The sequence below is a fragment of the Venturia canescens genome, chromosome 9, assembly GCF_019457755.1.
Source record: "Venturia canescens isolate UGA chromosome 9, ASM1945775v1, whole genome shotgun sequence".
In the NCBI taxonomy this organism is placed as follows: Eukaryota; Metazoa; Arthropoda; class Insecta; order Hymenoptera; family Ichneumonidae; genus Venturia; species Venturia canescens.
In genome coordinates this window covers 18,804,882-19,033,392 of record NC_057429.1, presented here as the reverse complement: position 1 = coordinate 19,033,392, position 228,511 = coordinate 18,804,882, and the positions used below count along the sequence as shown (strand labels likewise).

Here is a 228,511-nt window from a genome sequence, read left to right as displayed (position 1 = left end):
GGCGAAAAGCGTTGAATGGAAGTGAACGGTTCGAGGAAGGGAAAATAGCTGATCAGATCGAGGGGATCGGACGCCACCCTTGGCACAGATTGTGCGTGCGCGTGTAATATTCGTGTGCGAGAGAATCTGGCTCGGAGTCGGTGCACAAATTCGGGGAAAGAAAGCCCCGAGCTTTCGCGCGACGATTCGTAAGGGGCTGGGGATATTTTATTGGATATTTTCTCCGCTATTTTTTATCTCTTCCCGCACCGCGCCGCGTCTCGTCTAAGCATACAAAACCCTCGAACGATTATACAAACTCGTGGGCGCGGTTTGCATCCTCCCTTAAGACTCGAGGGAGGGAGACACATCGGCGAGGGGTTAAAGTGATTGTAAACATCGCAGTTATGTCGTCGCTTTGCGAGAAGAGATCTTCGGCCCGTCGCTTATAACGCGAGTCAACATTCCGTCATCGAGCCTTTCGCGACAAACAACACGTCTCTGTCTCCAAACATCTCCATCATCGGGCATATTGAATTAAGTTATCTAACGCCGACAACGCGCGTGGGCCCCTATTTTGTTGGCCGATCTGGATTGAAGCACGGTGAATATTCATTATCAAAGTGCGTCCATTGAAAAAAGAGGTCAAAGAGAAGGACGGAAATCTCGACACCCCTGGACTGACTGGAATTAAGAAATGGGTTTTTTGATAAATCGAGAAAATTGTCGCTTTTATTTGATTTCGTGGCGAGTTCGAATAGCTGGGAGCAAAGCAGTGATGAAATATTGGAAAAATAGTGGATTTTTCGTTCCCTTGAAAATACAGTTCCGTAAAAATTGTGAAGCAATTTTTGAGTGTTGAGGTTGTCAAACTCTGGAGAAAAGGTTTTTTTTGCGGAGCTACCACGAGTGAGAAGCTGGCTCGGCTGGGGCAGTAAAGCATTTTTTTTCGTTTACTTTTTTATTCGTATCGAGTGTGACATTTGAAAAGTTGCCAGAGAATTTGGTGGTTCGGAGCGACATTTAAAGACGTTAAATTCATATTTTCGGCTACTTTGATAAGAAAGCTTTAAAAAATCTTGTCGACGCCCGTAATGGCAGAAAGCAGAGTATTTCGGATGCTGCGCAGGCCAAGAAAACCCGAGGATTTTGTTCGATGCTCAAACTTTCAGCGTCCGCGTCCGCGAGACGTTTGGGAATTTGGGAGTTTCGGAAGCAAACGAGGCGCGGCGAGAGGGAGAAACGACGGAGAGAAAGAGCGACGGGAAATGAGAGCGGGACGAGGGCGAAGAAAAAGCATATCCGTGGGAAACAATAATTGCGTACCGACTGTAAAGAGCTCTTGAGTTCCCAAAGCGGCAAGTGCGGCCGGGGGGACGGAAGAAAAAGATGTTAGCTCTCGGATACGCGGTCTATGCGCCGCCGCTTTCTGGCTCGCTATTTCAGCGCTGGAACGACGCCAGGACAAATATCAATTTTATGACGTCGCTGTACGAAATTTTTCTACATTCTCGTCTGCTCCGCGCTTCTGCCACTGAACGCCGTCGTCTCCGAGTTTTGCCGGTCTCTATTTTTTTTCCAATTCACTCATACACGTGATAGAAAGAGGAAGAGGGAGAGGTCGGGGGCGGGGGCGGGGGGGGGGGGGGGGATGCGACGGATACGGTTTCCCTAAGCCCTTTCTCCGTGCGTTGCAGCCTGCCAAATTGAACTGGATACACGGCTTGTGAGAATTCCACTCGCAGGATCTTTTATCGTTGATGAAATCTATAACTTTTACGTTTCCCCGGCGTTCGTTCCATTTCGATCGAATGCTTTTCGCAGCATGCACAAACTACTTATCGCGATCGAATTTCGCACTGTTGATTATGCGATCGAATAATTGAGTCGATTCGTTCTTGACCTGGCGACCGTCGAGCGGGATCGGAAAGAAGATGTTTGGCACAAAAAATTCTCGAGCATAGACAACGAATTTTTGCATTCGAAATCAATGAAAGCGGCACCGCGGAGCGCAACGATCTTTTCTCCCAACGCTCCAATTCCACCGCCGCGACCGAACACCACCGTCAATTTTCAACGTCTCGAGGATCGCTTCCGTGTAACCGAAAGCAAAAAATCACTGGATAAAGAGACGAAAAGAGATCAGACTAAAAAATCACGTCGCTTGACAAAGCCCGATCGTGTAATCGTTACGTCCTGGCATTGTTGCGCGCGAGAGGCAGATTTTAACGGCCTCATAATTCAAAGGATCGCGTAAAACTCTACGAGTTCCTATCATCGTACTTCTCGTGCTTTATACTCTTGTTCATCCGTACAGACAGTAATAATATGCGCTTTGAATTCTCGGATCGTCGATTGCACATGGGACGTTTCACGTTCGCTTTGAACCTCCACGATTTTTCACGTCTCAAGTTTTTCCATAGTGCGAGGTCTCAGAAAACCACTTTCTAATGCGACTCAACGAGACAATAAAACTTTGCTAGTCGGAAAATCAAAAATTCGTCAAAAAAGATAAAATTTGATTAAAAAAATGAGAGAAAGCAAAAGAAAAGCTTTGAGATAAGCGGCGCGAGACGCGACATCGCAGCACCCTCATCGAATCGGCTTCGAGCACGCTGGCTATCAATTAGTGCGATCGTACGAGACTGCGGACGCGTGCGAGAGAGGCAGCCGGTGAATTTAACGGTCAAACGGAGAATAAATGTGTGCGGAATAACGGCTGCGAGTTCACCCCTTCCAGTCACGTAGAAATATTCAATTGAGTATGTCGCTCGTCTGCTCAAAATTAGTCGATGCGACTGTAATTAAACCAAACGGTTTATAATCCCAGTGGCATTATTAGTGACCCAGCGCAACAGATATTTCGCTGAAAGCCACTGAAAATTGAATTTTTCGATAGTTTTTCATCATTTTTTATGCTGATGAAAGTTTTTCGAACAATAGAAACAAAACGAGGCGAAGATTCGATCAAAGAAAAGATAATTCACGAGAAAGTTACGCGCCGGAACTCCGCTCATCGCTGCGAGTGTCCTCGCAACCTAAGCTCGTTGCATTCTCTTCAATGCATCGAATCAGGCTCAAAGGCATCGATAGTCCGAGTGCCCACGCAATGAGAAGAAAAAACTGTTTTTTCCTCCGACGCTTTCTCCGTCGAAAAAATCGCTCCGAACATATCGCCCCTTCTCATCGAAATCAGTCCGAAGTTTACTCGGCCGTAAAGTCCCAGACGACGGTAAAACTACCTTAACTGCCTCATTATTGTATACGTATATAGACACGAACGTGTGCAATACTCTGAACGCTCCGTATCTATATCTTCCTGGCGATGCATTTTACGGTCAATTGATCAGGGTAACCCGCGCACCGGGGTTAAGTAATGCACGTGGTTGCTCTTGCACATTACGCCCCCGCGATCCTCCAAGCTGTGCTCTTCATGCACATGTGCGCATTTACAGTGATGCACTACACTCTGCCTTCCACATCAAATGGATTTTGTTTAACGATTTTTTCAGTTTCTTACTTTTTCGACGTCGTTCATGGGCTGTTAGGAACACGATTGTACCTTAAACAATATTTGGTAAACAAATAGCCAGGTCCATGAATAAAGGCAATAAATGGATAAGATGATTGAAGATAAAAGATGGAACCCCGAAGGATATCGATATAATTGATTAACCGTTGATTTATTGACAAATTTATTAAAATCGGTTTTAATTCTAAGATGCGGAAAGATGCCAAAGCTCGATGGACCACGATGAAATTTCGTAAGGTGGAAATAACCAGACAAGAATTGATTCGGTGATTTCAAGATTTTACTCCAATATATTGATGATCAGTAGCAGCTCATGTATCATCTTAAGCATAATCTGCGGTTTTACTTATTGATGAAATCCATAATATACGCCTTTCTTCGTTTGCATGGGTTTATTTCGTGGATTCTGGTAATTCATTACCATACCGTAGCATACGATAACATATGAATATACAGAAAAAAAATAAATAAATTGTACGAAGTAGCCTTTAAATATTTTTGAGAGTGACGAAATTTTATTAGATTTATGATTCCACGGAGCACTAACACTTTCTTCTTTTTCAGAAAAAGCAGGAAAATATCGGAAAGTGGCTTGAGCACTGTCTAAAAAATTTTTTAAACATCTGAAATTTTGAGACAACTTTTTTTTAAGTACTAACCATTTCCGTTGGAGCTCCGAGAAAAAAATATCGATTCTCTTGCATCGACCTGTTATGTATGCTTTCTTTACGATATTTTTAACATGGGGTAATAAAATTTTTGGTGTTTTTAGGTTCCTCGAGCTCGGAATGATCGCTGGAAACACATTATTTTCTCGGTTTCATTCTTTCTACGGATTGCAGTTTTTGTGTAATTTTCAATCAACGGAAATCGAATTCGGGATTTAGCCTCGGACATGATTGTGAGAGACGGGGAGTTGAAATGATTTTTTGGGCAGGGAAACATGCGTTTCTGTGATGTTAGAATGAGGAAGAAACGCATTTGTCTGTCCTTTTTATTTTGGCGAGTCGAAGCACGAGGAAAGATTCGTGGTTGAAAAAACTGGAAGGAGCGTTCGATATGGAGCCTGGACTCGAGTCGAGCTCCAGCTCTCGAGCTCTGTCTCTCTTTTTCTTTGTGGTCTTGGTGTAATCTGCCGCGAATAATACTGAACGCCGTTCATTTCACAGCTCGTTGATTCCGCGACGTCGATTTTCGTACGTGAATTCCTCCGCGTAAATTTCGCTTCCTTTTAGCTCGGCTTCCCTCCCCCTCGTTTCCTTTTGTACGCCTTTTTTCCTTTAATCCTTCGCAACACTCTTGGCAGAGGGATTTCAAGGGTTTATGAACATTTTTTTAAAAGTGAAAATATAAACGGGAGGGGCAGAAAAGAGGCGAGCTAACCCTCGCGCACGCTTCGACTTCGCTCAGACCATTTTTTCAACCCCTTTTCACTCCCGCCACCCTCCGCGCAGAAATTTCAAAGAGAATTATTTGTTAACTGAATATTTGTAATGCAATACGCGTGAGGATAAAAGGACTTTCATTCCTTAAGTGAGTGTCGATTTTACCTTTTCCAATCCTTCACACAACTGGCAAAAGAATCTTTTTTGTGCACCTCATTTGAAGAACTATCGTCGATAAGTACGCTCGAAAAAAATGTATTCAATGCCCAGTGAGTTTTCAAAAGTCTCATTCAAATTCCTATTCATTTTGTTAGTTTTCAAAGTCTCGAAATTCCCCCAACAATTCTTAACCAAAAAAAAAGCTTTTCGAAACTGATTGAAAAATTTGACAAAATTTGAACGAAAAAATCCACTGGGAATATGAAGAGACACTCACTCGTGTTTTCGTTATCTTTTTCAAAAAACCAATCAACAGGGAAGCAAAATATTGATTTTTTACACTCAACGAGTTCGCGGTAAACTCGATTTTTTCCCGAAATATATCGTCTAGAATGCACGATTAAAAAACGATGCACGATAAAAATGTAGAGAAAATGTCACGGGGCTTGAAATATATGCGGCAGCGGACGATGGGTGGACGTGATTTTCGATTAATCTTTTCGCGAATAGTGATTTATCGTGGGCTTTTCATTCGCTCCTCTTTTTCTCCTGTTTCTTGGATTACCGACAAACTTATAAGTATACATATACATATGAATATCTATAGGCGAGTCCGTCGGCTTATGGGCGGTCCTTGGTCCCTTTGGGGACGTTTTATCGCTTTTCGGAGCCACATTCGAGCGATAAAGTTCGTCGTCCGCGAGTGTAAAATCCATGTTTGCACGTGTGTTTGTGCAGGATTTCACGATTCTCCGTTCAACTACTTACGTAAAGCTCGTACGAGGAGTGGTACACCTGAGAGCTCTGTGCCTGAGATATCCCTCACCTACTCGTGTCACTGGTTAAGGGGTTGAACCATAACTCATCCCTTTTCGAACTGCGCACGAATGATACAGAGACGTGGACAATTCTAGTAGCTTTAATTGAGTTTCCATTATAGTTATCACTGAGGGAACAAATTTGTTGAAAACTCTAGATTTTTTCAACGAAAAGATCGACCGATTCGTGCAATTATTTATTTGCTGAACTTGGGATCGAAACAGTCACACAATTTTGAACACATTCGAGCCAGGCAAGTGCAGCTGCGAGCAAAACTCGCAGGGAATTCTCACAGGACTGGAAACAGGAGTGGCAAAGCGAGGGGAAAAGGGGCGCTGGAGCGATGGGAAAGTGTATGTGCGATGACATTAAAAAGTCAAATGAAAAAATAGATCGAGAGCTTCTCGCTGTGGCACCGGTTTTTGCGACGACGAAATACGTACTTTCTCGAGGGAAAGGGTTCCCACGTGGAAATTCTAGTCATGAGCATCCACTCGCAACACTCGAAGTAGCTGCGACGGGGCGAGGGTGCGTCCAGGAGCTTTTCCTACTCGGCACACAAGTGCTTATTTATTTATAGGCTAAACACGAGCTTCCCAACTCGTAGAATACGATTACCAAGTGCACAGAGGTGGGGAGTCACGAACATAAAGTGAGTATAAATCCGTGAGCTGCGAAATCTTTGCTCTCGTTGCCTCCCCGTTCTCTCTCCCATCCTCACTCTTCCCCTTTTTTCTGGCTTGCGGTCTCAGGGCTATGAATTATACGTGGTGGGATGTGTACGCGAATTGCAGCATCTTAGAGAGTTATCGCTTTCAGCCGAGTCCCTTTTATTTTCTGCGCTTTAGGATTTACTAGAAAACTCCATCGAGACTGCGAGGATTACAGGATTTTTGAACATCGTCCCAAATAATCTTTTAGCTTCTCCGCATTTAATCTCTGCTTCGCGACTCACGTTTTCGTCGATTTCATCAGACTGGGCGGGACGATGACTCGGTTTGGGGAGAATCAGAAAAATGTTTGATGCTGAAGTAATGCTCGGCATGCCACGAATTCGGTGCTTTATATTACGTTTTTGCTTTTCGTACTCGTTTTGTTTCTCGGTTATCTGAATACGCGGATTTCGCTACGTACACGAAAACTGTGGCGAGTGCGTTCCACGGTATGGAAATAATGCACGAAATTCTCAGTGAAAATGATGTAAAAACATTGGCATTGTAATGTTAAAACTTTCGAGCACCTGAACAATGACGGGAGCAGCGTACGCTTCCTTCAAACATTCTTCTTCGAGTGCCTTCCCTACTGACTTCATTTCCGTACGAGAAATTCCGGCTTGCACCAACGAGTATAGTCGCAACATAAAAAATATGAAACTGCACACATTTGCAGCCTCAACATGCCAGTAAATCTCGTTTTTTTCTACTCTAGTCAATTCTCGTAAATAACTAGACGCAATGTGGCGAGTACTCGAGTACGGTGTGTGGTTTTTGGACAATGGCTTGACGAGACGAAGGTAAAAGAGAAAGAGAGAGGGCGAAAGAGAAATTGTTACGCTGGTAGAAAACTCGCGGTGGTTTATTCGTGGTCTGTGGTCCATTGTAGAGAAAGCGCTTCCAGCACGTACGGGCGGAACGAGAGATGGAAAACTTGGATTTCGTGACGGAAAAGGAATCAGCGAATTTCGAGGGAAACGAGAGTGCATCCCATAGGAAAAGCGATGAGAGAGAAAGAGAGAGAGAGTAAAGAGCAAAGCATCCTAACTTGAATGCCCCTTTATATTATATGCCAAGAGTGCACGAGGGGGTCGAGGCGAGGAAGGTATTCCTGTGGCTAGACAGCACTCAGAAGCCCCGTCGGGCAAAATCAATTTTGCCTACAATCATGGGAGAGAGAGAGAAAGTGGCCTGACGATCTCGAAATTCTATAAAATCTCCTATGTACAGAGTTGAAAAATTCGATATCTTCGACGAAGACGAGATTAAATTGCGAGAACGCATTGTATCGACGAACAGCTTTTTGCATTAAATCGATATTCGATAGTGAATCCGTCTGTACTGACGAGCACCATGAATAATGGAAAATCTTACGATTATATTCCCCTCGAGAATAATTAGCGTTCGAAGGATGCTGCTTAAAAATAAATTATCTTTCATGAAAGACCTTTATCGCATGTTCAATAAAATATACATGCAAATTCAAAGTTTTATTCATTTAAAACAAAATTTAATCACAACGTGAATTTCGTTACATCAATCGTGCTCGCGCGTGTTTTTTCTTTCGCCCGGTTCCGTCGTCATGAATACAGAAGAAAAACAAACAATCAGTCAACCCATCGAGTCGCTTGAGAACGGATGTTCTCATCTTTTATTTCCCGACTCTATTATCAAAGAGAAATTGATAATTATTCGGATGGTGGTGTCGTGATTGATTTATTTGGAGAAAAAAGAAAAGAATTAACAAAGTACTGTTTTCGGATACCGAAAATATCGAGTTCTTTTTCAATAAAATTGATGTCAATCAATATAAATCAGGTAATTGGTTTCTTTCAATTCGTTTATCATGATTTTTTCTTCATTTGTTGAATCTGATGTTCGTACAATGAATGTGTGTTATTCAATCAACTTTTTACTGGCTAGTGAAGGCCGCGGATTTGTTTAGCTTTGATGAAATTTTCTAATGGCTGGGCTGGTTGGCCGCGAATTGATTTTATTGGTAACTGAAAAACCAAGTTGAGACAAAAGTTGGTCGAGGATTTGTTATAAAGGGCTGGCCGCGGATAATTTTTAATTTATTAATCATTAGACGAGAATAAATGTTCTATTGATAACGATGACTAATTGATTTATATTTTTCATCAGAATCCAGCTGCTGAAGACGAATTTAAGGTATTTGAAAATACACGAACTTTCACTGAAGAAGTTATCATACCTGTCTGAGATTTTTCAATTTGAGTTCCTTACAGCGAGAAAGCATCTGATCGAGCTCAGCTCGAGGAAGGAATGTTCGTTCGATTCGCTTATCAGTTCTTTTCCCAAATTTACTTTCTCGACGCACTCATCAACTTTTCTCTTCACTTTTTCCTTTTTTCTTCTCTTCCTTTTTTCCTTTTTTCGTCTTTTTTTTCTCAAAAAATTTCACTCAAAATTAACATAAAGGGCTTACAATACGACGAGCAACGTGGCAGTCCTTCGTTAAAGTATCTAAAAAATGTTGCTTGGGGGAAAAAAAATATTTGCGCCCAACGTGGGGCTCGAACCCACGACCCTGAGATTAAGAGTCTCATGCTCTACCGACTGAGCTAGCCGGGCCTCTTTATTCTGAGAAGTAGTGGCCAGATTTATGCTTTGGATTTTCTGACATCAACCCCATTTCGATTTTCAGTCAATTTTAGTTACTTTTCCTCAGCAAAATTACACTGAGACTGTGTTCTTCTAATTTGGAACTCAAAATCCAACGTTCGAGCATTGATTTAAGGAGTTTCGGTACAGGCGATACAATGTTGCCATGCTAGACCATGCTAAAAACATAAAAAATTTCAAAAAGTTGAGAATTTTATAAAATTTGGTCAACATATTCTTTAGTGCCAAATTTGACAACACAATTTTTTTAAGATTTTTCTTCTACACAGTCATCGAGTAATTGATCACTAAAGTTCACGTGTACAAGCATAGCGTTTCCATATATATAGGTATACATTCCGGGCATAAGAAATCTGCTTTAATGCGTAATTACTCGATAACTAGGTAGAATAAAATTTTGAAAAAATTTGTGTTCTCGCACTTGATGGTGAAAAACATTATCACCAAATTTGATAAATTTCTTAATATTTAGACTTCTGTACAGAAACTCCTTAAGTTAGAAATCATTTTTTTTCTTGAAAAATTTAATAAGAATTCAAGCACCAACTGGTCAGAAACATAGCAGCATTTTGGAAAATTTCTCTTTATCCGAACTTGGAAATTCATTGTTGAGGAAAGGCTGCCAAATGACCAAAAAATGCTGCCGATCAACTTTAATTTAATACTTTTTTATGCAGAAAGAAAATCGGTTAATTCAGTTCAAAGATTTCTTTCTTATGGTAAATTTCTGGAAATTTAATGAGAAAAATCATTTCTGCCTCGAAGTTCCCTTTTCACGTCGCCCTAAGATTCACGATTAACTAAAATGTGGGAAAAAATTTTCCGTGCCACCAATTCGGGTCAGAGTCGAAAGAGCTGTCGATGTGTCCCGAGACTCTACAGAGGCCCTTGATCAAACTTTGTGAAATTCTGAAGCAATGAAATTGTTCATTTTTGTTGAATCCAAGATAAAGTTACTTGCTGTGATGCCATAGAAAAATGATCAGGAAATGGATTTGCAGGAATTTTTGAATTTTTCATTTATCGAATGTTCACAATGTTTTCTGTTTCAACATTTTCAAACGATGTGCACAGGATAAAAATACGTGGACTTTGGTCAAAAGAACATCCATCGCGACCTCCTCGATAAATTATCTTTCCAAAATCTCCCTTCAGAGCTCTCATACAATGACAAAACGACCGTTTTTAATCATGATCGACGTAATTTGTGCATCAGTGTAAAAAGTTCTTCGCCCATTTTTCACTAACTCGTCACAAAAATTCTCACTTCGTTTCCACCGTATTTTCTCGTTCGTTTTGTACTGACGAATTTGAAAAATCTTGGGGTCTCCCGCGCTCGGGAAACCGAGCTTCGCTCCTCGTCCTGACAAGAATGCGACACTCGCCTGCGCCGAATCGATGAAAACATTTTTTACATTTTTTCCATCAAAAATAAGAGTTTTCCATGGTGCCTAGAAAATGTGGAAAAAGTGAGTGTGGAGAAAAAAAATTCGACGAGGATGGGATTCGAACCCACGCGTGCAGAGCACATTGGATTAGCAGTCCAACGCCTTAACCACTCGGCCACCTCGTCCCGTTGTTTCGCAGTCGTCACACAGGGATGAAATACATTCGGCAATATTTCGCAATCCCCGGAAGCTCCAACGAGCGAAATATGCGACGATGAGTCATTGTTAGGATGGTTTTTAATGGGGGTCATCGTTGGCAAGTTGATCCCGACGATAATGCGAGAGAATCTCTCAAAATTTCTTTAATATCTTTGTATCTTTGAAATACTGTAACGGATGTTTTTCATGATTAAATTTTGGCGCACCCTGGCGTGAAACCAGCCAACTGCGAATGATAATGAAACGAAAAAAATTGAAAGAAACGATCTTGAAGCGCAGCAGTCGCGTCGTTATTCAATTAGGCTGGATTACGCGATAGCAGATTGCGAGCCTGTGAGAATCATGCCGAAACTTTTATTACTAAAGTTTTTGACTTTCGAAAGTACAATATGGGTGAACAGCGTGAGTTTATGAACCAGGCTCGAAAGGTGAATCTTTCTCTAACCAACCTAATTGTTATTAATGAGCTCGGACCTTTTTCAATACACAATTTTTTCAAGATTATGGCTAAATGAGCCAACGCGTGGTCTCAACATTTTATTTTTTTTTATTGTTTTTTTTTTTTAATTATTTTTATTATTAAAAAAAATTAATTTTTTTTTTAATTCTTTTAATATTTTTTTTTAACTTTTCAAATTGTGCCGAGGAGCATCGTTATCATTGCACATTCGATCAATTGTTGCTCTGAATTCGTATTAGAATTGACCGAAAAGCACTTTCTTCGATAGCATTTAAATCTCCTTATCATTTTAAAGGAAACAAAGATCGAAAGTACTTTTGACATCTGTCAAGCACCTGCCGATAACCCAATAAACCTTGATTTCGTAACGCATTAATACACAATCGTGATAAAGATCGATGAGGCACTTTCAGTGATGATCCGCTCCAGATAATTTCGTTTAAATGAAAAATGAAAAATAAAGTTGAAACGAGGTTCAACTCCTGGGCTTTTCCCCAAGGATTTTTCAAGGATTTTCATACGTTTTATGATCTTTTCGAAATAATGTTGAAATTTCAAACGATTCTTGAGACTGCGAAAAAACTACAGAATTAGCTGGGGGAAAAAAGGACTCCCATATCACCCCAGAAAGTTGTTGACTTCCAACTCCTCGTCTCACAACACACTCGCAAGGGTCGAATCGCTAATTCGAAGGGACCTCGCACCCCGGTTCGTAATTTCGTCCCCGAGTCAACAAGATCCTGATTTTTTGGAGTGTTAGTAAATTTTGGGCTCTCAGGTGGTTGAAGCACCTTTTGAATTTCCGTTTTCGTAGGAAGCCCGCAGGATTGTCGAGATTGCCAGGAGCTGGACGAAAGCCAAAGCGTTTTCCTCTCTTTCGGTTTACATTTCTCTTTCTTTCGTCCCCGTTTGTCCGCAATGCGACCTGCCTCGCTATTGTTAAACACCCCACGTAACTTTTACTCCCCCGCTATGTTCGTACTCCCGGGTTTATGTGCACTCGAGGGTGATGCAGCAAGAAAAAGAGAGAAAAAAGTGGTGTTTCACGCTGGCGATAAGCTTTGGCTCAATTAGTCGGTGCACGCGAGACCTTATAACGAGCTTAATCATGACACTTTTTATACATTGAGCCATCTTTGCTTCTCGTAACATGTATATTTATGGATTGGGCGAAGGTTAAACTCCCGGGCATTGTAAAATGCTAATGAAAAAAACTCGTGACTCGTAATTCACCTTGCAAATAAACGGGGCTTTTCAATGAAAGCCCGAAGAGTCGAGCCTCTAAATTAGACAATTTACAAAATATCTTGCCTCAATTTGCTGTTGCAATAAAATCAACAGTTTTTTGCAAGCGACTGGACATGAACGGAGTTTTAGTAGGACTGAACTTTTTATTGAATGTTGACGTCGAGTTTTCCATGAAAAATTATAATTTTGATAGACTGATTTGGTTTTGTTGATTATTGGAGCTCGGAGAATCGATCAACGTTGGCATCAAGAGAGTAAGAAAGTCGAGCGATTCTCAAATATTCCCAAACGAAGCTATCTCTCGAGTGGTACCAGCAGCGCAAATAATTATGGACTGAGCTCCCCATCTGACGATTCTCGATCTTCGTGAGAAACGTTTATTCACCGGGACAAGATTGGAGAGAAGAGAAATGTTTTTCTCCGAACGTCTAACGACCCTGAATGTTTGCATGTGCTTGGGCTCAGCCGTAATTCGGGCCGGCGCGATAAGGAGTCCGATGTGGCGAGTTTTGCTCAAGCAATCAGCCTCTTGTCAGACTCTTTGAATTATTGTCCTATGGCACACTCGCCACAACGAGTCTCTCACGTGCTATTCAACGTTAAGTTTATTTGTGAACGTTTATGTATGATTGTCTAACTACCTACCAGAAAAGGGGCGCAAGTTGCTTGCTTTTAAGGCCTCAAATGTTGGCCTCGTGACCCTTTGAACTTGAGCCAACGAACAGAGCGTTCTAAATTACCTCCAAAGATATTCCAGTTCTGCTGCTTCTCGATTCCAGTCATGACTAGGCCCAGACTCGACTCGACACGAACGTTAAAAATGCTTTCACGTGTCAAAAATATTTCGACTAAGATTGCCAATGAACATTGGAACATTCGCTTTCCTATTTTTCTTTCTGCCATTAACGAAATAATGAATTTGTGCTAAAATACATTCAAGGAAGTTCAGTTGGCTCAGACTTGACAAAAAGTCTTGTCTCCTCACTCGATAAAAAAATAAAATGACCCCACTGTGAAGAATTTGGAAGGAAAATTCTCCAAGACTTAACGTTTGTTGGTTTCGACGTCATTTTGTTGTTTCGAGTCTCTCAAGTCATGTTTTGAAACGAGCTGTAGACACGGAGAAGCTTTATCACGAGGATTGAGAAAACTAGAGCCACGATTCTTGCTACGTGATTATACATGATCGTTGCGAATTACTCGCCGGGTCAATAGCAAGGTCGAGAAGCGAAGATTTTGTAATTGGAATCGCTTTCGTACGACGGTTTATCACCGAACTTCCCCTTGTCCCTGCGTTCACTGGTCCTTTTGTCAATGCTCGTTATCAATCAATTTACGGACATGAATTTTCTGATTTATCGCCTATTTATTGTCGTTAAAGATTCGATAAGTTTGAAGTCAAACTGCCAAAAATCAAATTGCTTTTCGACAGTATTGGCGCTTTATTCGGAGCTGAATTCTGAGTTGACTGTTCGCGTGGTGAATCATGAGTGAACTTCTAAACCCCCAACGTTGATGAATCTTATTTCGGAGACATTTTTAAGGTACGAAACATTCGATCGATCAACTTACCCACAGCTTGAAATCATTTTTCGATGTACACCCATCGAGTGATTGTGGAGTCAGCTGAATGGGAGAACATTTTTATGGTATATTTACCGAATATTGTTCTTGCGAAAAATTGAACAAAAACAAAGTATCAAGGGTCGAATTAAACGAAGAATTTTTATTGTTCGATTCAGTTTCCTCTGTGTCATCGTCATTCGGAATGACGGATCGGTGGTCAACGTGAAATCGATCAGCTGGTCAGAAAAAGTAGCTCTAAATTGAATCTATCGATGGAGTCATCGGTTTTCTTTTCGGTGATTTGCCACCGCCACGGCCCGGTCTGCCACCGCCACTGCCCGGCTTTAAACGTTTTTTGATTCTGTCTATGAATTTTTTCAATCTACTATTGGACGTAGTGACATCCCGTATTGATCGATTCATGACCGAATCGAAAGACATTTTTTTATCTCTTTTGCTGGGCTCGTATTGATAGTTCAAAATAATAGCGATTAGTGAATCATGTCGCTTAATTTCTTTCATTATATAGTTAAAGTATTTGGCGAGTTTGCAAATGTTGAGAGTACTTTCAAGCTCCATTATTTTGTCTATGCATTTTTGTCTGAGTTCTGCATCCGTTTCGTTGACCTCTTTGGACGTTTTGCCACTAGGCTTCGACTCGTCATCATCGACTTTCCTTGTTCGTCTTCGTATCCGATTCCCCGACGGTGCACTTTCGAACATGCCAGTTCGATTGTGCATGCCCCAAGTGTCCTCGTCCGCTTCCCCCGATCTGGTAAATGTTGCATTGAGAGTGATACGCAAACAAGAGGAAAAATTGAACGATCGTTTTTCAGGGAATGCCGATCGAGGCAAAATCTTACGAAAGTAAATTCGACTCGGTCAGCTTCTCCCGTTTTTTACCTTTGCCCGAAGCCGTAGAAGGAGGAGGTTTTACGCGATACTTCGTACATCCCATTGGGACCATTTTCAGAAGGTCGAGAGAATGCCCTCAAGGCTCCCACTCTTCGCCAAGGGATATCGACGTCTTCCGGTGTCCTGAGATGGAAACTTATCGGATTTCGGTACACTGAAACCAACCGAAAGTCTATTTTTTTCGCTTTCTCTCTCTCCGCAATTGCCGGCTCTATTTATGACTCGCTATTCCACTTTATTCTCATCGTTATTACATCATAAAGAAAAATAAACTTTTGCTCTTCCTTTTGAGCTTTTTTACACGATTCCAGCCTCACGAATATTCGTTTGATTTATTTCGAAAAAGTTAGCTGGGAATCTCGGAAAAATGAGCAATTTTTTCGCATCACTTTTCCGACAAATGATCCAGAAAATATTCACAAATTTTCTGAGTCTAACTAGAGCAGCGGAACTTCACAAAAATGTTCATAAATAAACGACTATTGGAGAGAATTTTTTCACCGATCAACCGTCCATGGGCGTTGGAAATTTCGTCAGGTCTGTAGAGAAAGTTTCGTTGAGAATCCGTGTAATATTCATGGAGCGGTGACGTCCAAAGGAACCGATAAGGCCGATAATCGTCGAGCCTGCCTATCGCCAGGACCTCGGGCCTTTTTCTCGTCAGGAGAACGAGAAAAATCCCGAAAAACGCCCAGGATCCTTGACGTGTATTATTTCGACGACGATTCATCGAGAACTAAGAAGCCTCAGGCTCTTTCGAGGACGAGCGTGATGTCGATGGCTTGGAAAATCGTCGCTCGATCGCACGTCTAATTTATTATGATTAAAATTTCTTTCAATCAACACAAACGTCCGAACAATTTTTTTCACAATCTTCAAAGTGACGTTTCATTAAAAATGATTTATTGACAGCCGTGCGAAATTGTACGATGGATTTGCATTGCAGCGATGGATTTTCAAAAGTTTTCGAACTAAAAAGAATCGTTCACTGTCAAATTTTTATTGTCCAAGTTTATTGATTTTTTCATCCACAAATATTAGCCTATGAACATTTGCACGCATTTTTGTATGCATAAAATTCTTAAGAAACATTCTAAAATCGTAAATACAAACGTTTTTATAAACAAACTTTCACAAAACATTCTATTGACAAAGATCAAAATTATTCAAAAAAATCACGCCTGGGAAAGCTTTTTTCAATTTATTGACAGATTTATTCGAATGCGACACTAGAAAAGGTTCTTTCTGACAATCCTAAAACCCTGGTCGACACGGTTGAGCACTTTTTCCATCGGAATCTCTAAAAATGAATTGGAAGACGGTGACGAAGCCTCGACCGTTCTGCGTCGATAAAATTCCGCGCAGTTTCAAACACGAAAATAATATTTTCGGGCGTCATAATATCTTTGATTTTCAAGCGTTTCTGCCCGGTGGTTTTCCAACGTCTGAGAAGACATCAAAGAGTTGACGATCGCTCTGAGAAAGCGACCGAAGCTGAGATCATTGTAATCGACGCTTATTGCAACGTAGTCATTGTTACCGGTCATAGAGAAGGCTCTCGAGCCCCTTCGAAGAGACTTCAACAGTTCGTCGATTAGCTGCATTCGGGAGAGGGTCGAGCAAACATCGATTTTCGAGCGTTTGATTACATGGATGCATTTCTCATAAGGATATTCGGGATTTTCGAGTCTTCTATAAAACCTACGACTTTCCTGGTGGTTAGTTTGCCCCAAATTTTCGGATTCCGGGGGCTGGTCAGTCGATTCGTTTGCGGGAGTCGTCGTCGATTCTCCGTCGGGCTCTTGCGTCGTTTCACTGTGCTGGCTAGGCTCAGTAGAATTTTTTCTCCTCATTCCCATCTTGTTTTTCAGCTTATTACCGAGTCCCTTGATCGAGCCGTACAACTGGCTCATTGCATCTTTGCTGCGATTGAGCCAGACCCCGAAGTCGAGTCTCCGGCCACCCATTCGACGGTAATTAAGGGCTTCGGAGTTCAACAAAAGTTGCCTGATTTTATTTACCTCGGGAATCACTTGGCACATTTCCGGATACTTTTTCATGAGCTCGTCAAGGCAGGGCGTCGATTTTGGCGAGACTACTTTGTGGTAAAACATTTTCTGACGACGCTGATTCGATTCCGCGTCCACCCTTCGCTCTTGTTCTTGGAATAAATCGTTTATCAGCAATTCGCTAGTGTCGTCGCTCACCTCTTCACTGGATAATTTTGTACCGTCCGGTTCCAGGCTTCCTTTATATTCCGGAGCGGGAAACCTTGGCATAAAATGAGCCAATTGCAAGCGCCTGTATCTCCTCGCTCTACTATAGTCACAGCCCGAAAATCCTATTGAAACGATGCACGCGATTGCGCACAAAAAGACGAGCATTTTCTTCATTTTTTCGTCAACTTTTTCGCCGACTATTCGCACAGAGAAAGAGAAACTATCCGCGACTTTTTAAACCGCTCGAGTCTCTTATAATTGCGATCGTTTCGACTAACTTTTCCTCTCGTTGTTGTTTTTTCTTTCTCCCTCGTTTTTTATTGTTCGTACGAATTTTTCGCCCGTCCATCCATTCGCGAGAGAGCGATTATCGCTGCTCACCGAGCGGAAAATACGCCCATTGTTTTCACGCTTCGTTTTATGCCACTCAATTCGGAATTTAAGGGATTTTAACATTCGAGTGGTCAGAATAAAAAATCACACGAATCGAGACACCGTCAGATGAATAGACTTGTAAAAATAATTGGAGCATTTGTGCTTCGATTTTGGTGAAAAAATAACGATTTTATTAACGAATTTTTACATAGGGAAAGCTGGCTCGGTCAAATCTCTTTCCCCCCACTATCTTCCTGAACTGATCGAATAACGAAGCCACTCCTAAATTACTATCAGAAGCGACACAATCTTTGGATCAATAGAGCTAAACTTGAAGTGAAAATTGATGAATTCCAAAGCGAGTCAACGGCGTTTTACTCGGGAGATCATTTTTCGGGCTGAATCAAAGGAATTTCCTCGCAGATCGTTGAGAGCACTCGAATATCAGTCGCAGAATTATTCATGAAAGAAAAACGATACGATGGAGAAACGAGAGAGAGAATATTTTCAAATGCATGATGGAGACATAAAAGTTGAGAGCGAGACAACGAGACGGGAAAACATTTACGGTAATGGAATAAAAATACAAAAGAAATGTTCAATGGGATAAGGAAGGGAGTGCTGAAACTGAGAAAAAATAAATGGAAAAACTATGAGGAATGAAGGACGCAACAGGAAGAGCTATAGAATGGCGAATTAAAAGTGGAGAAGTGGAGAAAAAGGAAAACTCAAGTTCAAAGACGCAGAGAAAGGGAGAAAAATCGATAGGAGAATGGAAGGAAAGAAGGAAACGGAAATCTAAAAAACGAGGAAAAAATGAAAAGAGAAATAAAAAGAAATTGAAAAGACAGGGAAACAACGAAAGAGAGGGAAGAGCAACTCGACGAAAAAAAAACGCACGAAAGAGAAGAAGGCCCCGAAAGAGCATCGGACCGTTCATGCACGAAGAAATCTCGATCGGGTGTCCAGCGGCACATTTATCATGACTCCTCTCGTCCTCGTTGTCATCATCCTCGCGTACGAGGTAATTTTATATCCCTGGACGCTTAAATAACCGCCAGTCTTCGCGTTCTTTCGTTACATCGTTGATTTTGCGGCCAAGTGCGGTCGTGGGAATGCGCGCAACGAGGGCAGATCCTCCCGGACACGAGCCTTTGGGATATTTATTTTATTCGTTAATTTAATGTCCGTCGAAACCGGGAATATTTTAAGTTATTTTTTCTGAGCATGTTCCAAGTTTTCAGGGCGAAAATCACTTTTTGGACAATTTTATCAAAAAATAACGACGACCAAACGCAATTCGATGTGCCAGCACGAAACGAGCAGAAAATAAAAGTTTTTAAATTGTGCCCGAGCTTAAAAACCCACAAGAATAAATTTCCCCGCGCCCGAATGAGTCATTCAATTACCCGAATGAATCCGCTGATTAAAAAGTGCCGTGAAAAACGTCGCCGCAGTTGGTAACTCGCTCGCAAATGAACCGGATAATTGAAACGACCGTGGCCAAAATCGAGCGATCGTTTTTCCTCAACTCCCATAAGTTGCTCTCCAGCATACGCAACGCATTGACAAACCTGTACGTTCGCAAGTCCTGCCGAATTGCATAGAATAAATCGTCGCCGATAAGATCTCTTCTGCTCCCGCGCGACAGAAAAACTTCGAAAAAACCTTTCTTCGGAAAGCCTTCGGAAATCTTTATTGCGCACTTACTTTCCTCTCGCGGCTACCGCGCTCCGTGCAAAATTATCTCCGAGCAAGAACCACCTGCGCGCGCCTCTCGGTTTTAAAAACTCCCAATTGATTCCACTGTTTCGTTTCATCGATTACATTCCGGCTGAAAAGATCGCCGATGAGATAACGAAATACGTGACACGAGAGACTCCGGACGCAATCAGGTGTTTGGAAAAGAGCAACAGAGAGTTTGTAAACGCGTGTGTTTGGATGATTAATACGAAGCCGAAATGAAGGACAAAATATTGAAATTAAAAAAAAAATTATCAGAGAAGAAAGAATCAAAAAGACTTTGAATTTCGAATTTATTCTTATACTTCCTAAGACCCAATGAAACTACGTTCGTCCAGGTCTTCTCGCAAGCTCGCATCAGAGCTCCGATTCGCCTTGAAATTTATACGAATTCACGTCGAATATTAAGTCACGGAACTGAGGAAAAACGACTTTTAAGGAAAGTTCTCAATCACAACTTTCCATACGCAAAGCTCTCCCTGATACCTTTAGTCTCCCTGGCTCCCCGGATAGATTTACTCGCCCGATGATTTCTTGAACTTCTTACACAGAGTAAAAAATCCCACTGGAGGTCCGGAGCTGGTGATTCATGGCTCGGTTCGCTCGCGTACTCTCGCCAAGGCAAGTTTCCATATTTTTTATCACCGGGCAATTTTATTTCTCGGTTTTTCGTCGCGTCTCGACGAAAAACGTCGGCGTATTTAAGGCGAATTTGGTCCGGTGGTCGGAGGACGAAGGGCCTGCTCCGAAGGATCACTCCTGAGAGGAGAGTGACGACGAGGGCGAACGACTCTTGAAATGATCATTTTCATTTTGTTCCTAGTCTCATAACGAGCAGAAATCCCTTGGAAACACTCCCACAAGGTGCAGCAGCTCGTACTGCAAATGTATAAATATATAAACCCTTTCAAATGGGAATGTATCTGAAATGCAACGAAGATATACGAGGCAGTTTGTTGCAGTTGGAGATTTTTATTGTACGTTTTTTTTCTTTATTCTTCCGTTGCGCCTGCCACAGCAACAACTATTTTCCGAGACTGTCGATATTCCCAGTATGCACAATGCTATTGGGACTCTCTCTCTCTCTCTCTTTCTCTCCGCTACACCGCACACCAGAGTCTTCGGGATTTCTTGTACTTTATACGCTACACGAGGAGATCAGCGAGAGTCAAGAGCAAATCCCGCCGTGTGGTCGCGGACCTGGAGCCGCAAGACTAAAAAGCTTTCGCGAGAATTGCACATTCGTGTACCTTTCCATTTTACATACATACGAGTACATAGTATGCATGATTGTAGCTACAAGCGTACACGTGCGAAATGAAAGAACAGCCGAGCGTGTCTAGAGGCTGTTCCAAAAGTGGCTGCTTCGACGCAAACTTCGATTGAACGGATCGAGCGTGTCCCATTCTGTGGGAAAAAGGCATTTGCGGGTACTTTCCTCGTCGATGGACGGTCTTCGTTTTCGTCGAAATCTCGCCAACCATGAATCGCAGAGAAAAATCAATGGAAAATTGTCTCTTCAGAATCGTACGATTCGCGAGGTTCTCGAGGACTGAACACGACTCCGGGGACACCTCGTAGAGGGGGCTCACCGACAGGCGAATCCTGACAATATATAATATTCAAAGTATTCAAAGTATCGTTACGAAGTCAGAACGTTTTAAGAGCAATATTTGTTCTCAAAGGATATCGAAAGTTGAGGGCGTCAACGAGCAAACTGTCCTCTCGCTCCCCCGCCCCACCCACATTTACGATAAACCGTTTTTCATTGGGAAATTTGCATTTGATTAGATCTCCGAGCAAAATCCTCTCTCAGTGGATAAAAGAAAATTAGGATTGAGGCTGGCGGTGTTCTGCACCTGGGGTAGATGTTTTTTCTCATTTTTCTTCGCACCGAAAGGTTTTCCTGGAATAAAAAAAGGATGGGACCTCGTCTTGCCGATGGGAGAATGCAGGAACTTTTGCCAGGAGTCTTGAATGTAAAAATCGGTGTTTCTTTCACGATAATGAAAAACATCGAGGCGATAAATGAACGGCGAAACCTGGCAATCCAGTTTCGAAGTTAGAATACAAAGAATTTTCATTTTTACTCAAGTTCAGTGATTAACGTCTTCGTTAATCAACTGGCAAATGACGAATAACCGAAATTACGAAGCCTGAAAGATTTCTGGACGTTTTCCAAGGAATTCGATACTTCTTTTTGTCCCTCCTGCCCACACCTTTTGCCATCCCCTGTTAATTTTGGCCTCGAGCAATCCGCCGATACAAGGAACCACCTCGCCTCGAACGATATTTTATTTGTATTTTTTCCTGTCTACTCGGTTTTGTTCTCAATTAGTGATAAAATGCTTGAAAACTGTCTGGATTGATTGGAGCGTGACGTTTGTGACAGGAACGCGCGATCCATAAGGGCTGCATTTGCGCCGCGGTGCGTAAGCGCGCAGACTCCTGGCGCCTGCAGTGATTCTCAATAACTTGTAAAACGTGCTCATTGAATTCGATCAATCGCGAGAGAAAGAGGCGGAGATTCAACGAGCACGAGGGAAAGTTGATAATGCCTTGCGGACCCGCGATTTTCCGTAATACATTGAAATGGAATTCGAGTACACGAGGCACAAAGGCGCGTGGGTTGCCGGTTGCCATTTCGAACATGACTCGTCGTTGACTCCATTTCTCAATCCACACTGAAATATCTCATTGAAAATTTGAAAATTGAAAGTGCATCGTTGCAGTTTCTGCAATCACTCGCCGCCTAAATTCATGCGATTTACTCACGAAAGTGAATAATAATTAGGAAAAAGAGATTCGATCTTCCACATGAAAATGAGAAATCATCAAACGCCTGCTTCCCCCCAGTTTTATTAAATTTTTATAAAGTTTACGTTTTTTTATAATATTCGTTATTTATTGTACTGCCTGCTTTATTACGAGTCGTTATTTCGCCCCGGGAAAACCATAAAAAACATTGCGCCATAAAACTTAACAACTCCCTGCCAAAAAAGGTGCGTTAATTCGGCGAGAAAGCCCATCTACGTTGAGAGTATGTGTCGAGGTGGATACTTCGATAGTAAAATGTAGCAAAGTATCTATGTTGGCGCAGCAGACCATAAATGCACAGGAGGCTGCATCTATCAACACATAACAGGCCTGTGCATCGTGGAGGACAATATACGAGAATGCTTAACAATGCCACCTTCTCACGGAGACCGGCGAGTGATCTTTTGTTAGAGAAAATAGTGGTTAGACGCTCCCTTTATAAATGTGGAGCCGCGGATGGAAAAACCGTGATAGCCTCGTGTGCGGAGCTCAACAACTGTGACGGGTGCGTTGGGCGAATCGGGACGGTTCGCGAGAGGAATTGTCCACGAATTTTGGTCCCTCGCAGAGCCATTCCGGGGCCTGTCAAATAAGGAGAAAAAGATTCCAAGCAGAGTTTCAGCTCCAAATCGAATCGCGATCCTCGATTTTGAAGTGAGAATGTGAATTTTGGGAAGTTGCGTGCTCTTTGAAAACTTGGCAAAAAAGCGATCTCGTCGATGGCCTCATTTATTTGATCGAAATCCCGTTACTCCACTCCGTAAGTGGCAAATTTGTGGTATCGGTGCGCATTGGCCCGAATGAAAACGAAGCACTGAACCGAACGAGCAAAGGGGTCAAGGTTCTTGGACTTTCTTAATCCGCTTTATGTCACTCTTTCATACGTGCGTTTGCAAATTTCTACAAATCTCAACAGACACGAATGAAGATACAACAAATTCCCTGTAATTAACATCGTTGTTATTATTATTTTTGTTATCGTCCCTGCCAACTTTCACGTTGACGTGCCTCCACGTCAGAACACTCATCCGAGCTATTGTAACAGGTGCATTATTGGCAACGTTCTTCAATTCGATACGTCGTAAAATTCAGAATGATCGATCGCGTGTATTTAAAACCCATGTCATGTAAAAACCGACCCACACAAATGTAATCCCCCCCCCCCCCCCACACACACACACACACTTTTGCAGATTGATTTTACCACGTGCCTTTCTCTCCTGCTCCGACTTGTCGATATGTTCGAGTCAGCTGGCACTTCGAGTACTCTTTATGCACACGAATGTACGCTCGCATGTGTGCATGTATTTATGAATAGGCTGCGAGAACAATTGGAGAATCGACTCTCTCATTTTCCTCTTTTGCCCTCGCTGCTTTTTCTCCCTCGATCTCTTTCTCTCGCTCTCGTGTTTGCCAATTTTAATCTTGATCGATCGTGACTCTGCGGCTGGGCCAAGAGAGGCCGTCAGACATCGAGCCCCAGCAGCCATTGACACGATCGAAACCAGCGAGAGAGAGAGAGAAACCAGGCAATCGCTCAGGCCATACATTATTCGGGGCTAAAGGGTTAAATATGAGATATCAAGTACATATTTGAAGAACACGTTAGTGTGTTGAGTCATCGTGCTCTGGGAACACGAGGATCTCGATGAAAGAGCTTATATTTACACAGCAGTCGTTCAGATATTTAAAGCGTCGTGCCAAAAGTTCGCTTCGGTTTATATTTACCTGGATTTTGCTAGATGCTTCCATTGAAAAGTGCCTCGATTGGGCAAGGGACCGGAGAGACGTTGGCTTTGAAGAAACGATGGTTTTGCTCCTTCTGCATCGTTTATTCGTTTTTTACTCGTCGTAGGACAATGGACGATGTCAAAATCGGAAAAACCCACCGTGACGAAGCTCGAACACTCGATTGCCCAACTGAGCAGGGTCTCCGAATGCAGCGACACAAATTTTCATCTTTTGTGACAAAATGGAGCGGATTTTTAAAAAGTTCGAGTCCGAGGTGACGTCGAACGTATTTATACATAAAAAAAGTCACGGGATCTAATTTGTACCCCATTCGATTGGCGATGCCCAGGAAAGACAAGAACGAGCCAGGTTGAATCTTTGATGAGATTGCACCGGGATAAAGACATGGAAACACGTGGAATATATACGTGTCCGTGGATATCAGTGGGGTTTTCGTGTGTAGATCCGAAAGTTTTACGAGTCACGAAAGGTTCTGGCATACATGTATAAAGACGAGAGATCTCGAACAGCTTGCTGGCTCTCGAGCAAAATCGCCGATCGGAGCCTCGAGATAGGTCTCCGGTTTTAAATTGGGAGCCAAATGCAAACGAGGTCGCGTATTCTCGGCTGCTTCGTTATGCGAGTCCTCCGCAGGACTCCGCACGTGATAATTACGCGAAAAATATTCATGGAGATGGAAAAAATGTTGACAAAAGAAAATACAAGTTACGGAATTGATTAATGTCTACTAAATTCATTATTTCTTCAATCCCCATGGTGCTCTCACCAATATTTCAACACTGGAGAAAAATCCATGCGAAATACGTTGCAGCTTAAATAAAGTCAAATGTGATGCACTTTGGGAAATGGCAGCTCCCAAGAATAGAGTTTTTAAGGTAGATCATGCCCGTAGGATCGTATCTTATGGGTGTCGAAATTGCTTCGATTTTTACTTCCTAATTAAACATACAATCACTTTAAATTAATGTCAGAGTTATCAATTCGAAATAGTAATTACATTTTTTCAACTTATCTTTTGGCGAATGAAATTACAAGCCACTAATTAATCGGGGATCCAACACTGACCGAACCCAAAATTTCATTCGTCCCTGACGAAAATACTATAGGTTTTTATGTAAAAAATTGGGTTAGAGAGCGCAAATGGAAAACACAAAGGGAAATGGATTAAGAAAAAAGTTTAAAAAAAAGACAGAAGGCTACGACATGAATGGGCCAAGCCAAAAAGAAATGAAATGCCGAAAAGCAAATGTGAAGTTACGAGTGCTCATTTTACCAATTTCGTTCAATCTTTAACGTAATCTATTTTTATTAACGGTAAGACATTCCTCTCGAATTTTTTTCCAGACCTTTATTATATGCTTCATTGTTATTGTGCACTTTTTCATAAGCTTCGTAAGAAGCGTTCATTCGTTATATGGAACGATAAACGATTTTTTACGCATAGTCCCTGACACTCTGTGTATTTGTCTTTATATTTAAGCACGTTTATCTTGTAACCGATAAGACGAACCCTTTAAAATTTGATATGCGCATGAGTCGACTACCCATTTAAGCTCTGTGTAAATTTGAAGACTTTCTTAAGAAAATTGTTTCGTGCATGAAGTACCTTAAGTAGGAAAATAAAGTAACGAGCTTTTGCACTTTCCAGGACAAAATATCGTCCACTATTCAATGTAAATTTTTAATTAAATTCTCGTGAAAGAAAATAGAGTTTAAAAAAAAGCTTCAACGGTTCGAGGCACGAATCAGTATCAATTCTGTATTATTTCACCTCACATGGACGATTATCTCGCCTACTATTGACGTAGGTCGGGGCAAGGATGCTAATGAGATGCGGAATTGTAAGACCGGAAGTGACTGTTGCGGAGGATGCGAATAAGGAGATTGTTGAACCTCCTTACGTGCAGTCTCGAGTATTTTTATCTCGCTGATCTCAGCCTCGCGGATACACGAACGTCCAAAAACCAGTTTTCTTATTCAACAATGAACTTATCGATAGAACTTCTCAAAATTCATCTCCATATTTTCAAAATAAAAACACGATTAAAAAAGTGTCGAAAGTGCGACGTCCCTTAATGTTTGACTGAGAATTAATAATTTTATATTTCATCGACGATAAATATTCGTCGACGAAGCTTTTTTGAGGAACATTAAACCAAATCCGTTAAGGCTGAGCGTCAACTTTTCATGTGACCCATACGAACGTTGTTACATTCGATAAAACGCGATCGAGAACTCCCCCCGCTATTACGGCAAGAGTTTTATTTCGAATACGTAAACTGACCTTTGCACGTTGAACAATAAAACAAAAAACGAATGTGTTACCTCGGCGTCACTGTCTTCCAAACTTTTTCATTTATTTTCCAGTATGTTTCTCTGAAAAACGAGGAAAGATTAACGATCGATCGTAACTCAAGTGAATCACTTCGGCTCCACCTTCCCGAGTGTTTTATTCAATATCAAAGTTATATTTCCCTTGGCGCGAGGCTGTGTCGAGTGGATTGCTCGCTGCATATATCGCCTGTCTGCCTCATAATGCTGCGTATTATCGCTTCCCATAAATACGAGAAAAAGGAGCAGGCTCCTGAGAGCATTTCACGTCCGCACTAACACCATTCTTCAGCATCGAGCGTAACGCTGGCTTTTTTCCACTTTTCAAAAGTTACATTGTAGGAAGCAGAGTTGCATGCCTCTTTTACATGGTGAGCCAATGTATTTTTTAAACGTTTTAAAGTTTAACCGAATGCAAAAGCAAAAATCTTCGAATCCCGTGAAAACTCTCGTCCAATCTCTGATCCATTTTATTCCACTCGATATCCGCTCGCGTTCGAGTTTCCTCATTATAATTCTCCGAGCCTCTCCGTGATAGGAGCTGCATCTTGAAAGCACAATCGAACGTCTGACGTTATCAGTTCCCGAGAATATCACATGTCGCTACACACGCTCTTGCGACAGCGAGAGAATCATATTATTTAGCAAGGAGAGACAAAGCCTTCGATATAAATGCGATAAGAAAGAGAATATAAAAAGAAATGAGATAAGAATGAGAATGAAAAATTTGCTGATGACAGTATTTGCATCGGAGGAAGCTCTCATTTCCGATAAACACTGAATGGAAACCTCTGTCGAGCAACAACTAGAATTATAGACCCGTCAATTGGCTTACAAAAAATTAAAGCAATCGTACAACTAACAATAATAAGCAGGTCAAAAAATCGCGACGGTTTATTGGACACCGGAAATTGTTCGCATGAGGCCAGAAATCAAACGCTGGAAGATGAGCCAGATCAAGAACAGGAAATCTCATTGTCAATAAATATCGAAAAGTTTTTTTAACAACCAAAAAAGCTACGATCAAATAAGAGATAAAATACACTCGTAAGAATTGACCGCCCGATCGAATGAGCGATGAACGATTCCTGGCGTTCAATATTTTTTCGAACCTTAAGGCCTTACGTTCGTCCAGAGTTTTCAAAAAATTGATTTTTTTTACAGATTATTGTGCACTACAGTTTTAGGCGTATTTCTGTGAAAGACGATTGTGAAAATTCCTTATAGATCGAAAGTTATTATAGAAAACGTGATTGCCCAACGAGAGGGCCTGACGCGCGCTGGAAACTTTAAATGCGTTTTTCTCAAAACTACTTTTTCTGGCACGGTGTGCATGATAACTCGTACAATTTTTAATATTTTTTGATGCTTTTTTTTTAGATATTCGAAATTATTTTCTCTAGTCTGTCGAGCCGGATTTTTGATATTGTGATTAAAAGATTTTATAAAGATAATTAAAGTGTGACGCTTATGACACAAAATACAATTTTTTTTTAAACTGTCGTAAATTACTAAATTTTTCGAATTTCAAAAATCCGGCTCGACAGGCTATAACTACAACTTTATTTGACAATATTTTTTTTACGTTTCACAGATCTATCAGCATTTCAGGAAGAAACGATGCAGACCGCGGAGCAACTTTTTTTTCAAAGTGCTTCGGGAAACGTGATTTTTCATGTTGTAATTTTCCAATAAAATAAATGAAATAAATTTGTTTACAAAGTTTAAATACTAATAAACGATTCGTAGAAATGTTTTTTATTCATTTCCATTTTCTATCTCTTCTAAAAATAGTTTTTCTTTTACTTAATAAAATAGAAACGTTGTTTTTGCTATTCGCAGATTTTTCTCTAAAGTAAATGAAAATTCGATGCAAATGTTTTTCCTTGTTTTTAGTTGGTAAAAACGTGAAAAGGCTCATCGTCTGTTTGACGAGGAAAAAATGTCGTGCGAAGGGGGTGCTCGGAGACAAGCGTTAATTGCGAAACGAGACGAGACATTGATATTAATGCACAGCGAGCCAGTGACTCGAGCGAAACAAGCTAATTTGTATTTGTTTTTTTTTTCTTCGTCGTTCTATCTCCTCCGACAATATTAATCGCGATATTATAAACCATATCAAAGCAAGGCAGAGAAACCCATGACGTTCTTTAATTATCGTCGTAGAATACGAGCCCCCATTACAACAGTAATTAACAGACTGACAGCATATTTATCGAGAAATTAAAATAGCGAATTTAATGACGAGAGATTCTTGTATTCTACGTGCAAAACTACGCCGGCAATACTCATTTTTCAACATACTAAATCGCCCCTGTTAAAACACAAAAACACTTTCGAATTTAATCGTTTCTAGAAGTAGAAAAAATCTTTGTTTTTCATGAAAATATGAAAAACTAGTTTTACCAGTTAATTCATTTTCGTTTCGTAATATTGGAAGGAAAGATCGTAGTCACCAAAATTTTTGTGGAATGTAGCAACGAATTCGAGTTTGGGCGATCTGGTTTTCCTTGTTTTCGGTTGCACTGAGTTTTCACCGATTTTTTCGAGGAACTGGTCACTTTTACTACGTTTTTAATTGGCCGGATCACTGACACAACGGGGCAGTCACGTGCTTCACCAAAATCCAAATAAATTGCAATTATTTAAAAATTTTTACGATTCCTTTTGCTCGATCGATAACGAACGAGCTCCAGAGGTCGTCTCGCAATACGCTGAAAGTCTCGTCAGTTTTTTCGTGTGCAATAACCCTGGCACTTTTTGGTTCGAATTTATCGGCCGGTCGCGAAAAATATCACGTAACATTTATCGGTAAATCGCGAGAGTGGTGGGTCTCGCGAGCGTTTAAGAAACGCAACGTTTCCAAGACTCGCGTGATTCTCACTGCGAGAGAATGAGAGTCGCACGCGCCAGAGGTAGAAAAGTTTATAAGACGAGGCTCAGTGTCTCGAGATCGTGCAAATAAATGGAAAAAAAGAGGAAAAGAAGACGAGAAAGAAAAAAAGAGGAACTCGATCCTCGCTCGCCCTGTGTGTCCCGTCCATTGGGACTGAAGATCGGAGGCGACTCGCGACCATAAAGGGATGATCGTTTGCTCTCGACTCACTGAAAATTGCGAAATTCACCTGAGAGATCAGACCATTAATTGGCGAGAATAATTCACTCCACTCTTCGTTTTCTAGCCTCCAAATGGTCGGTTATTTCCATACCAATCCGTTGATAACTTTCTCTCTGCACTGACGAATCGTCGATGATTTTTTACCCAAAAAAATGGAGAATTACGCAACGGTATCGAAGTTCATGGGGGTTTTGACTGCTCGCGGGTAACGAGCAATCGAACGATGCACTCGACACGTCCAATTATCCCAAGCCCAATGACCGTGAGCAACAGATCATTTTCCAACTCAATAAACGTCCAAATTATTTCAAAGACTCCGATTCGCTTCCCGAATGAGTTCACGAGCTCGTGCATCATTTTTCAGACACCCTGTACGAGCGATTGCAGTCTATGAACGCTCAAGACGTGTTTGTATGCATGTACTCGGTCCGCGACTAATACGAATGGTTCGGGTGAGTACCGGTTCGCCAACGCGGTGATCTTACCCCCTGGTGGCTCTCGCCACACTCTAATTACACTAATTAAGGCAAGCTGACTCTCCGGTCAGGCATATACACGTCTCCCAAGCTCGATGTGTCCCAGGGAAAGTAATGATAAAATTCCTATTCACGAATCCCCATCTTTCTCGTTCTCTCTTTTTCCCTATCGATCTGCCATCCGAATCTGGCTGAGACTGGTGTCGCCTACCATTTTATCATCGATCTTGCCTACCGATTTATTCGCCCCGGATCATCGATCAATTATTTTAATCTCGCTCTACAACTCCGAGTACCTTAAATGACTGATTACTTTGAGAATTGAGAAAAAAAGAGTAACTCGATTCCGGAGCTATGCAAACTCGGGGACGGCGAATCGATGGTTTTTTCTCATGCTGAAAGTCTCTGATCGATTGGGACGTTTGCGATTTCGTCATTTAAAACAATTGTTTAATCATTTTCATCGTCTTCGTACTCTTTAAATTTTATAACTTTGGCAGTGAATGCCAGAAAAAATGCTTCGGAATGTCCCTCACAGAATTCGACGATCTCAGAAGACGCTGAAGACCAAGCGCGACTTTCGAAACATCCTGTATAAAGGTAGTATTCGGATGCGAAGATTCTTCGAGGCTTGAGACACAGTGGCTCGCGACAGAAAAACAAGTTTGATCGTAAAAGCAGGAGCTTTGACATCGACTTATTTGTTTGTCTCGCGGGAGATGAGCTGGCCTAACGCTGATGCTTGAATCCTCTTTGGAAAAGTGAGCGAACTCGGCATATTACAGACTTAAATATGAGGCAAGAACATTTTTTTGCGCAATTATAAAATACGTAGAATTTCTCGTAATTGATACAGCCGAGGATTGAATAATTCGTGAATCGCGGAGGGGATCGTTGGAGGAATCGAACTCGATGTGATTATCGAATTTTTTCAGTGACCTTCGAACTTTCGTGTGCCAGGAACGGCGAAATATTACTTTTCGACCCTCGCTATGATGACTTTTAATTTTTTTCGTCTCTCGTTAACCAAAATTACTGGGTTCGAAAAGACGAATGAATCCGATCCAAGCGTATTGTTCGAAAAGCAATTTTCGTCGACGCTTCAAACGAGGGGGAAAGAAGGTCGAGGTCATCGGAAAAGTGCTCGATATTCCGCGCCTCCTTCTCCTTCTTTTTAGAGCCTCTTAGTGATGCAATATTTTGAGCACCGTGAATAATCGTCGCAATTAGAGGGCACGAGAGTGGCAAAGATCGAGAATAAGATAAAACAAAAAGGTCAACGCGCATTAACCCCGCATGACCTTGCCCGTGTAGTGCTCCGGTACTCGTTCATGCTACTCCTTCACTATTTTCTTCTCTTTTTCTCTCTTTACCAGTCGATCTCCAACGAGAAGGAAAAGCGAACAAGACACGCTCGTTATTCTTCTTAAGTTCTCGCCCAAACTACGTTTCTGCAGATACGATTTATTCTCATGTCCTCCGCCTTATTACCCTGGATTTTCAAAAGCTCTTTTTTGTTCCCTGCACTTCTATTTTTGGCCGTACTTCCGAAAAGCGGAATCCGAATTTTGAGCTGAAATTTTGCATACTGCTTCTTTATAACAATATAAGACTTCTTGAATAAATGTTTCATTTTTTAAATAAAGAATTTAAAATATGGGCTGTACTTCCGAAAAGCCGAAACCGAATTTCGAGCTGAAATTTTGCATACTGCTTCTTTATAACAATATAAGACTTCCCCTAAAAGGATTTTTGGCGACTAATAGTAATATTTATTGAGAAATTGAATTTTTAAGTTGCTGTTTTAACCCGAGCGAGTATATCTATATCGCTTGTCTCGCTCGGCCGGTATCCCCACTCCGCTAGTGGGGATACCGGATTAGGGATTTTTAAGGTTTTAGAGGAAAAAACCCCCAAGGTTTGGTTACAGCAAGGTTTGAATTTTATATACGATCCAAATCTTGTGCATTGTAATCAAACCCGATTTTTTTTACTTTGAAAAAATCTACTTGGGAAAAAATTCTATGAAATAATTAGAAACTTCAGTCACATGTAAAAGTCAAACCTTGCTATAACCAAACCCTGGGATTTCTTTCCTTTAAAATCCACATTAACCCTCTCGGACCGTATGTTGCTTCTACGCAACACGCGCTTCCAGGCCCAATAAAACTGCATCGATATTTCCATGAAGCAAGGTTAGATTGCACTTTAGATACTCCTAAACCAAGAGATAAACTGCTTTAACTCATCGAAATATCAATATGAAGTCGGCGTTTCACGTTGAGTTGGCGTTGTGTGAAAAGGTGCTGTAGTTATCGCAAAAGAAAAGTGGGTATACATTTTTTTTCGTACTCCAATCGCTATTTCCTTTCAAAGGGAAGCTAATATGATGTATTTAAGGTATTCGGTGCTAGACTCATTCGTAAATTTTCCTGATTTTGCTCCCCAAGGACCTGGTGCTGCGCGCAGCGAACATTCAAAAATTCATATTTCCCAACAAAAAAACCGAAATGTCACAATGGATTCGGAAACTAGAAAGTATTTTGAGATAAAATTATGAAGGGAATCATTTTCCGTCAACGCGAAATAGGTCTCGGTCTGAGAGGGGTTAAAAACAATTTAACATTAACAATTCAACATTTGAATAAATGGTTCATTTTTTAAATAAAGAGTTTAAAATATGTCACCAAAATACTCACTTTATAAACATTATATACACATCTGTATAAACCAAATCATCCCTAATACAAAAAAGGCTATATCTCTGAAACTATAACAGACTCCCACCTATAATTATAGATAAAATTGCTCGGGAGAACGCCCAGAATAACTTATAAAATAATTAGCGCGATCGGAGGTGAGGACCGTATTCTGAATATTTACCAAGAAAAAAGTAGGGGTAAGACGTACTAGAAATAAAAGCACTAGCGAAGTGGGGATACCGGCCGAGCGAGATAAGCGATATGGATATACTCGCTCGGGCTAAAATATAGCAACTTAAAAAATCAATTTCTCAATAAATATTGCTAGTCGCCAAAAATCCTTTTCGGGGAAGTCTTATATTGTTATAAAGAAACAGTATGCAAAATTTCAGCTCAAAATTCAGTTTCCGCTTTTCGGAAGTTTATCCCTCCGAAGAATCTATCAATGAAGTATCAGGCGGGATCTTTTTTTATGGAGAAGAGTCGTTGTCGCGTGTCACACGCTGAACAGACTTTCGTAAAAGCGACGAATTAAATGGGGATTGAGAAGCATCATATGCAGACTGTCCACTGCGTGGCGACTTTTTGGCCTTTTTTTCTGAGTGTTTGCATTCTTGCAAATTTTATAATTTGAATTTGCTGCGTACTTCGTAAGGCGACTCTTCATTTACAAACGAAAAGACACTATTGCGAGTACCTGCATCGTGATAATAGTACGGAAGGATCACCGGTGCCCTGGGATTAACGACCCCGACAAAAAGCTTCGGCTGGAAAAGTTAGTCACCTCATCGCAGTCGTTTCGCATTGAAACCCCGTTTAATCCCCGATTTTGCTGGTAAACAGGTATACTATTATATTGTCCCATATTTTCAACCCTTGTAAAACTCTCAGCCCTTGTAAAACGTGCAAGTGCTGTCTCAAATTGGTCACTCGCTCGTCCAAGTTTTCAGGTGAGTTACTTAATGGTGGCGGGAATGCCATAAAATCGAGTGTCTTCGGATAGCCGCCTTGAAGGGATCCTTTAATTGTCTCACTCTGAATTGCATCGTAATGCGAGCCCGGTTCACACAATGGGTATTTTGTACCTCTTTCTGTCTACTCGTCATCACCGGTTCGCCAAGCTTGGCGCCAAATATTAGAAGAAAAAACGAGAGTGTAAAAGAAAAGCCAGCTCGAGCCCTGCGCTCATCAGACATATTCTCATATATGCGAATATGTTTATTTATGACGTCATGGCGTTTTTCAAACTGATCTCACGGACAAACCATTGCAGTTAAACAAAAGAAAATTGATGACGATGTTTTTTCGATTTTTGTCTTTCAATTGGTCCTCGTTGCAAATAAACCCGTTCGCTAGATCCCGAGATGTGATGTTTTGGGCGATTAAAATCGAGGGTTTCAGTATACGCTCTAGTCTTTTTGGTGTTTTATGAATCGAAAGAGTGATAGTCGAATTTTTGGAAAAACGGTATTTTAGTCGGCGTGTAAGCATGCTTCGAATCTTGAAGTTTCCAATTTATTTATTTTCGACATTCAAAGTTCTAGTTGAATTGATTTGTCTCCATATTATCATTCGAAGTTCTTTTTTCCATCTCTCTTTCTTCCGTTTGGTGGGGCCTCGGTGGGGTGTGGGGGCGATTCCGCCTGGCCTCTCGGATCCCGTATCGACCAATGGGTATCATTCAAAGTTAATAAACTCGAGATTTTACCTGCTCGAAATTTTAGTTATTTTACCCCCACCCCCGATAGGCAAGATCTCAGCGCTGCGCAGTGTCGATTTTTGACAAACATTTCTACCCCTCACACCAAAATTTGGGCCTATTTTGCAACCTATTTATAAATAAGACCGCGACGTTACTACCCTCAGTGGTTACCGGTGTTTGCTCAGTGTTGTAGCTAACAAGTGCCGAGATAATCAATCAAGTGAAGCTCTGTGCCTTCCATCGATGTTCACACATCTTCTAAAAAATCGTACTCGAGTTATTTACTGCTATTCAGTAAACAGAAAAGTGATCTTGCTTACTCGCTATATGAAGTAGAAGAACGTTTTTTTTCTAACTCGTAAGACGGAAATTTTTTTGTACCTCAGTGCATTAAACACGTGGGAATTTTCTGACAATTCGTAAACATGAATAAGATGCAAGGAAGAAGATTAAGTGGTACGTATGGTTTTTATATTCTGTCTTATTTGTTGTTTAATTCTGTGTAAATATTGGTGATACGTGTTGAAAAAATATAACGTTTTTAGAAATTGTTTTATTCTTTACATTAATTTTGACATATAATTTTTTTCTTTTTTTGCGACTAGCAATAAAGAAAGTTTTAATAATTTTGTGTAACACGAGCATCAATATTCAATTGAATTTTCAAAGTTTGGGTTGAAAATTCAGGCAGAAAGATAAAATGTATTTTTTGTTGTATCAAATTTTAGACGCAATGTCATCTTCACCGCGCGAAGGAAATTCGAGTTTCAAGCGACCAAGTTTCAATAAATACGAACGTGAAAGTTTCAATGATGAAAGAAGGAAGCGTCGCCACGATGATTCAAAATGGGAGCGGGACGCGTTTGAGACGCCGGCCAAGAAGATGGCTCTGAAGGCTGAATTTGATGAACACGGACAAGGACGTTCGAAACCGGTTGAAGCTTCGCAGCAGAAAGAACGCAGGGGTTTGGATCACTATGATGAAAAGTTAAAAAAGGCCAATCTTCGGTGGGATCCCAGCAAGGAGGAAATATTTATAGAGGAAAAAATCGATTGGTTTATGAACACAAAAGAGCCACCGTGCATCAAAGATCTAAACAGTTGGATAAAAGTCGGACCAACATACTGTACGACTATGACTTTGTACTGCGATGCAGCAGTTTTAAGTGGAGTGTTAAGCTCGAAATTAGTGCTCGAAAATTTGGACAAAAACGAGATAGAACGAGCGCGAACGAGATCGAATCCTTTTGAAACGATTTACGGTTCAATATTCCTCAACAGAGCTGCTGTGAAGATGGCGAATTTGGACAAAGCTTGCAACTACGTATTGACCACCCCAAACATATTGGGATCCGACGAGCTCTTGTATTTTGCCGATGTTTGCGCTGGTCCCGGTGGTTTCAGCGAGTATGTGCTATGGCGGAAGAAGTGGCATGCCAAAGGTTTTGGCTTCACATTACGAGAGTCGAATGATTTCAAGCTGGAAGAGTTCTATTCGGGTTCGCCGGACACTTTTCATCCGTTTTATGGTCCCAAAGGCGACGGAGATGTTTGTAATCCGGAAAATCAAGAAGCATTCAGACAAATGATCATGCGACAAACGCATGGACATGGTGTCCATGTCATGATGTCCGATGGTGATTTTTCGGTCGAGGGGCAAGAGAATATGCAGGAAATGCTATCAAAACAGTTGTACCTCTGCCAGTGTCTCGTTGCATTAATGGTCGTTCGTGAAAGAGGACATTTCGTGACAAAATTGTTTGACATCTACACTCCCTTTTCCGCGGGTCTCGTTTACATAATGTCTCGATGTTTCGAAAGCATTTCTATATTCAAACCGAACACATCGAGACCAGTTAATTCCGAGCGCTATCTCATTTGCAAAGGGAAACATTCGAACGTAGCGGATGTGATTGAATATTTTTCACGTGTTAATCGTATCTTGTTGAACCAAGACAGAAATCAAGACGCAATGCAACTCGTGCCCCATGAAGTCCTGAAGGGAGACAAAGAATTTTTCAAATACTTTAAAAATTCAAACGAAGTTCTCGGCCGACGACAAATCGTTGGACTCCAAAAAATCGCTGCTTTTTGCGAAGACGCCACTCTCATGGAGAATCGACAAACTGAGACGAGAAAAATGTGCCTCAAACATTGGAACTTGCCTGACAGGATTCGTACTATTCCTCGGATGAGTGCACCCGGAGAACGCTTGAAAACTATCATGAAAAATTCCACCATGAGGTTTATGACGACTCAACCTGAGACACTCAAGATTTCGAACCTCCCCAAATTATTGAATGTACATCACGATTGGTTCTGTATGATTTGCGAGTCTTCCAATCAAATCAACGACGCATCCCCTAGTTTCTATATTGGACTCGGCGGATCGAAATCTTACCGTTACGACAACGGTACTTGGATCAGAGTTCCAAATCTTTATTTATGCCCCGACACTCTGATTTTTGCTGAGCTTGTCACCGAATTACGAGGCCAATACACCCAGCAGACGAGTACGAGTGCTCTTCACATTCTCGACTCTTATTTTCTGGGAGGCGAGAACGTTAGTCAAAAGTACATCGAAGAGAGGTTCGTATTTTTCTTGATGATCCATTCACATTTCATGTGCTATAAATGCTTTGATCCTTGTGAGCTTACATTTTACTTCCCGTACGATTTCGAAGTGCCCGATAAAAAAATTCAAACAGAAATTCAAATTCAAATTCTACCGAAATAAAAAAACTCTCAAATTTGATTTTTAGGTACAAATTGACGAAGTTGTACACCGAGGCTCTCTGGAAACCGACGAACGGCGAATGGATTCGCGTAAGAGCGAAAGAGTTGCATCCCCTGACGGAGAATCTCGAGAAAAAATTTAATCTTCAGCTCCGTACGTTGAAACAAGGTACTCAAGTGTTAACGCACGTATCATCGCGAGATAGCGCCCAATACGAAGGCACCGATGACCCTTATTTCGTAGTGCCGAACAGCGTTGTGTTTTTCAAGAGCACTGCACTTCATTGGTCTCGACATATCAGTCAGACTTCTGGTTATCCTTATTTTTACAATTGCAAGAACAATATGTCTTACTACGAAATGCAAAAGCCAGCATGCGCGAATGCTTCTTTCGAGGAATCGTTTGAGAATCGTTTTGTTTGGTATTGGTCGCCAGATTCGACGTTGACGAGAGAAAGTTTATTTGAGATGATCCGTAACAAGCGGGTGCAACCGATGACTAAATAATTTTATATCAAGAATTCGGCTAAATTAGAAGATGCTTTTTTATATTTTTTTAATCATTTCCAAATAATCGCTCCGTAAAATTCATCGTGCATTAATAAAAGAATCAAACAAAACTTTTATTGATCTTCATTTTCACATGTACACAAAAATGTGTACATTATGTACACATTTACGTAATAAAAATCGTGAGATCATTACGTAAAGTAATGAAGATCGATCAAAACTTTGATCGATCTTCATTTTCACATGTACACAAAAATGTGTACATTATGTACACATTTACGTAATGAAAATCGTGAGATCATTAAAATATTAAGCGAATAAACAAAATCTAGGATTCATCAGTAGATTATCATACGACTGGAATGTTAAACGCGTTCGGCCATATTTCTTTCGTATATAGTTCGATGACCTTTGTACGTAAACTAAACTTCGCTGTAACAATTAGATAGTTGAAAAACTGTGAACACGTTTAACGATACTGTGAAATTAATTTTTTTTTTAATTTTTTCTTTAATTTCTTGGATTCCTGACAGAACAACTGAAAGCAATGAATTTTGAGTATTTCTCTTCTCTCTAATAACGAGTAGCTTTAACTGAATGACGATTCGTAAATTTCGTTAATCGATACGTGGAATGACCATCATTTAATAAGGAAATTAAGAAGAATGAAAGATTGAAACAAAACTTTGCGAATCTTGAAGCAAGCATTATAATAATATTGAATAATGATATGTTGATGCAAAATATTTATATTTTGTAAGATGTGTCGAAAGTTTACGAAGCGAATATATTGTGAAGTTCTAAAGGAAATAAATTCGGAGATGTTAAATTTTAGAAGAATTCCTATTTCCATTGAATCGTCAAAAACTTTCAATTAATTAAATCGTTATTTGCTGTTCTCTCAGAGTATAACAAAGACAGAAAACTTTTGCCTTTCAGAATTCCACAATTTGCTCGCGTCGTCAATATTTCCGGCTCCTGTTTTTAAGGATACTAGTAGCACTGACAGTACTGTGATAATACATGAAATTAAAGAAGAAAAGGTCTGGCTTATTTTTATAATAAAGACGATTTGTATTATAATAAAGAGACGATTTGTATTAAAGTATAAATAAACGATGAGTTATCAAGGACGAACAACATGTTTGTACAATTTTTTTATTGTTAAAGGAATAAAGTGTTCGTTCGTCGCTATTGCTCCCATTATCGGCGTTGAATCCGACCCCAAATCGACGATTCGCTGCTTTGCAATAGCAGCTGAACCCTCAGGCTTTTCATAGTGAAATACATGCCTCGTGTGCTCAACTATTGCCACGCAAGATATCGATCTGCACAAATGTTAATTCGTTTCAACACATTTTTTATACAAAAAATATTATTACTAAATACAAGAAAAGAATTAAAAAAGAACAGAAATCAAATATTTTTTAACAAAATATAACTGAGAAAGTGATTTTTTGGAAATTCAATTTACAGTTATGCTCTATGGAAAAACTATATACTCGGCGTTATATACTTGAAATTATATTTGAATATATCTTGCAATATATGAAACAATATAAGAAAAAGTATACAAATTTCGCCGACCATGTTAGATGGTTTAATATATTTTTTAGTATATTTTCGATGAATTTTCTAGAGTACGATTTACGTTTACACATATATTGTGATATATAAAATAATATAAATAAATAATATATACAGTATATAATTTCATTTAATTTTTAATATAATTTCAATTATTTTTCATAATATATGATTTTTTATCATTTTTTTATCACCATCAGATACGGGTGATTCTATTCGGAAAGTACAGCTGATAGAGAATACGGACATCTGAGAGACGGGAAAATGTCGAACTGCTACGGTAGCTAATAGCCCTACGGGGCAAATGCCACGATGGAGAATTGCACGGTGTCCAACTGACACCCTGCCCTAAAATAGCAACTTAAAAATTCAATTTCTCAATAAATATTGCTAGTCGCCAAAAATCCTTTTTGGGGGAAGTCTTATATTGTTATAAAGAAGCAGTATGCAAAATTTTAGCTCAAAATTCGGTTTCCGCTTTTCGGAAGTTTATCCCCATTTCTCGACTCTCCGCAAAGCGGTGGCAAATTTTGATCAATTTGAAAACGAAATTCGTTGAGTTAACTTTTGCGAAATTCTTCCTCGAAATCTGCTGACATTCACTGCAAAATCATCATTAAAATCATCGAATTTCGGGTCGTTGAGGGAACTTGAAATACAAAATTTAAGGAGATGTTCCAATTTTTTTTTGACAGCGATTGGATTCGATGACTTTTTGAATACTACAGTTTTCAATTGTTTTTTAGTGAACTGATGTCTTGAAAGTTCGAAGCACTATCAAAGTAACTCAAAATTGCTTGCGTCATGCTTGATTCACCAGCACGAGGAATCGTGACGAACATGCATTTCGTCTTTTGCCCAGATCTCGTGATTTTTTCTCGTCAACTGTTTGAAGCTCGTTACGAAAAGAAGAAGCACTTGTAAGCAATTCGTCCAGAGATATGCGAACGAAATTGGTCTTCACAATGGTTTCGTTGTTCGAAGGATAAACAATAAACGAGAAAGTGGAAGGAATAGAAAATCGGTGAGAACCCGAACAGCAGGCGCGTCTCGTGGGTTTTCTCTCACGTTCCGAGTCACTCGGGATGGAGAATCCCGAGCAAGTTCTTGGTCCGCTGCAGTGCTAAGAAAGGAACGAGTTTTTGTTGCGGGCGCTTCGGTTTACGTATAATAGCGACGGAAACATGATTTTCTACAGTTTCCCATGATTGAAATACTGCTACGTTTGTCCTTTTTTTTTCAAAAATAAGTTCAATGCATTTTTCGTAAATTTACGAGTATTTGATTGAACCAACGAAAAAAAATAATAAAACCTCAATTTTTTTCTCGCTTCGTCGAATTTTATGAGCCTCTTTCTATTCGATTTAATTTTTTTCAACATTAACAGCACTTCAAACTCACAGTCCTACTTTAAAACTATTTTTGAAAGCTCGAACCACGTTGAAGCCATGATATCTAAAAGTGCCCTTAACTGGACAGTAGTTTTGTGACATTTTCTTAAGTGGCACAATTTTCCCATAAAAATACCATCGACTCGGCACCCTGTGAATCGGGTGTGAATTTATATTCCGTAAAACCGTTATTTAATGCTTTAGCAAAAAAAAAAAACAAAATAACCGTTCAACGCTTGTAACGCAACATTATCGAAACGGCTATAAGCTCTCGTACATTACAGTCTTCGTCTGATAATGAGGCATAAAACGAACTCGAAACGATACTCATAAAGAGCGAAAATCGTTTGGGGACGACTTTGTTTATCGTCGCCATAAAAGGGATGCGAATCGCTTCCAGTGTTGTACGTCTCCACGCACTTTTTCTCGAAACTACGATTTCGCGCAAAGGGTTTTCGATCGTTGGTCAAAATATCATCGGACAGTAACACTGGGTCCGCGAGGCGGGTTGAATTTATGAAAAATCATACGCTGAACATTTGGAAGATGGACTTTTATGGGAATTTTATTTTCCAGAAACTCGAATTTCGACACGGTGGAAATTGGAATGGAAACTTGTTTTCCAAACTTGAAAAATACCTCGAATATTTTGCAGAGACGGTTGATCGGATTCTCGAAGAATCAGCGTTGTAAAAATGGCCTCAATAATGTGTAATTATACATTTTTTGAGCGATCGTTACATTTTTACAGTTCCGAGAACGAGGCCAATGGTAGAGAAAACAGAACCTGCAATGCTGAAAAAATTCTAATTTTTCGTTCAATTTTCGTATTTTTTATCGTGCAAGCAGAAAGTACACGTCGCGCATGCTGCATCGGCGCCACGAAGCCCGCATTTGTGCACTACGTGTGCGTAACTCAAGTTGATGAAAAGGGGAAGTAAACTCGTTAGATCTCAATGGGTGTATAAAAAGTTGTACTACGGACGTTTTCCAGATATTTCTATTTATAACGTCGGTGCGCATGGTTTATTATCATTACATACGCAGGCAATACAATAAGTAGCACGTGAAACAACGTGGAATCTGTGAAACGAAGATCTATTGAAATTTTTTAAAATTGAAAACGCAATTGCGATTGAATGCGAAGTATAAACGTTAGGCATTCAATGACAGAGCAGCAAATGACAGAGTAGCAATTCTTTGTGTAACTTCGCGTGAGCATTAAGGAGGGTGGATCAAGAAATAAAAATAATCAGAATTTGATAAAATTTAGTGATAACATTCTTTGGCATCAAGCAAACGAATACAATTTTTTCCAAATTTTTTTACCACATGGTTACCGAATAATTGAGCGTTAAATCCAAGTTCTTATGCACGAAATGTATAACTGTATATATGTATGTAAACTCTATGCTTATACACGTGAACTTTAATGTTCAATTACTCGAGAGCTTTGTGGTAGAAAAATCTAAAAAAATGTATATTGTCTTATATTCTTTAAAGAATAAATTTACCAAATTTTATGAAGTTCTCATCATTTTGAAATTCTTAATATTTTTAACATGGTTTAGCATAGCGACATTGTATCGTCGCGATCCAACCTCCTTAAAAATTGACAAGACGCACGTCTAACTGCACTGAATTTCGGAATCGTAACTTGCATTTTACAAGCCAGCACGACACTCGGAACATAAGCGTCAAACTACTTCAAAACATCGGAAAATATATTGCGCTTTGGTTCACACGATTTTTCACGTTCATCATCCGGAAACGTTTACTGCGACCGAAGTGACTCTAACGTTGACCGTCTCTCACTGATGCAACTACCAACTCTGCGAACGTTGGTAACTTAATTGTTTAGAATGACAGAAAAGCGTTGCCAATAGCTGCAAAAATACAAAACATTAACTACATTTATGAATCAATACGAAGCGTTTGCTATCACGGTGAATAAAATCTACGTGGCATTGCAATTTATTGCAATTATGACGTTGGACAAAAAATGTTGCACGTAACTTCCGCTATAAAACAAATTGACGCACCATCGTGGTGGTCTAGACAGCACAATGTGACTTTGAAATCGATATCGTACCTTCTTATTAGAGGGCACAGCTCAATCAATAAACGCCCCTGAATTTTGCTTTCCGCAATACTCACCCAACGCACTTCCCCAAACTTTTAATTCCTCGTCACAACGAATGTCACATTTTCATCGAACCGACGGAGCTGTTATTTTGCCTTGATTACCTCCCTCAACCGGTTTTTCATCCTTGCTTTTAAAATTTTGGATAAGAGATTTTATTTCACAAAATTCAATTCGTCGATGAATTCCTTTAAATTTCGAAAAACCGAGGTTTCGAATGCATTGCTTTTCCAAATAAATGCGACGATCCTGACTTCGATGATTCCAAGAAATTCAAACGCCACAAGTAGAATCTTCGTTACGATTCATAAAGTTGGTAAACCTAATTCCAGTCTTTAGTTCGCATATTTTTTGTTCATTGAGCAACAATTAACAAAAACTTTTGTCGACCGTTTCTTTTCGTTATGTCGACTCTTCGCTGAGGCTGAAGTTTCAACATAGCCTTGGCGAACCTTATGTAAATTGACGAGCATCTATATATTCATATAACAAAATGTATTATTTCGTTTCCCCTGGGAGAGCAGAGCAGGATGATTGCATTTGACTTTCTGATCAAAGAGACCGGTCTTATCATTCGGCTTCACTCTTCTCCCCGTTTCCGTTTTCCCGTAGACTCATTTTCCGTCTTTTCGTATACCGGATGCTAGACAATTCGTGGGGGAAAGGCTCGGAGACTATTGGCAAACAAAAAGGAGAGTTCCGGAGAAGGAATTCTCTTGCAGTCTTCCAATATTCTTCCGTCCATGCACAGACCATTTTTTACTGTAAACAGTTTCAAGCGTCGTTACACGAAACTCAGTCGAATCACTAGTGAACCGGAAGCTCCGGAAGTAATGGTCTTTCGAACGATAGTACGAGAGAACGAGGAAGAAAGTAAGAAACACGCGGACGAGGAAAGTTGAAGGTTTTTCCTGAAAGCCATGAACGCGTACATAAAAAACTTTTGCCTGTCAAATTCGACTGTTCGAACGAATCGTCTCTTTTCATTTTGTTGCACAAAAATTGCGACAAGAAATCCAAGTCGCTCCGTCCTTCCACGGTCAGTTCGACAATGATCGACCAGGTGCACTTTTGCTCGGGCCGTTGAAACCTGGCTCGAGTCCGACTACCCTGCTGAGGCTTCAATCTCTCTATTCAACGGATTTATTAAGCGTTCTGCGACGGATGGTCGCTTCAGTAGAATTGAGTTGAGTAGCAAATTCTAAAGCGTAGTTGTTTCGGTTTGCAAGAGAACATCTGCATATCTGGTTACACAATTTTCGAGTTCGACTATCCCCAAACCACTCAATTTGTCATCAATTCGCTCATACGTTGAAAAGTTGTGGCAGAACTTGCGAATAATCGTCAGATCATTTCAAACAATTGTGTATCGATCCACTGCGAATAAAAATCGTATTAAAATCAGTCTGGCCCAAGCTCACTTGACTGCAGATCAATGAAACTTACCGATCTGCGCCATTATTCAGGAGGTAATCCCACGATGTAAAAATAGTGAAGACTCGTCCACATTTACCTCGAAGTTTCTTATTGCTTGGATGAAAATTCGTAAAATAATGAGGATCGTAAAGTTTTTTAGTGCGAAGGTAAGAGAAGGCGAAAGTTTTGTGCTCGCTTTTCAGTGCCCATCTCCCTCAGCCTCTTCTCGAATAGTCTAGACGGGATGGGCGCAAACCGGATATAGTCTCGATTTGAATAGATTTATGCGGGTTCTGCGAGACTTTGTGAAAAGGAAGGTAAAAAACAGTGGATAGACGGAAGTGGAAGAGAAAACGAGGAAAAAGTGAAGAGCGAGCGTGCACCGGCAGCACGCAGCATCCCCGAAACCTCGGGATATTTCTGTTGGCTTTTTTCTCGCTTACAAAGCGAGGATTAGCGGCCGGGGCAATTGAGAGACAGATCCGTATCGTTCCTGCATGTGCATCGAGCTTACGTGTATTTGTGCAATGCTGCACGCACCAGGTTCGATTGTCACGCGAGTATCGCTCGTCCCGCTCCACATCGCTCTGCCAGTAGCGTTCCAATTCGTTTGTTATAATTCAACAAAAAGGACAAACCACCTTTGTATCTCCACATGTAAAACGAACATGCGTACGAACCGCGAACATAAATGATCTGTGAACGTTCTTTTTCAATGGCATTATCGTCGACCAATCTCCCATTGTTCAATCAACTTCCCTCGTATTTCGAGCACTCGTTGTCCAATATTTACTACAAATGCCTAACAGCAAGTCGAGCTCCGGGAAGCCATTGTCTCATCGTCTTCAAAGTCTCCTCTTCAAAGCTCCGAAATACTCGATCCTCCTTTACACTCTCCTCGGTATGGTAATGCGCCCGAAATTTATTCAGAGCGCAGACACTTCTCTGCAGTCCCAAGAAACTAAGGGGGCCACGCCGTGCGGCCGCCAAATTTTTTCAGGATTTTCGATTTTCGCAAAAATCGAAAAATCGATTTTTTGGGTCTCAAAGCGCGAGGGACCTTGAATTTTTTATGTTTCTGTATGATTTTGGCTCGGGCGATAACCACTGATTTACCATTTAAAAGCCTCTTTGCGCTTTTTTCATCTCCGATAAACCAATCCCTCGGAATCGTGGAGACTGTGGAGAAAAATGTGGGTTCGTGTGGAGTAGTTTTACACCGAATCTACCCGAGATATGAGAGTTGAAAAATTCTATCATAAAGTTGAAATACCAATAAAGAAACTCTTCAAATTTCAAAAGTCTGCGTTTTTTTTTCCTCGCCGCGAAAAAACCCCAAAAATTCGGCTCCCACGCGGAATGACCCCCTTAATGATGGATGATCGCAGGGGAATCGAGGAGCCAAAAAATATGATGTCTGATGGGGCGAAACTAAATCGTCGAAATATTCTGACCATTATTTGATGCCAAAAGATCTGAGATGTTGTAACTTGGTAGAATATTTTGCTGAATTTTCACGTTTCACGTTTCCGGATTTCGAAGATTCTGCATACGTTTTTGGTGAATAACCACTAACTCTGATTTTTGTACGATTTATTCATTCTTCGACTATGCACAACGAAAAACTCTTTTCTACGAATGCTTTCCACTGTCTTTATCTTCCTCGTCGTTGTTTTCTCCTTCTGGCTTCAAATTTCGTTTCTCCTGTTTCGTTGTATACACTTTCGCACAGATTCACTCCGCTCTTCTTTGTGACCACATCCGGTTAGCATTGTCTGCTCCTGAAACAGCCGACGCAGCCGACGAAGTTAGCAGGTACGACAATGGCAAATGCATTTGTAGCGAAGCATCGAAGAGATTGACAAACGAACAGAGTCGATGATTTTTATAACCTCGAACGAGCGCTAGAAAACAAACTTTTCTCGTTATTTTTTATTCGTCATTCCAAAACGTCTGGAACGAGGGATTGTGAAAGAAAAAAACAATTTTCTTTGGCATTTAAAATATTTTCATTTGTCGCAAAGTAAACGATATTGAGGTGACCGGAAGAGTGGTTATTATTGAAAAATTATTTTCTAAATCAGAAATAAATCCAAACTTCATAAGTCGCTTAACATTTTTAATCGAATTTTTTTTCCAGCGCGTTCATCGTGTTCGTAACCATTTAGATAGTCTCGAGCACGTTTTCATCAACTTCCATCCACGTTAAGCACCCGATCTTGTATGGGCACTATTTGCTGTTAATTTAACGATAAACTTCTCACTCGAACAGGTCGCACAAGCCCGGAGCTTAATACCGCACGTTTAATTAAATTCGGAGCGATCTTTACATATTTTGTACATGTGTATAAGAGCATATATTTAGGTAGTTGATGCCACGTACTCGCCTTCGATGTCCAATAACCGCACAGCGGTCGCCGAACTCGCAAAACTGGTGCAAACTCAGTCCTTTATCTCTCTCTCTCTCTCTCTCTCTCTCTCTTCCTCGGGTGAGAGGAACAATGACGTTATCAGTTCCTCCATCCTCTCTGGCACGTCCTCACATAGAGGGTGTCCCCACAAGCTTCCATTTATTAAGGCTCAACTTTTCATGGAGGTTTTCAAATTATCCGTAAAATGTTGCTCAGCTCTGCCAATAAATGCCAAAGTTCTCTCTACGATAAAAACAATTTCCACGGTTATTCGTTGGTGGAGGAAATCACATCGGAATATCTGCTACGAATTTTGTGCAAAAAGAGTTGGAGCAGTCCCCGGTAAACGATCGATCCATTTTGCCTTGGTTATTATCAAAAATGATAAAAAAAAGCATTTTTTTCGTAATTTATCAACATTTACCGACCCAGCAAGCGAGATAAATGTGGACGGATCGAAACCTCGACTGGTCGAAATTCAAATTACAATTGGACAATTGACCGAGTTAAAACTAAGGAGAAAGTAAAACAAAGAGACTTTGGAAAACAATTGTAATCGAAAACCAAAGAAATATTCAGTCCCCCCCCAGGCTTCCTGCACCAATTGTTTAAAGTCAATTTTAACGATTCTTCAAACTCTCGTGCGATGACATTCCGGACCCCCCGTATATAAACACGTCCACAGCCTCGTCTCGTTCCCTCTCATTGGCTGTATCGAAACCGACGAGACAAGAGACGTTAGAGACAATACAGATTGTCTATATACATATATTATGGCTTCGATCAGAGAATATAGTAGCTTTGAGAACTCGAGATACGTGGAACAAGGTTTTAACAGTGAAACAGGTAGTCACTGAGACGTTCAGTGTGTAACTAAACTGGAACATTGACATTGTGACTTACCTCATTCGATTCAAAGTGAGAGACTGTGGAGTTTGATGTACTTGCGATTAACTTGCGGTCAACAGAGTCGATGAAACTTTCTTATAAATATTGTACACCGAAGCTCTTTTGCGTTGACTCACTCGACATATTGAATCCTCTTATTGGAAGAGTGAAGAAAAGTTTTTTTTATCTCGACGTCGATGGTATTCGATCGATTGAAGTGATGAGAAAAATGCGTTCAACTTGGTGAATGATACTCGAAGAAAAACTTGGCAAACTGATTGGTACACAATGATTCGAGGGTAAAGGAGCTTTGCAAACGTCGGTTCTCGACCCAATTGAAGTTCGCTATTTCAAAAAGTATTTTTTTCTCATAATCACTTGTCAGATCACTAAACCAATGGCAAGTGTATTCTAAGAGAGGATGAATAAAGAATAAATAAATACACAGAAACATTCGATGCATTTAAACGATCTAAATTTCCATGTAATTTCACGGCTATAATCCGCCACGAATCTGAAGCTCACCTTTTCCCCGAGTAACTGACGGAAGGAAGATTTGTCACGAAAAATTACGAAGAATCTTTTTCGCGTCATTAAGCACCGCAAACTCGGCATTTTGTCGAGTTTATCGCAGTTGAATTTGCATTCATTAATTTCGGCACTAATTACGCGGGATAAATTTATTCGCGTCTACAAGACTAGTGAAGAGCAGATAATTTAGCGCCAAGGGAAGGGGCGACTTCAGCTCACACGAGACGTTCTCAGGAAAGTAAAAAAAAAAACATTTCCGTCCCGATTTCAATCTCGAATTCGTTTTTCAAATTTTGCGCTACTTTCTCAGAAACTCGGCGCGCAATTTTTTCAAATTTTCCAGGTGCGAGCAGAGTACGTTTCAGAAGATTTTATCGAAGATTCAAAGGCCTGCCGTCACTTTGAATTATTTGCTGTACATTTTAGAAGTTGCTCCCACATCGGGGCTGAACATTTTAGCCGCATTACAAACGCGAACGAGTCCGGAACAGCTCGAATCGTTCAAAGGCTCTCATTTCTTACGTTTGATACTCAGAAGCATCGATTCCCACTTGGGAAGAAACGAGGATCGATTTCAACGATTTTCCATAAGCTTGCACGGAGAGACTTTTATACGATATTTCGCGGACGAATACATAGAAAAATTTTCTATGTTTTGTAGCAGCGCTGTTCCAGGTCGCCATTCTATTACATTTCACCAAAGTGCATAGTAATTTCGATTCCGAAAGCAGTTATCTCAAATTTTACTTTGTACGACAGGCAAAAGGTCTGTGACATTCTTACATCGAACGATGCACCGATATCCGAACGTCACTCGTGTCTTTTAGTGAAATGTTAAAAACTGGCCAATTGGACTGGACAAATTGGTGAAACGTCGAAAATTTTTGTACCGTTGAGTCGCACCGTCCGAAAAGAAGTAAATTTTCTTTTCGACAAAGATTTACTAGACAAAGTCCGCTCACGAACGAAGCGATTGTTTGAAATTTTACCACGTGCCACTAGTCAATTTTCATGTTGATACTCGCAACGCCTCACATAATTGGTGGGCGCATGAATTTTGCTATGTGATTAAGCAAAATTTAGTGCGCCAAAAAGGGAAATACGAAACTATGCAATTTTTTGTATAACACAGAGAAACGACTGCTATATTATCCCTAAATTTTCATAAATCCATTTCGTTATTTACTACATTTTTAATGAAAATTCACTCGGTATTCATTTTTGAAATAGTACAGCTTGTTATTTACTACGGACTGTGGTAATGGTTCCAACTTTTGCATTATTTGACACACTCCATAACGATTATAACAGTTGAAAGGTCGTTTCGTATGGAAGTTAGTTCGACGGAGGGGTTGAGTCATCGGGGTTGAAGCACCTCGTGGAAAGACAGTGAACTGCGAGAGCCTTGGCAACGCGCGCACTCAATATTACCGGGGAAAGGCTTGGGATTTTTTGTTTTGTGATGATGCAACGAGCCATCAGTGCGGAGATTCCTGCGCATATCGCAGGAAACAATAGGGGTGAGTGCTCTCGGCGTCCAACGTCAGAGAAAGCAAGAGCGAGCAAGGGGCGAGGTGAGGAGGAGGAAACGGGAGAGAGAGCACGAGTAGAAGCCGATTCCACGAGGTTCCACTATCGCGTATGTTACACGCATGTTTTGCGTGGGAAGCGCGTATCGCACCGAGTGGATGAAGTGCCACCAAAGCAAACCTCGACATGGCGAAGGGTACGCGATAAACGAGGAGGAGAAACGGAGCAGGGTGGGCGACTCGGCGAATAATACTGCACCTGGTAACAAGCAGCATCAGCTCCGAATGAACACTCGCAGCGTCTGTATGGGAAAGTTCAATGGTCATGCCCTCGGCCACATCTGTCGGCGGAACTTGTTCTCGCATTGCTCTGGACAGGCTTTTAGAATTCGTTGGAAAGTAAAGAAAAAAGGGCGCCTGCGCATTTTTTTCTAAATTCAAATGCCGAACGAATTGGTAATCGAAGCCAAAATAAACTCGGCCCAGCCAGCAGGCTAATCGTGAGCTAACAGAAACGGCTTTGGGCCCCCGACCTGAGCCCCTGGACGTCGGATATTACGAGGACAAACTCGAGCGAACTTGCCTCCGAGGACGCGACGTGCGTCGCATTGTTCAGACTCACGACGTAGTACGTTCGATATGAAGATCGAGCGTGGAACACGCTTCGGCGAGGGTACGATATTCTTTTAATAAAAACCCCGAGAGTTAAAACTCCGAAGATAATTTGCTGGAAAATATATATTTTCATGTACATTGGTAATATTTTTTCGCTGTCGCGGCTCTCCACGGTTATTTTTTCTCGTTTAAATGCAAACTTGCCGAGAGTCCTCACATTGGAATAAACGACGGAAGATCGCTTCCATCATTACTTTCGTTTTACTTATTTTATCCTCGGATATCACAACTTCGCTCTCCTCTTTAAGCGTACACACTGCGGTGGAACGTGGTCCACGAAGCCCTCGTGATTACAGGGTCGTAAGACTCAAAGTATTAAGACTAAGGAGAGCGGAGATTAAACCTGGATTCGTTGCATTATCGTCTCATGAGTTTTGGGATCGCGTGCTCGGAATAGGTAAATCGATCGTGCACGAGCATCTGACCCTTACAAATAAATGTTTGTACATTATCTCGATGAAAATGACTCGGATATTTAGTAGACTTGTTACGAAGATACGAACGATTGCATAGTTAACGTGTGCGTGGATTCGAGAGCTCGTGAATCGTCCGTAATCCGGTCGACGGGACGTTTATTCACGCGGAGCAAACAGCGCGATCATGCTCTCCGGATCGATCGGCGGAGGCTCCTAACTGAAGTAATTATCGTCGGTGGCACGTTCGGGGGAGCGATTCTGGAGGATTGAATTGGCCGCAATTGCACCTGCCCCTCGCGTCTGTGGCTTTGTGTCTTGTTGACTATCAGCGGGATCGTGAGCCCTCGCGCTCTGCTGGCCGAGCGCCGTGAGCTCGGAGAGTATCAACTCCTGGATTTTCAGTCTGACGTACATTTGTCGTTCGAGGGGTAAACTCCTCATCGGGCTCCTGACGCTCATTAGGAAGTGATAAGTGTCGTCGTCTTCGTCGCTGCTGACTCTCCTCGAAGCGCCTTGGGCATGACGCTTGCGCTCAACTCCTTGATGATAGTCTATCGATTCGAGCCCACCGTCCATCAAAAATCTCTTCCTGCTGATTTTCCCTCGCCTCTGGGAGGGCGCGTCCGCTGGGTTCATCACGTCCTCGCTCGTCATCAAGGAAGTGCAGGAGCCGCCGTCGTCCACGTCGTCGAAGTGGGCCTCTTCGTCGCCCTCGACGATGTCGATCTGAGGCTCGATCTGCGTCTCGTCCAAAGAGGTTTGGTACCTGCCGACCCCGTTCTGGGCATGTCCGCCGCAGCCACCGATCACTCGCGAGTTCATTTGGTCGCGTAGAAACTGCAGGCTCTTGAACCATACCCATTTGGACTCGTGGTCCGGCACATTTGGGGGCGAACCATTGCCCTCGTAAGGCGGCTTGCCGCGGTACGTTTTCTTCAACTCGTTACGAAAATTGTCACGCAAATGCTTCCACTTGGATTTAGCCACGTCGCCTGAAACACGGAAATACGACGTTGGCCTGTTGTTCAAGTTCGCACGCGCTATTTAAACTTTCCTAAATGCACGGATGCCGAGGATCAGTGTCGAACGGGATCTGCGAAGAGCAATTACGAAAATCCAGAAACAGAGGTGCTTCGATGCCCTTTTAAAGCCGACAAAACTCCCTCGAAACGTTAAAAAGCGTATTTGATGTACCGATCCGCCAAAAATAAAAATCGCCTCGATCCCGTGCTAATTTACATTCCTACGAGAGTTACTCGATCGTTTTCAAATCTTTGAACCCGCCCGCCCCCGAACTCTTAAGCCCGAGCATCAAACCGAATCTGCAATCCCAGTCCGACGATTCTGGAGCTTGTAGTCTTGTAGCCGGGTGCGCAAAAGTTTTTACATCGAACAGCCACGGGTCCGGATTTCTTTGGGACGTGAATATGGATGAGGCCCGAGCGCCTACGTTCAATTGAGATATCGAACGTGTGCTGAGAGAAGAGCCCTTGGAAACGGGAGGTATTGAGGTCAAGGGAAGCAGCCCTTGTGCCAGGGACGGAGCGCGATGTCTAAAGGGGTGTTACGAGGATAAACAAGGGAGAAGGGCTCGCCTGGTCGTGTAAGCGGTTCGCAGGCCGGAGTTCCTTTCCGCAGGAGCCTCGGATCGAACACGTGGTGCGCGGTGGTTGTCGAAGTAGGAGCACGGAATACTCGTATCCCGGTGACACCCAACGGGGAATAAATAGCGAAACATACTCACTGGATACGTCACAAGCTTTGGCAATTTCGCCCCACAGCCTCAGTATGACGTCTCTGTTATGGTAATGCGTGTTCTTTTGGTCCCAGATGGCAGGCCTTGCCTGGACCTCGGTGATCAGTCTTTGGAGATCCATAATCGTGGACGGGCGTCGAGCGGGATGGAAGTTTGTTGTTTCTCCGCGGGCTTTGGTGCGTCGGAGCTTCGACGTTTTCGCATCCGTCCTCAGGCTCGGCGTCGTGGCGCACGTTGAGCGCCGCGCTCGACCGGAGGTTTCGTCTCGCGTCGTTACCGTTCGTCACACGGCCTGAAGCCACGCCGCGCGTCTTTTCGCCCTCGAGTCCACGAGCCGAGTATAAGTTTGAGACGAAAAGTGAGAATTTCGAAGCAAAACGCAAGGAAGAGGAAAGATAAACGGGCAGCGAGAGAACGCGCGGTTCGAGACGTCGCCGCTGTGTGCTCGGCTGCCTCGACGCTGCTCGCCGAGACCGGGGCTTTGTACTGCTGTCCTCGGCCGTGCGTTGCGTGCACGGAGGAGGCGTACCGACGCCGAGCCGAGCCGAGCGTAGTCCCCGTGAGCGCCTTCCGTCTCATCGCCATGTGAGACTTCTCTCTCTCTCTCCACCCTTCATCTCTCTCGCTCCCTCTCTCTCTCTCCGGACGCACGAGTGTGCGTGCGTCCGTGAGTGCCAGTGCCGCGCGCATTCCCGCGCGCGCGATCTGCCGAGTCAAAGCCGCGCGACTCGGCGCTCTCTCCGGCTCCCGCTCGCCTTCCTCTCGCTCGCTGCTAGCGCGCGTACACGATCTTCCCTTCCTGTATTCCTTGCCGCGGGAGCCTTCCGCACACGCTGTGCCAGCGTGTGCGTGCTGCGCGTGTATCCATCAGCGGCGGCAGCTCGCATACCCACCACCACTTCTGCGAATGTATAAGCGTGCTGCGAACATTCCGAGCTCGTGAGTCGCCACGGCGTCCTCTCGTGTGTGTGTGTGTGTGTGTGTGTGTGTGTGTGACCACGTCAATCTCTCCTCTGCGTTAACGCTCCTTCGTATATGCGCGACCGTTGAGCTTGTGTGCGACGCGAATGTGCTACAGCCTCGATCTACGACGTCATTCATGGAACACGAGGCAGTAAGGATCGCTCAGGGAGTTGCTTAATTTTCATGAATTCACTTACGGTTTATTAAAAGCTCACGATTTTTCAGCAGCTCGATAACTTGCGTTCAACTCCCATATCGAGTTCCGTCTGGAAACTGGGAACGAATCGTTGCGGCTTATCCGGCTGCGGCTTGAATTACAATTTTTTTGGGAAATTCGTTCGCTGCAGTCATGAAAAATAGTGGAAACGCCATCTGCATATTTAGTACGAATCGAGCTCATTTTCTGCTGACCTTTGACATCGCTTCGCGGGGGGGGGGGGGGGATAATTCTCCATTTTCTATTGGGCAGGTAGATTTTTGTGGGTGCTTTTTTAAGGGTGTGTACCGTTTTAGGAACGAATTCGTAGGACTTTATTTTTGTGACTGATTTCGTTGCTCCGTGATTTTCTGTCCCTGAGCGCATTTTGCTCGTGTGGGTAATTAGTTCGCGAGAGCATTTGGCGAGACGAGAAAGTCCAACGTCTGCGTACCAGGGCACGCTCCTCTCGGCTCAGCCCGGCCCGGCTCGGCGCCCCTCGGCCGGACTCGGCTCTTCCTTTTGTCACCCTGGGGATCCTCTTCTCTCGCTCTCACTTCTCCCCGGCATCCTTCTTACTCGAGCGCAGTTAGCGCGCGCGCGCGCGCGCAAGAGCCCGGCCTCGGGACTTTCCTCCCTCGCCCCTCTGCAAAGAACACGACTGTGCACACCGGCCCGCCACCAAAACGTCTTTGTAGCATGTTCTACAGCTCGTAGAGCCAATGAGTTTGGCCCTTTGCTCCGCGAGCTCGAACGCAGCTGGCGTTAGTCACGAAAAACGTGCCGTTATGAATATCGATGTTGAACGCTCTGGTGCATCGTCTTGGTCGCAAAGAATCAGCTTCGGGGGTGTCCGGCCTGAGATTGAGAAAGCGGAGAAACCGATTGGACGAAAAATGCTCGATTCCTCGACCCTCAAACCGAAATGTGAGAAAAATATTTCCGGAACCGTCCCTGTTTCGACGTTCTACCCTCAGCGTCGCTCGCCTCGCGGACTGAGCGCCGCTGACAAAGCGTTCCGAGCTCAGTCACAACGAAAATCTTGCCAGCCTGCATCTGAGCTGGCTCCGCGCTCCAAGCAGGCCCATACGATTCAAAAGCGTGCTAATTTTTTATCGAATCCACCCGGAGGCAGAGATACAGCCTTAATTCGGAGCAGAGAACAAAGCTGCGGGCTCCGCGACTCTCGATCCAGCTCGTGTCGCATCGGTGCGGTCAACGGATGCGCAAGAGTCCCGCTGTCGCACTAACACTTTCTGCCAGTCGAAAGGACGCATCGCGCAGCAAGCTTGGGACGCGATCCGAGCCGGAAAGCCCACTTCTCATTCTACACTGCGAGTGTCCGTACACGCAGTAGTTTCGAGGGAACAGCTGCCCCTGTACAAACCCGGAGGAGCCCACCTTGCCTTGGCAACGCACACGAGCCCGAGACTCACACATTAATGAGCTCACTAACACTTTCGTACGTTTTACGAGCGGGTTGAAGCTTCTCGCTCGATACGCCTCGGCCCTCCTCGCCCGAACCCGACGTTGCTTCAACTCCATCCTCCATAACGACATCAACTCACTCCCCCCCCCGACTTTCTCTGCCGCTCTCCGCTTCTTTCTGCCTCTTCAACCCCCGTTCCCTTGCCCGCTCTCTTCTGCCTCTTTGTGCAAGTACTGCTGTTAGCAGCTTTCGCATACTCGCTACTATGTCGCCTGGCGTTGCTCACAAAGTTCGGCTCGCCCAGCGAGACCCGCTCCGGAGACTTTCCTCTCTCCGCGAATGAGAATTTCCGTCGGCGCGCGTAACCCATCGTAGCAATGATCTGTCAGCTTCACTTCCGAAATGCAAAAAATGTTTTCCTCGAGCAATTTTCCCTCGATGTTCCTTCGAGAAAAACGAGTCTTCCGGATCACCGATTATTGGGAAAAACTGGCCTGGCGAAGATCGACGATTTGGTCAAAGCGTTCCGGCGGAGTCGTCGAGACTAATTGGCGACACCGAAGAAGCAAGCGGGGCCAAACTCCAATCCGGAAGCTGCAACGTTGCTTCCCGGATCTGGCCTGCAACTTGTAGGGGAATGCGAGCCCATAAGGTGCGTCGGAATAGTAACAATGGACGAGAAATTCTCTCGATTATCTTACGGCACTGGTTTAATTGAGGAATCTCAGGGATTTGGTTAATCCGTTGTGTAGATTGTGCATCGGTTGCCAGATCGAAGCAGAAACGTTGCTATGGACACACGCACACACTCGACACGCTTTGCACTTGCTGTTTGGATTACGTCAGACATGCTGTAGCATAATCGGATTCCCATGGCCGGGGCAGCACTCGCGGGGGGGAACGAGAGCATCGAATGCGTTCGGATACACTCGAATCTCAAGCTCAAACTCATCGCTATGTCCATCCGATTGTAGGCGCACTGCCTAATTGGATTAGCATTAAAATGGGAAAATTCATGGGAAGCAGCGTCAAGTTTCTCGATCGTTGAACACCCAAATGTGCTTACTGTTGGTATTGGACCTTAAAAATTGAAATCTCCCGAAAAGTGTGGAAAAAATGATTGAATAGAACAGCCAAAGGGTTTTTCTATTCTCGGTAAATTGTGTCCTGAATTTGACCTTGAAAATTTGGAAAATAAATGTCGAAAAGATCCTCTCATCGATTGAAAATGAATCTCGATTAATTCGAGTGGATTTTTATGCACGATTCGAATCGTTTCTAATTCCAAGGAGGCCCGAGATAATCGACTCGTCGTTATCTTAATTGGGGACAATTATCCTAAAATAATTAGCTTCTAATCACTGAAGCATGGAAATCCTAGCAGGGCCTTTGATCAACCGTAATTTCTTCATCGTTATCACACTATTTGGGGATTTTCAAGAGTTCACCTTGAACCGTGTGTTTACACAAAGTCTCGTGGTGCTCCTCGATCATTACTTACACCCAAAATCCTCTCGAATACCCCCTCGAAACTTTGGAGACAATTTCGCTGGAGGCCTGCGCCTGCGGCCCCGCAATACAGCTTGCGGCAAAGCACACGACGAAGCTGCGCTCACGGGGCGCGACGAGTCGTTTATAAACACGAACGCATGAATGTCAAATTGAATTGGAAATTGGAAAATTCCGTTCGTTGAAGTGAGAGGCGAACTGAGAACAGAATCTTCGGAAAAAAAATCCAATTTTTTTGTGGTGTTGGAAGTTCTCCCCCGCCATAATATTGCTATGTTGCAACATTACTGATTCATAAGATGCATTATAAATAAAATTGGAGTCGTTTTAAGGTGATGCCTCACTTCTGCATTACTAACAAAAATGCAATATCTCGAATGAGAATCCAACAAATGTTCTTAACGATCATCGAATTGTTTTTGTTTTTATGTTCACGATGAGTACTCGAGAAATACTGAAACGTGGAAAGAATTCGTGAAGAATTTTATAGAAACGTGAGTGACGAAAATTTCTACGATTCACTTTTTCCGAATGTTTCTTTCAGACAAAATCTTCTCACGATTACAGAAACGAATGGACAACGAAGGACCACGGAAATTTTCACTCCGATCATCGTCGCGTTCATTTTTCCTCTCGCAGATCTCCGCAGTCGATAAATTTCCGATCTGTCAAGCTTTTTCGTAAACACTTGATGAGAAATTCTCGAAAACGTATAAAAAAAATGATAGCAACGCAGTTTTTATTCTCCACTGATCGGATCGTCATTCGTTCGGCTCCACGATCGACACCGAGTTACACTATTGCATTTTGATAATCAATATTGTGAGGCATGTACTCGTCGAACTCGTGACCTTTCATGACTTGCTTAACTTTGATCTGGAACGCATCCGGTATCGAGACGTTGATGTCTTTAAGCATTTTCTCTATTTCTTCTTGAGCCTTCAATTCGACGAGAATGAGTACTTCCTTCCTGAAAATTTTCGTCACAGCTTCAATGATGACGTTGATCAATTTGTCTGCGACGTGACCCTCGAGCCTCAGCTTGAAATCTCTGTGAATAAAGCGAAGAAAAAATCACAAATGAGTACTTCGTCAGTTTTTTTGCTTCAAGTTTTGAGGAAAAAACTGCTCCTCAAAGATATCACTCCTCGGTTACACCTTATCGTTCAGCTGCTCGGAAAAATGTGCGTTGTTTTCTGCTCCTTTTCATCGCCATGATTATCTCTGACTGATTATTGCATGGCCGAGAGATTACTTTAAGATTCCAATTTACAGAAACGATCTATGAACGATAAGCCACCGTTTGATGGCACAGTTTTTTCGACTCTAAATCCCCATTCGTCAAACAAATATAAAACGAGGAACGAGCAGGATGAAAATTAATTATTCGTTCCCGAGAACATTTGTCGCTTCTCTCATCCCCTTCGAAAATTCATCTAAAAAATCTTGTCGAAAAGGGACTAAAAGGAGGAAATTTTGACTCACCCAAATCCAGTGAATTTGAAAAACCTTAAACTTCCTTTGTGATTTACAAGGTCCACGTCAATGAGCATACTCGCAGAGACGTTGTGATAGCGACCGTAACAATCGCCCTTCCGACGGTACAGCATGTACTGCAGTGCGTATTCGTAACTCATCTGCGGGTAGAAAAAAGCCAACATTTTAATCGCCGATTCGACGAGAAATGCATTTATTTATCGACTATTTTCAAGCTGCACGATTCTTTAAAAATTTCTATGAGAAGCAACGAAGCTCCGAGCGTTTTTACTCGCTTTGTCGCAGCGGCAATTGTCCTCTTTCGTAACGAGGTCGGTGGACGAGATTCGAAAGCCGAAAAAAAGTATAATTTACTCACGTCCAAAGTTTCGAATCCGATATTCAGATACAGAGCCCCTTTGACGTCGGTCCATTGCCAAATGATGTCGCCCGTGCGGTAAATCGTCGACACCTCTTGCAAGTAGCCGTGATGCATTTCCATTTTTGTCTTCAAAAAGCCCGGCTGAGCGAAAAAATAAAAATCCATATTTGTAATTGTTCGTGATTTTGACAACGCGAAATTATGCATCGTCGGAACTTACCAAGGGGGAAAGAGGTATTTCGACGTCTGGAATTTCCATGGGATCGTAACCATTCATCGTTATGAATTTTCGAATTTTAGGCAAAAAATTGTCAAACGTCGAACTTAAGTTCATTTCCTGCACGATTATAGGAGCGTCATCCCTGAATGAGAGCGAAACATGAACGACCAAAGTTTTATTTCGTCTATTTGTTCTTCGTCGAGTTTTATAATTCGACAATAAACTTTTTATCATTTTTCTCGAAATCTTTTTACTGCGTTTCAAATGAATTTCGTTGGTTTTATAAATATTTATGATTCGAGGAAATCGGTACGTGCTAAGTGTCAAAAAAATAATCGACGTACTTGACGTTGATGCCCACCTCGTCGCTGGCGACCGCAAGCCCGAAAAGGGCCAACAGCAAAAGGCTTTTTCGCAGCGAAATCATGACGAAACGATGAACGTTTTGTTTTCTAAGTGATTATAAAAAATTTAACAGTGCACTTCCAGGCTCGCGATCGATCTTCCAATCGAGGGATCGATCTGACGAAGATTTATCGGTCAGCCGAATTTTATACCCTCCGAGCCTGTGTTTCGTATCTTTGTTTCCATTGTAATCAGCCTTATCTGCAGCAGCCACTCGAAATTTTTAGCCTTTGATTGTGAGTTAAGAATTGAAACTTTGGGATTGAGAATTTAAGAATTTTCAGGTGTTCGATTACTCAATTTATCGTTCGATCTAATGAAGAATCTTTTCGTTTGAGCATCTCGCATTTTGCCTCGAAAACGTGCTAACAAATACGCGATTGCGCGATAAGATTATCTCGGAGACTTTCATTGGCGCGTTTTCCATGCTTTTTTTAGTGAGGCTCGATAAGCCGAGGGCAGGAATTTCGTTTCTTCAAATAGCAGATTAATTAAAAATTGCTTCGTCGCTTTCCCTCGATAAACTGTCGAATTTCACTTCCTCGTGGGAAAAAGCTTCGCCAGGAAGTTTTCAGAAGCTTGTATTTCCATCACCCGAATCTAAGTGAATCTCTGGAAACGATCGTACCGAAGATTCTGTAGAGAAATCAGAATTAACAGACTCGATCGACGGGATCAGCTGCTGACAGATTTTGCCTGATTTCGACAGTGTCGTCGAGGCGATTATAAGATCTCATCGAACCCAGATACTGGAACGGACGTCGAGCTTCGTCGTGGAATCGCCACCTCGTATTGACTCTCGATTCAGACGATCGATAACGCTGCTGAAATTCTTTCCTCGCGTCTTGTGTTTCGTAATTTGCAATAATTTGAGGCGCTTGGTGTAATTGGAAAGATTTCGAGTTGCATTTATCTCCAATTTGGTTGAAATTTTATCGGATTTAATGACGTCGATAAGAATCTTTGTTTTTAATGGTTTTGAAAATGAAAATTCCCGATTTTTGGGAATGTGAAATTCGAATTTTGGGACGCAGTCCGATTGCAGCACGAGTTTACACAGCCGGCCGAAGTCTCAAACGTTTCTGGCTTGTCGGAGGTCAGTGAACGTTGCATCGAGAGCGAAATGTGGGCCTCATGAAAGCGAGCAACGAAAGTGAGAGTGCTCAGCCAGGGGTTTTCGCGTCGAAGCTTCTGCTCTCAGAGATTTCACTTTCCCTGCTCCGAGCAGAGCAGGCCCCGCGAGAAAACGAGGTTTTCAATCCGTGCTCTCACTTTCACTGTGTCGCGGTCTGACCCGCTGACCCGAGGCCTCGTTTCGACGTCCCCGAGACCCAGCTTTCACTTACATTTTTGGGTCAGTCTCCTTCCACTCGATGTAGGTCACGAAAGTCTGCCCCGTATCCATACACCTATGCGCTAACTCTGCTCTCGGTTTCGTTCGAGTTTCATTGCAGTAGTGGATTCAACAGGGGCTGAGTAGCCTTCGAAGGTGAAATTTCCTTGATCTCGATCGCTCATTCAATTTCTGCTTACAGTTTCAATAATGCGAATTTTAAATCTCGCAACTTTTCTGTCAGAACTTCGGTCGAGGGAAAACTTGGTTTTCCATTTTCCAGGCTCCCTGGGGCGGGAAATCTATTCAACTATTGATTACTTTTTCATTTATTTGCACAAGAACGCGAATTGTGCTTTTCGGTTTTGATGACACGAAGCGCAATCCGTGACGTCGCACTCGGCCGCTGGACAGATTTTCCCTTTTTTGACGTAACCTCCTTTGGGGCGATCAATCGACATTCGGGGATGACTCTTCGCAAGCTTAGGCCGGACCACCCTGTCGTGGTGAATCAATAAAAAGTGAGTTTGAAATTAACGATCATTTCGTTGAAATAAAGTTTTTTCAATTGAAATAAATGTTTTTTCAATGGTCGCAGATCGAAGGGCTCATTGACGACGAGCAAGACGAAAATTTGGACTGAGAATTTTTCGAAATATTGCTTACTCCTTCCCACGTAGGCTCCCTGACTATTACAGCGTCCCAGTAAGCGAAGGGGTCGCCAAATTCGTCGAGGACTTCGTTCAAACATCTATTCAACGTTTCTTCGAGCATTGGTATTCCTTTGGAGCGTAACAGTCCATCGACCCAAGCACCGATGCAAGGTTCCAGCCAATCGAAATCACCAAGGTTCGTGATTTCTTCATCAGCTTTGCTAAATTCGACGAATGATCAATTATTTTCGTCAGGGTTTTCTGTACAATCGAAATAAATAGGAAAAATGCTTTTAACTGTGATGGAAAGTGAATAAACATTTCGATGCTTTTGAATCGGAGCCAGAGATAAAAAAACGCAATCGTTCGTACTCAATACTCAAGAAGCGAAATCTGCCCTTTTCCTTCGAAGCCTCATTCCGGTTGATATTTATTCTCACGAATAATTGACTCCACTTGAGGTCCTGCTTGATTTTTCCTGTAACGCTGCCAGCAGGTGATTCCATCGAATATTCGTCGTAGGTTAACTGGAACACAGATTTTCCAGGCAAATATAAAACGATCGTTTCCATTCCTCGCGACACGACAAAAATTAAGAGTTCGAAGAAAGTTTAACGTCTCGTACATTGAAATACGTTCCACGATGGAATTTCTGAACTTTGTTCATTAAATTTCGAACTCATAAAAAATCCCAGAATAGTACGAACCTCCAAATCTGTCAAGCGAACCATAGAGACGATTTCAAACTCATCTTGACCCCTCGCATGAGGGATGGCACCCCGACCAATTGGTTCAACTTTTATGAGCGGTCCTAAGCGACCAAATTTCGCCCTGAGCCTGCCGGACTTTTCTTCCCCGTTTGTATCATGGGCGACCGTGAATTCGGCATCGGGCATTGTTACGGCTCCATCCTGCGTTTCAGCTTCCAATTTAACTCGGAGCCTCGTCATAATTTCGTCCAAAACACTGCCCGTTCTAATTCGTAAAGCTCTCTCGTAGCATCTGCGATGGAACGGACACAGAAATTAGGACCACCGTGAAACAAGATTTACGGGACAAAAGAAAAAATACAAATATTCACAGTAAATTCAGTTGCTTCAAAGTCGTTTCCCAATTTATCAAGTCCCCGAAGTTTCGCAACCTGTCACACAGCTTACTGTAGAGAACCGGGCTTACGTTGGACCACAATTGCTTCGCCACTTTTTCTCCACTTACTGACGAGATAGAGAAAAAAAAACACGAAATTAAGCATCTTATTGAAAACTTGATGAGTCTGTGGACCATTTTTCCATAATGATTCAATCGTCGCACCAGTTTTATTCGATTCGAGTTTATCGACTGTCGCGTCATCCACGTCAGGATAAAACCTCACTTTCGGCACTTCTGCTTGTTGAAAATCGACGGCCGCGTTGAACGCAGATAACGTCATTAGGTTCGTGTCAAAACAAACAATTCCTGAAGCCGTGGCACCTCCATAATTCAATCTGTAACAATCAGCATTGAAGTACGAAACATTAAAAATAGAAAAAATAATCAGTTCGATCATCGAACGTTTCCACGATCGATAAATGTCAAGTGCCAAGCACTCCCCGTTTCAACATTTTTTCTAATCAATATCTACGTAAGTGTCCAAAAACAAGTATTCGAGAATCGAGGTCTTTTCCTGATGTTTTCAAGTTGAACAACAAACGATTGTCAAGCAAAAAATCTCCTCAATGTCCCAGGAAACTGGGCAGTCAAAAATTTAGCAGAGTCGCGAGTTCTGATCTCTCACTACGACAATGACGCAATCTTCATGACACGCTCCTAGTCGAGCTTCCATAAGATCGAATTTATTAATAAACCACCTGAAAATTGATCTTTCAAGATGGCTGGAGCTTCCAGAGTCGCGAAAATTGAGCTCCCCGAAATCATTCGGGGCTCTTGATTCGATTATTTTTGCACTCGAAATAACATAATTGAGTAATCAAATTCATAATGAATCACTGTGCTCTTGATTCATGAATAGACTCACTTGAACTCTCCCCTCATATGCACGGGCTTAACTTCAGGATTTGTGGGCACGATGTCGTAGTAACCGTCGATCCTTGGGATCCTAACGTGGCATTTAACGTCCGCTGACAATGCGTTTAAATCTCCAATTTTTGCTTCCACTACTTCGTAGTTCAGTCCCGAAAGTATTTGCACGTCCGAGAGAGCCCTGTAAGCACAGAAATTCGCGTGATATCGAGAGTCACCAATTGAATCGATAAAGTTCAATATTTCAATGAGCTGCCAAGCATTTTATTTCCCTGAATTATGGGAAAAAATTATGGAAAAAAATATTAAAAGGAAATTCGAAAGCACTGAATCGTGAACTCTGCTGAACGACTCACACGTGATAATTGTCCAGGCAAACAGCAGTGTCAGGAATCACGTGCCGATCTGTATCCGGTTTGAATGGAAATTTGTCGGGCTGAAAAAAAAAACAAAATTAAAAATCTTCAGTGACGTTCACAACGAATCTGCAATTCGGTCACGAAAATATCGAGAAACTAGAATTTTACGAAGATTTTGTTGCAAAACTAGAATGTGAAGAACAAATTAGGACTCGAATTAAAAAACTGGTGACCTGCGTAATTCATGTTTTGGAACTGGGCCAAAAAATTTTGAATTTTGAGAGCTGAATCGTGATAGAAAAATTACGAAATTCGAAGAAGTAACATTTTAGATTGTAGAAAATCGCCAAAATAAACGTTCGAACGACACGATCGATATCAAGAGCAAAAATTTCTTCTGTAACGAACCTTCAAGTTTTTTTGATAAAATAAATCGTTTCGTAGCCTCCCTTTGGAGTATTTATTGTTAAAAATTCTATCTCGTGGATCGCATCTTAAGATATTTGAGTGTTCGATTAACGTGAAAATTTATCAACTCAAATCTTGATCGAATGATTTTTCTACGTCGTATTTCGCTCCTAAAATGCGTGTACAGATTTAAAGTAGATTTTTTAATCGACTATTCGCTCATTGCGAATAAATTTTTATTGCAAAAAGTGGTCAATTTAACGAGCCTAGAGATTAACAAGCTTTTTTCTTTCGAGGGATCCGAGTTGTTAAAAAAACTTTGAAACTGCATTCTCGTAGTTTTGTCCATCTGGAAACTTGGTGCTGAGCAACGAGGTTTTTCTCTTTCAGACCATTTGACAAACGAAACTGCGTGCGTGAGATATAAAACTCGAGGGCAAAGTGCGATGAAAAGGGCATTCATTTTCTTTGGATCTCGCAACGTCCGAAACTTCTTAAGAAGCTTCGAAGATAATTGCCTCGAATAAAAAGAGCGAGTCTTTATACTGAAAATGAAAGCTCGGCTGAAACGAAATGGGCCAAGTCGTTCTTCGTGTACGCTGGTTTAAATTTTACGAGATTATATTTGCGTACGTTGCACTTTTATTCTGAATGAGCTCACTCGAGGGATTGCCAATTCACGAAATTACTTTCATGCTCGTAGCCAAAAGCGTCCGACTTTCTATCGATGCGATTCACATTCAATATTTCGATCCCATCTTACATTTTAATGGGAATTTCAACTCGCTTATTTCACTTGGAAACTCGTCCGAACCTCGCGCGAAAGAATGCTTCAAAAGCACCCTCCCTGGGATGTTATTCGAAGGGAAAGTTGCGAGGGTCTAAGAGACCCCGGACGATTCACCGGATTCACTTCTCCGAGGAGTTGACAACATTCCGGGGGCCTGCCCTCCGACCCGTTGAACTTGGTTCCTCCAAAGTTTATTTCTAATTCAGTTTTGTCTTTTGACAAAACTGCAGTTTTGACAAATTTGAGAGATTGCTCTCGATAAAAACACGTTTTTCAACAAATTTCGATCTCCCATGGCTTCACAGTGCAAACAGGAAACTGCAAGAATTCGTGGTCACCCACGACGAGTGCTTGGACACACCTGCATTATGAGCTCCAGTATTTGCTTCCGTAACTCATCGAACTCTGGATACAACTCGAACCTTTGCTCTGAAAATAAAATCGTCATTAGGACCATAATCTCCGACTCTCTACTCGATGAAAACGTTGATTTTTGTGACTGAAAAAGATTGCTCCCTGCCGCTATTTCGGCAGAAAATAAAAATCAATTTCTGCATTATCGACCGTCAGAATGAACGCGCTCTGCAGAAAAAGGAGTCGGCGAGAGATCTTGAAGTTCGAAGGAATAAAAATATTCAAATTTCCTACTGAGTTGACTATTGTTGAAAGAAAAACGACCATTTTGCTCATCGGTTAGCAAACAAGAAAAATGGGATTTCACTTTTCTTTTAATACCAGCAATAATTTTGTCCGTATCGACGAAAAGAGTTCCCTTCTGTCAACCTTCGATTCGAATGCCCTTTTTTCCTAATATCGGTCGCTGGTAACAGTATTTCGATGTGTTTTTTATCCCAATCTGTATTTTAACGATACTTAAGGAGTTTCGGTACAGGCGATACAATGTTGCCATGCTAAACCATGCTAAAAACATAAAAAATTTCAAAAAGTTTAGAATTTTATAAAATTTGGTGAACATATTCTTTAGTGCCAAATTTGACAATACAAATTTTTAAAGATTTTTCTTCTACACAGTTATCGAGTAATTGATCACTAAAGTTTACGTGTATAAGCATAGCGTTTCCATATATATAGGTATACATTCCGGGCATAAGAAATCTGCTTTAATGCGTAATTACTCGATAACTAAGTAGAAGAAAATTTTGAAAAAATTTGTGTTTTCGCACTTGATGTTGAAGAACATTATCACCAAATTTGATCAATTTCTTAATATTTTGACTTTTGTACCGAAACTCCTTAACTGCCGGCCATGGAATTGTATTTCGTGATGTTCCGCAGTTTCACTGTACCACGTTCCTCAACGTCACCAGACGAGGGTTCGTTCCCATCGTTTGCGTCACTCGACATTGCACTTCTCATATAACCTCCAACGAGAGTTCTTCGACGTCTGTTGACCGTGTCACGTCCAAGAATCAGAAGTCTCCCTGGAGCAAAACATTGATTAGAATAAAATCGTAGAGAACATAATCGATAACGAAAAATGTGCAAATCAATCAACTGCTTTTACCTGCGATCAATCGCATTGTTTTTTTATGCGACGCACTTCGCGGCACACTGCGATTCACCGTCGCAGAGAACTGATGCTAGTCAGCAAGTGGCCAATGAACAAGGAATTCCTGCAATGTAATTCGAATGGTTTCAGTGCAACAAGGATTCGTTACAATTCTCTCTAATAATTAATCGAAGACACGAGAGACTCGAAAAAATTGATCGGAAGACCGAGCGTTACTGTCGAATCATGAAAAAAAGTCTGGAAGTGTTCTACGCCAATTTCGAAAGGATTTTCGAAAAATTGGACGAAATGCGACTTTTTTGCAGCATTTTCGAATCTTTCAGTATTTGATCAACGACATCGTTAATCTTGGTCATTCGTTTTCTCTACTTCAATTTTTCTCATTCGGAAACGACCGGAAACGTTTTCAAGCTATTCGCAGAGGAGAGCTCTCGGGGTACAGCATCGACAGTAGGGACTGCGAGTGTCGGTCAGAAGCGCCACTTTTTTAGGGAACTAATCGCGATCGTTTTTGGCAAAACGAAGCTGAATGTTCTGTTACATAAAACTTGTCGTGTCTTGGACCATTTGGCATTCGATTTTGTTTCGATGCGAGTTTCGAAGATTACATAATCGAACGAAACAGACTTTCACGTCAATTGGCAATGAATTTGCGTTGTGAAACAATCTGGCATTTACTTCGAACCCACTGTTTTTATTGAAACTTTCGAAATTGTTGGGTTTTTATAAAACAGTTAAAATCGAAAAATAAATGATGGAGAGAAATTTGAAAAAAAAATACAAATTCAAAATGCTTTCGGACGAAACGTCAAAGCGAATTGGTGGTTTTCGTGAGTTTTAGAAAACAACATAATGAGCACTATGCCACGAAAACAATCGTTTCGAGACTCTTGCCACATTCATGTGCGTTTTGATTCGTAACAGCGATGCCAAAAACATGTTGATGCGGAATGCGCTTGTTTTTCTACTGAAAATTTCATCGTTATCGCACTCACAGTACAACCGACGCGTAGAAGCGATTGTCAACGATCAATCTTTTACAAACACTCGGAACTTTTTTTTTTCTTCTCTCATTTCAATTCGAGTTCCATATCCCGATGTGCTCTATCTCGAGTACGTGCTTTTTTTATCTTTGCGGCTAGCGGAGTTGTTTGGTACTTTTCGTGCCTGTCGGCTGTTTCAATTCTTTAGAAAATCCATTTTTTTCTCGTTTTTTCCAGCGAGTAAACTTCGCTATTACCTTCGAACGATAATTCGGCTCAAACCTCGATAAATGATCTCTAGAATATTCAATTTTCTGCGCCCTGTTTTTGTTGTCAAAAAATAAGGAAACGTTGAAAAACGAGGCTGCAAATTCGGTTCGTCGCTACAAACGATGCTGATTGATTCACAAAACGTTTGCCAGCGTTCTCAATCGCTCGGGATTGTTCGATCGATTAATTTGCGAGCAAACTCGTTCACAGAAATTCGTCAACGCGAATTTCGACGAAATACAAAAATAAGAATTTTTGAGAGAAAGTTAAGACGATCGGACTCACTTTTGGCAGCGAATAAATCGTTCGCGCATCATTAGAGAGGAGCCAAAGTGATCGGCGTGTCCGGCTCATCTCGCACGAGTGTGTCACGTGTCGAACGAATGTGTGCGCGCACACGGCGATTTCCTGCTGCTCCCACCACCTCGACTCATGCCGCATTGCCAGGCTCACAGAATCGCAAAATGCGACGTAGACTCAGCCCAAGACAAAGCGAGATGGTTGGGGAAGGAGCTAGTGAAAAACACTCTTGTTTTGATATCGTTGCCCTTGAAAGACCGGTTAACCATTCAACAAAAAACAAACGACGTGCCTCGAATGAACCAATGGAAAAACGGCTCAAAGTGGGCGCGTTAGAGACGAGCCCACGAAGCGAAGAGAGGGAACCAATTGAATACGAGATCGGAATAACGAGTCCACATGTTTACGCTTTTTTACATCGCTTTATTACGTGCCCATAAATTCGCGTTCGAGCGACGCTTTATCAGAGGTTATTGGCTGTTGCGGAGTTACGAAATTCACGTAATTCCTTCACCAGGTTACGTCAGATGGTAAACGAGGGTTTTATAATTGTGAATGGAAAGATTTCGTGGGACGCCTGAACGAGGAAACTGAAATTTTGAAACGGTGCAATTTCAGCTTTAGAATCGTTCCGAAACAATGACGGAATCGTCGAGCAGCTTAATTAAGGTAACTCCTGTACTGCATGCTAGTCAAATGAGTGCTAAATTGTCAAAACGCTTTTAGACCAGGTTCAACGTACCGATTAAACTTATTGTTAGTACATATGTATTCGAGCATATTTTATTAACGTGAAAAAATATTTAAACTGATAGTTTTGCAAAACTATCAACTGATTTTATTGCACCAAGTCTCATTTTGTTCCTCAACCGATCCTCTACGAATTCACCAAGTAGATTTTCCTTTGAACTCATTCCTTCAGAAATTATGAATGAAAAAGTTTTTTCACTTGATGAACAAAATTAGCTGCAACAGTGAAACGATCAAGTTAAAAAAACAATTACATGGTGGATTTATGGAGGACCAGTTGACGAACAAAATGAGACTCGTTGCAATAAAATGGATGAAAAAACGCAGCTAATTATCTGAAAAATACCTGTGAAAATGTGTCAGCGTGAAAATTTGCATTTATCAGTTGATGGTTTTGTAAAACTAGGGTTTTTAATATTTTTACATCTTAATAAGATATGCTGTAATACAAATCCACTAACAATAGATTTAATCAGTACGTTAAACTTGGTCTAAAAGGGTTTTGAAAATTTAGCACTCATTTGACTAGCATGCAGTACAGGAGCTACCTTAAAACGCTTTTTTCTGTATTCCAAAATATGAAATTATTCGAATAATTATGGTTGTGTGTTAAGTTTTTTAGAACGGAAAGTTGAGCGCGAATAATGAGCAGCGTGCGGTTGAAAGCACGCGAAAAATTCGTTGGAAATAATAATCGGTCTGTGGCGTTTCCATCTGGTGGGAAACTGGCGAGCCTGCTTTTGGACCAATGAGAAAAGACCGCGCGATGATCGCGCGATCGGCCAAGTGAAAGCGCCGCGACCCTCTTTCTGACAGTTACAACGTTCCGAGACTTTTTCCTCGGTTTTTATACTCTGGGACAGCTGATGCTGAGTAACATCGCGGGAACCGGGAAGGAGGCTTCCGAGACAAAGGCAATTGGTCTTTTGGCATTTATGCCATGAAAAGTTCGCGAGACAATTGTTTTTATCGTTAATTATCGTGAAAATACGACTGCCGTTGATGTTTATCGCCGTTTTCGAGCTTGTGGATTTTTCGTGTCCACTCAATCGACTTTAGTTTCTTTATCTCAAGATTTTTCGATAAAAACCAATAATTATTGATTTTTAAGACAAGAAACACGAGGCTCGATATGGAATAAGATAAAAGAGACAGGACAAACGGAAATTTCGTAAACTCGTTTTTTTACGATTCGATTTTTACTTACGATTTTTTATCTCCCTAAACGACTGTGGCTACTGACATTGAGACTCGAATTGTGGAATAAATTATCGCTACGATTCCGTTTACGCCATGAAAACGTCTCATGTTTGTTGATTAACCGTCCTTCCCAAAAATCGTACGGTAGTGTTTCACGTCTTTTCGTAGAATAACACCACGCTATCTACACAAAATTCTATTCGATGTCGAAACGAAATCTTCACAGTTTCACATCGATTTTTATTGTCGCCGCTATGATTATTCATTTTTTTCCAATTCGTTATTCAGAATCGTCTTTCTTCGAAATCTCTCGAAACACACTGTATAGTTTTGTTCTTGCAATGATTCTGCATAATTTTCCGCTGGATGAAGAATAGATCATTTCTGTATCCCGAGTGGAACACTTTTTCGAGTGCCGAAAACGTTTGAGTCACGAAATATCCGAAGGTTACGGGAGGAGGATCGATGTCACGCGTTTCTTCGGCTACAAATGAGGTCGCCGACCAAATTTATCGTTTTGTCTTTATTTCCCCCTTCCAATTATTTGTTTACCGTGACGTCTTGTTTTTTCGCTTGTTCTCCTCGAGGGCTCGACCGCTGGTACGATTCTTGTCGACCAATCACAAGCATTTATTGCCGAAAACACGCGACTATATATTTATTATTATTACTACACATGAGTCACGGTGTTTCGAACTACGTTCTTACGATCGTGCATGCTCGAAAGAGAAAGATGAAATAGAGTGAGCACGCGATATGTTTCCGGCAACGCGGGTCGCTAGCTTCGCCGGACGAAACGCGAACTAACGCGGTTTTTGGCCTCTACGAACGCGGCGAACTCTACGAACTTCAGTACAAGTGTAACGCTCTTTGAGAGAGCACGTGTTTATTTTGAACTTCCAACAAACAATAACAGTTTTCATCAAACGTACGTGACAATAATTATTACGGATTTATTGAAATATTGTTTTAATACTATTAACAAATTGACGAATCGTACGGTGAAGTTTCGTTCGTGACCAGTCGGTTCACTAATTTTGCAACGATTGGCAACGAAATTTAGGTACGTTTTTAAGAATAATGTTCGACGAATTTTTGTTCATTAAAAAAAATGTACTTTTTCCAATGCTCAACAACTTAAAATAATCTTCAGGATTTTCGGTTAACTTCAATTAATTATAAACTACCGAGTGATCATTCTACTAGTGGATTAAAAATGAAAAAAAAAAATAGAAAATCGACATGATGCGAACATTTTTTACGCGTTTTCTCATCCTGTTGCATGAAATTTGAGTGACATTGACAGTGGCTCGCCAACGGATTGTTTTTTTGACATGTACGTTGTTGTCACCGCAACGTCTGAATTCTTATACCCCGACACGAAAAACAATCGCTTCAGTTTCAAAATACTGACAAAATTTATTGATTATGTTTCACATTTTATTTGCTCCCACTGCTTCAATTATATTTCCATCCCTTTTTCATAGGTCAGAAAATATTTCGGCCTGTAAACAATAAGCGTGGGAAAATTTTTCACGTGTCAAATTAAATCGTACAGTAAGTTGCTCAACTGCAACGAAGGAAACGTATTTAGAACGATGTAACATTTTTTCCAGGCAGTGAAATAGCGGGAGAACGTTTTATCATCACTCATTTTCGGTACGATTTACGAGGGCATAGTTACGAAATCAATCCATAAATAGGTTTCATTTATGGCGAGTGTAATTTCACAGTATTTTAGCGAAATTAATGAAAAAATTATACTTGACGATCCTGAATTCGAGGAAATAGATTTGAAAGTCGAAGGCCAAGCACAAATCGTAAATACTGTTTTTAGCCATCGAACAAACTTATAATTATATCGCTATGGTCGACTGAACGCATCGAATATATATATATATAATAAATATACTTCTATGCGTGAGATTGGCGTTCTCCTCAACGTTCGGCCCTGCTTAATATCACTCGCATAAACATTTGGGTTTTGCTTAGTTTAAGGAAGTTGAGGCATTAGAATGAAAATGCTGTCATCGCTTTTAATCCGAGTGCATCTTATAAAGTGAAGTGTAAAAAAAATCAGTTAAATTTTCAGACAGTTTAGGAGCGTCGTTGCTGTGAAAAATCAATAACAATTTGAGCCAAATAACATGTAATCTTATGGAAGTCAAGACACATTCACTGATATCTCCGTTAAAAATGATGCTAAAAATATGAAATTTTTTGGGCAACATGAACGAGGCTTGCTGAATAATGTCAATTTTTTTCAGATTTATTAGGAGATTTGCTGAGATTATATTAATAATAATCTGTTTCCCGTGCAGTTTTTTGAGGCTAGGATCGTCACCGTTCGTGTTTTCGACTGAGCTTTCACCAGTGTTTTGTCTTTTTTTCCCCAACTTTTCTTTGAAGTGTATGCAACATTGCCAAACTGTAAACTGGCCTAACTTTCGAAAGGTACAGGTCATAACTTTTGGATAAAAAAAATGACTGTACAGCCTCAACTTCCTTAAACTCGAGCAACGAAGAGTCAGTGCGTACAGGGTGTGCCATAACAAACCGTACGAAATGTGAGTTTGTTTTCTCGACCGAAACCCCAGTGAAAAAGTCTAAAAGGTTTTTTTATGAGCTTCTGTCCAAACGAGTAAGTAATTTTATCGCGGTTGGAGACGAAAAGATCTTTCATCGTTTCTACTGCCGAACCTGTTGGAAATAGAGCAAAAGTCTACAGAACCAATGTTGGGGAGGACGAAATTTCCTACAAAAAAGATCCCCGCAGCTATTTTCTACCTCCATTAGTTGAGGCCTGAAAACAAGTCAAAGGAGCACCTGATTCCACGAGGAAATCTCAGGTCACTTTCAATCTGTTCTCAGGGCCAAAGTACTGAAGATACGGAATTGCGGCCGGGGAACTTTTTGTAGGAAATTCGATCGGCCACAAGATTGGTCCTATGAGTTTTCGCTCTATCTCGAGCCGTTTCAACGGTACGGGCAATGAAAGGACTTTTATTTTCCAAAAATTAAGATTAATCACTCATTTGGAGAAAAATTTATAGAAAAACACTGGCAGGCTTGTCCATTCGGGAGTTGAGACCAAATCGAAGTTCGCATTCATGAGAAAAGTCGCCGAACGACTCGTACAGCGCGTATACGTCAACTTTTAGATTCTTTGTCTCAAGCACCGAGCAACGGAAGCATCAAAACGCGTTCACTCGACGTTCCAAGACGCTCCTGCGTACACCAATTGCCTTTTTTCCCTCGCTTATTTAATTTCGCAATTATTATGTCCATCGTACTCGATGCTCTATTCTCACTCAATTTCCGGCACGCGAAGACTGCTCGGAGAAATTGCCATTTTACTTATGTTAATATTATTCCTCTGAGCCACTTCTGCCTCTGTGCTCGCATTATTCGAACACGGGCATATACAGGGAAGCCTCAAAGTCACGCCAAGCTTCCCTGGGGCTGATGGACCGTCAAATTCCGAAGCGAAAAGTCTTTTAACATTTTTTTCTTCGCCGTACGGTTCGTGAGATATCAAGGAATTACGGACAGCCAATCCGACGCGGCGCCCCACTCCGTGCCGCTTCTCTAGTCCGCGCAGGATTGGCTGTCGCTCGTTCGTTCGATAACCCGTGAAGGGGCCATCGGAGAGAAAACTTTTTAAGGACTTTTCTCTTCAGAATTTCATGCTCTACTCGCCCCCCGCGTTCTGCCTCTGATTTTTCGGACACTCGTTACAAGCAGTTTTTTTCTTCACGCTAATTTTCATATGAATTATTCAGTCCCCACGAATGTCGTCCCCGAGCATTCTCGTGGTCGTTTCACTCGCATTTCTTCGAGAACAATGTGCATTACTTTTATCTCGCGTGACCAAGTGCTGAATTCACAATCGATGTTCGACTCGTTTCCCTCTCGTGCACGAGAGAGCCACGACGTCAGACGAAAAGTGAATTCGGCACGTTCACAGTCTCTTCGTCTGTGCATCGACTATCCTTGCGTCCAAAACTCTCTCGTATTTTCTCTTCTCCGCTTTTTTCTTGTTTCACGAAAAAAAGACGAAAACTGCGAAAAAACAAATTAATGTCCTTTAGGGAAACTCGCGTTAAGGTTGTTCAATAGCGAAACCCGGTTTCTTACGGAAATTAAAAAAAAAAAACATGTCGCGCTGCAAGTTAAGGTTCTATGCTTTCTCTACCTGAACGCATGGTAATCGTCAAACAAAGAATGTGTATCGAAATAACTCGAGAACGGTTCTTACGATTTTTATTTCAAAAAACACAGTATTAGACTATCTTCCGAAGAAAATTAAAAAAAAAAAAAAACTCCTACTCTCTAGTTTTTGAGAAAAAAATGATTGTAATAAAAATCGTGTGAGAATTTGAGTGGAAGAATTTCAAGGGGTACGCAAAAGAAAAAATATCAAAATTCCAAAATCACGAGGAATTATGAAACTTTGTTATGAACTATGAAGGGGGCTGCACCCTATTTTTTATACGGCACTCAGCTGGCGAACTACCTTAAGGGGCTTCTGAGGCACTGTTCCGTAACTCCGACACGAAAACGTCGGGAGAGTGATGCTAAAATAGTTCGCTCAGACATCTCTCGGAGATTTTGGGACAGTGCTAGGTCCATGGCCAACTCAAAAATCATGATCACCTGGAAAAAGGCCAAGGACGCTCACAAATCACCGAGTTGAGAAGCCAAAAGATTTCTTTTTTTTTAATGTTTTTAGCGCGTTAATTTGGCTCATTTAAAAGCAGAATTCCAGCATTTTTTTACCTTGAAGTATCGCACAGACGATCAGTTAACATTGCACGTAAATCGAGATGCGAAAATCCGAATCCAGCCAGCCCCGAAATTCGCTTTTATTCACCTTGCTAAACCCCCAAAGTTGAACCATAAAGAACGAGAAATTCTGGACGTCTTTTTCGTGCGCGAGATAATTGTGAGAAGATTTTTCGACACGGGCATTACGTTATTCGATTCAGGAAGTTTTTTCGTAACCTGTGACAACAATACTTTCGATAAAAGAATCGATGAATCATCGCTTATCTCGTGAGCCCACGAAAACATGCTCGCAGTTTATTTCACCCTCAGAAAGCTTTATTGATCTAATTGTTTCGTATACTCTGTAAATATGGAATGGGAAGAATGTCAAAATGGGGATTTTTAATGAAAAAATCGAAAATATCCACAATTTCGATCTCTCGAGGTTCTCGATCTCTTGAGGTTTTTGTAATTTTCGAAAAACAACCAAAGTTTTCTGCTCAGCATAGAGACGAACAAAATATCCATAGAAATTATAATGCAAAGGAAAATTTACAGTTTTTCTTGTGTATTGCAAGTCGAATTGACTGATGGAAAAAAGCTCCAAGTCGACGATTCCAGTGAACACTTCCGTCCAGTTTTGCTTAATAAACTCGCTGTTACGAATCTTTCGGTTGAAACGCTTTCCCGAAATTCACGCGGTGGAAAACCTGAATGAGACTCCCGACTCGTAAAATGTGATGAAAGGTACGATGCCACGGTTCTGAATCACTCGGGAAAATCGTGAAGTTTCAGGAGCTCGAAGCTCCTCGTGGGTGACGTCAGCGGCGTGGTTCATGTCGCGCGGTGAAATGCAGCGAATTGAGATGATGCTCTCCCCTTAATGCTGACGCCATACGCGTATGACTGCAGAATTAAGAAATGCAGCACCGAAATAGAACTCAGGAAGAGTCTTGTAACCCGCTAATTAAATTAACGTTCCAACCTCGCACGATTATCCACCCGCGATATCGATCTCGCTTTATTATTGCCAATTCGAGCTGTTAATTGAACGAGAAGCAGGCTCTATTTATTTTTGAAAATGATGAGCACTCGACGTCCGTTTTGCGTTTGTCAGAAGTGTTAAATAAATCCGAGGTTTTCCAGCATATTTCTCGCTCTGTCTTTCAAGATGGAGAAAATATTATGGAAAGAGAAAAAAGAATGGTGAAAAAAAATTGTCGTCGAATCCCAATTCGAGTGATTTGAAAAAATCAGTTTCCAATCGGAAAACAAACTCGGAATAATTCATTTTTTTTGTCAATTCGATTCCTACACAAATTCGAACAAATGAAAGAACGAATGTTTATAGAATTTCGTTATAGAGAGTCAAAATGTTGCCAAAAAAAATGTTTTCCCTGAATCACGAGACGAATTACGAAATGAAGATTTTCGTTCGTATTTTTTTGTTACGTGCATTATCCGACCACATGCCGTTCGATGCTCTGTGACGTGCACCAGCAACCAGCAGACCAAACAGAGCACAAAGAGGGACGTGGCTGATGAAAAAAAAAGAAAAAAATTAAATGGACTGCAACTGTACAGCAGTGCTTCAAATTGCAGATTGAACTTGCCAAGTGCAACGCGTACATTTCACAGTCCAATGACCCGGTCGACTGGGAGACACGAGAGTGGATTTTGCGTTGTTTTTCAAGGCGAAGAAAGATGCATTTGTTTTGAATAACACTGAAGCTTCTCGAGTGCCATAAGCTCACGAGATTCATGACTTTTTCAACTGGCAATCGTACAGATTGCATTGAATTGCATTTTCTGACCCATTTTTTAAGCGATAAGCGTTCAATTGTGGATTTCAATGTTTTTCGTCGCGCGAAGTCTGCTCCGAGGACGAAAGCGCCGATAATTTGTCGACTTTATTCTCGTTTTGAAATTCCTTTACAAATTGATGACAATTTCGGTCAACTCGTTGTGCCTCGTGCATAACGAATAAAAAGAATTGAAATTTGTTCCCAATCAATTACGCACGCTCCATAAATATTCACGAACTTTCGATAAATTAATGTAAACGATAACCTTGACGGTGGGGCTCCTCGTGGATTCGTTATCGATCCGTCCTCACTGGTAGTCATGCCAATGAGGCTCGGATTATTTGAAGCGAACGGGCAAAGGATACACGGGGACGTTGAAATGGAGCGAAATATAGTCGAGCAAATAAATTAGAGGGTAACAAAGGAAAAACAACTTTTCGCTTCTCATTCTCTCTTATTGTACATAAATTATTCGCATCCCGATGTGACGCAATTTTGACACGTAACAGAGTTTCAAAGCTCTCGGCTCTATTTTATGACTCCAACGTTTTTCCTTGACTTCCGGTTGGATCGAGGGACCCGGGAAAACTGAGGAGAGACGGCGACTGAGATGCCACTTCCGGTCTGGCGCAATCGACAGCTTTTTTATCTCCTTGTTTCTATTCGTTTTAGTCTCATTTTATTTTAAAAAAATTTTACTCCATTTTCGGTCGATGATGATTTAAAAAAGTCGCGAATATTCGTTAGTGAATGAAGAAAAAAAGCGTTTTTGAGAAAATAATAGAATTGGATCGAAAAATGAGTTTTCATTCGACAGAATGGAATCTCGAGTATCGAAAGCTCGATCCAGCGTTCGAGTCCAGCGAAATGATCTGAAAAAGAACTCTCGAATGATTTCAGCGAATCTGCAATTTTGTTCGCTGCCGAATTCGCAATTCGTGATTTTTCAACCGGCACGAATGATTCGTGAAATAAAAATGATGAATTACAAACAGCTTTTTTCGTTCATGTAGTTGGACTCCAACGCCGCAAACGTCAGCGTCGTAGAGAGAAAAAAACGACGTGTACAAAAGATTACGAAAATGGAAACTATGCGGAAGAAATCTGCAGCAATTGGAGCAGCAAGGTCGAGAAAACGACAATGGTTTGCTCGGAACGCGATTGAAGAAAAACGATTAAAACTGGATGTCGATTGTTCGAACGCTTGTGTTTCGCATTTGGCCATAATTCAGTGGTTCTCCGCATTTAACAATGCGATAAAAAGGGAAAAGATAAGAAACGTTGAACGACCGTTGCTGACGCTGATGACATTTCGAAAAATAGTTTAAAAAATCATTCAATCGGGTTTTTTTCACTGCGAAGAAAGTTCTCGGCGCTAATAAACTTTCCTTTCATTGTTTCTGACGTAATTTATGTAAACGCACGACCATCCTGGCCTTTCATACGTGTCTATGGGGGACACGCATGATTTATTGATTCTGCACGCCTCACGATAGAATAATTGCACTTCCGAGGAACTATGACGTTTCGTCTGGCAAATCTGACTTCTGACTCAATGAGGAAAAACAAAACAGTCGGCCGGGGATCGCCGGTCGAAACCGCGATCGCTGTTTCATTTGTTTTTACCATTTTTATGATTATTTCGTATCAACATTTCGAATTATATCGACTCAGTGAAATAAAAAATTGTAATTAAATCGATGTGACGTCTTTGTAATATTCTACACAGTGGTAAAAACAATTTTTTTTTAAGAGTCAAAGGTACAATCATTTTCCATTGAAAATTCAGTTGGCACCGTAAATTAGGCCCGAATTTGACAGCTCAGTTCGTTGTATTTTTGACCCGAATCTCAAGACAAAAAGTTTTTTTTTTGTTTTTTATTTCAACGTTTTTAAATTTATTTTTTACTCATTTTTATTTGTTGCGCACCAGTATTTAACAGCCGTTTGAAAAACTTCTTTCCTTTGTCTACTGCTTTTGAAATTTTTTTTTTTTCAGTCATTACACTTTTGTCTCATTCGACTCAGAATCGCGTGAAACATGTTTGGAACCCATCGTGGGAGGTCATTTTTTCGATTCTTGAAATTTTCGAAAATTTTGAAAATTTTCGAACCTTGGAAATTTTTCGAAGTCTATTGCCTTCGAAAATTTTTTTTTTTTTTCGGTCATTACACTTTTGTCTCATTCGACTCAGAATCGAGTGAAACATATTTCGAGCCCATCGTTGGAGGTCATTTTTTCGATTTTTGAAATTTTCGAAAATTTTCGTCTTATCTCTATTCTCCCTTTCTACTTTTTGTGCCATCAATTCGAACTATCTGACGTATACAAATAGCTGTATCTCTGGTTCCTTGTTAAATTGTTCCTCTAGTTTCCCTTTTAATTCCTCTCCTCTGGCTTGTCTCAAACATTTTTCTAAATTTTCCACTATTTCATCATTATTTATTGCCTGTATTGATTTCTGGACATTCGCAGATGTGCTCCAGGGCTTCGATCCTTCCTTACATATGCGACACTTCGTGTTCCTGTATTCCTTGCTGCCCACTTTTCCCACGTTTCCACATCTTTTATTATTTATTATTTATTCATATGTATTTATGTTTTATTTGTTTTCTATTTATTTAAATTTATATTATTTATTAACCCTCAAAGTGCACACTGGGTCGTTTTGACCCTATAAGCATATGGATGACGCAATAAGTGTGCACTCGAAGGGTTAATATTTATATTTATTATTATTATTATTTATTCATATGTATTTATGTTTTATTTGTTTTCTATTTATTTGAATTTATATTATTTATTAGTATTAATATTTATTATTATTATTATTAAATGATATATATTAAATATTATATAAATTTATATATTTGTATATAATTATTTATTAACGTAGTTTTTAACTATAAAATTTTCTACTGATTAGTCAACAGTAAGGAAAATTGCCGACGAGCCTCTTCTATCGTGTATACCGTCAAAACGGCTGCAAAATATACAGGAGCGATTGTGTTCGAAAAATTTGGATTTAACCGAACCTGTGTTTATATTATTCCCCGTTGAAATTTGTTTACTTCGCACTGGACATTGGTTCCGTTGCTATTCGCCTCAAGACCCTTCTGCCCCCCTCTGCGACTGTTGTTATCTTGGAGCGCTCGCAGCGGTCCCACTTCCCTCTCTCCGACTCTGGCAGCAGTGGGGACGGGTGCGCGCGTCACCGGTCGTGATAAGGAATCGCGGCTTGGGGGGTCAGAACGGCGCGAGTGATTGGAGGGAGCGGACCCAAAGAGCTCGAGCTCTCGTCAGCCAGTTTATTTTTTCTCAAACAGATTATGGAGAGCATAGAATTTTCTATGAGAAAAGCCCTCCTCGGTTCTTCCGAAACTTTGATAGTTTGGCTCTGGGAGCGGTTGCAAAAGGTGAAACTCACTGTACCTGCTTAATCAGCTCTACGAAATTGCTCCCACGCACTTTGAAGCAGAACAAATGAAAAATAGGGACTCGTCGGACGTTCGCGGTTCCACCGTCACTCAGATTGATTTATATAAGAAAAATTAAGTTTTCTTACCTCTTTTCAACATCGAAGTACGACTCGACCAACGAATCTGTTGCCAAGCGTAATTTTTCTGTCTAACGAAAGCCGAGTTTGAAACAAGGCATTCACTGGTAAAAATTGATTCGAAGTCTCTTTCCGTCGCTTGGCAACGATCGACTGTACTCCGTTAGCTTGTGCCCTCAAATTGCTTCTATCCGTCTCTGTATATCGGACTCATTTCTGCCTAGAACAACGAAGATTCAGTTGAACAAAATGACTTTCCTCGTTGCTGCTTCTTCCTCCTCGCTTTTCCTTGTTGCATTGCTCGCGTGCATATTTTCGCATCGTTGCGCACGATTATTCATACATTTGAAAATGAACCGAGCCAATGTCAAACCTCCGAGAGAGAGAGAGAGAGAGAGAGAGAGAGAGAGAGAGAGAGAGAGAGAGAGAGAGAGCGAAGAGAAATGTGCTCGGAAGTCGATTGGAACATGACCAAAAATGTTCACATCGTCAATTCGCCGCGGACGTTTTCGAGCCCGAGAACGAGCCACGGACCAACGTCCGGTCGCGATCAAAACAAAAGTATTTTCGAGTCCTTTTCTTCGAGCGATCATGTTTTTTTCAAACGCATTCCATTTGTTCGCACCTTGCACGTTCATCGTCGAGCCAGTGGGTGAGGGAAGGTAATAAAAAAATATTATTTATCGAGCAAAATAACAAGGATTGGATGAAAATGATGAATAGTGATGATAAAGCGTTTTAAAAATTCGAATATAACGAATTTGCGTCACGATTACAAACCACTGGTTTCTGTTGAGTGGAGAAAACGTGACAAACCAAAATAAATGAATTTTTCGAGCATCCAACGTCATCGGTTCATCCAAACATTATTCCAATCATTCGAATACAATGTGATCATGAAATTATCATAATTGAGTTTTGATTCTCCTGAATTTCCTGACGAGAGTACTTTTCCCTGTTTCTCGGTTGCGTAACAGTATTTTTCGCATTTTCATGCGCAGCGTTCTCTTGCAAAAAGCGCCGAGTCGCTCCCTCTTTCTTTCTGCATGCCCGAGAGGCAGCCCCGCATCAATCGCGACTCGTGAATTTGAAGCGATGCCAAATTCGAGAAAGTTCGAGTGTTGACCGATCGAAAGGTTGCGCCCTGCCTCGGACAATTTTTTTTGCTCCGAGCTTAAACCGCGGATGCGGAACCCACCGACGTTTCCGGAAAGCTCAGGGACGTTTTGCGAGAATTTTTCGTTCGAATTCCCCTCGATTTGCATCGACCCCAGATTTTTATATCTCGTCATTAATTCGCAGACCATTCCGCGCCTCTCGTTGCGCAACATTTTGTCTCGGAAAATTGGTGACGTGTGCAGTAATACCGAAGAAAAAACGAGACTGAGAATAATGAAGTCACCATTCAACGACTCATCGATCACGAAACGCCATTTGAGTTTGTTTAGAACAGATAAATCGAGCGACGGCGAGAGAGCTGATTAAAATTTGCTTATCAATATATCCTCTCTCGGATAAAAATTAACGCATTTTTCTCTCATTTTTTCGTCTACGAGAGAGATCGATAGACCACGATTCGCCCGAGCGCTTGGATCACCGCCTTTCGAACGAGGTACAATGTTCAATTAGTCTCGAGAAGCTCAACTTACGATCACAAATTCTGCGTTTATATATTATTATGTTGACGGAGAAACTCGGAGTTACTACGCACAGTTCAATGTTCACATCCTCGTTGCCCGAGAATATAAAAGACCGCGAGCGTTGTGAGAATGACCTGCAGAAAAATCGTCCCGCCTATATTCGCTGCTCTAATCTACAACGATTAAAAAAAGCTTGTCTCACTCGTACTGGGTTTTTTTCAAACAAAAACTCGCCTAATACAAAATTAGTGCATTTGGCATTATCTTCATCGTTTTTACGTATCGTGAGATTTTTATTTTAGTAAGAAAAACCGCGACGAGAAGGCCCTTAAAAAAGTATTTTTTTACGATTTTCATTTTTTTTCAAGGTTTATTTATATATTTTTCTTTTCTTAATACACTTTTATGCAATTATACATTGGATTGAAATATTGGAAAAAAAGTTTCACAAATTGTCGAGAAACACCCCATTTTGTTGAAAAAAAAATATTTTTCCTTGAAAAATTGCAAAAAATTACAATTCATTTTTTGGTGTTTGAGAGTAAGCTTCTGAAACTTCCTAAAAGTCGAATATTTCTTCAAATACCCTGTTTTATCCCGGGCTCGTCTGTTTATTTCATTTCGACCAACAGAAACCATTTTTGGTACGTCGGATGTTCGATTTTTTCTGTAGAATTGAAAAAATTCAATATTTTCGTTTACGAAATAAAATATCAAATTTTTGGTAATTTTTTGGACAAAGTATTCTGAGGCATTCAATTGGATCGATAAAATTGCTAAAATTTTATTGCATTATCATGAAAAAGTGTCGAGCCAAGCCTCACGTTTTGCTCGACACTTTTTCATAAATTTTTGTCTGTTTCAATGCACGTGCTTTGATTATTTGGTTAAAAAAAATCACTGCCCCAATAATAAAAAAAAGTTGAGAAAAATTTCCGAATAATATAACGAGGAATTGCGGAGTGTGATTGGTAATGAGAGCTCAAAAGTCAAGATATTATGTAATAATAAACGTCGAAGTGTTCGCAATTGATCATATAAGATCGTGGTATACTCATGAAGCCTTGTCTGACTTCGCTATAACACTGATCATACGGCAACGTGGTCGCTCCTTTTACGCGGTGCACGTCAAGCTCTTTATTTTCTCCGATTGACAACAACCAACCGCGCTTCTGACACGTTTCGGTGACGCACGAGAAAATCACATTTGAGCGTAAAACTTTTGGGTGGGGAAAGACAAATTAACCATTTTATGACGCTGCAAAAGTCTGCGAAAATATACGCTCGGCTGGGAGAAAAAAATGTTGCACACATTCGCAAATCTCTTAATTTATTTTACGATCGATCAAAAATGATTTGACAACACTCCGTGAACGAAATTTGAAACGTCGAAAGAAAGAGCAACTTCAATTTCGTATTTTTCCACCCATCATTCGATCGTCAACGACTCCTGTCAACGACACAAAATCCTCCGATGGCCGCCTACGCTCACCACGAAAACGCTCATAATGAAAAAAAAAAATCTTTTTTTTAAATATCTGCACTAAGAAAACTATGACAAAAAACAGCAGCGGACTCGTATGTTTCAATTGAATTTTCATCTTTGTACTTAAGGCATTGAAAAACATACAATGAAAGAAAAAGCAATGATGAGAATGAGAACCATATTTTCCAAACAATCGGCAGGAAGTACAGAAATTTTTTAATTAAGGTGTAGAGGTGATAGAAAACTCGAAAAAAAAGTACAAATGATGAAAGTTCCAATCGACAATGACAAGCCGGCTGATTGGTCATACACTGAATCCTCATTCACCGGAATGAAAGCAAGCGGTGAATAAAAGCGAGAATTCCTTTCAACATGTTTTGTGCTTCTTATTTTTTTACAGAGTCGTAAACAGCTGAATATTCGCGGGGATAATTCGTACTTGCGAAACGCGTCATCGAAATACGTGATAGGTGGATTGGTAATAAAGAATCTCGTATGGATTGGGCGACAGTAGCGCCAAGAGGGAGCAAGGCTCGAGGAAACGGTGCGAACGTCAGTCAGTGAGCGTCTGCTGGTGCAGACGGTTCTCAAGGAAAGTGTGAAGTACATTATTTCGTAATAAGCCTTCCCGGAGAAAAGAACAAAGGACTTTGACATTCAAATTCGTGTATGGTCACGGTTCGTTGACACCACTGGTATCGAGTGTTTATGATTCATTCTTCGTAATGGTGTAATAAAGACAATTGGAAGAAACATATGCATAAGTGAACGAAATATTGTTTGGTGTGAAGTGAAAGAAAGGAAAGAAAGAAAAAACAGTTTGGGTCCCGGCTCGATTGCACAGGACACCTGACAGCTCTTCGCTTTGTTCGTCGCTGTGTGTGCGTGTACGAGCGTTTCGTGCTGTTGAAACATACATACACATTAAAACTTGAGCGAGTTACACACCCTCGAATTCAATCGATCCAGTGCAAAAACGGAGAAGGCTCATATCCTCTGCATTTGCTTTTTATCTGCAGGATAACGTTCGGCGAAGAGTTCGAATATCCCATGGGTTAAAAATACCCGAAATAGAGACGAAACGTCCACATTTGACGAGTGACACTTTGTACTAACGCAGACCGATAGATATTTCTTGCAAAATGGTCGGCTAAAGACAGTTTCGAAAATAGACAGTGTGTGCGTGTGTGAGTGGGTGGGCACACCTGACTCGTTAGTTGACAGTTGAACCATTCAAATATTTGTCACTGAAGAATCGCTTTCTCGATTTTCAAGCGACTTTTTTATTCTTTCTCTCGGGACGTGCTCGACACGTCCCCGACCTTTGTGCTCTCTGGAAAAACTCTGTTCCTCAGCCTTTTTCGTCTCATTCCTACTATTTTTTCATCCACTAAACGTTGAAGCTTTCTGAGCCCAAGGACTTAAGATGTACAGCATGAACTACATAGGAAAGTTCATCAGCAATTTTCGTGACTTTTACAACGAAATCAACACAGCCACTCTCACTGGAGCTATCGATGTTGTCGTCGTTGAACAAGGCGATGGATCATTCACCTGTTCACCTTTTCATGTTCGATTCGGCAAACTCGGGGTCCTTCGCTCAAGAGAAAAAGTGGTGAGTTGCAAAAATTTTGCTGCACTTTGTTCACTAGATGTCTGACATCGTCATGAGGTTGCACTTGAAAATGCAATGCAATGAATTCAGCAACATTTTTCATCAACAATTCTCTAATAAAATAAATAAGTAAGTAACTGTAGACGGACAATAACTTTGTAGTCATTTTCCACAGTAGAAACTCTCGCAATGTGATGGAATTTACTCAACGAACAGATTTTTATCCTAAACTTCAACGATATTTGGGCTCTGCAGAAGAAAGGATTGAAATTTGTTTTTTTCCAATTCCATCAAAATTGACAGAAATAATGTCAAGCGTGCTGATCATTGTAATACTACGATTCCTATCTTTTCATGTCATACTTTGAGGAAATTCAATGCTACTTTTGCATCTATAAAATTTGAAAATTCACACAACATTGATACAAGTACCAAGTAGCAAAAATTGAGCAAATCACAATGCGAGCCAAAAATTTTGAGAAACAAGATGATGAATGGCTACTCAGAAGATTATTCATTAGATATTTAGAAACGATTTTTAAAGAATCATTTTTGCAAAGCGCATGATAGATTTTGCCATTAATTTGTTATGGTAAACAGTCTGTTTTCAAGATAATGTGAATCATAACAGGAAGTGCTCTGTAGGTGGGGATGTTGACAACAACATTGCATCTGATTGCTCAATTGTTTTCTTCGAGCTACTATTATTTTTTGCTTATTTTGTCTGTACACAAATGTTGTTGTTATTATTGCTCGGAATCCGGTGTCCCTGACACACCGATTTTCATCACATTTACGTAATTCAATGTGCATTTATTTCCAACGAAATTTTGAAGGTTTTTTGGAATTCTACATGTTTCGACAGAAGGTCAATTCGTTTTTTGTTGATTGTGTTTTCTTCCAAATTCCACTCGAGCATAGAAACGTTAAAAATGTAAAATAACAAGAAAAAAATTAAATATTATTGACTAATACGATTACCTGAGTTCATTTTCGAACTTGGCAATGACTTCCGATATTACGCGACTGCACCAAATACAGCAGTGATTCAGAATTGAACACGAGCCAAACAAACAAATATCAGCAGCATAAATAATATTTCCCCACCGAAGACATTTTTTTTCCACTTTTGTCTTGCTTTTTTGATGAAATTCTTTTTCTAGGAATTATTTCATTCGAATACCCTTCATTAATTATTCTTTTTTTGAATTCAGGTCGATATAGAAATAAATGGAGAGCCTCGTCAAATTCACATGAAACTTGGGGAGTCTGGTGAAGCTTTTTTCGTTGAAGAAGTCAGCTTGGATGGATCACCCACCGATTCAGAAATTCCACCGCACTTGGCTTGCTCGCCCATTCCTGACGACAGCTGCTTTCCTTCTGCAAGGTAAAAAATACTATAGTCATTCAATTTTCAAACTTTTAGCCACTTTTTTGTCTCAGAAACCGTTCAAACATTTGGCTCACTCGAAATTCCATTTAGTGATTCTCCTCATCGATTATTCGTTGGTATTGTTCGTTTACTTCTTACACTTTGACTATTTGGAATATTTAGTTTCTTAAAGTACGAGAAACCGGTTTTTCAACAGCTCTTTCCGAATGGATTATTCAATGTCAAAAGTGTTGAAAAAAAATTTGATTGCACCATTACCTTGGTATACTCTCAACTTTCCAACTTCACCGTTATGAGCATGAGGCGCAACCATTATTTACCGAATTAAAGATAAAAATGAACTTCGTGAACGGCTCCCAATTATAAGGAATGTGTAAATTCTTTATCGATAAATAATTAAAAAAACTTTATGAACAATTTGAACGATAAAAAAACCTCTGGTAATGGAGTTTTCAATCTAAAAATGGTGCGATTCTCAACGTTCCCTCAATGAAATACAAATGAAGAAGAAAAAAAAATAAAATCGTTAGAAATAACGTAATTTTTTTTGCAGATTCCGCATGCCCGATTTGCCACAAGAGCAGCATGAAATAATACTGCGTGATTCAGTGTTGTCGATCGAGCGTGAAAAATTGGAGCAAATGTCGCTGTTACCGCCGGATCAGCGAGAGCGATTTCTGCTCGAACAATTTTCCGATTTGCCGAGTGAACAGCGTGAAAAATGGTTGCAAATCGCATCGTTGACTTACGAGGAACGAGATAAAATATTTCGAGAGAGTTTCGGGGACATGTCGGCACTGCAAAAGCAACAAATTTTGCGAGAGCAATATTCGGCTCTGAAGGTTGAAGATCGTGAGAAATTGTTCAAAGAAAACTTTCCTGAATTGACGATCGAGCAAAGGCAAAAGTTCGAAAAAGCTCTGCTCGCCGATTGGAAAACCAAAGGCGAACAGTGGGACTTGAAACAAGTCGATGCGACCAACACCGAAGAGGAAATTTTTGACATGGATAACATCAACGAGGACGAACCAAAACCTGCCATTTCAACCCCAAAATCTTTCGTTGCTTGCACCTCTTCCGATCGCATTAGAAAAATCAGCGTTGTTGCCAATGACTTCAGACCTATCAACGACGATCCACAGAGCAGCGCCAAGGAAAAATCCAGCGACGAATCCAACACTTCGAATAGTAAGAAAAACTCCAAGGAAGAAACTCCCGAGGAAATCAACAAAAGTAGTATCACTTCCTCCAAGAAAAAACGGAAGAGAAAGAGCGTCACCAAGAGAAAAGGATCGCAGAGAAAAGCAAGCAACGGGAGCAGCAGCCAAACCGAAATGAGCGAAAGCGACGCTATTGCTGCTGAAGAAACAGAAAATGTGAGCTTTTTTATTGACATGATCCGTCAACCCATTTTGCTATTGACATTTTTTCATTCGTCTTAGAAAAAAAAATGATTGAAATGTAGATTATGAGATCGAAATTCATGATTTTAGAGTTTTAATCGCTCGAAAATGTTATGCTAGAAAATTTTTGAACGCGGGCGTGTCACGCAATCGAGAACTCTTCAAATTTTCGTTATTTTTGCTGTTGGTGTTCTTAAGAATATATTTTTCCTTTCGAGAATCATGATTTTTCACTTATTTTGTATAATTCCTTGTTTATAATTCAGATACAAAAAGGTCCGAGCCCTGTGGTGGAAATCGAAACAAAAACTGCAAAAAATGATTCGCTCGTAGCTCCCACGAACTTCGTATCCGAAATCAAACACCCGGAAAACGATTTTCATTTCTTCAGCGACACGGAAGTAACCAAGTAAGTTCTGATGCGAAAATTCATAAATTTATCGTGAGCTCGTGGAAGCTTTTTCAAAAATAGCTTAAAGTATCGTGCGAACAAACATCTAAAATTCAATTTAATGACAGTTATCACATGAAAAGGGCAAAAAAATCGCATCTCCGTCGATTCTTCTCGCATATTTCTCATTTTATTTAACATTATCGTCTTATTTGTCATCGTAAAAGGAACCGGGATTCCAGGCCATCCTCTCCGGTTCAATCGGACACTGAATTCGAGATGCGCAAGATCGAGCAGCAAGGCAATGAGCTCGAAGACGAGAAGACCCATCAGCAGAGCTGGCGATGGGGCGAATTGCCCAGTCCACCTCCGGATTCGAGCCACCCCATGAACGCGTCAACGACCTCGGTTCCGCCCAACGACAGTAAGTGCAATAATTATGATTAATATTGAAACGGAATTGGAAATGTTTCCTTCAAAAAATAGCCAAAGAAAAAATGAGTTCGGCCGGAGCCGAATTTTCAGAATCTTTTCCTTGCCAATCGTAGAAGCTCTTTAGAGATTCGGACGTTTGACAAAGACATCTTTTCTCATTTAAAAGAAACTCTGATGTTGAAAATATAATGAAGATTCTTCGTGCCAAAATTTCATCTAATTCGGTCGCTCAGTTTTCGGGATTCTTTGCTTAACGTTCAAAAATAAATTGTCCTCTGAAAAATCTATTCAAAGTATTAAGCACTTGAAGACTGAAAGTGAAAAAAATTTTCATTCTTCCATGGACTTTTTTCCTGAAAAAGTATCATAAATTTTATACAAAAAGTTGAATATTCGAGTCTTTAAAAAAGAGCTGCAGCAGCCAACCCGGTTACACTAATTTTTTTTCTCGTTCCATTCCGTCATAAACACCATTCACCGCAGCGGTTTCGCATTTTTGTCAATTCCAACGAAGCATCATTTCATACGAAAGTTCATAAAAACAATATTCATACGATTACTACAGTGGTAAAGGTTTTTTCATCGATGAATAAAAGATTCAAAAATGGGCAAAATTCGAGTTCCGATTCTCTCACAAATATCTTTGAATCAGACACGATTAATAATAAATTGAATAAATTAGTAAAGAGCTGAAATTAAGATCGGAAAATAATGATTTGTATGAATTTAGCCCTTTTTGATTCACGAATTTTCCGGAGAGCTAAAAATTACAACATAATACGACCTCATGCCTGTGGCAGTTACTTTATTGTCGTTTAATCCATTAATCGTTTAATCGCTTTTTCCAGCGGATGGCTTGTGACATTTCTCATTATTTTTGTTGTTTTTTTTTCTTTTAATGAATAAATAAATGATTAAATAAATACAAAGTTCGGAGTCTCTTTCCACTAACAAATTGGCTAACGGCTTAAAAATTTCCCTCATGTCAGCTGAGGCTCATCGATCTATGCTCAGCGGTATGTTCTCCTTCATGAAGAAGACGTCACGGGTAAGACACAATCCGGAATCCGAGGGCATTTATCTGAGTGATCTTAACGCGGACGAGCTGGATCCCGAAGTCGCCGCGCTATATTTCCCCTCGTCCCACCGCGGCCCTACAGTGGTCAAAGGTATTACACATTTCCTCCTTCTCGCTTCCTCTGCTTTTTTACTTTTTCTTTCGGACGCTTGTTTCTACTCTTTTTCTTCTCATTAGTTTTTCATTAATTACACGGATCATTCGTTAACCGAATCATTAATTTTGACAAAATGTTGGTTGTTTTTGTATCTTTTATATCTTTTTTTTTGTATCTTAATTTGTTTAATTGTCGACATAATTTTTTTTTTTCGTGATGGATCTTTTTTATAAAATTACATTTTTTCGGTTGAAGTGACGCTTTTTTTTGTTTCAAATTCATCTTTTGTTGTCCTAATCTTAATTTATCAAGTGTGACATAGTAAAGGACCCTGGCCTTGACAACTGGAGGTTTACCAGCAGGTGGAGCCAGCCTTTACGAGCTTTAGTGATTTTTTGGTGGAAAAGTGAAGCACACTTTTGAATTGGAACTCGGAAATTAATTTGCGAATTTTTATGAAAGCCTTTTTCCGTAGACGTATAAATCCGTAATGTTTTTCGTTTGTTTTTGTTATTTTCTTCAGAAGGCAAAGGCGTTGACGAGGAAGATACTGAATCCGGGAACGGTCCGAGCTTGCCACAAAGCCCGAACAGCGTCGAAGGCGCAATCGGTGGTCCCAAATCTTTGGACAGCGATTTCGAAGAATCCAAACAATCTCTTTTCGAGAATAACCTTGAAATAAGTCTCTCACTTTGCGGCGGTCTTGACTCCGTCAGCGGACCATCCGACGATGCTTTCCAACAAAATCTTTTGCACTTCGAAGACTTTTGCAATGATGTCAAACTCTACGAGAATCCGAATCTGGTCGTCAAAATAAACGGCAAATTCTACAACTGGGCCACCGCTTGTCCCATCATCGTCACTCTCGCTGCTTTTCAACGATGCTTGCCGCAACAAGCCGTCGAAAATCTCTACGCTCAGTTCATCTCGCTGCCTGTTCACGAAGAAAATAAAAAAGCTATTAGCGGCAAAACCGTGGAAGGACGCGGCGGTTATACCTCTTGGTTCTCATGGAGAAGATCCGCACAACCTCCCAAACAAACTCAGGATATTAGCGAAGGTACGAATCTTCGAAGGAAAAAGGAAGCGAAAACCTTCGAAAAATTTTGTATAAAAAATAATCAATCGTTTGGCATTTATAAAGAAAAAATGTGATTATAAATTATTAAAATTCGATTATTATTTCAGTCGATGGACCTGTTACGGAGGCGACGGAAATAGCTCCGAGTCTCAACGTCGTGACCACAAACGAGACAATGGAACAAAGCAATTTGCAAGAAATGTAAGTGACTTCCCGCCAAAAATGAGTCAATTGACACGATTTCTATCGATGATTCGGAGCTTTTGAAAATGAAGGAAATCTTGCAGAGAGCCAAAGACTGACGAAGTAACCGAAACGCCGATAACGCTAGAGGTGCAGAATGGTCCGACGAGTTTGTCCTCGAGTCCCGAAGATCCTACCGTCGTTGTAAAAAACAATAAATCCGGCGAAGGCGAGGGTTACAGCGGCAGCGAAGATTCGGACAGCAACCCAAATGGCAAATCGACTGGTGTCAAAATTCCAAAAGAGCGAAGACCCTATTACGAATCTACTGAGAAGTATCGCAAAACTCTCCGGCTTTCTTCTGAGCAAATAGTAAGTTTTATTTTTCACTTATTAACATTAATCAGTCGCTGTTTTTTCATTCAATTTTTCATGGTGGTAATTTACCATGAATCTTACAACACTAATGCTGGAAATTCAATCATTTTTTTTGGCCTTCGATCAACTTGATTGTAGTGAATAATTATTTCAATTTTTCTTCGTCATTAGGTGTGTTTGCACAGATACTTTTGGTTTTCAATAACAAAGTATAAAAAAATAACAGAACAACGAGTCTTTGTAGGCTAGCCATGAGGCTCAGTTTTAGCATTTATTCTCAAGTCTAATGAGGTGTAATAAAGTACGTTGTTTTTTTTTTCAACTCCAGGCAAGTCTGAATCTGAAAGAAGGTCCTAACGAGGTCGTATTCAGCGTGACAACCGCTTACCAAGGAACTTCACGGTGCAAGTGTCACATCTACAGATGGAGATGGGACGACAAAATCGTGATTTCTGACATCGACGGAACGATCACCAAGTCCGACGTTCTTGGGCACATTCTGCCAATAGTTGGAAAAGATTGGGCGCAGTCGGGAGTTGCTCAATTGTTTACGAAAATCAAGAACAACGGTTACAAACTGTTGTATCTGTCGGCTCGTGCGATCGGTCAAGCGAGAGTCACGAGGGAATATCTCAAAAGCATAAAACAGGGCGATTTGTCGTTGCCCGAAGGTCCTTTGCTGCTCAATCCCACGAGCTTGATTTCCGCTTTTCATCGTGAAGTCATCGAAAAGAAACCTGAGCAATTCAAAATCTCGTGTCTAACCGACATTCAAGCACTTTTTCCTGAAGGATCGAAACCCTTCTACGCCGGTTATGGCAATCGCATCAACGACGTTTGGGCTTATCGAGCTGTTGGCATTCCTATTATGCGAATTTTTACCATCAATCATCGGGGTGAATTGAAACACGAACTCACCCAAACATTCCAGTCATCGTAAGTATTTTGTTGGATTCTTTATCTCTATTTATTTGATATTGATATTAATCTGCAATTTAATTAACGTCAACTTTAATTTCCACAAGCAATATTTGTATAATTAGTAGATCACTTCCTGGTTTTTTGTCTTTCATTCTATTTGTTTTTGGGATACAAATAATCCTGTTTGTAGGATATTTGAAATCGAGAAAAATGGAATCTGCTGACTCGGGATTGCTTTGAATCTGGTCCAAAAATTACTTTCACTGAGAATTTGCTGTTAGCTTAGTTTGATAAAAACCGCTGATATTGTTTGTGGACGCTGAACAAAAAAAAATTGTTCCAGCGGAAAACTTCGAGACGAATATTACATTGACGATGTTTTATAGAATCTTTAATCCATCCAAACTTGATGGTCACCAAATTATACTAATTCACTAAGTTCTTTCAATAATTCAAATAAAGTTTTAATTTCGCATAATTATAAATGAACATCATTTTCTCGAATCTGATTTTTGGAAATGGGCCGAGAATTGAAAGAAAGTGGCGGAGACTAACATTTACAATGGTGTCGTGACTTTTCGAAAATTCGATTGGTCATTGGAAACTAACCATCGCAGGAATAATTTAAATCCAAGCTGGGGATACGCATGCGCTTAATTATATTCCACATAGACTTTGAGTTAGTTTTATATCTCCACGTATGTACGGTCATAACGAAGAGTCGCTTGAATCGGCGAGATCGTTTTTATCTTCTCACCAGCCGAGTAACGAGCAAATCGCGTGGACCTGACTTTAAAAATGGAAGAAAAAATGATTAAGAAAACAAAACGCTAGAAATCGAATAAAATTAACAGGGAAAGGGGCAAAAAAGCTTCGACAATCATTTGAAAGGAGGGAAATATTTCTGTGTTTGCAGTTATGCGTGTCAGAGCGATATCGTCAATGAAGTGTTTCCACCTCTACCAACAGCCGCTGTTTACTGACAAGCCACCCACAACCATAGCCAATTATTGTCGGGCGTTTCAAATAAGATTTTCAAAATAGCACATTTTGCCGAAACGTGTATGACAATATTTCGCTATCGTCAATTTAACGATCGTCATCACGTTTCTTACAGTTCCATATTGGGGCTTTGGTGCAATGTGAATTGCTATACGCACGTGAACTTTGCACACGAGCGTGTGCTTCATAGATTCCCACTTGTAGATATTGATTTTTGAATTTATTTTATTTTTTCTATACGATGCAGCATCAATTTGTTACGAACGATTTAGTCTATTTTTGTACCGCATTTTTACACGTAGTTGAATACGATTCTCTACTATTTGACTGGCGGGAAATTCTAGTCGGCCAATAAATTTACTCTATTTTTTGACGAAACGCTGTCACGTGATGAAAAGTCTTCCTTTTTTTCTTTGTTATTATCTATTTTCTATCGTGAAATCGGTTCGCGGCGGCTTTAACGATTATCACAAGCTGATATGGTATTTGGTTGTGCATCTACTTCTACTTATCTCCTTATTATTTATAGGGTAAGCACTCGTCCGTTACACACTCGCTTTTTGTTTTATTTTTCTCTACAATTTTCGAGTTCTTCGTTTTCCTATCATACAAGCTTTCACTTATACTGGTTTTCCTTTCGTTCGTTACTTTTTTCTCAGAGAATCCTACATTTCGGGTGTAAAACAGACATTTTCATGGTCATTTTTTTCATAGGGAAATGTGTTGGAAAGGAGTCATTGGAAAAGCTTTTTTCTCTTGGGAAAACTATTGAAATTGGTCGCAATTCGGACAATTTTTTAACCACGCTAAAAGTAATCCAGAAAGGAGACAGCTCCCCGAGACCCTGAAAATAAAAAGACGAAAAATCTCTAGGCGATCGTTCTAGAAGGAAATTGTTTTTATTCATTTTCAAATACTCCTTTCCCAACCATTTTACGTCGGGGTCTGCCTTAATGTACTCACACGTCGATCGTTAATCATTTCGTTGGGGAGATTTATTTCAGGCATCTGGCTCTTCTCATTCTGATTTTGTCATCTTGCTCCGATTCCACAGTCTTCTCAAAGGGTCTCGGACGCTGCCAACCCCCAAAATTCACAATAATAATGTTGATTCATTCCCCTTCTTTTTCTTGCATTGACATGATTTTTTTTCTATAGTTTTTAGTGAGCTCGGTCGTTGCTACTCTCCTGTAAAACTGGAGGATAAAAATACGAAGACCAGCTCAACCGGTTGACGCGCTTTCTTGTACCATGATTTTCCTCAAACTAATCCATTGACTCTTCGTATTTCATTGTTGCAGATTCGTTTTTTCTATTTTTTATCGTCACGTATTTCATTCATAATAAGTGAAACTGAATTTTTCTCCTTCATTTCATTGATGATTTAAAAAACAGTTCTTTAAAGTCAGATGCAGGGAAGATCTTGTTGACAAATTTGAGGATTGCACTTCAGAATAATATTCATTCAAGATCCTTTGAACATTTCCAAAGTGTTAATAATAATTTCATCGAAATTTAGCTAATGCAACGAGTTCAAAACAAATCGTTATAAAATTTTTTATTCAATTTCGAAGAGAAACCGTTCACTAATTTTCATACGAGAACAACATTTTTGGAATACAATTTGGTTTCGCCTTTCTCTATCTATTGAAAATGAATATATTCACAGGCTTGCTAGTCATCATGCAAAATCGACTTCATGGTATAAGAATCAGAACAATAAACCTCATGCCTCATGATTCATTATTTTTAATAAAAATCGCCTAATGTAGAAAATTAACGAAAAAAAGGAATGAAAAGGTGTCATAATTAATGAACAACCGTGTGGTTTTTTCTTTTCGTTTGATTGCAGATATTCGAACATGAGCTTTATCGTAGACCATCTTTTCCCTGCATTGAGGGAGGATGCAGCAGACGAATTCAGCAATTTTTCATACTGGCGAGAGCCGATACTGGAACTGCCGAATCTCGAGACGCTTCTCGCTGAGAGTCAGACAGCCCAATGAACACTAAAATAACATGAAATTGTTCCCTCGTAAGGAAAAAAAAAAGATAAAAAAACAAAGAAGATGCTTGTCTCGCGCGAATTCGAGCAAATCCGCAAATCCCCTCGTGACAAGTATATAAACAATGAGATATATTCATGTCGTATATTCAGCTAACTTTTGTACTCTGTCTCTTCGATATTTAGTATTCTAGGGTATTAATGCGAGTGTTTTCGAAGAAAAGAAAACTAAGAAAAAAAAAGAAAAGAACTAAACTAACGCTCAGTCGCTGTTTGAAATTTTCGTAGATAGCACTCGAAGTTTGCTTCAAATTGCCAAAAATATTGGTTCGAAACTTGCAATAATGCATTCCAATTAACAGTACAGGCTCGAGATTGTTCGACGTAAGAATTCAAATAAAATTAGTCGGTTATGCGTTCGTCAAATTCACGGAAAAAAAAATTCGAAAGACAACAAAAAATGCTCAGGGCACCATGTATAATTTGCGCTCCTAGGGAATTAACAAAAAGAAAGCAAAGTTGAAAAGCTCATCGTCAAACTTGTGCGGATTATGGGTAAAGTCCGTTGACCGGATTTATATGAGGAATTTGTATTAATTAGGTTATTATAATTATTTTATTACTATTATTTATGATAGATAGTTTTCGTTTTAATAATTAAAACACTTCATTTTGAGGAGTTTTGGTTGTCTATACCGGAGATGACAATTCCGTTCGAAATCCATTCTACAGTTTTGCCAGATGATTATTTAGTCGTGATAAAAGCTTTAGTAGGAAACAATAATAAAAGAGTGAAATGATCTGGCAAACTTGAACCGTAGTTACCTTCGTTTTAAACCTCCGCTGACAAAATGATTGATAAGTTTTGTTTTTTTACTGAGATCTCTACTTAGTTGGCCTGCTGTCAAGTTGCCATATTTAGGATACGAAGAAAAAGCGGAAGATTTAAAAAATATATATTTATGAAATGGTAAATGACATCTCTGTGCATTGTGATATTTCGATCAAATTTGTGCGGGCTGCCTGTTTGAAGTATAAGCTATTTTTTTAGTTTCAACCTCTTGTAACTCTCTCGATAGTATTCGAAACGGAGAGTAAAAGAGAGAGAGAGGGAGGGAGGGAGAGAGAAGGAAGAGAACAGAAGGAAAGAGATGTACTGCGATTGGAGTATTATTTTTTTGGAGTAGTGATAATACTTTTTTACAATTTCCGTTTTTTGCTTTTTCTTTGGAGAAAGTCATGGAATGTTGAATGTGCCCAAGTTTGAGATGGGAGTAAGCTGCGATGAAAAATTTACGATAGACGAGCTGTTTACTTTCTTGAGAATGTTTATTTTTACCTTCTTTGAGGTTTACTGTGTGTGTGTATGTTCGAGACAAAGTAAAGGAGGATGAATCAATTTAGCGAAGAAAATTAGATCGACACGCGATTGCACTTAACCAAAGAGTCGTTCTACTGATGCAGCGTAAGGGTCTCGTTATGAACAGTCTCTCGAGGTCCGATAATAATATCGTGCAGATTCTTGTCACTAAATAACGCTAAATGTGGAATTCAGAACGATGAACATGTTGCAGGATTTTTTTTCGTTTTTTGTACGTTATTTGTACGATTTATTATTTTCCGAACGCGATAGAACGAGCGTGTGTATATATCCTGATAATAAATTTCAGTTCCTTTGTAATTCCATTACGTTATCGTTTTTGTTTATTTTCTCTATTCCGTTGTTTCTCATATGATTTTGGTTTTCTTTCCTCATTTTTATTATTTCCTTGTTTTCTTGCGACAGCGAATTTCCATTCCTTCGTTGAAAAAGTCAGCAACTGATAATGACGTTGACAACAAGTTTGCTTCGAAAATTCCATGACTAGTGTTTTGAAATATGAATACGAAATTCATGAAAAAATCGATTAGAAGGGATTTTTCAAACGAACCCAAACAGCTTTTCTAGTTTTCAGTAATGTTTTGAGACAAAAATCGATAGAAAGAACTTAACGTCGTTTAAAGTCATTTTCAAAGAATACGATCAACAATGAAATCCCAGAATATAGAAAAATGAACAGCGATTCTCTTAGTATCGCATTATTAAGAAAAAATATAATTATCGAAAGAACTTGAATTAACTAACGAAGTGCGTAACTCGAGAACCGAGTAACATTTCATCGAGCTTGGCATAACCAACGTTAATCATAATTTTCATTTCTGACGACAGCTATTGAAGAATGGAGAAAATGTCAAAAAATGATTTTTTTTTCCATAAATCAGGATTTCATGATTGCGAAATATTCGTTGACGATGAATATTTTGACATTTATTGACTGCGTTCTCCGCGTTGAGTTTACCACTGTCGAAATACTCAAAAAATTCAAGAGAATTATTAATTTTTTAGATATATCATCGCTTGGCATTTTTTTTACGGCCTCTTGAAATGCTTGAGCTTATGACGCTAAATGTAATAAATGTATGTCCTGTAATCACCCATTGCGTGATCACTACGAGGGAAAACAAAAAAGAAAAATACATCTGACAGCAATTGCTTCGAAATAAAACGAAAACTCATTTTCACCATTTCTATTCCATCATATTATTGGATACTTGGAAATCAAACAAAAACCCCATAAACAACGAAATTGAATTTATTAAACCGATAGTTAGCGATTTCAGTTGACTGAATTTTAAAACCTTGATTTTTTGGGTCACGAGTCAATTAATTTTCGTGCCACTCTCATTTTCCTTTCATTTCAAAATAATACCGCTATTCCCGAAAAAAAAATGATTTATTATGTAAAAATAGTTTCACAAAACTGGATCGGGTTTGGTTTCAGAGAAAAAATTGGTTACGGATTTATTTTTTCTTCGTGTCAGATTTGCAGATGGACAGACGAGGACTGAGGAGAACGAATAACTCAAAAATCGGGCTCGTTATCGTCTTGTTCGGGTCTCGCGTTTCCTTCTGCAATATTAAAAATAATTTGCTATGAAAAAATTGTTACCGTCCACGATTTCTTAATGGCCAAATGCCAATTCAGAGAGATAATTTCATGTACTTTTTTGAGTTGATTTTGCTCAATCAAAATGAAATTTTCATTTCAATGAAGTTCAATAAAATTTTTGTCAATTACACAACTCGAATCGAATCGAAGTTACTATTTGTCAAAAATTTTCGGACGAGCAAGCTCGACAGTTTCATTTTTGGTGTAATGAAATGAAAATTTGCTCATCTCTGAATCGTTTATACCGTTGTAAAATATTTAAAAATCTTAACTTATTTTCCGTCCTTTGTTCCGTTCACCATCGTCGGTATCAGAAATTTCTAACGAATCAATCGATGTTGCGCTTCTCTGACGTTTCGGTACGACATCAAAGATGACTTTACGATCTGGACACTGAGTTTGACGGTCGTTGAACCAGTAAAGCGCCGCCTGATTTTTTTTATCGGCGTAACATTATTTATCTTTTTTCAGAAAACGCAAAAAGATTTTTCGAAAAAAAAAAAACAATTCCTTTTGAGACGAAAAACGAAAATGCTCACCCACAAAATTCCAACTATCCAAAAAATGGCCATTGCCATTGGTACACTCATAGTGAACAGTTTTTTTTCACTTCCTCTCGATTATGTGATCAAAATTTGAAAAGATAAAAATAAAAAATAAACAAAATTGTTATGGAAAACTAAAATTTAGACTATTCGCACTGAAAAATTTTCCCGAGATGTTGAACGTTCACACGTTCAATTGTCTCGAAAGGAAACTTCGTTCTTTTTTTTTCTTAATCGACGCGCGCGATATCTAACGTGCCACGATTTTCATGCTGCTAGCTACAACCTTTCACAGCAAGAATCTTATTTCAGCTTATCTCGAGGTCTCGAGAAAAAAACAAAAATAAGCCAAATTTTTCTAATGACTTTTCCATTACACCGTTTTTATCATTTTTACTTGCAACAATGATGGAAAATGAAAGATCGCGAAGAATAACTTTTCGGTTCCAAACCCTCCACTAATTATCAAAATTTTGATGAAGTTCTTTTAGGTTAATACGAAGTGTGTGTGTAAACGTGATTGAACTACGTTGAAGTTATCGAACGCAATCTTATGGAATATGTACAAATTTGTTTTTATTGTTGTCAAACTTTACATAACATGCGTTTCACGTTTCGTCCAAACCATCGACATCCATTTCTTGATCAGAATCCTCGTTCACAGCCAATTGCTTGAAACCTTTCTTCTTAGAAAAGAAACCTAGAGGTTTTAATTTGAAGGCGGCCAACTGTCTGCCAAAAAGTTTCTGTAAGAGAAAATCGTTGTTCTGGTTACGAAGGTAATAATATTAATAAATCGGAGCCATTCGCGCAACGCATGCAGGAAAAAAATGACGTAATCTCGGGTTCTATATATTCTTATGCATAGAATCGTAATTAGCCGAGAACTGGTTTAATTACTATAGATTACGAAAAATTGTCTTTGACTCTCGAAATAGACAAGCAGACAATATACAAACTTTATTTTATTTGAAAGGAGGAATAATTTGGTTCTAATATAGTTTTTGTACATTTTTTTCCCGTACATTTTATTTCGGTACTTAAAACAATTAGTTATATTGAAGACCAAAAATATTTACACTTTCAATTTCTCAATGTCATGAAAATTGTATACATACCAATATCCTTGCTTGTTCGGGCGTTAATTGATGTCCTTTTTTGCAAACTTCGTAATCTTTGATTAGCGTCACTACACCTTTTTGCAGAGCAGTTGGCATGCCTAATTGTCGCAAATGCGGTTCGATACTATGCGAGAAATCGGGCAAAGGACCTTCCGGAAGCACAATTGTTTCTTTAACAACAAAACCGGATCTTGCATAGTCCTCTTCTTCATATTGGTTCATCCATTCGAGAACTTTTGATTTGGATCTGTTAGTAAACAACAGTCCACATTGTCCCTTAAGAGCCAGGGACAATTTGTGAATTCCATCGACAACCTCCTCCTCAGGTTTCCTGCCCAAACCAAGCGCCATGATTTTATTTTTGGCGAAAAAAAATCTACTATCATTCCATTCTTCTCTTATGCCCTTTAGCTTGTTGTTCCGCATGTTTCGTACAGAAAACAAGAAAATGCGCTCATATTTATCGGCGCAAACTTTGATGTCGTTTATGATATGGTCCTTTAACGCTTTACCTTTTTTACTTGTTTTCGTGAGCGATACTGAAAAGTAAGAAAAAAAACGAACTTTGTTAGTCACATTGAAGGTCTGAGTTTCTGGCAATAATAAATTTATCTACAAAGTGTAGAAAAGACAAAAAGTAGTATGAAAATTGTAAAATATTTTGAATGTATTTGAACAAAAAGGAGAATATTTTTTAAATAAATTTGAATCCTGCATTCATTGATTACAAAAGCATTCAAAAGAATCACAGCACATGGTGAAATTTTTATTAGAACTTAAATATTCGAAAATTATTGAAATTATGAGGAGTTTCTTTTAAAATGAAATAATTCATGAAACTTAGAAAAATTATAAAATATTTTCAACTTTTTTATATTGAGAAAAAAGTGGGAAAATGCAATGAAATTTTGTACACAAAAGTATCCCAAGATTGTTTGAATCACTGGAAATACACGAAAACACAATTTGTCTTTTAGGTTAGAACACTTTGATTCGGTTCAAACTCATGCAAATCGACAGTTTTAAAAGAGAAAAAATGATTAAATTTTATTTCATTATTACTTTTCTTGTCTCTTTTAGATTTCGGCATTTTGTCAGATGTTTTGGAAGATTTATCACTTTTTTAATTAATCGTTTCGTTAACACGCTGACAACCATGTGCTCCACGAAAATCAAATTTTGGTACCGACAGTGTTGAGACACCACAGATGGCGCTCGCTACGACTTTGACGACTACGTTCCTTTTGCGACATATTTCCTAATCAATGTACTTTTGTCCCGAGACTGCAGTCTCTTGATGTCATTTGTCGAAAGACTCGTTTTGTAGTCATCATATCATATTTATTGATTAATTCAACATGGATTATTGATTATGAAACTTTTCTCGTATTACTGCGTTTTTCGAAATGTACAGAAACAAGCAGTAAATACTATGCAAGGGATTTTTGTAATTTTGCGGTTTTGGTATAGGAGCAAGAAAAATACTTATAAAATTGGAATGCGGCGTAACATTTGTTCTAAAAGGGAAATTAATAAATTACAGCGAAATGAGTAGTCAAATAAACAACCGAAAAGCAAAAGTATTTATCGTCAATCGTAAAAACGTAAAATAAAACAGGTGCATAAGGTAGAAAAAAAAACCAAAAACCGTTCTTCCAATTGAAGAAAGGGCTGCTAAGAATGCAGCAAAATTTTATCATACAGAAAATGATGTAATTAATTTTTAAACTAAAGATCACAGACTATTTCTAATCCAATACATTTTATAGATAGTATGAAACTAAGAAATAAAAATATGTGTAGGTCGTTAGGGCACGTTCGTGCGCCACTACAGAGTCGAGTGATGATTCAAATGGCCGGAAGTTGGCGCTGCGATCGCGGCCCAAAGATGGCAGCATCCGTTAGTCGAGGCAGTGCACTCTGTGAGATCGTAGTGGACGGGAGCCCATTGAAATACGCCGAAGCCTTGATTTTCCAGGCCGCTAATTGCACTCGAAAGGTGAGTCCTTTGATAATTTCATGCATTATTTGTAATAACCAGCGGTATGTGTTTATCATCGTTGTCGAGTAGAGCTCTCGAACGTAAATATGTTTGAAAAATGTGAAAGAAGCTAAACCGCAGTGTCTTTTTTTTCGCGATGGGCGAGTTAACGTAGCCTCGTGAGCAACGTTATAGCCATTCAATCCGCCGCCGGAGAGCCACGAGTCTTATAAAGCTCGGAATATTTGCGCCAAGTTATGAAAAACTAGAGAAAAACTCGTGGTAAATGTATTTGAGAAAAATGTCTGTTTTTTTTCTCTCATTCATTTTTCTCCCCTCGAAAAATTCGTCTCGTGTGAATTATCGCGGAAAATGACGCACGCTCTACGCACGATGCCGAGTTAGAGGAGTGTCTCTGTCAGCCATCTTGATTCTCTCGCCGGCGAGCACGCTTTTTTCCGTTCTTCTTTTTTGCTCTCTGCTCCTTATTACTCGATAACCCTTGATTCTAAGACTATTTTTGACAGAGCGATGGCTTCACAAGGATACGAATAGTTTCCTTTCTCCGAATGATTTGCGTATCCAAATAATGTCAATCAATGAGCGCAGAGAAAAAAATTTCTTCGAATTTTTTTTTCTTTTTCTCGTCAGTGTGCGTGTCGCTGCTCCTCTGTGTGAGAACGTGCTCTGACGTAGGAGGTACACGCACACATCGCGAGCTCGCGTCGTCATCAGAGACGTCAGGGGAGTGCCGGAGCGGCCATGTTGCTTTTGCGATCTATCCATGTATCTCTCGAACCGGCTGCGAAGAAATTTTTTATCCCAGCTCCCTGGGCACGAAAAAAGTGCTCTTCTTTTTCTCAAACTTCTTCAATTTAACAGCTCTTCTCTGTGCCGTGACAATTCTCTCGTTCGAATAGATCGAATTTCACTCGAATCGATTTCTATAGCGCTGCAAACTGTGCTACGCAAAACGTCGTCGTTCCGCTCGGAATCCAAGCAACCGTGATGGAAAAAAATTCCACAAAAATACCAAGTTTTGAGCGAATAATTACCAAACGATAGAAAGACACAAACTTGCCATTAAATTTCCATTCAAATCCTCTAGATTCTATCCAATTGCGTAATCGTTGCACGATGACAGAACCGAGATAACACTGTCCCATTCACAACATCAGCGAAAAAAAAACAAGCCTAAATAACCAATACAATCGCTTAAAAATTCGTGTTTTTAATATTTTTTGACACTTTGCCAACTTTCCTATCATTTTATTCAACCTATTTTTATCATTTCGTTCAAACAATTACGAGACAAAACCAGAAAAAAACATTCTTCAGTATTTAAAAATACACGATTCCTCCCCAAATTTCGGCACCGAAATAACGAAATTTTCATCTGACGAATTCGTTTTCACCAATGCCTGAGCCATTCCAGGTGTAAAAATATAAAAGCCTCGAAAAAGAGAGACGATTGCAAGTTCGCAGTTGGATCGATTGGACGAGCAGGTGTGGAAGTTCCTGGCGCTGTTTTCCAGTACTAAACGTCTCCCCGTGGCCATCTCTCTTTGTCTCGGTCCCTGATCCTCCTTCTCTCGTTCCGTATGTTGTCAAACGAGCTTGTTCGTCTCCCTCAGGTGGTCAACGCCTACGCAATATTTCTCGGAGGTCCATATACGGGCTCGAGGATTCACTCAGTGCCAATGTCTCAAATCTCTTTTTTTTTCCTCGTCCAGGGTGTCTAAGGACCTGAAAAGTCATGAAAATTCTTAAATGTCATGAAATTACACTCGGACCTGAAAAAATCATTAAATGTCATGAAAAATTGCCAAACAACCTGATTTTTTAAGATCTCTGCAACGCTCATTGTCATTGTCGATTTTTTGGTTTTCTTCAACATGATTTCAAAATTCGCGGGGTGGCGAGACAATGTCTGGTTCGTCAATACTCATCATCGGTATAAAAACGAATATCGAATGAATAGTTTGTAAGAAAAAAAAGATTCTTTATTTAAAAATAAAATATCATTTCTTTGTTATTTTTATTGAATTTTTTTATAATTAAGGGTGAATGATACAAAAGTCGAAATAATTAGAAATTGATCAAATTTGGTGATAATGTTCTTCAACATCAAGTGCGAAGACACAAATTTTTTCAAAATTTTCTTCTACTTAGTTATCGAGTAATTACGGATTAAAGCAGATTTCTTATGCCCGGAATGTATACCTATATATATGGAAACGCTATGCTTATACACGTGAACTTTAGTGATCAATTACTCGATAACTGTATAGAAGAAAAATCTTAAAAAATTTGTATTGTCAAATTTGGCACTAAAGAATATGTTCACCAAATTTTATAAAATTCTGATCATTTTGAATTTTTTTATGTTTTTAGCATGGTTTAGCATGGCAACATTGTATCGCCTGTGCAATATATCCTTAAAAGATGAATAAAAAGTATCAGAACCATAAGAAAAGTCATGAAAAATTCCTGTTCCTCGACTTAAAAAGCCTTAAAAGTCATGAAATTTCTGTTCTGGTTAAAATTAGACACCCTGTCGTCTTTTTTTCACTCGAGTAAGAGCCACGAATGAGAATGAGAATGAGAAAAGAGACAACGAGTGGGGACCAAATTGACGCAATGGATCGCCCTGCCCTTGTCATTTTTCTTCACTTACCTGTGCCGATTTCCCAGATTCAGTAATTTCCTCCACTTGAGTAGAAAAAACGTGAAAACGTTACAGTAGAATTATTTATTCCCCCTCGGGAAATCACCTTGATACAGTTTAAACGCAGCAGCTTCTTCGCCGGTACTCGGTTTCACCAAAATATATTTCCCCCCCTCCGGGGAGTGGATTGTTGAATTTTAAGCGAAAAAGTCCCGTCGTCGCTTCTGTATGACGCTGAAGTTTGCAACGTTGGAGTCCGACGAAATAATCTAAAAAAACTCGAATAATTCCAGTAAATCTCCAATTTTGTTTTCTGCCGAATTTGCAATTCGTTATTTTTCAAGCCACATCAGTGATTCGTGAAATAAAAAAATGATTAATTATCAATATTTTTTTCGTTCATTTCGTTGGACTCCAACGTTGCAAACTTGGGAGACGATATCTGATTATAAATAAAATTGATCTCGCAGCTTTTATAATGCAAGAATCTTCGATATTTTCAGATTATCGTTTATTTATTCGAGGAGCTTCGAGACGAGTGTTGTTTCAAAAATAATTCTTTCACATCGCTCGTCGATTGTTCACATTACGTGGAAACTATAGGAGTGTATCGAAACCCCTTAAGGACATTTGGTACAGGCTTGCAATGTTGCCATGATAAACGGTGCTAAAAAGACAAAAAATTTCAAAATGATAAGAATTTTATAAAATTTGGTTAACATATTCTTTAGTGCCAAATTTGACAATACAGATTTTTAAAGATTTTTCTTCTGTACAGTTATCGAGTAATTGCGATGACTGAAGTTCACGTGTACAAGCAGAAGAAAATTTTGAAAAAAATTGTCTTTTCGCGCTTGATGTTGAAGAACATTATCGCCAAATTTGATAGATTTCTAATTATTTAGACTTCTGTACCATACGTCGTTAACATCGAATGAATTTTCATGGTTGTGAGCAACGATTTGAGCACGACAGATGGATTTTATCCGTTCGTTATTTTGTTTTCAGTAAATATTATGTTCCTTTCCAGCAGTAAAAGTCAGATTGAAAATTCTGACTTGAAATTTGGATCTGTAGTTGCAGCAGCGACTCGAGACAAGTACATTTATAAAAGCGAGTTTGCTCCAAGACCACCGGAGCGACTGCGTATCCAACTGTTTTCGAAAACCTTCAAAATTCGTTTCCTTAACCCTACACCTCATGTGCCTTTTTTCATACCCTCAACCTCATGACCGGGGTTTGAACGCACCCCACTCTTTTTCTGCTTATAAATCCGGTCCTACGATGCTAAACTGACTTTATCCTACACCATTTTCTTCGTTTTTTTATAACGAAAATAATGATGTACGATAAAACTAATTTCAATTGAATTTATATATTAAAAAATCCGTCGATAATCATTCGATAATGTCGCTTGTTGGGACAGGAGCGTAGTTTGAAGTTCGCGTGGGGTGTGCTCACACCCCAGTCATGCGTTCTAGGGTCAATAATGGAATAATGGAAATGTTAAAAGACCGAATGCAGAGGCCAACACGCGTGAAAACTCGTTGGCGCCCGTGCCAACGAGCAAGGCGACTTCGAAGCCAACTTTCGGGACACCCGATAAACGTAACTTCCGGAATCGATTGACCTGTACATCTGCGCGTATGGGTGTGTGTGCCTCGTCGTACGTTGGGAGGCAAACAGTAACGTCTAGCCCAACCGGGGGCGTTTCCGCTTGGTCTTCTCTGCAAAGGATCCTCAACGCAGTTTTTATTTCCCCACACTCACGGTGTCTACCTCGGCGGTGTTAGTTGCCTTCTCTCTCGCTCACAGTCTCGCTAAAACTCGCTTTATTTCTCTCCCACGTGAGGAGGAGGCCTTTGACAAGCGAACCGTCGATCTTTCATCGTCCTCCGTCGACTCGTGTCAGACAATCGATAGAACCAACCGGTTGTGTTGGCTTCGGAGTGTCGCGGTTTCGTTTGCTGCTTGGAACTGTATCGAAAGATGGAAAATGGGAAGAAGCGATCGGGGGACCCATGGGAGTTGGAAATTTCTCGGTGCTTCCAAGAGTTCGCGATCGTTATTCATCCGGGAAAATGATTTCTAGAACAACGACGCGTTGTCGTAGGCTTCGAAAAGCCTAATTTTCCGGTTATAAAATTAGAAAAATTGGCTTGATGATCTTCATCTTCGGAGATGAGTCTCGATACGCGATGCTCGGAGGTTATACAACCAGCGAGTTATGTATAACCGGTCTTGAACCTCCTCCGGAAGTGCCTGGCGCTACGCTCTTTTCCGCTTCGTTTTGCATCCTCCCTCATGTTTTTTTATCGTTCTACAAACTCGCCTCGAATAATCGGAGATAGGATCTGTGCTAGGAGACTGCACCGCAGTGGGAACAAAAACGTGTGAATCACCGCGTCTTTCATTACGGGGCAGACGAAGGCTCTGACCTCGTTCAATATTCGTCATTCCCTCGCAACGCGTAGGTCAAACATCGACGATGAAGCGAAGGAAAACTTGTCTCGAATGAATATTCCACGGTGTGTCGTCGAAGAATGGTCAGTTTGCGTGCTCAAGTTTTTCCAGTACGGATTCAACTTGCGGAGCTCGAATACGGAAATTATTCAACGTTCATCGGATTGAAGGAATCCCGAAAACGAATTGCTCTGTCGGAATCTCCGTTAGTCGATTTCGGATAAAAACTCCTTCACAGGAACAACGCGCTGTGTACTTTTGTTTCTGAACATTCTCCAACTATCGGAATTCCAATTGTTTTCATTTGCTGATTGAACGGACTTGCTCCTCGGGCATCGCGGCTCGGTAGATCGAGTGTTTTTCAATTCATCAAATTTTACTTCAGTCAACGAATTTCATTGCGTTCGGAGGGTTCGGTGCTCCTCTGAAAATTCCGCTGGATCAAGAATTTATATTTATTTCGGTGTATTTTTGACAGAACACTCTTTGTCGTTGACAGCGAGGGGAGCAATCGAAGAAAGCTGCACGTTGAAGGGCAGCTTTGAATCCGTCGATATAAGGAGGTGAACGAATTTAATTCGACCGAAATAAGCTGGCCAATGTCGAGCCAGCGTCCCTTTCGTGTGTCGTCGCATTTACACATAATCGGCCGGAGTATGAATGAAGCGGATCCGGCCGGAGATCAGTCGTTCCGTTTACTGTCTTAGTTATTTCGTTGTAACGCGTTGAGAGAGAAAACTGTGCCGAATGAAGTATTGTTTTTCTCTGTCGAGCGTTCTTCTCCACCGGACGTTTTCCCTGCCCCAAGGCCACACCTCGTGCACGTTTCCACCGATGCCTACGGAACGCACGCACACGGAAGTCTATTTTTATTGGTGTGGCGTCCGAGTTGAGAGCCAATGCAACATTCTCTCGGTCCCACGCTCACAATCGCGTCCGCGATTCTCTTCGCTAAATCGTTCATTCACGGCTCACACTTTTCGTAGCAACCCTCTCGTGAGCCTTTTTTGGAGGAGAACGACGAACAACGAAGAAAATGAAAAATAATGACGCTCGGAGCGAGTCTCGTGCTGGCCAATCCAGAGGGAAAATTTTAATGATCGTTTCCCCATTAATCTCGATGCACAATTTACGAACTCCACATTTCACCGGGCGCAAGCCTCCTCTCGTCTAACCCTCGTTAAAAATGAGCCTTTTCGACTTTGTCACGCCACAGCCTCGCTCATCCGACAATTACTCTCTTAACGCTGTACTTTTACGTCCGCGACACACGTACCCGCACACCAGTGTTTCTCGTGTGCCTTCGCGTTCGCGTTTCTGCGAGGAATTTCACGCCGAATCGACGACGGATGCACGACTCTCGCTGCTCTCCATTTTTATAGTTTCACATTCATCGAGAGCAGAGAGCCTCGGCCCTTTGACCCACACAATCAATTTCGGACGACGTGTCTGATTGTACGGTTCACCTCGAACCCTGCCACGCGTGTGGGGCTGCAGTCTTTCAATTTTTATGAATTTCTACTCGACCTCAAGATTTAAGGAAGTTGAGGCTGTACAGTCATTTTTTTTACCCAAAGGTGATGACCTGTACCTTTCAAAAGTTAGGCCAGTTTACAGTTTAGCAATGTTGCATACACTTTGAAGAAAAGTCGGGGAAAAAAAGACGAAAAACTGGTGAAAGCTCAGTCGAAAACACGAACAGTGACGATCCTAGCCTCAAAAAACTGCACGGAAAACAGATTATTATTAATATAATCTCAGCAAATCTCCTAATAAATCTGAAAAAAATTGACATTATTCGGCAAGCCTTGCTCATGTTGCCCAAAAAATTTCATATTTTTAGCATCATTTTTAATGGAGATATCACCGAATGTGTCTTGACTTCCATAAGATTACATGTTATTTGGCCCAAATTGTTATTGATTTTTCTCAGCAACGACGCTCCTAAACTGTCTGAAAATTTAACTGATTTTTTTTACACTTCACTTTATAAGATGCAATCGGTTTAAAAGCGGTAACATCATTTTCATTCTAATGCCTCAACTTCCTTAAGGAAGTTCGTCTGGTAATCGAGCTAACAAAGACATTTCGATCAAAAAATTTGAATACAGTAATGAATAATAAGCAAATGTCCTGTCCAGATTTTAAGGCCCGAGGATATTAACACGATCTCGTGAAATTTGCAGGCATTGACGAACAGGCTTGCACAAACTTCCACAAGTGGTAGAAAAATATCTGAAGAATATGCTTACTGCTTCGTAAATTCCATTCAATACTTATAAAGTTCACGTTCATTAATGATTTTTCTCACGAAAAATTGTGATTATTGGGAGTTCGACTAATGTGTTACTTTCATGATGGCAACGTTTTCCGACCGACGCAACTCGCGCCAGGAACTTGCAATAAAATATGAAGGAGGGGTGAAAAAATATTGATGCAATTGATAAAAACTCGTTTTTTTCGACTACGCTACTCGCGATCATTTTTCCTTCGACTAACTCGGTACCAGACGAACTTCCTTAAAAGATCAGGATTCAAGTCGATAAAAGCACAAGTTTGGGTCGGATTTGTTCCACTTTTTGCAACATTTGCGAGCAATGAAAATAAATGAGGAGTTATGAGGATCGAAATTGGGTTAATTTAGCATGAAACGCCTGTTGACGGTCACCTCTCGAAGCTCGCTGAAGTAGAGCTCATCAGTGTCGGTGCTCGTCCGTGTGTGCGCGCGTCCGTTTGTAGGAGTGACCGCGTGCCTAACCGGAAACGTGACGGACTCGTCACCGGTGCGCTCCAGCCGCAATTACGTCTCGACGAACCTGAGGAAATTGACATAGTCCGTCTATCCTTCATCCTTCCTATCTCCGTTCTCTGCGGTTCAAACGCACGTCACGGCTCGACGTTATTTTTCGTAATAAAATGGATCGCAGCAAAATCGAAACCGTAAAAGCGAATTTTAACAAAAAAAATTGAACGAACGGTCTTCATTTTTAATTTATTCAAATTTCAATAAAACTTGCTTCCTGTCCAGCTTTTTTGTGAATTCAACTGCTTTGCTACTCTGCTTCTCTGTTCTCGACTTGTCGAAAATTCACTCAATCCGTCGTAGATGTTTTGAGGGACGAGCTTTCATTGCGACGTTTTGGAGCAGACATAATAACTTTAGAGTCATTATTTTACTTGAACTCTCCCACGAGATGCGAGCAACGTGCACCGGCATAGCGAGCCCATTGGAATCGCGGAAAAACGATGACAATGAACAGCTAATTCTCGAGTCTCAACGTCACTCTGTAAAAGCGATCTTTGTGCTGGCTGACAGCAGCGTTTTAGCTCCAGAAATTGCATTCGTCTGTCGGAGCCAGTTTCATGATTCAACGCATCATAAAAATTCACTGTTCCGTGAAAATTTCGCATACGAAAACAAACAATTTACTTGCTTTCATGGAAATTGGAATCTCGTTCGGTAATAAACTTCAGAATTTCTGATCGTTCTCTCGCTCTTATTATTTTCACGGCCATTTTTCAAGCTCCATACTTTTCGTGCGATCTCTTTGTGTCCACGTCCATCAATCTACCCACGAGTTCGTGTACGTAAGCACATACTTAAATGCGAACGTTTGCCATGATAAAGCGAGTTTCACAAGAGCAGCGAGGCAACGATCCATCAGCCCACTAAATGGAAAGCTGAAACGACGAAACTGCAAAAAAACCGTTGTCGCGATCGATTTCCATCGACAAAAGATCCTGTTTATAATTTTTTTCGAAAACAGTCGGCCTATGAAAAAAGATGAAGGGTGCAGAGCTTTTCGAATGTAGTTCACGTTTTTTTGACAGTTGACAGAATAAATAGCCTGGCTGGGAGTTTAAACGTTTTCGGACTTTTCCCAGAGAAAAACCTGCTTGAAACGACGCTGAAGTTTGCAACGTTGGAGTCCAACGAAATGAAGGAAAAAAAAAACATTTGTAATTCACCAATTTGTTTATTTCACGAAGTATCGGTGCAGGTTGAAAAAATACAAATTGCAAATTCGACAGGGAATGAAATTGAAGAATTACTAGAATTATTGGAGAGTTTTTTTTATCATTTCGTTGGACTCCAACGTTGCAAACTTCAGCGTCATTGCTCGAAGATGATCTTGAAATCCAGACAAATCATCCAGTGCTGGCTTCGAGCTCACGGAGCTCGAAGGAACGCTAATCGATTCGAGCTCGGAATTAGTATTCTCGGGGGTCAAGCAGAATAAAAATTGATCGAAAATAACATGGGGCTGACGTAACGCAGGTGATTCCACGCCCAAACTGCTCCATTGAATTTTTCATGCTACACCATTTGAGGTAGCAAAATCGAATGCAAAATCACTTCTGTGCACTTTCAGTGATGTTAAAATGTGAGCGTTCGACTAGCCCAAACGATCCTGAGGGGTCTTGGAGTCGATTAAGTCCGAGGGTTTTAATAATGTTGGCAAAAGAAGGTAATCACTTCGAATGAAGGTGGAAGAAATAACAGTTCTATTTTGACGTTCAGGGGATTTAAAAGAAGGATCCTCGGGCACTCCGAGTCCCTGCTTCGATAAGTGAGTCCATCGCTCTGCCTATGAATCTTTTATGGTAGTTCATCGATCGTGATAGCAGAAAAAAGAATTTCGTTGAAATCACTTTTAATCTACTTGGGCAGTTCTCAGTCTCGTTCATTGCGAAGTAATTTTTTCCTCTCCAGTTCGATCGATATTCCACTCCCGGAGCTTTTCTTCCTCGCAGTTTTATAGTTCTTTCTCGTCCTCGCCAACGATTTTTCGCTCTTTTTGTCTCTCGTGCTTCTCCATGCTTGACGAAGCCCTGTCAGACTCTCGATGTGTTTTATGTGCCCCGTTCTCCGTTTCGTGATGTTTGCTCGTATCCTTCCGCGTCCTCGAGCAATTTTCTTGGGTCAACCTCCGGCCCTTCGGAGAGAACTGGTCACTACTCGCATCCTCCACTGAAATTCTCTTCCTGTATTCGGTTTCTCGAACCTCCTTTCGTGGCCATCGCTGATGCAACTTTTTGACAACTCGTCCCCCGGATTCAAACACAATTTTCATTGTTTTTTTTCAATAGTGAAGATTCTAGTGGAACGTTTGTATAAAAACTGAATAGTGAATGGACAGAAACTTCTCACATTCTGCTTTCAGCTCTCTTTCAAAAACTCCCAAAGGCTCAAAACCAATCGCAATTTCCCCATCGACTTCAAATACACTTCTCGTCGTGTTCGTCTCTCATTATATCTTCGAAATCTTGACATGGACGATTGTGCAGCCAACCCCCTCAAATACCGATGTCCACTTGGCAATATTCTTTCTCCTTAAAAATCCTCCGCTTGTTATGAAACAATAGAAGTTCATCAATTCACTTCAGCCCAACCGCGCGAGACACCTGCCTCTTGCAGAATGTTCTAAGAAATATCATCGGGAATCCCATTGCTCGATGCAACTGTTGCGATCTCGTTGATAATCATGAATGCGAAATCCGACGAAAATGGATGCGCAATCGCGACGATGACGTCATTTGGCGTCAGATCAATTTGTGCATTTTGGTCCGCCGTTTTGAATTTCTGCATTTTGAGTGCAGATTCGTAATCAGCGACCTCGAGCCACCACCAAACTACCAATTTTCATGGAAATCTGAAAACTTTTTTCAGCGTTTTGGGCATCTTCGAGTACTTTGATAAATAGAGAATTCCAGTTTTGGTATCCAGAGGAAAATCGCATTTACGTAATTTCAAATGACCCTGAAGTTTGCAGCGTTGGAGTCCAACGAAATGAACGAAAAAAAGATTGGTCATTTTTTTATTTCACGAATCATTGATGTGGCTTGAAAAATAACGAATTGCAGATTCGGGAGAAAACAAAATTGGAGATTTACTGGAATTATTCGAGAGTTTTTTTAGACCATTTCGTTGGACTCCGACGTTGCAAACTTCAGCGTCATAATTTCAAACGAACTTCGTTGTATCGAATCAAATAATAATATTTCAGGTATCGTAATATTGTAAACGAAATAAATAATGGAAGAAGCTGCTGCACGTGAACGCGGCGAGCTTGGGAAAAAAATTTATCAATTCCAAAGGCACTGTTTACATGGAGAGGTATTCTGTTGAAAAATTGATAGTATAAATGGCTATTATTCAGTGTGACTCAACTGGGTTAACGAGCAAACGTAACGCGCGACCCTGATTCTTCGTCCTGACCCGAAAGAATATTTTCTATCGTTCCCCAAATATCCTCTCCAGTTCGAAGCTCCGATAGCCTACAAAACTTGATGGAATCCAATTATTTCATATGTTCCAAGGAATGCAGAAATGATTGAGAAGTAAAGTAATCGATTAGGATGAAGATTGGGGACGATCCTTCTAAATATTAACATTTTCGAAAATGATTGGATGAGTTGATTGTTAATTAAACGAGAAAAGAGGAACGTGTGCTCGCGGAATGATGACGTTACTTCCGCCGAGGAAAAAGGTATTTTTAGGAGGCTCTCGGGCTTGCGAGTAGTCGTCGCGTGCACGTGCCGAGTCAAATTTTCTTCTCGATTTTGTGGATCGTCCGAAAAATCCGAGCGGTCGATGACGAGGCCGAAAGCATGCGGAAGACATACATAAAAAAACATGGCGTTAAGGCGGACAGTAGCAGGTCCCAGAGATTAATTCGATTCTTATTTCTGTGTCGAGTTTTTCTTCTTCATTACGATTTTTTCATTTTTTTAATTAAGGTGTTGGAATTTATAAATCGTTTCAATACTCGGCTGTTACTTTCTCGTGTTTTTCATCGTAAGCTGACAATTGTGACCGCGTGACTCACAGTCCTCTTCATCCATGCTCGAGCTGCCTGAGCAATGTGCTCGGTGAAACTCTTTGCTCCGAAAAAACACGTCATTCTGCATTCGCCAGGGGAGACCCACGCCCCTCGATCTCGCCATATCTTATTCAAACTTTCTCCGCCCTCTCTCACTCTCTTTCTCTCTCTCGATGCAAAAATGCATTATGTTTATTCTCTCCCCTCGACGAAATAACATTTGCTCTCGAGCTCGGTCCTCCCGAAAATATAGATAAATCAGCCCACGTGTAATCTTCGAACTCTGGACAAGTTTAACTCCGGTTCGCTTCGAATAACTCTGTTCTTTCGCAAACCAAAATAAACCGGAAGAGAGTGTGTCCTACAGGATCAAACGACCGCTAATTTTTTTCCCAACAATTCCCCGCAAGTTCGACTCGCACACACATCGCTTCCCATCGTTCCTCCAGCTTCATTTCTATTAGTTGATCTATGCGTCATCCAGGTTTTGCTATAAACTGTCTCGGAGGGAACATTACACTCCGGGCACGAGTTTGATCCTCGCAGTAAGAGCAAGATGGAGAAAGAAAGAGAGAAAAAAGACAGAGAGAGAGAGAGAGAATGAAAAAAGGATGGAAAAAGAGAGAACACGCTTTGAGAGTAAGCAGCTTGACATCAGTAGCTATTCCAAGCCGTATGACGCACACTGTTCCTCCGAAAGCAGTGTGGCACTAACAGCACGTACAACGTTACGTTTCCTCTCTATTGTATATAAATATATGTATACTGCACATGTTAAGTGTCACTTGAACACACGTCGAACCTATGGACACGTATATAAAGCAGTATATACACGTTATTTCATCCACACGTATGTAAGGCTACATAATGAATTGATTTTACGAAGAGCAACGCTGCAAAGGTGCTCGAGAGACGGAGCATAGTCCTCGAGGACCCATATCATGTGCGTGATACATCCTCGTCGCGTGATGACACACGTGTCCCAACGGCGCCCCTCAAAATCAAGCGCATTGCATCCCTTGCTCTGACAGGGGAGTGCGTGTGTGTCGGGTTTGCGTGGTGGAGAGAAATTCGCCATTTTTGACCTACTCGAATGGGGTTCTTCGTTGGGGGATCTTTATTTTGGCGTTTTCGTGGCTCCCTTTGGTTGGAGGGCATTCGGAAAGGGGGTTTTCTGAAATTCGGTTCCCTGAAGATGGACTTGGGGATCGAATGAATCGGAGGACGTTCAAGGTCGTGGAATCTTGTAGACGAAATTGGTGATTCTTGGATAAAATGTAGAAGCCTTTGGCGAAGATTGTAAAGGACTTGACTCAATCATCAGAAATTGTAATTGAAAGAGACGAGCAAGTTTTTGTGGAGTTTTCGATCGATCGGCTCGTTATTGCGCGAATCGTGAACTTTGGTACTTTGGACGAACTGGGTAAGTTTCATTTCCGACAATGTTTTTCTTGCCTGAGTAGAATATTTTGACGGTTTTATTCCTCCAGGATCAATCGCCTGGAAGTTATAATCTTCTATTGTTTTTCGCTCCTGTTTGGGGAAATATTGCGGAAAATTTATGGCGGCTTTGAGCCATTAAGATCGATTAAGATTGTGCTCGTCCTTCACCTGCGCATCCCCTTCGCAACCTCGTAATGAGCACGAACCCTAAAGGACTAATGGTAGATCGATCGATGCCAAGCGTGAAACGTTAACGCTCCTGGGCTCCATTTCTCATTCGCACTAAATCCTCTCTTCGTACATCTCTCCCTCCCCCCCGCACGCTGCGTGTTTTTGAAATATTACTGAGGCTTATAACTTTCCCTCGTTTCGAGATGAAGAGGATGCCATCTAAATATTCATTGGCTTTTAATGGGATTTTTTTTCATGCAGACACACTTTGTTTGGAGCCTTTGATGAAGTTCGCGTTGAATTTAACGGTGGAACATTTTTTCGGAAAATTCAACTGATCTGACAACATTTCACTGGCTAAGATATTTTTTAAAAATGTAAGCTCAAAATCGTAAATGGGAATTTTCATGAGCCCCTTTGCTCTTCCCTGAACGCGTCCTTTTGGGTCACAATTTCAAGAAAAGATTGGGCTCCAATTTCAGAGCGACAAATTCGCTTTTCAATTGTATTCCAAAATTTGTATCCTCAGATTTTTCAAAGTCAGTTTCTCGATTCGCCCAGTCCACGATCACTCACGAAGCACTAAAACTCAGAGTAGGAACGTGCAGGAGAGTCACTTAAAACCACTCTGAAAATTCTTTAGAACTGTTTGTTCGGTCAAATCCAAAACAGATAATTTACTGACGAATAGCTTGGAAACGAGAACGAGAACCCAATCGTAACGACTGTCAAAACAGAAAAGTTCACTCGTTTATTGAGGTCGTTGTACAAAGAGCAACAATAATAACTCCCCAACTAATGACGAAGCTTTTGTCCTACAAAACGTGACAAAGTGGAACCCTCAAGGTGAGGAGGGTTTTCCTGTGCTGAACTGTCACAAGGGGATTGCGTTTTTCTTCGTCGTGGCTCAGCTGGTCCAGTCACGAGTACGAAAGACTCAAAGTGCCTCGAAAAGCCCTTCGCTCGTCTCCTCCACTGCATTATCACTCAACTGTTACGACTGGTGTGTTTGTGTCGTCACTGAACAACAAACCGTGCACGAAAATGTATGTTAACCCCTGTAAAGCCGCCCCTCGCTTCTCCGCACACTCTTGCATCGCCTCAAATCTGATTTCTCTTTCTTCCCCTTCAAAAGTATAAGAATATGAGTGTCTACGTGTGCAAGTAGTATTTTGTGTGTGTATTTGTGTACACAACGCGTATGTAAAGCGAACGAGGCTTTGAGGCACGTGCAAAACACCACCTGTGGCGTTTACTCAGGGACAAAGGCTATTCGAGTGGTATTAACGCCCACCGAGAGTAAAAGAGGGCAGGAATATGGACCCTCGATGAGTAAAAGCTCCTCGAGACTCCACCGTTTATCTGGAATCAGAGCCCAACGGAGGACCGTTTATTGAATATTTTTTGTCAAGCTATAAATATTTTTGATGGATAGTAATGATCACTTCTTGGCTCGTTGACGTTATGGCTTTTCCTGGGGGATCAAAATTCCTTTCAGCATACTTGTTGGGGGTCAGAATAGTTGGTAGAATATTGATTGAATAAATAAACACACAGAAATATTTTTCGGCTTTTCTTTTATGGCGAGTGTGTTAAATTCACCTTTTTTGGCTCGATTATTTCGGCTTTTTAATGAAAATTCGACTGTCACAACGCCCATAAAGGAACGCGCGTTTCGCAATTGCATCTAACGAAGAAATAAAGACTCGCAGAGAAAAATGTGTTAACGGCTCATGGTTCTTCAGACTTTTTTACTCAGAAAATTCCTGTGTGATGTCGTTATATTATATTTATCGATTCACCCTGCGCATGTCCCCGCGGAACGCTATTGGCTAACCTCCCCTATGAAAACGCCATGGAATACTCCGCTATTTACCGAGCTCACTTCGTTACCTATTTCTCTTGCGCGTGGCATTTCTATGAAGGAATGCAAGGGGGATTCCGAGCGAGTATTTTCGAATAAAACTCTGCAAACTATTTGTCAGCTTTTTTTATCCTTCGATCGAATATTTCGCTGGAATTTCATTCACTGCATCGACACATTTTTATTCTCTCGGAACGAAGACTCCAATACTCGATGTGAAATTCCCAATAATTTTATGTCCTCCCGAGTTTAGCAGCCTCGGGTGACCGTTCGGCCAAGCACCGACTCGTGCACCAATCACTAGCGGAAGACAAATTTTCACGATTGCTGATGGCAGCCCAAACTCACTAAAAATGGGATCAGAACGATGCGGTGAGCTCGTAAAAGCCCGAAAAGTAAAACAGCGTAGAAAAAACAAATAATTCGTGGACTCTGAAATTTCGAATCCATCAGTTTGGCACGACCCTGAAGTTCGCAACGTTGGAGTCCAACGAAATGATCTAATTCTCCAATTTCGTTTTCTCTCCAGTTTCCAATTCGTAGTTTTTCGTGAAATCAAAAATTGGTGAATTACAAATTGATTTTTCGGTCGCTTCGTTGGTCTCGAACGTTGCAAGCTTCAGCGTCGTCAGTTTCGGCAGGAACGGTTCGTGTCAACATAACGATGACAAACATGTATCGTTTTCCTCTGTTTCGTCCTCGTCCCTCATTGCTCCTTGGGATTTAGCTTCGAAGAAACTCGAGAGAGACACGCGGTTTTCCAAGACCTGGGCTTCGTCACGTGTCGTTGTTCGCATACAGTTTGACCGTATTATAAATTTTATCTCTCCTACGGAAAGCAACGAAAACAGTATTGTTCTCTTTATAAAGGAATCGTAGGATCTGTTGTATCTTTGTTTTCGAGAACAATATTATTGTACCAATTCATAAAGTATGCCCCAAGTATGCACATTCACAGGCATTTGTACGAATTGTCAGGGAACTCCTGTGGAATTTATGAGCGTACCAATCCACCAAAAGCTTCGAATTACATTTGGGAGCCTCTCAATGAACGTCGAATAAAACCCTTCGCATTTCCATCAAGCGAAGGGACCTTTTGACGGTGAATTATGAAGGGTAGTGGTTGAACGAAAAATGTGCAAGTCGCTTCGTTAACCGTTCGAATTTAAGGCCAATAGAGAATTCTTTATACCGTGGAAACCAAATTTCCGATGAAATTCTTTCTGTTAAATAACCCGCTCAATGCTCGGTCTCGAAACTTCATTACGACCCAAGGGCCATTTGACGATGTTCAAAAAAATTAACTTGTGCAAATAAATCGAAACGAAAAAGGGAATTTCGGTCAATAATGAGAGTAAGTCAGAGCAGAAACGATCAAATTCGTTACTCGACTGTTAGGAAATGAGCTGGAGCTCATCCCTCCAGTTTTTCCCCTCTCAAGATTTTATCTCCTCCATTTACTATTCTCAGAAGCAATAAAGCGCAGCGAACTTGCATCAGGAGCAACTGATAACAGCGCATAATGGAATAAAAAGAAAGTTCGAGAGTTGGGAAAAATTGGTGGGCGAAAATATTAAGGTCGAGCGCAAACTCTGAGTGATGATGGAAACCACATGCGATGGAAAAGATCGTCGACGAGGTCGTACGGTCGATCGCGAACTCGAGTTTCGTTCGGGCCAAACGAGTGCCAATTAAAAAGTGTTTCCATCGAAAGCCGTCGGTGGCTGGTATGACACGTGCATACAGAAAGGGAGAGAGCAGCCGGAGGGAAAGAGAGCGAGAGGGAGGAGGAGGGAGAATCAATCCCCCGTCGTTGAAGTTTTTATTGGGTTGGAACAACATTGTCACGACCACTAGCATTAACGTGGCAAACGCCAGGCTCTGATAGCGGTTGCATCTTCCTGTCCACTGACACAATTTCTTCCTTGCAAAAGACGAGGGTTATTTTTGCTGCGCTGTCAATTTAATATCGTTCAATACTGAAGATTTTCCAGTGCGCTCAGTCGTTGAAAAAACTTTTCATTCGATAGAGATTCGTGTGTTCAGTAACTTTATTTCCATAATTAGTTTTGTCTCGGAGCGCAAATTCGCCACGATGATCGGAGACTTTTTATAGTGAAAAAAGTCGAATTTTTCCACTCGAGTGAGCGGATCATCACAATGCTCTGATATTTTTGCTCAACCTGTCGAGGCTGCAGATTCCTGTGGAGCTAAAGTTGAAAATCAAAGTTGACAAAAGGCTTGGGGGACACCCCCACTCGCTAGAGACGTCGCGGAACGCTCCAATTTTTTACAGTCTTTGTCACCTTTCTTCTCGACACACTAACCGGGTAATTCGATCCTAATAATAGCAATGGGGAAGCGAATTACGCAACGTGCATCGGAGAGTATCGAGATTATCGAAAGAACGCAACTCTCCATCGCGGAGAATACCAGAAGCGACCTTAAAAATTCATTGATCCAATAAATAATCGTCTTTTTATATCGCTCCCGGTGAATATAAAAGTGTCTGATGCCGCAGGAAAGATTACTGTTGGGAAAAAACTTGAGTTTCATTTTTATTCGTTACTCAATGTTGCAGGCTAGAAAACTTGCCCTCACAGTTTTCGATAAACGCCAAAAAGCCAGCTTCGTGAACTTGCTATTCTCGTGTAAACTTGGCTAAATAATTGCGTCCAAAAACGAATAAAATGAAACGTAATTGGGCTCCATTCAAAACGTAATCTCACTCCAATCCTAATTTTCTAAGAAGAAAAGCACGTGCAATAAAAAAGTGCTGCAAAAAAGTCATATCACATTTTTAATGCATGAATTTCCATGTTTTTTTTTCCCCTATGAATAAAACTTTATTCGCAACAACACGTATGAGATGGTGAGACTGAATTGTCACGTATGTAGAAGTACGTAATATCGCGTATAATGACAGAGACGAGCGAGTGAGACACACACGCACAACAAGCTCTCGCGAGATGGAGAGCCAATATTGATCTTCTCGTCACTAACCTATCGTACAAAACCCAACCCTCTCTGGATCGTTTCTCTGCAGCCTGTCTCCGAGGCTTCGAAGCTAGGAAAGCTGGCAGCGAGAAGCTCGTATATGAGGTCGTGCTTATTCACCACACTCGTGGATTAAATTCGAAACTTCGCTTTGAAACTTTCCTCGTTTTATGCCTTAAAAGTACGTCGTAATTCGGTTCTACTTGGTTTCAGGGGGTGGGCACAACAAGCAGAGTTTGCAGGCTTTTTCTTTTTTCTTCGTTTCTTCGTCTTTTTTCTGCGTTTCGACACTTTCATCGTGCGATGGGGTAACGAAATTTTCGCTTTCGATGTCCCTTCAAATGAGTTTAACACGTGCAAAAAGAGAACTTTGATTTATTCGACGAGTCAAACTAATTAGGACTCGAGTAAGACTCGTTTTCGTCGCGTCCTTCGAAGGTCAGTCGAAAACGATGGAATTATTGATCGAGCAGGCTGTGAAAATTTGACGAGTCACCAAAGCGTTCGGGCTCATGAAAGAGAGCGAGGGAAAAATGAGGAGAAAGAATAGGCAAGGAAACAGAGATTGAATTCCGCATGAGGAAGTATAGGACAAGGTAGCCGAGCACTAATCCATCCTCAGTTCTCTCGGTGGCCCTGCCCTAGAAACTCTTCGTTTTACATTGAAATACGAGAAGAGCTATAGAGCAAATCGGAGGACGAGGAGAGGAGTCGCTGCTTCAGTCTCGGGTCGACGATTGTGCCCTGGCGTAGGTCCGTTAGACGAACATCGATAATATTCTCTCTCCTCTCTCTTTCCCTTCTCCCCTCCCTCCGTGTCTTTCTCCCTGTGCACGAACAGACACGTGAAGAATCGGACACGTTGCCAGGAACAAAGCTTATTCAATACAAGTTCCATCATCGAATATCATACAAAATGTTACGTAATGAAACAGAATTCATCTACATTTCACGAATCCTGTATATTTCATGGAATTGTACTAATATTTTTCTCTCGATTCATCGATCCATCGATGATAATCTGGAAAAAAAAATATTCACGAGTTTGAGAGATTGACGTCAAATTAATTCGATTGGACTGCAACATTTTTCATCATCGTACCCTGATTAAGAAACGATTTGGAAACGAAACAATAAATTGGACACTTTTCATTACAACATTGATCCCTAAATTCGGACGAACATATTTCACCTTTTTTCTGTCCCCAGGGACAAAAAATCCAGGACGAATTGTCATAATTCATGACGCTGAAGTTTCCAACGTTGGAGTCCAACGAAATGATGGAAAAAAACTCTCCAATAATTCCAGTAATTCTCCTATTTTGTTCCCTGCCAAATTTGCGATTCGTAGTTTTTCAAGCTGCACCAACGATTCGTGAAATAAATAATTGGTGAATTAAAAACGTTTTTTTCGTTCATTTCGTTGGACTCCAACGTTGGAAACTTCAGCGTCGTCATAATTCTACCAACACCAGTTCAGAGTTGTTTTGAAATTGTTGAAACCTCGCCCCCGTATGATCGTAGCTTAGAACAAATCCTTAATTATTGATCGAGTCATAATCCACAGGAAACGATACTGCTGAGACACAATCATGTTTACAACTTGGGAAGAGAAGCTCCCTTCATCGTGCTGTACAATTACATTGATGGCTTCTGGACAATTATCCAACGACCTGTGCACCAGTTTCCTTCTCTTTAAAATGAAGTAAATTTTTTCGCCAGCTCATTGTCGATGGTCGATTCAATTTGCCACCAAAATCCTCTACTCGCGCTGCTTGGGCTGATTTTCCCCTCCAAAGCGCGAGGTGAAATCACGAAATCCCAATTCGCTGCTGGGTACGTTGTGAAGGTGCTCGGAAGAGTCTAGAGTTGACCTTGAAACTTCTGGAATATTTTTTTTCGAACGTGAACCCTGCGCAACGAGGTCGAGAGCGACCTCAATCTTCTCATTAGCATAAAATGCTCCTCGTGTTCAACGCGAATGTTTGATGATGCACCACTCTCTTTGTTTTTCCATAGCGAAAAGAACGGTGTCCGATAAAATCGCAACCGTTGAACCTTCGATGACGAAAAGACCCCGCAAAACTAGAAGTTTCCCAAAAAAACAACAAAATGAGATTCAAGTTGACATTGAAATTGGAAGTAACGCAGCGTCGACGAGTTTCCAGAACGTAATTTACGAGCATGCTCGTGCATAAATAATCACAAACCAATTCAGCGATGTTTCCCGGCCAGAGGAACAATTAAAACTTTGATTTCGATCGTAATTATAAGTGTGTGCGAAAAAGAGAGTTGGGCACAGTGTAAAGTCTGAACGAGAATTTAGCCTCATTAACGAATCGCATTGTCGGTACTTTCGTAAAATGTCCATCAAGTTTGGGCGTTGAGCGATACTGAGGAAATTCGATAAAATAACGTTCCGGTTTAGCATGGCTAGGCTATGCATCAGGACGTGAGTGATCTCGAGAGTGAAGGAGAGAGTTGAAGGGCTTTAATCCTTCATCAAGTACTAACGATACTAACGACGTAACGCGTAATTACACGAAGCGTCGTGAGCGCGGATGGAGGAGAGTGGCCTCTCCCTTCCTCTCTTTTCATCCCCTCAGCTTCTCTCTCTCTCTCTCTCTCTCTCCTTCTGAAGAGTATCGGTCGATCCAAGTCACAAAGATAGTTCGAGCTGTTGTGAAACTTGGTGTTGAATTGTTAGTGCAACAACGTCAAACTGAATCGCCCGAGAAGCAAGAATGATCGAGTTTTTCTTCTCGCCTCGATTAAAAACAAAGTTTTTCATCCTCCCTTTTTTCTCTCACGATCCCTCCTTCTCTGGACCCTCTAGGACAAGTTTTTTCATTAACACGCGTGTATACACGTCCAGAAAAACGAGGGTTGCATGAGGACTCTTGGAACACTTTTCTCCTGAGGCCTCTCATCGTTTAAGGACATTTGTTCTCTTATTTATTCATCCTCATCGCCTACGTGAATTCCAGCCGAGAAGGTGAAGTTGAATGAGAAGAAAAAGCCCGAAATAATCTTCCGTGGGAATTATTTTCGTCGAATCTCAATGGAACTCGGACGGAACACATCGATTTGGTTGATTCGGTATTTTTTTAGATTTCGACACGCTTCTCTCGAGGAATATCAATTTTTAACATCCATTGAAGTGTTTATGAAGAGGCGAAAAATGATATTTGGGATTAAAACTCGGAATTATTTCTAACCTTCGTTATTACTAATGTCCCTTTCTCTATTCCCTCGGCTCGTACCTACGACTCTCTATTTGACCTTGACATTTGTCAAGGAGCGAGTTTTTCTTCGGAACCGAACCGATTACTTCTTCTCCTGTCGTATTTTCAATCAACTGAGGAAATCGTGCCCGTACGAGCGGCCATGAATTACTCCATTCTTTGATATTTCAATGAGAACAAACATCAAATAGAGGCATTAGAAGTGCTTGAGGAAAAAGAGCTCTTGAAAATCGATCGATACCCGGCCACTGCAGGGCCGGGCGATCACCCTCTCGGTAATGGGCTCCAACGCCAACGACTGCTTTCATCAAAAAGCCTGGAACCCCAAACTTTAAAACCTGAACAGAATCAAAATAAGATTTTCAAACTCTGCGAGTTCAACATTTCAAGAATCGAGTGATATTCGAGTCCTCGAGCGAAATTCATTCGCCAATACTCGTCGGTCCCCATTTTCCCATCTACTCAAATCTATTTTCTTATACGATTTCTAAAACTCGACTATTTAAGGTACTTCATGCACGAAACGATTTTCTTAAAAGTCTTGAAATTTACACAGAATTTAAATGAATATTCAGATAAACGGGTTTAAAAATGAAGAAAAGTACACAGGGTTGCAGGAACTATGCTTATAAAATCGTTTATCTTTCCATACAACGAATGAACGCTTCGTACGAAGTTTATGAAAAAGTACACAGTAACAATGAAGTATGCAATGAAGGTCTGAGAAAAAATTCGAGACGAATTGAACAAAATTGGTAAAATGAGCACTCGTAACCTCAGATTTTCTTATTTCACCATTTTGTTTCTTCTTGGCTTGGCCCATTTCTGTCATAGTCTTCTGTCTATTTATTACGACGCTGAAGTTTCCAACGTTGGAGTCCAACGAAATGAACGAAAAAAACGTTTTTAATTCACCAGTTTTTTGTTTCACGAGTCGTTGGTGCAGCTTGAAAAACTACGAATCGCAAATTTGGCAGGGAACAAAATAGGAGAATTACTGGAATTATTGAAGAGTTTTTTTCGATCATTTCGTTGGACTCCAACGTTGGAAACTTCAGCGTCATCTATTTATTAACACTTTTTTCTCGATCCATTTCCCTTTCTGTTTTTCATTTGCGTTCTCTAATGCGAGTTTTTACATAAAAAAAGTATTTTAGCCAGGGACGAATGAAACCTCGGGTTCGGTCAGTGATGGATCCCCGATTAATTAATGGCTTGTAATTTCATTCGCCACGAGATAAATTTATTTACAATTTCGAATTGATAACTCTGACATTAATTTAGAGCGATAATATATCTTTAACTAGGAAGTAAAAATCGACCGAATTTAGATCCCCATAAAATACGATCTTACGGGCGTGATCTACCTTAACCGAAAGAAGCAGCTGCTGATCTCTTACAATCGCTCAGCCAGAGTTATCGGATTTCATGAAATTTCTACACGATCCTCATCCTCTTCGGTGCAATTAAACTACGACTATTTAACAATATTTCATAAATTTCATCAAGTATTTATTTCACTGTAAATACACCTAATACGATTGCTTTTGAACTCTCCAATTATTGTTTGCTTCGTGCTATGACCATGGCATAATAAACTAATCAATCAATCATCCAACTATTTGGGATTATGAGCCGATTCGTCATTGAATTATCTAATTTGGATATGTGTGTATCGTCGACACAACAGTAGCGAGAAAGGAATAAAGAGCGTGAGAGAACACAAAGGTGCATAGTCCGGGTAGCAGCTCGTTTATACAGGGTGGGGATCGTGAGGGTTGAAAATGGTGGCCCAGGGGCGGGTCAGGTTGCAGGGGTTGCGCGCGCACCTCCAGATCAATATTTCATTCGAGCCTTGCCAGTAACCAACCTTCCTACTCTTCCGCCTTCGCTCAAGTTCCTTTTTCGTCTCTTTTCTCTATCAATCTCCAACTGTTCTCCCTCGTGGCCTCTCCCTCTTTCGTCTCGTTTCTTCTACGTCTGACTCGGGATTGTGTCTGATCACTATTTCGCGACCGAACGATTTCTCTATCGCGTAATTATCGTTTCGTCCACTCGTCGTATCATTTCCTGGACCTTGGGGACTCCCTTCGAAACAAATTTTCATATTTTTTCGTCGTCTCAAGATCTCGAGAGAAAACGGATTAAAAATACTCTGCGATCCGCCATTTTGCTCCATTTGCTCTTTGATCTCGTAACGTCTCAGCCTCTCGAGTATTTTCTCTCCTCTTTCTTGGATAACACTCCTCCTTGCTTCTCATAAATTTTGCTCTGCCCTCGAGCGAAACGATGAAAATCCTCTTCTCGGGGGAGGAGGAAAAATTTTCTAGTATTGACACTCGTTCGGCGTTAGTGGCCTCACATTTCTGTGGTAAATAAGGGGAATTGACAGGGATTCGTGGAACATTATTACGTCGCTCAAGAAATATGAGAAAGAACCTTGAACGATGTCTCCGTAAGAAAAGGGGCCGAAATCCCGTATTTATCAATTTATCTTTCACAACTTTCGTATCTTTGGAACCCTTTGTACGTACAGATAGCCAATATTTTCCGACGCGATGAAAAAATCATGGGGAGCAGTGAAATCGAAAAAATAATTCCTCGAGCCACTTCCCTCGTGATTCGTCCTCAACGAGTCGTTTTATTTCGACATCGAATTTGCAGAAATGATTATTCCTTAAGTCCTGTGAGTCCCGATGAAACGAATGGAATTTACGAGAAAGCCATTCGACTCGTGACTGTAATTTATCGGAAGACCACACTCAGAATATCTCGTTAAGCGATCGGCATAAGTAGACCTCCGAAGTGTTCTGTGAGCGTGAATTCCGCGAAGTTAGGGGTCGGGAAAATCCGACCCTGCTCCCGCGCATTACAACACCCTTTCGTTCAGTCTGTGCGTGAATAAATGGAAAAAGTATGCGGCGGAATCGAGCGCTGCACCATTTGCTCGTTTGACTCTTTCGCTCTCTTTCTCCCTCGGCCGGCAGCCCGGCCTGCGCGCGTGTATGTTCCAAGTCTCGTGCTTGCTCGAGAGTCGTTCACGTAATTGGCCGGTCTTGGGTAGCAAGAAAAAAGCACTCATCCGATCCTTAACCTCCGTGTCTCATTCATTTCTGAGCAGGCTGACTAGTATTTTTTTCGGTTTCTTTTACCTTCCTCGTACTCCGTCGCCATCCTTCCGAGCAGCTTCGTTTCGTCGCGTGTCTCTGTGCGAGGGTGGAGATGCATTAAGATCGATCCCGCTGACCGATAGTGTGACAGGCTCACCGAGATAACGGATCAAAGAGCAAACGACTGGAAAACAGATCAATTATTCGTCACTCTCTATTTTTTGTCACTTCGACCAATCATTCATGAGATTAATTATAGTCCCAATGGTTTTGTTCGCTCGGCCAACTCTCGCCTGTGTATTATTGCAGCTCACGATAAACCTCGAATTCCCTTAGAAAATAACCAGAATGAGAACAAACTTTTTTTACGACGCTGAAGTTTGCAAAGTTGGAGTTCAACGAAGTGGGCGAAAAAAAGATTTGTAATCCACCAATTATTTATTTCACGAATCATTGGTGTAGGTTGAAAAACTACAAATTTCAAATTCGACAGGAAACAATGTTGAAGATTAACTCGAATTATTTGAGAGCCTTTTTTTAGATCATTTCGTCCGACTCCAACGTTGCAAACTTCAGTATCATATTTTTTTTCACGACGAACATTCGAATTGTCAGCAATGGGAGAGCGTGAGAAAAGCGAGAAAAGTGAAAAAAAATCGAGCACACGAAATTGTCAAACGATTCAACGACCTCCCCAAACGTTAATTGTTTATTTATCATCGTCCACTTCGAGACTGAACAGCAATAAAAATGTATGAATTTCATTCGAGAGACGATGGGAAATGAAGGTTGAAACAAAGTTGTTATCGAAGCACGTGAAATAAGTAAAAAAAAAGAAGAAGAAAATATGAGCTCTCGACTACGACGTATCTGTTATTTACTATTGGGACACACATCGGATGCTGGATTACAAAATGATACGAATTTATGCATGATTATGAAAGCAAGCTCAGACGAGTGTATAATTGTTTGCAATTCATTATCTTTTTCCCCGTTTCTCGTTCTCGCCCCCACTTCCTCTCGCTCGGTTCTCTCGTGCGAGTGATCGCGTATCAGTGCGTAACGCAGCGAGCGAGATCGGGAGAACATACTCGTTTAAAATACGCACTGGACGCATGAGCGAACTGCGAAGCAACACAAAACGCACTTGTTAACGAAGGTGCACCTGCGCCTACAATTGAGTGGCAGGGTCACGACTATGTTGTCGTCGTATGTCACGAAACAATGAGTAAAACAAAAAAACAGTTTCGAATTGGAGGGAGAGTCGATGGGTCGATAAATTTCGAAGGAAAAAGTCTCTTTTTGTTTGTTTTTCGGTTTGGAATTGGGCCCCGTACAGTTTTGGTGACCAATTTGGCTACACCGTGTACACCGTCTCTCAGGAGAAAACACACGTTCGAGAGGGCAATGAAAATGTTTTTCCAACTCTGCTCGACGAGCTTTATTTCTTCGTAACGAAACAAATTCATGTCCAAGGATCCAACCGTCGAGTTCTGACCTTTTCTTCTATTGTTCTCTGCAAGCTTTGTCATTTTTTTTTTCTATTGACCCGATTTTCCCCTTGCGAGCTTTGCCAATGTTTCCTTTCGCGATTTATTTACCTCGAAACGCCAAAAAAAGAGATAAATAAATTCCACGTACTTTTACTCGACTGAGAGAAACATTTTGTTGGGGATTCCAAAAACAAATTCCTCCGGATCCCACGACAATGCGGTCTGAACATGCTGCGAATTCATTTTCTGAGAAGGCACTTAAATATTCATTTTTCTAACAACAGTCCATTATTCTTCGTACCGCAATCATTTTCACTCCAGACAAATGCTCACAACTTTCGATTAATATACGAACTAAAAGAAATCCATCGATTATCACCTGCGACGTTGTAAATCATTTGTTTTTCCTCCTCAACAATGTTTTATGCGTTCAATAAATCCTTTCGAAACTCCCCCTTCCCGTACTTTCATTCCTTGTACGTCGACAGATCTCATTCATTCAAATTTTAATTATAAAAACGAAGATAGCGTGCCGAGACACCTCTCGGTGTATTAATTAAGTGTTTATCCTCCCACGTGTCTTTTCCATCTCCCCCCCCCCCCCCCCCCCCGGCCTCTCTTTCTCTCTTTCCTTCACTTCAATTCTATGTTTCACGCTGCAAGTACTCTGTGAAATTGAATTAAACCAACTTCGACGCTTAAATAAAGCAGTCTTCACTCCGCAGACAAGTTTTGTTGTGCCATGAAACGTTGAAACAAGCATCATTCCTGGCAACACGAATTTTGAGATCCGAAACAATTCGACAGTCGAAAAAGTACGAAAATGAGAAAAAAATAATGATTTTTCCATGAAATGCACTTCTGTTTCTATTTTTTTGTTCTTTCTTTCTTTTTAATGTAATAAATGATGAGTCTCGTTTCACTAATTTGACAAAGTGTCGATTATCGTGAGCGCTGGTGTCAATAAAAGTACAAAAATCAACAGGAGCGACGTTTTCTGAGACGAATATAAAAAACTGACAATTCATTCCCTTTGATTATAATTTATTTTGAATAATAAATTGATAAGAATTCTGTGTAGATGAAAAAAATCAATGAAATCGCGATTAAAGTGTAGAAAAAGAAGAATGAAAAAGTGGGCAAAAAGCGGCATCCTTGAAAATTTAATTCCACGTTGAGTCTCAACGCCCTGCGGGGGATCATCGCGGACAAAACAAAGCCGAGAAAGAGAGAGGGCGACTCTGTTTCATCGCTCACACCTGTCGGGATTGTCACAGTAAAAAAAATATCATTGCGTCGAATATTTTTTGCGTGAGGAGGTGCATTTTTAAAGTAGGAACATTCTTCCAGGAACATCTGCTAAGATAATGTTCGAAAATGTGAACAGAACGATTGAAATTTTCGAAATAAAATTTTATGCGCGAAATGCCTTGGTCTATTTTGTATTTCGTCGCATTCTTTTCAACATTCTTTCTAACATTTCTTTACGCTTCGTTCATCCGTTATATACGAAATAAAATAGACTATTGAAATGCTCAAAGCATTATAAATTCAATGAAAGAGAGCCTTGACACAAGTGCTTCGCACAAAAATTCAACACAATTCGACAAAACCGTCCAAATAGAAACCCCTCATCACTCAAATTTATACTTAATAGATTACGACACTTGTGGAGCCGGGTAATTACGAAGGAATTTTTACCACACGTTTGAAACTAACTTTTAATGACATCCGCCCCGGTGACACGTACATATTGAAAAAAGAAAGCTTCTTCGTCATTGACTTTCTCGTGAAAAATCCCAACATGCTTCGTTCGAGTTGAAATTCCTTCATTTGAATTCTTTTATCTCTCTTAAAATTGGTAAATCTGCAAGCCTGATAATTTTTTCACTCCCCAATTCTGCAAGAGCGTTCCGTGCATTTTTTCTAGAACAATTTTTCAAGAATTCCGGAGGAATTTGAAGTGGAAATAAATCGATAATTTACCAGTGCGAAGATTTTTTTTTCGTCTTATCTCTAGAATTATTTGGCTTTCTAAAAATGAAGGAATTCGTGCATATCGCGTGGATCAACTTCGTATACGATAATAGTGGAATAACATAAGTCGCCGGTGTATTATTTTTTGTTTGTTTTTGTGTTGGAACGTTGTTGAAACTAGCAGCGTTTGAGTATCGAGTGAAACTGTGTTCGATGGCACGTAAATTGACCCATCATTTTCTCTCGTAAAGACGAGTCTTCTTTACCGATACAAATTCCATGCAGTTGAGAATACGTCGGAGATACGAGATTAATGTCGATGGCCCAAATATCAGCAGTAATTCGAGATTTTAGTCCTGAGAAAAGATTTTTTCTTTCGTAATATTCGTAATATATATCCGCAGAGTCGTTTCTGTTTATATCGATTATAAACAGACAACGAAAAAGACAGAACACAAAATTTCTGTAGTAATTGAATTATTTTGAAGGAATGGTAAATAACGTTTGAATTTGAACCCTTTTCAATCGTTGAACCTATGCAGTCTCGGAAAAACTGGACATCGTGACGCGCGAGAGGGAGGGAGAGAGAACGAAAAAAGACGAAAATAAAGAATAGGTTGAACCGGCGCAAGAAGAGAGCGAGGGCCGCGTCCCGGGGACGCGGTCGCTCGTGCTGCCCCCGCAGTGCTGGCGACGTTGCCCCACCCAAGTCGACGGCGTCTCGTTCGTTGGGAACGACAACGGCGTCGGCCATGCCGGGCAATTTTCTCTCCCTACGATCAATATGTAAACCCCCCGTTTAGGCCCGAGGATCGACGAGCAACGTCGAACGAGCACGAACAGGGGGTCGGAAAGAGTCGAAGTCGGAGCACGAAGCTTGCCGAGTCCCCACTCGAGGCTCGCAGCGTTGCCGGCTCAGTCGCTGTGCGGGAGTGGTCACCGAGGGATGTGTGGTGTCGTAACGCGTGTCTGAGGGAAGTTCGTTTAAAAAAGCGAGATAAATCGTTTGTAAAACAAAAAGTCGTTCGTCTCCGCGAGTAGTAGTTTTTTTTTCATTCGCGAGATTATTACCGTCGTGAGAAGCATACATAAATCTTGTCGAAAAGGAGAGAAACGATCGAATCGGCGAGCGAGAGAGAAAGAGAGAGAGCGCGCGGTGATCTCTAGTCGAACGAAATAAAAAAAGAACTTTGGAAAAAAATAATCAAGAACGAAACGCGATAGATTTTAAGAGTCGCGGCAAAAATAAAGCAAGTTTTTCTAAAACTTATTTTACGTGTGTCTCCGCGTTTAACGAGGAGATTTCAAAGCGAGAGAGAATTACGAGACACTGTTCGCGGTCAATTGCTGCGTGGATTTTTTATTTAAGTAATTTATTGTACAAAGGAATTTTAAAATAGGTAAGATTTACGATTTTAACAAAAATTCTCTTGTTCATTAATTTTATGTGTTTCCTATATTTAACTCGATTACTGATATTCCTTCGTGGTTTTCTCGAGTCACGAGTCTGTACTCGTGATGTATGTGGCTCAAACGTATACTTAGATTTTTCTCTCGATGTTTCATATTCGTTGATTCCTGCGGTAAGAAATGAGACTCTTTTCATTTTAACTGCACACTTTCTGTTCTTCAAGGGTTTTTTTTCTCCACTTCTTTACGAAGAGTCTTCCTTTTTTGGACATGCCTACGTCCTCGTTTCTCTTATTCTCACACACACACACACACGCACGTTCCAACACTTTTTCTATGAGTTGCTCTCGAGAGTTTCGAGCACTTCCGGTTTCGTTGAATCTCTCATTACGATAGTTTTCTTTTTCTTTCTCATTCTTTCGCCGCCATCCTCGTTTTCTTTCCCATAAACCGAGATATTCTTTCAATCAAAATAGGAATGAGAAACTGTTGTACCGATCTCCTTGGCAAGATCCGCGACGCAAAAAGGCGTCCAACAGCCGCATTGGCGCAACGCGCTCCGGACATTTTGTCCCCTCCCCCATCCGCTCCTTCGACGTCGCCACTTCTACGATTCTCTTAGTTCCTGAAACTGCCACCGTTGCTCGTAACAGCCACGAAAACGCTTGGAAGTTAAAATTCTCCTAGAATTAAAAAAATCCTCATTTTTTGCTTTTTTTCTCGCTTCCCCGCGGCTTCCGCCCAAGGACAATGCCGAGTGAGAATCAATCCTTCGCAATTCGTTTCCCCGTTGCTTCGTCCGACACTGCGCCAGTGGCGCGTCAAGCGTTTTCGCGAGTTACGTCGAACATAACCTCGAAAAGACACTCGTCATTTTATTTTCTCATTTATTTATAAACCTTGGAATTCGATCTTTTACACATTCGACCTTGATATTTAATCTCATTTTTAACTCTCGTTTTAAGCGACCTCGAAAAAATTCGTCGTTTTTTTCGCTGTTCCTAGAAATATTTTCAATTATCGTGATATTCGTTCCGCGTATAAATCTCAAACTCTCTCAGACTAATCTTGAGCTTTCGCGGTTTCGAAGCCAAAGAATTCGATTAAAAAAAAAGATTTTTTTCCTCCGCCGCCCCACGAGAAAAACGACCGATAAAATCTCCGAAACGTTTCAGTACACTGAAAAATTCAACGAGCCCTCTTCGCTATCGTGATTTTCGTGGACTCTCGGCTGCCCCTCCGCAGGCCAAGAGGCACGTGTTCGGACTAAAAATAGACGTGCTTTTCGTGAAAGTTCGAGGAGGCCTTCCATAAACGCGCTGTGGTCGTTTCTGTTCGTCACCGGAGTTTTGAATTCCGGATTAATTGGACAAATGAATATTTTTCGACTCCATTTTCACTATTTTTAATCCCGAAAAACGAATTTTTCATCTCTTTTGCTCTTCAGCCTCGCCGTTATTCGATTTTCGTTGCAGTCACTAATTTTACAGATCACGAGCAACTTTTTCAACCACTCGAAAAGCCGGATAATGGAGAAAATTGAAAGGAATTTTTTAAGACGGACTCGAACGTAGTGGCAGAAAAAATTTTAAAAACAACCAGCTCGAAGCATTTATTAGACAAAGAAAAGCGCTTCGGGTCAGCGTTGCTCAACGTTCACTGAAGTTTCGACCTCCGCTGATGGCCGGTTCGGACGTACGTGTTTCCGAGTCTTCCAATCCGAAGAATTTGAAAACGGTAAAAAAAGTCGCGACAATGATCGGCGAGGCTGGCGCATTGCACTTGGAAAGTTTCAAGGTCACCGTCCCTGCCGTTACGGAGACCCTGCCCCGGAAAAATGTCACGAGTATCTCGCTCGAAGCATCGAATTCGAGTACGAAATTTCTGCGACGAAATTCATGAAAACCCCGCAATCTGAGGAAAGAGTTGGAGGGTTCGCGAGAAAATCCACGGCTTCCGGTCGCCTTTCCACCCCAATAAAATCCGCTCGGATGGCCTTTACTTTTGGGACTCGTAAAGAGAGATTTTCCGAGACGAAGAGAGCCTTCGACGAGTTTTTTCCTTGCCGTCTGTTGCGTCGCACGAATCGCTGGCTCCCCCTTAACGAAAATGCTTCGTCAGCCCTGTTCCTTCGCCATTGCGCGATAAGCGGGCGTGGGGCTGGGGCGAAAAAGCGTTTCGGGGGGTGTGGAAGGCAAAAATAATATTTCCATCTCCGTTCAACCGTTTCGTTCGTATCTCCCAGTCGCAGCATCAAATCCATGCGCGTATTGTCCTCGTGTGCATTCTTTATACACACACACACATTTGTACACCGGTTCAGCGGATATAAATTTCGCAATGAAAAGCGCCGAGGTCGGGGCACGCCTATGGAAGCCTGGGCTATCGATCCTGGGTGCTCGGTGTCGAACGCACGTGTTGTATACCGTGTGGTTTCGTCTCGACACAAACAGACGTGTCAGTGCACACGAGACGGGAGGCGAGCTCGGTGGTCGTGGATTCGATTCATTGTCCGCAAGCGAAAATCCCGTGAAGCCTGAAAACTCGGGCTCCGATGACAACTCTGACGAGTGAAAAAGCTGCCAGAAACACAACGAGCAGTCGAGCCAACGGGAATGGAGCGAATGAGAGGAATTGAAGAATTGATAAAAAGAAAAATCGATCGATCGATTCGAGTCGCAGAACGAAGGATGGGCGAGCGAGCGGGACCTCGCAATTTATTCGTTCACGGGTACGACGAATTTCTCTAAACTGCTCCTTAACTGTTGCGTGGAACTTGGTTCCGTGGTCGCGAGCCCGGCGATTGTCCTCGCGACTTGACTCCAACCAGATTCGCGACTCCGAGCTCGAGTCATTGAAAAATACGAATTTTCAGTGACTTCTAAGACATTTGCACTTCGATTTTCGGGCCGAAGATCCGTCGCAAATGTTTTCCAAAATAGCACCCCACGAAGACTCGAAAAGACGACGAAAATTGACACAGCGAGAGAGAAAATCTTGAAGAACTGTTCTCCGAAAAAAAAACTGATTTTGAGGGTCACGGACCTCTCGGCTCGGCCTGGATCGCCCTATATATGTGTACTGATATACATAGATACGTATATTCGTCTATATACGTAGCAGACGAGGCAAATTCCACTCTCGACGTGTAGTCGGCGGCATTGGCCGACGACGACGCGATCAAGAGTATACAGCGAGTGGGGAAAACGGCACGACTTAACGCCTGAACCATTTCTCTGCCCCCCTCCGCGTCCTTCCATTCTTCTCCTTTTTGCGTCTGCTCCTCTCCCTCGCGTATTTCGTTTAACTCGGTGCCCAGTGCACGTATAAAGATATAAGTACACGAATTAGTGTGTATACGTATCCGAGGCGCTGCATCGAAGCCGGCAACGCCGAGAGCGAGAGAGAGAGCCGGGAATCCTCGTTGCCTGAGCGCGTACCTCCGCCGCCGGCACAAACACCCGGACGATCCGGCAACGCCGTCGAATATCAATGTCGGTGTGTGCGAGCTCGAGTGTGTATCCGAACGTCTCTTTCGACCAGAGGCCCCGGTGTGTGGCTCTCTTTTCGAGCAAACGCGTGCGTGGGGGCTCGAGAGCCAGGTGATCGCGCGATTAAATATAGGACGACGTCGTCGACGAGGTTTTGTCGTCGGAGCTTGGAACGAGACGCGAAATGCGTTCGTCTCCGGTTCGGACGATTTATCTCCACGCTCCTCGATCCCACTTTTCGCACTTTTCCCATTCGACTTTCTCCCAATCTGCCCAACACTTTTTCCAATAAATCTTCTCGTTCGTCACTCTTTATGGCTCGTGGCGCCAAGAGTCGCTCCCCCCCGATGCAAATATCTCCGATGGAATTCGCTCTTTCGTAATCCCTCTGACGCGTGTCCCATTGTTGTTTAATTATGCCTCGCAAAAGAATGAAAAAATAAAATGAGAAGCTTTCCGCTCGTTTCGACAGCACAATTATTCGCTGGGGATTCGTAGCTGTGCCACTTACCATCGATCGCTTCGACGATACGGTTTCGAACAGTTTTCAATCGCATCGAACCTCCCCTTCTCCGTATTCGATGCCCCTTTCGTTACGCGACGCGATAACACTTACTCGGGACTATTAATTTCGTTGCAACTCTTCTAGAATCTCAATCAATTCATTCGGTATCGATTTTTCGCGCGACCCACTTATCGGACGCTTCAGCGACGATCGTACCGTGCGATATTTTTACTGTCCATTCGATACGGTGGGAGACTCGCCGATGAGTTCTAACACTTTGCTAACTCAATGTCAGGAGACGAGAGAAGTCGAAGAGCGTCGAATAACTCACGTAGCCTCGTACCTCAATCTGGCGAATGTCGAACGACCGAGAGAACCGGAAACGGATTAATGAAACAGGAAATGCCTTTGGAGAGAGCAAATTGAGAGGTGTGCGACGTTCGCGTTTCCTTGAGAGCGCAGATCCCGAGCTACGAGGTGCTCCTTTCGACTCTTGAAAGTGCGATAATTATCGGAATTACAGTGTCAATTGCGCGACCTTTCCGCCCGAAAATTCGAAGCTTTCTTCGTTTTGTCCCCCCCCCCCCCCCCCCCCCCCCTCGACTCCTCGCCGGTTATTCCTGTTTCGTAAAGTTACGCAGAAGCTAAGGATTTTCTAACGCATAATAGCAACGCCGAGAAACCTCGTGAGCTTCTTCATTGACAAAGCCCGATGCGTACTCGATGCGTGCGCAATGCTTTTCTCGTGACGAATCGTCCGCGTGACTCTCCTGCACCCACGCGATCGCTCCCGCATTCGCACACCTTCGATTTCGCTCCTCCTCTTCAGCCGTCGTTTTTTTCTTGCTTTCAAATCTCGGCAAGGAGTCATCGCTCGTTTACTCGATGACTCTGTACTGGAAAGAGTACGAGCGAGGGGGAGCAGAGAAATCAAACGCGCAGAGGAGATGTGAAGGATTTGAAAAAAATCTTGAATTACTGTGTACACTTTGAAGTGACGTAACCTCGAGGAGGTGACGAAAATTCTGTGATTCAACGCTCGAGTATCTTTTCGTTTCCTCGTCCCTTATCGCTCGGGTTATAATCTCGACGAAAACTCAGATTTTTTATTCGAAAAACATTTAAAAATTCAATGGAACGTGAGTCCATTAAGTTTTTGGAGACTTCGCGTCTTCCGCCTGCGAGAATGAACTCCGAAGTTGATTTTCAAAGTTTTTTCATCCACGATGAAAATTTCTGTCGATAAAAACTCGCTCACTGGCCTGAACTCAAGTTTTCGTTGCTCGGAAATATTCATTTGGTTGTTCCGAGTCGTGAATTTGTCGCTCGCGAAGTTCAAGACTATCGTTTCCCTTCCGGACACGAACTTTGGCTCCTTCAATATCATTTTTTTCCCCTATTTCTCGTCGTCCCCATTTATACCTCGTACGACGTACCTGCACGACTTTCCACTCGTTGGATTAGTCTCTGCAACGCAAGAGGTAAATTACTGCCTAGCGAATGTTGTCCCGGAACGTGGACGCTGCAAATTGAATTTATCGCGACATCCTCTCCGTATATTAAACTTTGTTTTTTTCTCCTTCTCTCAATCGCTTCTGAACGGAGAATAAAAGCAGAAGAAAAAACCATCAATTTCGTGGAGAAATTCACGTCTCGGGGAGCACAAGAATTCTATACAATTCCACAATCCTAGAAATTGGACTGTTCCTCGAAGCAAATTATTCTCGCGACCTTTCAGAAAAGTAGTAGCTTAAGACCCGAAGTTCGTTGAGCTCGGCCCAGCGACCTTCGGACCTTCCTGGAAAACCCATTTTCAGCATTTCATACCTGCAGAGTAGAATTCAAGACAAAAGTAGAATTCCGAATGAGGAATCGTGGGCGCGATTTGTTTTTGTTTTTTATCGAACCAAATTTCGTAGCGATGAGTTCGGAGAACGTCAAATAGCCGAGACTCGGAACCATCAAGAATTTTAGTGTCAGTTAAAATTCTTTATACTTTCATAAAAGTTGTGATATCGTTGGAGCGATTCGGAGGGCTGTCACGAGCTCTGTTTTGCCATATTTAACAAGAGAATTATTGCGGATTCGTTATTACGAATGAGCTGATCGCGTCACGTGTCGTTTGCTCGCTCGGGCGGATAACACGAAGCGAAGGAAGGCCTCGTGACAAAACTCGTACAAATATATCGTGCAGGGGCAAGAGAGAAAGAGGAGACGAAAAAACGGCAGGTTTGCTCGTAGCGCAGGACATCCCATTGGCAGGTTAAGAATTTCTGGCAGCTGTCCAGCAAGAAAATGCGTTGTTCGTTGTAGCGTGTCACTTTTGCTTCGGCGCCGAAAGCTCGTCGCTTTGGTACCTTTGCTTGGGTCGATTTTCACGACGAGACGGCAACCAACTTTTCTTTTGTCCGTCGTCAAAGAATTTCTACCCTTGTCTCTTCTCGACTTTGTCTCGGTCTTTAGCTCCTCCTTGGTTTCATCATCGTCTCGAATGGGCGAAACGAAGTTTTACAGAATAAACGTCGAACCGCTAAAGCAGTGGAGAAAAAAGTTTGAAGGAGAAATCTTTTGAAAAGAAAATATAAAAATATGAGAGAAAACTCATTTGGCTTGTTCGTTTTGAAATTTCGTCCTCTTCGTTTTATTCGTACTGTTAACTAACGTCGTGGCTTTTTCTCTTTTTTAATTAGCTGACACAATGTCCGTGGACAAGGAGGAACTGGTGCAGCGCGCGAAGCTCGCAGAGCAGGCGGAAAGGTACGATGACATGGCAGCCGCGATGAAGGCCGTCACCGAAACGGGAGTCGAACTCTCAAACGAAGAGAGAAATCTTCTCTCCGTCGCTTACAAGAACGTCGTAGGTGCGAGGCGTAGCTCGTGGCGAGTAATCTCCTCCATCGAGCAAAAGACCGAGGGCTCCGAACGCAAACAGCAGATGGCAAAGGAATATCGGGAAAAAGTTGAGAAGGAATTGCGCGAAATTTGCTACGACGTGCTGGTGAGATTTTTCACTTTTTTCAAAACGTTACGAAACCGAAAAAAGAAAATCATGAATTTCGGTTGAGTCTTGAATATTCTGCGAAGCTGGTGATCGCGATTGCACTCGTGAAACGAGAACGAAATTATTAAACGAAAATAAAATAAAACGTTCGTCTTCTCTGCTCCGAACGTCACGTCGACGCCGTAATAAAATTTCAATTCAAGTATATGAATCATATTCAACTCGCTTTTCCTCCTTACGAGCTCGTAAATATTATCGTTCCGGAATGACGCTTGGGATACTGACGTTTACGATGCACAGAAACAGTACAGTCCGACTGCTCGCAAACGAAGACGTTTTTAAAATAAAATCCGAATCCTCCTTAGTTTCTCTAAATGACTCGCTGCTTAATTAGATTCTGTCTCGCTCCGAAGCACGCACATGCAACTCGGAAAGAAAGTTGGTGCGAATTTGCACCGGCCTCGAATAATTTACTGCAAATTTCTCATTAGAACCCAAAATAGCTGAGCTCGAATGCAATTTCAATTGAAATGTAGTGCCTCATCCAAAGTTTCTTATGGAACTAACTATTTGCTCATCATTCATTAATCATTGTCACATATTATTTTGAAGAAAATTGCTCCTCAAATAACGTTTTTCGTTGAAGTGGAATTCAGGAAGCGTGCAAGTAAACGAAAACCGTTGCACGAACTCATGATTTCACTATTGGCTATGAATTTTCCACGAAATAACTAGCAAAATACATTTCATTTGAAATTTTATGAAAATTACGAATCATTACGAATTCTCACGGCGCCACGTTAATCAATCATCTTTATATAAACCAACCAGCGAACTTAAGATTGAAATTGACAAACTGTTACAATTTATTGTGATGAAAAGATAACTTTCGAGGAAAACATTCATTACAATCTGACTCTTTTGAGTTGAATTTAAATTTGATATGAAATTTTTGATCATTTGGATAAAATTAATTCCCATAGATTGACGATCGATCAATGTTTCTTTGAATCGTGTCAAATGTCATTTTCTAATAATCGAATACTTTCAGTTTTGCCTGAGCAGGTCACGGATCATGGAAGGAAAAATGATGGGGATGAGAAGTTTCGCGAGTCTCGTTTAGAATACGAGAAAACAAAAACGCTTAAATAAATGATTTGACTCGTTCAGACATTTGTTCGAAGACGTTTTCGTGCCGAGTAACGAGCGAGCATTTTCTTGTCAGCAATAAACAACGCGGTTTGTTTTCTGCCAAGGGCCCAGTAGATCGAAGAGCCGAGAGACGTCGGAGCTCAGTTTTTCAAATTGTTTGAACAACTTATATTTACGAGGGAGTTTTTTTATTATCGAGGTTATTCGACACCGAGAAAATGACCACGTCGACTTGTGGGGTCAGGTGTTTTCCGATACGATTACACCTGGCGAAAAGACTTTTCTATTATGAGAAACAGCTGGGGAGAAATAAATAATGGAGATAATGAGAAAAGCGAGCGAAGAATTGTACAGTCGAACGTTGACAGCGACGATAAATCGAATCGATCTTCTGAAACTGCGATGCCAGAGTTCAAACGCCTTCTCGAGCGCAAACTCTTTCATAAAATTGTCTCTTACCCCGTTCCTTTGTACGATTCGAACGAGGTCAAATGTTTCGAAGTATCTAATCGAATATCGACTTGGAATCGTTATCGAGGGATCTTCTCTGAATGAGAATCTTCAACGAGGTTAATTGCAAATGCTCGCTCTTCTTTTACGAGTTTGTTTTCTTTCATTCGTCAATTCCGCAAAGTTTTTCTTTCATTTTCACATTTTCGTGAAACATTTCAATGCTCAATTCAAATCATTCATTACTCAACTCGAACATCTCGGAGCCGGAAGAGAAATTCACGTATCGTTGGATCTTTTAAACAAAAAATTCTTGAAATTCGTCCAAAATCGCGAAATCATTTGGCAAGGGTACGAAAATTCAACGAATCCCACGCATTCTCTTCGGCAAACGGTGAAAAAGTTTCAAACATTGCCACCTCAAATTACGGTTCAAGTATACTCGCGAGTCTTACGGACAGAGACCCGGAAATCTGAAACAAATTAGTAGAGCTCCTCCCATTGACGTAGCAATTGATTTGAATTTAATTTTTTCCATTTCCGAGACATTCGATTCTGCAGATTTCACTTGTAATCCCCGCATAAAAAAAGATTCCAGAACTTTAACGAATTGAACAAAAAAATTAATGCCGTTTCGGCACGTTTATTTTGCCTAAAGAAATTTTCTCGAAGGCTCGTAGTGACTCGTTTCGCAAGCAACACCAGCTCGCTTTTAAGCACTCTGCTCAATCTCTTGGATGTGCAAATAAAGAAGATCGTCTTACTACGTGTACACGCGAAACTGCAGTCGTTTTTCTCCTTTTCTCTCTCGCTCTTTGAAGTTAGGACGTCAGGCAAAGAGAACTTGTATTAGCCACTCTTGAAAAAAGATCCAGGTACGAGGGTGTTGAATTTCATCCTCGGGTCAATTACCATCCGCATATCCAAGCGCCATTTTTCAACTATGATCCTTTCTGGCTACCAGAGCAAAAAAAATCGTCATTTCGTGGCTGAAAATATTTTGCTGCATCAAACCGTGTTCGAAAATCAACTTTTCGCGTTTCTGTGCCAACGACAATAAAAAAAAAATTCAAAATTTCGGCTAAAACTCGTTTTGGTATTGTTACGACAGAAATTTCTTCGAATCCTCGTGAAATTCGACCATTTAAATGGTGTGGGAACCGAGAATTTTTGTCAATGAAAGAAAATGAAAAATTCTCTGTTCTGACGTCGGAAGAGCTCGACGAAACTGGAGCGAGAACCCGAGAAATAGTTCCGATCGATTTATCCATGAATCCGTCTGACGCACGCATGAAAATACCATCTGATAATGACGTAGAGAATTGAAAGGGGGAAACGAGACTCGAGTACAGAAATCCATATGTATATAGACATATGCAGATGGTGGAGATTGTCTTCGATGAAATGTGTGGGTGATATAGCACGAGGAATCCGGAAATCGAACGGGAAACGGATGCGGAAGTGACTAGCCCATGTGGCGGAAGTTACTCCATCTTTCTATCATGAGATTTTTTTTCAGATATTCCTTTCTGTCATTGTTTCTTATGTTTAGTGGAAATGGAACAATTTTTAGATTTCTGTGATTCTGCAGATCTTTCGTATCAATTTTTCCATTTCTGGAGAAAATTCGAGTCCCCTGAATCAAAAGAGCTTGGCACATGCCTTTTTTTGGCTCATTGCGTTCCTTGTAAATACGAAGAAACTGTGAGTTGTTGGAACGAGCATCACAAGTTTTTAATTGCTTTCACGTTCATCGTTTTTTCATATTGCATTATTGTTATTTCACTTCTCTTTTTTTCAACGTGCAATAATAAATTCCACGACTCTCATTTTTCTCTCAGGAAGCCCATCCTTTCAGCGTTCCTCGAAGGCTTTTCCTTCTTTTTCTCGTTTTTTATTTTCCGAATTTTGTCACATTTATCTCTCTTTAATTCTATTTAATCATGAGATTATTAAATTTGAATAATTGCTCCTGCAAGTCTTCATTCAAGCGAATATTCCCCATTTTTGGAGCGTCCCATTTAATTTATCTACAAAACAATTCCATCATCGACGGACGATAAGTTTCAATTGAATTTTTTCATCATTAAATTGACTAGCACTTCGAAGGGATTATTGTCGCGCGTTATCGTCGAGAGATTAGCATATTCGAGGCCCTCTCGAGCTCTCAGAGATTTGAATCAGTTGTTAATTGGAACATGCTCCATGTAGGCCACAGATTAGAACTTCGTCTCCCCTCTTCGTCGCTCTTGCTCTCTCTCCGGCTCCATCTCTCGCGAATTCCCAACAATCACATTGAAACTGGGCCGAGGTTCCCAGACTGGAAGGTTCGTTAATCGGTGTGCCAATCCTTCTGGTTTCACTCCCTCTATTCGAGCTCCTCCATTTCGGTTGATGTCGATTCGCTATCTCGAATTAACGTTCGTGTCAAACTCCAATCCTATTTCTATTTCTCATCTTTTTTTCTGAACGAGAATCGTGCCAGCGTATTTGGATTTTCGATAAGACCGAAGGTCACGAACAATTTTTATTAAATCCATTATAATGAAGGAAGAGTCCCTCTTTATACTCGTACAGAAAAATTTTTACTTTCGCGATAAAATAAAAAATCCCTTCGGATCTGAATCAACTTTGTTTTAACAATCGGAACGTTTTTAGGCTCTGCTAGAACACGAGCCCGAGGCAAACTAGGGAAGGCTACCGAATAGCTGCGATAAGAAAATATTTCGCGACACTCGTACGAGCGAGCGACCTTTTTTTATCTATTGGCAAACAGATGAGGCGCCAGTGTGTCGAAGCGAACGACACAAAAAGTTTCGGGATTAATTGCTAAATTAAGAATTTTTCAAGCCATTCCTTCTTGACTGTTTTTCAGTTTGAAACGTTTTTTGTTTCTGTATTCAGGGTCTCCTCGACAAGCACCTGATCCCCAAGGCCAGCAATGCCGAGAGCAAAGTATTCTACCTCAAGATGAAGGGTGACTACTACAGGTATCTCGCGGAGGTGGCAACTGGCGAGACCAGAAACGGTAAGTTTTTTCATCTCGTTGTTTTTCGTTTTTTTTTTCACCGACGATTTTTTTTTACAACGTAGTAAAATTTAAACTCGAACTCAATGCTCGAGCACGTGAATAAAAACGCGAAAAAAGAAGTTCCGAACGACAGCAGTTTTGTAGCAGAACCGAAATATTTCGGCTCTTAAAACGTTTCCAGCTCCAGGCAGTTTTTCTTTTTTTCTTTGACGAACGCGGGGGAGGGAGTCAACAGCTGTCCTGGCAGATGTTAGAATTTCCGTGTTCGCATTCTCTCCGCCTTTTTCGGACCCGATGCTCCACCACTTTTATTCTCGTATTCGTTCCCCCTTTTATTTTTGCTTAAATCGCTACTTTACCCGAGTTGGCGAAATGTTCTCCAAAACTCTTGCACCAAAAGTATTTTTTTCATTGTTTTTCTTATTTTTCTTTTTTTTATTATACTTTAATAACGTTTCTCTTATTTTTTCGCCAAATCACGTGCTCGTGCTCACTTGCCAAGAATTCCGATTCAATCGAATCAGTGGCTTTACATTTGGAGCAGAAAAATTGAGACTGGAAAAGAGATAAAATATTGAGAAATGAAAATGATTTTTGCAAAAATCAATTCGATTACGCAATAATCGTAATAAGCTTGGTTTTCTTGACTAAAATCGATAAATTTTAAACGACATTCATTCGTCGGAAAGGCAACGAAAATGACATTTGACCGTTTCCGTAAAACTTTTCTCTGTGAATTCGAAGTTTTGACTTCGTTTGAGCTATTAGAGCGAGAGATAAAAGAAAAAAATGTTTTCGTTGCCTTCCAACGGTGTGCCAGCATCAATATTTTGTGCATGGCTTTCTTTTGAAATATTTTCGATTTTACGAACTCTCTAACACCCGCAAGTAAATTAACTGCGATTGTCTATTTGATCGATGCGAATGCGAACATGCAGCCGTAGTAAACGACAGCCAGAAGGCATACCAGGACGCATTTGAGATCAGCAAGGAGAAGATGCAGCCTACCCACCCCATCAGGCTAGGTTTAGCGCTCAACTTCTCGGTCTTCTATTACGAGATCCTCAACTCGCCGGATAAGGCGTGTCAACTGGCCAAACAGGTAAGCTCCACGTGACTAACAATTTTTTCTTCCTTCTTTCACTTTTCTCGATAACTCGAGAGATTTTCCAGATACTTTAGACGAAACGAGACAGAGGACGGTGGCGTTGATGAATCGTCGAGGGAATTACGTGGCTTTGTTGGTGTAAATATTCCCCCTTAACACTCCAATTCCCTGGCCTTTTTTGTTAATTTTATTAAAATTCTAATTGGCTCTCAAATCCGCTGCTTTTGTTTGGTTGTGCCTGCGATTTTGCCTCCAACAACGAGGATTCGTTTGACGTTATTCTAACTACGAGCAATATCGGTGTGAAATTCAAGAAAAAGAAAAAAAATCATTAAATAGTCGAGCAAAAATGAAGTTTCATCTCAATTTGAATCTCTTTCTTCATTATTTGCGTTACAGCGGTCGTCGAGGACTCACAGAAGGCGTACCAGGAGGCCTTTGACATTGCGAAGGCGAAAATGCAACCCACCCATCCCATAAGGCTCGGCCTCGCTCTCAACTTCTCCGTTTTTTATTACGAAATTATCAATTCCCCCGCAAGGGCTTGCCATTTGGCTAAGCAGGTTAGGAGTCGTGAATTGGAGGAAAATTCGAAATAAAACTCGCAGCAAACTCGTTTTTTATTCGCAGTTTGCTCCTCAGACTTCAGTTTTCTCATTAAATCATTCGTTTGCGCTTGCCCTTAACAAGATCAAATCATTTTTCTGTTTTCGGTTTAACCAAGATTAAGAATTAATATCCATCGTTGTTTCGTTATTAATCCAACCTGACATTTCTCAGTTCTGACTTTATTCTTCCACATTTATACCTAACCGAAGAAGAACCGTATTAACAAAACACCAACAAGGCCCGTGTTTCCTCGATCTGTGTCAGACGTCGACACATCTTTCGGCTAACCGTTCTCTCTGACGTTTCGAAAATGACAAAGGTCATGACCATGACACAAGAATTTCAAAGAATTTGAAATCTCCAAACCCAACATCTTTGTCATTTTTTGTGTGTTCGTGTTTTCTTTGATTTAATTAGATTTAAGATTACGTAGGAAATTACATTGGATTACTTGAAAATATCATATTTTTTCGTGGCTCGATAAAACCACTTTTGAATAATATTTAACGATCAAATTCGTTGACTCGCAATTATTATCGAATAGAATTTGAATTATCACGAAATTACCAAATTTGATATTTTGGATTTGATCCTTCGGGAAAATGAGTCAGACTTTGGCCAAAAGTTGATGAAAAAATATTTTCACGAAAAATGAATAAAATATCGGTAGAAATGAAAAGCAGAAAAACTTGAAGGACAGGAAATTAATGCGTTTGATTGGTTGTACAGGCGTTCGACGACGCGATCGCGGAATTGGACACACTGAACGAGGACAGCTACAAAGATTCCACACTGATAATGCAGCTGTTGCGCGACAACCTCACTCTTTGGACCAGCGACACACAGGGCGACGGGGACGAACCACAGGAGGGCGGCGACAACTAACCCTCCTAATTTTAAGTCCTACCCTTTCTAACCTAATAAGAACATCCTATTCTCTATCGTTCCCCTTCTTCCCCATGTCCCATGTCGAAATGAAAAAATGCAAAGGAAAAAAGAAGCCTCCGACAAAACACGAGCAGCCCTTTCCCGAGCCTCTTCCTCCGCCACCTTCTCCTCGATTCTCCTCTTTTTCCACAGTCCTTTTCGAGAGCTCACCGCCCATCCACTCTTGACATCCATCCATCGATCCATTCACCAAAGCCTCTCGTGTCTCCTCTCGTAGAACTCTTTCCGTGTTCCAAAATCTCTCTCTCTCACTCACTCACTCACTCACTCTCTCTCTTTTCTCCACCACTTTGACATCGTTCCTTCCGGCCCGATCTCCGCTATTCCACCGACCTCAGCCTCGACGAACGAGCCATCATAACTCTCTTTCTCTCGCTCTCTCAAAAGCGCGCGCGTTGTCAGAAAGCAGAGGAGCGCGGGCGGGGCAGGGGGAGAGGGTAAAGGAAGAAGAAGCCGAAAGCACAATCCATCGAGCCAGCGTGTCAAGGCTCCCGCTCTCGGGAATACGAGAAAAATGAGAGCTTTTACGATCTTGAAAAGAGAGAGAGAAGCATCGGCGTCCGAAATGCTCTCTCACGTGCCCAATTTTCCATGGGAAAAATATGTTTTCCCCCGCTCTCTTCTTTCTCCGGGGAATTCCTACGGATCTGAACGACGATCGCGAAATTTTCATGTCGAGTGAAAATAATGGAAGAGAATCGCAAACCTGAGAGAGTGAGCAGGGTTAACAATGAGAAAGAGAGAAAACGATCCGCTCGCAGATAACATTTCACACTCTTCGCGCTCGTGAAGATTGAGAGCTTTCTGGACGATGGGAGGCCCCCCGAGGGAATTGCACTAGGGAGCGAATGAGAAATATCTTGCACTCGAGACGAGAGGGATCACGGAATTGCGGAAATGATGGAAAATATTGAGAAAAAAAAAATGGAAAAAACGCGCGAACCTCATCGCTAATTCGTCCTGTGTGTTCGCCCGCTATTTTTCTTCCGTCAATATCCAATGGAAGACAACTGAACAGCTCGCCATCGACGAATGAAACAATCAAATTAACGGCATTATTTTACTACGAGATGCCCAAGAGTCACACGATTGCGAATTTTCAAGAAAACAACAACAACACAATGTCAAGATTACCAACAACACCCCACGCATCAACTTACTACATTATATCCCAGTTGTCATTTTTAAATTAAATTTCACATTGTCTAGCGAGTACAATATTATTATACGAAGGAAAGAGCGCATGAGGAGAAAGGAGAGTAAACAAACAAGAAAAAAAAATACATTAAGTTATTAAGTTCCAAACTACATCGGTGGTAACTTGATTTCGCATTTGACTAAACACACAAACAAAACACGTTGAGAGCATATACACATTCGAATACGTGAACACTGCAATGAAAATACGAAAATCATTTCCCCTCCCTGCCCCAGCGTCAAAATTCAAGACACACGCGCACCCTGTCCTTGTTCTCTCGTGTTCGTCTTAATTTATCATTTACTTTTTTTATCTCTCGTCATCATCATTCTCGTCGCTCGTCCTCGTAAGAGACAACTACTATCTCGGAAAACGAAACGATCAAGCGCAGCGGACGTGCGGTCAAAAGAAGGGAAACACGAAAAAAAAAAACGAAAAAAAGAACACTTCGATTATTGCGGCTTCGATAAATAGGGCGAAAATAGTCGAAAGATCCAATTAATCGTAGAAATCGTTGAAATTTCTCATCGTCATTATTCGATATTTGTAATTAATCATTTTTTTCTGTCTCGTATAAATTATAAAAAAGATAAAGAAAAAACAAGAAGCAGCGTAAGAGCGCCGTTTTTCCATAATTTTATTCGTTTCGTTGCGAACGCTTTCTAGCGCCGTTCGTTACTCGTGGAATTGAGCCAAAGAGAGAAAGACACGAACGAAGGTCGCGCGTTTATTTCCTCACTTTCTCCTGCTCGTTTTTGCAACGAACCTAGCAAGATTTTTTGTTTCGGGGGTTGAAAATTAAAAAAAAAAAAAGAAAAGAAAAAAAAAACAAAACGCAAATACGTTTTACGTCCAATTTGGTACTGTGTCACTCAAGATCGAACCAAAACTAAAAGATACAGCCGACGAATCATCCACCTTACGATTTTCCATCTCTCGTGACCAGAACAACGAGCCTTTTATCTCGTTTTCCTCTGCGGTCGATTAATATTCCCTTCGTTGAAATACACGGATCATTCCTGCTATTTTCCTCGTGACCAAAAACCTCCTCCCCCAAGCTCTTCTTTCTGTCCATTTTCTTCGTCAATGCAGTCGGAAAAATGATCCCATTCCCTCCCCTTCTTTTCCCACCATCTTTATATATCATATACGATAATATTTATGCCGGAGATATTTACCAATAACATAGTAATTCGTGTTATACCGTTCGGGAAGATGTTGTGTAAGAACGGACAAAGAAGGAGGAGCAAATTGTATGTGTATATTTTTGTTAGGAGTTTCTCAATCAACATTTTCGTTTTGTTTTTCCTCTTGAAAATTCGTATTTTTCATTCACCTTTATTCTTCACTTTTCAATTACGTTTTTCCCCCCGTTATATTTCCTTTGTATTTACAAAAAGTAAGGGAAAGAATAAAAAAAGCAAAGAATTTATTCCGTCGAATAAGCACGTCGACTAGTTGGGCTCGAGGCACAAAAATGTCATCTCAGCATCCTCTCGGTTACGCGCGTCTCCCTCTGTTCCAGAGATTTCATCGCGAAGAACGTTCTCGTTAAATACTAACCATAATTAATCACAATGATGATTTTAAGGAAAAAAACGAATTGTGTGCATGTGTGTGTGTGTGTGTGTGCGCGTGTGAGCCATTTGGAGACGTCGAGATAATTGCTCGGAGATTAAAGAGAGCGAAGTGATGGTTGATCAAGGCAGTACACGTCAAGTATATAAAAAAACAACGGGGAATAGATTTCAAAACCCTTTCCTTCCAAGCGCCGCACACCTTTCAAAAAAATCGGCCAGAAATCCCTCGTCAAAGAGCGTGGAAAAAACATTTCGTTCGAGTTTACCCTCGCAGTGCTTCTTCATCCTCATCCAAAATCCTGCTGGTTCTCTCGGGCATGCAGCTCTTAAAATCTCGCGATAAATATATTTGGAGAAATGGGGAACAAACATTCTATGAAGTTACTGTTTGTGGTAAATTTTTTGAAATGCGAGCAAAAATTGTCTCGTGAACATCGTTTTGAGACGAAAAAAATAAGGAAAAGAAAAAAACTAACCTAAGAGGACGGACAATACGCTTGCGTCAAGTTTTAAACGTGTCACAAGCGCTCTTTCTCTCTTTCTCTCATTGCATTTGTGTGTGTATTACGAGACATCAAAAGAAGAAGAAAAAAAAACAAGAGCCAATATTGAAAAAAAAAAGAAACAAATCGTAAACGGATGTAATTAAACGTTTGAATGAACGTTCGCTATCGTGTTGAATATTTTTCGATGTGTATCGGTGTCTGTCGCGCAAACAAACGAGACTAACAAAAAAAAGCCACGAATACTTAAAACAATAATATCTCACAGCGAAACTAACCTCACGAATTTGAATGAGCAACGTTTGTCGAAAGAAATACCACTGTAAAAGGCGTGTCTTTCGTCGTTTCTTACCGCGGTATGGTTCCCGAGAGTAGTCAATCAATAAACCAACATCGATTGTAAGTAAACGTATATGAGAGCGAATGAAAGAACGAAACGTTTGGGAAAACGAAGATTCGATAGATCGATAGATAAAAATCAAAGAGAAAAGCGTCTTTCGTTTGGAACAAACGCGAATTAACTCGAAACGACGGAGGATTCCGTGCACTCTACGTCAACTTGTGCCCACACGAGAATCCCAGTTTTTCTACTTCTTTTACCGCCTGTTCATTTCTTTTTCTCGATCTCGAGTCACCCTCATGAACGATGTGAAACGCGAACAGGAAAGACAAAAACAGAATAATGATAAAATCGTTAATCAGCAAAATAACGCAAATCACATACGCAAGGATACACGTTCTTCGAGTTCGAATCTGTGAATATACTTGAACGCGTTGCTTAACCTCTTCGTCTGCAAAAACTCATGCGGAAGGAATTTTGACGGAAAACCAAACAAAACAAAAACGGTATTTTGTCGCGATTTTTCAGAGAATCGGATTCGAAGTCAAATCTAATGCACACGTCATCGTTTTTTTCTCTCCATCTTTCTTTACCCCCAAGTCGACGTGTCACACGAGATACTCATTCTCTCTCTTAAAAAAAACAAAATAATAATCATATTGGAACAACAGCGACACAGCGAGAGAGAAATTAACAACAAAATCACAAAAAGGCACTTATTATAATAAAATGTTACGTTTATTGAACGTATGAGAAAAAAAGAGAACAACAAGCCAAGAAGAAATTGCGAAAACGAAAAGAAAATGCAAGGATGAAAAAATAAACCCTATTATATCACCTTTGCCCTCCCCCAACCCTCAACCCCTACCCTCTGTCCCCAAAATTACGTTGTTCTATTTGTATTTATCATCAACCATCGTAATTGTAAATTATAATTATTATAAACGTTTACACGAAATAATAAATTCTGATAAAATGTCTGAAAAAAAGAACAAAAAAAAGTCAAACAAATGATCACGACATCGTACGATTTCTCGCTGCTCTTTGTCTCTCGTTCTTTTTCTCTTTTTTTTGGGTGTTTGAAAAGTGAGAGAAAAAAATACGTTTCGATTCGTTGAATTCGAGTGCGGCCCATCGCTACGATCACTCCGTTAGGAAATTCGCTGATCGCCCGTTGTTTTCTTTGTCTACTAGCGCCATGTACACTACTCGAGCTCAGATGGCCGGAGAAATTGTTCAGAATTCTAGTCAAACGAGTGCTTAACCTAAAAAATTGATTTTTCACTCTTTTGCGATTTCATTCGAAATTCTTGATCTTGCAATGTAATTTTTTAAACTCGAAGCCCCAACGATGGGGTTTGGTTGCTTCCGTTTCATTGCAAAGCAAATTTCGATGCTTGGAAGTGCAGTTTTTTGTGATTATTCGAGTCTCGAGCACACTCGAGGTTTTAACGAAAATTCAGCCCAACTCCATTATTTATTAAGTCCTCATCGAGGCGGTGAAAAAAATGGTCGTTACATCTGAATACGAGAGAAAGTCGATCGCTGTCATAAATCGCTCATTTCCGACTAGCTCGAGGACTGTCGAACTTCCAGTGAGGAGGAATATCGTACTTCGGAGGGGAAATCGTTCATCACCACAAACGACGGTTTAATGGATGTTCACATTCATTTAAACCATTCATCTCCATCGAATGTTTCCTTTCGATGTTATTTTATGATATAAACTGCTGTATACGTATTACACGATATATGTAGACATATGTATGTGCCTTTTTCAAAAAAAGGCCTACTCAGCGACTTAAATACGCTACGAAAGAAAGGACAAACATTTTTTGCACTATTTATACGTATAGTTCGTACGATGAATTTCTGCTGAAACTTCGAACGAGTAAAATCAACACTTTATTTCGATAAATTCTCGGATAAGAATTTTCAACGCGAACTAACCAAATTTTTTGGAAAATAAAATAACGTGCGTACAGGAACAAACCTATTTTTTGTTCTGTTGAGAAAAAGAACAATTCAAGTGTCAGTTTTTGAATAATTCTAGATACAAGGAATTTATAGAATGTTGATCATATGTGGCAGCTCTTGTCTCTCATCCTATCGGTAAAAGTCAACAGTTATCAATAAAAATAATAATGACTAACCTAAAAACACGATGACAATGATATTCAATTAATTATTGGAATTGATGTAATTCTTGGTCGAATTTACGTAGTAAATTCGGAAGCCAATATAAAAATCAATAAAGGCCAAAAAACGTGTGCAGGGGCAGTAATTCGAAAATGAAACATGAAAATGCGATTCGAAGTAATCACAGAAATCTGTTAAAAATCACTATCGATAGCAACTAGAACTTCGTTCTAAGTTCTAAGACTACGAAATTTTGCCCCCAGAGGTTTCTACTGTAATAATACTTACATTTAGAATCAGTATAAAATCGATGATTAACTGATTTTAACAGAGGACACTATTAGGTACGAAAAATAAACAATAGACTTTTCGTATCGAATAAATTTTCATGCGGAAATAAACTTGCTTCATTGGTAGATCTCAGATTTTTTGTGCGGGATAATGTTTTGGTAAATAAAATTGTGAAAGCGATAAGCATCTCTCATTTTTATCCCATTTCACTGAGAAATTGAACGAGTTAGAATTTTAGCAATGTTTTATGACTTCAATTGTCTTTCCCTTCGTCTTAGCGTAGACATAGATTTGACTTTAAAAATTCGGTCGTTAGTGTATAGAAAAACAACGTAAATCAAAAGCATTTGTAGGCTGAGATTCGGGAAAAAATGTCCGATGGTTTTGTCGAAGCACAGAAATTCATTGCATCTCTCACATAGTCCGACATCCGAATATTCAGACAGCGGCGTGTTTACGATTCCTGGAAATCCTACCGAGGTGGAGAGCTGTTTATTGGGCAAACAAGGAAGCACATACCGCAAAGTGGCGATGCTTGCGCTGTGGCACGTAAGCCATACATCGAGGACTCGAATCTTGCATCATGTTTCGTCAAAGGACCGCGTTGACCGCAAGACTTTCCTTTCGACAGATTTCATTCTTACCTTTTTATTTCGAGAGACGTCGAGAGTGAGTTGTCGAGTGCTGCTGCGATGTACGTGACCTGTTCCACGTGCGTAGGTTATCTCAGAAAGAGAGAAACGTTCGGGGATGTTTTTCAGCGGGCTGTGGGTTTCTCTCTGACGAATTATTAATTATTATTAAAATTGATGGACGAAATACGTTATAGAAACTGACGTCATGAAAAAAGAGTTAAATTTCGAACTGCTCTCAGGAGCAAACTTCAGCAAAAATTGTAGGAAATAGAAAAGTGTGACCCGAACTTTATACGATAAATTTTATGCTCCGTCAAATTTTATAACTAATAGATGCAAGTTCGTTGAATCTACAACGTACGTCGTACGTTGCAGAAATTTTACGAACCGCGACCTCGTAGTCAATTTTTTGCAGATTTTTTGTCATGTTCAACTTCCTTCATTGTCCCATGAAGATGATAATTAAGATAATTCCATCTCTGATTAATAAGCTATTCGAAATTTTATGATTGTACCTAGTTTTGGCGAAATTTCTCGAATAACTACCTTAAATAAGCATGCTCGTAATTTTCAATAACTCGTGTGAAAAAATACTGACGCTTGTTCAGTCATCTTATCTAAAAATAGAACACCCATTATCTTTGTTGAATATATCTATACATAATACATCCAGCGAAACCAAAAAGTTTTTCTTTTCAGTAAGCTAAAGTTAAAATTATCACTATCGTCTTCGGCCGTTGTGGTTTATAATTAGAATAAACATATTCTATTCCCAAGTGACGAGATACATGCCGTAGAATCGATCGTACATTGGGAGCGCCTGCCGCTGTTATTGACGAAATAACATTATTGGCTTGGGTTACATCATAGCTATACCACTTTTCGTCATGCAATTTATTGCAATTGAAACGTATAAAGGGGTTTAATAAGGTTACCATTTCTACATTGGTCAAATGAGAGTTGACATTTTTTTTTACTCCGCCTTCAAATCGTTGTTCATTCGGGAGGCGAGGGGGGCTACTCCTATGAAAAAAGTTTCGATTTCGATTTAACAATAAGACGTTCCTTAAGGAATATTGACTCGAATGAATCTAACATTCTGAATTGAGGTTGTCGTTTTACGAGATCGATTTCAGGCCTTGCAGGTTCAAACAAAATTTTTATTGTCATGATTTTGAGGTTAAGTATACGCCTAACATGCGATTATTCTAAAAACCGCTACTTATTTAGTCGTTGGGTTCGACACGTTCTTTGGAATGAACGCGAGAGTGAAGAACACGATGATACAATCTCGAATCGTTGATCAGAGCTATTTGAAATTAAGAATAATGATAGCAATCAATAAAATGTCACCTACACGAGATTTGATCTTATAATTCGAATTAAAATATTAACTGTTCGAATCAATGAAATTGGGGTTCTCGCGTCTGAATTCCCGCGAGCGTAGAAGCACCACACACTGACACACACACGCGAGGTTCCTTCCAATATTCCTGCGCGTGGCAGTTTGCGCACGGGGCGCCGAGCGTCGAAGACGACGTTAAGGTGGGAGTAAATTCTGCAAGAGCAAAAATTTTCTAAGGTCACCTTCAGACAGTTCCGATCGACGTTCAGGTGAATTGTTACAGTGGTCACGAAAGAGACAACGATTGTTTTACAACTTTTGCATCCAAAAAATTCGTCCCCTTATTCCTGGATTAGTGAGATTTACCTATATTAGGTAAGTGGCAGTATCGTTTTTTTCCTTCAATTTTAATCAGCAATCTCGAGGACTTGTAATCAGCTCAACCGGAGCAGCGTCTTTCTGTCGTCTGCCACGCTTCGATCACGATATCCGCGAGTGTCAAATCGTCCAGTGTTCATAAATATATTTTCGGCACTTTCAATTCGTTAATTTCTATCTATCTATTTTCTCGTGTGTTTACAAAATTTGTGAATTTTGCAGCTGTTTGTACAATCGACAAGTTTGAGTGACACGTGATACTTTCATTGAAATGGGATTTTCATCAAATTACCGTAACTGTCATTTTTCTCGTGATTTTCAAAAAGTCGACTTGTATTAGTGTGAAAATTCGATTGTTATACGATGACAGGTGACTCGTCAGGTTTTCAATGGTTATCTATCGAATTTCCAGTTCAACATAATCAAAAATTATACAGTTTCTGGAAAAATTCTTATCTGTCAATACTTTACAACTATTTCGCAATTTTTGGCCTATGATGTATCGTTCAATGAAAATTCAGCCGCAAGGGATTTATGAAAAAGACGAATTGTGATACGAAAAATAATATGTTTTCTTCCAAATTCTGATTTAACGATAAACGTAAAATTTTCGTTCAAACTATAAATCTGTGACCTACTTTCCACTCAGGCGTCTCTTAAAATACTTCAAAGTTTGCAGTATTCAAGGTTGTTTATGTATATATTAGACACACAGCTTTTCCACAGATTATCTCTTTTGCTGATAACCTCTCTTTGATCAGATTTGCTTCTGAGCAGCAAAGGATGGAGGCCAATCATAACAGAAAATCCAAAGTTCGAAGCCCTGAGTCAGAGTGTGAAAATTCCTGTCAAAAAAGACGTTATTTAGAATTGCAATCTTCAAATGGTTCTTTTCAATTTGAAACTTATGATGATTTTTGGTGTAAAGAAAAAAATGATGAAAATAGTCTCAACGAAGACTGTTGTTGTTGTCTGGAAAATAATAAATTGTTGCAAATTTTTCCTGAGGCAAGTTTTTCAAACGTAATTTTAATTCATTCAATTTAAAAAAAAATGTATTAAAAATCTTCAAAAAATAGTTCAATATACTCCTCATTCAAACTCATAAAGTTACATATTTACAGTATTAAAATGAGTGGTTTCTTTAAATCGATCAGATGTTCTGGAACAATAGGAAACTAGGAACATCAAGTATGATGCGTGATTGGTCGTGCGATCACTGGAGAGAATTCAATAACATCCAAGAGGAATTGAAATCAAGCATAGAGGAAAAAAGAACCCAAGAAAAGGCAGTTGTTACAAGCCGCTAACTCGTTGAGCCTTCCGTTGTAAATATTCCCTCATGCAAAATATTTTGATATAGGGCTTAAATGTTTATGCTGCTATTCACTCGCAATTGGAAGGATACAACAAGTTGAGTCGAAATTTGGATCTCAAAGAGGCACGAAATTGCATCCGTTTATGCAAAAATCCTGCCAATGATGTTATTGTCATTTTGCAGATCATTTCTCTTAACGAATGATAACAAATTATCATAACGTATGTTATATTTTGATTGACAGGAAATTGCTGATAGTTATAAAAAAACCATGGCGGACGATCACCCGACGCGCAAATTTATAAAGCCTGGCAGCTACAAGGGCAAATGTTTAGCAGTCTTCACCAGTGGTGGTGATTCGCAGGGTCAGTATTTCATCCAGCAGAAGAAAAAAAAATTCATTGAGCCACATGATGAAACCTTTCTGATGCAATCCCATGCAATTTTCTTATGGGTTACACAGGTATGAATGCGGCTGTACGTGCTGTCGTTCGGATGGGTATCTACTTGGGCTGCAAAGTTTTTTTCATCAAGGAAGGATACCAGGGGATGGTTGATGGCGGTGACAACATTGTTGAAGCTACATGGTCCTCTGTATCCTGTATTATTCACAGAGTGAGCAATAAATTAGTACAAAATTGTGCAAAAATCATCCCTCAATTTAAGTTCGAGTCATGAGTTCAATATCCTGAATTTAAAAAACAATATTATTTTGTACAGGATTGATAAAAGAGAAAAGGGAACCCAAAATTGACAATTCAATTAAATCTCTTTGTCGCTAGAATCATTTCAACCTTTTCTAGTTGAAAAATTCAGTAGAAAATCTGCATTCATGTTCAAAGTTCAAGTATTTCGGAGCATCAGAGCACCAATAGATTAATTATTTAGGTTGAGACAAATACAATTTGATTAATTTGAGTTTTCTCTATGGTAGGGCGGTACTGTGATTGGTTCTGCTCGCTGTATGGAGTTCAAGGAACGTGCTGGTCGCAGGAAAGCCGCTAAAAATCTGGTATCCCGTGGTATCATGAATTTGGTCGTCATCGGAGGTGACGGTTCTCTTACCGGTGCAAATCTCTTCAGAGAAGAGTATCCTGAGCTTCTCCAAGAATTAGTCGCTGCTGGTAAATTAAATTACTCCACTCAAAGCTGTGCCACATCTCTTCCAGTCAATTTCAAAAGATAATTAACAAAAAAAGGCTTGAAATTCTATTTCAGCTTCTATTTATGTTTCTTTTTTCAACAAAACAGCTTCAATTCAATTTTGACTTATTTCACTGACTGGAAATAGTGAATAACTCACAAAAAGTTGCAAGAGTCTAATAAATTCAATTCAATTATCTGTTTTCAGGTGACATTACTGCGGAGCAAAGTGAAAAGCACAAAAATTTGCATATCGTGGGCTTAGTTGGCTCAATCGACAACGATTTTTGTGGTACTGACATGACCATAGGTACAGATTCGGCCCTGCATCGTATTATTGAAAGCATCGATGCTATTGTCAGCACAGCTTATTCACATCAGCGTACATTTATCATGGAAGTTATGGGTCGTCACTGCGGGTAAAAAATTTTATACGTTCATTCTCTTTGCATTTATTGCACCGATCTCGGATCAATCTTATCTTTATTATGACCCATAGTGATTCTAGATAAAATTTTTTCACAGCCAATTTATGATTTTTATCGTACATTGAGACCTTTTTCTTCAACGATACGAGAGTTGGCTGTAGGATTGAGGATGTTTCACACATATTTTCTCGGTCAAACATTTTATCTACAATTCTTGTAATTGGCGGTCCCTCAATGATATTTAGACAACGCAATCCTTTCCGAAATTTCACCAATACTTTTTGATTTTTCAAGAATTTTTAGAATCTATTATATAAAAGAATTTTATTTCCAGAAAGTCCATGATGAACAATTGCAACTTTTTGACATGTATTTGCACGGAGGTTCAGAATTTCTCTTGGGAGGCTTTTGACGAAAATAGTTTTGTAAAATCAACCTTTTTAACCATTCATGAACGTTGATTCTAAAGTTATGATAAAATAGTATTTCCCACTGGGGACATATGTGTAAACATCCTTGAACAAAAATAGGCAAAAATAAAAGTTATGACTTTGGGTAGGTACCTGGGAATCGTGGGTGCCTTAGCCGCTGAGGCTGACTACGTATTCTTCCCAGAAAGTCCGCCATCGGTCGACTGGCCTGTCAAACTATGTAAAAAGTTGGAGCAGGCATGTCAATTAAATTCTTCCAAGTTTTATCCGTTCGTCAGATCGCTCGTAAACACAGACACACACAGACATGAACGTATTTATCAAGAAAATGGTCACGTTGAACGATTTGCCAAAATCATTGATTCTCGCAACGTTTTTCACGTTTAGAGATTGATTTGTTTTATGAATTTCTCAAATTGCAGTTTATTCCTGATTCGTAACGACTAGGAAGAGAAAAAAACCTTCAAAAAATTCGTTCCCAAAAAAATGTCATTTCCAATATCGTAATTGGCCTCCTTCTCTAGCGAAGCCAGAAGCAGGAAAATAGACTGGAGATTCGGGAAAATTCAGATTAATCGATCTCAGAAAATAGTTGGAAGAACGACGAATGATTTCACTGAAAAATCTAACGTGTCCATATTTTGAATTTCTTTGTGTATAGAATCAACCTTTTGTTTTGTTATTCGTTCACACAAGATTTAAAATTATACTAACTTTTATCGAAATTAACGAACACGTTTGGCCGTTATGTTTTTGTTCGTAGTAAAAAAGAGACAAATTTTAATCTCGGTATGACACGCTTGCCTTGCGTGTTTAGAATAGAGTAACATCGATGTTTCCCACTCACAAATCGATCGTTTCTTTTCCAAAGTGTGTGTTCAAGCAGAAAAACAATCATTCGACAAAATCGTGTCAACATTTGCGCGTCTTTCAAGTCAATGTTCATTTTTTTCAAAAATCGTCCATTTTCAAACATCTTTTTATTTAGGTCACAGTGTTCGGAGATTCCTGTCTAGTTCAAATGTCAAATGAGGTTTTTTGGGATCTTTCGAAGTGAGAAAATTGTAGATTATTTGACGAGATTCATTCGAAAAAACAGTCAACAATATTTTTTTTTAATGTCAATCAGAAACAATATTTCGCTCCTAATCGTCATTTTGCATTGAGGTGAGGCTCGTGTTTTCTTTAGCAAATAAGGGGATGAGTTAAAAACATTTTAGCTGCAAAAGATAATTTGAACGCCAGCCATTATTTCGGGCATTTCAACTGGACATGGCAACTCCCTTTTCTCATTATTCACATTGTTTCTGGCACTCTAGCAAATCGAGGAAAGCGTGAAATTTCAGGATTCATTTTTTCTTCATTCAACGTCCGATTCCATTCAATGATTTCGAGATATTTCCCAGTCCTCGGGATAAACATACTGAAAGGAAGTCATTTTCAAAATAGGATCATCAATGTCATTTTCTCTTTTGGCGACAGGGTATCGATTATTTTTGCTAGTTATTTCCAATGTGTGCTTCGCGACCTCCGGTTTTAGCCCCTTGCAGATTCCTCCTGTAAAATGGTTGAGTTATTATTCCTCCTGGTTGAGTAAACCGTGTCCACGATTGCCCGTATTTGGCTAGGCAAACCTCGACGAATTTTCGTAGTCAGATTTGACCGGTATAAAATTACAGCTACCTGGGTCTAGTCGCAGCTATGAGTTCCGAAGCAGATTTTGTCTTCATCCCAGAATGGCCGCCCGAGGGTGACTGGCCAAACAAGCTCTGCAAAAAATTGTTGCAGGTTCGAAACTGAATTTGTACACTTTTTTTTCTATTTTTTTATAACGACTACTCTGGTGACGGTATTTAGAATTATTATACTGGAGTCTGATAGTTCTTAGAATGAAATGGAAAAAAGTTGAAAATCAGTCGAAATCCATTTTCTTCAGTAGAACAATTTTTATTTCGGTCAAGCTAACGATCATGATGAAAATTTAAATCTTTTGAAAATTAAAAATAAATAAATAAATAAAATAAATCGTAATTTAATTAGTATCTGACGAAATTAATCCTACACAATGAAAACTCAGTTTTGTTGCACGACCAGTGCGCACTCCTAACACAGGAAGTGACCGCGAGAATAATCACCTCATTATTCGTAATTTGTTAGATATCAAAAACAGTCAGCCAAGCTTCTTTTTTTTTGAGCTGCTACATTCCATTCCTGCATGCTGTTATCCGATCATTGCATCATGAGCATAGCTTCGCAGATGACGTAAAAACCATTCGACAAAATCATCCAAATTTCAGTTTCATTTTTAGCCCGGAATAATCGCCGGTGCATTTATTTTTATTCGAATGTCCTTTATCCTCGATAACGAATTCAGATTTTCTTATGCATCTCTCTACGTGCTTATTGTTTTTATTGTAAATTGAGATATTGATTGAAAACTGAAAATTCGATCAAGTAAGTAGAACTGCGAGCTATGAAACACGAATAAAATTCCTATTTTTTTTTCTGGCCAACAGAGTTTTTGATTAGAGTACAATTTTTTTGTTTGTCTTGTTGTAAAAAAAGGTTTTCTATTCACGGCATTTGCTTCCTTTTACGCAGGAACGTCTCGCTGGCCAACGACTTAATATTATCATCGTTGCTGAGGGTGCTGTTGACAGAAATGGCGATCCAATCACCGCTGAAAAAATTCGTCAAGTTGTCGTCGAAAAATTAAATCAGGACACGAGAATCACCGTTCTTGGGCACGTTCAACGAGGTGGAAATCCATCCGCTTTTGACAGAGTTTTGGTAAATATTTTATGACTCGTTACTGAAAAAATATTGATGAAAAAACACATTTATTCTCACAAAAGAAAAAAACTCACGATGAATCTGCTTAAAAATTTGATGTGGTCGCTGAGAAATAGTTTGACGTTATGAATTTTTCATATCTTTCATAAATTTTTAATAATTAATTGTCCAGGGATGCAGGATGGGTGCTGAGGCAGTAATGGCATTGATGGAGGCCACACCGGAAACTGAGGCTTGCGTCGTAACCTTGGACGGAAATCAGGCTGTGCGTTTGCCTCTGATGGAGTGCGTAAATCGAACGAAGGCTGTATCTCAAGCCATGGCTGATAAAAAGTGGGATCTCGCTGTCCAGCTTCGTGGAAAGTGAGAAAACATTTTTCCTTCTCGTTTTCCCTCAATACCTTTTCCTCGTATAACAAAAATTGTTTGTCGAATCGAAAAATACTTTTACAATTTTTCGTGCTTGAATATTTCTGTCCAATTTTATATAGTAAGTCAAATAACGTGAATACATTTTCAGAGGTTTTGCTCGTAACTTGGAGACGTACAAAATGTTGACGAGATTGAAAGCTCCAGCCGGAGTTCTCGAAGCCGCCAAGGTGAGATACACGATTTCCACTTCACTCATGGATTATTGTGCTTTACACAATGATAATGTAGTTTAGAAATATAATTTGAAAAATTAGACTCTTTAATTCGATCTTAGAATGATATTTACTTATAAAACGAAAGAAAAACAGGCACTGAAAGGAAAAATCGTAACGCGTATTATGTTTACTGTTTAATGCGAATCCCAGGAAAATACCAGCCCGTGTTTAACGAAGGTAATTAATGATTGAGTGCAGAAAAAAAGAAAAACGCTCGCTTTATTATATTCAGAAAAGAAAAGAAAATATTTCCATCTCACCCCCTCAATACAGCTTAATCTCGCCAATGTTGCTTCTAAATATTCCCTTTTTTCATTCATTTTTTACAAACGCACTACCAGTTTCCAACCGTGTCGAATTTATCATCGAATCATTCACGAATATCAACGATTTTTTTTTCTTTCAATAGCAACACACTCTCTGCGGACAAGTAAGTTGAATGCATTGCGATGCGAGAAAGAGCGAGCCTTGATCGAGCATATAAAACCATTTTTACATTGCCGAATGAGCTTAGCTCGCAAAAATCATGTACATATTTGCGTATTTGCACTACCCATTCATCAGCTGCAGCAAAGTATTTCATTAAAAAGACAGCTGTCTAAAAACATCGATATTTATAAGGAAAATTTCAGTTGAATCAAGTGGACTCATTAAACTGAGTTTAAATAACGAATATTTTGCTTAATTAACAGAATTTATTCGAAAAAATTCAATATGAAATGTAACTATTTGACTACTCATTGAATCTAAAGATTTTTTCATTCATTTCCATTCCACAGGAATGAAGTTGCTGAGTCTGGAATGAAATTTTTAGAGCCTCTGTAGATACACTTGAAATTAACGATTTTTCTGACAATGCGCTTTCCAAAGTTTTGAGCGGTAGTTTCAGCCGACAGTGGATTATTTTCGTGTGCACGCTGCATGGTCTATGTGTTTCTGTTCCTTATCCATCAAACTGTGTTTTCAACTGTACATTTGCTTTCAGGATCATTATACTTTGGCTGTAATACATGTGGGTGCACCTTCCTGCGGTATGAACGCTGCTGTTCGTTCCTTCGTGAGAAATTGCATTTATCGTGGAGACAAGGTACGTAATGAAAAATCGTAATAGAATATTTTCCATAAACTTTTGGTGAGCAAAACAGAAATTTCTTCTCGACAGATTTGAAAACGCCCCAAAATTTTCTAATCGCATGCTTACAACGCGTTGCTCGTTTCAGGTTTACGGAATCTGTGACGGTATTCCGGGCTTAATAGCAGGAAAGTTCAAGCTGATGGATTGGCCGTCCGTGACCGGGTGGGTCGCTCAAGGTGGTGCTTATTTGGGTACGAAACGTTCGCCACCCAAGGAAGATCAATTCCCTCAAATCGCTGCCCGTCTCAAGGAGTTTGGAATCCAAGCTCTGCTCATCATCGGAGGTTTCGAAGGTTATCAAACCGGTCTAACTTTCTGTAGTGCTCGCGACAAGCACGAAGAATTTAGAATTCCTATTGCTATGATACCAGCGACTATCAGTAACAATGTTCCTGGAACGGAATTCTCTTTGGGTTGTGACACTGCACTCAACGAAATTACCGAGGTAGATATCTCAAAGAATTTCAAATTGGCATGACCAAAGACGTGAAAAAATAGCCCCCGCTTCAGCATTCTTATCAATGGGATGAACGAATTCGTCCAATTTATCAAACTCCTCGCTCTGCTCTCTTTAGATTTGCGATCGCATCCGACAGTCGGCTCAAGGAACGAAACGTCGAGTATTTATTATTGAGACAATGGGCGGTTATTGCGGTTATCTTGCAACCGTCGCCGGTCTCGCTGGTGGTGCCGACGCAGCTTGGATATTCGAGGAAAAATTCAACATCAAAGATCTCAATCAAGACGTTGTTGCTATGGCTGCCAAAATGTCCGAAGGTGTACAGCGTGGTCTGATTCTTCGTAATGAAAATTGTAACTTGAATTACAATACGGACTTCATGCAAAGGCTCTTCAGCGAGGAAGGAAAAGGATTGTTCAGTTGCAGATCGAATATTATTGGTTTGTCAAGTTTATTATTGCATCCCGACAAAACATGGGAAATTCAGGTTTGCAGGGGAAGAAAAATTATTAGAATTTTGTTAAATTTCTAGGCCACATGCAACAAGGAGGCTCTCCAACTCCCTTCGATCGTAATCTTGGCACGAAAATGGGTGCCAAAGCCGTCGAGTGGTTCACCGAACAATTGAAAAAGTACACTGGTCCGGACGGCGTTACCGTGACAAAGCATCCTGAAAGTGCCGTAATGTTGGGCATCATTCGACGTCAATACAGATACACCCCTCTCGAACAACTTATCGAGGTCACGAATTTCGAGTAAGTCTATTTTACGAGAAGCTGTGCCGAGACGACTCAAAAATGGTGGATCAACTTCCAGCATTATGCAAAAATGGCTTTTTTTGCTTTTCTGCAACAAAACAGATAACAGGATAGTCTGTACTTTGTCAATAGAATTTTTTTAATTTTTTTTATTTTTCATAAAGCAAAAATCAATGTCGTCCATGATTCTTTTCCATGAAAAGTGCATCGCTTATCGATTCCAATTTAAATTGTTTGCTTCATTTCGATTTCCAGGCACCGAATTCCGACGTACCAGTGGTGGATGAAACTTCGTCCATTGTTGAAGGTCCTTGCAAAACACGAGTCGACTTATGAGGAAGAAGGGCTTTACTTAACAGTGGAGGAGATGGAAAAAGATAACGATACAGCAGTGTTGGGTTAAAAGAAAGGAGGCAAAAGTGAGAAAAACGTAAACTAGAAAATAAATATTTTTTTTGTTCATTGTCGGTAACTGTACGTACGATGCAGGTATAAACTTAGTTGTAAATTATATAGAGCAGTATTCGAGAGGTAGTGCAATTGATCGTTGTGCACGCTCCCAAAAGGCAGGATTACGGATTTAAGATGAAGACAAACCGAAAATCCGTTCAGAGGGTACCTAGCGCAGTCGTAAGAATACGCATTCTTGTCATGAACGCGTACAATAATTAATTGAATCAAGAACAGAAAGAAAGGTCAAGAAAAAAAAAACTCGGAAAACGTAACACTTAACCGGTAATCGCATATTCGATTTATTTTCATTCGGGAATAGTATGTGTATGTGCGTGTGTGTATTTAAATTATAAAAATATGATGAAGCAGGGGATACTATGACGGATACTCTGGAAAATATAAGCCCAAACACGAACCACAATAAATTTAAGTAATTCATTCAACTGAAATGAACTAAATAATTAATTTTTTAATTCATTTAGGACGTTGAACTTTTTCCAAGTTGCAACGATGAAAAGTGCAAGATCGAATCTTCGTGAAAGTCAAATACGAAAGAACAATTGCGAAAAGATTTCGACCGTGTTCTTTGAAAATTCGTGAGAATTAAAATCGCCGGACGATTTCAAAGCATGATTTCAACCCGGTGAGTCTCACGTTTGTTCTTGAGAAGGACTAATAGAATTCACAATATTTCACAGTGATTGAATGAGATAATAATGAAACAATAAAACGAAACAGTCTAAAACAGGTAAGGGCCAAGATTTTTCGTGGTATTCTTAAGTTCGTAAAGATTTTTATATTTTCATTTAAGCGTTACTCAAAGCTTTACAAAGCTATTTGGAGAATATACTCGTCTACCTCAAAATAAAAGCGAAAGAAAGAAATACAAATGAAGAAAAAGAAGGATGAAACTAAACAAATGATTTGCAACGGTGAGGATATCGTTGGGAACCTTTTTCTCTCGAACCTCCCGATTTGTGCGTTTTATTGAAATAAAAATATTTGCCGAATGAAGTCAAACGCTCTATGGCTTTTTGCCGGATTAAAGAAAAAACGATATTTAGATTTAATTGTTTTTTCATTGTTATATTCGTGTAATATCCATTCTCCCAAACGTAATGTCGTGAATTGTCGAAAATCATTGTCTTTTAAAATTAATATTCGATCGCACTAGTTGAACGGTTGTTAGGTCATTGTGCAACAGAAAAACAACGTTTATGATTACGGGTCGTTCATCATTTGAATTCGTGTCCCTCCTCCATGTAGTTTCGCAGATTTAGTCGAAAATTCTTTCAAGGAGAGGCCCATCACCCAAAATTCATAAGAACAAAAACACAATTTTTAAAAATGACAGTTCGAGTGATTTTGTGGAGAAATCCTAAGCAAAACTGCTTGAATCTCATGACTACTCGCTGGTTTCGAGCCTTGAAAAATTTTTCGATTCAAACGATAAATAGATAAATCATTGTACTTGCATTAGTCACATTTTTGTGAAGGATGTGTAGGAAAACTATTCGATAAGTGAAAACGTCATGTGTGTACATATACCAACAAATGACCATTTTCAATGGCGTGTATTGTTACTATCTCGTCAATATGAGTACATAGAAAAATATCATTTTGAAACTTAGTCCAAAAATAATCGCCAGTACTCGTTGAACGAGTCCTGGATTTATCGTGGACGATGAATATGCGTTTGTCAGTTGAATAATAGTGATTCATTTCTACAGTGTGGTAATTGGGGGCGTTCGGTTATTATTTTCTCGTTTGAAAAGTGATGAATCTAAAAAAAAAAACAATTGTTTTGTCAGAAAAATTTCTAACGAGTTTTGTAATTTACACAAAAATCAGGCTTTCCTGATTTTTATGTGTACTTTATGCATCAAACGAGCAATTGAAATCTGCGGTTTTACAGAAAATGTACGAACTTTTTGCCTACGTCAGAAATATTGTTATATCCACGCCATAGTCTAATCTAATGACAATAGTACTTGTTAAACTGGATATAAATACATAAGAGAATCGTTTGTAACGATTCGTCAAGTGAAGAAATAATGTAAATTGCTAACCACGCAATACTTAGTTCTCAAAGTGAATTTGTTGTGTGAAAGAGATAAAAGAGTTTGCGTGCAAAAGTGCCATCTCAATTTTTTCATTATCGCCATTTTTTTTCTAATTGTTAAAATGTGTGTCTCAATTTTTCTCACGATCTGAGCACCGTATTCTTTCGAGAAATGAAAATAGTTTAAAGCAATCGTGCAAATGTATTCGACCAAGGTAATCAACAGAAATATTTTGTAGAATTGCTCAATCAATCACCATTTTCTGTTCAACAAAACTTTCCTCTTATTCAGAACGATTATGAATGAAAAGCCTAATAGTTCGCAGAATAGAAGATTAAGCAGATGAAATAATAGCAAGTGACAGCATATCGACAAAGTGATAAAGTGTTTTTGGTTCAAAAGATTTTTTCTTCGAAGGTGTGAGCGTGAAAAAAAAACGACAAAAGACAATTACTGCGAGTTCTGGCATCTTTTTCTCCATTTATCATTGATCAAGGACATAGAAAAAGAATTTTTTAATAGCAGATCGAAAATTCAGTAGTTGTTAAATTAGTCAGATTATTTGTTGTCCCACCTACGAAATATGATAAAAATGAGATGTATCGAAGACGAAAAGCTTTGAATGTGAATACGATGACGTCGATTCGATGCCATAAACCAAAAAACAAAATGTTAAAAAACAAACGTACTACCTGCATCGGAAATTATCAGCAGTACCGACAGTAACGTTTGATCGTTACTAAAACTATGATAAATAATGATTTTATTTTATTTTTCAGTACTCTTAAGGCATTCACAAACATAGACATTAATCGTAAGCTTTGAGAGATATATTTTTGGCTCATTGTTGATCAATGATTCTACAAATCTTAGGCTTCGTCATATTAGTATTATTTTCACAACGTAATTTATTTTACCAAAGGAAAAAAACGAACAAATCGCATTATTTATGTCTCAACTGTCGACAGCTCGTCGTCAGGAGGAAAAGAAAGAAAATAGGAAAATAGCAACATTGAACACGGAACCTTTGCCAAAATTTATGTCACGGCGCATGTTTTGTTATTGCAAATAGCAAATTAGGATTTTGAACGAGAAAAAACAAACAAACAAACAAATGTTGTAACATCGTCGTCAAATAAACTATATCTTATGTAATTTATGAATCAGTTTTATTTTGATGAAAAATGTAGTTTGATCGACGTGTCACTGACTAACGAATTATTGCTTTTAACGCTACAATCTTTTAAGTCATTTTTGATCACAGCAGGACGACGAATGAGACAAATTAAAAATGTTTTTTGAACGAATTCTGTTATGGCAAAAGATGTAAATGAATCATAAAATTTTTTTTCTAATTTCCAGTTGTTGAAAACCTACTGAAATTGAATTGTTGAATTCAACGTGGAAATAGCAGACGAAGATTTAAGGTTGAAATTCGAAAACATTGGGAGTAAAATGAAAATGTTTTTATTCCGAAAAATACAAAATGAGAATAATTTCTCCCTTCACATTAGTAATTATAAAAATTGTTTGTTAATAATTCAAAGTTTCATTCGGACAATTAGCGATAGTTCGTTCCATTTTTTCTTTAAGCTCGTTTAGGGGTTAACGAATATTGGTGCGGTCTTCTGGAATCTAAATTTCGAGTCCTTTTTATCCGCGATGCCAACCTGAAAATTAACGAACGAATTACGACACGGTTTTTTTACTGCATTCCGTGCTTCTTTTTTTTTTTTTAAGAAAATGACTTTACCTCCTCCATGGTGCCATTGATGACCACCGCCCCAGTGGTAACCGCCTCCTTTACCGCCCCATTGATAGCCTCCACCGCCACGTTGTCCCCATGATCCACCTCTACGATAGGGCGAGGCCTCACAAACTTGAACAGAATTTATCCTCATTAATTAATAATCTAATATTCGTTTGATTAACAAGTAACACAAATGTTCACGGTATGAATTTTTTCTTTCGAAAATTCCGTAAAAATCGACGCAAAAATTGGTGTTTCGTTAGCAATTTTTGGAAAAGTCTGAAGAAATCGAGGAGCAAAAAAGTTTTTTAAATCCTTGTGAATTTATAAAAACTTTTTACAAATGGAACAAAAATTCCTTGCCCACCGAAGAATTTTTTCCATATTTTTCACTCCACTTTCCAAGCCTCAAAAATCCGACCAAATAAAATATCTTCCGACGAATCATCTCAACATACGTCGATCACCGATTAATCAAAATTCATTCAGAATAAATTCAGGCCTGAAACCGCGTTGGAGAGCTCGTCACCGTAGTTGAAATGTGTCAAAGATCCAATCTTGACGTTGAATTTAATTACAGCAATAAATAACCGCAAAATAAAAAGTATTTATTGAGAAAAAAAACTAGAAAGGTTTCAATCAATCAGCAACAATTTCCTTCTGCTCACTAGGATCTGATAAACCGATAAATTAACTAATCAGCTCCATTCAATCGAAGTGACAGCGACGTTTGATTCCGAAGAGATAAACAGCAAACACATTGCAAACACTGAACGATCAATTCCACATAAAAATCATAAAAAAGCAGTTAAATCTTCTGAATAATTGTTTCGGACTGTCAATATTAAAGAATTTACCACCAGCTTGGTACAGAGCAAGGATACTCAGAAGCAGCACGAAAATAACTGATACGATCTTCATGGTGACACTCGATTTAATTCCTCAAGCACTGTGGTGCAGTTTACGTTTTTATGCAGCCTTTTATACAACTCGAGATCTTTGAGGTGAATGCAGAAATTTGATTCTCTTTTATTATTCAAAGAATAAATTATTCTCGTCTGCCAACAGTTTTTCCCGTTGCACGAATGTTTTCGAAAACCACACGAATGCTGGGCTTTATTCACGAATGTTAACTCGAGAACTGGTTTGTGCAACTAAAAACCATCAAGGATATATAGCCTGGACGCTGATGACTCTTCGAGGTGAATCTCTCGAGTCGTTCATTTGAATATTAAAAAATTATGAACAATTTAGTATCGAGAGGAATTGATTAATCTGCGTCATCGAACGCATTCGAAGTGACACGAATTCAGACATTTTTCTTCAAGAAACTTGCTCTACTGTTTTCCTTGCTAATCGATTTTTAATACGCGTCCATCCAAGTCATCGTTGTACTACTTTTTTTCGTCGATCGACGATCCTTAACGAATGAGTCACTCCCCGAATCCATCAAGAGTGACATTCCTTTGCTTGTGGCTATTTCTGGATAATTATTAGCCAGTGACCGCCCAAGGGCAGAGAAAAACATGTCGATTCAGTGCCGACACGAAGGATTTTCGGTGTCGTTCCATTTCTCATTGGCACCTCAGGCAAATAAGGTCAAAAAAATGGGTTTCGGTTATTTTGTTATTTTCCTATTTTCGTCCACTTGGGAGAGCGATCGAGCGGCTTTCGGGAGTCAATAATTAACCACCGTTGTCGTAGGATCAGATAACTTTATTTGACAAAATAAATAAGAAGAATTTGCAAACGTGATTTATGCATTTGGTCGTCAAAAATTGGTACGTTCGATACAACAATTTTCGAGTATTTATCATACATTGCGACATACGTCAACGTCATTTTTGCAGTTTCCACTTTTAAGTGCAGTTGAACCTCATTGGGCTGGAATTTCCGGAAGAGTCGCTCCCCCCTGGCCTGTCGATGAAATAATTCGTAGTCATCAACGACCTTGAAGAGCAATGATCCAAAAAAATGTTCTCAACGTCCATCATTACCATGGTTAGCATCACTGCTGCTGTAACTGCTCGCAAAAGCTGAGGCATGGGCACTGGCACGACTGGAAGCCCAAGAGCCGCTCAATCCATCAGCACTTTGGTTGCTGCTGTAAGCTTCGCTCTTGGCACTTGCACTGCTTTGGCCACCTTGTCAATAGAAATGTGAAATCAGTGATTTGCAGAATTTTAACTTAGTCGATGAATCCACAGACACAGTCCTCAATGCTTTTTCAACGATGTTCTTCTTTCGGTTTACTTGCCTGTGCTGGAACTTGAACTCGAGGCTGAAGCATGGCTGAAAGCGTGTGCAGAAGCAACGGCGGAGCTCTGCGCCGAAGGATTCTGGCCAGGTCCAAAGTGCCCATTTTCACCAGGTCTCAAACTCCCTTCGAGCTTCGTCGGGGGGCCGCGAGATCCACCTTTGACCCCTGCTCGATGGCCCTTGACACCGTAGTCGTACCGCTTCGTCGTTGTTTCCGGTTCGTGTCCTTCGGCACTTTCGTCAGTTGGCCCATTGTGGAGGCTGCAACCCACGGTGGCTGTACCACTTCCGCAGCCGTGGGCAGCTTGAGGAATTTGGTCGCTGGAATGTTGTTTGTTTCCCAGGAACGGATTGCTTCCTGGTTCCGAGGCCAACGGTCCGTGGGAATCTAGTTCGAAGGACTGGTTTAACGATTCATCTGCAATAGCCCGTAATTCAATGTAGTCTGAAAGCTCACCTGGACGCTGCCCCGGCTCATGTCCCACCGGGGCTCCAGGCGCTTGGACTCCGAGCTCGTGACTCGTGAAAAATGGATTTTTGTTTCCCCCACTTTGGGAAGCTGGTCTTCCCTTCTGATTACTCGCCTCCGGCCGCTCTGAATCTTCGGGTTTTCCCCCGTGACCGGTTCCAGGGAAAAAGGGGTTTGGAGGAGCTGGTTTCGGTTCGTGGTGTCCGGACCCAGGAGGAGACTCGCCATCGGAATGTTTTGGAGGATTCGGTTTCGTCACGTGATGTCCAGCTGCACCGGACGGCTCGCCATGAGCGTATTCAGGTCGATTCGGGAAGTCCGGAGCCGGTTGATTCGGTGTGCACGATCCTGGCCCATGACAGCCGCCGGTTGCTGGAACATTCGCTCCTGCTGGCTGGACTTGATTATGCGGGACTGTATTGCCGCCGGTGGAGTGGACTCCGGTGACGGCTCCAGGGTGTTTTATTCCTGAACTTGGATTCCTTTGTCCTTGTGGAAAAAGGAACGGATTTGAAGGATTGACTTGTGGCTCTCCAGTATAAGATGGACCAGGATTTTGCGGAGTCGTCGTCGGACTTTGGTTGTTCGGGTGATGGGAACCCGTCGGAGGTTTTGGCCTGTTCTGGGGATAGAGGAAAGGATTCAAAGGGTTTATTTTTGCCCCTGAGGACGCCTCAGGAGCCGGTGAACCTTTGAGGCTCGATAAGTCAATATCCCCGTTAAGAAATGGGTTCGAAGTTTCCGGTTTCCTTCCTGGTGATCCACCGGCTTCCTTGATAGAATGCTCTTTGCCAGGAGGCGTCCACGGATTCGTGTTGTGAGTTGGGTAAGGACTTGGCTGACTCTGCTCGTGTGTCAAACATTTCCAGTCCGGAGGCGCGCACGGAGCGCGGTTGCCAGGTCCTCCGACAGTTTCAGGTTCCTCGCCGCTCGCCCCGTACCCTCCGTCGACGCCGCTGGGACTCGATGAGCCAGTCGATAAATCCGGATTTTTTCCGTAGGATCGATGAGGCTTTGAGACGCTGGGCTGGTGCGCTGGGCATTTTGAACCGCCTGCAGCACAGGGACGTCCGGAATGAGTTGGATCGAGTGTTCCAGGTTTGTGAGCGCTTCCTCCGTGGCCCGGAAGTTCTATTGGGTGTTGGAAGCCGCCTGGATGATGTCCGGAAAGCGTTGGCCTGGAGGAAGCGCATTTCGAATCACCAGCTGCGCATGGTGTTCCAACCTGACTCCCGGGTCTGTGAGGCTCGTCAGGATTTGCGTTAGCTCCTCCGTACGTTCCGTCAAGGTCGATCGGGCCCAATGGTCCATCAGGTTTCCCGCCGAACGTTGAATGAGGCCTCGAAGTACTGGGCTTGGGCTCAACGCAGCTGGAGCCTCCGGGAGCACAGGATGGAGCAGAGTTTCCCGGCTCGGTGCTGGCTTCCGGGACGAAGCACTTGGAGCCCCCAGGTCCGCACGGGCTTCCGGCATAGCTCCGGTCGACCATCCCAGGTTTTTCGGTGTGCCCGGAAGGCCTTGATGGCCCGTTCGACGAATGGGGATGTTGTCCGGACGTTGGGTGCGGGCTCGGGACATTGGGAGTTTGTACGGAGCACTCGGCGCCTCCGGAAGCACACGGACCAGGAGGGGGACTCGAATCGAACGTCCCCGGTTCTCCATTGTGTTGGGCGTCCTTGTTTCCAGTTCCAGGGGGTTTCGCCGATGAGCCCGGAGGATTTACGACCGACGGATACGGATTCAAAGCACTTGGCTCGGGCCTTGAACACTTCGAGCTACCATCTGCACAGGAAATTGGAAACTGACTTCCCCCCGCAGTTCCAAGCTCCTCGCCACGTGGCCCGTAGCTGTTTCCTATTTCCGGCGGTTCCAGCGAAGCAGCTGGCGGCTTGGGATGCTCCTCGTTCCCGGGATGAGGATGCTTCCCGTGAGATGGATGCGCGCCACTGGTCGCTGGGCATTTGGAAGCTCCGTTCGCGCAAGGACTGGCCGAGGGATTTCCAGACGAAGATCCAGGCTTTCCGGGGTCACCGTAACTGCCCTGGGCTCCAGGGAGACACTCCGAGTCTCCAGGTCTACAGGGACTTGCAGCATAATTTCTATCGATCGTTCCCAGCTCCGAGGCTTTCGCGCTGTTTTCTCCGCCCGCGTGTTGCCAACCGGCGGACGAATCCGCGTCCCCACTTTGCCCGGGGGATGCGGCATTTTCATTCGGCTTCGTATTTCGGCAACGATTTTTCGAAGCTCCACCGGAAGTGCCACGATGACCTTTGACTCCTGCAGGACTGCAATCAGGTTCGTCAACGGACTGGTCGCTTGAGTCTGCGTCATCGCCGCCAGATGCGACGTGCTCCGCGTGAGGATTGCGGGGATTCCAAGTGGCAGTTCCGTCTCGATGATTAACGCATTTGTATTCAGTGGCTCCGCCGCGATCGTTTGGCTGGCGAAGGTCGTCGGAGGCACCCAACTCATTAGCATTTCCATTCTCCTTTTCTCCCTCGTCCTTTTCAACATTTCCTCCATCAATCGAGGCGTCAGCAGTCGCAACCGCGTTGCTCGACCCATCGCCGTTCGCACTTGCCGTTGCTATCGCACTCGCAGAGCTCTTTGCTGTTCCAAAACTTGCGGCATTCGCGTAAGCAGTTGCTTGGGCATTTGCCACTGCGCTTCCTGTGTGAAATCACATTTTTTTCAATGACAGATCATCATCAAGGCCTCCTTTTATGGAGACATTAACATTCATGAAGAAAATCATGTTTTTACGAACCTGTAGCCTTGTTAAACCTTCCACCTTTGACGCCATAACCGTCTGGAAACATCGATGCGCGAGTGGTTCAATATAAATGTGCAAATCAATGTACGAGTATTAATTAAATTCTTACCTGGACGCGCGTTGACCTTCACTAATAATACAGCGACGAGGAAAATCCTCTTACTCCACATGTCGACAATTAAGGTAGCGAGAACAGTGGCAACGTGATTCTATCGGCCGATCATAACTCCTCGGATATTTATAAATTAATGAATTTTGAGCTCTCGACTCGAGAGTCTCTTCCTTGCCGATGTTGATCTCGTCAGTGACACTATAATTCTAACTGCTCGAAGCTTTTATACACAGAACCCCCTACTTGTGAAAGGATCGATTTCCGATAAAAGTATGCAAACGGCACGATGCGCTTGAGCCTTCGAAAGAGGACCTCTCCGGCGAATAACTGAAGAAGAGGAGAGAAGCTAAAAAATAAGTATAAAACGACCATCGAGTTTTCGTGAACGAAACGAGCGCGGGATGGGAATTTGTAACTTGAGGATTATTACGAATACGTGCGAGGTCTTTGCAGACTTTTTTTTCGTGGGTCTTCGGGGATAGGAAATCCCCGAAAAATTTGCATTGCTACATTCCACTTGACTGACTCCTTAGGGGAAATAGAAGTTTCAGGCCAATGCCAAGGACTCCGTTAAACTCGCCAATGAATAAATATTTATAGAGCTTTTGCAACGCTCACATTTGCATGAGAAGAGCAAACGGAAGAGAGGATTCGCTGAGAGCGAAAATATTGCACGAGCCATGATTAAAAAATCGTTGAATCGATCGTTAGAAAAATAGCAAAAGCAACATTTTGGTTATACATTTTATTTTATTTCGAAAAAAGGTTTGAAATATTCCTTTTGTCCCATGAGAAATGCTCCATTAAAATGTTACTTCGAATTCAGGAAAGAATGTTAAAAAACCCGAAAAAATACCATTTACGATGAAAAAAGAGGCTCGAACCGGTTTCAGTTTATTTCTAAAGAAATCTAACTTCCCTGCAACATCCTAAATTCCCATAACTCCAATCGGATCTTAAATTTCCAACAACAATACGAGACACTCGAAGACCGGTTTTAATCGGAGATAAATCGAAAGATTCGCCGTAAAGTCTTCGGTTAAAGTTCTCCTCCATTTCTGGGAATACCGTTAATCACAATAAAATACGAGTAAAGCGGCGTATCTCGTTAAAATTCGTAAATCTCCGATTTTTTTATATTATTTTTAGACTTATTTATCCTCATTCTTGTGCAACAACCGCAGTATTAAATCGCCTCGAAGCGAGACTGCTTACGAGCGCAGCATTGCGCATTACAATATTGTCGTGACTCATCGGTATTGCCGTTTATGGAAGACAACAAAAGTACTTATTCTCGGATCCTTTTTTACATAAATATATTTATAGTCGTTGTTTTATCAATGACGTACAATTCGCATTGCAACAGACGTTCAAACAGCTTACATTTTTTATTCATTTTTCAAGTCCATTATTGCGAGTACGTAAGGCATCTATTCGTAGCACTCGCGTGTACGACTCTCATTCATTATATACAATTTACGAAATATTCACGGGCGAGTGGTTGCGCTAGTTCGAGAACTGAAAAACTGTCCTAGGAGGAAAGGGCTCAGCCCTTTCCTTTTCTAGCGTAAAAACAATAACAATAATTACATCATCTCGAGGACATTTTAACGAGCGTTGTTTCATCATCGTTTTGTATAAAATACACGTTTTCTATAAAATACAATGACGAATGAAAAATAAAGTGATAAACGATTTAAAAAAACGAAAACAATCCTAATCGTGAAGCAATTCTCGATTTCAGCCTCCGATTTAACTCGGCGCACATTTATTCCACGTCCAGACTTTATTTAAATCATCGAACGTGCGAGTCGATAACTCAACTTTTTAACGAACCCTCTTGCTCACTCGGTTTCTTGCTCTTATTAACGTGTGTAGAGAAACTTAATGTTGAATATTATACCCTCGGAGCTTTACAGTCGTCCTATTTATTTGTTACTCGGCAGTAATCGTACATGAGATTTATCACAGTTAACTCTTACAATTTCACGCAAATTTGAATGTTTTTCTTGTTGCTAACAATCTGCGCTCCTCAGAGGTTTTTATGCATTTGGGGTTCGCGTCAAAAACGTAAGTGGCTTCTGACGTTTGTACCTGAGTCAGTTGCTCGAATGACCCATTACAAAAAATGTCTCGATAATGTACACGTGAATTTTTACTAAAAAATTTGTAAAAGTGAAAATTCTGAATGATTTCATTATAAAAACTTCTGGCTTTTCATAATAAAACTATAAAATCCACCGTATGGAACGGAGAGAAACGAGAATACGTGAAAAATGTTTTGTACGAGCTCGTTGGAATTCACGAAAGTTGACGTTTCTAGCAACGCTCCACCGAAACGGTTTCCTTCTTATAACACGAGAATTCGGTCACTTATTTAGGTGACGATAAGAGTCTAATGACGGAAGATGGTCACATGCGCACCCCGGTTTTCTGCTGCCGGTTGTTATTACAATTATTCTTATAATTAACATAGTTATTAATTTATGATGACGACGATTCCAACCCTAGAGTTCGAGTACACGAACGAATTATTTTCTACGAAATTTCTGGGCTAATTCACCATGCACATTGACGTAATAGTAACGAATAACGAATGTGGCAAATATTTGATTCGACAATCGCCGAAATGACGCGAGTTGAGCTTCAGGCATTTTTCCAACGATTCGTTCAAGAAATAATCTCACTTCCGGTTCGTTTGTCAAAGACACTAATCAAATTGTTCCAACGAAAAGTGCTTTTTTCCCCATTAGGCCTTTTGAGTTTCGTCGTAACTGATCGTCTCGCACGCGTCGACTTGAACATCATTCAGAATTGTGCTTTGCTCGTTCGAGGAAGCGTATCAAAGGTTTTCAGTCTCTCGGTGTGTCTCCTCATTCTATTGTCAGCAGAAGATCCTCGCCCTCGAGTTTCATGTTTTTAGTTATTTCCAGGCTCTTTATTGTGCCTGCTTTCGGCGATTGCACCACCATCTCCATCTTCATGGCAGAAAGCACCACCAAAGGTGCCCCCTTCTCAACCGTGTCACCCACTTTGACCCTTATGTCGAGAACGGTGCCTGGCATCGGGGCTCCTACTTGATTTTTGTCGGATTTATTGGCTTTCGGATGAATGTGCAGCTCCTGAAATATTCAAAATTCGAATTAAATAAATAGGAAAGTTTGTCTCCCACATTTAGGTTCAATTGTCTTTTAATTTTGCAACAAACCTTAAAAATTTGGATGCCAAACGTACCTTAACAGCTTCTTTGTCCCTGATGAAGACGGATCTGAGTTGGCCATTCATTTCGAAGAAGACTTCGCGTTCACCCTGTGGCGTGAGATCTTCGGCCATCGCGAGTGTTTTGATGCAAAGAGTTTTGCCTTTCTGGATGGTAACGTCGAATTCTTCGCCTACTTTGGGTCCAGTGAGGAATATTCGTGTATCGAGTTTGTCGACGGGACCAAAAGTTTCGTTAAAGTTCAAATAATCCTCGGTCACTTGAGGATAGAGAGCTGCAGACATGATGTCCTTCTCCGTGACGTGAGGGTGAGATTGCTTGAGGTCTTTTTCCAGTTTCTTGAAGTCCAGGGGCTCGAGACTCTCTCCGGGCCTGCCAACGATGCGTGGCATATCCTTGAGGACTTTCGACCTGAAAGATGAACGAGATTCGTTGGCGGTTTGAAATGTGCGGGAACGAATGGTCGCCAGAGATGTTAAAAGCTTATTTTCACGAACCTGAAAGGCTCGGGGAATCCTCCGTGCGGTTCGCCGATGGCGCCCTGCAAGAATTCGACGACGGATTTGGGGAAGGAGAGTTCCTCAGCTTTGTCGAGTACTTCCTTAGCAGTGAGCTTGTTCTGGACCATGAATTGTGCGAGGTCACCAACGACTTTCGAGCTCGGCGTGACCTTGATTATGTCACCGAGCAAAAGATTCGCTTCTCTGTAAGCTTTCTTCACGTCTTCGAAGAATTCACCGAGTCCTAGAGAGTAAGCTTGGAATTGGAGGTTCGTGTACTGTCCGCCGGGAATCTCGTTCAAATAGACGTCGGCGTTTCCGGATTTCATCGTCGTCGTACACTCGAAGGGAGCGTACAGAGTACGCGTTTGTTCCCAGTAAGCAGAGTAGTCGGACACGTCACGAAGATTGAAGTTCGTGTCTTGAGGAGTGCCTTAAAATCGTAACAACTTTTCATTATTTCTGACTCATCGCATTCTCGCGACTCAAGTTCCCCTAGAACCTCGTCACGTTTCATTCCGTGCGTAATTTTAACTCCTTTACCTTGAAGAGATGCAACGACAGCTCCCATCGAAGGTTGACTCGTCATTCCTGACATGCTGTCAACAGCCACGTCCACAACATCAGCTCCGGCTCTGGCACACTCCAGCATGGCGGCAACTCCAGCACCGGAAGTATCGTGAGTGTGAATGTGGATCGGAATATCAGGATGTTTCTGCCTTATCGCGTCGATGAGAATCCCGGCGGCCTTTGGCTTCAGCAATCCTGCCATGTCCTTTATCGAGAGCACGTGAGTTCCGGCTTTCACCAGCTCGTCCGCCAGTTTCGTGTAGTAATTGAGGTCGTATTTCGTCCGTTGTGGATCGCTCACGTCTCCGGTGTAAGAAATTGCTGCTTCGACAACTCCACCAGCTTTTCCAGCGGCTTCCATTCCTGTAAACGATCAAATTCCCATTTCAAAGCTTTGCTCGTTGGTTGGACGATCATATTTAAGCTTCAAACTCATCCGCAGACTCTAAAATGTCTTGACGTTGATGTCGAACTTGACGTTTTTTTCTTCAAAACGTATTTTGGTGTGTGCTCACCAAGAATGAGATTGGGCAGGTAATTGAGAGAATCGAAGACTCGGAAAATGTCCATTCCGTATTTGACAGCTAGCTCGCAGAATTTGTGGACGACGTTGTCGGGGTAATTGGTGTAGCCGACGGCGTTGGCCCCACGTAGCAGCATTTGGAAAGGAATATTGGGAATGGCTTTGCGCATGTCGATCAATCGTTCCCACGGGCATTCGTGTAAGAATCTGAGGGCAACGTCGAACGTAGCACCGCCCCAATTTTCCAGGGCATAAAGATTGTTGAATTTGTGAGCGACGTAGGGAGATATGAGGAGCAAATCGTGGGAACGGACGCGAGTTGCGAGCAGCGATTGATGGGCGTCGCGGAAGGTGGTGTCCATGAGAAGGAGCCCTTTGTGGGAGCGAACAGCCTCGGCGAACGCTGTTGGTCCTTTTTCTTTGAGAATGTTACGAAAACCTTGCGGCGGTTCCAGAATATCTGCAAGGTAAACACATTCATTTTAATATTTTGCTCGAAGCGATTGAAACATCGTTTCCAATTTGTGTGCAGCCTTGGAAAGATAAGCGATTAAATATTGTTAAGGCTAAATTACACAATTGCAAGCGGATGCAGCGAAACCGTACGTACAAAATGACCCCTTTTTTCTTCGGCATAAATTTCTTCTCTGCATTCGATAATGAAATTAAACCGTGCATCGATCTCTTCGTTTTTTTTTTACAGCGAAGAGAATGGTGCACCTTGAAGTCACATTTGGTTAACACTCAATGATGAAAACTTTAATATAAAAAAATGTAAAAAAGGAAATAAATTGGCGTAGTTTCCGAACCCACTGCAGGGGCCTCGGGTCAAAATGGTTAGTTTCGTCCTTTGTTTGTTATTCGAGAAAAAAAAACGATAAGGTTGGCGAATTATGTGAAAACGTAACTTACCTGTAATGTCCTCGCCTTCGGCTTCTTCAACGGCTGCAATCTTAGTATAGTCTATAAAACAAAATAGCCAAACAAGAAAAGAATGATACAAGCATGCCCGTTAAACAGTGCTCTGATACGTTGGTCAGTGTGAGGTTTATGATATTGTAAATTCGACACGATGTTTACATACTTTAACTCAAGACCGAGACACGTTTTCGTTTTCTTGTTAATCACCCTAAGTCAGTGGAGTTTTGTGAGTAATCAACAAATGACTCGTGTGACGATTGGATACACCGAATACAACTGCGATTGGAAAGGTAATCGAGCTCCTCGATTCTCTCTTGATTTGCCTGTACGTCTTCGAAGTGTGAACATTTTCGTGATCGTGTTGGTGAAGAGTGTAACGCAAAAGCGATAAAAAAATCATTAAAAAAAAGCAGTAAAAAATCTATTAAATCGTGTAGTGCTTAGCTCCACAAATATGCGAAGCTTCGTGATCATTGGAACATCGAAAATCAATTTACTACATGAATTGTCGTGATGTCTCTTACGATTTGATATAAATGATGAAAAATGAGTGATTTTTCTTAAAACGTGAATGAAAATCGAAGCCTCGTAGCTCCCTTACCGATGGGAATCTCCGGCACGAAGGGCTTTATCTCCGCAGGCTTAAGCGACGTTGCCAACGGCGTCGTTGGTCCATTCACTAAAACTTCGCCCAGATAATTCAACAACTTTTGGGCACGATTCTGTCCGGGGAGGAACTTAAAGAGTTGGGGATTTTCGTCGATGAAGTACGTGTCGACGATCCCGTTGAGGAACTTTTGATTCTCGAGGACGTTCAGTAGGAAGGGTATGTTGGTTTTGACTCCGCGAACTCGAAACTCCCGAAGTGCACGGTTCATCTTGGCGCATGAGGATTGAAGGTCACTCGAGTGAGCGATAACCTGGTTTTGAAAGGAGCAACAAATTTTCATAAAACTTTCAGTCTCTCTCAGCTTTTCGTAGATAAAAGTTTGAATAATTTGATCGCTCGTTACCTTGACGAGCAGTGAATCGTAATATGGCGAAATAATAGCGCCAGCGAACGCAGACGCGCTGTCCAATCGAATTCCCATTCCCTCGCCCGATCGGAAAACTTCAATCCTGCCACAATCCGGCTGGAAACTCTTCGCTGGATCTTCAGTCGTAACTCTGCATTGTATTGCAAAGCCTTGTGGCACTATTTTGTCCTGAGTCATCCCTAGCTCCGGGAGCGTCATGCCTTCGGCTATGCGGATTTGGGATTGGACTAGATCGATACTTGGAAACGAAAATATTGAAATTCGTTATTCGAACTTCTTCCATCATCTGCTGGCCAAGCTTTTTCGATTTTCCGAATAAACGATGACAAATTCTTTGAAAAAAGCTCCCTATTTACCCAGTAATTTCTTCGGTAACGGTGTGCTCGACTTGTAGCCTAGCGTTGACTTCGATGAAGTAGAAATTTCCAGATTCGTCAGCCAAAAACTCGACGGTACCAGCATTCGCGTAGCCAACGTGTTTGGCGAGTTTGATCGCGTGCTCCGTCATTTTGTCTCTGACTTTTGGATCCAGACGTGGTGCAGGCGCTATTTCGACAACCTAAAAATGAATGAATTCGTGAGAGAGGAAAAATTCTAAAGTTATTCTAAAGTTACAATCTCGTCAGGCTGTTTCAGTTTCATTTACTTTTTGATGACGCCGTTGCACCGAACAATCTCTCTCGTAAAGATGCACGACGTTTCCGGCATGATCGCCGAGCAACTGGACCTCGATGTGCCTCGGTCTCTCGATGAATTTTTCAATGAACATCGCTCCGTCGCCAAAAGATGCTTTTGCTTCGGACGAAGCTCTTTCAAAGGATTCTTTCACTTCTTCCATCTGTCTGACCACTCTCATACCTAGAATTATTCAAAAATTTCGTGTTTCAAGTGCTGCTGGATCGATCGAATCATCTCGGGTCTTAAGGCAGCGACAACGAGGAGAAGATCGTTCGACTTTCATTGCCAATGTTTCAGGCCCTCATCCAATCGATGATGAATATTTTCTTGAGGTAACTTTTAACTCTCGTTCAACTCGAGTCAGACCAATTCGTACCTTTGCCTCCTCCTCCATAGGCAGCTTTGAAGATGACAGGGAGGCCGTGTTTGTTGCAAAATTCCATAGCTTCTTCGGCTGTTCTGACAGGACCGTCGGTACCAGGGACGATGGGAACACCGGCTTCGATGGCTGCTTGTCTAGCTGCGACCTGGCGATGCATTCGTGCGTGGTTAGACCGATTCTTACGTCAATATTTTTTCTTTGGAAGATTGTTAAAAAAATCCCATTTACTTTGTCACCCATTTGCTGCACGACCTTCGGGGACGGTCCAATGAACCTCATTCCAGCATCGATGACGGCGCGTGCGAAGTCTGACCTCTCGGAGAGAAATCCATATCCGGGGTGGATCGCGTCGATGTTATTTTCTTTTGCGACTTTTATGATTTCCGGAATATCCAGGTAAGCAGCAACCGGTGCTAAACCGCGACCGACGACGTAACTTTCGTCCGCTTTTTGCCGATGCATTTGCATTTTGTCCTGCTCCGAATAAACCGCCACCGAACGAATCCCGAGCTCGGTACATGCTCGGAAAACTCGAATGGCGATTTCCCCTGAAACATTCGATAAATTTCACTGCTCATTGGTCAAATTTCATTCTGTTTTTCTCCTCGCACTCTATTGACATCGTTTTCAGGGTAAATCGAAAACATTCTTGACTTTTGGCTGCGAGGCTCAACGCGTCGGAACGAAAATGTAGAGCGAAGATGTTCGAATTTTTGAACTCTCCCCCCAAAAACTTTTGCCAACTTCCTCCCGAAAAAATGCCCATAAAAAAATATTGGAAATTCACATCGAAAATTGGACGATCTTTCAAAATTCCAATATCAACGCTGCGTTTTGTTACTAAGCTCCACACTCACAGGAATATTTTTTTTTCTATTAGCACGTTCCTATTGAAGCTTCTAGAAGAAAGGGAAAACGTACCTCTGTTCGCAACGAGAACGCTTCTGATGGGTTTGTACTGGACATCAGTTCCGAAATTTTTTCCATTAAGGTAAATAATCTGAAGGCTGAGTCTCTGTTTGGCGAGAGCCTTGCCGGCTCTGTGTGCGGCATACATTTTTCACTGCTTCGTTGTGCGTGATTTTTCGAATTCTGGAAGATAAAAAATATTGTTCAGGTCCTTTCCCAGGATATTCTGTCGATTTACCTTTCAAGTTCATCGAAAAATATTCGTTTGTGAAATTTTTGGAATCTGGGCTCTTTCGTCGCGTGCGAAATCTTCCACGTCCCTTGTTTTCCAGGATAATTATTTTCTAGTTTTCTTACTTCCTTGTCTCCGCGGTTATCGGCCTCGAGGACGTTCGACGATCGTTTTCCTCCGATTTTACTGCGCTCTATCCAACTCGGTGTCTTCGCTACGATTTCCTGCAACAAAAAACGTTCTTAATCTCCCTGAAACGTGGGTGTGGAGTCCAAAACTGTGCGTCTCCGAGAACCCCCATTTTTTTCACGACTAAAATCTCCCTTGGTCGATCCTAAAAACTCTTCATCCGACGTCATTCGCCAAGTGCATTCGTCGCGAGAATGAAGCAGATTACGCAACCCGGTAAAGACAATGTTGGCGCAGAGTTCGCAGAGTTACAAGGATTTTCACTTCTCTCAGTTACATTGAATTAGCGCACGATTTCCCTAAACTCCATTGAATAATGCAGCGGATGGTGACGAGCGGAAAATAGCAACGATTATACAAATTAGAGGCCGCTCCGATCCCGACACAGTTGGCTAAAAAACGTGAGAAAATCGCCACGAGCATCAAGACGTGGATGAAGATCGACGTTGACTTCAAGCTAGACGCGGATAATTTGCGAAATTGTTGAATTCAGCGTCAGCGCTTGATATTCATTGAGGAAAACGCGCTGTTCGACGGAATGAGGAGGCAAAAACTTCGGTTCTTAAGATCGATCGCGAATCGAAGTTTCTTATGATCCCGTGAGAGCTTTGCCTCAACGAGAATTCGTTATTCGAGTTTCTCTTGGGACGTAAATTGTATGAGAATCATTGATATCTGGATTGGTAACCGGCCAAATTGAATTTGAGGAAAAACTAGTTCAGCGTGCTTAAAATGACCCAGATCGGGCTAAGGAAACTCGAGTTTTCTTGAAGTCGAGTTCGCCTCGCGACAACGATGCATAAATTATGCTCCTCATTGTAGTATTTAGCGGATGTGTACGTATGTCGAGTGGTGAACCTGCCCGAGGCGCACGCAATCTTGATAACGATAAGCATCGCCGATCGGGGCTAGTTTCGAAATTAATTGAAATTCCTAAGTTCCAGATTTTCGTAATCGTTTTCGTAAAACGATGGCCCACGAACGTACATTGTCGTAGTGGCCGAAAATAGATGGAAGCGCTCCAATTTCATGAGCGAGGCACACGGAATAAAAGAAGAAAAAAACAACGATTTGATGATTTGAAACGTTCGTTATCGAGTTTCAATGAATTTTCATTCGAAAATTGTACCTCAAAGATCATAGAAAAATAGTGCCTTCGATTTTTCAGTAGAGGCATGACAGACTAGTGAAAAGTCGTTGCAGTGGAATTGTTCATTCTCGTCCGATGATAAACGTGCTCCAGTTTACTCAGCTGAACTCGTGCGTACTTTGATGAACGTGTGTGAAACAAATACGAAATTTGCTCGGCATTTTTTTTCATCCGATAAGAAGCGAGCGATCGAAACGATGAGAACCGCGAGTCTATTTCAGTGCCTGATAGCTCGCTATTACGATTTAGTGCTTTTTGTTCAAATGGATTCACGATTGATACTTTGAATCATCGTAGAAAATTGAGAAGTAAAAATTTGAAAAAAGTTTTATTTGTAGGATTCTGTTTTCGAGGGTCGCAACTGCTCGCTCCGGAGTATTTACACTTAAGGTAGTTCATCCACGAAACGATTTTTTAAAGAAAATCTTGAAATTTACGAGTTTAAATGGGTTGTTGACTGACACGTATATCAAATTTTAAGGGGTACGTCAAAAATCGTTTATGTTTTCATATTACGAATGAACGCTTCTTACGAAGTTTATGAAAAAGTACACAGTAACGATGAATTATATAATGAAGGTCTGGAAAAAATTCGAGACGATTGTCTTACTATTAATAAAGAAATATTACGTTAACGATTGGAGAAAATTGGTAAAATGAGCACTCGTAACCTCACATTTGGTTATTTCGGTATTTCGTTTCTTCTTGGCTCGGATGTAGCTGAAGTTTCCAACGTTGGACTTCAACGAAATTGAAAAAAAAAAAAAAAATTTCGATTCACCTCTTTTTTATTTCACGAATCACTTCGTGAGGTCAAAAAAGGAAGACATGCCAAGTTTGGTCGAAATATTCGTTCCGGAATACCCCCGTCATAAGGGTGCAATTGTCGACAAAGCCGTTCCGAAGTCGAATTTTGAGACAAATGATCATTCTTATTTTTTTTCATTCACGATTTGCTTCTCGAAGCAGAAACAGAAGGCGGGACTCGCCACGATTGATCGGAAAATTCGCTTCAGAATATTGTGTTCCGTGGGTGTTTTTTAACCCATTAACGCCCGAGCGTCTCGTTTTTTTACCAAACTTTCAACGCGATTATTTTTTGTGTTATAGCCGCTGAAAAAATTTTGTTTTCAGGTATATCGACGTAGAATTTTATGCTCTGAGAGAATATTAGCTCAAAATTCCGATTAAACATTAAGAAAAAAAATATGGCCGATTCAAACGTGGAAAACGTGGTCATTACACTTTTGTCTCATTCGACTCAGAATCGCATGAAACATGTTTCGAACCCATCGTGGAAGGTCATTTTTGCGATTTTTGAAAAATTTTCAAAATATTCGAACCTTGGAATTTTTTCATAGTCTATCCCCCTCGAAATTTTTTTTTTTTTCGGCTATTACAACTTTGTCTCATTCGACTCAGAATCGCGTGAAACATGTTTCGAACCCATCGTGGGAGGTCATTTTTTGATTTTGGAAATTTTCGAAAATTTTCAAAATTTCGAACCTCGGAATTTTTTCATAGTCTATTGCCTTCGAAAGTTTTTTTTTTTTCGGTCATTACAACTTTGTCTCATTCGACTCAGAATCGCGTGAAACATGTTTCGAACCCATCGTGGGAGGTCATTTTTTCGATTTTCGATAGTACACAAATATAATTTTTTTCAAATTTTTTTACCACATGGTTATCGCATAATTGAGCGTTAAATCTAAGTTCTTATGCACGAGATGTATAACTGTATATATGTAAACTCTATTCTTATACACGTGAACTTTAGTGTTCAATTACTCGAGAGCTATGTGGTAGAAAAATGTAAAAAAATTTACATTGTCTTATATATTTAAAAAAAATACATTCACCAAATTTCATTAAATTCTTAAAATTTCGAAATGCTGAATATTTTTAACATGGTTCAGCATGGCAACATTCTATCGTCGCGATCCACCCTCCTTAATGTCTCGTAATTTCATTGGCCAAAAGATAATTTTAAGAAATTCATTTACATTTTCGAATAAATAACTCCAACATTAATCTAAAGTGATTATAATTTTAATTAGTGAGTAAAAATCGACCCAATTAAGACACCCATAAAATACGATCCTTATTCGGGCACGATCTACCTTGAGCTCTGATTGTGATTCGTCCGTGTGATAACGAGTCATAAAACATTGAAGAAAACGAGAGATCGCGCAGATCATGGAGTGACTTTATCACTTTTTTGCTCGACCCAGCAAATCCCGATAACGCTCGAATCGATGAATGAAGTGGAAAGTCCGCGGAACGCGATGCTTTTTACGATATGGAAAACGCTGGTTCTATCATCCGTGCAACGTCCGGTCATGAATCCCGATAAGAGAATTAACATTTTTCCAAAGTCTTATTTTCCGAAAGCTTGTGATTCTCCGTTTGACGAATTCTTCAGGAATTCGAGCTCCAACCAGCACCAATTTCACTCCCCTTTCGGAGGAACGAGTGTGTCCTCGTGTTCCGAACCGCTCAGAAGTAATTATCGCGACTCCCGTCGTACGAATATGTGCGTTACTTTCAAATGTTGCACAACCTCCCTTAAGCCTCCGTAAAAGACGGAGCGTGCAATGTCCCAGTTTTCGAAGCGTTTTATCTGACAGTAAACATCAGGATTTTTGAGCTCGATTCGTCGCAAGATTCCAGGTTTTTCGTACACCCCAAAAAAGGACGAATCTCGGTAGGATTTTCAAGGAAAAAATTCGTCTTTTTACTCCAAAAAGGCGCTCGAAAGTAACGAAAAAATTCGATTTTTCAGAGCCTCAGAATATTTCGATTTATTCAAAAAGTTTCCTTGCTTTCGCCTCGATCGATAATCAGAGCCCAGAAAAAAATGGCGATAAAGTGTGCACGTCGTGCGGGCAAAGACCGACGGGAATGCCGCTAGGTTTTTCCGAATGGCAGAGCGCGAAGGAAAAATCCCCGCACTCGTTCTCTCGCCGGTCGCGATCGATGCGACGCAACATTATAGATTTTTGCTGCTGCGTTAGAGCGCAGAATCCGGGTTGGCCGGCGCATCGGGCGGCGCGTTAATCGATGGAAATAAAAATCGGCTGAACTTGGAAACGAAGCTCTCGCGTGTGTGAGAGAAATGGAGTATCTCGAACGGCTCGTTCGAGAGCGTAGAAATAGCGGCGAGCGAATGGATTTCGTTACGTAAAGAAATTTTTAAACAATTTAATCTCGTTGACCCCGCGACCCTTGATCATCGCTTACAGAGGCTGCACCGATTGGAGACGGGGAAAGAAAAACTGCTCGAAATGCTCTCGGGATGCGTGACTTCGAGAGTATCAACGACTGAAAATTCACTAATTTCGTCGCTGCCTGGCTCCAATTATTCGAATGACCGGGAAATTCATAATTTTTCATAATTTCGCAATCGAAAGTATAAAACAGTGAGAAATTCGGCGATCGGAGTAGTCGAGAGTCGACTGGAAACGGGACTTTTCAACTTCGCTTATATTTTCGCAGCGAATCTATTTTTATTTTTGCTTGCGAAGCTTTTCATCTTTCGAGCGATTGGCAACGAGGAGTTTTTCGAACGTCAGAAAAGCGCGTCGCGCTTCTTTCCTTTTTCAACATTCCGCAACGAGGTTGACGAGACGACGAGACGTGCGAAGAAAAAAGCGTCGATTTTGATTCGACGCGAATTAATTAACGACTCGAATATCCGAATGCGATCGTCGCCCGCGTTCAAAGTGCGGACCGCCCTCTCCGCGAACTTCGAACTCTGTTGCTTAAATGGTGCTCGCACATTTTCATTGATGCACGCCATCTCATTTGCATTCGCCATCATCGCGTTGCCAGACTTCCAAACTTCGTTTCTTTTGCAGCACGTTTGTTCGCGAGAAACTTTATTATTTTTGGAGTTTATTTCCGACGATGCTGTCGTCATTTATCACGAAAAATGCAAGCATAGAAACTCTGCTTTGCTCGATCGAGTGTCGAGCTTTTTCCAAGGTCCATCGGATTTTTGGCGAAAGTTAATTGCTCCCGAGGCGATTTAATCTGGGTGGAAGCCTCGCACGATGAGGCGAGATTCCAAAAGTCCCGATTCGATCATCAATTGATTAGAATCGCCCCGCGGGCCGGCTGCTCTCGCGGTGATTCATCGGAAACGTTTTCTCCTCGTTTTGTGCCTGCCTTTTTTTCGAATAAAAAGATTCGTCGCTTCGGGACTTCTCGAAAGACTTTGCGTTGCGTAACTGGCAATTGTGATCGCTTCGCATCGATTTTTCGTCTTCCGCTCCCCGGCAATAACGACTCAAGTGCTTTTGTATAGTGCGCACTATCGGCGTCGTTAAGTGCTATTGCTTAATGCTCTGGAACCGAAGCGTCGTAATATCGGTCAATTAAATTCTGCACGGTGGATTTTGTAAGGTTTTATGCACTTTGGAGCTTCGGGGCGAGTGCATCGACCCAAATTTTCAAAGCGCAATCGTCGCCGGGAAGCTTTTCTGTGTTTTTTAATGAATTTTTTTCGGCTCGTTCAAAACTGGCTGAAAATATTTCGCTCCTTCGTTTTTTTATCGTTTTTTTTTCTTCATTTAAAAAAATTTAATTTATTATTATTTATTTATTTATCATTAATAAATTCATGAATTAAATAATAATTAGGATGCAAAATATATTATAATTATAATACAAATAAACAAATTATTATGAAATAAATATTAAATTATTAAGATTTGATAAAAATAAAAATTCAATTTTTCGTCGTTTTTCGTCGGCTTCTCATTCGCTTTGACGTCAACGAAGAAAATGGAATTTGAAATTTGTTACGCAATCGTTGCCAACGACTTTCATTCGATTAATAAAAATTGAGATTTTTTTTTGAGCGTTACATAAAGAGCGTGAATTTTGAGTGCAGCGCGCCCGACGCTACTCGTATACCTGCGAATCTGCTTCGCATTAAGAACAGCTGATTCGTGCCCTCCCAAATCGGTCAAGGATGCGCCGCCACAGACAGGTTTGTACGCCCCGCGGCTCACTTGGCAAATCGATAATCCGGGCACGCCGAATAGCCCACTCGACCAAAAAAAGTTGATAAAAAAATGTCTGCCGACGATAATCAAAGGCTTGATCGAGTTAGAGATTAAATTGTTAAGCAATCGCGAGAATTATTGCAGTGTCAGCAGAGGCTATCGCGTTCAATTTCCAAACGTCTCTCTGCAGCTTTTTAGATGAATTTACTCTCGAGGAAAAATACACTTTTCAAAAGTATTTAACGAGCGAAGCTCGGAGTCAGTAATCAAAAATTCACTTCAAATTCTGAAGCCATTTTTTCCTCAGTTTAGTTTAACGAAGAATTACGAGATTGACAATGATCAATTATTTTTCCAAGTATTGTTACGAACAGCAGCGAACGATTGAGTTTTAAGGGAAAATTTCTCGGTTGAAACATCAACAGCGATCGTTAATTTGCAACGAATCATTTCGCATTGATGCCAAGTCGAATGATAAATGTCAAAATGGTGTGAAGAACGAAATTTTGATTTCGTGTCGTCGCAGCCACGAAGCCGAAGATCTTCGAAAAATCGAGGACGCGATGGACGAGTTTTTACGTATCGAAAAACCTTATCAACGATTGAAAAACCGTCCGCATTGACGTAATCGGGGATCGATTGAAAAATTATTTTTATTACGTTTAACATCTTGAATGAGCGCAGGAGTTGGTGAGAACTAAAAAGGCGAATAGAAACAGCGAGCTGATGCCGAGTTACGAAACTATTTTCACTTCTTTCCTCGTCCGACTGCTTTTTTTCCAACTGTCGAAGTTTTAATCACCAGGATAAAATGCTAATTGCCAAAAATGGCAGGGCATCTCGTGACTCGCGGATATTAAAGATTCTCCATTAACATATTTTGGATTAAAAGCGAGCCTCGGGCGCAGAAAGAAATTTTAGTATTAAAACTTCTCGATTACCGTTTTTTCGTTGAGTCGATTAACAAAAATGCTTTTACAAGGTTCAACGAAACTGTTATCGAAAGTTGTTTCACGAGCGCACTTTGAATTGAAGAATAAAAAATAGCGGAATTCGATGATATTACGCGTCGTAGAATACGCAGTGTCAAAGGTCTCGAGGAAAATGTCAGTCTGTCGGCGCAAGTTGGAAATAATAATAAGAATAATAAAAGCGAAAAGCTCGCGAGAATTACACCCTCGAGTTATCAAATTGACGGGATCGCGAAGAGGATTAAACCAACAAACACTTTTTCAGCTTTAATCGACGTCGATCACCTCATTCGTTCGCGTAACAGAGTCCGCGAGGAATGGGGGAGTTGGTGGAAAAGAGAAAAGTGAGAAAACAAAAAAACATAACGAGTCTGTGTCACGTGCGACGCGTCGTCTGCACCGAGGATTAACTTTTGTGGCTGTGAAATAATGTATTTGCGTTTGAAAAGTAGTTTATGCAAATAAAAAACAGGTTCGCCTCGTTTAACGTTCGAAAATAATGAAGCTGTCGAACGTGTAAGCACCTCGGGGATTTTCACGACATCACGATAATCCCGTGCAATTTTTCTGAGCGCTCGAGTTACCGAGAGTTTGCATGGAAATACTTTATTCGTCGCACATATTTTTCGAGGATAGAATTTCCACTATTATTGCGACGATTCCGACTCACTAAACCATAACTGCGAGTCATCCGAACTGCAGTTGTCTTTTTTATTCAAAGACGGACAGTCAGCTTCATAGAGCAAACTAAAAACCATCGGAATAAAGAATTTACGGAAAAACAGAGTTTTCGTAACGTTCGGAATGTTTTTGTGTTTTACGACGGGTTTAATAGAGGTCGTTTGATTAAAAAAAAAAAAAAAAAATAAATAAATAAATAAATAAATTCACGACCTAAAATCGATTCATAACACACTCGTAGAGATAGGAATATATTCACACGTTCCAGTCTCGAAACTGGCCGACAGCGAGTTTTCATTTATTGTTTTCATTTTCGTTTTAAACGTTTCGTCACTCCGCGTTTGTAAATAACTGCTCTCATAAAACACCTTCAATTATTAAGTTACTGTTTCTTTTATATTTTCGTTATTCGCAAGTCAATCCCACCGAATAGTATTATACTTACAGCGTCTCTCGGAGCCGGAGACGAGATTGTCGAGCCCGTCCGGCTAAAGTCTAAATCGTACTAAAATCTTGTTTAGCAATTGTCCTGGCACACGCTCTCGACCTCTACAGAAATAGCCTGTACTGTGTTAGTAAATGGGCTCGTACGTACGAGTGCCGAGTGGCGCCATCTCGCGATCGAAACACCAAGTCTCGAGGCCTACTTCATATTTTGGCCCATGTTTTTGCCGCTGAATTCCTTCTCAGTTCAGTGTAAACAAAAATATCACGTGGAAAAGTTGTCTCGTTATCTGATTGAATTTATAACTTCGCTCGAACACTTGTGCAGTGAAAAAGTATCGAAATATTTCGTTCGAACGTCAGTTTTGTTTGGAACAGACACGGAGATTGAGTGAAAGGGAAAGCACAAAACTGTCGAAAACCTTTACAGCGTTGCGATAGAAAACATCGAGCGAAACTCTCGAAACATGATTTCTCAAACTCGATGAGAACGCGATTAGTTTGACGGATCAAAGGAAAATCAATTCCATTCATAAAAGTGATATTTTTCGCCACGTGTCCCGAGGCTGATGTTGCGCAAAGGAAAGGCGATCGCATAGGTAATTTCCGGGAAAATGAGGAAAGTCGACGGCCAAACTGCGTCGGAGATCGAGCTCATGCGACAGTCGCGCATGTAAATAGCGATCGCGACGCACCGCACAGTTTTCCTCGGTCTTTTCCTGCTGTCTCGCAATAATACATCGACGAACGAAAGCGCACTGCGACGCAAAACTTTTTCTTCGACGAAATGCATATATTCGAATCGTTCGCTGATCAGATTGCGTCGCACACTAGACAAAATTCTGCCGTACAGTGACGCTCTGTTCGAGCGAAAACTCGTGACTCGAAATCAACTCAAACGTCAATGTCCATTGCTCAATTTCCTCATCGTTATTTATTGTAAAACATGTCAATAATGGTAAAGACCATACAAATTAATATTCACAATTATTTCAATTGTGTGATTTTTTTTTATACACAGAGATAAAATTTTCATTACAGCTGGTGATTAATACTGTAGTCCTGACAACACTTGACTCTCGTTATCAGCTGTCTCCAACAATATCGAACACACGAATGCGAATAATCCATTCCAATGACCATTTTACTTTCCATAGAATCGATATTCACTTTTCTACCGGCCAAATTTATTTACCCTGTCAATAATTGGCCCTGAGGTTCGTCATTTTTTAAGCCAGCAACGATAATGTACACCAAATTTTTTCTAGCCCATAGAAACACGATAAACGGTGAGAACGAGGAAGAAATAGGTTGGAGACTCGCTTTGGGGAGTCGCAACATCAAACAGCAAAGATCCTCTTATTACAATTCAATCGATCGCGACGCTCGCTCATTTCGATAAAAATAATCGACGATCTGTCAAACCAACAAATTGGCAAATGATTAATTAACTATCGCTACACAATTCATATTCGTTCGCATATTTAAATTTCCTTCTCTGGGCTACGGTTGTACTCAAGTTTCGTATATTTCTATGATTTTTTTTTTTTCGAGCCGATAAAAAATGCACAATTATAAAAAATAGAATTTATAATCGTCTCTCGCCCTCCGGTCGTCCGCGACCTTCGCGTCCATTTATCTTCAGATTTTGCTATCTCGCTGTTCCTGTTTTCGATCAATCGGAACGTTGCTCCGCTTCTTAATTCTCTTCCACGTTTATATTCTCTTTCTACTTAGCCATTTCGATGTGATCTGTAAAAATCTCGCTTCTGAGCACCTTGACAAATGTCTCGAAGCTATTGTTCTCTGAGATTTCTGCAATTATTATTTGTACATCGACGAATGAGCTTTCAATAAAATTTTTTTACTGCAATATTAGCAATTAATTGTCGACGTTACGTCAGACCTTTTTCGGCTGCTAAATTAAATTCGCACTCTTTTAATCTGTCGATGCAAGCACCCGATGAACATCCACTGAATCGTTAGACTTTAATAAAATAAATAAAAATACAAATTAGACTTCAGAAAAAATGGAAAAAAAAAACATAAAAAAAAAAATGATTTCTCGCTGCTTCAGTTCTACACGTTCAGACTTCGTTTAAGCTACGTGCCATTAACGAAAGAATTCAATGTTTGCAATCAGTTTTCCTCATTGCTCTCTATCTGCGTTGACGTGTACAATTATTTTTCGAACGTCTCAAGCTCTTATCTGTCACCATAATTACAATATCCGTTGAAAACACTGGCACCGTGCCGAGCCAGCCCCAGGGCTTATCACCGTCAAACGTCTCAAGATGATGTAACGTTTAACGAAAAGAGGATACGCACTTTGGACGTTTATTTAATTACACAAACACACGAAAAAGAGTGTCGCGCCTCCAGTCATAACACCTTCGTCACCGCGATTATGGTTTTCGACTCAAATTATTTGTGTACGTGCATGGAAAAAAGCACGCAACCGTTGCGTCATTTGGACGCGAGCCCCGATTTTTTATCGACACGTACATACATCGACTTTGATATTCGTCGACAAAAAACATCAATTTTCTGACACTTTTGGAGCCCTGACTCCCTAATGCAACATCTTTTATCGAATTTTCTGGACTTTTTTCTTTTCAATTTTCAAACAGTCGATACGTTACTCAACGTACGAGTCAAAAGCTTACCATCGACGAGCTCAACGTCTGATTAAATGGATCGTACATTTGTCGTCGGCCAACTATTCCTTGTCGATGGGATATTGATAATGAATACTCAGTAAATTTGAACTCGAGTCATCTTGGATTTCCACGTCGATTTCCTCGACCAAGTGCCACTGGCGCTTCGTCACCGTCAATACGAAGAATGCCATCGACACCAACGAGGCCGTCGAAAACAGCAGCATCGCGAGCATTGTCAATTTTTTTCTCATTATTCCGTGCTGCGGGAGAAAAAATGTAAATTTAATGATGTTTATCAACGGTTTAACCCTACACCTCACGTGCCTTTTTTCATACCCTCAACCTCATGACCGGGGTTTGAACGCACCCCACTCTTTTTCTGCTTATAAATCCGGTCCTACGATGCTAAACTGACTTTATCCTACACCATTTTCTTCGTTTTTTTTATAACGAAAAGAATGATGTACGATAAAACTAATTTCAATTGAATTTATATATTTAAAAATCCGTCGATAATCAGTCGATAATGTCGCTTGTTAGGACGGGAGCGTAGTTTGAAGTTCGCGTGGGGTGTGCTCACACCCCAGTCATGTGTTCTAGGGTTAATTAAGTCTTGCTGGGAACAGGGAAATTGATTTTTGTCAATTGATCGCCTTATCGAGGATTAAAAAGCGCGGTTTTTCGTCACATTAAGAAATTTCGTTGCTCATTTGTGTTTTGGCAAGTAAATGAAATAAATGGAATCGAAAAAACTCGAAAATTCTTATTTCAAGCGCAACGCGAATCGACGCTTTTCACTTTTATATAGCGACGAGCTCACCTTGAGTCGTTGAAAAACTGCGGCGTTGTCCTTAAAGGGCCAATTCTCATGCCAGGGCTTCGTGTTCTCGGGTCCCCTGAATATCACTCCCTCGAGGCTCAATTGTTGAGCAACAAGACTCGTTGTTATGTTACCTTTTTTGTACGAGGCGATCCCCGACCCCACGTACACTCGAGGGCTCGTCTCGTTTCTCCGCATTTTAAGGGCGACCCGAGGCATTTTTTTCATTTTCCATTTTCGTAGCACGTTCACTGCTGCGCTCTTGGACGGAGCAGCGCCCGTCCCGTTTGACCGACTGGCCGATGACTCCTTGGACGAAACGGACGCGACGTCCATCGGCGTTGAGGTCGTTGACTCCCCTTGGAGTCTTGAGGAATAAGCTTTTCTCCGAGCTTCCTGAGGTATTGGGAAATCTGTTGATGTCGATAAAGATAATGAGTTCAAAGCCTTTCGAGTTTATTTACACTTTGCTTCCGCAATTAAATTCGTTCGACAAGGCCCGAGCAAATTTTTGCATCTCAATGCGGAAATAAACACTTTTTCAATCCGGAAATAAGAACTTGACCGAAATTTATAGTGGAACTTGAAATCCTTACCGCCAATGGTCGCTCCCGAATGATTCATTTTCGCTCCTTCAGTCGATGGGTCGAGGGAGCTCGGCTCAATCGAATTCGCAGCTTTTGGATAGTGGTGCCAAGTTTTCGGAGAATTTGCTTGATCCGAGGGCACCAGCGAGTCCGCCAACTCGTTTTTTATCTCGTAATCCTGAGCGACGTTGTTATCCGAGACGATGATTTCCTTCGTCATCGAAAACGTCGCTCGACAATGATTCCCGTCGCAAACGTTGCCTACCATCTGCTCTATCAAATATATTCCAATGCCGAAGCAAAAGAGAAAAGCTATCACACGAAAACCCAAATAGCCGATGAGGGCGGACGGGAAATCGAACGGACTCCAAACCCCGTTCCGATACTTCGCTTTAACCGCCCGATTCCGCGGCCGGGCTGCTGCCCCTGAACTTCGAACGAACGACATCTCATTCACGTAAAACTGATCGATCTGTGGGAGAATCGTGTACTGGAGCCTGGCCTCCCCTTGGCGCACTGTTTTGTACATGCTGCCCGCTCCTGTCCCTGCACAACCACCGAATGAACGTGCTTCAATCGAAAAGTCAGTTTGCTCATCGCTGATGAACAATTGAGTGGAAACAATGTGAGGGAAAACTGAAAAATCAGTTTTTTTGTTTCTTTCTTCGAAATGAAATGAAGAGGGACTAAAAATCGAAGGCGATGGACTAAACTCAAACGGCTGCTGGCCTTTTGTGCGGCTTACTAAATATGAAAGATTGTGAATTCAGCTTCGATTTTATTAGGAATTAAAAATTCGTCGTTTTTAGAGTAAGTTAATAAATAAAGGGAAACGATGAAGGGGGCACGATGCGCCAGCGGCAAATTGACTAAAACATGAAAAACGTAATCGAAAATTAAAGCACCAAAAGGATAAATCCGAAGGACTGGAATCGTTTTTCGTTATTTCAAACAACGAAGCACCGGCGAGTGTGGAATTGTTTGGGGACACTTCTTGCGTGAATGATCGACGAAAAAAATTCGATAAAAAGAGGAAACGTTGGAAAAAAGTATCTCGGGATTTAGTGACAATTGGAAAAGACTGAGATTCGAAAAATTGTGATCGAATTATGAAAAATACGGGGGAGAAATACTCACGATTCGCGGCCTGACGAAGCTACACTGCGCGTTGAAAAGAGACTTTTTTCTTTGTATTCCGGCAAAATGTTGCGCGATCGTCCCGGCCAGTCCAGCAGCTCGCCTGGGAATTATTTTTTGTTTTTTATGCTCAACGGCGCAGATGCTTTGCGCTTGGGATTCTTGGAATCTGGAGACGCAAGCGCGGAGGCAGCTTCCCGCAACGCTGGCGGGATTGTTTTAAGTAAAAAGGAATTCGATTTGTTTGAACATTGGATTTTTTATTCGCACATGAGAAATTCTTCGGTCGTAGGAAAATAGAGAAAGTTTTGTTGAGAAAAATTTCACGGAGCGGGACCCGCTCGCTCCGTTAGTTTTTCAGCCTCTTTATTTCGTTTTGGTTTCGTGTGCAAGATTTTTTATCATTCGTAGAAAATCGAACATCATGGAAGACTTGGTTTTGCAGCTAAATCTGTCGCTGGATAAAAATCTCCATTTCAATCTCAATTATAATGTTTTCTTCCGCTTTTTCTTAACAAACGTCACTCGATCGACTTTTATTGCATCGTGGGCATAGCCGTGGACGAGTCGATCTCAGTGGCGTCTCCGGACCGCCAGAGTTGCGTGACGGTTTTCGTTTGCGTGTGGAAATTGATGCCCTGCGAGTTAAAAACACGGTGACGACTAGAATTTTCTCGGAGCCCGAACTGCCCCAAAAACATTTAAGAACTTACGTATTTTCCATAAAAGTGATTATCGCCCAGGAACGAGCCTTTGTTTCCGGTGAAACTGAACATCGGAAGGGGCACCGGAATCGGTACGTTTATCCCGATCTGACCAGCCTCCACTTTACTCGTGAAACTCCGCGCGGTTGCCCCGTTGTTCGTGAATATCGCAGTTCCATTACCGTACTTGCTTTCATTTATTACGTTTATCGCCTCGTCGAGGCTGTTGGCGAACATGCAAACGAGCACGGGCCCGAAAATCTCCTCGGTGTAGCATTTCATCGTTGCCTGAAAACAGAAGCGGAGAAAAGTCCGTGAAGAATGTGATTTTTGGGTGATTTAATCAGCGATTTAGAAAAGCACTCCCAGGCCGAAAATCGGCAGAAAAAATGGCTTTTTTCACCGTTTTCCAATGCTTTTCGTTAGTGACATTTAAACGTGTCTGATGACTTTGTTCGACGCTGATTTGGACTCGATTCTTCAAGAACTTCGCAAATGTTCAAGCGAAACGCAGAATTCAATGATTTTATAATTCTGGGACTCTGGAAACTCGTTTTCATCGAGGATCCCAAAAAAAAACATCGAAAGCCAACGATTGCTCACTTTGACGTCGGAGAGCACAGTGGGACCAACGAAATTTCCGTTTTCGTAACCAGGAACTACGATCCCTCGCCCATCGAGGTCCAAACGAGCGCCATCTCGAAGCCCCGATTCGACCAGTTCGCAGATCCGTTTTTTCGACTGTGGCGATATAACCGGACCGAGGTCCGTCCCGGGAACATGACCGGCATTGACTTTGAGCCTCTTCGCAGCCTCCACCAGCTCGGGGATCCACTCTTTCGATTTACCGACGAATATCGCCACCGACAAAGCCATGCAACGTTGACCCGCCGCACCGAACGCTGCTCCGCTGATTTGCGATAATGTTTTGTTCTTATTCGCGTCCGGCATGACGATGCAATGGTTTTTTGCTCCCATGTTACACTGGACTCGCTTCCCGTGAGCGCTACTCTGCTTGTAAATGTATGAGCCCTGAAAATGGGAGAAAAAGTCGAATCAGTTTGACAGCATTTATGGGGGAAGCAACTGGACGATTGTTCTGCTCGTTTCAAAGCTTTTTCACTCGTCAGCGATCATCTTCGAGGCTCAAAGAAAACTCGTTTTCAAGGCTCTTGATATTTTGATGAAAATGAAATTTTGCTTCCATCTGGAAATGAAGTATTTGAAATTTGGGGAAAAATTTGTGTCCCAAATATTCTGTCAATTAATTCGGTGACGCTTTCCATTATTTGGCTGAATCGATGGTTCCTGTGCTCGTTTAAAAATGAAAATTTTGGACATTTTTTGCCAAATTTTGGAATTTTGAGATTCCGGAAGTGAAAATTTGGCTAGAGAAGGTGGAAAAAGTGGAGGAGATCGACTCCTCGGAAACTGGACAACTTCGATTTCGCTTTCGTCATTTTGAGTGCCCACTAAATGGGGTTGCACTTCGATCCACTCACTGCCTGGTCAGAGCCAACGAAGGAGACGGCTCTGATGTCGGGATGTTCGCAAATGAAGTCGACGGACTCGTGCTGCCCGTGAATAATGTTAAGGAGACCGGGAGGCGCGCCAGCTTGGGTGAACAAATCGGCGAGGATCATCGAAGCCCCGGGAACCCTTTCGGACGGTTTCAAAATGGCGGCGTTGCCGCATGCGACCGAAACCGGAAATGACCAGAGCGGGATCATCGCCGGGAAGTTGAAGGGACAAATCGAGGCGGTCACGCCGAGAGGAACTTTGTACGAAACGATGTCCATGTCCGTGGCTATGTTGGCTGTCGACTCGCCCATCTGGAGGGTCGGAATTGCTGTGCAGGCATCGACGACCTCTGAAAAAATGGCTTTCTCGTATCTTTTCGTTCATTTTTAAAAACACGAAATCCGGTGGTCGATTTTTTGTTTATTCTTACGCAATCCTCGAAGCACATCGCCTTCGGCGTCCGCCATCGTTTTCCCGTTTTCTCGAACAAGGTTCTCTGCTATTTCTTTCTAAAACCGACGAATAAAAACTTTCGGAGTGAAGAATTATTCTTTATTTGTCAATGATCTAATCACTCACCGAGTGTTGGCGAATGAGTGCTTGGTATTTGAGCATGAGTCCCTGCCTCGTTAACACGCTCGTGTTCCGCCATTTTTCATAAGCGCTTTTGGCACTCGCAACCGCGCTTTCCATTTCCGATTTGGTCGACTTTGGCGTTCGACATAAAAGCTGATTCGTCGCGGGATCGTGAACATCCGTGAATTCCGTGGCCTTCGATTCTGCAAAAACATCATTTTCAAAATTCTTCGTCGACTCCAATAGAAAAATGAACCCAGAAGCGAATCGACTTTTGGCAGTTTGCCCAGCATGAATTCTTCATTCTCATAAACTTTGTGAAGAAAATTCCTCCAAAAAGCCCATTCCCCGATATTTTCGTGCAAGAACACTTGAAAATTATTTTTCAACCTTTTTTTCCACTCTACAAGCCCCAAGTGCCTACCGAATTCGATTATTTTCATTGATTTAAGCGAAAAATCACTTTTGCACATGAAAAAAGGAAAAGATCCTTAAAAGAGGTTCGCGCCACCCAAATATTGGGGAAAATTATTAGACGCCGAAATGATTGGCTTGTTTTTATCAGTTACCAACGAATTGTCCATCGATGTACATTTTAACGGTTGGCACAGCGCTGCTGAAGCCTCTTTTGGCGAGGTGCATCTGAAAGTAACGTTAAAACGAGAATCGATAAATAGAGGATTTCGAGGGTTCATGAATTTTTAAGCGCTCAATAAAAGCGATGAGAAAAGCGTTCTCGTTGTCCGCCTTTATTCTCGGCTTTGACGTACGAGGGGGATTTGTAAATTGCGAAATTATCTTATTGACTCGATGCTCAATAGAGTTACACAATCATTTTGTTATCGAGTCTCCGCTCGAGGGAGCACGAGAGTGATAATAAATGCAAATAAAGTGTAGCAAATGGCAGCTTTGTTCGAAGAAGATTTCGGGGATTTCGTCACCGTTATAAAACGACGTTAATATTTCTAACGCGAAAAAAAACGAGTCTTGAATTGGTTCATCCAAAGTTTGGCGCCTCGTATAGAAATATTGCCACGAAAGCACTTGCTCGACAGATACAAAGATCGGTGGATAAGAGAGGACCCTGTAAGTTTGCCAATCGACTCAATTCCCACGACTGGAGACGTGTTCTTATTGATTTTTTCACAAAATATTAAGATTCAAACAGCCTCGTACCTCGGATTTAGCTGTTTTGACGAGCAGGGCCATCTCGAATGGGGTTTTTCTGTTCACTGAAGCCACACGCGATCGAACGATCAGCAGCGAAGATCCGAATGACGTTCTTCTCGTGGACAAATTCGACGCGACAGTCTCGATCCGTGTTTTGTGTACCAGCGAGAGCTCTCCGAGCGCTTCTCGAGTCGAATGTTTTTCGAATTGGTCGTACGCAGCTATTTATCTCCCGAAATGCTGTTCATCAAAAATACCACTTTTTTATGAGGTGTTTGATCAGTCCAGGAGCCACTGACTGCGCGACGCTGGTGCGGCGGCGTCGATATCGTCTGACTTCGAAGCTCTTTTATCCGAGTTTTTATCTCTCTGTTGTGAATATGCAAAGCCAAAAATGATCTCATGCGTCCACTGGTTTTTTCGAATCGTTTATTTATGTCTCATTCTCTTTTGACAATGGAAATTGCAATTGTTAATTTTGGTAATTTACAATTTAATCAGCGGGGTCAAGCTAAGTTGTGGTGAAGAAACTTCCGGTTTCGTTTCTTCTGAACTTTCGTTCGAGCTGTTGAAATCTTTCTTCAAGCGTCGCTTGGTCCCCGTATTTTGAACTGTGGATTCAAAAATTGGGGTGGAAACATTTTTTTTCCAAAATTCAATGTTTTTCCAGGAAAATGGAAATTTCATTGAAAATGTTTATTATTCTTACCACACGACGATACGATAAAGTCAAATTTAAACTCGTCCTTCTTTACTGACAGTCGATGAAAAGGATCGTCGACGATCGAAGCCAGCCTCCGGCTAAATCACGATCGAACTTCATCGTCGTAACACAAGATGGCGAAAAGGTCTAGAAAAAGAGGAAAATCAAAAGCATTCAAATTCAGTTGAACCGTTTGTCGTTTCATCAAATTTTTTGACCAAATTGTTGGCATATTCGATCTACGATGGACAAACAACAATCAGAGCCCGATGGAGTTGGATTTATGCGAAAAATCCTGCGACCGACGAAAGCCTCGTACGTTTATTTCAGTTTAACGTTTTGTTATAAACGAAAGAACAAAATATTCGTGCAGACTGAAGAAAAACTGTTTTTAGAAGCGACAGCAACAGAAATTACTTAAAATAATATTTACACATTGTTTATTAGTATTTAAACTTTGTAAGAAATTTTATTTCATTTTGGTTTTTCAAAAATTACAGCATAAAAAATTAGGTTTCCTGAAGCACTGTGAGAAAAATGTTGCTCCACGGTCTGCATCATTTCTTCATGAAATGTTGATAGATCTGCAAGACGTAAAAAAATTCTTGTAAAATAAATTTGCAGTTATCGTCCGTCGAGCCGAATTTTTGAAATTCGAAAAATCTAGCAATTTATAGCAGCTTTAAAAAAGTGTGCATTCTGCGTCATAAACGTCACACTTTAATTGTTTATCAAATTTTTTAATCACAATATGAAAAATTCGACTCGACAGACTAGAGAAAACAGTTTCGAATATTTAAAAAAAAAGCATCAAAACATTTTTAAAACTGTATGAAAAAGTAGTTTTGAGAAAAGCGCATTTAAAGTTTCGAGTGCGCATCAGGCCCTCTCGTTGGGCGGGCACGTTTTCTGTAATAACTTTCGATCTACAGGGAATTTTTACAACCGACTTTCACAGAAATACGTCTAAAACCGCAGAGAATAATAATCTCTAAAAAATCGATTTTTCGAAAATTCTGGACGCATGTAAGGCCTTGACGTTTTTTTTTTCACAGAACGAAGGAAAGTGAAACCACCGAAGTGCACAGCAGCGTAAACCAGCTTGACAGATCAACCGATGGGTGCAAATTATAAAGAAAAACTGACGAAATGCAACATAAAATTAAACTCGAGATCGACAGCCACTGAAAAAATGCGCATTTTCTGGATAGAATTCACAAAAATTGTTATCAGAAGGCAAAAATCGTTTGAACCTCGATCAACATCGATGCGAATCAAAGCGATTTCGATAAAGTTTAATTGAGTATGAAGGATTCGAGCAATCTCGTACAAACGTTTGTATCCAATTGGATATTCGTATTCCGCGTTTATTCGTCGTAAAAAAAGGAAGAAAATAGCAAGGAAGATATAAAAAATGGAAGGATGCGGAGGCGAGGCGGAAGGTCTCGCGTGCAGGCCCATCGCAATTTCGTGGGTTCTTTGTTCGCCTCGCTCTGGAAGTCGGAGCGCGTAATACGCGCATAAACTGACCGTTTCACCGGAGATGAAGTCACGATTTAAAAAATCCTTCGACTTCGAATCCGCGCAGAAAAATTGTTTATGCGGAGCACGAGAGCGGCAGCAGCAGCAGCAGCGTTTTGACAAATAATTCGTCTCGAGGATCTCCGCCCTTTCGGGGATCTTCGATCGCCAGAATCCGCTGGGAAAAATCGAAGGAATGACCCACTTTGATAAATTATGCACAACGTTTGCTCGCACGGAGCCAGTGAAACGCGAAAGAAAAACCCCGTAACGTGGCAGCGTCGCGTAACAGCGCGATTTAATATTCGGCACGACGCACACAGACGAGGCTCGCGATTACGAAAGGAGAGTCGTCGCGAGACCGTAATTCGATAACAAAAATACGCGAGTTTGCGCTTCGTCAGGACGACGAACGCGAAATTTCATTGATCACGACGAACGTAGAAAAATTCATAAACTAAAATGAAAATGCGGAAAAACTATTCGCCCAAATGAACGACGAACTTCACCATTTATCGTACATTTTCAAGTTCGTACTTAAAAAAATGACGATTCGGCCAAAATTTCGATTCGACGATTCAGCCTCGCTGGTCACACGTCCCCGGTTGTGCCACCGAGATTTATCGGCCTCTCGTCTTGCCCGGTGCGTGCAATCGTGTCTCAATTTTCTTCGAGATCCATACTAAACGACTTTGAACGTACACTCGGTCCTCTTACCGTGCCCAATTAAATTCAAGCGGTGTCACGACACGTGCTTTTTCCCAGACAAGTTTCGTGCCTTCTGTCATCTTTTCGAGGCCCATTATCCTCGCTGGATCTTCGTACTCACTTTTTTCACTCGTTTCGCACTTTTTGTGGCATTGAAAAAGCGATAGTGCTCGGAAATGGTCCAACCATTCTGTCCCATCGGAGCGAAGGGAGCCGGAAATCTCTGATTCACTTGCTCGCTCGCTCACATCGAATTTAGGGACTTTTTGATTTTTTATGTTGTTCAGAATACGATGGGAAACATTCGATTTTCGAATTGGAGAAAAAGCATTCGCTACTCGAGTCTGTTCCGATGGCCCTGCGAACAATAATTTGCTCATCGAATTTCGCTCGATTTACACTGCCGACCAAGAGTATGGAATGACCAGCAAAAATTCGAGCCGCACTCAAAGTTTCATAGCGTTTCGAAGAATCAAGATATCTTAATTCAGCGAACGGCGTTTTAAAGAGGACAATTTTTCCTTCAAATCCACTTTCGCAAACTTGGATTATGACTTTTTTTGGATTGGGTACGCTGTCTTGAAAACGACTGTTTTCCGGTGGGTGTTTTTTGTCTGTTTAAACTGAGCGCATGGCTTGTGGAAAGTTTCCCCGTGAATGTTTTCGTGACAACCCCGAAGGCAAGAGCAAAAGCTTTAATTTCGTTTTTGAAAAAGTTTTCCACGATCTTTTTTCGCAGAGTAATCGTATTTTTGCTCGAAAAATACAATTTTTTAAAATACTGGTAAACTCCAAGATTTCGGAACTTGAATAGAGGAAAAAAGTTGCGGAATATCGTTCGAATCGACTGGAATTTTTACAGAATTCTTGACCCATGTTTTTTTTCGACTCTTCGTTTTGGGGCACAAAGTACGCTGAGCATGGTGGATCTACGTGTGGGCAGAGGGGAGAGAAGTAAAACGATTTGAGAAAATGCGTGTAAGGTATACAACGCGTGTTCTCCTTGTCAAGTTTGCAAACGCCGAGATCGCTCGTCTGCGTGTATTCGCATAAACGCCTGTTCGCGAATTCCTTGGCTCTTGCCCAAAAATCTCAGCAAGGAAAGCAAGAGCTCAGGCACACGTGGGCTCGCACACGAGCCTGCAGGTTGACACGAGCACGTTTTAACGCAGCTTTTTCGAAACAAAGCACGTGCCCACGCGCACAAATTTCGGCGAATTTTTAGACGCTTCCTCATCGAAAAAGCTTTCTTTCGATCCAGCGTTCAAAAGAGGCCTCAAGTTTTGGCGGAATTTCACAGAGAGGTCGACCTGACGAAAATGAAAAGTGAAATTTCTGCTTCAAATTTTCGAAATCGCGAGAATACCCGGAAACATTTTTTTCTCGCTGTCAGCGCGATTTTCGGAAGCCACTGAGCGAACGTTTTTCCGCAGCCGTCATAATTTCGGACGCGGATTATTTCTGTGTCAAAAACAATCAAAGTTCAAGGCAACCGGAGACGGTTGCCCATTTCTGAGAAAAAAAGTCAGGCCTCAATATTTAATAACTTGTTAATTATGGAATTGCGAGTGGAATCGTTGCTCGATTCATGCGCCGATGACCCTGACATTTAGCAGGATATTTTACACGCTTTTCGTCATCGCCTCGTTTCCTTTCCTTTTACGAAATTGCGATCGTTCAGCGTGGGGTTTTCCATAGCAACTTTTTCCTTCCCGCTCTCGTCGGAGCGTCGCAACGACCAACTCCAAAAAACTAAGTCCTCGTTGTCCCGCATTATTATTTTTGGGCGAATAAAATTCTCTATAATCGTCGATCCCTCCGGAGCTGGAATATAATTAAATTAAAACTGCGTTCCAGGCTTCGAAGCTCCCGGAAACAGAGTCTCGCTTAATTTTCTCATCGAGTCTCCGCTTTGACGCGTGACTATATTCCGTTGTCGAAAACGAGGATGCTGGGAGATTGGACATGGGTTCGCGACTCGAAGGATGAGCGCCAATGAATAGCGCAGACGCCGGTGACCCCGAATAATGGGCGACGCAGATCCTTTGGGTGAACCGAAACTCCGGAGGGTTGGCTCCGAAGAATGGGGAGCATCGGAGGGCTGGGAAGAAAAGGATTATTTCTGAAGAACTGGAAAGCCTCTAAAAAGCGTCTTTAGGCTGAAGGGGGGTAGAAAATCCAGCAGCATTTGGACGCAACGAGTGTGCTCCGATTGCTTCGTCGCGTTCGAGCTCGCGAGCATGTTTGGAAGCCCGGAACTGCGCAAGGAAGTCTTAATTGCTCTTTCCCGATCTGAAGAAACGACGCAAGATCGTAGACCCCGAAGACCCAATCAAGAGTCTTTGTTCCGAGTGTCGAGGAGCCTGAAAAAAATGGAGCCGCGCGCAGTGGCAAAACCGAACGAGATCGATCAATGAAAACGCGTCGAGGAAAAACGAAACAAATTGAACGAGAGCAGAAGCGAGGCGTAGTAGATTCGACCTCGCCGCGTGAATCAGGCCTCGTGATCGTTTCTGAAAAACTGAATCCTCTCGCATTCCGATGGCTAAATCCGTGTGCAAAGATCCCGGCGTTCCAGTCTCAGTGTTCCGACCTTGTGGAATCGTTGGCGAGTCTCCGCCGCATACGGGGCGCGATAGTTAACGAGCTAAGTCTATACGACCTTCTCGGAGCGTTTCCTTCTTCCGCGTCTCTTAAGTATACACATTAGTGCGCAAACTATATAAATATTATTTGTATCTGCGTCTGGACCGGAGCGCATTCGCGCTGCGAATCGACGAAAAATTAGCAGTTCCCTTGATTATTCAAGATTAACATCTCCGCCGCCATAATTCACGGGTATCTCTCAAGAAAGCGCGCAAATACGGAGCCGCGGGTAAAAAACAGAGTTTTTTAATTGCACGCGATCGGAGTAGAAATCACTCGAGAAAATTTCGTTGTCTTTCAGCGCTCACGATTCTCCCAGACAAGATTAACTTTATCTCCTGTTTTTTTCTGTCTCCTTCCTCCGTCTAAACTCCGCTTATTTTCATCGTTATTATCGTTGCTTTATACACAATGACAATTCGACCCACGCACTACGAATCGCGCGCGCGCGGGCAACGCATGCCAATGCGACGCTCGAACGGCAGCTCGCGCGCGTTTAGTGCCGTTTTTCTTTCTATACCCGGAGCTCATATTCATATTTCACGCCTATCGAACCGTGACTTTCTCGAGAATATCGTGACTATCCAGCCACCTCCACGCGCACACAACTTTCCTACAATATTGCACTATTTTATTAATACTCTAAATAAATTTTTAAGTCGCACTCACTGTGCCGTTTATCGCCTTCGTTTACGAAGGGGACCAAACATTTATCGCTTCTTATCCACTGCGGCTGAGAAAACTCACTGCACTGTTGGGGAAAATGGCGCGGGCAGTTCCGATCTTTCGTTACCATAAGGGCTCTACCTTAATTGGACGGGACAAAAGACTGTTTTCACCAATTTGTTTCGGCGGTATGAATTATAAATATGGATATAAAAAGTTTCGGGTCTAAAAAATACACGCTCAAAATACACAAAAAAATTATTTTTACTTTACTCCATTTTCGTGCGCAGAAAAATGGGGGAGAAGACAGGTCCAAAAAGATGGGCGTGCGCTGTTGATAAATTCTCTGGAATGGATAGAAACAAAAATTGGTTTTAGGTTCGATAGGTTATGGTAGCGCGTATCGTAGGATTTTTGATTTTCTCAAAAATGACAGAATGACGGCCGTTTTTCCAAATACTACGGAAAAGCACGATTTTTTCATCGTTTTTTGCAAAAAGACAATAGTTTCGGTGAAAATTTGAAAATTCGTATGATACGAGTAGTCACAAAGAACATGTGGCAAAATTTTGGTAAGGATCGGTTGAATAGTTTCGGAGATTTTATCAACGAGCCGTCCAAAAACGTAATTTTGAGAAAAACGCGTTTGAACAAAGGCAACGCCGCTCAAAAGTGCACTTGGACTGTTCAGATCTTCATAAAATTTTACTACGATACTTTTAAATGTTCATACTTTCGAGAAATGCAATAAAAAAATCAATTTTTAAAAAATTCTAATTACAGCAGACCCCGTGATCGTCTCGTTGCGTAACTCGTGGAATATTCTGATGACAGAAATCCCGGAATTAATTTAGTTGAAAAAGTGGCAAAAGCTTGGAAATGGAATGAAGTTTGGAGCTGCAGAAATCACAGGGTTCGCCACACGAGAAAACAAATTTGTTGGTCGACAAAATCAGTGCAGTTGGACAGAAATTTCTGCATTTTATCGTCATTTTATTGCATGAACGAGAGCGGTTTGCTAATTTAAAAAAATGGGGCTGCATCCGCCGTATTTTCGTCCAGTTGAATGGATCTCTCGATCAACCTTTTTTTATTCATTTCCAATACGAACTCCTGTCTCGGGATGCTAAATTCCTCGAAACTAAAATGTCGAAATGCGATTATTCGCGGTGGCAAACTTGCTCACGTCGGCTCGCGAGATAGAAGATTTTTGGGCCGAATTCTCAAAGCTCTTGCGACTGATGTGGAATTTCCAATTCCTCTTGAGAGTTAACACGCGTCCGCGAGATCTTTGATCGAAAATATCTCAAATGTGGAACGGGGAATCCGCTTTAAATTTGGCCAACAATCGCATCGCAGCTTTTTCGATAGCGGTTCTCCGAATTTGAAAAAAATCGTACCAAATATCGCGTCGGGGGATCTCGAGGGGATTCGTCGATTCTTGAAACCCAGCGGATAAATGAAATACAAGTACATAAACTATGAATAATGCAATTTTTTCGGACTTACGGTTATAACTTACGAGAATGTAATGCTCGCATACGCGGACACTCCAGATGCGAGTGCTTTGCTTAAGATCAATCTTTTCTAGACATTCGTCTACGCGATGAAAATCCTTTACTTTTGTATGTTCCCAGCGCTTCTCGGGCAGCCTCTTTTCGCATTATTCCGATCGCTATCACGATTAATTTTAATTTCGAATCTTTTCTTCTTTCGATCACGGAAATACGGGATCGGTGATGTCCTCGCGTTGCCACACCTGGTACGCCCATAATTATTTCTCATGTATTTTCGTGCGAGGACATTCGTCACGAGGAATTCCATCGAGAGAACGAACGATTCGAAGCAGAATTGGAGCCTCGAGGCGACTGCTTCGCGCACTTTTTTCGCCCAATTTCCATTCCTTATTTTTCAATAGACAAAATCTGCTGTCCCTCCATTCAGTCTTCTCTCGACATCGAGTTCAAAAGACCTTCGACAGCGCTCGAAATATAAAAATCCTCTATTTTCGGAAATTTCGTGTTCATTTATGAGCAAGATTCAAAGTCGATTCACAGACTTTTTCGATTATTCATTATTCATTCACAAAACGTTGAAGGCTTTTTGTACGCCTCGATTTCGAGTAGATTTGAGTGAAAACGTCGGCAGAGTCGCACTCATGAATTTTGAGATTTTCAAGTCGTTCGAAGAACGACCCGAGATCGACGACTCGAGTTTTCTAGTAATCGAGTCAGTTCCGAATTCGGACGAAACACCTCGAGCCCATACTTTCCCTCAGGAATTTTAGTTGGAGCGTATCCGCGAATGAAATTATTCTCGCTCACACACGAATATGCAAGTGCGCACATAACGATTATAAAATATAAATGTTCGTGTGCATTGGTCGCGTACATATACGCAGGAGCGTTCGCATGGTCAGGATTCATTGAAAGTTGAGCCAGTAGCAGCAGCAGCAGCAGCAGCGTGTAGCGAGTTCCCACTTTCAATTCTAACGGAAGAAATACGTTAAAATGGCTTTCCATTTCTGTGCAGACTCGCTTGGCTATTGTCCAAGAACTAATTAATCAGGCCTTCGCATAATCAGCTTTTCATTGAACTCATTATTTAACCCTTTCACGGAGATCCTTTGGACGAATAGTGTGTAACGAGATTGAGAGAGAAACATTATTTACTGGAGTTTCGAATAAGAAAAGTTGTTCAATGCTGATGAGCCAGAATTCGAGAACGTCCATTGAGAATAACGACCCTCAAGAAAATTCTTGTGCTATTTCGACGTCGGTATTAAAAATCATTTTGGAACTGTCACTCGGTAGATTTTTAACGAACCTTCCGAATCGAAGGATGAGAAAAATCAAATCATGCGTGTTCGCAGCAGCCTCCAGGAAACGAGAAACCATTTTTATTGAGCTCTTCAAAGTAGATCGTGCCAGAAGGATCGTATTTTACAGGCGTTTAAATTCAATCGATTTTTACTTCCTAATCAAAGATATATTATAACTCTAAAATAATGTCAGAGTCATGAATTCGAAGTAAATACATTTTTTCAACTTATCTTTTGGCGAATGAAACAACGAGCCATTAATTGAACAGGGATCCATAACTGACCGAACGTTTAAATATCCAATAACACGAACTTTATTTTCTTCCTTAAGAAAATTGTTTCGTGCTTGAACTACCTTAAATCCGAGTGCTCAATGCAGACATCGAATGAACACTCGATCAAGTATTTATCCTCTAGATCCCTTAAATCGTTAGTTCCTCGATGTTTATGCACGTATTGTGGTCGACGAGATGAACACGCTTGGAAATTGAGGTACAATGATAGTTTTATTATTACAGCAGGAAGCATTCGCTTCCGGTTAGGCAACTAAAAAGGTTTTTCCTTTTTTCATGCATGTCCGCGATGTAACAGTGGCCGAGTATTATTTCAGTGGGATTTACGATCGGGCGAGGGCAAGTTAAATTACTGTGACCCTTTTCCTCTCCCTCGCTCGTTTTCTGCGGTTTTTTCACGCAGTGTCCCTTCTGTTTTAGGGTCCTGAAAATATACCTGGAACGATTAACACGCCCGCGGGTATAAAATTGAGCACGTTTACCCCGTGGTCGGAGGTACGGTGATTCGGCTCGCGGGGGAGCAAGATTCGAGAGAGCGCTAGAGAAGCTGAATGCTCGATTGACCAATCCGAACGAGGCGCTTGAGTAGCCAGGAAGAGAAAGAGTGAAAGCGACGTTGCGGCGGGGGGGAGAGAGGGAAAAATGTTTGAGGGCCTGGAGAGGGGACGAGAAGAGGAGAGAAAAGCGTGGAAAAACCTGCGATCGACGAAGGAAGATCCGCGCCTAAGAAAACCAGGGAAACACAAAACTTCGGAAACTGAGAAGCGAAAGAGACAGAAATCCACGCCTCGTAAAACAAAGAAAAACAAAGCTTCGGAAACGAGCGGCCGAGAGAGAAGCTCAGAATGAAAAAGAGAAACAGGAAAGTCCGAGTGAGGAAAAGAGCCAGTCGGACACTGACGCTCGGGAGCGACGGAGAACGCGCGCTGCGGTAGCGATCTGTTCTAAAATAGCACCGCCGTCGAGGGCGGCTTACTCGCTACTCTCCGAACACACTCACCAAACTGCCGCGCTCTCTCAGACCTCAAGGCCTCGGATCCCGAGCATCCGCGAGAAAGAAAGAGGGAGAAAGAACCGCGAAAAATATACACGCGTTTTGACCATCGGATTTTCGTGGCCAGGGTCCACGGCCACGATTTCCTAACGATAACTTTCCTCCCCGGAATTGCTTTTGTTGCCCAACCTTTGCAAGTACCTTAAAAGCCTTTTCGAAAGGTTTCGGTACTCGGTGTGTGAGATCGCAATGACTTTTGTACTCGCAGTTCGATCACCGCTTACTCGATTCTTGTGACAAAGAATTTTCGAGTACCAAACCCCATAGAAATGCCTCCATCTTTTCACTTTCCTGCTACTCCATTCTCGGGACTTTTTCTCTCGGAATATCCCGATAGAATAATAAAATATGATTCCGTATTTGAGATACAATTGAGTGGTTTTTACTGCGATGAGGTTTTTCGTGGAACTTCCGCTTTACGATCTCCGAGATCGATGCTGAAATGTCCGGAGAGATCGAATAATCACTTACCTCAATGAATATTTCATGGCTCTTACGGAGTCGTAAACATTCCAAATCCGTTCAACGATTGATTTATTTTTGATGCTACAACCTTTCCACTTCGATTTTAAAAAATCATTCAAACATACGGAAAACCAGAAGTTCAACGCTCAATGGACTTCCGGCTTCGTGAGAGAGTTCGAAGCCTAAAGTCTCGACGCGTGTGTGTTGCGCTGCTGGAATCGGACTTTCGCTTTCGAAAAACCCCACCATATTGATCATTCCATCTGTGTACAACGGCGAACGGAGAGAGGCTAAAACTTTCTCCGTTGCTGATCATCACCGCATCATCGCGTCATTATTCCCGACGTTGTCGCCTCGCTGTGGCGCTTAGGCTATTTCCATTCGATCAATCACTGGAGCCTCCGTTCAATTCCGACCGACTGACCTCGATAGCGCCGCTTTGCAAGCGTCTAAAACGTCAAAATACATTTTTCTTATGCCGCACTAATAAATTTGAGATTTTTTCACTTCTGGGTCCCAAATGATTTCTCGCCTTTGTACCGAGTTCGATCCTCGAGTTTTAATCAACTCAATTTATTCAAATTTGAAAAACAAACCGCTCAAATTTTTAGCCATTCTCTCAAGGACAAATTTCTTAACGTCTCTCCATTTTTCAAATTAAGGAGGGTTCTGCTTTAGAAAAACAAAAAATTCATTGTTTTCGAGAATATTTTTAGGATAGACGGAAATAACTGAGCATATAGCGAACTTTTCGGTATGGTTTCAAGGATATTTCAAGAGCACAAAAACATTTTTTCAACGTGATAAATACTAATTTGTGCATGGTTTATGCGGCAAGCCTGATTTACGAAGTTTCTCAGCTGCGTGCAATGCGGAGATCGTAATTATTGTCTGCAACGAAGATTCCAATTTTGTTGTCCATTTTCATGCGTTTTTCTTCCACATGAACCTATAAAACCCGAAAAAATTGCGAAATTCTATATTTACAGCTCGTTCGAGTGACATTCTTTTTCTTTAGGAGCGTTTTTTTTCAAACTCGCTAACTGGTAAAAATCTAATAAAAAAATATACTCATACCGAGTCAAAGGTTATTTATCCGCGCTCCAAACGTTCCTCAGAAAAAATGGTGTGATTGACACTCGGGAAAGTAGCGTCGAACGGCCTTTTTTCAGCCTGACTTGGGTCGAACCCCTTATCAATGAAAAAGAGATTCTTTCATGCGTCTCGGAGTTGGTGCGCAATCGCGTCTGTATTTAAGGGGGGGTACAGAATCGTACGATGTGTTGTTTGTCGGCATGAAAGAGCGTTTTCTATCGCGTAGGAGCAGCGTCTTTTCTGTCATAGGGTTAACAGCACTATTTTTTGCTCTCCTTTCGGTCTCGACATCGGAGCAGTCTCGTATTGGTTAAAAAAAAGAAATCGTATATCTCGCAGCGACTCGCGCGCATTCGTGTAAACACGTCGAAGTATTTTGTCGGAGGAAAAAAAAGCGTTGAGAAGCGAAGGGGCTTAAAACACTCGACTTTCTCGAGGCCCTCGCGTCTTCTCTTCCAGCAGCAAAATCGCGACGCGCGTATGTGTTCGTACATCAAGATTATATTTTTCCATCGACGTTGTTGCGCCTCGGACACAATCCGGTCACGTTATATCAGCAGCGTTCAATGAGCGATCGCGATATCCGCGGTGTGTCTACAGATATCGACTTTCACAAATAAAAGGGCGTATAATTGACATTGCTATCTTTCGATGTATAATTTTCTACTTGCGAATATGAGTGCGCGAGTGTTTATAGTACGAAGGAACGTGATCGAAAGTTTAATCTCGCGGGCTCCGTTGGGAGCAAACAATATTTTCATTCTTAAGGCAGTCCGCTTAATTCCCCGACGCAATAGACGCGGAGGCGTGCTTTGTGCTGCGAAAAATCGTGGGGCGAGGAGCTCCGAATGGACATTCGGTGTCGCAAACGCGATCGCTCGGAATCGCGGTTATTACCGACGCACTCGCAAATCTTTCACGCTTCCTGACTTTCGTTACTTCTGTTTTTCCCCCTATTTTTCCTCGCTAATTATGCTCTCGTTTAACGCGATATGCAAATCGGGCATTTAGTCTTCGCACCGAAGCATTTCGAAATTCTCTGTGAGTCGTCACGTTTTTCTATGCGTACCGACGACTATAATTACCGGCACCGTGTGTCTCCCGCTAAATGTGCGCTCGCGCTGCGTACAAGGCGTCCTTAAAGTCGTGCCAATCGAACGGCGAACTGCTGTCGGCTTTCTTTCTCCGAGGCTTTAGTTTTGGGGCTCGTGCTGCTTGAACAGTGACATTTAAGGCGGAGGCTCGATGTTCCATCGTCCGATGAAACGTTTCTCGATTCGTGGGGGGGAAATACACGGATTTTATCTCGCCCACCTCGTCGATTGGATGCCGATCGACTGCGCAGTGGCATGAATGAATGCGGACAAGGAACGAGATCGTTCTTGGTCGGGATAGAGCGACTCGTCTGGGACTTTGAGGCCACGATATGGGCTCGCTATCTCTGAATACTCAACGCAGCTATCGCAATTCACGAGTGCACACGTGAAACGTAGAATCCTTTAGATTCGCGTGGCGTCTGATTACAAAACGCTTCGCACCACCGCGTTATCGAGTCCACGAGCCTCGAGGGTTGACGACTCCGCTCGACTTTTCTCGTTCTTATCGACCCACTCTGTCGCTCCTCTGCTCAAGACGTTTTTGTTTCCCTCTCGCGATCGGTTCTCGACCGCGTACGTCGAACAATCTGTTTCGTTGATCTCCGTTCTTTTCGATTAAATCTAATCGGGCTCCAGTCGATTGTAAATATCGGAGGAAATCCTCCCGGCTAGAGAAACGCTCGAAAACGATTAAATTTCCATGCAGTCCCACTCCAAGAAAAATTATTCTCAAGGAGTCTGTCTTGATGAGACGGTCAAAAAAAACTGTTTTCACCAATTTTTTTCGATCGGTATAAATTATAAAAATGGATATAAAAAGTGTCGGGTCTAGAAGATACACTCTGAAAAGACAAAAAAAATTATTTTTACTTTACTCAGTTTTCGTGCAGAAAAATGGGGGAGGACAGGTCCAAAAACTACGGAAAGGCACGTTTTTTTCTTCATCGTTTTTTTAAAAAAAACAACAGTTCCGCTGAAAATTTCAAAATTCCTATGACACGCGCTAAAAACCCGTTTGAACGAAAAACTCTCGAAAAATGCAATAAAAAAATGGATTTTTCGAAAATCCTAATGACGCTTAGACTCCTCAAGATTCCACGAAAATCGGTGCCATCTTGGCCGAAAAATCTTCGTCAGTGCTCGTAACCGAATCCATCCAGAAGTCTCAGGATTCGAAGCACTTCCGGAAACCCCCAAAGATGCGAAGAGCGCATAAAAAGATTGAAACCTCAGACTGCGCGTGTGTGCGCGCGCGCGCGCAAGAATCTGGAAATAATTCTACACAGAATGAAAGTCCTGCACGACTCTTCGGCAAAGTCTGACCACACACTTCCCCATCTACTACTGTAACTGGAGTGTAGAAGACCTTCTGCGGTTTCCTCGTGCCCTTCGCCATTCATTCGTGGGTTATAATCCCTCGTTTCTATAGTACAAAAGTTCTGCAGTCAATAATGTGTACACGGAGCTGGAGCGCGTGTATGTACAGGGAATAGGTTTATGTAGATCTTAATTGTAAAGTAGCCGCAGCAGAGGTCGTAAGTCTGGGGTCACATCGTTCAATAAAAAGAACTGCGCGCCGCATCAGCAGCCTCTCTCTCGTTTCTCTGCCCCTTCTTAGCAGCGGCAGCTCTCGCTCGGAAAACAAGGCCCATTTGTAAGCCTCTTGATGGCTCCGGGAGCGCGAGAGAGAGCTGGACATTCTCATCGGACCTTCTCTTGAAGCATAGTCCAAAGGCATTGGAAAAAAGAAATAATTTTTAACGACCATGCGAAGATAAGTTTGCTGACTCAGTCTCATTAGAATATTCATTGCGAGAATGGCAGCTCGCGCGATGCGTTTCGAAAGACCTTTCGTACTTTTATTCTCATCGAAATGCTGCTTAATCCTGGCTTCTCATTCCTGCATTTTACAGGCTTTTAATAAATGGGAACTTTATTCTTCATTGATATGTTTAAACTTTCGAGTGTTTTTCGTAATGTTGAAGATTCTTTTGCGCATTCGATACTCTGTGAAAGATGCGAAGATTCTTCGGTTCTGTCATATCGTACGCCGTGGATTCGAACGTTCTTCAAGAGCCACCGCGGGCTCGCACAATGTCGTTTATTCTCGGGACTCAAATGATGTATTAAGCCAAGGATATTCTTTGTTCGGGGTAACTCTGTACGAAAATACGTTGAATGCGTGACGTCCACAAGTTCCCTGTTTCTCTCGCTCGCCTTTTTTTCCGCGTCCACACACCGCGCAGCTCATTTGTTTTCATATTTTCCAATGACTCACGAGTCTCCACTCTGTCTTTTGCACTCGCTTTGCCAATGAGTGCACGAGACAAGTGCCCCTTGCCACGAGATGCTCGTAGGTCGTGCGTGGTCGACGCGGCGAGGTGCGCTCACAATGGAAGCAAAAAAATAGAGCGGTTCGTATGAAAACCTCTTTCGATGCCTGAGCTTTCTCTGTCGATTCGATCCTCGTTTTTTTTCTCCTTCAATAAACGAAGGTACGAATTTATTCGAAAAAAATGACTCGTCCAAACTCACCAGGAGCAAAGCGAAGTTCTGAGTTATTGGGAAGCCCTTTAAGGAAGAATACGCGAGTCTAATGGAATTCGAAAATTCCGACTTTGAGAGTTGAAATTTGAAAATATCCCAGAAATATACAGCGAGCATTTATTCCCAGAATTATTATAATAGGATCTACCCGCCAGTTGTCGAGAAAATAATTCACGAAAACCACATTTTTTAAGGGTTATACACAGCCTCTTACGGCAGGCAGACTTCCTGTGCGACGATTTGGATTCAATGAAATAGGATCCTCCCTACTTCGAGGAGTCGCGAACCAGGATAAGAAAATATAATGTTTTCAGATATCAATGATGTTTTGAGAAAGCCTTGTTAAAATATAGATATGCATAAACACATAAGTAGAAAATGGCTGTTGTCACATTCAGCTTGACGACTCAACTACGAAAGTATTTAAACCACTATATTGAAAAATGAATCAATCTCGACAAATAAGTTACACATTTAAATAGAGTAAATTATTTTAAATAAATGTGAGAGTAAATTTAAATCGTTTCTTCGACACGAAAAGAGCAAAAAAGTTAATTTGCCCTTTTGAATTGCAAGTAACGCACGATCGTCGATCTTCCACAACTTTTCTATCGATCCAGTTGTTGGGTACCGTTGCTTCTTACTCAAGCCCATAGAACGTCGGTACAAGAACGAATTTCGCACCAAAGTGACGACAGTTCGTCCCCGAGGTCAGTTGACGGATTGAGTAGAATTTCGAGAGTTCGGGGCATAATGAAATCCTCGTTAAATGCAAACGATTTTAACGACGCTTGCGATGTTATACAGGGAATTTTAAATTCTCGTAGAAAGCTTGTTCCATGCAAACGCTGAATGGTAAAAGAAGGAAAAAAACGCAATGCGAAGCGTGGGATTAACATAATATAATTCCAGAGGCTCTGCTCGATTCGACACTAAAATAAACGATGTACCTTAAAGATGCATATTCATAAGCACATTCGTACGTTCATACGGTGCTTCAAGGCCCCGAAATTTGAAGTTGAAGTTTCAAACGTCCCGGAAGACCACGAGGTCATGGTCACCGCTAGATCGACGAACTTAAGCTCGCCTCTTCTTCATCGAATTAAGCGTGTCTTCGCCCAATACAAAGCCGCACACACGCGCACTCTTGCACGAGGACAATACGAATTTATGTATTTATAAATAAAGGAACGCGTGCGGAGACTCTCGGACTGTGCGCTGTATCGCAACGTGCTATTTTCTTCTCTTTCCTGGCAATATATGAGGAGAGAGACAAGGCCGACGACCTCAGAGGATCCACATTCTCACCTCGTCGTCGTCGTCGTCGTCGTCGTCGTCGTCGAGGGATATGTATATTAGTGCGCGAGTGCGCCGAGAGCCAAAACCGCGGAAACTTGGCTCTCGTTCGCTTCGCCGAAAATGCTTGAGCTCGAAAGAACCTCTGGCTCATTCAAGAGGGACTAAAATTAGCGAGGGTGGCCCGCGGGGGGCGAGAGGGCACTTGGAGATTTTTGGCAACTGTCATTGAACGTGGAACTTAATTATTTATGAATTTTCCTAATACGTAAATCACGAGGCGGTTAATGAAAAACCTCTCTGGCATCGTGTTTTATCGCTCTTCGGTTATTCGTTGAAGAAAACGAGTTTCCGAAGAAACGTTTATCTCAAAGTGACCTTGGAACTTTGATTTACTTTAAAAATTGATTTTCTATAATTAAAATTAGACAAAAGTTTATTTGTTTATTCTACAAACTTTCTGTGGACGATCGCGCTCTTCGAGCGGTTCTTCGACGTCGTTTTTGAGAAACTGGAAGCTGCTGGACCCTTCCGATTTGGTCCTGGGGGAGGAAGAAAGAGAGGAAAGGGAGGGAGAAAAGTGACGAATGCACAAATGTACGTAGAAGGCCGTTAACCCGGTGAATTTCGACCCTCTTTGCCTTCTCCCATACCCACGCGATGACGCTTCCCGAAGAAAGGGGCATTCGGGTTTCGATTCGAAGGGGAGGCCGCGAGGACTTGAGCCCTTTCGTCCGGCAGGAGTCAATCTACATAAATTTATGTGGATTTATGGCGTTCTCATATAATTCCTCGTGCTTCCTCACGTATCGTTTCGCCCCAGCCGCGAAGGCACACGCAACGCGCAAGCTTCTATTTCCTCGTGCTGTCAGGCTTCCACGGGGCTTTCGTTCCCAAGCCCGGTTACTCGGTTATTCGGTTAGCGTTCGTGACGAGGGAACGAGGGACGAAAAAATGTCTGGAGTGGTGCAAATAATGGGCCGATTGAAGAAAAAGTCGAGAGCTCTGGAATCGAAGGTGAAGCTGAATAGGGCGACCGGAAGTCGTGCAATGATCCACTCGCGCGAGAGGTTTTTCCCAGTTTCTCATGGCCCTCGCGGCCCCCACCGACGCCATTTTCTTCCACATTTTTTTCGCTTATTCATCGAATCCTCGTGGATGAATTTACTCGGATTTATTAAACCCGGTGCAATTATTTCACGGCTCAGAACTTCACTGCGCACGTGTCTCGCAACGTAATTGCAAGCAAAGCGAGCGTGGCTCTACATTAGGCACGTAATAACCGAGAAATTCAATTCATCGTGTGTTGTTCTCTCGTTGTTAGGGCGCATTCTGTCCGCGAATACCTTCGGGCTTGTGTGCGTCCGGATTTATGTCCTCGACGGTACACACACCGCGCCGCCACCAATTGTTTATAACTATATTGCGCAATCCGCACAGCCGTACGTTCACTTTTCGTCTTGCTTCGATTCCCCTCCCGTTCGTTCCAAAGTGGCTGCCTTTGATCGAGCGATCATTGACACTTTATTCCACCTCAGATTCGAGAAGATCTCTTTCAACTTTTTATTATCACTTTAGAATTATCAGCTCTCGGAGTTTCGACGAAAAACCAAATCTTCACATCCTCGATAACTAATGCTAAATTCGTGGGAATTTTCTCATGATTCTCTTTTAGCAGAACTTAAAAGGTACCGAAAAAAACGATTTTTCCAGAATTTTTTTAGTCCCTTTTCTCAGTTCATCGATCCCAATTTTCTTCGATTTATCTCACTTCATTTTTTTTGTAAAGTTTCTCTACTTTTTTATTAGTTTAATAGAATTCCCGACACGAGAATGGACTCAAGATGATTTGACTTCTCCTCAAGGCTTTGATCGTCGCATAAATTTTGTATTTCATTTCTCAGCGTTGCTCAGACGACGGACGGCGAAAAGGAAGAAAAAAACGAGATTTAGTTGCCGTTGAACGAAGACATTATCACCGTGAGATGGGCGAGCTAACCGAGGACGACGAACACGTACACGCGAAGAGGAAAAGTCCTCAGTAGTCATGCGCAAGTTCCTTCAATGACTAGAGCAAACATTTCGTCGTCGACGAAGCGTGAGAGCGTGTGTTATATATCTAAATAAATGTATGTACAAGCATTAATGAATCATAAAGTCGATTCATAAATGAACACGTTCTTTTTTATTCTGAGAAAATGGAGTCTTTCGAATGAATGATTTAGCTTCGCGTACATGTTCTGTGAACTCTTAAAATAAATGCGCACGCAGAAATGTCATTTTAATGTGACAAATGCCGATGGGAAGACGATTGAGATTTCGTTTTGTTTTGTTTTGTTTTTTTTTTTTTTCGGATGAATTAAAAGTTTGCAAGTTTTTAACATTCTTGTCACGATTGAGAGGCAATTAATGAGGAAAATCGTCAAATAATCTTCCATTCGTACAAAAATGAGCAGACGCAGGTAGAAAATTGTGTAAACGGCTGTGACATTAGACCGGCTCGTCGATAAATTGATGGTTTTTCATCGGCAGGTTTGACGGTTTCCAACGATCAGTGTTTCGTTGTATTTTAATGACGTTAACGATTACTTTTTATTAGGTTTCGTATAAATTTCGACTCGCAGCGCAATAAAAAGATGAGTTTCATCTTCAGGATACTTGAGAATCGAGAAAATGTGAGAGATTGAAAAAGTCGTTGGGGGAATGATGAACAAATGACTCTGCGTGGCCACGAAGGTCGGAGGAATTCTTCGTCGTGAACAGAGCCCGCGCGAAGATGACGATTTTCGTGTCAGAAGAATCTTGCGAGTGGGGAATTCGAAATCGAGGAAAAATGGTTCATAGGATGATCGATTTTGTGGAGAAAAAATTTATCGAAGTTGAGAAAAACTAGTGAAGATAAAATGGAATTAAACTGTTGCCTCTCGGGAATAATTGCGCAATAAATTCGTTCGAATCTTGATGAATCTCGCATGAAAAATTGGCTAATATCAAAGCTTAATAGTGCCTTTGGCCGGTGGGAAAGAAACCGAGGAAAATATTGTTATTAATAATCATGACTCACGATTTTTTCATCGTTTCTTTTTACAAACTAACCGTACGCTCGATAAAATTTTATACGTGCGCGCGCGCGCGTGTGTGCTGTGTCAGGAAAAAAGGCAACAAAGCTTGCACAGATGAATATATTCCCTGGCACCTCGGCGCATGTGAGCAAACACGAAAAGTAAACGACGTCGTGGATGAATCGTCAACGGGAATGTTGGGAAAAAATGTTACAGCTTCGAGCGTACATTGCGTCACGGTCACCGCAGCAATATGCTAAATTTGTGTTTATTTTTTCGTTACTTTACACGCCTGATGAATTTGTTAAGCTTTTCGTGACGAGGAGCGTGAAAATTGTGCAGTTTCCTGAGTGAAAATGATCAACGACGAAGGACGCGATGCGAGCGGATTCTTTAAAAGAAGCACGATCGTCAATGAATTTTTTCGAGCTCTCTTTCTAATTTGGGCAGTCGAACGAAGCGAAATGTTGGGAAAATGAAACTCGAGTGCGGATTCGCGTCGCTCGTAGCGTAACGAAACTCTCGAAAATCGCGTTTCCTAGAATCCGCGATAGACCGCGCGAGAGCCGAGGTTTTTTTCATAAAAATGTATCATTCGAGTGAGGAATAACCGGCTCGGGATGAACGCATCGGTAGATGGAAAGAGAACCGGCCGCGACGTCAAAGGGACGAGAGAGGCCGGGGGATTCTGATCCTTTTTTGTCTCACGTTTTCTTCCTTTTTTCCCCATGCTCTTCCTCTTCTTTCGGTTTGACTTGGGGAAAAATAGATAAAAATGTGCAAATAAACGGGGCTCTCGGCAAGCTCAGGGACAACCGGTTGCCATCTTGCTTTCTTATATAAGTCCCCCGAGAGACAGCCTGGACCCCTCTCGAGCGGAGATGCTGTTGCCCTGCGTGGTCCATGGCTCCCCTTCTCTCTCTCTCTTTCCCTCTTTCTACTTCTTTCTATACATTTGACTGTGCACCAGCCCCGCAGCATTGGCAGCAGCGAGCCTCGTGTTATGTTCGTCGATCCTCTCCTCGTTTCCCTTTCGCCATTATACACGCGAGATCCTGCGCGATATATCTTTCTCACTTTCTCCCGCGAGACTTTCTCTCTCCCTCTCGGCCGTGGAATCGCCATTTTTCTCCCCGAGTTCCCCGCGTCCCGAGCGCCCGGTCTCTCGCAAAATTTTTTGACTCTCCAACATTTTTATCGGCATCGATCCATCGACTAGAAATCGCAGCATTAATGCGAGTCTCTAAAAAGGTCGAAGCGCCATCGAGAGGCTCGAAAGAACTTTCTTACTCTCCCGTTTGTAAGATCGAATCCTCTGGAAATCCTTCAATAGAGCATCTCCAGGAACATTCACCTCGGAATTTCTAGGCGAGAGAGAATGAGAAAATAACGACTGTAAACACTGTTAGAAAATGGAAGAAATCTTGTTTTCCTCCGCTCGCAGAAACCTGCGAGAGGCCACCATTTCTTGCGAACCTTTCTTATCGCGATTTTTATCGCAGGATCAACGATCGGATCTCCCCGCGCGGACCCTCGCCGCGGAGATAAACCTCTACGAAAGACACGCGCGCACCCACACAAGTTCACCGTAATTTATAAATAGGAAAAGTGTTAAAAAAGGATGCTCTGTACATCGTTAAGCGGGAAAAGTGGTACGCCGGAGGGCGCCCGGCGAGAATTGCAATAAACGTGAGAAGCAATGAGACCGGAACGGTCAGGGCCGACGAGCCAAAGTCCCCGTGTTTTGACCAAGGACTTGTCGTCGGACAATGTACGTACGTGTCCACTTAATCAGTAGATACGCTGGCTCGGGACATTCACTCGCCGATCTTCTCGCTCGAGCAATAACAAAGATTTATTTCATTTCTCGAGTCCTTATCACCGCGCTCGTGAGTTTTTTTTCATCACTTTTGATCGTAACGAGCCTTTTTTCGATCCGTTTCGACGGACTCGAGATTCGAAGAACGTTCGTTTAGAATTTCATTTTGATGGAGAAAAAATCGAATCGAGGAGATCGCAAGGTGAAAGAATGGAATTCCGGGGGGAACTCGAGACGTTTTCGACGACAGTGAACGAGAGACTGACTCTTCGTTCCAATGGATTTTTATCAACGCGAATAAATATTGTTTCATTGCAACGATTAAAAAACAATGAGCAACCACCCAGACATAATTGATCGCTCAATGAAGAGCGCGAGTGTGACGACGATCGGACGAGATTCCATGACGAATCACGACGACGCGAGTACGAATCCAAACAAAAATAATATTCGAGTGACCTTGAGGTCAATCGACCCATCACGAGACCGAAACGTGTCACTACCACGTTTACTCTACGAATTTTGCCTTCAGAAATATCATTCGAATCTAAAACGGAACATTTATCAACGAGTTCAAACATCCAGTTTCTTAATCGTCGTAAAAACCTCGAGAAAAAACCTTTAAAACGATCGAAAAGTCGATGGAAACGTTTCAAGATTTTCCATCCGATCGCGCTTTCCTGTCGTGGGCATTAAATAAATGAATTTTGATAAACCCCTCATTGCGATATAATGGGAACGCAGAAAATAACGAAATCACCTCGCCATGAACGTTTCTCGGCATAATAAGAGACGATTAAGAATTTTAATCGAATCGCGTCCCACCGACGCAATATTTATACGTGCCGATAACACCGATTCGATAAAACAAATGTCAAAGCAAGCCGGAGTTCGGAGCTCCTCTTTTCACAATTACGAGAAAATAAGTAAAATCTTTTTTCACTTAATTATGATATTGCAGGCTTTTTTCTGCAGAGCGCAAATAAAGCGTCGATTCTCTTTCACCCCGCGACTGCGATTCGTCGTAAATCAAGGCGAACAATAAAATTTGCAATAAATTTGAATCCGATGATAATCAAACTCGAATTAATGCATCCTACATCTCGTAATAAGCACACCTTATCGAATGTGACTTTCGCAGAAAAAGCATCGATCGGGAGTGAGAGAGAAGTCGATTATTACCTGGTTGCATCATCAAAATCATCCAATCGAAGTGTGCCTCGCACGTCGGAGATTGAACAATGGGAATTAAATGTCAGATGCTACAACGCCGATGACGTTTGAGCTACACGAGATCGTGATGTTTTTTTAATTACTAGAAAGAATGGAGCTGATAATATCGCTAAAAATCGATCCGTCCGAAGGCCTGAAATTTATGAGAAATACGACCGAATTGCGTGATTCATAAATGAAATATCGCAGAATGGGGGAAATTGAATTCGCCTCGAATATCGAATTTGCATTCTCAAATACCCGGAATATTTTTAAAATTCACAATTTCTATGAAATCATAAATTTCAGTGAATGGAAAAATGCCCGTGAAATAGCAGCTAATAATTCTGCTTGTGAATACACTCGCAGGAAACCGTTGCAGAGTGCAACTCAGTGGTTAATGGGCAATAGCGACCTCGGCCTATCACTTCATTACGAGACTCACTCGGAGTTTGTGGCTCCGGGAGAGCGTAATCGCGGTACAGTGTGTCTTCGCTGACGACAGCGCGCGCTTTGGTCAACGGCGAGCCAGATACGACGCAGTCCGTAACTCCGTCGTGCAAGATTCGAATTCTCCAACGAATTGAACGAGAACCCCCTGAAGTTTCTTCCACAAAACTTGGCCTTTTAGAAACGCGAACTGAATGAAAACGAATAAAAAGGAAGCAAAGCGAATTTTACTGTCAAATTCTGCCTTTTTAAATGAATCCAATTTTCTTGACTTTTTGAACGATCATTCGGGAAGAAAAATATTTTAGAATCGGTGAGGAATATCGGTACGAAGCGACTCGGATCCCCAATATTTTGACTTCGTTTTACATTATTTTTTGCAGTTTTTAACTAGAGACAAGTTTGACCGATGACGAGTTACTCTCGAAGCGAAGAACCACGCGAATTTCGTATGGAATTGAACGTTCGTTGGAGAATCACGTTGTTTTTTAATCGCTGTTGAATACCGACGTGATTCTCTCTCCATTCTAAATAGCTTTGTAGAATCTCGCACGTACGATGATACCGAGGCATATTTCGTTAAATTTCCTTTTTGTTTCTTTCTCCTCTTTGGCTCTCGCCGTTCTTTTCTCTCGACTCGAGTCACCTCGACGAATCGTTGCGCTCGTGACTCGAGCGTGTACTCCAAAGTCGTTACGATCACAAACCGTGCGTCCTTGTGACGTCAGCGCTCAAAGATTTGTTTGGATGCGAGCAGAGAGCCGAATAGTTGATGGATTATGAGCGAAAGATACGAAGCTCGTGGGTTCGTTCCAAGGCGCCTGCGTTAACTTTCCTGTTCAGCGTTCCGGGAACTCGAGCGCAACAAATCATTAATTTCAATGATTTTTTTGCCTTCGGCGTAATCGTCGGTTCGACTTTATCAAACGAATGGCTTCAAAAACCCGAGAAATATTCTCCGAGGGAGGTTTTTTTTCGTTTTCTTCAATCACAAAGAAAGTGACGAGACAAAAATTTGCGCTTTTCTAAACAAAAGTTTCCGAATATCTTTTCCTCCGGAGTGTTTAAGTGAGAAAACGCTTTTTCATAAGTTTATATTCGCAAGTAAATAAATCTCGTTCCAAGAGGAGAATCTCAACGGTTTATCCTCCTTAAAGCCAAAAACAATGACCCTCGAAGCAGGAAGATTTGTCTATCGACGTGACTTCGAACGGTACGTGCAAACGTTTAACTTTGTCACGTGTCATTGCGCGCAGATAGATTTCCGAAAGACGCCTGTCCCCTGCCCGAGCGCTCCGCGCTCGTAGAAAATCTGCGTGGCACCTCTCCCGAAGAATTTATAGACGAGAGGTCCACGATCGTAAGTACGTGAAGTGCATCGAGAGGAGACTCGATTCCTTGGAAAATGGAGGCATTGACCTCCGTGGCGAGACGATTGCCAGAGGTTTTTCGTCGTCGAAATTCATCTTTTTCGTCCAATCCAATTTTCGTTCAAACGGAATTCTTGAATATATTTTTTTTTCCCATTAGACGAGAAACATGAAAATCGTGAAAAGAAAATTGTGCCTATTTTTTTTTTTTTTTTTTAATACGAAAATCAAAAATTCGTAGATTTGTCCGAATGCTCGTGAATTTCCCTCGATCGACTTTTGTCAGCTTGCGAGCATCGAAAACGAGTGTCAAAGCAGGGTTTTCGAAAAAGGAATAAAAGGGCGAGGAAAAGGTGTTTTAAATAACGAACGCAACAAAAAGTTATTTTGTAATAATAAAATGTATTAAATAGGTAGTGTGTATCGTTGGCAATACTTATGAAACTACAATGTTTTCGTGGTACACGAGACTTTTTGTGGTGTGTGCGTTTTCGCTGATTATTTTCAATCGGCTGTAATTAAATTATTCGTTTTTTCATTATTTTTTCTCATTTTCAATAAAAACTTACATTTTCACCACTCCCGGTTTCCATTTTCTCTAATAACGAAAAACAAATCAAGGCATTTTCTTTTTATCACTTTTGTGGTCCCATCCGTGTTTATTCAACAGGGAATTCGATCAATCGTTCGTTCAAAAAAATCTCCGAAAAAGGTAGCATTTCAAAATCCGAATAACAAATCGAATCGAGTAGAAATAAGAAAAATCTTTCGTTTCCATTTTTTTTTCTTCACAAATTCATTCAATGACAAAACATTCTCGATCAATTTCCATTTTCGTATTTTTTTTCTTCGGAGCCTTTTTTTGAACATGATTTCCTGACGGTGTCAGCCCATCAATTGGCTCCCATGCGTGCGTTAAACACACTACGTATGTGAATGTCAAAATCGTATTATATATTCGAATCGTAACATATTTTCATATTTTTCTTTCCTGTGTCTTTATTTCCAAAAAAGAAAAAAAATAAACAAAAATAGGTGGATGAACGTGAAAAAGAAAAAAAAACGAGGATTCGTTAGTGAAAATCGTTTTGTGGTTTTTTTTTTATTCATTTCTTTTATGTTTCGTTTTGTTTTACGATCGTACCAACAAAAATTGGAGATCGGGGTTCCCGGGTTTCTCTCACGCTGTAATGCACGATCGACATCTATATCACAAGGGAAAATTAAGTATACGCGTTCTCGTATTTTTTTTTGTCTGCATAATAATATTATTAATAATAATAATGATAATAATAGGAATAATAATAATAATAACATAATAATATAATAATAATAATAATAATAATATAATGTTAATAATATCCGATGAGAAAAAAAAGGTTCGAGGAGAATGTTTGTCGAGCATTGAATTAAATAAACGATTGTTGTTTTTTTTTTTTTTCGTTTTTACGGTATACGACGTTGGGAAAGTGTAAAAAAAAAACGAACGGGGAAAAAAGAAGAAAACAGAAAAAAAAGCTTTCTCGGTTTCGAACCGGAAGTACACGTGTTTTCTCCCATACTTCACGGTATTCGGTTTATCACAGTGAAAACGAAATTAATGGAAGAACAAAAGAGATATTAAAAAAAAAAAAAAAAAAAAAAAAAAAAAAAAAAAAAAAAAAAAAAAAGCGGAACGAACGAAAAGTCATCGAAGGGCTAAATCAAGGAAAATGATAATGGGAGAGAGAAACAATAGTAATGAACGACTAAATGAAACAATTGTGAATTGATAAATGAGCAAAAAACAAAAAAAAAGAAAATAGTGATCAACGGAAACTGGAGCAGAAATTGAAGAGTCGGAGAGAGAAAAACAAAAAGAAGGAAAGAAATAAAAGTACATTTCGGAGCAGGATACGTGCTGGTTATAATATTAATGATAATTATATCCATTCTGAGAGCCAAGAGATCGACCTTGCACATTCGTACAAACGCATTAATATTTTTCTTTTCTCCTTTAATTAGTATTCTTTTGAATCGTGTTCTCGCGTGTGGCTGTGTACGTTCGTGTGTGTGTAAATAACTGTGAAAGAGAACGCAGTATAAAATATTGTATAAATATATAAATACGATTGAAAAAATAAATATATTAAATTAAGAAAAAAAAAAAGAGACGTACACTTAAAGTATATTATTCGATTATATACGATCAAGTCTATAACGAGGTTAGTGTTTCCACTGGGTGGGGGGAAAGCGGGAGGGGGGGGGGGGGGGGGGGGCATCGAAATTTCCAAAAATTTTAAGTGCGTTTTCCAGTTTTGAGAAGCGAACACCCAAAAGCAAATTGACTGATCAATGTTTTTCGATGAAAATAAAAATATGCTTCTCAATTTTGTGAATAAAGAAAAAAACGAAATAACTCGTGAGAAGAATGTTGTGTGTTTCGTTATTTAAAAAATACGAGTGAGCGAGCAAACGATTAGATCGAAGTGCAATCTTATGAAAAAAAAAACTGGAAATCATCGCTGTCGCAAGAATCGTTGGATTCGTTAAAAATGAAATTGTTGCATAAAATCGATGATTCCGAGTCTTCGATTTTTACAAAACGCTCGTCTCGTAGCTTTTCGAATCGTTATTTCGTACGCGAACATTTTTCATCTCGCCCGGTGGGTGCAACTCTCGTTATTTTTTTTCTCCTCCCGACAATCGCGTTCATTAACGAGTCATTGACGGGGGGGGCCGGAGGGCAGGGAGGCAGGCGGGAGGGAGAAAATTTCCGTCCAAATATTCGACTGAACAATCGTCGTTAATTTTTCTACCATTTTTTTTCCTCCTCGCCACGATTTTGCAAATCCTCGCTCTACGCGCTCTCTCTTTGTTTCCATTTTTCACACTCAATCATATACTTCATATGCTCGCACGTGTGATTTTATATATGTTTATATAAATATATAGATTACTACGAAGGCACTCGGTGAACGTGTCGCTGGAGCAAATGAATCACGCACACGTACATAGGAAAATAGCGCGTCATTTCGTTTTTTTTTCTTCTCCTTCCTCATTTTTATAAGCGTAAATCAAAAATTCAGTACGAGACACTAAATTCGGATGTGTATTTGCGCGTGTGTGTGTGTGTGTTTTTGAGTGTCTCGTTTAAATATATAAATCGAAGATTTCTTGTATTTTTGTATACTTTTTATTTTTTTATTTTTTTTATTTTCTCATTCGGAAAACTCGCCAGTGGCAAATGCAAGAAAATAAACGCAATGTCAAACGAAAAATTGCTGTAACGTATAATAATTAATAGAAAAAAAAGGCATTAAATAATCTTTAAATAATTAGAAGACAGCGCGATTTCGTGGCAATAGCCTTCGTTTGCACACACACACACACACACACACACACACACACACACACACACACACGCATTCACGCGCACGTATATAAAAAAAAACCTGTTTTTACATATTTATATGCAATTTTTTAAATTTTATACCTGAATTTAATGGAGGGGTGGGGGCAGGGGCGGGGACGATTTTTCTTGGTAATCAACGAGTACTTATTAAATTAAATTAAATTAAATTAATAATAATAATAATGTATATAATAAAATGATGATGGTGGCTGTGGTGGGTGGTGAACGGTAGCATTCGTAGCAATGATAAATTAATCGATAATATTGATAGAGTTTTATGTGAGAGAGAGAGATAGAGAGAAGAAAAAAAACGACGTAATTAATAAACTATGTTAAATAATAAAGAATTATTCAAAAAGAGAAACTCACATTATCGCGCGTATTCGTCATCATTTTTCACATTCGACCAAGAAGATAGAAGAGCAAAAAATGTTGTCAGCACTGTTTTTTTTTTTTTTTCGATGTTTTTAAATATTATTTTTTCTCTTCCTCTGTTCATTCCTCTATATACCGTGTTAAATAGTTCTCATTTTCATAAATTTTTTCTTGTTTGTTTGTTTCTTTACCGGAGATCGAACGCCTGACGATGTAATCGTCCATACGACGTTTTATTATTCTTTTTTCCTTCTACTAAATATTTTACATCTTTCCTCCTTTATCAAAACACTAATATTTAAAATATATATTTTCTATATCATATGTTTCGTTTGCGAGTAAATAATGGATTTATATGTATTTATATATTATTGTCGAATTGGTCACCTTTCTGTTTTCAAAGCTGATATATATATAAAGAAGAAAAAAAAAAAGAAGAAAAGAACAGGAAAGATGGTTTGCAAGACCACAATTCGTTATTGGATCTTTTCTTATTTATATATATATATATAAAAATTCTGCATAAATGTAACTCGCGTTTCGTGAAGTTCGTATGAATATATTTCATAAAGACGATAATAATTAATAATTAATAATAATAGAATAATTAATGATTACTAAATAATATATAATAATAATAATAATATAGATAATAATTAATA

At 41.0% G+C, this 228,511-nt stretch overlaps 13 protein-coding genes, 2 long non-coding RNA genes and 2 other non-coding genes across 37 annotated transcripts; 5 read left to right on the top strand and 12 right to left on the bottom strand.

The window, feature by feature from the left end:
* Positions 1 to 9,109: 9,109 nt before the first annotated feature.
* Positions 9,110 to 9,182, bottom strand: TRNAK-CUU (transfer RNA lysine (anticodon CUU)). Its single transcript has one exon. It is a non-coding gene; the product is annotated as a tRNA-Lys (tRNA).
* Positions 9,183 to 10,724: 1,542 nt separating this feature from the next.
* On the bottom strand, positions 10,725 to 10,806 carry TRNAS-GCU (transfer RNA serine (anticodon GCU)). The gene has a single exon. It is a non-coding gene; the product is annotated as a tRNA-Ser (tRNA).
* Positions 10,807 to 14,300: 3,494 nt separating this feature from the next.
* Positions 14,301 to 15,742, bottom strand: LOC122415878 (uncharacterized). The gene is made up of 3 exons (XM_043428407.1): positions 15,531 to 15,742; positions 15,018 to 15,183; positions 14,301 to 14,886 (listed from the first exon to the last, which is right to left on the bottom strand). The coding sequence occupies exons 2-3, from the start codon at positions 15,065 to 15,067 to the stop codon at positions 14,370 to 14,372; spliced, it is 567 nt and encodes a 188-aa protein (XP_043284342.1). The 5' UTR covers positions 15,068 to 15,183; positions 15,531 to 15,742; the 3' UTR covers positions 14,301 to 14,369.
* A 19,405-nt stretch (positions 15,743 to 35,147) lies between these two features.
* On the top strand, positions 35,148 to 37,507 carry LOC122416624 (cap-specific mRNA (nucleoside-2'-O-)-methyltransferase 1-like). The gene is made up of 2 exons (XM_043429692.1): positions 35,148 to 36,853; positions 37,027 to 37,507. The coding sequence occupies exons 1-2, from the start codon at positions 35,148 to 35,150 to the stop codon at positions 37,505 to 37,507; spliced, it is 2,187 nt and encodes a 728-aa protein (XP_043285627.1).
* A 12,604-nt stretch (positions 37,508 to 50,111) lies between these two features.
* Positions 50,112 to 56,941, bottom strand: LOC122415753 (uncharacterized). Its single transcript, XM_043428194.1, has 2 exons — positions 52,242 to 56,941; positions 50,112 to 51,489 (listed from the first exon to the last, which is right to left on the bottom strand). Exons 1-2 carry the CDS (start codon positions 52,372 to 52,374, stop codon positions 50,711 to 50,713), a joined length of 912 nt encoding a protein of 303 aa, XP_043284129.1. The 5' UTR covers positions 52,375 to 56,941; the 3' UTR covers positions 50,112 to 50,710.
* A 131-nt stretch (positions 56,942 to 57,072) lies between these two features.
* On the bottom strand, positions 57,073 to 60,190 carry LOC122415757 (uncharacterized). The gene is made up of 5 exons (XM_043428198.1): positions 58,773 to 60,190; positions 58,429 to 58,570; positions 58,206 to 58,349; positions 57,836 to 57,987; positions 57,073 to 57,401 (listed from the first exon to the last, which is right to left on the bottom strand). The coding sequence occupies exons 1-5, from the start codon at positions 58,853 to 58,855 to the stop codon at positions 57,143 to 57,145; spliced, it is 780 nt and encodes a 259-aa protein (XP_043284133.1). The 5' UTR covers positions 58,856 to 60,190; the 3' UTR covers positions 57,073 to 57,142.
* Positions 60,191 to 60,318: 128 nt separating this feature from the next.
* LOC122415749 (uncharacterized) lies at positions 60,319 to 79,716 on the bottom strand. Of its 9 annotated transcripts, none has more exons than XM_043428186.1 (12): positions 79,568 to 79,716; positions 65,921 to 66,029; positions 65,703 to 65,837; positions 64,757 to 64,824; positions 63,195 to 63,274; positions 62,834 to 63,019; positions 62,131 to 62,303; positions 61,901 to 62,033; positions 61,527 to 61,821; positions 61,192 to 61,346; positions 60,833 to 61,040; positions 60,319 to 60,664 (listed from the first exon to the last, which is right to left on the bottom strand). In XM_043428186.1, exons 2-12 carry the CDS (start codon positions 65,934 to 65,936, stop codon positions 60,650 to 60,652), a joined length of 1,464 nt encoding a protein of 487 aa, XP_043284121.1. In that variant the 5' UTR covers positions 65,937 to 66,029; positions 79,568 to 79,716; the 3' UTR covers positions 60,319 to 60,649. The 9 variants fall into 9 exon arrangements, with proteins under 9 accessions (XP_043284121.1, XP_043284119.1, XP_043284118.1 ...); XM_043428184.1 differs by lacking the exon at positions 79,568 to 79,716 and adding an exon at positions 69,982 to 70,107; XM_043428183.1 differs by lacking the exon at positions 79,568 to 79,716 and adding an exon at positions 69,437 to 69,931.
* On the top strand, positions 70,265 to 97,231 carry Lpin (phosphatidate phosphatase LPIN). 4 transcript variants are annotated; one of them, XM_043428160.1, is made up of 12 exons: positions 70,265 to 70,357; positions 83,085 to 84,299; positions 85,514 to 85,686; positions 86,246 to 87,068; positions 87,362 to 87,504; positions 87,714 to 87,910; positions 88,911 to 89,090; positions 89,620 to 90,156; positions 90,285 to 90,378; positions 90,465 to 90,732; positions 91,067 to 91,674; positions 94,514 to 97,231. In XM_043428160.1, the coding sequence occupies exons 2-12, from the start codon at positions 84,111 to 84,113 to the stop codon at positions 94,665 to 94,667; spliced, it is 3,366 nt and encodes a 1,121-aa protein (XP_043284095.1). In that variant the 5' UTR covers positions 70,265 to 70,357; positions 83,085 to 84,110; the 3' UTR covers positions 94,668 to 97,231. The 4 variants fall into 4 exon arrangements, with proteins under 4 accessions (XP_043284095.1, XP_043284094.1, XP_043284096.1 ...); XM_043428159.1 differs by having other exon boundaries at positions 70,277 to 70,492; XM_043428161.1 differs by lacking the exon at positions 94,514 to 97,231 and adding an exon at positions 92,576 to 93,039 and having other exon boundaries at positions 70,277 to 70,492.
* Positions 97,232 to 98,752: 1,521 nt separating this feature from the next.
* Positions 98,753 to 100,923, bottom strand: RpLP0-like (ribosomal protein LP0-like). The gene is made up of 3 exons (XM_043428203.1): positions 100,385 to 100,923; positions 99,320 to 99,861; positions 98,753 to 98,947 (listed from the first exon to the last, which is right to left on the bottom strand). Exons 1-3 carry the CDS (start codon positions 100,410 to 100,412, stop codon positions 98,810 to 98,812), a joined length of 708 nt encoding a protein of 235 aa, XP_043284138.1. The 5' UTR covers positions 100,413 to 100,923; the 3' UTR covers positions 98,753 to 98,809.
* Positions 100,924 to 101,180: 257 nt separating this feature from the next.
* 14-3-3zeta (tyrosine 3-monooxygenase/tryptophan 5-monooxygenase activation protein zeta) lies at positions 101,181 to 149,898 on the top strand. Of its 3 annotated transcripts, none has more exons than XM_043428202.1 (5): positions 101,181 to 101,321; positions 137,655 to 137,962; positions 142,472 to 142,595; positions 144,106 to 144,269; positions 145,045 to 149,898. In XM_043428202.1, exons 2-5 carry the CDS (start codon positions 137,663 to 137,665, stop codon positions 145,198 to 145,200), a joined length of 744 nt encoding a protein of 247 aa, XP_043284137.1. In that variant the 5' UTR covers positions 101,181 to 101,321; positions 137,655 to 137,662; the 3' UTR covers positions 145,201 to 149,898. The 3 variants fall into 3 exon arrangements, with proteins under 3 accessions (XP_043284137.1, XP_043284134.1, XP_043284136.1); XM_043428199.1 differs by lacking the exon at positions 144,106 to 144,269 and adding an exon at positions 143,537 to 143,700 and having other exon boundaries at positions 101,182 to 101,321; XM_043428201.1 differs by lacking the exons at positions 101,181 to 101,321; positions 144,106 to 144,269 and adding exons at positions 130,466 to 130,958; positions 143,537 to 143,700.
* Positions 149,899 to 153,516: 3,618 nt separating this feature from the next.
* Pfk (ATP-dependent 6-phosphofructokinase) lies at positions 153,517 to 166,456 on the top strand. Of its 6 annotated transcripts, none has more exons than XM_043428177.1 (16): positions 153,517 to 153,669; positions 155,235 to 155,355; positions 155,454 to 155,605; positions 155,925 to 156,114; positions 156,342 to 156,552; positions 158,672 to 158,780; positions 159,594 to 159,782; positions 159,958 to 160,148; positions 160,306 to 160,384; positions 160,583 to 160,609; positions 160,842 to 160,862; positions 161,418 to 161,519; positions 161,653 to 162,012; positions 162,143 to 162,467; positions 162,560 to 162,782; positions 163,041 to 166,456. In XM_043428177.1, the coding sequence occupies exons 2-16, from the start codon at positions 155,262 to 155,264 to the stop codon at positions 163,186 to 163,188; spliced, it is 2,421 nt and encodes an 806-aa protein (XP_043284112.1). In that variant the 5' UTR covers positions 153,517 to 153,669; positions 155,235 to 155,261; the 3' UTR covers positions 163,189 to 166,456. The 6 variants fall into 6 exon arrangements, with proteins under 6 accessions (XP_043284112.1, XP_043284111.1, XP_043284114.1 ...); XM_043428176.1 differs by lacking the exon at positions 158,672 to 158,780 and adding an exon at positions 157,121 to 157,229; XM_043428178.1 differs by lacking the exons at positions 153,517 to 153,669; positions 158,672 to 158,780 and adding exons at positions 153,947 to 153,965; positions 157,121 to 157,229.
* Positions 166,457 to 166,752: 296 nt separating this feature from the next.
* On the bottom strand, positions 166,753 to 168,151 carry LOC122415762 (uncharacterized). The gene is made up of 3 exons (XR_006261967.1): positions 167,909 to 168,151; positions 167,055 to 167,180; positions 166,753 to 166,971 (listed from the first exon to the last, which is right to left on the bottom strand). It is a non-coding gene; the product is annotated as an uncharacterized lncRNA (long non-coding RNA).
* Positions 168,152 to 168,749: 598 nt separating this feature from the next.
* LOC122415744 (hornerin-like) lies at positions 168,750 to 172,950 on the bottom strand. Its single transcript, XM_043428163.1, has 6 exons — positions 172,662 to 172,950; positions 172,547 to 172,588; positions 169,768 to 172,449; positions 169,309 to 169,698; positions 169,049 to 169,195; positions 168,750 to 168,968 (listed from the first exon to the last, which is right to left on the bottom strand). The coding sequence occupies exons 1-6, from the start codon at positions 172,720 to 172,722 to the stop codon at positions 168,928 to 168,930; spliced, it is 3,363 nt and encodes a 1,120-aa protein (XP_043284098.1). The 5' UTR covers positions 172,723 to 172,950; the 3' UTR covers positions 168,750 to 168,927.
* A 1,013-nt stretch (positions 172,951 to 173,963) lies between these two features.
* Positions 173,964 to 190,199, bottom strand: PCB (Pyruvate carboxylase). 3 transcript variants are annotated; one of them, XM_043428154.1, is made up of 15 exons: positions 190,082 to 190,199; positions 181,762 to 181,860; positions 181,417 to 181,587; positions 180,724 to 181,043; positions 180,490 to 180,640; positions 180,082 to 180,293; positions 179,792 to 179,994; positions 179,412 to 179,673; positions 179,000 to 179,318; positions 178,390 to 178,440; positions 177,470 to 177,937; positions 176,928 to 177,317; positions 176,382 to 176,817; positions 175,899 to 176,295; positions 173,964 to 175,786 (listed from the first exon to the last, which is right to left on the bottom strand). In XM_043428154.1, exons 3-15 carry the CDS (start codon positions 181,550 to 181,552, stop codon positions 175,538 to 175,540), a joined length of 3,594 nt encoding a protein of 1,197 aa, XP_043284089.1. In that variant the 5' UTR covers positions 181,553 to 181,587; positions 181,762 to 181,860; positions 190,082 to 190,199; the 3' UTR covers positions 173,964 to 175,537. The 3 variants fall into 3 exon arrangements, with proteins under 3 accessions (XP_043284089.1, XP_043284091.1, XP_043284090.1); XM_043428156.1 differs by lacking the exon at positions 178,390 to 178,440; XM_043428155.1 differs by lacking the exons at positions 181,762 to 181,860; positions 190,082 to 190,199 and adding an exon at positions 181,643 to 181,660.
* A 63-nt stretch (positions 190,200 to 190,262) lies between these two features.
* Positions 190,263 to 191,953, top strand: LOC122415765 (uncharacterized). Its single transcript, XR_006261973.1, has 2 exons — positions 190,263 to 191,038; positions 191,122 to 191,953. It is a non-coding gene; the product is annotated as an uncharacterized lncRNA (long non-coding RNA).
* LOC122415752 (uncharacterized) lies at positions 190,988 to 195,425 on the bottom strand. Its single transcript, XM_043428193.1, has 4 exons — positions 195,285 to 195,425; positions 194,157 to 194,693; positions 193,561 to 193,973; positions 190,988 to 193,000 (listed from the first exon to the last, which is right to left on the bottom strand). Exons 2-4 carry the CDS (start codon positions 194,674 to 194,676, stop codon positions 192,800 to 192,802), a joined length of 1,134 nt encoding a protein of 377 aa, XP_043284128.1. The 5' UTR covers positions 194,677 to 194,693; positions 195,285 to 195,425; the 3' UTR covers positions 190,988 to 192,799.
* A 98-nt stretch (positions 195,426 to 195,523) lies between these two features.
* On the bottom strand, positions 195,524 to 199,574 carry LOC122415748 (probable methylmalonate-semialdehyde dehydrogenase [acylating], mitochondrial). The gene is made up of 8 exons (XM_043428182.1): positions 199,262 to 199,574; positions 198,655 to 198,727; positions 198,089 to 198,288; positions 197,940 to 198,018; positions 197,491 to 197,858; positions 196,592 to 197,020; positions 195,998 to 196,276; positions 195,524 to 195,922 (listed from the first exon to the last, which is right to left on the bottom strand). Exons 1-8 carry the CDS (start codon positions 199,292 to 199,294, stop codon positions 195,821 to 195,823), a joined length of 1,563 nt encoding a protein of 520 aa, XP_043284117.1. The 5' UTR covers positions 199,295 to 199,574; the 3' UTR covers positions 195,524 to 195,820.
* Between the last annotated feature and the right edge of the window lie 28,937 nt (positions 199,575 to 228,511).

Coding starts and splice junctions, on each gene's coding strand:
- LOC122415744 (XM_043428163.1), bottom strand. CDS start 172,722: ATGTGGAGTAAGAGGATTTTCCTCGTCGCTGTATTATTAGTGAAGGTC. Junction 172,589..172,661: donor GAAGGTCAACGCGCGTCCAG/GTAAGAATTTAA, acceptor CGATGTTTCCAG/ACGGTTATGGCGTCAAAGGT. Junction 172,450..172,546: donor AAGGTTTAACAAGGCTACAG/GTTCGTAAAAAC, acceptor GATTTCACACAG/GAAGCGCAGTGGCAAATGCC.
- LOC122415748 (XM_043428182.1), bottom strand. CDS start 199,294: ATGGCCCTGCTCGTCAAAACAGCTAAATCCGAG. Junction 198,728..199,261: donor TCAAAACAGCTAAATCCGAG/GTACGAGGCTGT, acceptor CGTTACTTTCAG/ATGCACCTCGCCAAAAGAGG. Junction 195,923..195,997: donor ATCACTTTTATGGAAAATAC/GTAAGTTCTTAA, acceptor TTTAACTCGCAG/GGCATCAATTTCCACACGCA.
- LOC122416624 (XM_043429692.1), top strand. CDS start 35,148: ATGGCTCTGAAGGCTGAATTTGATGAACACGGACAAGGACGTTCGAAA. Junction 36,854..37,026: donor CAAAAGTACATCGAAGAGAG/GTTCGTATTTTT, acceptor TTTGATTTTTAG/GTACAAATTGACGAAGTTGT.
- LOC122415757 (XM_043428198.1), bottom strand. CDS start 58,855: ATGATTTCGCTGCGAAAAAGCCTTTTGCTGTTGGCCCTTTTCGGGCTT. Junction 58,350..58,428: donor AAATACCTCTTTCCCCCTTG/GTAAGTTCCGAC, acceptor TTTTTCGCTCAG/CCGGGCTTTTTGAAGACAAA. Junction 57,402..57,835: donor TTCAAATTCACTGGATTTGG/GTGAGTCAAAAT, acceptor CTTTATTCACAG/AGATTTCAAGCTGAGGCTCG.
- PCB (XM_043428154.1), bottom strand. CDS start 181,552: ATGTATGCCGCACACAGAGCCGGCAAGGCTCTCGCCAAACAGAGACTC. Junction 180,294..180,489: donor CTATGGAGGAGGAGGCAAAG/GTACGAATTGGT, acceptor GAATAATTCTAG/GTATGAGAGTGGTCAGACAG. Junction 176,296..176,381: donor GGATTCCCCGAGCCTTTCAG/GTTCGTGAAAAT, acceptor TTCATCTTTCAG/GTCGAAAGTCCTCAAGGATA.
- LOC122415749 (XM_043428186.1), bottom strand. Junction 63,275..64,756: donor TACTGGAGCTCATAATGCAG/GTGTGTCCAAGC, acceptor TTTTTTTTTCAG/CCCGACAAATTTCCATTCAA. Junction 61,347..61,526: donor TTCGCTTGACAGATTTGGAG/GTTCGTACTATT, acceptor TCTGTGTTCCAG/TTAACCTACGACGAATATTC.
- 14-3-3zeta (XM_043428202.1), top strand. CDS start 137,663: ATGTCCGTGGACAAGGAGGAACTGGTGCAGCGCGCGAAGCTCGCAGAG. Junction 137,963..142,471: donor AAATTTGCTACGACGTGCTG/GTGAGATTTTTC, acceptor TTCTGTATTCAG/GGTCTCCTCGACAAGCACCT. Junction 144,270..145,044: donor CTTGCCATTTGGCTAAGCAG/GTTAGGAGTCGT, acceptor TTGGTTGTACAG/GCGTTCGACGACGCGATCGC.
- Lpin (XM_043428160.1), top strand. CDS start 84,111: ATGTACAGCATGAACTACATAGGAAAGTTCATCAGCAATTTTCGTGAC. Junction 87,069..87,361: donor CTGCTGAAGAAACAGAAAAT/GTGAGCTTTTTT, acceptor TTTATAATTCAG/ATACAAAAAGGTCCGAGCCC. Junction 91,675..94,513: donor ACCCAAACATTCCAGTCATC/GTAAGTATTTTG, acceptor GTTTGATTGCAG/ATATTCGAACATGAGCTTTA.
- Pfk (XM_043428177.1), top strand. CDS start 155,262: ATGGCGGACGATCACCCGACGCGCAAATTTATAAAGCCTGGCAGCTAC. Junction 155,606..155,924: donor TATCCTGTATTATTCACAGA/GTGAGCAATAAA, acceptor TCTCTATGGTAG/GGCGGTACTGTGATTGGTTC. Junction 160,610..160,841: donor CCAGCCCGTGTTTAACGAAG/GTAATTAATGAT, acceptor TTCTTTCAATAG/CAACACACTCTCTGCGGACA.
- LOC122415753 (XM_043428194.1), bottom strand. CDS start 52,374: ATGGATCTCCAAAGACTGATCACCGAGGTCCAGGCAAGGCCTGCCATC. Junction 51,490..52,241: donor CAAAGCTTGTGACGTATCCA/GTGAGTATGTTT, acceptor TCCGTGTTTCAG/GCGACGTGGCTAAATCCAAG.
- RpLP0-like (XM_043428203.1), bottom strand. CDS start 100,412: ATGCCGAAATCTAAAAGAGACAAGAAAA. Junction 99,862..100,384: donor ATCTAAAAGAGACAAGAAAA/GTAATAATGAAA, acceptor CTTACTTTTCAG/TATCGCTCACGAAAACAAGT. Junction 98,948..99,319: donor CCGAACAAGCAAGGATATTG/GTATGTATACAA, acceptor TTTCTCTTACAG/AAACTTTTTGGCAGACAGTT.
- LOC122415752 (XM_043428193.1), bottom strand. CDS start 194,676: ATGTACAAAACAGTGCGCCAAGGGGAGGCCAGGCTCCAGTACACGATT. Junction 193,974..194,156: donor TTCGGGAGCGACCATTGGCG/GTAAGGATTTCA, acceptor CGACATCAACAG/ATTTCCCAATACCTCAGGAA. Junction 193,001..193,560: donor CAGTTTTTCAACGACTCAAG/GTGAGCTCGTCG, acceptor TTTCTCCCGCAG/CACGGAATAATGAGAAAAAA.
- LOC122415878 (XM_043428407.1), bottom strand. CDS start 15,067: ATGTACGAAGTATCGCGTAAAACCTCCTCCTTCTACGGCTTCGGGCAA. Junction 14,887..15,017: donor TTCTACGGCTTCGGGCAAAG/GTAAAAAACGGG, acceptor AACATTTACCAG/ATCGGGGGAAGCGGACGAGG.